This window comes from Chelmon rostratus, chromosome 8, assembly GCF_017976325.1.
Source record: "Chelmon rostratus isolate fCheRos1 chromosome 8, fCheRos1.pri, whole genome shotgun sequence".
Lineage (NCBI taxonomy): Eukaryota > Metazoa > Chordata > Actinopteri > Chaetodontiformes > Chaetodontidae > Chelmon > Chelmon rostratus.
The window spans coordinates 12209172-12493813 of NC_055665.1; the positions used below are offsets into that span (position 1 = coordinate 12209172).

General features: G+C 42.2%; 17 protein-coding genes across 38 annotated transcripts; 8 read left to right on the plus strand and 9 right to left on the minus strand.

Moving 5' to 3' along the window:
- Nucleotides 1-3687: 3687 nt before the first annotated feature.
- Nucleotides 3688-10953, plus strand: LOC121610297 (neurofilament medium polypeptide-like). The gene is made up of 3 exons (XM_041942330.1): nt 3688-3882; nt 9588-10156; nt 10924-10953. Coding segments are annotated over exons 1-3 (600 nt in total). The 5' UTR covers nt 3688-3881.
- LOC121610272 (titin-like) lies at nt 10631-31047 on the plus strand. 15 transcript variants are annotated; one of them, XM_041942295.1, is made up of 32 exons: nt 10631-10849; nt 11426-11719; nt 11827-11931; nt 12052-12170; nt 12352-12570; nt 12730-12817; nt 13210-13362; nt 13808-13905; nt 14331-14503; nt 14581-14691; nt 15437-15694; nt 15861-15992; nt 16139-17005; nt 17811-18035; nt 18151-18360; nt 18504-18740; nt 18829-19071; nt 19170-19364; nt 19503-19760; nt 19926-20096; nt 20207-20413; nt 20534-20725; nt 21350-21555; nt 21814-21882; nt 22013-22057; nt 22716-22778; nt 24148-24327; nt 27657-28046; nt 28571-28693; nt 28904-29020; nt 29102-29182; nt 29304-31047. In XM_041942295.1, exons 2-32 carry the CDS (start codon nt 11666-11668, stop codon nt 29331-29333), a joined length of 5619 nt encoding a protein of 1872 aa, XP_041798229.1. In that variant the 5' UTR covers nt 10631-10849; nt 11426-11665; the 3' UTR covers nt 29334-31047. The 15 variants fall into 15 exon arrangements, 13 of the variants coding, with proteins under 13 accessions (XP_041798229.1, XP_041798230.1, XP_041798225.1 ...); XM_041942296.1 differs by having other exon boundaries at nt 11429-11719; XM_041942291.1 differs by lacking the exon at nt 10631-10849 and having other exon boundaries at nt 11533-11719; nt 19527-19760.
- Nucleotides 31048-31099: 52 nt separating this feature from the next.
- LOC121610274 (casein kinase II subunit beta) lies at nt 31100-34434 on the minus strand. Of its 2 annotated transcripts, none has more exons than XM_041942304.1 (7): nt 34334-34434; nt 33858-33933; nt 32953-33055; nt 32750-32865; nt 32591-32666; nt 32272-32461; nt 31100-32008 (listed from the first exon to the last, which is right to left on the minus strand). In XM_041942304.1, exons 2-7 carry the CDS (start codon nt 33927-33929, stop codon nt 31918-31920), a joined length of 648 nt encoding a protein of 215 aa, XP_041798238.1. In that variant the 5' UTR covers nt 33930-33933; nt 34334-34434; the 3' UTR covers nt 31100-31917. The 2 variants fall into 2 exon arrangements, with proteins under 2 accessions (XP_041798238.1, XP_041798239.1); XM_041942305.1 differs by having other exon boundaries at nt 33858-33996; nt 34334-34401.
- A 148-nt stretch (nt 34435-34582) lies between these two features.
- On the minus strand, nt 34583-36269 carry LOC121610275 (allograft inflammatory factor 1-like). The gene is made up of 6 exons (XM_041942307.1): nt 36171-36269; nt 36013-36074; nt 35796-35862; nt 35670-35711; nt 35365-35530; nt 34583-35056 (listed from the first exon to the last, which is right to left on the minus strand). Exons 1-6 carry the CDS (start codon nt 36187-36189, stop codon nt 34969-34971), a joined length of 444 nt encoding a protein of 147 aa, XP_041798241.1. The 5' UTR covers nt 36190-36269; the 3' UTR covers nt 34583-34968.
- A 794-nt stretch (nt 36270-37063) lies between these two features.
- On the plus strand, nt 37064-39523 carry LOC121610834. Of its 3 annotated transcripts, none has more exons than XM_041943130.1 (8): nt 37064-37184; nt 37344-37658; nt 37729-38004; nt 38096-38128; nt 38223-38402; nt 38497-38553; nt 38884-38946; nt 39033-39523. In XM_041943130.1, exons 1-8 carry the CDS (start codon nt 37118-37120, stop codon nt 39041-39043), a joined length of 1002 nt encoding a protein of 333 aa, XP_041799064.1. In that variant the 5' UTR covers nt 37064-37117; the 3' UTR covers nt 39044-39523. The 3 variants fall into 3 exon arrangements, with proteins under 3 accessions (XP_041799064.1, XP_041799065.1, XP_041799066.1); XM_041943131.1 differs by having other exon boundaries at nt 39064-39523; XM_041943132.1 differs by having other exon boundaries at nt 37121-37225.
- On the minus strand, nt 39450-41927 carry LOC121610833. The gene is made up of 8 exons (XM_041943129.1): nt 41827-41927; nt 41190-41474; nt 40817-41101; nt 40448-40732; nt 40084-40344; nt 39874-39978; nt 39732-39757; nt 39450-39607 (listed from the first exon to the last, which is right to left on the minus strand). Exons 1-8 carry the CDS (start codon nt 41897-41899, stop codon nt 39488-39490), a joined length of 1440 nt encoding a protein of 479 aa, XP_041799063.1. The 5' UTR covers nt 41900-41927; the 3' UTR covers nt 39450-39487.
- Nucleotides 41928-42681: 754 nt separating this feature from the next.
- On the minus strand, nt 42682-46387 carry LOC121610300 (steroid 21-hydroxylase). Its single transcript, XM_041942333.1, has 12 exons — nt 46255-46387; nt 45878-46066; nt 45669-45758; nt 45426-45580; nt 45155-45250; nt 44809-44919; nt 44623-44709; nt 44253-44336; nt 43941-44054; nt 43685-43851; nt 43013-43116; nt 42682-42926 (listed from the first exon to the last, which is right to left on the minus strand). The coding sequence occupies exons 1-12, from the start codon at nt 46385-46387 to the stop codon at nt 42682-42684; spliced, it is 1575 nt and encodes a 524-aa protein (XP_041798267.1).
- A 387-nt stretch (nt 46388-46774) lies between these two features.
- On the minus strand, nt 46775-53868 carry tnxba (tenascin XBa). Its single transcript, XM_041942867.1, has 15 exons — nt 53753-53868; nt 51263-52464; nt 51037-51168; nt 49695-50939; nt 49484-49606; nt 49216-49359; nt 48986-49105; nt 48743-48898; nt 48525-48637; nt 48315-48447; nt 48078-48229; nt 47891-47987; nt 47617-47778; nt 47344-47507; nt 46775-47248 (listed from the first exon to the last, which is right to left on the minus strand). The coding sequence occupies exons 2-15, from the start codon at nt 52332-52334 to the stop codon at nt 47150-47152; spliced, it is 3912 nt and encodes a 1303-aa protein (XP_041798801.1). The 5' UTR covers nt 52335-52464; nt 53753-53868; the 3' UTR covers nt 46775-47149.
- Nucleotides 53869-57624: 3756 nt separating this feature from the next.
- Nucleotides 57625-72055, minus strand: c4b (complement 4B (Chido blood group)). The gene is made up of 41 exons (XM_041941731.1): nt 71936-72055; nt 71415-71604; nt 71142-71316; nt 70953-71023; nt 70781-70869; nt 70604-70686; nt 70417-70504; nt 69624-69738; nt 69386-69527; nt 68998-69110; nt 68748-68906; nt 68476-68643; nt 68200-68391; nt 67792-67935; nt 67560-67683; nt 67173-67244; nt 66856-67068; nt 66632-66746; nt 66294-66364; nt 66068-66207; nt 65754-65969; nt 65289-65340; nt 65080-65169; nt 64789-64995; nt 63626-63701; nt 63303-63495; nt 63084-63179; nt 62359-62521; nt 61203-61396; nt 60963-61121; nt 60807-60866; nt 60638-60728; nt 60381-60552; nt 60211-60301; nt 59138-59212; nt 58958-59060; nt 58766-58855; nt 58553-58657; nt 58345-58428; nt 58087-58219; nt 57625-58002 (listed from the first exon to the last, which is right to left on the minus strand). The coding sequence occupies exons 1-41, from the start codon at nt 71998-72000 to the stop codon at nt 57861-57863; spliced, it is 5121 nt and encodes a 1706-aa protein (XP_041797665.1). The 5' UTR covers nt 72001-72055; the 3' UTR covers nt 57625-57860.
- A 2900-nt stretch (nt 72056-74955) lies between these two features.
- Nucleotides 74956-78821, minus strand: LOC121610475 (putative C-type lectin domain family 20 member A). The gene is made up of 5 exons (XM_041942607.1): nt 78672-78821; nt 78075-78431; nt 77639-77977; nt 77208-77459; nt 74956-77116 (listed from the first exon to the last, which is right to left on the minus strand). The coding sequence occupies exons 1-5, from the start codon at nt 78709-78711 to the stop codon at nt 76755-76757; spliced, it is 1350 nt and encodes a 449-aa protein (XP_041798541.1). The 5' UTR covers nt 78712-78821; the 3' UTR covers nt 74956-76754.
- A 1790-nt stretch (nt 78822-80611) lies between these two features.
- rxrbb (retinoid x receptor, beta b) lies at nt 80612-89553 on the plus strand. 4 transcript variants are annotated; one of them, XM_041941643.1, is made up of 12 exons: nt 80612-80747; nt 82032-82225; nt 82528-82681; nt 82934-83113; nt 83524-83577; nt 85647-85807; nt 86031-86160; nt 87021-87147; nt 87275-87316; nt 87422-87513; nt 87626-87731; nt 87865-89553. In XM_041941643.1, exons 2-12 carry the CDS (start codon nt 82085-82087, stop codon nt 88010-88012), a joined length of 1335 nt encoding a protein of 444 aa, XP_041797577.1. In that variant the 5' UTR covers nt 80612-80747; nt 82032-82084; the 3' UTR covers nt 88013-89553. The 4 variants fall into 4 exon arrangements, with proteins under 4 accessions (XP_041797577.1, XP_041797575.1, XP_041797579.1 ...); XM_041941641.1 differs by having other exon boundaries at nt 80617-80756; XM_041941642.1 differs by lacking the exon at nt 80612-80747 and adding an exon at nt 80816-80993.
- Nucleotides 89554-92098: 2545 nt separating this feature from the next.
- fhod3b (formin homology 2 domain containing 3b) lies at nt 92099-172183 on the minus strand. Its single transcript, XM_041942226.1, has 25 exons — nt 171943-172183; nt 164854-164960; nt 158362-158426; nt 122885-122952; nt 121785-121890; nt 109909-110003; nt 108825-108936; nt 108219-108313; nt 107388-107531; nt 106948-107195; nt 103272-103382; nt 102952-103086; nt 102633-102683; nt 101741-101931; nt 100961-101488; nt 99951-100873; nt 98965-99123; nt 98032-98214; nt 96932-97051; nt 95908-96069; nt 95587-95777; nt 95173-95365; nt 93400-93586; nt 92406-92567; nt 92099-92246 (listed from the first exon to the last, which is right to left on the minus strand). The coding sequence occupies exons 1-25, from the start codon at nt 172105-172107 to the stop codon at nt 92164-92166; spliced, it is 4584 nt and encodes a 1527-aa protein (XP_041798160.1). The 5' UTR covers nt 172108-172183; the 3' UTR covers nt 92099-92163.
- A 3233-nt stretch (nt 172184-175416) lies between these two features.
- On the plus strand, nt 175417-180009 carry slc6a19b (solute carrier family 6 member 19b). Its single transcript, XM_041942335.1, has 12 exons — nt 175417-175615; nt 176509-176649; nt 176731-176868; nt 176971-177152; nt 177241-177351; nt 177898-178010; nt 178107-178235; nt 178345-178501; nt 178593-178797; nt 178877-179036; nt 179540-179702; nt 179806-180009. Exons 1-12 carry the CDS (start codon nt 175417-175419, stop codon nt 180007-180009), a joined length of 1902 nt encoding a protein of 633 aa, XP_041798269.1.
- Nucleotides 180010-181632: 1623 nt separating this feature from the next.
- On the plus strand, nt 181633-187621 carry LOC121610212 (sodium-dependent neutral amino acid transporter B(0)AT1-like). Its single transcript, XM_041942223.1, has 12 exons — nt 181633-181804; nt 183042-183182; nt 183345-183482; nt 183589-183770; nt 184692-184802; nt 184897-185009; nt 185107-185235; nt 185556-185712; nt 185825-186029; nt 186457-186616; nt 187172-187334; nt 187442-187621. Exons 1-12 carry the CDS (start codon nt 181633-181635, stop codon nt 187619-187621), a joined length of 1851 nt encoding a protein of 616 aa, XP_041798157.1.
- A 1879-nt stretch (nt 187622-189500) lies between these two features.
- Nucleotides 189501-193468, plus strand: si:ch211-254p10.2 (solute carrier family 40 member 1). Its single transcript, XM_041943066.1, has 8 exons — nt 189501-189603; nt 189701-189768; nt 189932-190091; nt 190400-190515; nt 190726-190852; nt 191036-191290; nt 191982-192662; nt 193209-193468. Exons 1-8 carry the CDS (start codon nt 189501-189503, stop codon nt 193466-193468), a joined length of 1770 nt encoding a protein of 589 aa, XP_041799000.1.
- Nucleotides 193469-201195: 7727 nt separating this feature from the next.
- On the plus strand, nt 201196-221363 carry LOC121610364 (rap guanine nucleotide exchange factor 5-like). 2 transcript variants are annotated; one of them, XM_041942413.1, is made up of 18 exons: nt 201196-201617; nt 206196-206335; nt 207032-207132; nt 210977-211055; nt 211320-211464; nt 211555-211652; nt 214238-214268; nt 214485-214563; nt 215651-215800; nt 216338-216435; nt 216730-216852; nt 217248-217426; nt 217653-217743; nt 217841-217891; nt 218193-218280; nt 218432-218496; nt 218615-218669; nt 218993-221363. In XM_041942413.1, the coding sequence occupies exons 1-18, from the start codon at nt 201438-201440 to the stop codon at nt 219109-219111; spliced, it is 1872 nt and encodes a 623-aa protein (XP_041798347.1). In that variant the 5' UTR covers nt 201196-201437; the 3' UTR covers nt 219112-221363. The 2 variants fall into 2 exon arrangements, with proteins under 2 accessions (XP_041798347.1, XP_041798348.1); XM_041942414.1 differs by having other exon boundaries at nt 206196-206297; nt 207000-207132.
- A 2779-nt stretch (nt 221364-224142) lies between these two features.
- LOC121610303 (dynein heavy chain 11, axonemal) lies at nt 224143-262242 on the minus strand. The gene is made up of 82 exons (XM_041942337.1): nt 262075-262242; nt 261669-261812; nt 261337-261530; nt 261052-261241; nt 260728-260827; nt 260377-260588; nt 260008-260229; nt 259746-259913; nt 259491-259607; nt 259244-259381; nt 259024-259139; nt 258660-258855; nt 258053-258157; nt 257544-257939; nt 256729-257061; nt 256204-256458; nt 255944-256113; nt 255627-255849; nt 255382-255498; nt 255189-255275; nt 254937-255095; nt 254628-254711; nt 254342-254500; nt 254116-254238; nt 253326-253448; nt 252527-252751; nt 252352-252443; nt 252151-252277; nt 251891-252043; nt 251576-251809; nt 250217-250348; nt 249704-249864; nt 249424-249580; nt 249183-249328; nt 248989-249105; nt 248771-248909; nt 248559-248651; nt 248284-248478; nt 248123-248200; nt 247905-248037; nt 247648-247775; nt 247199-247347; nt 246798-246948; nt 246567-246698; nt 245595-245768; nt 244792-244996; nt 244332-244497; nt 244102-244204; nt 243216-243455; nt 242972-243133; nt 242640-242833; nt 242109-242271; nt 241577-241700; nt 241238-241380; nt 239953-240114; nt 237788-238021; nt 237480-237626; nt 237255-237368; nt 237026-237169; nt 235939-236121; nt 235708-235809; nt 235468-235602; nt 234026-234199; nt 233653-233888; nt 233381-233503; nt 230809-231013; nt 230505-230669; nt 230147-230287; nt 229700-229870; nt 229151-229273; nt 228853-229046; nt 228630-228778; nt 228422-228549; nt 227821-228048; nt 227540-227731; nt 226385-226504; nt 225551-225793; nt 225271-225453; nt 225072-225187; nt 224773-224885; nt 224546-224686; nt 224143-224390 (listed from the first exon to the last, which is right to left on the minus strand). The coding sequence occupies exons 1-82, from the start codon at nt 262240-262242 to the stop codon at nt 224143-224145; spliced, it is 13329 nt and encodes a 4442-aa protein (XP_041798271.1).
- Nucleotides 262243-284642: the final 22400 nt, after the last annotated feature.

Genomic DNA, 284642 nt, shown 5'->3' on the forward strand with positions numbered 1-284642 from the left:
TTAATGATCAGAGACAAGAACACAGAGAGATAATCATATATGAATGATGTAAATTCTGTATGTCTGTTTAGTGTGATGAGGGCAGAAACGACTTAAACGGCTGATTTCTGCTGTTTTCACCTCTCAGAGGATGCTGCTACTGTATTCTATACTCCAACCACCAGTCCGGTTCTAATTCGGGCCCACCAGTTGTGTGATAAATGAGTAGTTGTTTATGTGCTGCAGCCCAGTCATTTATTATGCAAATAGGTTCACCCAGGTGCTGTATTTCCTCCACTGCTTGTGCTGACCTCTTGCTGATCTGACCTCTTGTTTTTCCCCTGTCTCTGACCTGCTCTCACTGTCTGGGATTGTCCGTGTAATCTGCGATGACCTTCTGCGTGGACGTGACGTGAGTATCATTTACCACTTGAATGTATTATATTATATTTTGTGAGTGTTGCACTTGTGTTTTGCAAGCAGTACAAACTGATACCTGATCGAATATGCACATACAAATGGGTCCCTCCTTAACTTAGCAGTTTGATTTCGATATTGATGTAGAGTATAATTAAACAGCCTTGCTCTCAGCTGCAGAGAAGCATTTCGTTAATATTCATGCAACAATTCTATTAAGTCATAGCTCATCAGTCTTTATACAGACTATTAAACATTCATTCTTGATTACTCCTATTTGACATGTCATTCTCAGTGGGATCTGGGTGCAGACTCCCTCTGTATCTTCTGCATGCATGTATCAGCTGGCTGGTTAGACTGCTTCTCAACCACAATCCCTCCTTCGTTTGTGTGGAAAAAGTGACGAAAAAGACTGTTGTACTTTATTTTATGATCAGGTCGTGAAAAAAACGACGGCATCCTTCTGAATCGTTCGGCATCCAATAGACCTGAAAGCGAAATGCTGTGAAGGATTCCTGTGAAGGATGCTGTGAGAGCTTTAGCAGCAGGAATTATGGCTTCACGCTGGCCTGCTGGAGTCCACGTCAGACTGGTTTTGGGAGGGGTAGTGTGACCGTGTCACCCTGAGGCATCTGGACGCAAACATGTCTTTATCTCTTGTGCACACATGCTCCCAGCATGCCTCTCAGCTCTGTGTTAAGGTAGATTAGTGTTGGTGGGGATTCCCTCTCAAATAATTCACCTTGAACGAGTGATTTTATCTTTCACCATGGCTTGTTTTATTAAAAGGCTCAAAGTGCATATATTTAAGCAGAGATTGAGAAATATTGGGAAATATCAATAGAAAGGAGACATATAAGAATTGTAATTACAGTGCAATGTTTAATATGTGTAGAAATGCTTAGGGAAATAAACATGTGGCCAGTTTTTCCAGCAGACCTGTAACGCTGGTCAGTTCTGTCAGCTGACATGCATGTGTCTGTCCACCAGGTGGCAGTGTAAACTAAGAAAACTTGGCCATTTACAGTAGCATCAGATGCTCAAACACAATGTAGCGTCTACTTAGGTGGCCTAGAATGTCGACCACAATCTGTTCAAAGTACTCTTAGCTCCAGGGCTTGGTACAGTGTCTTTTTACGTGATCTCAGAAGACATCCAGCACATGCATATTAATGTAAGCATTTCATTTCCAATCTCACTCATCGCTTTGCATTGTTGCTACATGCAAATGTTTGTGACAGTTTCACAAGCTGCACATTTTTATTTTATTTTTTTTTTTTTTGGAAAGTTGTCCTGTTGTATTCTCTGTATTAGATCATAGTGCAGGATGCACTTAATGCCCTGACTTTCCCTTCAAAGAAACATCTTGCTGTATAATTTAAATTCTTTATTGGGAGTATGAAGGTGAGAATTCCAACTTGGCCTAAGACAAGAGGGACGGGCAACATGTCTGCCGGCAGAAAGGGGCAGAAACATGGAACATTCCTGCCTCATAAATTCTTCATAACTTAATGGTGCGCTATGAATATTGATGCGCTGTTACCATCTATCCCGTTAGTGCTCTCGAGAGCTCAGCTCCCGAGCGCAAAATAAAAGCCCTGCAAGCCATGCCTCCATTGCATGCACGCAATATTCATATTTCAAGCATTTTCAGAGCTGCACAAGTTGTTTTACATAAGATTTGGGAGGGAAGGCGGCACGGTGTGTGTGGTGTGCACCCAGATGCAGTATTGAAAGTCAGAGAGAGATGGATTGGATGGAAGTGGTATGGGACATTATGTAATCACCGAGTGATGGAGCCAGAGAGGGATAAAGATGTTCCAAACAAACATAACCCCCATGCACTCAGCTGGAGTAATGCACTGCGCCTTTGTGTGCGCGTGTTCGCCCGTGCATATGAACAACAAGAGCAGCGGGGAGGGGTAACAAAGTGTGTGTCAGTGTTTTGGGTGTGTCTGCTGGGCGAGTGGCTCGTCTCAGAGTCTGCGGTTCCAGTCTGTCACGGTCTCAGGGGACCGTGGGCCTATGAGTGCAGCTCTTCTTCTCCTCCCCTGTCACTTCTGTCTCTCCTCCCTCTCCTGGGTCCAGCTCAACACCTGCTCCTCGCAGTAGGCACAGGGCAGGGGTTCCTAAGCAACTGAAGGCAACGCAAGGACTTTGTGGTCTTTGTCTCTCTGCCTCGCTCTTCCTCTATTACCTCCCAGCTTGCTCATTCCAAACAGGAGTGAACTGTAGCGCAGGCCCGACGCAGCCTGCACTTTCTGTCCCTGGCTGTTTCTCCTGTTAATGCGTTAGGTTAAAGTAAACGTTGAACGCCACCAGTGTGTGTGCTGTTGCGTTGCCTGTGCGTCATCAATGTGTTATGTGGTCAAAGTCTAAAGAAGAAAGCACCATTATCGACGGTTGCTGTGCTAGAGAGAAATTTCCTCTCTCTGCTGTGTGGTGTTGCTTCTTGATACGTCCTCTGGACTCGATGACAAAGATTTTACAGAACCGCCTTTGCACCGGTAAGAATTTTTATTCAGCGCATAGCAAATGAATGGACCAGAAATGGCATGTGACACAGCTGAGCATGCCACATGAACAAAGGTGATGGTCCCTTTTCCCCATGTGGCTGTGAGAATAATGAACCCCCTTTGCTCCCCCACATTTCTGCCTATGAGCCGTATGGCCCTAATGGGGTCAGGCAGATGGGTGGGGACCGTGCCGGGGTCCGTGAAGATAGTTTGATCGCACGTGTGCGTGCTGGTTTGTTTTTGATTTGAATATTTCTGCCACTTGGCCTAAGTTTGCAGTCGCGGACACCTTCAGCGTGTGCAGACGAACGTGCCACGTCGCTGCCCGAGAGGACTGGGCCAGACTCTGAGGTTTCTGCCGGGGCCTCTGAGCTTCCCTCCACTTTCTGGACATTGTACTGTGTTAATGATTGCACTCCGGCTCGCCTTACCGCGCGCCTGCTGGGGATCGTTGGTTTAATGCATGATACCAACATATTAATGCGACGTGAATTAAAACCTTTCATAACCGCGCACGTGCTTATACTTGCAGAAATCTGGCGTTCGTCTGCACATTTGAACGCTCGCGCATCACTCGCGTGTTGAAATCTGGCGTTCATCTGCAGATTTGAACGCTCGCGCACCAGCCCAGCGCTCTCCGGGGCTGGATTTCTGCAGCACATAAACACACGCTCTCGCACCTGAACGCACCGTCGTATTTCGAGGCGTGCACCGGCTCTCATCAGCACCATACACCAAAGTTGCGTCCCTCCTCTCCAACCTTGCATGCGGTCGCTGCTCGGCGCTCAGTCGGTCAACTCAAGCCCAAGCCTCAGCTAGACTCCACCCCTTTACGAGCATCGGACACCTTCAGCAGCACAACAAAGCATGTGTCGCTCCGCAGCATTGTTTCTCCTCTGAACGTGCGGAATATTGGATTTTGTCGCCTTGTTTTTGCGCAGTTTCCTCTCCCATTGATGCTAATCCTAGAGTAGGTAAGACAAATATAAGATTCATGTTCCGCGGGCGGCGGGGGTGACTTACTGTTTATTTGTTTTGTGGTACATTCGGCGCCATTTTCATACACAGATTGTTTAAATACCCTGGCACGCCGGCCCGATCCTGCTTCTATGTGTTTTGCGGCTTTAGTTGAGGGGGAAGAAAAAAGAAGTTGAAATTAAAGTCGCATTGGGTTGTGATACCACGCAACATTTGTAAATGTTGCTGAATTTACACGAAAGTTGCACAGCCAATTAAAATAGCCCAGCAACGTGCCCGTGAATTAAAAGCTGCTCGATGCGAGCGGAGGCTGCGACGCCTTGTTGTTGTGGAAGTGAAAGAAAATGCAAGTTATCAGTCAGCTAAAAGAAGGCACACACTTTGAACATTTCAGGAAACTTCGACTTTACAAAATCTTCTGTTTGTTTGCGCGTGAAAGCCTGCACGCATTCGACTATATTAGGAAGTAATGCAAAGGTTAATGAAATCTGAAAAATGATGATCAGTGCTGACTTTATGGAAAATAAAGAATGCATTTCTGCTGAACCTTAATGCTTTCTCTCTAGCAGTGCTCGTCCTCACATGAACATGCGGTATAGGGGCCTGATGCTGTTAAGTTTCATGCAAACATCCATGTTTTGTCACTTAAATCATTAAGATGTTGAGCAGTTACTGTTCCAGATGATGCCTCTTTATGTCAGGGTGTTCTCGCGTGCTGCAGCTATTTCCAAGCATGTGTCTGCTCAGATGTTGTTTTTCCTTGCTGTTTCAGAGATTGCACTGCTTTCTGGACTGCAGTTTCTGCTTGACTTGCTTTTATCCCCAGTAGGAGCGTATGGGTTAAAAATAAACCTCTTGGCGTGTGTGCGTTTCTATCTGTTCCTTGTGCGTGCACGCCTGTACTACCAATAACGCCCTTAACAGAAACCCATCCGATAAAGCTCATCTCCATTGATGATACTGCTGGATATATATAGCCAGATAATCTTTTATGAAGCGCTGCAGATGTGACGTAGGGAGGATGAGGGAGGGGGGGGCATTAATACAGATGTACACACAAACGCTTGCAGGAGCAGCTGGAGTAAACACAGAGGTTAAAAAATGACAGAGCTATAAGAGCCGGGTGCTCCTGTGCTGCTGAATCAGCAGCGTTGTGCTGAAGTGATGCTGAAGGATGTTTTTGGCTCTGCTGTGTGAGAGTGAGGTCACCGAGGTCCCAGAAGAGCTTGCTGGTGTTAATCCTCTTTTGGGAGTTATGATGCATTCGTGCAGTTAGACTACTACTCTGTTGTGCGAGCATTGCTAAATAAGGAACAAGACTCCACATGGCCGCCGCACACTAACTTACTGCTCCTGCTTTGTGAACACAGATCTGTGATTTTGTGCGTCCAGCACAAGAGAAGAGCACTTCTTTCGCGATGTGCGCTAATGTACACAGATACTGTTCTGTCAATGGGCTGTGGCTGGGGAGATGTTGGAAATGGATTCAGAATTGCTTTCAGGGAAACCACAGTAAATCAATCAAGCTACTTCATTCTTTTCCCATGTCGGTTCATGTTACAGCGTCGGGCTCACGCACCATCTGTGTGTATTGATTAGTTTAGAACTGGGTTTGGGATAGGTTTACACAGAGGATTAGACTAAAATAACCCTTTGTAGCCCGACACCTTTTTGTTGAGTGTCACTTTGTCCTCGAATATGGTGCTTCATTCAAAGTTTTAACACATCTTTCATGCAACTCTGCACTCGTCTCCATCTAATCCTGAAAGCATGAATAATTATTTTAAACCAAGTGCATGTGCACACTATAAAGATTTAAGATAGTCAGCGCCTGCCCATTATGTGCGCGCTCGCGGTGTCACAGGGCAGGCTTGTGTGCATTAACCGAACATACGAGCAGTTTAGCCGGGCACGTGTTAGCGTGTATGTTGGCATGTGGCTCTGTGTTTACTTAGAGGGGTTAATAGGAGCCACCATGTGGTCAGAGGACTGATATCTTGGCTTTCAGTTCATTTCTGTTGATTTCCCGCCAGGTAGGCGGGGCTCCACATAAAACCATGAATCAGCACGGCCCGTGGCTGCTTCTGCCAGCTTTTCTCTCTCTCCCACACACACACACAGATGCACACACAACCAGAGAGGCAGACGGAGAGGGAGACTCAGGGTGGATGGAGACAGTGAGATAGATACTGTAGGCAGGTAGATAGATGGAGATAATCTCACTTGGTCACTTGGGGGCTGATTAACTCTAAACTCCTTCTAATTCCTTAAGCCTACTCTCAGTACCTAGGAAACATGCTTTCTTTTTGTCCTAGTATTCCTGCAGGGCAACGCTTACCTGTCAGTCAGTGGCCAGTGTTGGTCAGGAATTCACTCAAAACAAATGAAACCTCTCCCTGCCATCACGCCGCACACTGTACGTAATGGTGCATGCGTTTGCGGCTGTGCACACATGTATGCACATGTGCACATGCGTGTTGTGTGCAGTTCGCCGTGAACAGAAATAGATATGAGCTTGTCTGTAAAGGCTAACTAATGAGTCCCTGCATCCTGAGCACATGCAGCTATTTATATACCATGCCTCCTCCTCTTTCTCTGCAGGCTCTTCCCCATCCAGCCCTCTCATCTGATTTCATCACACACGCTGTGTATACACACACACAAACAGGCACAGCAGCAGCATCACTGGCAAATAATGTGAGGGATTTGGACAAATTTGTGGAAAATATCTTTTTAAAACCGGAGATTTGGATTCATGGGGAATTCCAGCGACTTTTGGTGCTAGTCGCGGTTATGTCATCGGGTTAGCATCGATTCAAACTTTCACGTTTCATAGATTGGAGCTCACACAGTTTGTTACTCGGATTCGAGCATGTAAGATAATGAATTTTCTCAAAATGCAACTCATTTGAGCTCCTAGAGTCAAGCAAAATGTGACCTTTTGAGTGAAATTCACTGAGTCATATCAAATTCCATATGATCTTCCTGTGGGAACATTACATTCAATTAAAAGTCACAGAAAGTCTAAATCAAATCCTGCCCTGGTCGTTTGCAGCTGATCTCCCTCTCTGCGAGCCCACTCTTGCTGGAGGGTGGCCTGCTTCATCTATAATTTAGCTCATTAGAGACACTAATTATGTAGGATTGAGGGCAGGTTTTTTTTTTAAACAGCGCAGCAATATTTCATCTGATTACCTCCACACCATAAAAAGAAACGTGCCTCGTGTTATGAGAGATTGATGCTGCGTTGAGAGATCCCGCAGCGTGGCCGCCGCCGTCTCAATCAGTCACGATGCAGGTTAGACCTGCTCAGCTGGCCGATAGCAGAGATGTTAGATCGGCGGCACAAAATGGAGGAGGCAGCAGACACAAGCTCAGCTGGTCCATTAGAAGCATGTCTGTTTCCTGACAATCACAATTGAGATGACGGAGCATTAAAAGACCCAGAGGAGCTCATGAGCACTGATGCATACCAGTGTGTGTGTGTGTGTGTGTGTGTGTGTGTGTGGTGACCTAGGGAATAGGCCTATGGGGGGTCTTGTGGGGGGAAGGGTAGGCAGGATTAGTTATAGTGTGCAGCACAGTTATTGGTCACTGGACACAAACAATGGGAGGGCTAAATAGGATTTGGTCTGTGTGTGTACCCCCTCCTCCTCTCCTGCTGTCCTGCAGTGCCATTGGGGAAGTGTATGGTATAGAGGGCCAGGCTGCACCCTTTGGGCCGGCTGTGTACATCTGGAAGATTGGCCTGTCTGCTCGTCTAGCTTTTCCCCTCCCCCACGCCATGCAAGGCAGGGTGGGACTTGAACTACATATGGAAGAGGAAAACACAGCCATATTAGTCACCAATTAGAGAAGGCCTACTCCAGACTCGATGCGCATCAGTCCCATCGCGATGTGAGCCACCGCAGCTGATAAATCTCACTCAGGAGAGGCGTAGCATGGTTGCATAATACCTGCGGTGTATTTCAGCGTGCTGTGTGATTCAACCGGCTGGTTAGACGTTTCTAAATATACCAGATCTGTCCTGTCTGCTGCCACACCAGTGAATCAAAGGCACGAGCATTTACCTCCACGGCTGTGTCTCCATACTGTGACTGAATCACGTCAGTCATGGATTTTTGATAAAAATTAAATATGTTTTTCTAAATCATTGTGATCAAAAATGCTAATTCTTTTTACATATTGGCCCACATATGCGCTGACACTGATGTATCTGTGTGAGATGATATCTGCTGATATGTTGGTTTATACTAGTTAGATATTTTAGATATATAACTAAGAAATTGAAGTAGAAACTGTTTGTACGCATAAACTCACCGAACACAGAAATGCCTGGTTTTGGCTAATTCAGCTATTTAAATATATCATAAATTAATATTATTGATCACATCAATGCACAAGTCATAAAAAAATCTTATATTGCCACAAAGCAGTTTTGCTCACAGTGGACTAATCCACTAAAAAAATATTAACAAATGATTTACAATTTTCTGTCATCTCATGGTGTTCATGAGGTCACCCAGTGCTGGTGCCTTAGATGACCCGTGCAGGATGGGCTGACATGAAGAGCTGAGCATGCTTGGCGAGGATGATCCAGGCGGGGCTAATATGCCGCTCCGGAGCAGAATGCCTCCTTTGTGTCAGTGAGATTTAATGAGTCTGTGATCAGCCGTGTTGTGAGCTCGCCCTCAGAACTCCATGTAGACACTGACACACTCTTCAACAAGGAAGGCTATTGTGCGATGAAGTGCTGTTTGTGTTCGTGTGTCTGAGTGTAGTCTGTGGTTGGCGGTTGGCTTCATGTTTTATGGAATACGTCTCATTTATGCCGGTCAGACTCGGCGAATGACAGCGGAAATGCAAATGACTTATTTTAAAAACTGCTCATGGTAAATTTCTCTTGATAGCTAAAATGGTCAAATATTAAGTGCGAATAATGAAGCATGCATACAGATGACCCTATTTGCATGATAAAACCTATTTTCTATTACATCATCACCATGTATTGAGTAAAAAATAATTTAAAAAGCATCCTTATTGTGTTCATATAATCTGAGATTTTGGATTTTATTTTTTATTTTTCTGTCATTTGTAGAGCTGCAACTAATGATTGTTTTCAGTTTCGATTAATCTGCTGATTATTGATGATGAATTTATGAATTATTTAATCTATGAAATCAGTCAGGAAATTGTATTTTGAAAAAAGAAAACTCATCATGCATCACAATTTCTCAGAGCTTAAGGTCCTCAGATTGCTTGTTTTTCGTTGACCAACAGTCAAAAACCTCAAAGAGTCACTAAAACAGTGATAAAAAAAAAAACAGGAAAAAAATGCAAATGTAAGAATCTCGAATAAGTAAATTGTTGCTTGAAACTCGTTAAATAAAGCAAGATTGTTGCTGATTAATTTTCTGTGGAAAGATTAATTATCTAATCGCTCCAGGTCTAGTTGTTTATCATCATGAACATCAGCATTAATGATTTACTGATAAACAATAGTGCACATTACTGCCTCAGGTTAGTACTGGCCGTGTATTACATTTGCTTACCATTGTTTCCTACACTCAGGCTAATAGTCCACTGCTCCTAATCTTGTTTGTTGTGTTCCAAGTATAGCCGTGCTGTGTACTGTCATACTCTGTACAGCACCGTGACCTTTCTCCATCTCTGACTCCCTCCTGTCCTCCTTCCCAGTGGCTACCATGACAACAGAGGCAAGTGCAGTGAGCGAGGCGGACACAGAGGGCAAGCAGAAGGCCAGCGGCGCCGAGCCCGAACCCGAACCGGAAAACAAGCAGAAGCCAGAGGGGGCCACGTCTGAGCCAGAGGGGGAGCAGTCGAGCAACAAAGCCCAGGAGCAGGCTTCTGAGCCTGGGCCTGCTGACGTAGCTGCCTCCCCTGAGGAGGAGCAGCTGAAGCCTCGCACCCGGACCTCTGCTGGCAAAGGCCTGTCTCGCCTCTTCTCCTCTTTCCTGAAACGCCGCTCGCAGTGCTCTGAGGGAGAGGGCTTTGAGGCAGAGAAGGCCAGGGAGGAAAAGGCAGACAAAGAGGAGAAGGCTGACAAGGAGGAAGAGGAGAAGGTGGAAGAGGTGAAAAGTGTAGAGACAGAGGCTAAAGTCGAGGAGGTAAAAGAAGTGAAAAAGAAAGAAGAAAAAGTAGAACCAAAAGAGGAGAAAAAGGAGGAAGAAAAAGTTGAGAAGAAAGGCAGTAAAAAGAAAAAGAAAGACGCCAAGAAGAAAGTAGAGAAAAAGGATGAGGAGAAAGTGAAACAGGACGAGGAGAAAAAGGAAGAGGAAGACTTGAAAAAGAAAGAGGAGCAAAAGGAGGAGGAGAAAGCACAGCAGAGTGCAGAAAAGAAGGAGGAAAAATTGAAGACAAAAGAAGAAGAAAAGAAGGAGACTACTGACGTTAAAGACAAGGGGACAGAAGCCGGAAAGAAAGAGAGTAAAGAGGAGGAAAACATCGACAAGAGGGTTGCAAAGAAAAAAGAGAAGGAGGAAAGAGTAAAGAAGAAGGAAGAAGAAAAAGCAAAGAGGAAAGCAGAGGAAGAAGAAAGGGTAAAGAAGAGAGAGGAAGAGAAAGCAAAGAAGAAAGAGGAGGAAAAGTCAAGAGAGGCCGAAAAAGCAAAGAAGAAAGAAGAGGAAAAGATCAAGAAGAAGGAGGAGGAGGAGAAAGCAAAAGAGAAGACAAAAAAGAAAGAAGAGGAAGAGGCGAAGAATAAAGAGAAAGAAAGGGAGGAGGAAAAGACAGAGGAAAAGCAAAAGAAGGAAGAGGAAAAAGGGAAGAAAAAAGAGAAGGGGAAGAACAAGGGAAAGAAGGAGGAGAAGAAGGAGGTGAAAGGAGCAACTGAGGAGCAGGTGAAAGCACCGATTGCTGCTCCAGAGCCGGAGCTGAAAACTGAGCCGGAGACCGAACAGGCTCCAGATCAGCACTCAGTAAGCAGCGCAGAGACGCAGGTGAGGAGACGTTCACACTATCACTGATGCCAAGAGTCCTGATAGCACTCTCACACCCGTCTGTTCAATGTCAGGCTATAGCCAGTTTGCTTAGCTTAGCATAAAGGCAGGGAGGTCTTTACAGCTCCCTTATTAGCATGTTATACCTCCTATGTGTGATCTGTACATAAAACAATAAATGGAAATGGAAATTGTGTGAACACTGGACAGAACCAGGCTGGCTGTTTGCACATCCTTTCAGTTTTTATGCTAAGCTAAGCTAACAGGCTGCTCGCCGTAGCTCCCCGCTCCACCCCCAAATCCATGCTGCAGACCTGACTGTAGTAGAAGAGCACACGTTTTTTTTCTTTCTGATGAATGTTTTATGACGTGGACAGCTTGCTCGGCGAAAGTAGCCGTGCTGCTTGGAGCTGAAAGCTTGATCTGAAGCGAAAATGATCCGCGCTTGTCTGACTAGAACAGCTGCATACTTGCTGTTTAGTCGTACTAGTTACAGCGCTGTCATACTTCTAAAAGAAAAGAAAAAAGAAGTGCATTGTGTCTTCATATTATGCAAATGTCTTGTGTTGACTCTAGCAGCCAGTTCAAGAGGAGCAGAAGGAAGAAGCTGCGGCAAAGACGGAGCCTGAAGTGGTGGAAGAAGTGAAGGAGGAGGACGCGGAGAAAAAAGAGGAAGAGGCATCCGCAGCAGAACAGCAGAAAGAAGGAAAAGGAGGGGAGAAAGCAAAGGAGGAGGCGAAGAAGGAGAAGCCTGTAAAAGAAAAGAAGGCAGAGAAGAAGGCAGAGGAGGCCAAAGGCTCCAAACGACAGAAAACCATGCAATGCAAAGTCACCTTACTGGACGACACTCAGTTTGAGTGTGAGCTTGATGTAAGAGGCTATCCCAGTTAGTAGAGTATGTAGTGGCTATCAGTGCTATTAAAGATTAGCATGGTCATGAAGACTGGTGTCTGTGTGTGTCCCTCTTTCTCATGCAGAAACATGCTAAAGGACAAGAACTTCTAACAAAGGTGTGTGATCACGTCAACCTGCTGGAGAAGGATTACTTTGGCCTCGCTAACTGGGAAACTCCAAACAACAAGGTGGGCTGGTTCTTCTGCTCCTGTGCTTTTAGCTTCTCTGCAGGAGCATTAGCAGATATTTTACATGACGGGAAACTGGTCATGAGCAGCCGGTGCTTTGTTTTCCCTCGTTTTCCGCAGACATGGCTGGAAGCCACCAAAGAGATCCGGAAACAGGTGTCAGGCGCCGTGTACGAGTTTACATTCAGCGTGAAGTTCTACCCCCCTGATCCAGCACAGCTGACTGAAGACCTCACCAGGTGAACGGCTCAAGTGATTTTCAGGATTTGAGAAATCTGCTGATTCGCAGAGGTGTAACATGTTCTTAGTGAGCTGGTAGTATTTTTTTTTAAACTTTGGACGGAGCCATGCCTCAGACAACGCATATTTTTCTTGCATCTCCGTAAGTGAGTTTATTTTTCCCTTTCGCATCGTCTTCAGGTACTTCCTGTGTCTCCAGCTGAGGAAGGACATTATGCGCGGTGTTCTCCCCTGTACCTTTGTCACTCTGTCCCTGCTGGGCTCCTACGCTGCCCAGTCTGAGCTCGGAGAGTATGACCCGGAGCTCCACGGAACGGACTACGTAAAGGATCTGAGCCTGGCTCCCGGGCAGACCAAAGAGCTGGAGGAAAAAGTGATGGAGCTGCACCGCACATACAGGTAATCAAAGGGGGGTGGGCACTGATAGGAGCAGCGTAGTGATGGCGATCTTTAGTTAACACGCGATTTCCATGAAGTGTATTTAAGTCTGACTAAGTGCATATTCCAGCAGACACAAACTATGCATTTGAAGATACCCTCTCATCTGTGCTTTTCCAGGTCAATGAGTCCAGCCCAAGCAGACATGTTGTTTCTGGAAAATGCCAAGAAACTCTCCATGTATGGAGTTGACCTGCACCATGCCAAGGTAGGGTTTTCTTTGAATTGTGTTACCTGTTTGGATTAGTGTTGTGTGACTTAATAGACGGTGCAGCCTTTTCATGGGAATTCTAAAATGCCAAAGACAACAGCTCAAGTGTGTACTGACTTCATTTCATTTAAAAAAATGTGTGTTGTTGTTTAGCAACAGCGTGCTTGTGTTGCATCCAGAATGTAATTACAAAATTGATGTCAGCCCTCCTTTCTGAAAAAAAAGGACAGATTAATAACATTTCAAACTCCATGACCTCAAAAACCATGTCCTCATAGTGTGAGAAAGTCTGCCTCCTGGTGGCTGTTTATTGTAAGTGCAGGGCTTGGGTGATGCTGTGCGGTGGCACAATATCATAACTGTCTATCATTCTGTTTTTGTGCGTGCAGGATCTGGATGGCGTGGACATCACGCTGGGAGTTTGCTCCAGCGGCCTGATGGTCTACAAGGACAAGCTGAGGATCAACCGTTTCCCTTGGCCCAAAGTGCTCAAGATCTCCTACAAACGCAGCAGCTTCTTTATCAAAATCAGACCATCAGAGGTAAATCTGAGATTGCATTTACAATTCTGTTTTGCAAAAATTTGAATTAGGACCATTTTTTGGACATACTTTATGTTCTTTATGTTGAATTTGCTACAAAAGTTATTGTTATTGTGGGATTATTATAATTCCATAGTTGTATTTCAGGTATTTTTACCTGGTTACACATAGACTTTAGCAACTGGTTTAATCAGTTAAAGTTAACTCAAACAAAATTACTATATTTTGGGTTTTGAGAGCATTTTTTAATATTTCCTAAATAAGGTTTTGATATTTAAATATTCAAATTTGTCTTTTAAAATTGACAGGATGTACAAAATTTTCATTCAGCCCAGCTGTCGGACTTGTAGGGAAATGTCATGTTTCATGCAGCACAGCAGAACAATGTCATCAACGTAAGGGTTTTATATTACACTTTGACTTTGTAATGTTTTTTCACCTGCAGCAAGAGCAGTACGAAAGCACAATCGGCTTCAAACTGCCCAACTACAAAGCCTCGAAGAAGCTGTGGAAAGTTTGTGTCGAACACCATACCTTCTTCAGGTAAGACCAGCTCATTCTTGCCTTATTGTGAACGACACTTCCCTGCCTGGCAACAGAGGTCGTTCTCAGGTTCAGGATCAGGATCTCCTAGATAATTGGCTAACTGGTCTCTGCAGCTTAAGCCCTATATTGGCTCCCTGGCAGTTTGACCACAGAGGAAAATCCACACACCCATCGTTCTGCCCTTAGAATTAAACCTCGAAGGTTTCGTCTACGTAATAAGATAAAGGGCAGAGTTGTTGCTAACCTTGCTGCGTAACAATGACATGTTTTAGGGGATGCAAAGTCCTTGTAATGTAATGTAATATAATATCCTGTATGTTGTATGTAAATCCTGGTATGTGGGTCTGTCACTGTGATTAATTAAATGGTGTCATGTTTATTAAATGGTGGGTGGATGAAAATTAAATGTCTTTGTCCCTCAGGGTACCAACAGTGGAGCCCCCCTCATCTCGCCGCTTCCTCGTCTTGGGCTCCAAGTTCCGGTACAGCGGGCGCACTCAGGCCCAGACCCGCCAGGCCAGCTCCATGATTGACCGCCCAGCCCCCCGCTTCACACGCTCTGCAAGCAAGAGGCTGTCCCGCAACCTGGACGGTGGTATGTACAACCTTTGCAGCCTCGCGATGAAAGCTCAGGTTCGATAAGCCGCTCTCTGACTTGTTTCGCTCTTGCAGCTGGGGATGAAACTCTCCAGTTCCTGCAGCGACTCTCAGCATCAGCCCGTTCCGAGGTTGATGATTGGTCGCTGATGCTGACATCGGACAAACCCTCTCCTGAATCCCCAGGTACCGGGGACCGTGTGGAGCTGCACCAGCGCTTTTTGGCATATTTGCAGCATTTGTTTTATTCTCGCTCACAAACGGCCTTGTCGCCTCATTTAACATGCTCATCCATTGTGGCTCATACGCTTTCACGCCAGTAAGCCTGTGAAAAGATTGCCTCTCTGCTGCGGCACAGATGGTAAACTTCTCTGAACGCTGACCTACTCCGACATGTGGGTAATGTCACCCACCTGGTACTTTCCCTGGCATGATCCCAGGGTGTCAACTGTGAAAGAAAAAAGAAGGCGTTTCCTCACACGGTTAAGTACACAGCATTAGTCTTGAGGCTGTTGTTCCTCACTTGTTTTCAGAAGTTGCTGCTTGATGTGTGTTGCACAACAGCTTTCATTTGCTTGCAGCTTGCAGCCTTTGTGTTCCGCATCTTAACTGACCGACTCGCTCATCACTGCTCCAGTGGCTGTCACCAAAAAAAAAAAAAAACAGGACAAAGCAAGAACTTCAGACGTTGGAAAAAGTAATCGCCAGTTTTGCTCTTTTTTTATCTGTTCTTGTTCTGAAGGATGAGCGGCGTCTTTCATTCAGCTGCGTACTAACCTCAGCTTGCAGGACTCACAACAGTCTGGTACAAAATGCTCGGCATCTGCTTTGTTCACAAACACGCTCCAAGCGCTGCGAGGCGTTCAAAGTGGCCGTCATCCGTCTAACGGAACCATTACATAACTGCCATCACCTCGTCATCTCTTCGCAGCCAGAGGGGAGTCTGAGCAGACTTCCGCTCAGTCCTGGGAGGAGGGGCGGTCCGCTCACACGGCCGCAGTCACCTGGCAGGACACCAACACTGGGCAGACTGGCTCTCAAACCGTCACCCAGACAGCCAGTCTGTCGTGGCGGGAGCTGGCGTCTGATGAGCAGCAGCAGAGGAGAAAGGAAGATGAGTGGTCTACCCTGCTCCATCGTTATCCTCCATTTCCTTTTGTCCCACTGTTTGATTTTGCGAAACAGCCAGGTACCTGCCCTTTAAACCCCTGCCAGTCTCCACTTTGGCTTGGATGTTAAAGAACTTCTATAGAAACCAAGCATGTGTTGGTTTTTAAGCATTTTTACGTTGAGATTTGTGTTTGTTTGCTCATGTGGTATGAAAATGCTCATTATTGTTTCTCTGATGTTGTCAGCTAAGCTCAGCTTGACAAAAATGAGCTCTATGGACAGGCTGTTGCAGCCAGCAGTGGCACAGCAAGACGACTGGTACCTTTACTTTGACCGAATCTTCAGCCTGTCCTTGCTTGAGCGTACCGACACACCATGTGAGTGTTCTTTGTGTGACTTAAAGAAATATGACTTGGGATGTGAATGCTGCTCATTACAAAAAACCTTTAAAAGCCTGAAATATGATTCAAACTTGAGTTCCTTTCATGGTCTGTAGTTTCACTTTCCCCTTTACCCCTCCCAGACTCTCCCATAGCTCAGCTCCAGCTCCAGGAGGAGGATGAGCAGGGCATGTATGTGGCAGAGCAGGAAACGACCACCGTGGAGGTCATTGAGAGGCTGCAGGAAACCGTGACCTTGGTAGACACACTGAGAGAGGCAGATGTTTTAGAAAGGAGGCTGAGAGAAGTGAAGGATTTAGAGGAGAGGCTCCAAGACATGGATGAGATGGCAGCCAGACTTCAGGAAGTAATAGAAGAGGAACTGGGCAAGGAAGAGGTGGATAAGTTGAGGGAGGAAGTGGGAGATTTGGAGCAGGAAGAACTATTTCAAGCTGGATTTATAACAGAAACAGTGGTGAAGGAATCGGTGAGGAGAGTACAGACAAAAGAGGATGAAGTGGATGAACTGGAAGAGCAGATAAAGCAGGTGTTTTTAAAAGGCTTGTTGCCGGAGGAGGAAGAGGCCGAGGTGAAGCGGCGGAGTGAAAAAGAGGTGACAGAAGAGAGTCTGGTAGATGATAGCTTGAGAGAGACGCTACAGCAGACAGAAAGGGAGTGGAAAAACGAGGTGGAGGAAAGGTCTGGCTCTTCAGATGTCACCGTTGCCACGTCTGTAGTAGCATACGAGAAGGCGGAGCGTAGGATTGAGAAGACGGAGACTGTCGTAGAAGAGAGAGAGCAGAGGCAGGGAGAAATGGAAGATGTGCAGGTACAGGCTGAGTCAGAGGAGAGGCTGCAAAAAGAGGTGAGATGGCGTAAGGTAGAAGTGCTAGAGGAGAGACAAGTCACAGAGAGGCTTCAGCCTCAGGATGCGCCTCAGGTGGCAGATCAGGACGTCTGGTTCATACTTTTTGACTGGCCGCCGTACAAAGCTGTTTTCAGACCACCAGGTACGATATGTCACCATGCAAACAACATAAGACCTCAACTCATCTCTCGTATTGCAAGATCACAACAGTTTCCTTCTCCAACACTTTACGTTTGTGTACTGTTTACATTAACAATTGACCCTTCGCTAAGCCCCGCCCTACTTAGTTACTGTTGCTACATCTGTCAAGCTTTTCTCCTTTTCCCGCAAATCCTATGGAAAGGAAGTTCAGCTTTAGTTGCTGCATCGTGAACTTTCCCAAAAAAAGAGCAGGACTGAGCTGCTATCATGACTCTAAATTCTGATATATTGCATCTTGGCTCATAGATTGACATATCCACAAACAGTAATCGGTCCTGAACAGTTATTTTGCTAATTTATCCTGTAATTTGTAATTTTGGCGGATTTTTCCATCATCAGAATGAAAATTGACAATCGAATAGCACAATGCAGATTCAATAAAAGTAGAGATACTGTGTAAAACATAAACCAAACAAAATTTGCTCATCTTTTTTTATACATGTAACAAATGAAAACAGCACAAAAACATTATATTTAACGTTTTACCTTCTTAACTTCATTGATTTTTGTAAGTACCTAGTTTTTTGTTCTTTTCCTGAAAATGTACTTGCTTTAATGAGGTGTGTTAGATGCTTGACTGTGGATTTCCAGTCTTAGTAATATCTATACCTATATCTCTATATCTACACGCCCCCCCCAACACACACTCACACTCCCTGTCCTGCTTCCTTTACTATAATTTTTTATTTCTTTGCACTGCATGTTCGCTCCGACATTCAAAGAATCTGTATCTTTGCTGTCATCAGTAGTTACCACTGTGGAACGTGCTCAGGTGGACGAAGGCGAGTATTTCACCTCGACCACTGGGATTGAGGAGAAAACTGAGATTATAGCAGAAGAGAGAACAGTAAGAAAAGAGGAGGTTTGGCGTGTACCGGAGATCCCAACGCCACAGACCGTCACAGAAAGAGAAGATGACTGGTTTGTGCTGCTGGATGTCACTCCCAGAGAAACACCTTACGTACCACCAGGTACTGCCAGAACCCCCTGTGCTGCTTTTCTCTCGCGCTCCGTTCCGTGCTTTCTTGCTAAATATAGCAGGCGTGTGTTGCTGCTTGTGCTCAAGACTCTCTCCTGACTTTTCAGTTGCACTCAAGGGAAAAGAACTGATTGATGCAGAAAGTTTTGCCTCGGCCGATGACGAGACTAGAGGAGCAGCAGCTGAAGAGGGGAAGGTAATAGAAGAGGCACCGAGACGTCTGCAAGAAATCCCACAACAGCCAGTGCCAGAAAGAGACGATGACTGGTTTGTGTTGCTGGATGCTCTTCCCAAAGAAACATCATACGTGCCACCAGGTATTGCTAAAATCCCCTGCACCGCTTCACAGCTTTATCAGAGCGAGCAGTTATCCAGAGCTTTGCAGAGCTCTTATCCTTAAATCCCCGGTACCGTCCACAGTGTCTGAGGACCTCTCTTTTTTTTATCACTTTTGTCTCAGTTGGTGTTGCACAGCTTGTGGTTGAAGTGTCTCCAGAGGAGCGAGTCTCTCAGGTCGAAATGACGACCGTGGAGCGGAGAGAAAAAAGAATGGAGTTTGTGGTGGAAGACACAGAAATGAAACAAGAGCTGAGGGAAAAGCATGTAGTAGCTGTGCCACAGGCTGTGAGAGAGATAGACGACGACTGGTTTGTGCTCTTGGACGCTCCCACTAGAGAACCATCATTTGTGCCGCCAGGTATTGTCGCCTCCGGTCCTCACAAGCTTATTTAGTCCTTTTTTGGCGCAAGTGTCTTACAATGCTCGCTCACTCTGTTTGTCGTCAGTTGACGTGGCCGAATATGTTCCGGTTTATCCTGAAGAGAGCATTTCTACTGTGGCGGAAACAATAACAGTAGAGTCCAGGGTGGAGGTTGTAGTTGATGAGACTGCGGTGCAAAAGGAGGACAGGATGCCTCCCAAGCAAGTTATTCCAGAGCAGAAAATCTCCCAGCCAGTTAGAGAAAGAGATGATGAGTGGTTTCTTCTGCTGGATGTTGTTCCCAGAGAAACTGCCTACGTCCCACCAGGTACCCACGTCCTCTTTTCACACGTATTATCACACTAAAGAAGACTGAGTGTCTTCACTTGTGGCTGAAGCTTGAGTACGAGTTGTGTTTGTTGTCAGTTTCTCCGGCTGCACCGGGCCAAATTTATCCAAGTGTACGACCTCAAATCGAAGTGGTAAGCACAGAGCGGGAGTTGCAGCGGGCTGATCTCGATCGGATTCGACTGCAGCCTTCCCAGCCGCTGCCAGAGAGAGAAGACGACTGGTTTGTGCTGTTTGATGCTATTCGCGAAAAGCCAGTCATACTACCAGCAGGTATGTATAACATAATGTATGTCTGCACCCTGTCAGAATTCACTCTGAAACATTAATGTTAAGACATTTGCTTGTTAAATTTCTGTTTTTAACTTTAACACCAAACCTTTGTTTGGTGGATTTACTCGTGGCGCTCAGCGTCTTTGACTCTGTTTGTGCCAGTTACTCCTGCTGTGATTACTCCGGATATGAGGAAGGCGCTTGAGGTTGAGGTGAAAACCGCGGAGGCTAGAACATGGAAGAAGACGATAATTGGTGTGGACAGCAGGCAAGATCAGACACGTCTGACTGAGATTAGACCGAGCCAAGCTGCACCTCCGGCAGAGAGGGAAGGAGGAGATGATTGGTTCACCCTGTTCGACGTCAGCCGTGAAAAGCCTGTTGTCGTACCACCAGGTACCTTTAATTGCTAAAGGGTCTAAAGTTCATCTGAATGGTGGCGAATTAGCTGGAGTCTCCTGCTGTCTTTTCAATTTGCGGCAAACCTTAAATAACTCTAGCAAAAATAAACCATGGAATGAATTTGCATCAGATTTATTTACCCTTATGTTTCTGTGTTAGTTGCTGTGGTCGAGCGTACTGTGCGTGTGGCAGCAGCCGCTGAACCAAAGCCAAAATTCATCATGCAAGACGTGCAGCCAGCTGTGAAGCTGGTGGAGATGAAACCACCACATCCAAGACAGGTGGATGATGACTGGTTTGTGCTGCTAGATGTTGCAGCGAGAGCGCCAGGTATTCTGCTGTGTCATGTTTGGCCTTTAATGTACGACGGAATCAGACAAAATAAGTGTCAAGTGGACTTGAGTTGTGACTGAGGAGGCTTTCTGTGTATCCTGCATTAGTGGCTGTGGACGAACGCATCCGTACGCGCCCTGAAGTGAGACCAGCTCAAGAGTTTGCAGCCATAGAGCAGAGAGCACAGCAGAGAATTACTATAGTGGAGGAGCCGTGGCGGCAGGAGACGGTGGTTCAGCAAAAATCCCGTCCAGCAGTGAGAAAGGTGCAAGATGATTGGTTTATTCTTCTGGATGTGGCCGCTAAGAAATCAGGTATAATGAGGATGCACCCTTCCTAATATGTGCACCCACTGTGCTGTTTCACCGTGAATGCATGTGCTTATATTTTGTGCTTTATTTCCGCAATAATATGTGGTTGTGTATCTGCATCAGTCACCATCCCTGAACGCATCCAGTTCCCAGCAGAGGTGAGAGCTCCAGCCGCCGCGGCCAAAACAAGGATCGCCGTGTCTGAGATGAGACCACAGTTCGGGAAACGGATCCTGGAGGAAAGACGTCCGCTCACGCACACACATGTTAATGATGATTGGTTTGTCCTACTAGATGTTGCCCCTAAAGAGTCAGGTATTTCTTCTTTTTTTTTTTTTTTTTTTTTTTTACTCATTTGGGGTTTTACCCAACAGCTCACACGTGGTCGCGCTTTCTCCGCTCCATGAAACGCTTGCAGTCTGTTCACCGCACACAGCCGACTTCTCTTCACGATGTGGCCAGCGCAGCATCACCATCATTCCGCGAGCCCTGGCCACGCTACGTTTCGCAGATTGAAGAAATAACGCTTTCTTAACCGCAGCATTTCACCGGCTCAGCCGCGTGGAGCGCTACAGCTCCTCCCTGCCAAACGTCATATGCCTTTGCATCTATCATCAGATCGCAGCGAGCGCTAATCCATGCTTGTGCTCTCATTCCACTTTGTGGATATTTGCTTCTTGCCCACCTCAGGGTCTTGTCCTTTAAAAAGAGACTGAACAGCACATATAAGGTACAGTATACCCTTGCAGAGTGCGCGCTTATCTGATCCTATTGAGGCTTGAGACTGGAAGTGAGATGTGACCATTTGCACAGATGCACTATTTTGCGTTGCTGTATTTATGTGTTTCAACATGCATACGATCTTATCCCGCCATAAGACGTCGCACTGAAACATCCTTCCTTTAATTCACCTTTCCGTTTTGTCTGTTTTTTGTCCAGTGGTGAGCACACAGAGGGGCGCCCGTCCTGTCAGTGCTCCGGTCTTCTCCCAGGCCGCTCTGGCAGAGGCAGGGATCCCCATGGCCCCTTTCGACCAACCCCAGACCTCCACTCCAATCAAGGCCGGCCTCAAAGAGGAAAGAAGGCTGGAGGTCACGGTAGAGGCTGTGGAACCCTCAAAAATCGAGGCTGTGGCTGAAGTCAAGGTATATGCATTTCTCTGTTCGCTAATGTTTGTGATGTCATTTCAGCAGGAAATAGGTAGCATCATATAACACAGAGGATAGTTGGTGCCAGTGTAAGAACGACAAATGATTTCTAATGTGTCATCATAGTGATTGCCTGGGTGTTTTGATTGTAGTTAATCATAACTCTAAAATAAAAGGAACTCTTTTTAGTTAAAGTAGTGAGCAGAGATTGTTCTCTGTGTCTGAGTGTGAACTGTGTCTCTCTTGCTGCTGTAGCCAGCAGCGTGGAGGGACCAGAGAGAAGCACACTCGTCACTGATATCCACCATCAATGGGGACATTCAGGTTAGTGTTAGACACTGGCCCCTTCCATGTCGAGCCCAAGAAGGCTTGTTTCCGCTCTGGCTGAGACGTGAGTGTCAAAGCCGGCAAGCAGAGGATGCTAACACGTGTCCCTCTCTCCTCCCCGGGGTAGCACGAGTCTGAGGCGATGAGCACGGAGGTGGTGCGAATGCGAAAGGTCAGACCCCTCGCCACGTTTCCGTAACCATTTCTCCACGTCCATTCTGCTGATAGCGAGCTTTCTCATCCAGATGACTAATTTCACCCTCTTCTCATGTTGTGCTTCCATACGGCTAGGCCTTAAATGAAATCCACAGGTTCGATGCACATACAGCATCTTTTAAGAGGTAGCGAAGCGTGAGAATAGATGCGATATGTAAGCAGTGGGTTTTCCACTCATTCTAAACATTTATAAGGCATTCATTTCTTCTCATTGCTTGCTGTTGTTGTTGTCGTCGTTGTAAACCCTGGAATGCACATATGCATGGTCATAGATGAAATGCACTTGACTAAAAAGTGGCATGATAACAGGTGTTTTATCACATTTCTGTCATTTCACCATTCTTCATGTTTGTTTTTTCCTGTTAGAAAAATAGAAAACTTCAGCTGGTTCTCTTAAACCTCATGTTCTGTGCTTTGTTAGTACATTGCAGTTTGGCCCCCGAGGCCCCAAAGCCATTTTGCATGCAGTCTCCTCACAGCTGTCTTCGTCTGTTGTATTAACACTGTAGTGAGTTTGATAGCATGCATGTCCGAGGTGTGGCAGTGTCATGCCAGCACACAGGAAAACTGAAACAAACCCACACTCTTTTTTTTGTTCTTTTCATTTTTCACAGAAAAGAGCTAAGAAAATTGAGGGTGACTCAATTTATATCAGACATAGCCTTTTAATGTTGGAGGTTTGTATCCCTTCTGGAGATGTCGGTCTGTATTTTCTTGCTCTTTGGCAACAACGGCTGCTGTTTTAATTTCACGCTTGCATGTGGCACGATTCACACTCTTTGCATCAGCACAAATGATTGGCTGTAGATTTACGATAAGTGCGTGTTTGTGTGTGTGTGCGTGTGTGTGTGGGACAATGTAACTCTAATCCGGTTGTTTCAGGAGAGTCCTGTTAAATTTACCACAAATAAGTACTGGGTTATGGTCAGGATACACTCGCATTGATATGCACAAACTTTAAGGATGCTGCACTGCAGAGCATCCTTAAACTGTCCCTCATGATCAGCCCCGTGATGCTGCTGATGAGCTAACGTCATATATACGTATTTGTCCAGATCATCAGTATTCTCCTGCTCCTGCTTTAGCTCTTTCTACCGCCATGTCATTTTCTAACTTGCCAGTAATGCATTGCACTTTCTCAGCAGTTTTGCAAATGCAGAAATGAAAACTGCAAATAATTCTACATCTTTGTTGCTGTATATGAAAGGAATTACGTTTTGGAGAAACACTTAACATTAAGTTGCTCTTTAGCACCTCAATAAGTCAACATTCCTGTTCATTGGCTATATCAACGCCTGCAGTGTGTTTTGGTGTCGATAAAGATCAACTTGGTGCTAAATGTTGCCAAATGAATGCCGCTGCTGTTGCTTTTGTTCATTTGTGTCTAAATGAGCAGGTTTCCGTTGATACTGAGGCTTCATTTTTGACTCAACTTGTCACCGTGTCTGCTGTCATCACCTGTCCTGCTCTTTGATTTGCAGCCTGTGTTCACGACGTCTTTCACTGCAAGCCTAATGCTACGAAATAGATCCTCGATGCTGCGCTGCCTAGTTTATGTCTCCTACCCATCCGAACTCCACATAATGATCGAGTTTGATAAATCACAGCACCGACTCCTCTGAATCTCCTCTTAATCTGAATCTGTCCTTTATAAACCAAACTCTGGTCTCATGAATCTGCTTTTGGAGAGGAGTCGCTGATAATCTATCAAGAATCCACATAGTGTGATCATCTAGATTAATGGCCCCCTCTAATTTATGGTCCTTTAGAATGACCAATTAACCCTGCTTCTGCTTGTGTATTTAATCTGCAGTAGAGCAATGCAAATTAAAACAACAGAAAGAAACATAATCTGACAGTTTTTTCCCTGTTTGTTATTCTCTCCCAACTACGAACAAATCCATCATCTTTCCTTTCCCTCCCCATCCAACTTCCACCATCCTCACTCCTTATTTTTCCTCCCCTGATTGTTTTCTTGATCCACTTGCCCCCCCCACCTGCCTCTGCACCGCCTGCTCCCTGCTTTCTCGACTCTCCCCCGTATAGGAATTCGATAAGCCTCAGGAGGACTTGCTCAGGCATCATGCCAGCATCAGCGAGCTGAAGAGGAACTTCATGGAGTCCGTCCCGGAGCAGAGGCCCAGCGAGTGGGACAAGCGCCTGTCCACGCACTCTCCGTTCCGCACGCTGGGCATCAACGGCCAGCCTCTGCCCAGTGCAGACGGGGTGAGTCTCCCACAGAAACCTCTCGCCACCACATCCTTTTTGGTTGATTTAAAGTCTGTCGGTTCAGGAATTGGAGCAAACTGAGCTAATTTTCTATGATTTTTAAATCCTATTAGCGAATCAGCTGTGACGGCTCAACAATTCCTGAACTGACTCGGTCAAAGATGTATTTACACTTGTGCCGTCACGTGTTTTCCATGGCTCGGAGATGGTCGTACTTGCTTGACTGCAGGTGCGAGCAGTGTGCATGGATTTGTAATGGAACAGAAGAACCTGAAAATCTTGCTAGCGTCTTGTCGTTTTTTTGGCGTAACTTTGAACACTGAATTGCTGCATTCGATCAGATGCTTAACAAGATGAGTACATTGAAATGAAAGAATATGATAGTAGAGGGGTTCAGGCTCTTCCCTGCTTCTCGTACAGATTTAATGTAATGGATTGTGTGTGCATGGTCAGACCTATTCAAGGCTATGGCATGTGCTATGCAACACATGCATGCGTATGAAGAATGCAGTTGGACTTGTTGAATAGGGTCTGTACTTTTGGGCTTTCTCTGAAAATGCCGAGGTGGGGCGAGGCATCTTTGGGACAAGTCGTCCACTCTCTGAGTTCTCACTTTGGTGCGTCTCTGCATCGGATGCCTCTGAACCCTGACATGTTCGTGTTGCATGGCGGACAGACCTGACGTTGAAAGTTTACTGCATGACCCAGAGATGACCCTGTCATGGATTTTTTGCACGTTGTGACACTGAGCAGAACTGACCTTTTCCCCCCTCTGTCCTTTTACCTCTTCAGTGATGAGCTTTCTTTCTTCTCCTAATGCGTTCTGCTTTGTGCACTTTCTTTTTGCACTGCTTTTACCCTTTTTTTTTTTTTTTTTGGTTACTTGTTTTCATGCAGAGACCTCATTCACAGTTGCATCAGCAGCCCCGCTCTCACTATAACATGATTTCAGTATAAAACAAATCTAATTGTATCAGATTAATAAGATGCATTAGAGTTGTAATGAAATGAAAGCACAGCAAAACTGACAGCTCGGAGCCGATAGTGAGGAGATGAATCAGAACCCATTTACAAAATGTTTGATGCAACAGCATGACACTGGTCAGATGTTTTCTGCCTCGTGGTGTGCACACACACACTGTTTACGTTCAATTTCACAAGCCAGCTTGTCATTCTGCTCAGCCTTCAGTTGTGTATTGACAGCAGACTAAAGCCTCTACTGGAGGAAAGTAAAGCTAAATGTTGGTTTGCACGTTTGACACGTAGCAGCAGAATTGCTGCTGCTAGCGCCAGTGGATGTAAATAAGCTGCAGCTGTGGGCTCCATCCCATTCACGGCTCAAACACAGCGCTTCATTTTAAATATGACCCTACAAGTGTGGATGACTTTCTGCCTTTTAAAAAAAAATAAATAAATAAAAATCAGTTGTTGAACATGGAAAAATATAAAAAGGCATATTAAGATGCATGTGCTACTAACGTTTCCATGCTCTGGACAACAAAAATTATGGTAACGCTTTTATATAAAGGGACATATATGGTCATTAACGTGCTGCTTATTAGCATGCAAATCAGAAGCATGTTGGTTATTTATTAGTCATTAAAAAGCACTTATTAATGCATAATCTGCATGACCATGTTCTACAACTACTTGGCCATTAGCTGAGGGTTTTCCTCAATAACCTCCTAATTACTGCTTGTTGATAGTCAGTAAGGAGATTCTAAGAATGAGGCATTAATAAGTGCTTTGTACTGACAAGTGAGCATTATGCTACTGACATGCATGCTAATAAGCAGCAAGTTAATGGTGAACACGTGTCCCTTAATATCAAGTGTGAGCAAAACCTGTTCAAATGAAGGCTTTCATGCTGTTGCATATAAATTCTATATTTCCAGTAATCAGTTATTGCGCAACTTTTTACAAGTTCAGTTCATTTTCGGTCATTGCAAACATTTCAAAATTCCTCCCTCTCATCTCTCTTCCCCTCCTCCTCCTCCTCCTCCCCCCCCCCCCCTCAGTTTGTCATCCGCCTCCCACGCGGCCCCCTGCTAGACTTCTACTCCAAACGCAGCTGAGGGGCCGTCTGGACCCTGCGGAAACCCCACACAGGTGTGAGTGTGACCCCGTGGAGACCGCACCTAGCCCGTCTTCTGTAGCCATCAACCTCTAGCCTCCTCTTCTCTTTCCTTCGCCTTCTCTTCAGCATCACTGTAGCATTCTTCATCCCTCATCCTCTGCTCCACTTGAGAAGCTGCCCCTTTTTTTCCGGCCTCTGTGGAACAAGACTTCCGTTCCTTCTGTTTCCCACTGCGGCACAGGTGACCTGGTTTCTCCAGCCAGAAACTGACCTGTTCTCCAAAGACTGATCAGGACTGGAAATGACAATCAACCCTCTTTTGCATTTTCTTTGATGTCTTTTGGACTTTAAATCAACTATTACCAAACATCTGACTTTTATCTGGAGGTTTTTGACCCTGTCACTTTGAATCTGATTTTATACACGTTTTAGGTACATTTATATTACCGTTTGTCTTTGGATGAGCTGATCACTGTGATGTGATTTTTGAATATAGAAACTCTTTCCCTGAACCCACATGAAGTAAGCACTAGAAAACGGCAGTCTTGTTACTGGGAAATCTACCAATATTCTTTGTCACAATATGAGTATTTCCTGTGATGGGAGACCTTGAGGCAGCTTAAATGTAATTCTTACTAACCTCTCTGTCCTTCACCAGTATTTTCCACGACAGCGTGTAGCATCTGCAAGAGATTCCTTGTTGCATGACTTTTTGACAATCAGATTTGACCAAAGAATAAAAGCCATTCCATCTACAGTTCATATGATTGTTTGTTCCTTTCAAGGGCCCAAATTTTCATCATTTCAGTTTCAGATCAGTCATCGTTTTTTAGTGTGAGTGGCATGTCATCCGTACTGAAAGAAAATTCACACATGCACAAAAAAGAATCCACTTCATTCTGACACATACTGGATATTCATGGCTAAAATGAATAACATGAACAATACCTGGATGCAGTATCCATCTTATTTGGTAACCTGCTCCTGCAGCATGTGTCGGTTAGGAAAAGGTGCACTCAGTAATGTTTTGTTAAGCTTTGATGTTAAAACAGTCTTAATGTTGTCATTTAAAGGCAATAATTAGCCAAAGAAATGTAGTCATCCTTCTGCAGAGCTCTTCTGCCTCATAAAATGGATACTGTACTATACTTAGCATGCATGCTTTATAATCTATGTCACTATGACGTACTGTATACACCATAAATACCCTACCCATGATCATGCAGTGACTATGTTGTGTCTTTTTTAGAGTGTGTGCATTAGTCCCCTTTGCAATGGTTCAGAGACAAAGACTGCGCACGAGGAAACCAGCAGCCATTTGGGCTTTTCAGGCTCGCCGAGTCCCGCTGCGAGCCACGGCAGCGAGCCTGCTAGTGTCGAAGCCCACGGCGCCCCAGCTGAGGAAGAGTCGTGCGATCAGGAAGAGGTTGTAGTCTTTGAGACCTCCCTGGTGCCCATCGTAGAGGTGGAGATGGCGCAGCTGCCTCCCTCCCTCGACCCTTGCTCTAGAGCTTTAGATGAGACCCTGGCGGAAGAGGGATCGTGCCCCGAAGTGTTGCAGCGCTCTGGGAGGATAGCTGTGTCTTCCCCGGCTTCCTATTTCAGGAGCGACGGGCCACAGGTCATACGCTGCTTCCAGGTAGCCTCCTGACCCTCTTAGGGTGATGCTGATTCTGTCTCTGCTTGGCCTCTGTTTTGAGTTCAAGGCTGCCACACTTGCTCGCTCCTTTGCAGCACCATTGCGAATCAAAACGTGAATGTGCAAAGGCAGTGTATCAAGTGCTGCGGTGCAGCAGTGGTGTTACACGGCGGTGTGCTAGGTTTTCAACTATGGTGATGGGTCGCTGTAGCACTAGCGCATTCTTCTCTGCCACAAAACATTGACTTTCCTTTCATTATCTTTCAAACCCACTTGTTATGTTTTCCGTTTCCCTGTTGCTTTTGTGGCAGTTGGTGGTGGGAAGGGCAGCAATGAGGCGATTCTGTTCTGTCCAAAACTCCTAAGTGAAACTAATTTGGTGAGAAGGAAGGGCTGTTGCAGGGGAAACCAGGCCACACAGGCAATGGCTTACAAGGAATGCATGGTGTGAAACTAATCGGTTGCTGTGAGGTGCAAAGTGTCTGGTTAAACAGCCGCTCACGGGGCTATGCTCCCATCCACAGCCCCCTCTGGTGCAGACCCAGACAGTCACCATCACAGCTGTCTCCAACTCCTTACCCAGTGTCATCTCCACCACAGAGGTCCCTGTCATCCCGACCAAGACCTTCATCTATGAGTCTTCAAAGGTAGGGGCTCCAGCACCTGCTCAGCCCAGATCTGTCTCAGCTATAAGCAGTTTGCATGGAGGGAGATGTCAGCACTGTAGAGCAAGCAGGTCTGGGAGGATCAGGCCAGGGGCTCCAGAATGAGCGTGAGGCGGCGCTGCTCCTTCACGTTATCTAAAAAATGATTCTTCGCTCACCTTTTTTGGGGTCTTTTTTTTTTTTTTTCCTCAGGTGACTGATGATGGGGCAGACAATAAAGACAGCACAGCTGTGTCCAGCTCCAAGACCGTAACCTCAGAGACCACCAGCGGCACCACGGTCACCACCACAACCACTCACATCTCAAAGGTCAGCAGCTGAAGCTCGCTCTTTGTTCACTTCATTTCGGTTTTCTCGTCTGTCGGTTACATTTTTTCTTCCATCTGCCAGGTGGTGAAAAGTGGATCTTCTGAGACTCGCGTTGAGAAGAGAATCGTCATAACTGCAGACTCTGACATTGACCAAGATAAGGTACAAACCCTCTGCTAGAAACCCTCTGCCCGTGACACAAAACAGACACGGACGGAACATACATTACATACGTTAATTCATATTAAGACTAACACAAGTGCGCATAATGTCTCTCTTGCAGGAGAAAGATGGCGGAGCATCAGCATTGTAACTGAATCACCACCTGCATTTATTCCTTTGACTCTCCACCTGTCAACACACAGTGACCAGCTCTTATCTGCGCACACATATCTAATAAGAAATATCTCCGAAATCTGCACCCAAAAAGGCTAAATGAGTAGATGGATCTTAGTAGATCCTCTTTGTTTTCTTTCTTTTTCTTTTTTTTTTTCAGTTGAGCTGTTCATTGTAGGTAGAGGGAGGGCTGCACGGTGCTCCAGTTTGATCGAACGCTTTTCATCCAGGTGTTTAAAAAGCTTAGTGAATACACTTTTATTGGTTGAGGAACAGCACGTTCAGTTGAGTGATCTCCGTTATGTTTGCTTTTAAATGCTTTTATTTTCCTAGTGGTTTTTACATTGTTGATTTTATACAAATGCACTGTTTCCATCCTAGTGTAGACACCATCATCAGCATTTATTCCTTTTGGTGCTGCTAGGGGAACGTTAAGACTACATTCATGGGAAGTTTTTTTTTTTTTATTGTTCTTGTTTACTTGTCTATTTAATTCAGGAGACTCTTTTTTTTTCTCTTAATGAAACGATATATACCTCGCATCAACATGTGAACAAAGGTATCCTGTGCTCAAATTTGGATAGTTGTTCTGGCTTTGTTCACTGCTCAGGTACAAAAACAAAAAAAACATCAAATCTTTTCTTCCCTAACCAGCCAAGAACCAGTAGCCTACACATTATTGTAAAGTTTGAATTTAAAAAAATTGATCTATTTTGAAATATTTCTCTATTTTATAGAATTAATGCTTTTATAGTATTTGTACAAATTTGAGGTTTTTAAGTTATTCATATCCATCTGCTCATTAAATTGTAGGTTGCCATTGTGCTGTTTACTGAAGTTCGAGGTCTCTGGTGAAGACCTGCTTACCTGTCTTGCCTGACACCCTGAATCATTCTTACTCGTTTCCTCTTGTAGTCCACCAAGTTTATCAAACCTTCACAATGTACACATGACAGTGGAGTGCTTCCCTCAGCCCTGTTTTTGTTCAGTAGCGTAGAAGTCACAATTGCTTTGAATATATTTGGTTGATAAGAAAAGTTTTACAAGCTTTGGTCTGTTTATCTCAGGTTTTGATATTCTTTGTAAGACTACAGACCTCCATGATTGTATGAGGAATGTCCATATATGTATATCCATCCCTATTTTAAATGTACATTTATGTTCAGCCAAGTGAGGTCAAGAAATACAAAGTTTGTCTGTCACAGTAACCACACGTGTATGAGGTGAAGGCAGCTGTCCCAGTATATGTGGCTTTTCTCTCATAGGAGCACAAGTTGTCTTTTTTACATGTTCTACTATACAGTAATTTATTTGTAAAGTAGGAGCCGTCTCGTGTGATTTGATGTACTGTGATGTTTCAGGCTTCCACTAGAGATGTCACAATGTTAAATATTGCATTCCTTATCGACCAAGTTTGTAAAGCCTTTTTACCACATAGTCTAAGTAGAGTGCTCTGTACTTTTTCCATAGAATATACAAGTCCCTTTTAGGTAGCATGTTTGTCAGCAAACTTTTTTTTAACCCAAAAAGAAGCCATCGGTATTGTAGCTACATGGAAAACAACAAAAACCTCTCCTGGAAGAAAATGTAGAATTTCACATGAAGAACATAGTTTTTAGACAATGGAAAATATTGTTGCTTTGTGACTTATCCCTGTCTTTTTATGAAAAAATAAAACATGCATTATTATGCATTTTGTTGGTCTGTCTGTGTGTTAGGCGTACAACTTAAAGTATCGTGAGATCTTGGAAAGATATAAATATTTAATGTAATTCACTTGTTCCACAGTAGATGTTGCTGCTGCTTGTTCAATCAACACCAAACTCTTGAGAATGTCACATGTCTAGATTGTAATACTGTAAACATGATGAAACTACAAATTTAGGATTATCAGGAAAATATTGTTACAGTTGCCTTAACAATCAAGTACATACACAGCCACTGAATGTGAAGGAAAGTAAACAGTGTAATAATAAAACTGAAAACAACCATAGGTCCATTTTTAAGTTCTTGATCTCTAATTTGGTATTCATTGTTTCTTGGAAATAGCACCTGACCACAGTGACACATATTGCTGTTATCAGATAAAATCATATGCACGTTCCATAATCTGTAAAGTTAATATGATTTGATGAAATTTAATTCCAACTTATGAATTGACTATCACAGATAAGGCAAACCAGACAGGGGCTGCTGGCAACATTTCCTGTTACATTCAATCACCTGCAATCGCCACAAAGCACACTGCAGCCTTCATTAACACAGTTAAAGCCACTTTTCTGTTTCAGACAAGTGTGAAAATATGGACTGACATCAATGAAACACTGTATCATGAGATTGACCCTTTGGGAATAATTACATGTTTGATAAAGAAAAACTAACCTGCTCAACTGTAGCAGTGTTTCACTAAAAGAGGAAATGAATCTGAATCTGAAAGTGTCTATGAACACAGAGGTGAGTTTGGGGAACTGTACAGGCATTCACTGGGATCATATAATCCATTGCTTAAAACGAGTAGTAAACCAAGTCTCTGAGTCCACTGTGTTCATCAAAGCAGAGCTTTAGCGAATTGTCTTGACCGGGCTCTTGAAACTTGATGCAGCTTGAAGTTGGAGTTGATAAGCCATTGGGTGAATTTTGAAACCATATAGCCTGAAAACAAAAAAGAATTAGTCACTTCCTGGACAGAAAAAAAAAAATCCTTTTCTAATCCTCTGAGGTCAGGGGCTGAGTGTCGTATGAAATTATTTGATATCAGTCTCAATATGATACCTGAGTTCAATAAAAAGTCCTACTGAGTAAGACAAAGTTTTCCTTTTGGTTGCCAATCACTTCAAACATACTAATAAAGGCATGTTAATACTAGTTTAAGTGAATGCTAACAATAAATAACAATAGCCTCAGATGAAACACACCTTGGCACAAACTGGTTGGCTGGTCGCTTCGGGCGATACTCTGGGTGCACCATGAACAGCATGTGGGGGAACCCTGTCCCAAAATAGGCTCCATCTGTGTGGTGGTGTCTGGAGGATTTGGGGGTGTAAACATCCATGCACTTTGGGCAATAAAGCTTCACCATTGCTTCACCAGGGATGTCTGACAAACCTAGATTAGACAAGAGGTCGGTGATGGTCGAGTGTGTCTTCACAGCCACTGACAGAGGTCAGAGGTGCAGTGTGGGTTTTGTATGAGGGAGAATTTGTTTAGTGGAAATGAAAGAAAAGCCAGACTTACCAATAGGAAGCATTGGCTGATTCTCACAATAGACTCTGGGGCAATAGCCAAAATCCCCTTGTTGATACTTTTCCAACTACAAAGAACAAATTTAGAAATCACTGTTGATTCTTGTCAAAGAGCGCGTAAGAATTTGAAGTTATTGAGTAACACTCTCACCATCTGTGCAATGCCTCTGTTTGTGAGGATGTAACGTGCATGTATGAGCCCATAAAGCATCTCTGCCGCCTGTTCTATCAGGTCACTCTGATTGGGGTTGTCTTCAAGCTCCTCATCTGCCAAATTAAAGTAATTTATGTAGATACGTTGACTCTGCTTTATTAAATTTCATGTAAGAAACGCTACTTGCCCGATATTCTCACCTGGCTCCAGGTCAAGAATCATGTCCAAAGCTTGGCGATAGTGAGGCACTTGCTCATTCAAACCTGTCAGGTTAAACTTGTCCTGGATGTAGTCCTCATCAACCTGTAACACACGATTGACTGGCTATTAATGGCGTTAATTACGGTTAAAGGACATTGCTACAGCACACCGATGTGGAAGCGTTACATAAGAGCTTAACAGGATTACTCAGATGCTGCCAATGAAGACAGCAACGAGTTAAAATTAGAATTGGATCGTATGAGTGCTAACCCATTAGACAAAACCAGCGTTCGGCACACTGATTCCTACATCTACCACCAAGTTCCTTCCTGGTATTTTTTATTTTAAGTGTTTTTCCTTTTACATGTTGAGTGAGAAGGCTTCATGTGCTTCAATGGAACAGATTAGTGCCCAGCAGCACAGGGAAGTGGCTCTCGAAGGCAGCTCTTAACTGTACATCTTAATACGACAGCACCAAATGACACAGATTATTACTAACTAACAAAAAAAATGACTTGTGTGAAACTTGGTTGCCATCTCCAGGTTTGTTCAGAGCAATAGAACTAGTGGGAAAGCAAAATCAAGACAAAAAAAACACTGAAAAGTCCATTAATGCATTAAAAAAAACCTGGCTGCCCAAAATGAATAAATAACTTGAACAAGTTAGTGCAGGTTAGTTAACATTACAACGTATAAATAATAAAATATAATGCAAGCAACAAAAACAACAATGCATGGTGTGTGCCCATTTAAAAGAAAAAATAGACTGCAGTCTGACTGTTTTTCCTCGGTGTACCTGTTCATTTTTTGATAACTTTTTATAAAATGAGTTGCAATTTGGTGATAAATCGAAACCGTCGATCCAGTCTAAAATCCCAGTTTGGGAATAACCCCGGTCACTGACCTCACAGAAGAACTCATTCCCTCTCAGTCCACAGAACCAGGATATCCAGGACACCTCCTCTGAGCTGCTCATCCTCCTGTCAGACCAAAACAGAGTCGCGGTGGACCGGATTCATTCCATATCCTTACCGGTTGGCTAACTGCTAAAACCGGCAGTTCAAATCAATTCTGGAGATGCAAACTTTACAAACGTAGATTCAACATTTTATTACAGAAAAAAATGAGCGTTTAAATCTGGGTCTTTTAAAAAATGGGGGATTTTATTGAATATAACATTAAATTCGCCTTGACTTCGCGTCTCTTACCTGCTACCAATGCTAGCTCTTGACTAGACGCTAGCTTGCTTGCTAGCGCTCGTTAGCATTGCCGCGTACAATACCGATAGTGAGCAAATTAATCATTGTAACTGCAATTTGTGTTCAGAGCTCCTGTCTCCTGCATGCATAGAAGTGTTTGCAGAAAGTCACTTTCACTCACCCTTCTTTTTATCAGTTAGCACATCAACTTGAACGCTTAGCTCGTGTTTTACAGTCTGCAGTTTATCCTCGCTCCCGAGATGATGACAAACAGGTCTTCCGGCCACCCACAGTTTTTCAAAATAAAGTTCCTCATGACTCATGTTCTGGCAGGCAGTGATAATTAATTTGTGTTTTTAGTAATTTTAGTAAGAACAAGAACAAAATTGATTTTCTTACAGTTCACTTTTATTAACTTTCTACAGAACTTGTTTCGTTGTGCGTGTGTGTGTCTTTTTTATATAGCCAATTTTGTGAAATGTTTTTGTTAAATGTAATGTAAAAACTCCTTATATAAAAAACTTTTTCTAGCAATAGTAAAAGCATTGATGACCATTCTTATGTAGATTGCACATCAATAGGCTATGTTTTGTATTTAGCTAAGCAGCTACAGCCATGAAGTATAGCCTGGACTCTCTTATAAAGCATTCATTTGCCTACAATGTAGTCTTAGGGTCTTACTACATAGAAATGGCACATTTCACTATATATTTGATGTATTGTCCTGTTTACATCAATTTTAAAGCATGTATGTGATGTCTAAATCTGGAAAAATGTCATGATGATAGTCATGGCCTGCTGAGATGGAGAGTTCATTCAGGGCAGGTCTGAAAAGGTTTTGCGACGAGGTGGTGCCACATCTTTGGGCTCCTGCTCCTTTCCCATGCCTTCAAACATCAAGATCCTGAATGAAGAAAATCACATGTCAGATGCTATAAACAACATTACTGTGAATGTAAGAGAGTATAAAGAGAAGCTTCTTTGCATTAAACAATCACCAGACATTTTAGGCCCTTTTACACTACGCCAATATTTGAATCTTTTGTTTTTAATCAGCTAGAATTAGGTTTAAGGCCTTCAGCATTACTACCAGCTTCAAACAAATGTATGTGTCCAACGCATATTCATTCTGTAATAATCTAAGAGCTTAATCCTCCTGTGAGACAACTTTGGGTACCAGCCCATTCTCTGAATTATCCATTGTTTACTCACAGTTTTAGAATTGCATTTCTTTTTCCCAGCATCATATTCAGGAAGTCGTGGTAGCTGATAGTGTCTTTCAGTGTTCCTCCAACCACCTCTGACATCATCTTTTTCAGCTCTAAGTGAGTCTTGGCCAATCCAAGTTTTTCCAGCATCCGTTTCAGTCCCATTATATCTTTAAAAAAATTGTAGTTCGAAGGAAGCAAATAAGTAAACAGTGGTTGTATCTATAATCTGTGAGAACAGTTTGATTGTGGGTCACTGCCGAAAACAGCAGTTGCTAACTGTAGCTAAAAATATTTAAGCATTTTTACCTATTTCTCCATTGTCGTTAAGATCAAACTCCATGTACTTGTCTGCAATGCAAGCAAATATAATCTCATTCCAAAATGTGTGGGTATAATGTGAATGATAGAATAATTCACGAAACCAATACTCACTTTTAAACATTTCAAGCTTTAAGCTAAGGTCTTCCTCTTCTGCATACTGGGGATCTGAGAGAAAGGCCTGGGGAAGTGATAGTGATAACACCCAGAGATCAGTCATATTTTTATTAGTAATTGTTTTTGTGTCCAGCCGCTGTGTCTTGAAAAACTATTGCAAAAGCCACTTATCTCTGTTAAAATATGATGACTTTGCCTATAGACATCAGCTCACCTCATTGATGGAGTTCAGCTTTTCTTCCTGCTGAGACTTGAGAAGACCGTATGCTTTGCCTCCTGCAATAGACAAACAACCAACACACAGCAGTCTCACAGATCGTCCAGTCAAAAAACACAGGCTTTTACTAACACAGCAGGAAAAAGAATGCTAACCTTGAACACAGCCGTCCATTTCTGTGCACACTGCAGAGAGCCTGTGAAACCAACAATGAGAGTGTGAAACGCTATGATGGCTCTATAAATCGGGTGACAAGAGGAAGTGGAGTGAGAGAGCTTCAGTTAGTGTTGGTGAGATACTCTGTGGTCTTTCAGGCTGCAGTGCACAGAGGTCAACTGGGGGATGCACCTGCAACAGTCCACAGTCTGAATTTCACCAGCTACAGTGAGGGAAAAGCACTGTCCTATTGCTCAATATGGGACGTTTACATACCTGCTGGGTAACGGCCAGGATGGGCTCATTTAAATGTGTAAGCTCTGATACGGTCGATTGAGAGGGTGACACTTCCTCACCGGTTTAAAAATAAGCTGACATTTTATTTAAGGAAGGAAGTGAGATGCAGCAAGGAGAGCTGTGACTTTGGAAAAAAGAAGGCAATGCACATTACTCTGAAGAAACAAGCTGGTTATGAGGCATGTCTGACAAAACAAACATGGTTATTTTTGGAAACTTATTATTCAGCAAACTGTAACTGAGAGCGAAAGGCCCAAACTCATGCAGTCCTACACACTCACACCCGCAAGCTGTCCTGCACAGCCGCAGTCAGGTCTGCCAGCCACAGTGCAGAGCGGCAGGGCGGTAAAAACCTGGCTCAAGGGCTTTTTAGCAGTGCTTTCTTCGCTCACATTAAAGCGTGAGCTGGAGAAATAACCTGACCTTGTGCTCTCAGGGCCATTGGTCAATGCGTTGTAATGCTTTGTTCTTGCCACATGGTGGCACATGGGCCACATCATGAGATTAAAAGACCTAATGTTTGACTGTCCTGCAGGTAGTTTCATGATGAGACCTCTGCGTGACTTAAAGAACTGAGAATAGGTGGAGACAAGAATTAAGTCCAGAAGAGAACAACCTCTTGTGCCTGCACTTGGTTGCATTACACAAAATGGAGCGTCTCTATCCCCAGGGTCTGCTGTTGTTAGTTCTGTTTATGGTTATATCAGACTGCAGTGGTGAGTAGATCACTGAATGATTTCTTCACCTGATTCAGCCGGTGAATACCATGAATGTATTTCCTTTTTGCTAATCAGTCGACAGTGAATGCTTTAATGTACACATGCAATATGAACACTGGGTCTTGTTCTTAAACTTCATCTATTTTCATTCTAAAGACATCTCACCAGTGATTGCTTCTCAAGGAGATGATATAGCTCTTCCTTGTTTTAACTCGACTGGGATGAAGAGCTGCTACAGAGTCAAATGGATTAAGCATGAAACAGATGTCAGCCAGATGAAGGTCATCCTTGCCAGGCCTAAAACACCCAAGATCCAGGATGCCGAGCGTGTAAAATGGGAGGCTGATGGAAGTGGACGGATGTCACTTTTTCTGACAAAAGTGCAGAAATCTGATGAGGGACTGTATAGCTGTGAAATCTGGCAAGGCTGGGATGCTATTTTTGTCATAAACATACCTTTGAAAGTAAAAGGTAGGATTTACTTCATTTGTTTTACTCTCACTCTTTTGCGAATAAGTCATGTGTCACGTAAATCTTTCAGAATGCAAAGCTCTCCAAGTGGTGAAGGCAGCGCCCGGCACATCTGTTAACCTGAGCTGCCCAGTGGACATGACATCAGGACAACAAGGGCCCCAAGACCTGTCCTGGGTAATGCTGAAAGGAGGCAATGCTGTACCTGTCAACTCTAAAAGGGCTGAAATTAACGGGACATCACTGGCCATCCACTCTGTGAACAACAGTGACAGTGGTTGGTACAGATGTAAATACAAGCTTGGACAAACTCAGCGCTGCTTTGACATTTATCTACTGGTCCAGGGTAAGATTTTAACCTGTTTGGTATTATCTCTGACAATAAATGACAAGATTCATGCTGTAACTTCTGAACCTTTTCTATTTCCTGCATGAAGTGGAAAAGGAGGCTGTGGCCACAACATCTCCAGGTTTTTATTATTTTTCATCCCGTTTCAGTTGCATCGGTAATATCCAGAGAAATGTGCTACTGTGATGCTTACGTTTTCCTCCTGTCGCCCTCAGTGCTGACAGCCAGCGGGAGTATTTCGAAACCCAGGAAGAACGGGAGCAGCTGGGCAGTTATTGCAGTTGCAGCCCCAGTCGTTATTGCTGTTGCCATGATTGCTGCATCAATAGGACTATTAATTTACCGCAGATGTAGCACCCAAAGAGCTGCGCAGCAGACCTGGAGGCCCCCAGCAGGTTTGACAAGTCCAGAAGCTACTTTTTAAATTTTGATAGCGATGCAGCATAATGAAGCATCATCACAGCTTCATGTTCTCTGGCTGTTTATCAGGCAGTCCTGTGGAGCACACTGACGGTTATGAGACCGTGAATCTTACACCTTCAGAGGGTGAGCGCTGTGCTGTGCTGTCTTTAGTCGAGTCTCTTCTGCTTTCTTTCTGCTACTTTTGATATTTTATTATTATGTAAATACGTTTTTACTGCTTGCTATTTTGATATTTTATTCTGTATAGTTTGTTCTTTATAGTCTTATTTCACAATTTTTCACTTATTTCACTGTGTGTAATGCTGCTGCTGCACTGAAATTTCCCAGCTTGGGATAAATAAAGTCTATCTATCTGTCTGTCTGTCTGTCTGTCTGTCTGTCTGTCTATCTATCTATCTATCTATCTATCTATCTTTATCACTCAGCTGACAACTTTCTGCCTTTATCTCGCAGATCTCCCACACCAACGAGCCAACAGTCTATACCAGCAATTCCAGCAAGAAGACCTGTGTACTTGTAAGTAGTTTTACTATTATGAAATCGTGCTTGAATCCTCGTCATATTAAAATAGTCGGATAACCATTTTCTCTCCTTCATTGCAGTCCATTATTAGTCTTTTTAACTCTGCTCCAGGAAAAAAGATTTCCTTTGCTGACTCATCTGGATTGCCTGCTCACATTTCTTCATGATGTAAAAGCACGTGTCATCGATTAAAAGCGTTTCTTGCGGCTTATATTGAGCTTCATGGAAAATTTGTACACAAGTGCAAACTGGAAAATGCTGCCCACCGTTGACTCTACATCACTGCCTTGTTTCTGTTGATATTTGTGATCATCTGTGTCATTTTAAATGAAATGTGAACAGTGAAATCTTGTACGCAATTTGACCTTTTTGATGATGACTGATCATGACAAAGGAGTCTTGAACATTGTTCTGCTTTTCTGTGTGTGACAAGAAAAAATTCACAGGTTTGGGAAAACATATATTTTGTGTATTGATGGTTGAAATTACCTGTCAAGATTAAAATATTGAGGAAAAGAAACACTTTTATTTAGTTCTAGTTCACAGCCTGTAATAAATCATAGAAACTGTCGGTGGTGGCAGCCTCTCTTTTGGATCCTCTTTGCTGGTGTAGTTCCTCATCATCTGCATCCTGAATGGCATCGTAAACATGAGTCTGTGAAGAGGAATCCTGCAGTTGTTACATTTGATTTTTCAGCTTGACAGCAAAACTAAAAGTAAAGCTTTCAGCAGGTATTTTTGGCACAACTGTTGTTTGTCTTTTCAGCATTTATTCTTACCATTCCAATAGTCGACTGCTCATTTCCTGTAAACAGAAAGGTTAAAAAAACATCAGTCATTCTGGGTATTTTTGTCAAAGCTCGACAACATTCTCACACTGCATCTGCACTGTAGGTATAGTTCCTTAACTAGACTCAGTACCTGCATCCTTTTTCTGCTTTCTCTTTGTGTATATGTAGAGTCCTCCAGCAGCAAGACATAGCAGGAGCCCCAGAGGAAGGGCTAACCACGCACGTGTTTGCAGAGCTGTAGGCATCAAATCATTATCATTTTCAGAAACAGGGCTGCCTTTTATAATATGTGTGGGTTGTATTTAGGACAAAGGGCAACAATAGCACGATGCATACTTACAGTCAACGGTGGGCCACCTCTTTGACGCCATCACATCACCCTCCCTATGCACTAAGCAGGTTAATTCATCTGACGTCACAGGTGAAACTGGGAGAAACAGCCTTTTTATAAGAGTGTTATTGTCACTTATTAAACTGCTCTGCCAGCTGTTTCGGCTACTTCCAGACCAGGTTAAATTGAAGTCTTTTTCACATTCTTGACTGCAGGTGAGCACGCACGTTAAGGTGAGATTATATCTTCCTGGCCCACACTCTGAAGTGACTGCAAAGACAATCACAAGAGGAAATGTTTTGCAGTGACAAAAAAAAAGTAAATGTAGCAGAAGGGCTTCTTTGTTTCGGCACACTGGGGTTTTAACACTCACCATCGAGGGTATGCAGCCTGATTTTGTGCAACACCTTTTGCTGACCGGTGGACTCTGAACACTGGTAGTCCCCGGCGTGCAGAGCACTCACTTTGCCGATGACCAGTGATGAGTCTGTGTTCACATGAAATGCCTTTGTTTGGCTTCTATGGGGTGACATATGATCTGTCAGTGTCCTTCCACCCACGGCCCACTCCACGCTGCCACTCGCACCGAGAGAGGAAGTGTTGCCACAAGTGAGTGACACTGACTCACCCACTGCAGCAAACACTTCCTCTACACCATCTGGGGGAAAGGGACCACTGGTTACACTTTGTACATCTTCACCCACATCTGTCATTTGGAAAAAAATCCAGCTAAGCTGATTACCTTTTACTGTTGTTGTATAGCTGATGGTGGCTTTAATCGTGTCATTCTGAAACAGCATGCATTTCCATTTCCTGTGATGGTCTGTCACTTTTTTTCTGATGATCAACTTAGAGAAGCATGCAGAGGGATTTTCAACGCCAAATCTATTTCCACCCAAAGGCGTGTTATCATCAGAACTCCACTTGATTTGTATCCCTCTGCTGTTACAAGGGCCATGTCCCATAAATGTATTGAGGTAACACTGAAGCTCTATTGTACCATTCGCAGGAGTCGAGCTCTCAGTAACTGGTGAAAAAAAAAATCATGTGATTGCTGTGATATTGTCATGAGCTCATTCAAGAACCGCTCTGCGTTACCAGGACAACTCACTCACGTTTAAGAATCTGAAGCAAAACACTCGAGTTGAGTGGTCCGCTGCCGCAAGAGTAAAGTCGTGCATCATTGAGCTCCAGGTGATGGATCCGCAGAGAGCAGTCCTGCAGAAAGCCGAGTCTCGGGACGTTTTTAGCCGTCACCTTCCCGGCCTTCACCACCTCAGTTACTGATCCAAACTCTCCAGCCTCGCTCCAGTTAACAGAGGAGCAGGATTCAATAGAGGGTATGCCGCAGGGCAAAGTAACACCATCTCCTTGTAAGGCAAACATCATCATCAAATGATCTGTTGGAGAAGACGAAGAAGCATTTAATTTCACCAGGTAGTTCTGTCAAAAGCACCAGCACAGTGTTCACTGATGGACCTGAAAACTTCCATCATGACCTGAACATGTTTATAACCTGATCTGATAATCCTGCATTATTTTCACATTTTTGCTCAAGTTTATCTGAACTAAATATTCAGTTGAATTCATTTTACTGGTAAAAATCGATGGTGAAAAATCTTTTACAGTACCTCGTGTAGTACCTCAGCATTTTGTAAATAAGGTCAGAAAGCTTCAGAGTTAATAAATCCTATCCCAGAAGATATGGAAAACAGATTAACAAGAGAACATGTTCTATGTTTCCATAATTACCAGATGAGTGAAGTCCAGCTGCTGCGTGTGTCAGAGAAAGAAGGCAGAGTCTTAACAACCAACAGGAAGCCATGCTTCTCTCAGAAGATGTCTTCTTGCAGATTTTAATGCTTATTGCTAAATCATTGCATAGCAGAAGCTTTTCAGAACACATTTTCAGGAAATGAGATTGAGGCAGCTCATCTTTAGACCAGCCCATCAGATGAACTCATGCTCTAATAATAACACCTTATAGTAAAGCCTGCTGCCACTGGTATCTCTCACCAGGCCTATTAATGATGTAAATGCAAACACGTTTTTACAAGCTGTGCCTCCAGCAGTCCACTGGAGATTTTACAGGAGTGAAGTTATTTCACTTTTCACAGCATGTTCAGTGTTTGTCCTCTGGGTGGTGCTGCCAGACTCTACCGCAGATACTCTTCTTGTAAAATTACTGGTATTTGACATTTTGACAGTAAGCTGCACAACCCCCAGGCAGTGCACAACCCCAACCCCAACAACCCCCCAGCCACACTTGTGATGTTGAGGCTTTTCATATAAATAACCTTCAATTGAGCACAAGCACTAAAACTGCAGTTTGCTTTGCCTTTATGTAAGATGTGAAAGAAACCACTGTATGTGAATCTGGCCTAAATGTTTTTTAGTGAGGCTCAGATGATTTATTGACATAAACTCATTAATGGTTTATTCTAATCAGGATATCCAATACTAGAGGCAAATGGGCAGAAGTATTGATGAGAAACATACATGTAAAAGTTCTGTAATTATTTTACATGTAAAAGTTATAAAAAGTATTTTATTAGCACACAAATGGCCAACAGTTAAGTAAGCAGTACACCCTCTGTCGTTCAGGGATTAGTCAGCTCTTGGGCGTGCTATGACTGAGTAGGACTTGACCTTGAGCACAACACTAGCAACTCCTCTCAGGTCGGGCAGAGAGGCCTCGCTCTCAGGAGGGACGAACTGGAAATCTCTCAGCAAGTAGGCAGTGAACAGAAAGAGCTCCATTTTGGCGACAGACTCCCCCAGACAGAGCCGGGCCCCACCTCCGAAAGGGATCAGGGCACGGGTGGAGCCTCCTCCTCCCTCCAGAAAGCGCTCTGGAAGAGAGAGAGAGCGACTTTATTTGAGGTGTGCCGAGCCAAGTGAAAGGAATGCGCTCCAGCTCACAGTCAGGGAGCAGTACCTGGTTTGAAACTGTACGGGTCAGGCCAGACTGCAGGATCGTGGTGAGCTCCGAACAGATTAGGAATGATGACTGTGTTCTTGGGGATGAAGTGACCTGCAATACTAAACATGTGTGGGGATTTACCACAGGTAAAAACAGTGTTAGCAGGTAACACATGGTGAAAAAGCAGAGCACAAAATCAGTACATCAACTCAGCTGGTCTCTGTGTGCACCAGCTCACTGACAGACTTGATCCCAGATCAGATAAAAAATTCTGCACATTTTCTACATGGAAACAACAAAATTGGTGCTTTTCAGTTTATTCTTTGTGTAATTATGTAGCCAGTTTGCAGGGATTTGTTTTGGATAGGCTCATTATAGGGAGAAGTAGTTAAGCCTGGGTCCTGTGCAAACTGTTTACTCTTTTCTTTTCAATGCAATTCCTCCTTTATAGCCATGTTCATTGTAGGTATTTGCATCACAAATCACAAATGTGTAATATTTGACATTTTATCATGCTTCCTGCCTTGACTTTGGAACAAGGGCTAAAAATTATTCCTGAAATACCGGAGAATCGTGACTCTTTGCCGCCTATGTAAACTGGTCTTTGTTGTACCAACCTCTACCAGCTGTCTGATCTCACAGAAAAATTATCTCAGTAGGAAATCTCCTCCTTTTACATTCTCTGACCTGCTGTCTCTGATGGCTCTGTGTGGCACCGCCAGCGGGGCCACAGGCCTGAGCCTGAGCACCTCATGGATGAGAGAGCACAGGACAGGAAGTCTGTGTCTGTCACTGTACTTGGGGTATCGTCCCTCCAGCACTGTGCACAGCTCCTCATACACTTTGGCCTGAACCTAAGGATTAAAGTAAGAGAGGAAAGAGACACTGAGATGGGATTCAGGACGTGTAAATATGGTGTTTTATGGAAAATGGTGCGCCCTGCCTCTGGTCTGTGCAAGAGGAAGGCCACGGTCCAGTTCAGCCAGGCTGCAGTGGTCTCTGTTCCCCCGATGAGAAGGTCCACAGTGGCCATGTGAACATGAACATCTGTGAGGAGCTGGAGACACGATGACATGATTTATTGGTAGGAATATTATTATTATTATTATTATTATATTCAAATTTCAGGGCGTCCAGATGATTCATTAAAGAAAAACCCTTGCTGACATGGTGGATAATACAGAGACACCCCCAAACACAACCCGTAATCTGCTCCCACAATTCAGACTGATCCTCCTCAGTGTTCACTGCTTACCACTCCATGTTCTGTGTTGTGATGTTTGTCAAGGCCGTGGAGGAGGGATCCTGCGATGGCGTCCTCATTTTTGCTGTCTTGTGACTGCACAGATAGCAAAGCAGCAGCTGATAAAGATGAACACAGGCTTTATAGATAACATGTCTCATTTTATGAGCGTGACCGCCTGATTTAACTTGTGGGATTCTGAGATTTGACAGAAATGACTGCACACAGGTCTTATCTAATCACCAAGCCACACCAAGCCTCTTTTTTTGCCTCTTTTTTTTAACCAGTAATCCGAGCACTTTAGTATAATTAGAGCTCTCTATTGTATGCTTTGTGACACATTTTTCAACACTTAATTCTTTTCAGCCCTTTTTTTACTAACCTTGTAATTGTTGAGATGTTTTTGTATGATTGCATCTCTCCTGGCCACCTCTTTCAGGAGGCGGGAAAACACAGGGTTGGGTAATTTCTTTGGGAGAACAAATGACATAATGTGTGAGAGCGCATGAAGAAGATGTTTGCCAGACTTTCCTGTGATCTACAGTCGAGACAATGAATATTTACTGACTCTGAGCAGTGGGAAGGAGTCCAGAGCAGAAATCCAAGAGGAACCCCAAAGAGCAACAATCTCATTCAGGCAGCTGTGCAGCTGCTGCAGCTCCAAAGAGCTCTTATCATACTAGAAAACACAGAGATAGTATTTTCATACATCCTACCAATAAAATGCACTGTCTGATAACACACTAGCACATTTTAAATGGACTTACTATGTAATGCAAGTTTCTTAAACATAGACAGGCAACCAAGCGCTGGTCAGCCACAACCGCAACTGTTCACTGATGAAAAACAGATTTTGCAATCCATCCCTGATACTAAGAGGTACAAAACTGAGCTGTGGGAGGACAGATACTCACTTGTTTTCCAAAAGCCAAAGTGGTGATGACATTACTGGCTGCCACTGTGAAATCCTCTGAGAGATCTACAGCACTGCCTTGATAGTCCAGCAAAACCTGAAAACAGACAAACAATGCTTTTCATGTGACCGCTTTGGAAATATCTTAAGTTTTGGTCTGCTGCCTGGATCGCGATTATATTACAGGCTAATAATTTTTTAGATCATTTTTTTTTTTTTTGTCATCCTGTTGTCCACTAGTGTACAGTTTGTTCCTCTGGTGTTTTCCGTACCTTTCGCAGATGCAGCGCCTGCCTCTCAATTACATCATGCAACGACTGCTGGCAGCAACGCTGCAGAGCGCTGTGGACTACACGACGATGTGCCCTCCACTCCTCATTGTAGTCCCCCAGAGAGATGGTGCGCCCTCCCCCAGACACAATATCACCTGACACAAGTCCGGAGAGGTCATAAGAACGTAGAGCTGTACAATAGTCAGGCATACTCTCATTGCAAAAGACGTTTGAGTTGTTTACCTGTGTATGAAACCGGTCTGCCAGCAAAGTCTGACCATTTTTTCACCAGTGCTTCTCTTATGACGTCACAGCTATTAAGAATCACCATGGCTGCAAAAACACAACAGGGCTGTTGGTGTTGTGCCCATCAGAACCCAACTGTCGACAAAAAAGTTCTTTAAAGAAGCTGATCTGCTTGATTGCATGCAATAGAATAAAACTGTGCTTACTTGTGTTTCCACATTTGAGGCGATATACGTTTCCATACCGCTGTGCCAGATTGGTCAGGTGAATTGGCAGGTGATCATGTGTCAGCTCCATCATATTGCCTATGAGGAAGAGGCCAGGAGGACCTGGGAGTGAAGGAGAAGAGGAGCAGGGGAGGAACTGATACAGATACTGCAGCAGGCCAGCCTCAACTGAATGAAAGAGAAAGGTAAAACAGAGGATTACTAATCATCAAAATCCATTAAATCAAGTTCAATGTGTTAGTTGTCCATGTGTTGAACAAATGGATTAATTAATTATATTTTCATGACATTAAAAAACTTGATTGTGCAACCAGCGTGATCAAATACACACATAAAGACAACAGATAGATAATTACCTGCCCACTTGCTTCCCTTGTTGTCTTTCTCTACACATTTGTCTCTCTGACCAGAAGTGCCAATCAGTGCCATGAACAGCATAACAACCAGGAACACAGCTCCCACACTGATCAGTGATATTTCTATTGCCATTGTGTGGCTTCTTGCTGGTGTCCCACTTCAGAAAGCCAGTCAGCACACTGCTTGCCACATTTATAGTCTTTTTCTCATCAGTCTCTGAGCCCATCAGTTTGATATAATGTTGGTGTTTTCACTAAAATCAAGGCCATCTAGATAGCTTTTTAGGTCAACACATCTGAAAGTAAGATGAATGCAACACATGTAACGAGAGACAGCCCGATAAACACGGCCTGGACTGGGTGAAGGGCGTGACAACACATCACAGCTGACGTGACAATCATACTGGCATTAGTTTATCTTGTAGAGCAGGGAATGAAGAAGCTGCTCTCTGTTAAGAGATTTGTGTGTTTTAACTTACAAAGCAAAACAAAACGACACTTCAGACCCACATGAGCCACATTTATTCCAATGGAGTGAGACAGTGCATTTTTAATTACAGTAGTAGTGGGGTGGCATACCGTGGTGGTGCACAAGACGAGTCAAAACAAAACTGTGTTGAAATGGACGGGTCGGGCAGAACAGCAGAACAGTATACAAAAAGTTGCAATAAAGATTTCTCCACTCTTTTGGTTTATTTCCAGAGAGAAGAAAAAAACATCAGAAAAAATCTTGCACGCTGTTGTTACAGCTATCAACACCACTGTACATGCAATTTGAGTTGGAAAGTGACATGCAGCAACTGTGAGATCCACTTTTCTTCTGGATTCTGGAGCTGTGGTTCTCTGTCAGATGCAAGGTTTTCAGACTGGAGAACCCATGAAGACTGATGTATATTTAGCCATGAGTTGCAGGAGAGAACCTGGACGGCCTGAACTTCATCTCAGTGAAGGGAATGGAGGCATCTTTACCCTTCCAGTCTATCCAGACTATTCCCTGTGTGAGAATAGAGACAAGTGATGATATTTGGTTTGTGTATAATAGAGGATGTCTAAAATTCATAAGTCTATTTCAAAGTAGTTGAATTCTACCTGATTATTACTGTTGATGCCAAAAAGACCATTGAGGTTGGTCTTGTAGCAGTTCTTGTACCACCAGCCTCCCATGTAAGCCCTGGCACAGTGGATCCCCAGAGGATCAGGGTCCTTGTCGCGGGCTGAGAATGGACGCCCATTATGGTACCTCATAGAGTCACCTGACAGAGAAATCCAGTGACATTCCGATATGAATTGTCAGGCATTTACTGTGTAACACAATATATGCTGCACATGTTCAGGAAAATTCAACCTTTATACAGTTTTCACCTGCAGTTCCAGTGTAGCCAGACACTGTAAGAGTAAAGTGCCTCTCCACTGAATCAATGGAGAAGTTAGCATAGTGAGCGTAAGCGGTGTCATTTCCAGATCGCATATCCACTCTCAGACTTACAGGGCCGACACTGGTCAGGTTGTGAAGAAGCTCATTTCCTAATAGTGGCAGAAACGTAGAGCGGACAGTTTAGGTCAGTTTATTTAAAACAAATATTCTAATGTAGATGTGGTGATAATAAAAAAAAAAAAAAGCTTGCTGCAACTGTACCGAGCCAGAACTCTTCGCTGAGGTTTCCAAAGCCAGCACTGTATTCACTCCAGGTTCTGTAGAAATCCGTCTTTCCATTCATCCTCCTCTGGAACACCTAAAAACCACACCTCAGATTGTCTAAATCCATTCTGCCACTTTTTTCACGCAAGGTTTGATTCAGATAACAGCAGTGTTTTTGTCTCACCGTCCAGCCACCTCCGTCCGTCTCCATGTCACAATAGACTCTGACCGCTCGTCCCTCTTTACCTTGCGGGTAGATATCCACCTCACCTGACTCCAGAGCTCCGTTGAGCAGCTCCTGAGAGCACTCAGTAGGGAAAGGGAAACGCAGTTTGCCTGAGGGATGAAAAAAAAGAGCAACTCAAATCACAAAAAAGTCTTGATGGGGCAGAGAAATTAGCAGAGGCATGAAATACACTACCTGTGATGAATTCAGTCGTGACAACAGACGTGTAGTGTCCATCTCTCTCGCCTTGTACCAGAACAATATAGCGTGACATCGACAACAGCCCTGTCAGCTTATACTCCGTGATGGATCCGTCCAGGATCACCTCCTAATGTAGAAGGCACACAAAGTTACTCTCTTATGTCTTTGCACTGTATGTGCCAATGATGAGGGAATATTATTCACCTTTGTCTCCTCTCCTGCCACCTGGTAGATCAGTCTGTAGCTGTTATAAACAACACTGGACATCTTCCATGCCACCACGGCATAGCGAGCACCCACTTCACTGGCTTTGACCACTGAGGGATGCAAAAATGCACAAGCATTTAGTTTACACATAAACTCTGTAGACTAAAGCAAATTTAAAAAACCTGATCTCCCTTTATTTATTTCCATCTACTCACCAGTAGCGGTAGTAAATGTAGTTGAGATGGCCATACTCTGGAGGCTGTCCTTCTGGCTCAGGACTTTGACTGTGTACAGGGTGCCTCTCTGCAGGCCTCTCAGCTGGTGCTCCACCGAGTTTCCAGACAGCATCACTGTCACTGTCACATTAGGAGCTGCAGCAGGAAGGACAATTAATACCACTTAGCTTACTCATTAGCACTTTGTCATCAGTGATTAGTGGGTAATGTTGCCACACTCACTCTTGGAGGACTCATAGCTGATGATGAAGCGGTCTACTTTGCCCAGACTGGGTGTCCATTGCAGCACAGCTCTGGTATCTGTCACATTGACAACTTGCAGATGTGTCGGAGGGGCAGGCACTGCAGGAAAGAGACAATGCTTTGTGTTTATTGATGTTTTCACATGCTAGGGAAAAAAAAAAAAAAAAAAAAGTAGCTGCACTTTCCGGTAAGCTTATCTGACTGTGTACCTGTGGTGATAACGGCTGTGAGGGCGTCACTCTGGGCTCTGCCTTGTGTGGTAGTTACAGTGATAATGTAGGAGGATCCAGCGGACAGACTGGACAGAACCACTTGAGATTGCTGAGAGTCCACAGTCACAAAGCGGATCTCCCCTGGCAGGATGACACATCACAAATACCACGGTTAAACAACTGGCACCTCTCAATAAAAGACCCACACTGTCTGATTACTGTGTTTTTGACCAGAGATGCTGTATACGGGTAGTCTTTGACAGACCTGTGATAATGTTGGTGTATGTGACCCTGAAGCCTGCAAATGTGGTCTTTGGTTTTGACCAGGAAACAGTGAGAGAAGACTCTGTCACATTGCTGAAAACCATCTCGGTGGCTGGCTCAGGACCTGGTGAGAGAAAATATTCTTATTCACAATTTGTCGTAGTAGTAGTGGAGGAATTATATATAAATAAAAAATGTGCAGCTTAAATCACCTGTAACTGCAGTTACTCTGTGAATCTTTGATCGTCTCTCAGATGCAGCACCATATATGTACAGGACATAGCCTGTGCTTGCCCGAAGGTTGCTGAACTCCACAGAGCGTACGTTGCCAGGGACCACCATAGAGATCCGCTTGGTTTCAGCTCTGCCTCTAGATCCAACAGCTTTACCAGAAGCTGCAGTTGCGTTGGTGCTCTCACTGTGTACCTGAACTTCAGTTGTGTTCTTAGCAGTGGAGGCCTTGTCTCCTTCGAGATCCTCCTCTTCAAACTCCTCATGGTAGTCTTCGTCACCCTCTGATCGTGGCTCTCTTCTGATCACGGTGAAGGTCTTGAACATCCCTTGTGGGGCTGACCATGTGACAGTGAAGCTGTAGGAAGAGATGTTCATGACCTTGACCGAACCTAGTCCAGATCCTCCCATCCTCCTTGAGCTCCCAGAGCCGTGGACTGTTGTCTTGTTGTGCAGAACTCGAGTGTCTCCTGAAGTTGACGCAATGGTTGCATTCACAACATACTGACTCTTCTGTGTAACTTTCTCTTTTCCAGTCTTGCCAGCTTCAGTGTGTCTGCTGTCAACAGATTGCACAGTTACAGTCTCTGCTTTGACCTTCTTGGTGCGTTTATGTCCAGATGATTGAGTAACATTCTTCTCAGCCAGTGTGGACTGCTCCAGGATCTCCTTCCCCGCTCTGGTTTTGTTGGTTGCCATGACCTTGGTCAGAATGGTCACAATTTTAGCCGTGCCATTAGATTTCTTCAGGTTACTCTGAGTTACATTGGTTTGAGGTTCATCTTTCAGTTGGTCAGATTTAGGATATGTTTTACTGGCAGTTCCTTCCTTAATTAGCTTGAGGTCAGTTTTTTGGAGGACCTTTTTAGAGGTCAAGACTGTTGTTTTGCCTTTGCGGGCCTCTTCTTTCTTTCTTCCCTCATGCTTCAACAGAACTTGAGCAACAGTTGGGCGACTGGCCTTTGTGGCACTTGAAGAGTCTTTAATAGTTATTTTCTTGACAGAAGATTCTTGTTTTGATTGTGTTTTAACAAGACCTGCTTTAGCATTTGTAGCCACTTTGGGTTTGGTGTCTGTCTCTTTGGCTTCAGACACCTTCTTCTGCTCCTTCTTCTGGAGGAGGGTGTGCTCTGCCTTGGTGGTTTTCTCCTGCATGTTCTCCTTGTCTTTGTTCACCTGCAGGGTAACTGTTTCCACTGTTACCTTGGCCTTTCCTTTGGCAGCTTCTGAAATTGCAAGATTAGAGGTTACAGTCAGTGTGAATAAGATGATACTCAAAATAAAAAAATAACATCTCTCACTTTAATGTCTCTAATGACTTACTTTTGTTGCACTCGGCTCCCTGTGCACACTTACTGCAGTCTGGACCCATGAATCCCTGCTGGCAGATGCATTTCCCCTTCTGACATTCCCCATTGCCACTACAGTCATTTTGACAATTTGCAGAACATGGACCTGGGCAGCAACAAAAATGAACAAAATTACTGAATCCACATTTCTAATGTGTTCCGTCAAATATGATAATCTGGTGAATATGACAGAATCATACATTGCTCTTTGAAGGAGGACATTTCTCTTTCCAGTCGGGCCACACGCATTTTCAGCGCCGCCATCTCAGACTCACATCCCCCAGTGCAACCACCGGGCAACAAGCTGATCTTATGCGTCATCACCAGAGGAGCGCCAGGCTTCAGCTTCAGCTCCTGCTCCTTGGTGCTGCTGGAGTCGCAGCCTTCACTGATGACCACTTTGATTGGTTGTGTTGGGGCAGGCTTTTCTTTGGTGGTGGGAGCTTTGACCACAGCGGTCTGATTGGCAGAGGATGTGACCTTCTCTTTGTCGGCTGCAGAGCCACCAGATGCAGCCGCCTTCGCTGGTGTTGACAGAACAGCTTGAACTACTGCGGGGGCAGGCTTGTCTTTGGAGTTCTTCACATCAGTGACGAAGGGAGATTTAGCTACAACAGTCTGATTGACGGAGACTGTGGGCTTGTTTTTGGTGGTTTTAGCACCACTGGCAGGAGCAGACTTTGGGGATGTTGACTGAACATTTTGAACTACAGTGGGGGCAGGCTTGTCCTTGGCAGTCTTCCCATCACTGGTTGAAGGAGATTTCACTGTAACGGTCTGATTGGCTGCAGGCTGCAGCTTGTCTTTGGTGGTTTTAGCACCACTGGCTGAAGCAGACTTTGTGGATGCTGATTGTACATTCGGTGCTCCAGTGGGGGCAGGCTTGTCTTTGGTAGGCTTCACTTCACTGGCTGCAGGGGATTTAGCTAAAACAGTTTGATTGACTGAGGCTGTGTGCTTGTCTTTGTTGGTGACGGTGCCAGTGACTGGAGTAGCCTTTACTGCTGGCGGAGTGGTTTGAATCACTGCTGCGCTGGGCTTGCTTTTCGTGGCTGCTGGAGTGGGTAAGACTGTCTGATTGACTGTGTTTGGCTTTAGGGTTGGGCGAGCGGTCTGTTTGGCGAGAGCAACAGTGGTTTTTGGTTTTGACAGGGTGAAAACGGCATTGGGTTTGCTCGCTTCGCTTCCTGTCGAGTTTCTCCTCTCATTGGTCGTGGTTTGAAGGGAGGGAAATGGGGTGAGAAGGAGGAGAAGTCCTAAAGTAAACAGCATTTTGAGCCAGGAGCAGTAGCCAGAGATGCTATTGCCTTTGGTGGATCTGTATGTATGTTACTGTAAAATTATGAACTCCTTCCTCTATATTTCTGTGACCACTTGTAAAGGGGATTAAGCCGGGTCTCTCCTGGAGAAGAAAAAAAAAATGAAAGAGCTGAGTTATGACTGACTTTAATTCATGTAATTTTATGTCAAATCATCTAAGAACTTTTTTCTCATCCCGAGAAAGGCTTTGCTGGGCATACATGCTCTTTTTCAGCCAGTTCCCATTCACAATTTGATGCTCACTTGCAAAACCTTCTACTGCCTTTGAAGAAGCTTCAACTGGAGCAAATTCAGGTTTCTTGTCTGACCTGACACTTTGTCCTTTAACTTCTCAGTCATAGCATTTAGGCTACAGGATCTCCAAAAGTTATATGCTGTGATTTGATATTTAAGAAGACTTAGTGATCAAAATCATGTGGATTGGAAGAACATATCAAAACATTTCTGAACTTTCTTAGTCAAGTTTTCTGTATACCAGTGCAAGGCAAAGCATCATCAACAAAATATAATATTACTGAGCTGCTTAAATTCTACAAAAAGTTCATGAAAAATTACATTATATAGCTTTTTTAAAAAACTGTGCATACGGCCACACTTTTAAAAGTGAAGTGCAGCACTGTTCCAATCAGCCATAATAGTTCATTGAATGTCTTGCCAAACCCAGTCGAATCTAAACTAGTTGGTTTTGAACAGGAAGGAAGAAGGTGACTTGAGCGGGAAGTCTAGAGGGTCTGCTGGAGAGACCAGAGGTAACAGAGCGTCACTGTATAGAACTGTGCGGGACACTGTACGTCTTTCACTATACAGAAGGTTACATAATCCGCTGCAGCCACAACTCATAAAACCACTAAGAGAAATATGTCCAGCCTTGGCCTTAAATCTGTAGAAAATCAAATAAATCTTGCAGCAAGTAAACACATTAAGATGCTTTGCTACACAGCAAGCCAGTTTTTAGATGTTGCACTGGAGAGCATGGATTAACGGAATAATTGGCTGCAGAATCAACTGAATTAATCTTCTAAAATATGAATTGTCATACTACCAGTAATTTTCATAGAATGGAAAACAATTAAAGATAAGACAGATTAAGGTGAGTTACAGTATTTCTAACCATGCTACACAATGTGTGCACACTCAAAATTGCATATCATGCTCACCATTCAGTGCCAATAGTGCAGTGGAACTGTTTAAGGTCTTTATTCCAATGAAAACATATAAATTAAATATGTCTACTTCTCACAAATGTCCTTATTCAGCTCCCTGAGAGGCATTATGACGTGACAGAATATCAGCAGACATCTAAGCGGAGTATATTCATTAAAATGACTGCATTTACTATTTTGATATCACAGGAAGAAAAGCGAACTTACCAGAATAATGATTTAGTTCTTGGCTTTATCGCTTGCTTTGTGTCGCTTGCTCCATCTGAAAAGCTCACATGGACTTGCTGGATATGATCTGGGAGGAAAAAGGTGAGAGAAAGGACCACCACTAGAAAGGAGGAGAGTGATAAAGTCGGCTCCTACTTAAGGACCCCCCCTCCTTCTCCACGCCTAGTGGTCCCACTCTCTCAACCACCATGGAAAATATTTGTATTGGACTTTCAAAAGGAGTGCCATTTTTTTTTTTTACACAGATTTGAGGATGAAATATAATCTACAGATATTACTACTCTCTTATTTGTCTTCTTCTTATCATTTTTATTATTTGAATGTTTTATCATGTTTCTATACATTTTCCTGGTAGGTTAAACTCAACTGATCCAGCATGAAATTTAGTAAGCCAGTGATTTTAAATCTAACATTTAGTGTGATTAGACTTTAAATGAGTATACTAAAACTGCAATTTTTGCTCTGGAACTCTATACAGTACATGCTGGGACATTTTATGTGTTCTTCCACATACAGTAGCACATAAATAGCCTGCATGTTTCAGCTTTGCATGGCTGTTGGCTGCTTTTTCAGTGTCTGCTGTATGTAACTTGACTTATACCAGACTTTGCTAACACCTAGACACAGCTTTGATTGAATAAAGCCCTGGTCTGAGAATCATGATTCAGCTGGAATACATAGCATAACACTGCAGGTATTCAGTGCTGACTCTGGGGGACAGGAACCTCTCGCTATATGAATTGGCTGTTTGTTGGAAGTAATGAGATGTAACTACGTGGGAGTTATGTAAGTGACCAAATATCCACCAGATTTAAGGAATGCTCTGTGAAAGCTCTGAATCTCTGACCAAATGGCCACCCACCATCCCACCTTTTGTAAACCACATGAAGACAAGTATGTCAAGGGTCTAGAGCAAACAGGGCTTAAGTGACATATCCCTAATTTTACAGGACAGCAAAAACAAAAGTTTGTATCATTGGAGCTTTTTATACATATAAAGATAATGTAAGATTCACTGACATCAATTAAGAGTCAGCAATTTTATGAAAAGTTTTTTTGTATTAGTTGTTCCAGTGAACTACCACAGGCTGTGATTTAAGTATATTCTTCCATTACAATGCATATTTAATCCTTACTTATGTTCAGCTCTAAAGAATCCTTGAGGCAAACCAAGCAAGAGATGAGGAGAAATAGTTTAATTGTGTTATCCAATAAAAAAAGGCTTTTCTGGTCACTGACAAAAGCAGTCATGACCATGCCTGTAAGTGCCTGCTGAGATAGATGCATTGCAGATGCTACACAGTATGGAATGGTCAGTCACCTTGCATGAGTTACATTGGACAGCATTGTCTAATTCATGCATGATAAAATACTTTTATAAAGTAAAAAAGAAAAGCAAAGTGATAAATACTTTAACCATCAAGTTGTTCTGTCACTAAAGCAGTGAGCATGCAAAACCATTTTGCATAACAGCTGTGAAACTCAACCAATGCTGAAGAAACAGTGCTCTCTTGTTCTGTTACTGCTCCTCATACTCAGTCTATATGCGTTGCTGTGTGTGTATGTAAGAACCCACACAGTAAAAACATACATTAGATATTTTAGTTGCAAATGTGCTGAGCTAATGTTGAGCTACGCTTTTCATGGCAAGTACACCACGTTCTGATACTGAAACACAACATTACTGCAGCATCATAATGACAATAAACTGGTGAGTATAAGTTTTTGCAGATTGCTGCACACTGAACCAGTCGGTGCCACGAGACTGCACAGCAAAGGAGGTGGTTGCTCTAAGAGTGAATGACAGTTGAGGAGCGGTTGGTGTATGAACGTTCTCTCTCACATAATGTTTGATTTACTCCTGGATTTATGCCAAAGCTGGGTCCGTGGTGGATTAATCACCCTGCGGGTGGAACTAGAGGAGAGAGGTGACAAAGACAGACATACTGGAAGCACAAAATGATGCACATCACACATGCACAAAAATCTACTCACAAATTTGCTCCACTAGCTATTTTGTATATATATACACACAGAGAGAGAGAGGGAGAGATCCTGTTTTCATGAAAAGGACAGTATCTATTTGTAACCAAATGGATGAAACAAATCTTAAATTCAGGAGAACAAATTGTTGTATCTTAGTTAAAATGGCACTTAATTAACACCAAACAAGTATTACTAATCATATCAATAGTTCTGTGTTTCTCAAGCGTTCCAGTAAGCCATGACGGCGCGACAGCAAGCCAGCATGCATCATGGGACTCTGAAACTGAAGCGGCTAAATGGAACTCAGCCATCATTAATTTCATTGTTACACCTGTTATTTTCCAACTGCGACACGTCAAACTGTCTCGTGTGAAAAAAGGCCTGTTCTCAAAAGGCCAAGTCACCTCGATATTGAGGTGAAACAGAGAGTAATTGTCAGTGTCATGTGGACTCCTGAGTGGGTGGTCCCACTCCATCAGTGCCTCCATCTGCTGGCAGCTTCCAGGAGCAGCTCCGCCTTTACCCTTCTCCTTTCTGCACCATAGACCACCCTCAAACCGCTGACCCTGTGTTGGCCTTTTGCAAAAATGGCTGCAGACACACCCGTCAGCAACTAAGGCTGCTGCACACCTGAGAAAATACACCTGGTCGTACGAGCGCATTTCACAATTCCCCAGCCAGTGTCACAGTTGATGCTCAAGCATATTTGGTGTGTTAGAGGGGGTGAGTATACACTCATGGGATATGAGTATTTACAGTAAATTTCTACAGTAAAAAAGAAATCTATCATTCGCTCACCACTTTCGGTCTTTGTTGAGAGAATAGTCGCATTCTTGTTGCACAGCCTGAACAAGAACTTATCTGCCACTACGACTGTCCACTCCTGTTGATTGTGATTCTGCACTGCATGACAAGCCATTGATTACCTTGAGAGGGCTACAGTAAAAAGGCCACTTTTTCAAATGTGCTGTTGCTGTTGGCTACTGATGCTGCACCGTAGTAATCCCAAGATGAATATGTGTGATGCTGAAGTCTGCGTATTTATTTACCCTTTATTGATTCAAATTTAATGAAATGTCTAATGGCAAAGGGTGAAACAGTGCAGGCATTGATCTGGCTGTGATTGAAGTGATGGTCAGTACTCCCATGTTGCTTACATTGGACCTGGCCTCAGAGATTAGAATAATATAAGCACATAAGCCCTTGCTTGTTCTTCGCCTCTCCACCCATGCCCCCTCTTACTCCTGCTGCACTGCTCCCTCCCACTGCCAGACATTTTCCCCTGTTTCCTCTCTCTGCATCACCTACAACTCAACACTTTTTTGAATTATATTATAGCACTAAGTTTTTCTGCGGGTTGTTTCCAAGTGGAGCACATTTGGGAATAGGGCTATTAGCCCTCTAAAGCTAATAAAGAGCTATTATTCTCATGAGGTGATGACTGATCCAAATCCTGTCACTGTGTAACTTCGCCGGGGGCAATTGAGCCTGTCTTATGTGCAGACTCTTATGCCACTTTATGTGTATGTACTGTGCTAACTCAAAACCGCTCCCCCTTTCCCCTCTCCCTCACCTTGCAGATGTTAAGTAAAGAGGGGGGTAACTTTGAGGGGGGTTACATTGAGTACAGAGACCTCTCTCAGATCCTTTACAGCCAGTAAAACAAATAAAAATACATAAAAAACACATATATTCAGCAGGAAAGCTAAATCAAACCAGTACACCAAACTGAATCACACTATTTGGAGAGACCAAATGTTTGTTTGTGGATGCACTTTTTTCTGTTGCTGTGTTCCATTTGATATAATTATCTCATGTATGCATCCAGTCATTGCTCCAACCACTTCTACAATACAAATACAACATTATGGGGTAATTGTTTATTTAAACACTGGTTGCTGAATTGGACATAAAGACATAATGGTTACATTGTAGGTAGTAAAATTTTAAATGATGCTGTGGTGGAGTCCGGCAAGCAATAATGTTCCTTTTACTATGCTTTAATCATTTTGATTATGAACAATAAAGAAAGAGCTCTTAATGCCATGTGATGACATGCATGTGCATCTCATGTGAAAGTGAAATGAAACAGATTTCTGCTTCACTGTCTGCAGCCATCAATCTTGTACTCATCTGCAAATGCAATAAACTCTTTGCAGGCGAGTCTATGTGCAGATTTTTTACATTCTTCAGGCGAAGGCTCTCTTTCAACCCAGGTGTTTGATTCCAACAGATACTGCATCCTGCAAAAAGAGGGAGCGAGTGAACAGAATGAGAATCAATCAGTGTAAAATCACACCTCCATTAATATGACTGATGATACTCACATTCCATGTGAGTCGGTTGTGGAGCCATCTTTGCCCATGATGAGATACTGTTTTCCCAAGTCTAACTGTCCTTTGCACTGACGCCTTTTAGCAAACACTCGAACAGAACTCTCACGCACAAGGATATCTCCATCTGGTTGACAGGAAGACTGCAATTACATTCTTGAAAAATCTTCCAAGCATAAACCTAATAGCATGCAGCTATTTAAAGGTCAGTGTTACAGCACCTGCTAAGGCTTGTGGTCACAGTTTACTTACGTGATCTGAGGACCTCCTTCACATTCATTTTGTACAGCTCAAAGTTGCTCTTCATAGAAACATTGAAGACTTCAACAACATACGCTGAAATAAACAAGAGCCATTTATAAACAACCATTTCTCTGACGCGTTCTATTGCATAATTTTGGTACAGTGTCACTAAATGAAATCATGGATTCTTTATGTCAAGTTTTTATTAGATACTGACCGTAATCTACTACAGGGAAGAAGCAAGCATGTTGTAAACGATCACTCTTTGTGACTCTTCGACCTCTTTGCAATTGGAATGTATTTCGTATTTTATGGCAGGGTCCTGAAGAAAAGGTGAATATTAGGCGATTACAATTTAATTTACACAAACCTGAAGGGTAAACATGCTCTCAGGTGTTTGTTAGTGTAGGTCTAAAGAGTAATGGCCTACTTTCTGCACACTGGCACACATCCTCTGAACATAGTTTGGAGACCACCTTACTTCTTTGGGGGGCGGAGTAGAACACGGTGCACTTTTTACCTGCAAGGAAAGCACAAATAGTTCATGATTTCCTGGTAAACTCAACATAGCATGAAACCCCTGTCCTGGCAAAAAGCAGAACAATTCAAATAAAAAGCTTACTTGGTTCATAATAATCATAGAAGACAGCTGGAGCAGGCTGTAGAAGGCCGATCGGTACCCTCTGGATCGCATCAAATTTAATGCATTCCTCTGATTCAAAGAGCTAAAGTAAAATAGGAATTTTTTTAAAATACTGGACATGTACCATTCTTTGTGTATGTAAACAGATTTCAGCCTTACCTCATTGAAGTAGATCACCACTCTTCCATGGGACACCTCATAATGGGTAATGTATTGTTCAGGTCCTGCTTTTAGCTGCAAGGAGACAAGAATTTAATTTTTTGATACTATAGCAGAAGACAGCTCTGAAGACAACTCCTCTTATTATTTACTGCTTTGTCAAAAAGGTTTTGATTTAATGGAAAAGAGCTGCAGAGTGGGAGGAGCTGCTGGTTCTAGACATTTTTTTGTCCATTCTGTATTTTCGTTTCATTTTTCCTCAACGTCTTAACACAGAAACGTGATTCTCCAGGATAATGTTATGACCCTTTACGTTTCTACCACAGTTTGAATTAAACTTTCAATTTATTCCTGAGAATTCATCTTTTTTAGGATGGCTCTAAGTACTTCCATACAGCTTCTGCCACCATCGCTACAGAGAACAAGCCAAATAAAACAATCGTGTATTCAATATGCTTCAACTGCGTGGTTGAGAAAAAATAAATAAATTTAAACAGTTTTCTCAACAAAGGAAATTTTTGATATTTTGGTGCACTTTTTTGGGAGTTAGATGAATTGTGACTGAAGACTGATTCTACTCTTGTAATTGTAGGCTAAACATGAAGGCTAACTTATCTTAGAATAAACAGTGGGAACAGGGGGAAATAGCTAGCCTGGCTCTCTTCAAAGTTTGCACCACTAAAGATTAATAATTAACACGTATCTTGTATGTTTAATCCCAAAAAAGTGTAAAAACAACAGATTGCAGTTGTTATGTGCCAGACTATTTGTTGGTTAGGACCAGTAACCTCCTGAAATCTCAGCTCAGGTAACAAATCATAGTTAATTTTTCTCCTTAAGTTTTGATGTACAAAGGTTTGTATTTTCAACTCTATCCAAGAACCAGGATATTTTCTGACATAGTTGCTAATCTTTCGCACTGATTCACAGAGAGTTTTATGTCAATCCAAGCTCTAACTGTCAATCACCTCACCTTGTTTATCGAGAATATGAACGGGAGGCGCCCAAAATAGCTCCTCCTTCTTTGTGCCGAGGACGACAGTGATGAAGAGGAGGTAGAGAGAGCTGCTCACCTTGTCCAGATCCTCAGTTACAGCTTCAAATCCACTCAGAAGTGTGATGTCAGCAATGGCCATTCCTGAGAGATTTCTGTTCAGGCTATGACTACACACAGGAAAACAATGAAGAACATTTTTTTTGCGCAAAGTCGTGAACAAATGTGACGTGAATCTCTTTAACTAACCTGACACAGACTCTGTAGGTGACACCCTCGCCTACATCTAACTTGTTCTCAAGATCTCTCCTGTTTCGTGTGCGAGCATCAAACCACTCGATCGCTGATCGTGGCACTCGTGTCTCCGTCTCCTCGTTGTTGCTGTAGTCATCATAGTATTCGTAAGTTTCTATGATCTTGGCTAGGGAGACAAAAGTTCAAGTAAGTGTGTTGCTTTCATCAGCAACCCATGTGTTTATGATTTCTTATAAGTGATCAAATCTCACCAGTGTACTTCACTTTTCCCTCCACTGTGACGCTGATAGACACTTGGTCACAGTCGTCCTTGGGGTCGAGGAGATGGTACGCCTTCACAATCTGCCAAACAGATTGGTGTTACCATGAATGACGGCTCTCTTTCAGCATGCTGCATGTACACACATTAATCAATCTTACCTTCAGCTTGACATTGCCTGTTCCGGTAAGTTCCGCAAGAATGTTGTTTCCTGAAAATATCTTGGACAAAAGACACAAGCAAAAATAAGTCATCTCAGAATGACGTCAATATTCGCGTACTTATTTAAGTGTTGTGCTAACATTGCTCTGTGATACCTTAAGGTCTGTCTCCACCTTGTCCTTCTTTTTTTCCAGTGCAAGCTTCAAAATCTCTGTCTTTCCTGAAACTCTGAACTCTGCTATTAGATTTGCATCGGGACTGGTGTCCCTCTTAAGCTCATACTCAGCGAGGGCTTCTAATGCCATCATGGTGTCCTGGGCATGGAAAAAAAAAGACATTAATAACATGTGGGATTCTTTGGGTTCAAATAATTCTCAATCTAGCATCCCAGTCACCTGTGACGATTTGAAGCCTCCAAAATAGTTTTCTTGGGTGGTTAACCAGCAGGCTATTTTGTCTGCCGAACTAGTATGCCCAAGTTCCACTGCAGTTAGGAGAGCATAAGCTGTAGCATCTACTGTGATGGTATTCGACATCTTTTGATTCTGCGGGCTGGGATCAGTTGTCCACAGATGACAGCCATTCTCCCCTTATAATCAAGAAGTAGACAATCAGTATCAATTCAAACAATTCCTAACAATAGCAAAACTGTGAGAGTGAACTTTAAATTTTGACCAAAACAAGTATGTTTGCTCTTAGGGTTGGGCGATATGTGAATGTATGAGACAATATAAACTGATCGACTGACAAACGTTCTGCCACGTACTGTAAACACCATGATATCACTTTAGTATTTCTGGATGTATTAGGGAATGTCATGAGACTGTCAGCAGGTAGAGCATGTGAGAGAGGTAGGCCTGATCGCCTCAAGACACACCTGCTCCTCATCTGCTAATCGGCCGGCTTCTTTAAGCCACCTCCAATTGGACTCCTGTGCCAGACTATCTTCTTTGCTCTCGTCTCGCCAGTCTCGCTCTAAACGGTCGCCTGCCTCCCTCTGCGTGTTAAGCATTCCCATGCTTAACTGTGTTGTTTCTCTAGTGAGTTTTCTCCCAGACACTTTGAGTTTATTCCCAAGTAGAGTATCTCCGTTATGGTGATTTTGTGTTTGTTGTTGTGTTTGCTACTGTCCCCTCTGCTGTGATTTTTGGTTTTATTTTACTTTGAGTGAGTTTTTCCCTGCAAAGGTGATTTTCAGTTTCAACCAATTAACGGTTTTTCATACGACTCTGCAACTGAGTTCACACGTAACAAGGGAATGTTGTAAATCAATTAGAAGCACTGCTTTCTGGAAATATTGGATTTCTTTATGGTTTTTGCATCACTGAAATGAAACGCTTTTGGTTTGTCAGACAGTTAATTCACTGGATTTGCTAAAGACTGATATTACTGCCTAATACTTTTATAGTTATTTTATCACTAATTTATTTCTCAATTGATTATACGTAACTGACTATGCTGACTGTTTCATGATGCATGTTTATGGGTAACGCAATATGAAATGACATTTTATCCATATCGCCCAAACCTGTTCACTTTGATTAGACATGCCTTCAGTAGCCAGTGCTTGAAGTTTTGTCCAGGTGGATGAATGATCTGTTCCCTTTGGCAGGCAAGCTGAGAGGCAGTAGGCTGTAATGGCTACAGCGTAGGGATGTTGAAGGTCCTTCAGGCTTGACTGGAGATATGTTGTTGATCTTGAAATACTGGCTTCCTGGTGCAAAGTAGCATGAAGGCAGTCAATTTTTTTTTACAGCTAACCTTCTTCACAGACTATGCATTTAAGTAAAGTGCATTAAAATAAGTTAAATACAAAACTACAACAGCAACAGGGCTAAGAGTCAATAGCCACACTAGCAGCTTTGTGAGGCTGTGCTTAGGTGCAGCAGTGATTTTGAGCTAAATGGTAATGTCAATATGCTAACATGCTCACAATGCCAACATGCAGATGTATAGTGTATCACTGTCACTGTCTTATTCTAGCTTGTTAGCCTGCTACCATTTGCTAATTAGCTCAAAACACAAAGCTGAGGCTGATGAGAATGTCGTTAGTTTGGCAGGTATATGGTGATAAACCAAAGTATTGGATAAATTGAAATTTTTCACTTGCTGATGGCACTCGAGGAAAGAAGAGGGGACCACCAAAGTCACCAAAGCCATCGAGATTCATATTTCATTCTAGACCAAATGGGTGGACTGAACAATACTGCCATCACAAAAGCAGCACTGCTAGCGTGGCTAAAAGCCTGGCACAGTAAGGTTTTGCATCATCTCACCGCGTTATTTCTCCCTTCGGTGTCCAGAAATGGAAGGGACCGTTTCAGTGCAAGAGTTATGAAAGCCGTCATTGATGCTCTTCTGTCTGCGTCTTCCTACATTAACACACAGAGAAAATGCTTAATTCAAATCACTGCTACTGCGTTTGCTGCCACATCTAATACTGTTCAAATATGCCTAGTATATACATGTTCTAACTTGTACACAGTAGAGGTTACCATAATTTGTCTGTGCAGCACTGGATTTGGGTCACCGAATGAACCATCAGTTTTCTCTACTGAAAGCAAGTATCGAACTGAGTTTCTGATCTCTTCGAGCGGCACAAGCCTGGCCCTCCTGCCCTGCTGTCCGAAAGCCACGGTCTGACGCTCGGCCACCATCGATAGCACTTTCACTACAAGAGCAGTCATCCTGAGAACAAGAGAAAGAAAAACATGGGAGAAGAGAGAACAGAAAAAAGTTGATTTACAATAGACTGGAAATGAGGATTGAGATATTAGAAGTACAGTACAGTACCTTACAGCATCAAATAAATACTCACCAATTACTATATGGAACAGACCGCCATGGTCCATAAGCGCCATTGGGGTGCTCCTTTCCTAAAATACGAATATAACCTGGCAAAGAAAGTGTTTTGTTAAAAATATTGTTAGTGACCTCACACAATACTAATGTGAAACAAGACCATGAAACAGAAGCTTAGGAGTCACTTTTAGTTCCGAGGTTAAACTTTCCTCATTTAAAACAGCTTCACTGCTGATTTTTACTGACATGAAGCTCATTGTAATGAATTTGACAGCTACTCTACACGTTTCCTTGTTACTGCACCATCTTATTTTTCTCTTAATAAAAAACAACAATATTCATTGGTAGTGCACTTCTCTAAACCAATGTTACAAAGTGCTTCACAAAAAGCAACAGCCACAAGCTGATCATTAAAACTGTTCCTGATAGAGTAGTAAGCAAACAAAACAAAAAAAGGCAATAAAACAAATAAAACCACCAAAAATCTGTCCTAAAACATACGGCGTACCAGTGCTAGGAGGCTTAAACAGACATAATGTGGTCCCTTCTCTTGGACCTTGTTAAAAGCCTGGCAGCAGAGTTCTGTATAATCTGGAGCCAATTAACAGATTTTTGGTTGAGGCAGATGAGGAGGTTGTTGCAATGGAGGCATGAGGAGATGAAGGCGTGTGAAGTCTGTGTCTTTCAAAGATAAAAGAGATCATATTTTGAGACGACAAAAACAAGACTCCACAAGTTTTGTTATGTGCTGCTCAATGCTGACATTACCATAGCAAGATTCCCTGCAGCAGGCTTGATGTGTTCAGACAGAGAACCGGCAGATGGCAGGATTTGTTTTGCTACATATGTACTGGGAGCCAATTTTTGCAACATCCAGTTTTTGACATCACATATGTGGTCATAGTGAACTTTATCCTCCATATGTCAGATACTTCTATACACTGTAGGTCCATAACTTCTCTAAGGTCATCAGAACAAGGGCTCCAGGTTGTGTAAGTCAGTAGCTGCATGAAAAAACACCTTGACGTGAACCGAAATGCAACAGAAAGAGGTAAGAAAACTCTTAATGAGGTGAGATGATAATGAGATTTTATAATTTGGCTAACATGTTTTTCTCCTTCAGTCTGTCTTAGTCACAGAAAAGGGGGTTCATTTATTCAATGTTTGATGTGTTTCTACCTTTCTCAAGGTTATCAAGAGCACCATCCCTGGAACCAGGAGGCAGGTCGAACCACTGCTCACTCAGGTCGAGGTAGCGGATGGCAGAAGCTGTAGGGGCCAGTTTTGTCATTGTCTGTTCTAAACATCCAGTAGGTAATACGATCAGGTTTGCAACCTTTGCAGGAGAAAGGAGGTTCTTTGCATGTGAACTGCCAAATCCATCCCCTGTCAGACGAGAAGAGTGAAAGGGTGAGACAATGTTATTTACAAAGCTCTGTGATTTATCTGTATGTGTCTAACAGTACGTACCTTCTGCTGAAATGAAAATACTAGAGCTGGAGTCTGGGATTGTGTCAGATGGTAAAGATCCATCAATAATAAAATTCTTAGTGCTCTTCCCTGTCAAGGTAGAGAGAAGTGCGTGATTACAAGCAAATGCAAAACGTAAAATATACTGAAGAATAAAAATAGCAACAACTGTAGAGCAAATACCAGTGAGAAATACTGAACCAACTCACCATCTAATTTAAAGACTTTGGTTTCTTCTACTCTCTTTTCTAGTCCTTCTGTCTAAAATGTGAGAAAATAGAGCCAAATTACTGTGTCCCTCACCTTACACATGGACATATGCAAATACAGAAGCATAATGATTTTAAGTTAATATTAGTTAAGTCCTCATAATCACAGGCATACAATTCTTAAGATAAGTAGTATAAGCATAAATAGTTAACACCAGAAAGTACTGAGCAAAAAAGAAAACAGCTGATAGTGTTATCAGTGTTTTTGTATAAGATTAAAATCTGAATAATGTGTTAGGAAGTTATGAGAGAAATACTGATTGGTCGAATCTGGAGATTCAACAAAGGCAAGTAATTGTTAAAGAATTTAGATCAAACATGTCTCCCAATGTGTCATATATTTATTTTGTCTGATATGCCTCTATCATGCGATTGTTCTGCAGAGATAATGTCTTTGTCACTCACCAGCACTTTCAAAGTCTTCTCAACTGCATCTATTCCCACCTCACTCTCCATATCGTAGAGACGTATTTTGATGGGTATAGAGCCGATTACCATGGGGACAGCAGAGAAGGAGACGACCTTGGAAGACTGTGGCTCCACAGTGATGTTAACAAAAGCTGTAGTGGTGGCTGAGCCGGGGGAACAAAGTCCCTCAGTTTGCTCCATATGAACTGCCACCTATAAAAATGCAGACGACAGCATTTAGAATGGAATTCCAGACTGTACAGTAGGTGGTTACTCTTTTAAGCGCCACTTCAAGTCAACATTATATCTACCTGTAGTGGGTCAAACCCATAGTTGTAGATAACAGGCGAAATGGATATTTGCTCATATTTCCTCACTGAGTAAGGCAGTCTCAGAGACACGAATATATTCTTGAATGCTCTGACCTCAGACGGCTTAACGACACAGAAACCTGAAACACGGAGTGAGCAAGTCGTTGTTAATGAGAAGCTGTTCCAATATCAGAGATGCATTTCTGAGGCGAGAGACTGTTATTACCAGTGGCTGGAGACAGAGTGACAAGCTGGACCTCCCATGTGGTGATGGAATCAGGTAGAAACAAAAAATGCCTACGAATTTTCAGTTAAGATTAAATTAATAAACTGACAGTAAAAATGCATCTGACAAACGCTTTGTCTGCTTATATTTTACACTTTAGACCAGATTCACTCACACTGAACAGTAGAGAAAGCAGAAATTCTCACATAATGTTGGAAGCAACAAACAGTACCGAACACAAATGACATAACTAAAACTATGTGGTTGCAAAGGTTTTAAAGGTTGTGACTCATCTGATACATAGAATTTGTGCTAGAAGTTCACTGTCCACCTCTTACCTTCCTTTGTCATTTACATCAAATTCTATGAAGGAAAAGCTTGGGGGGAAAAATCGTCGAATGTACTGAGCAGCCGTGTCCATGAAGAACTGCTCAATGTCATCTATGCTTGCAGCTGAAAATGAGGAAATGAAGTGTTTGTAATTGAAAATTGTTTGCCACAGTTATCTAATGCAAAGCAAATGTGCAATGTGTTTAATTTTCACGTGACAATTTCGCCTCACTCCTGCCAAGCTCTTTCTGGGCGTCCTCTTCTATCTTTTTTTGTCGCAGACGCTCTCCTTCGAGGCAGCAGCTCAAAAAGGTTTCTGCACAAAGAGGAGCTGTCGCCACCCGAGACACTCTCTGCGCTCTTTCCTTGCATGTAAGTCTCATAGGGATGAGAGAAAACCCGTGAGCGCAACATTCTTGCAACTTTTCATCAGAAAAGTTTGACTCTGAAAGTGAACGGAAAGTGAAAGATAAATTTTCAAAGCACGATGAAGCAGAAGTGTCTTCCATTATGTCAGGCTGGAGTAGTAACGCCAGAATGTCATCTTACTTAGGGCCATCATTTCCTGTTGAAGGTCCACAGAGCGTCTCTGTCGTGCAGGTTGTGAATGACAGCCAAGATCTGGAAAAGTTGTATAACAGCAAAAAGCTCAGCATGGGTGAAGTATGTGGATAGTTGCTTGAGTCTGGATAGTTGCTGGAATTATGAAAACAGCCTTTTGCTAAAAAGATAATTTCTGCATTAGTGGCTGTCGCCTCATTCTAATCTCTGCCTCCTTGTTTTGACCAATATCAACATTGTCTTTACATGTAATCTATTCTCATCCATCCTATAACATCTTCATCCACACAGGTAAAATCACTGGATGAATAATCTGTCTGTCCTATTTAACATTTCAAAGGGCCTAAATAAAGAAAAATCCTGGTTTTGTCATACTCCTTTTATAATCTGACTGCGACCGAGACACAAAAGACAGTCCAGCATCTGTTAGCACAGATGCAGGGTCAGATCCTCCGCTGTATGAGCAGCCCAGGTCATATGACTGCATGGTGGAAAACACCTGGAAAGTAGGAACAAGAGCATGGATTTACTGTATTATAATATATGTGTTGAATTAAATGGTCAGTGTGCTGTAAGTACATGTGGAGGGAGTGTGTGAAAGCGCTACCTGTTTGGCGGTGAGTTTATTATCAGCGTGGAGACCGTAGAAGGCCTTATCCACAGCCAGCAAAGCCACTCTGGCTTTCTGACCATGTAAATCAACTTGCAGCTCAGACTGTCTTCCAGGTAGAAACGGTCCTTTTTGCTCTACCTAAAATAAAGTTAAAGTATTACAGAGATTTTTAAGACCAAGTTCAATTCAATCAACATTAAAACATAACATCTAAATGCAGTATATACCACTAAACGCCGTTGTTCAGGATGCCTCCCTGCCCATTATAACAAATGCAAAACAATACAAGAAGTGTCCTGCTTATACAGAATTAACTTCAAAACACACACAGTCATCAAAAGTAATGTTGGATTACTGTTTCCGTCTGCTCAGGCTGCCCCCTTATCTGCTCTGTTTACTCACCTTGACGTTTATCTCACATTCATCCCTGACATCTACCCACACCGAGTCAGCAATGATGTTACCATTCCGGTCGTAGCAGTAGCCAATCAGACGGAAGGATGGCACCATGTCGGCCGTTATCTGCAGGTTATCTCTTACCAAAGTGCCCATTGTGAGAGAACCTTTTTTTACGAGGACCCCTCGGCTTAAGACCTAAAACAAAGTCAAGTTAGAAGTGCTAGATATATAAAGCTCTTGCTTCTCTTTGTCAAAACAAACCATGTTGTGTTCACTCACCATGTAGTATATAAACCCACGCTCCTGGGCTTTGATGGTGTTGTAATTTACAGTTAGTAAGTCACCCACAGAGTATATCTTGTTAGTAAAACTCAGGTAAAGGTAGCTGTTACTCTGGGATGAAGTAGGTTGAAGTACTTTCCTCTGCTGAGATCCTTCTGCCGACACCTAATGAGGTCAGAGTGTTAAAAGTTATGATGAATTAAACGAAAATCCAGTGGTTTATCAATCTGATAACACCTTTAACTTGTTAATTGTTTAGGGACACTAACTTCAACAGTAATCTGAGCTGGAGTGGGGATATTAAACACAGGAAACACTGCCCCCTCCTGGTCAGTGGTGCCTTTCCAAGATTTCTCACTAGATGCTGGTACATTAATCTGTACTAGCACACCAGCTGCAGGGGAGCCATCTGGGAGACGTGCAACCACCTAAAATAACAACAACAACAAAAAGATTGACATATCAAATCATCACACTCATGTACATGGTTGTGTACCCACGTGTTAGTTTCATGCATACCGCCACATCTAGTGGATATCCAGGAAGGAAATGTGAGCGTGTTCGAGAGAGATCCAAGGTGTATTTGTGAGAGATGAGAGGAAGGTAAACTTCTGCCTCTTGTAATTCACCACCTGGAACAAAGAAATGCAGATATCAGATGCTATGAAAAATCAATAATATTCCCAGTATCTTCCTCTTCTTATTCTCTATCTTCATATACCTTCTAAAATACATGAAGGCACAGCTCAAGGGGTTTATCCTTAAATTCTTAGATCAATTGTAATAGTAAGTAAGTAATATAACTATTATTAAAAAATATTCTCTCTTTACATAATAATAATAGTAATAGTTTTTGGCTCTTTTGGGAGGTTGCTGACTTAAACACTGTTATATAGTGTTTCATTACTTTCTATGTTGGTGACAAATACTCTCAAGTAGAGTCGTGATCCCTTTTGCTGTAACTCTGAGAGGGTTTGAATCTTCTGGTCTTGGAGGCGCAACTTTAAGTCTTCCATTTGGAGAGAAGCTTCTGCAGTTCCATCCTGGACCTGCAAGAAATGGCAAAACTTGTGAGCTCATGATGCTATATGGTACCAGATTAACTGAACTCAGATCGTGAAATGAGCTGCGTTATAAATCCTCACCGAACCAGTCAACTCTAGTCCCTTAATGAAGACAGGCTTCGTATTTCTACTGCCTTTTTCTACCACTCCAAATTGGCAGTGGTAAGCCCCCTTTACTTTCTCACCATATGAATACCTGGAGAAAAACATCGGAAAATTGTGATGTTGAAGTTCAGAAAAAAAGATGCAATGTAAATTAATATAATGTAATGCTGAAGCTTTAGACAATGTGTGGGCTAGCAGGCTTTCCTTCAAGTCCCAACTGCATTGATCAGCATTGTTTTTCTAAATACTGAATCAAATCACTTAGGATAATTTGAAAGTCTTCATGAGACATAACCCAAATTCGCAGCACAATGGAGCTTTTCAGCCAATAGCTTAGTTTGAATTGAAGGACAAGCTACTTGTTGAGCATCTTAGGTAGCATTAGCTATGCTAAATAGGCAATTTTTTCAGTACTTGGTGAATTATCGGTAACTGTTACACCAATGCAAAAAGGCCTGTGAATAATGGGCGTACATCCATTAACTATCCAATAACATAATTTTGGATATGGAAGCAACCTAACACTAACTGTTTGGTAAGCTAACACTAATAGATAGTTACGTAAAACACTGCTAACCATTGGGTAAGCTAATGCTATCTTTTAGCTGTAGTTGGCAGCAATGTTAGCAACTTCATAAGGCAACGATTTATTGGTTTTTCAACTAGTTTTTGAGTTCTCCCTGCATGTAGTGGCAACAATTGATTATTGCAGCATTAACAGGAATACATGGAAGCAAAGTGCGTTTGACAGAAAATCGTTCACACTTACATGGCTGAGATGGTGAAGTGAAACTGTTCAGCATTCAACAAAATATAGTTCTCCCTCATTGCGACGTTCACCTCAAAAGTGGGTAAAACTAGGGTGTGTGACAATAAGGATATATTTTTAGACGGAAGAAATGCCACAAAATGTAAAAAAAAAAATAAAGTGAAATATTTCTATCAACTTAGCTTACCGAATTTTTGCACTTTAAACTCTCTGGAAGCAGCGTTAGCTTCATCGTCTTCATAGTGCGCTGTAATCTTCCATGTGCCCATTCTTTGTAAGCAAAACATACGTGTTATTAGGCCGTGTCACATTCGCTTGTGCTCTTATGTTCGATGCAGTTTATTGTAAATCTGTTTTGACATACTTAGCGATATCAGGTATGGGAAATACACCTTTGAATATTCCTCCACTTGCAGTCTTAAGGGACCTCATTACTCTGTTTCCAGCAGCATTCTATTATAAAATGATAAAAGCATAAGTCATGAAAATGATTGTGCACAGTCCTCTTTATTATACAAGAAAGTGTATCTACTCACAACTACAGATATCTGGAACACCTCCTCATGAGGCCTGAATGTGTGGTCAAGAGTGAATATTCTGTACTTCACTAGAAGAGAGAAAATCAGTGTAAAATGGCTTTAAAAACAATCACTGGTAATCTTTATAGTGTGGAGAATTATTTAACGTAATTTTACATTTCTTCTCTTCATTGACTTTCCTTTTACCTGTCTGTCCTGGGCTGTACATTGGCTGATCGGTCTGAATGAAGATATTGCCTCTGCGATTTGATACTAGGACCCTTGTTTGCTTCCTGTCACCGAAGGAGCGGCTCTCTGCCACCAGATTTAGGTAGATACGTTCTTGACGTTGAGGTAATCGTGACATCATTTCCCTGTCAATCTGTAAAGATGCAAATTAGAAAGTCTGGATTAACGACATCTCAGCCCTGTCTGCAGTAAATGTTTTGCTTTATGCACGAGTTCGGAAGTTTCTCATACCATGAGCTCAACTGTTTTGGTCTCCCTCTCCCCAGCACACACAACAGTTTTCTTGGCCGACACAACAATATTGCCGATCTCACGCTCCAAGTAGAGAGTAACAGGATAATTAAGATGAGACTTTCCCATCTGGACAAACACTTTCTCATTAACACCCACATGGAACACTCCGGGGGCTGAGATGAAGAATCTGCACACAAAGGTGAAAACATTGCACTTTGCGCCTTTTGTCCTTCATTACTATTTTTTGCATTCATCAATTTCTATTCCTGAATGTAAACACCTGCATTGCTTCAAATGTTGTCTTATTGCTTACGTTATGACAAAATGGCATAATAATATCTAACATATAATAACAATATATAATAACATCATACATCATACATTAAATAACATACGCATGTTATTTAGCGTATGATGAGACCTGAAAAGACAGAAACCACATTTTAGCCCTCTTAGTACACAAAAAGGAGCAAAAAGCATTACATAATGTAGATTCATGCAGTTGTGTCTGTATTTACCCGTCATCTGGTGAACACTCTGATTCCAAGATCAGGAACAGGATGAAAAAGATGTGGCACTTCATTGTGCAGCTCCTATTTGTTTGCCTGCTCTGACACAGGCTTTTGATTAACTGAGGTTTTTAGAAGTTATCCACCCCCGTATTTCTCAATCGTTGGATCTCTCAGTGCCCTCCCTCTGTTTTTTTTTCTTCTAAGGTAACTGAGGCAGAAGTATCATTCTTGAAAGTGATGCATACATAAAAAGAAAATCATCATACTGTCACATATGGTATGTATGCTGATGTGTACAGATGTGTGTGTACTTGTTGGTTCAGTAGTGTGTCCATTTCTTCATAGATGAAAGTATGAGATTTAAGCAGGCTTATGAAACATGAGGTTAACAATACAGATCATATTATGGTGGACTGACAGATGCATTTCAGGCTGCAGTTGGTTTTGTAAAGTTTATTTTATATCACAGCTTGGCTTGCAGCATGGAAAGTATTTGCTCCTGTTTCACAATGTGTTCCCGTTCTCTCATTGGCTGATGCAAGTCAGGCAGATTTCCCACAGATCATGTGATTTACAAGAAATCAAGTGTAAGCTCTTTGGGATGGAGTGAGTGTTGACTCTGCAACACAAGGTTCAGGCATGATTTGCACAGTAGTATATCTCAAGTGTATCTGCAAACTCCCTAATTACAGCAACTTCATTCAGTTTAGCGAATCATTTACTAAAGATTCTTATTTAACACATAATAAATGTCCTGTGCAGTTTACTTTGCGATCCTTACCATGTGTATATTCATCAGTGAACAGATTATATGCGGATGGAATTTTAAAAGATGCCAAGCTGTGTCATGATCTGGCAAAATGGAACAGTTATGAAATTTATGACAAAAGCACAGAAAGCATATAACAAAGATATACAGAGACAAGGTCGGAGACTTTATTTCTGACTGCATGAACATGTTGGTGTAAGACAAACAGAGTTACAAAACAGCTCATCTTTCTTCCAAGTAAAGCAGGATATATTATGCTTATATATTATTTTTTCTTTTTTTGAAGTCCACATTTAAAATAAAACAAATCTAACTTACCAAAGTGAATGCATCAGATGTTTTTATGCCTTTATTGATATTTCACTTTATATATGTGTGTGTGTGTGTGTGTGTGTGTGTGTGTGTGTGTGTGTGTGTGTGTGTGTGTGTGTGTGTGTGTGAAGGGTTTTGGAAGAATTCATGCACCAAAATGGTTATCCAAGCTAAGTGCTCCATGCTGAGGTAGAAATTTTGTCTCAATTTTCCACCTTGCTGGAACCTTCTCTGGATCTAGCAGATCAAATATGGTTTGTAAGGAAATAGTGTTTCTATTCTGACATTTGTCAATATGCAGTCAACAGTGCATATCTTTTTTAACTTATTTCTGGGTATTAATAAAAATGTTCTCAATTGTGTTTTTAAATTATACTGACATTTCAGATTAAATAATAAATAGCTGTAACATCAACATGAAGATAGCTTCAGATAGCTTCAATGACCTGGAAAATATTTGCTCCTGTAAAGTTGCAGTCAAGATAACATTCTGTATAGACATAAATTATGAAAATATACTTACAGTTAAACACATAAAAATAGGTATGTCATGGCCCTGTGCAATCCAAAGACACATTTAGCACATGGAAGACACTTCTCTGTCAGCCTCCATTTCACTTCACCAACCACATGCCATGTGGCCCTGTGCTATATCATCTCCTCATCCATTAATAATCTGATTCTCCCGACAGAGCGAGAGATACTAATTGCACTTGTGAGAGTGTTTCTGTCCTACAAACAAAAAATCAGAAGTACATAGAAAAGTGAAAAAGGTTAGTCCACTGCTGCAGCCTTAGAGGAGGTAGGTAGCCTGCAAGAGAGAACTTGGGGAAAGTCAGAGTCCAGGGTTAAGAAACGTATTCATCTTCAACAGAATCCAGTATGGGCCTTGCTAAGTATTTTTTTAAACAATTAAAATGCAGTCCAATCAAGCATGTTTCCTTGAGTCCCATGTTGGTCTCTGTCTTATCCTAGTTAGAAGTAAGAGGGAGTAAATGAGAGTCGGGGGCATGATGTCCATCCACAACTCCTGGATATGGAGAAGTAACACAAGAATTGCGTTTGGACAATCAACACCAGACTCCCTGTCAAACTTGGAATGAACCACCCTGAGAGTAAATCCTGCAATGGATGGATGGTTTGATAAAACATCAGAGGAGATCGATTAAACAAGTGCAAAAAAATCTAAAATGTACAGAAAGTTTCAAAGCTTTTGTTCAAGCAGTTGCTGTTTGTCAGGAGACTGAAAAATTAATGAACCGTCAAGAGAAATCAGGCTAAACTTTCCGAAAAATAATCCAAGAGTAGCTGCTTCTTAAAAAGTTAAAAGGAGTCTGTGTAATCTAAAGGTTTCTACCACTAAATGCTTTCTTTAAAAAAAGAAATACATTTTGCTCATCCAACAATTCCCTTTATTTAAACTTACATATTGGTGAATTAACTTGTCCAACAAGTGAAAAGTAAACTATTTTAATACTTACACTGTGCATCATCAATAATGCAGTGATAATAATCCCACAGAAACAGCTATTAATCATGTGTCCCTGTGCATATGATATATTAAACTCGTTCTAACTTTTTCCAAATATTGGTCACTCTCCTCTGCATCCGTCCTCATCCGCTGCTTGTTCAGTTTGCCTGTCCATGTCCCCCTCTCTATCTCTTCCCCTCTATCCATCTCATTTCATGCAGGAGTGGGGTTACCTAAGAGACTCGGCCTCAATGGAGAAAATCTCTTTTTCTACAATTAACTGTGAAAGTGACAGAAGGAAGAAAGAAGGGAGGGATCTACGGAGGGGAGCCGGACTAAGAGAAGAAAAGGGGAGAGAGGAAGGACACAAGTGCGCATGACAGGTTGAGAGACATAAAGTTAAAAACTAATATTTGCCCCCATTTTGAAAGTTTCACCTTCAGAATATCAGAAGAAATACCCGGAAGAGTGATGACGTTTTGAAATAAATTTTATTCAAGTCTTCAGAGCATTTCAGAGCATTTGGCTGTTGCATTTGACTTTTTGATTTAGTAAATATAAAATGTATATACTGCGTTTAGCAATGCTAATAATTCATATAATAAGCAAAGTAATGTAAAGTAATGGCTATACTTCATGTCCAATATTGGGAAGATTTACAAACTCTTCATGAATATATACATTTCAGTTTTGCAGCCCCTCATACTTGAATTGGGATGAAGCCAAATTAGGCCGCATTACACCGATCCCAGTGAACGTGAATTATATCTATCACCATAATTGCTAAAAATGCAGAGGGAGTGACTGCTAGGTTTCCATGGCGAGATGTACACAAAAGGGTGTGGCGTGGGAATGTCCTCGGGGGTCAGGAGTGAGGGTGAAAGGGTCAGAGGTCAGAGCCAGCTGGACAGCACACAAGAGGAGATGAGGGTGAGAAAAGGAGGTGAGGGGGTAGTCCAGAGACCGACTGACTGGACCCAATAGGACATTAACATTGAACTGATGGGAGGCTCGCTGACCAACGTCTATTCAAGGAGAAGCTAAGCTATGACACACTCATGTGTAATGGTCCGTGATAATTGACAAGTGACAAGACCCTCATTGTGGATGCATAAACAGTTATCAGAATGAAGTGGTGGATTACAAGCTATGCGTACTGATATTTAGTAGTTATATGGGTTTTTTTTTAACTCAGTAATGCAAGCATGCTTGTATACAGATGAAACTATTGTAAGAACTGTCCTTAAAACTGGATAATGTCACTTTTTTTTTCCAAAAAGAGGCCCACTGGAAGACGTTGGGACATAGATTTTAATAATCAGTTTTTGGTTTATGGATTCACTTCAGTATGTACCCAATGGCACAATTTGTTTTCTAGTAGTTTTAACTGACAGCAATTATAATAACTTGCTGCGTTAAGCACATTTTATTTTCTGTGTTTTTTATTTTGTGCATTTTTCACACAATTTCTCCTTTTTTTAACTCAAAGAACATAAACTTTAACATGCACTAACTGACAAGTAAAGCCCATTCAAACATATTAGTTGAGAGTTATACATTTCAAAAAGGAAGTTTTTTTGTGTGTGTGTAAAGTGAAAAAACGTCAAAAAAAATACACAGAAAATACATAACGTTTTTCCAAAGACTGGTTCAATGGCACAAGCTGTGTGATAACAGTGAAAACCGTCTACGCACAGTTTCACTTATGCCATAAAGTTTAGGATCGATGATGAAAATGTTGAATCGTTTCCAGTTCCCATGTTTATAGATGCTCCGTGTACCTCAAGGGTGCAGACAGGAAGGTGAGCGTCTGTGAGCTCTGTCTTCCACGTTGCCGCTAGTGAAGGTCAGGTCAGCGAGGGCGGCCGGCAGTCTGGATCGGGAGGATACTCTGGTGGTCTACAAAACACAATCTTTGGGCCCGATCCAGGGGGTCAATATGCAAATAGTAACCCCTGAGTGAAAGGCATAGAGCAGATCAATGTTCTCACATTACTCTTGCTGCCCATGACTGTGAATGTGCACGCCTACACACCACATGACGTTTTCATATTTAATGAAATTCAATCTCGACAATAGAGATGGCAGCTGTATTCCAACAAAGGTAGAGGCATGATGTCATAAGTGAGCGTTAAAATAACCATCTTAGAGTCCACTAGCTCGATGTTACAACTGTCAGAAACATTGAATCAGTAACTGCAAAAATATCATTATGAAACAGCAAGGCTTGTCAAACCAGCACACATCTATCTTTGCATTGCAGTGTCAGTCACTCATCCACCACATGCATAACAGAGGAAATTCAGTTTTTCTGTCTCAGGCAAGCCTACCCACTGCTGCCTCCCAGTGGCCTGAATGGCACCTGTAACACCACAGTCATATTTCCCTTCAGTTCCTTCTCCTGGTGCCCAGTTTAAGTAACAGTCAGCTGTCGAACTGGTCCAGAACCAAAAATTAAAGTTGCAAGTGTAGCGTAGACCTAGCCAAACATGGGGGGACGTAGCATTCTTTGCCTTCTCAGCCACCTTCTGCTGACTGTCTTCGCTGACAATGTGGACAAGGTCAATATGGTGCTTCCTGCAGTAACTCATAGCCTCAATCCATGTCATATTTTCCTGGATTAGTATCAAATTCCCTTTAGGAAGACAACAGAGAGAAAAACAGAGACATTAAAATCATAATGCAAATCTAAACACCACAAAGGCCTGTGATCATTCTAAACACACCTGGAGGCAAACTTGGAGTGTTTTCAGTGGGCTTGAGAGTTAAGGGCCACGTTGTGCTCTGGGCTGAGGTCCCCGTCAGTGTCGTTGATGCAGACACACCGTCTGTGGTCACTTGTACAGTAGTTGTGGGAGTCAGCTGCGCTGCAGTCGACATTTCTGTGGTTGAGGTGACCGAGACGAGACCTGGGGTTTTTGTTGTCGTCAGTTTGCTGGCAGTGTTTGGAGGAGTTGGCAGACTTGTCGGCTGTTGATCTGTTGGAGGGTTATTGATTAATTGATGGGTGGTTGCTGGAATTGATTTTCTCGCTGTAGGAGCAAGTAATGAATGAATACACTGTGTGTGTTGTGTAAGGCTAAAAAAACATAAATCTAACAAATTCTACAAAATCTCTTTGCTCACAGAAAAAACATACAGTGATACCGCAACTTACCCCCGTGACAAACAAAAGGGCGTCTGTCGCTGCATCTCCTATCATTCCACCTCCCTTGATCTATGAATATGGCAGAAACACAGTACTGATCCTCAAAGTAGTTCGGCTGATTGGGTTTCCAATGACGGAATGAGGAGTTGCTCCCATCAGACCACTTCCAGGGATCTTTGAAGAGGCCAATCCACACATTTTGTGACACAGACACATTACGCACCGCCTCATTCTCTTCTGCTGCGTGAATGCTGACGAGATCAGACGATAAGCCTCTGCAGTGATTCTGAGCGTCCCTCCATGATTTTGTCTCAGCAACAAAAATGTGACCACTGGTGTCACTGTAGCCTGCAAGTCCAAAGGTTTCATATATGAAAAGAACATACTACAACATGATTTGTGCCATCTGAAACAACTTTGACTGCAATATTGCCCTTTTACTTACCATGACAAACAAAACTTCTTTTAGTTGCACAGCCACTTTCAAACCACTTGCCATGTTGATCCATGGCTGCACACGCATCTTGGTTGTTATTTTGTGGTTCTCCTGCCTTCCAGTTTAAAAAATCCAGTTTTTGACCAGGCTGCGACCAGTGCCACGTCCACACATCTCCGATCTCCAGGCCTATCCAGGCTCTGGTATTGGTACTTGAAAGTAAATTGATCATATTCATGTCTGTTGAGTTGTGAACTGTGGCTAAATCAGTGTACATCTCCCTGCAATAGCTTTTTGCTTCTTGGTAGGTTTTTGGAAGTTTAATAAGGTGAAATTCTGAAGATCCCAGTGGAAAGGAGGAAAACCCTGTGAAATGACAGGTAATATGTTACAGCAGTCTGAATACCAACAATAACAACAAAAGCATTCTTATATCTGTCAATCATTTTCAACGTTTTCATGCCACTATTTGCTGTCTGTCTTTACAGTTCAAAAGCTCAGCATCTTCACACGTAGCCAACCACATGTACATACTTATATCACACATTTATAATATGATATGAGGGAAAACAATTAACAGCAGTGAAAAGCATGTAAGATTCAAACCTGAGATAAACAGCAGATACAAAGTTTGAGTCATTTTCATCGTGATGAATCAGCTTCCAGCAAAACAAAAAGAAAACAAAAGTCTATTTAAGTCAATATGAGCAGTTGCTGGTCCTAACGTGAGGCGATAGCAGCTGCGAGCAGCACAGTGTTTGCAGTAAGAATGCCACTCTGCTAGTTGAGGGACGACACTTCGGGAGCAGCTACTGTGACAAAGCAGTTTTTCAGGTTTATGTCTCTCTTGCACATACTGTGCGGTTTATGGCTTTCTGTTTGTCGAGATTAAATGAAAGCAGCTACACCTGCCATGAAATACAGTGACTAACAGCAGACGGCTTTGTGAATCTGCTGACGTATGAGTGAGCTGTGATGTGCAAGTTGAGTCAAAAAGTTACAGTTAATTACACCATGCACGCCCGACTGGATGAAAATCACCGATCAGGCCAGGTGTTATTAAGGTCACCCCACTTAACCTAGAGAAATAAATCCAGTCCGAATTAGGCTTTTGGCATCGTGTCCATCAGTGACGTGGTTGGTAAAGAATGAAGGTGAGCATGTTGATGTGCCAAATGAAAAGTAAACCACTTTCCCATGTCTACTGTCTCCTGTCCTACATTGAGAACAAATGCTAACAAGGGATTAGGGTAAACCTAACACATATTTTATAATCTAAAATATCTTAGATGGCGGAGAGTGCTAAATATTAATAGTTTCTGGCTCCTCCTGAGTATCCATGATGACAACGCTGAGAACCCCCACACATCCATTGATCTGTAGGGGAAAAAGTGAATTACTGATTACAAAAATAATTCGTTGAATTATTAAATAAATTTACTACAGTATTGAACTGTATTCTGGTATTAGGCTCTGTTGGATCCTACAGACTATAAAATGTTGTCTTGTGGGTGCTGCATCTACCTTATGGCAGCTTTTATAACAAGGCTGTCAAGTTTCCCAAAGTAAACAGAAAATGTTTGTGTTGTTTCCACAGACCTTGAGTTTTTGTTCTTGTTTTTACTCAGAGGCTGGTTTTAACCTTGGTGACAAAATGGACTTTATTTTTTTAACAATTTAACAATGTGAAATGAAAAACAAAGTAAATACTGCTCACTTGAAATTGCAGGTTACTTCTGGATCTAAAGCTTTAAAAAGTGTTGCAGTTAATTTGTAACTCTGCCAATAATGTGCAGCTCGTTCTCCCTTGTTCTCCTGGAGAACAAGGGCGTTTTAAGATGACCTTGAATGATTTGCAAAAACAGAACACTGTGTTGAATATTTTAGATAGTGGATAATGATACTGCGCAACATCACTGGAGCCTAAAGATGTTGTGCAATACTCGGCTATATATCCATCCTGTCAAGAGCAAAAGCATTCCAGCACTTCTTGTAGGTGTGGCCATGTAAGAGTTTGCTCAGTTGAGGTTCCTTGTGCCATACCTGGGCTTAACGACATGTCAATTCTGTTTGAATTTACCCGAATTTTCCATCTTGTACTTGAATTTTAGTTTTCCACCACAATATCATAAGCAAGATAATGTTTTTTTAACTCCCATTTGTCCAGGTAGGAATATTGTGTCACAGTAGGCTACATGCAGATTTGCTGTGTATCATTTTCCATTACTTCCATTAAATGCACCAATGTCCTATTATCACAATGGTTTGTGCATTGAAAATATGGTTTGTGTAGACTTTTTATTCTTGGAAGGTCATTTACTCAATTTCAGAGCAATATGTTGTGGGGAGGTTATAATAAACCAGTAAGTGAAATTTTTCATAATTTCCATGACTTTGTTCAAATCATGTGGAAATTTATGAAACAATGAACCATAATCAGTCTTGTTAAATTAGAGATCATGCTGAAGATATGGGCCTACTGCGGGAGTGTCATATGACAGCAATGTTATGGGTGGTCCCATGAGACATTTTGGCTCAAGGGATACTGGCACTGAGCCACCATGGCCTGTAAACAACAACACCGTCAAGTTGAAGTAAACTGGATCTGAGTGTCGGCCTTTTGTCTGGCGCTTGTCTGATTACAACAAGTTTAGCGAAGCGGTTTTCAACAATGCCTCTAAGGTGTGTCTGGTAAGTATTTCCAACCTTCAAACGACCATGAGCTATTTTGTCAACAACTGCTTCTTGAGTCTATCAGCCTGAACCGTGCGTAAGGGTAATGCTAACCGTATTAGCTAAGGTAGCCGTAATGCAGCTAAGAGGCTAATCTTAGCTAGTTGGAAAACATTGCTCGAGCCGTGCGGATTTATTGAAGTGGTCCGATGAACGTCGAGTTATCAAGCTACACATGTCTTAATGAGTAACCGGGTATGTTCATATTGCAGTTTTACGAAACGAACCACATTGAATTATTAGCCAGACATATGGCAAGCAAAGCTAATGTTAGCTGTAACCAGGGTCTTTCGAGCGTTTATGGGTTTGCAGCTAGGTAACAAGCTAACGGTAAAAACAAACGTAGGCATTATTAATGTATTACGGTCGGTAATACAATGTACTAGCATTGAATTTTATTGATGAAAATAGAAATGGACACTCGCACTCCTATTTGTGGTTAGCGTTTTACATTTAGTCGCTGTTCTCCGCGTTAATCGTTAGCAACATTTAGCAAACGTGTAACGTTATTGCGGAGCCAACGGGGCCAGCTAACGTTAATAAACACTGCCTACGGTTTGCGAATGTTAATATACTTAAAGATTTGCTCGGGTTGAAGGAAGATTATCACAAAAAAAACATGGTTTTTTAATGTATTTTTTCCTCTAGTTGACCAATTAGGGCGATTCATGTAAACCAATCTGGACCTTGAGCTTCTATTAACGTTAGCTAATATACGGTGTTGTTCCAGTCCTACTGGTCCATTAAATCACTCTTTTTGTGTGTGACAATTAATACGTTACGTGTCAGGTTTATTCTTAGGTTTTAATTCTATAGTTAGCCTGGCTAGCGTTAGCTGTTGGAAAATTTGCAACGTCAATGTGTCCTCCAACTAGGGCTACAGTATTTTCTCGTTAATCGATTGTTCTATTAAATGTCAAAATTCCATCACAAGTCCGAGTTGGTCAAATCAAATCAAAAGCCTGATTTTGTACGACTAACATGCCTAAAGCCAAAGATATTCCAGTTTTAGTTGTGGTTGTAACCAGAGATTGATCGGCAGCTTTGCTTGAAAATTAACTCTAATGATTCATATAGCATAGTTCACAATTACAGTTCTATTGATCACCTATCAAGTACTTGTAGTCAGCTCTACTTGCAGCCACAGCTGGTTACTGCAGAGACAGACTTCTGTTCAAGCAAGTTCAATCAAAAAACAGTGGAGCTAATAATATCCTTTTGTGCCACCCACAGATTGATATCCTTCAGACGGGACATCATCCTTTCCACTGGGTAGCTTACTAGCCATGTCCTCACAGCAGCCCAATAGTTCAGCCTCTAATAGCCCCACCAACATCTTGGGTTCTCCTTTCTCAGTTATCAGTCCCTCACTTAACTCGCCAGTGGTCTCTCCATCCCTGGGATTTGGACCCATCAGCAACAGTCAGGTAAGGCACAGCCATTAGAGTCTGTAAACTGATGTCATGGTACACATTTTTGTATTTAAGAGATTTGAGGTTTGTTTACATGGGGAAGAGAGGAGGAAGCACATTTGGGTAATGCTAATTGCAGGAAGGTTTTGTATGAACACTGGACACCGATGCCAAATCATTGTTATATTGTTAAATATCGAACAAGATGACTTATTAGTCTAGCAAACAGGAAGCAGTATTGTCATTTAATATTGTGCATAGACATTACAGTGTTTTAATTATTCTTTTTTATTATTCTGTTTTCATTGTGTATCCAGATCTCTTCCTCAGCACCCATATCAAGCATGCACTCGATCAGCAGCTCAGAAGATATTAAGCCTCCGTTTGGCCTGAGGCCCATGCCATCTCACAGCCCTGGACTAATGTTGTCTCAGAAACGCTTGTGTGTCATCTGTGGAGACCGTTCTTCTGGTGAGTGCGCTAAGAGCAGGATTAGCAGAAGTGAAGCATCGGATGGAGACTGTTTTATTTCATGGCAGTGTTAGTATGGATAATCCCTGACTGTCTGTCAGATATTTGTGCCTGTGTTCCCTCAACATTTTACCAAAATGGATCTCAGTCCCTTTTGCAAATGGAAATCCAAAATGTGTGTCAGACTATTGCATTCACTTTGATGTTGTGTTTGATCAGCCTCTGACTTTTTTCAACTTGCGTAATTTACAGGCAAGCACTATGGAGTGTACAGCTGTGAGGGTTGCAAGGGATTCTTCAAACGAACTGTGCGCAAAGACCTGAGCTATACCTGCAGGGATAACAAAGAGTGCCTGGTTGACAAACGCCAGCGCAATCGCTGCCAGTACTGCCGCTACCAGAAGTGCCTGGCCATGGGCATGAAGAGGGAAGGTATGCAAGCAACAGGGTTGTATTAGAGGTTTAAGTTCATTTTGAGAGCTCATTTGGCTAATGGAGGTTTAGGAACATGTTTTGTTGTGAGTTATCTTACATACAACTATACAGAGGTGTCATACATTGGACCTGTCTGCAACATAGAGTTAAATCTATTTTTAAAATGGTTTAAACATTGGCAGTCAATTAGATTTCTTAAAATAAGTAATTATGCCAAAGTAAGCCCAATTAAATTGATTAAATTATATTGGATTAGCACAGTACTTCTGGTGCAGGTGAGGGCGGATGCTAGATTAGGTAAAGTAAAGGGTAGAGACTGGTGCATTGGGGCTGGTTTATATAACTGAACCCTCTCCATCTCTTCTCTTCATTTTCTCCTATTCTGCCCTTTCTCCATCTTTCAATAGTGATCAAACATGTAAAGTGGATAAAAGAAGATGGAAAAGATGAGGGATGGATGAGTATGACATTGAAATCTTAAAGATACTGTATTTTCATGTTACTTGGAGAATTAGCCTGTTCTGTGAGACGTGCTGAATTTTTGACTGGGGGAAATCGTACCCAGAAATAATGGAGAGTGAGATTCGCTGTATATTGCCTTGTGATGATAGACGGCTTTATAAAATAAGCAGTTAGAAAGCTCCAAGTTGTTTGCAAAGTGTGTGTAACTGTATTTAAGATCTGATGGAGTGGATTGGTGTTAGAGCAGCATGGAATATAGTTGATCACATTATAGTTAAGACATTCATAGTCCACAAGGTCAGTTTTAAAGGTGGGGTCAGCCATCTAATCTATTACACTTTTTGTCAAATTAAGCAAATATCGCCTCACGGTCCACCAGGTCCTATGTGTACACTGAAAGAAAACAAACTGCAATTTCCCAGCTTGGGATAAATAAAGTATATCTATCTATCTATCTATCTATCTAAACAAAAAATCTGATGTTTGTACACAGGCCCGGCTCTGTAAGTGGGTGCACATGCCAACATGTAATTGCATTTAAAAGAAGGAGAGATGGCCGACAGACAGCCAAAGAGGAGAACATCTGAAGAGCAAAAATAGAAAAAGAAGGGTTATGATGAGGCAAGGGCAAGAGCTGTGTAACATTGCTGAGGCTTTCCCACAGTGGAGAGCCCTCAGAGACTGAAAGGTATCAAGACGGCTGCAGAGGTTGCTGTGTCTCTGCTTTCTAGGTGGGTTACATTAGTGGTGCTGTGTTTGTGATTTGTGTGTCAGGTAATGATAAATTACTTGCCCATAACTGTTCTGCTTGCTTTCTCGTTTGCCAAGACATGTTATGTTGTTGCGATGTTCGCTATGGTAGCAGGAGAGTTGTAAGTATCGTTGTCTGGAGTTGGTGTGTTGGTTCTGGGAAACGTCTCATCCTCTCTGCGTGTTAGCTGCGCATCCATGAACGCCCCCATTAGGGGTGTGTTTGTGTGGGTGCTGAGTACAAATAACCGTAATCTTCTTCCAGAATGGCTCATCCCACCTTTAAGTACCTCTAATGCATACGGTATCTGGTACATGTACTATGAAAGGTCTTGACTCTTTCCTGGTGCCTGATCTGTCAGTGAGATGGGTAGATTATATGTCACAGTGTCAGTATTTTCAAAGACACTTCTGTTGGGTTTTCTTCCCAAATTTGATCGAGGGATATTTTAATGTGTGGTGATATTTTTTTTTGATTCTGCTTCTGTTCTTCCACCTCACTGAGATCACAGTCTCCTTTTGGATTGCTATAAACAACATAGACTCACTTTTTTCAACTGCTGTTAAGTTTTAACAACCTTCACATGCTAGTCCTCAGTTGTCCTTTGTGCTGGTTAGGACAGCACCTCTCTGTAGTCACGCTGCCATATTGGTAGGGGTGGGAAAAAGACTGCATTATGGTTCTGTCTTTAACAATTTAGTCTTCGAGTGTGAGACATTAAACTAATGCATGTGAGCTAATTCAAGCCGGGCATGTTAACAACAAGCTCATGCATGTAACTTCAACCTGCCAGTTACTGTACTTCTGTTGATGATGGAAGTGAATTCATCTGACTTGTGTCACGATGGATATAAATTATGCTTCTGTGAATGTACTACTACAGCAGAAAAGGTGTGAAAGTCAAAAACCAATATGTACAAAGATGCATTGAGAAACAATCACTAATCATAATCAGGTCTTAGCAGCCTGAATCAAAATCACATTTTGAGGAACGTGCTGTAGAGACTGCCAGCCCTACATTTCAGTCATAATTCACAGCAATCCACCAAATGCAATACTTCGGAAATGTATTTTGCTGTTAATGATACAATTACATTTTTGTCAAGACCGTGTAGAATTTGAACAGGACTTTCTCAATGCAGCAAAAACCCTGTGAGGAGGCGGAGCATTTTGCATAAAAATCACTCTTTAACCCATAAATTCATCAGTTTACATTTTTCTTATCTCCAGAGTCTTTTCATTCCTCAATGTTTGCCATCATCTCATTCCTTATCCCCCCCCCCCCACCACTGTCTCCTTATGTTTTGTCTGATGCAGCGGTCCAGGAGGAACGCCAGAGAAACCGAGAGCGTGAAGGCGACTTAGAGTTCAGTGTCGGAGTGAACGAGGAGATGCCCGTGGAGAAGATTTTAGAGGCAGAGACTGCTGTGGAGCAGAAGACTGAGCTTCACTCTGATGGTGGATCTGCAGGCAACTCTGTAAGTGGTTACAACATATCAACAGAAAAGAGAATCAGTAGATTTTTATAAATAACTTTGCATCATCTGTTTCTCACAGTAGTGCAACGGGTTTCACCCTCATGTTTTTAGAATAACCTAATTGAAACTTTGAAGTACAGGCTTACTGTGATTGCTGAAAGCATTTGGTTTGGACAGTTAAGTAACAGCTAAGTAAACTTGATGATTGTTTTGTTTGTTTCAGCCCCATGATGCAGTCACCAACATCTGTCAGACTGCAGACAAGCAGCTGTTTGCCTTGGTGGAGTGGGCAAAGAGAATCCCTCATTTCTCTGAACTGCCGCTTGACGACCAGGTCATCCTTCTGCGTGCAGGTACGATCGAGCACCTTCAAAATCAACACATACAGCACAGGGCCCAGACGAACATCATGTCTTTGCAAGTTTATCAGAGGCAGATTATGCATGTTGCAGCGTTCTGCAAGAGTAGCAAGGCCAAGATCACCTCCCTGTCTTCATGTCTGCAGTGGAAAGCTGTCTTATATGATGACACTGCTTTCTAACATAGTGCTGTGAAGGACTAATTGACTTTCTGTGTACATTTGAATCAACTAAAAGTTAAAACACAAGGATGTTTAGTTTAGTTAGTTTATTCTAGTGAAAACAGATTTGCCAGTCGAGCCAAAAAAAAAAAGTTAAGTGATAACATATGTGAAAACTCCAAATCACGGTCGGTATTGTAGATGGCCTGCATGGTCCTGTTTGTGCATGGATAGATTAAAATAGATAGAAAAAAAAAAATCAGATAAAATATAAAACCAGAATATATTGTGAATGAATTCACAATAAAATATATTTGAAGATGCCAATCAGGAAGCCTTCAACCAGGTTTTCAGTTTGAAACACAACAACGCATGCAGCTGTAGTGGGAGGGGTACGGAAGGTTGTGGGCCACTGAGATAACAGGGCAGCAGATAATCTACAACCAGTTTGGTAGACATGTGGGCAGTCACCTGATGTGATGACATTATTTTGCAGTCACTGTTATGAGGTCCTTGTTCTCATGTGCTTGGCGATGTTCCAAAGGTTTTTAACCTCAGGAGGGAATTTTGAACACAATCCAGAGCTCTTCTTTAAAACGGTTATTCACTGTGATTGTGATTCCACCTCCAGAACTACTGATATTTCCACTGATGTCATTACTTACCAGTGTGTACTTGTATTCCGTTTGTCAGGGTGGAACGAGCTCCTCATTGCCTCGTTCTCCCATCGCTCCATTGCTTTGAAGGACGGCGTTCTCCTGGCCTCTGAGCTGCAGCGTGACAGTGCACAAAGCGCAGGAGTGGGAGCCATTTTTGACAGGTGCATTTATGGAGACAAAACAAATTGCCAGCGTACTCAAATATATATTGCAACAACTTGTAATGCTGTTGTCTAATGTTTTCCAGATGTGCAGTGTCTGCATAATAACTTTTTTTATTTAACACAGGGAGAGTGTGCAGAGTGCGGAGGTTGGCGCTATATTTGACCGGTAATTTTACTTTTACTGTTGTAGTATTAACAAGTGTCTTTCAGTTAATAAAGCTAGTGTAATTTTCTTATTGTGTATTTCATATTAAAATCTATCATCATTTAGGGTCCTTACCGAGCTTGTCAATAAAATGAGAGATATGCAAATGGACAAAACAGAGCTGGGCTGCCTCCGAGCCATCGTCCTCTTCAACCCAGGTGCCTGTGCAATGCTATTATCTAAATAAAAAATGTTTTTTGGGAGTAGGATGTATCATTAAGTGTCTTGGACCTAATGAAAATATGTGCTATGTTGGGGTTTTTTTTGCAGATGCTAAAGGGCTCTCCAACACCAGTGAGGTGGAGCTCCTCAGAGAAAAGGTCTATGCATCATTGGAAGCCTACTGCAAACAGAGATACCCGGAGCAGCAGGGAAGGTAAAGGTCCTCAGCTACGATGAGCTCGGCATAGCCTTGTTTTTCACTTTACATTGTTGGATGTCAAAGTTGAAAGCCACTGGTGCATCGTTTATCTTGCCAAGCTAAATGCTATCTTCTTTGTTCTGCACAGGTTTGCTAAGCTCCTTCTTCGACTGCCAGCACTGCGATCCATTGGCTTGAAGTGCTTGGAGCATCTCTTCTTCTTCAAGTTGATCGGTGACACGCCTATTGACACTTTCCTCATGGAAATGCTTGAAGCTCCCCATCAGTTGTCTTAGATAGGAAACGTGTACTGTGGTTAGGTTTAGATAGCTGAAGTCTGGGAAGCTGGAGTGGGACTGGAGTGGCACTTTAAGTTCTTTGAAGATTTGTCAATTTGTCTCACTGCTGTCTGCGTTACACTATTTTAGTGCAGCACAGATTTGCTTTTTAGACCAAACCCAAGGCTTGGCATGACCTACAAGCTGGTGCTATGTGTTCAGATGACTTCATGAGTAACTATAGTTTAAAAAAAGAAAAAAGGTATTTTTAAAAAATGTAAACATTTACATATTTCCCTCACAGGAGCTATAATTTGGGTATACATTTTTATATAAGCTTTTTAGACACCTCAAACATTCAGCTTCAGTTGTTCCTCCAACTGAACTTACCCCTTAAAACCTGTTTTTTTAAAAGGAAGGCTACCTGAATCATCAGTAAGCATTAAGGACAAAGTCTTCTTCTTACAATTTCTAATTCTAGCTAGATCTAAAAGTATATTGTACCAAACAGTCACTGGGATCTGTGTCCAACAACAGCTCTGAGTTTACCTGAGTCCATTGCAGAAGATTATATCTTAACTGTCACCCTGATAGAAGATTGAAGACAAGTCAGTAGCTGAAACCGTCAGGCCTGGCTCGTCTGTGTTGATTGAGGATCAGCTTTATGTGTCTGGTAATATACAGTTAGTGCTGTTTACTCCTTCGCCATTTTATAAATCTAATCACTTTGTGGTTAACGATTAAACTGCACTGCACACTTGCTATGTACTATTTCTAAAAGATACTTTCAATAAACGCCTGGCCTGTAAATAGCCAGGCGTTTGTCTTTTGGTGCTATTTTCAGATAATTTGACATTATTGGTGCAGATGCACACCAAACCACACACCTAAGAAAATATGCAAAACTGAAAATCCCTTTGTTAATCTTTGTTAAAAATGTAGCAATATAAAATGTAAACTGCATAAGAGCTTTCTGCCTGTCAGTCATTCAGGGGTTTTACAAAGTAAATCGTGTCTGGTGGAAAGGGAATACTCCATTGTGTTAATTTATCTATACAATTCAGAGGTACTGTGCAAAAGTAATTGTTCAGGGAAAATGTACATTGATAAATTTGAATTAAGATCAGGAGATACAAATTATATAATTCTTAATGTGCCCTTGTTTTTAGTTTTCAGCTATAATAAAGCAGAACATGTCTTGGGTTGCACTGGATTTGCTGAGACTGTTTGAGCTGATTTTTATTTTTTGTGCTTTTTTTTTTTTTTTTTCAATGCTCCGTTGTATTTTCCTACCTTTCCCCCCTTTTTGTAGGTAGCTGTCTTGTTCATCGTAATGTCTCTGCAATTTATTAAAAGCAAACCATAATCACATGTAGATCCATAACACCTGTGGACATATAGGAATTTTAAACAAGACCAAACGAGGTCTGTATGATGGCCATGTGTAAACACCAGATGAGCTGTATTGGCAAGCTTGTCATCGACCTCTATATGCTCTTGAACATAAAGTGACTTGAAGCATAGGTTGTGTGGACTGAAAATAAAGAGGCTTAAGTTTTTTTTGTTTGCTTGCTTTTTCTTCCCCAAAAGTGTTAGACATAACTCTAATTTTACCTGTAATGGAAAAACAACACAACTGAAAGATGATTTAAAAAAAAAAAAATGTCAAAAGTGATCTTTAACGAACTTTTTTTATTGTAGTTGTTACATAGTTTTTGCTGTGGGCATAGACGCAATTGAAGCCTTGGTTGTTTTAGCACTTGTGTCCAAGTTCCACAGTGATGTTATGGCACAGGCAGCAATGTGTGTGGTGGGCTAATGTTAAATTAAAAGAAGAAAACGTTGAAGTGCAATGAAATCAAAGGCTTCTGAGGGATTCCACAGGACTAGCTGGTGAATTTCACCACTGCACGTTTCACCACATTTCTTCACTTTGAAAGTCTGCGAAGTAAAAAGGTTTAATAACACTCACATAAACCCTGCAGCTCTGAGAACCAGCGTGAACCTCCCTTTGTTTCAAGCAGAAGTGACACATTTTGAAACCATGCATGGCTTGGTTTGCTTAAATTATATTTAGAATAATACTGCTTTCAGTCTATGATACACTATTCTACACATGGAGCAAACAACAACAAAAAGAAAACGAAGACATTGTCATGACATGTACATAATTTTACAGCATTCCCCCATATTACTTAAAACATCTTTCTCATTTTCGACACAAATCAGTACAATCTGGGAAACACAATGAGCCCTGCCCCCCATAACTACTAAGTTGCATGCTACACATTGAGCCTAAGGTGCTGAATTGGTTTCAGTAAATTCTAAACAAAACAAAAAACATGTACTGCTGGTGTGGTTTTATGTAGCTTTATCACGATGTCGCGCTAGATTCTTGTTTCTCTCGATGGCTATGTTTCCATCACAGTGAAGATTTGCAACGGGACAGATGAACCTTCCCAGGATGTAAACTAATTTAGCCAAGGCCATATTTAATAGCAGAATGAGCTCATGAGTAGTCCAAAAACAGACCTACATAATCAAAGTTTAACAGTGGGCTCCTTCTTGTTCACTTCAATACAGATTTACATGTTTTCATACAGATAAATAATGCAGATTTTATGTGCGTCCATATTACTAATTATCATGTTACCCCTGATGTCCACAGTCATTCAGAGTGAAGGAATACTCTGTCCTGTGATTAACAAAGCAAAGATCTCCAGTGATGCCGGCTGAGCTACACATTAATTTTGGCCTAGTCTATTTTTAACTAACTTTAATTTTACCTAGATCTCGACAATGCATGTCCGTATTTTACAATAAGGCAACAGGGTCCAGCTAACGTGCGTAGCCAATCCCGAAGTTGTCAGAAATACTTTAAAGCCATAACAAACTATTTGATCCAAGACGTAGCATGGAAAAAACAGAGATTTTTGCCAGGACAAGTTTAAAAACACTGGTTAAAAATAAATCACAGCTCATGAAACATTGCAATAACCCTACCCACCCACCCACCCACTCAGACTGCACATCTTTAGTAAGCTTTCCTTGATTTTATGTCCCTGAAAACGTCTTAATAAATAACTGTCTCTGAAAGGCACTCTGACATGTGCAGCTCATAGTTTCTAGGAAATTAAAACATATCTCCGTGAAGGTTGCTCACCTGTAACACTGCACCTGCCTTCCTCAGACCGTTTCCAACCGTGAGAACAGGACGCGAAATGCAACTTGTCTACATTTCTTTAAGCCAAAAAACGTTTGCATGATGAGCTTTAGTCTGAAACCAGTGGTACCACCACTCCTACCCCGAGTGGCTGAGCTGTTCTTTACAAAAATGTTTCTCGGATAAATTCCCTCTTATCCAGTCAACTAACAGACATTTGACAAAGCTCGAGATGCACATCTGCCTTGAATGTTTGAACAGACATTAAAAATGTGCTACTATTGATTTGCTGGTTAAACTGTTGAGTATATTTTCAGATTCAGATGTCAGAGTGGTTCATCAGTGTCAAGGATTTCACATTCCATTGATACCCAACTTTTACATCCAGTGCAATTGTTCCTTATTTGAGCACCTTCTTGAGCAAAATGAGAAGAAACACGAAACTACCACAGTAGTATATAACAGAATAACCTTCTGCACAAAGCCATCTATTCAATAGATGAAATTTCTTTCAATTCAACTTGTCACGAAAGCTTCAGGGCTGACGCTAAACCCACACAGCGGAGAGTTTAGTGCCTGTACCACACTTCTAGCCCTTTTGATTCAGTCAAGGCCACGGAGGCTGAAGCATACGCACTGCCAACTCCTCTCAAAACACACTTTTGCACGGGTGTTTGTTTGAATGTCACATTTGAAGGATGATTGTGATTAAGCCTTGTGAGCGCAGATCGTCGACGTTTATCCAGCAACAGCAAAGCTTCGTGTTTTGAACGCGGCACTCGGCTCCTGCTCTCCCAGCCTTTTATCCACTCTCCTCAGGAAGCACTTGTGTCAAGCCGATGCAAACCAAACGCAGAAAGATGAGGTCAACTCATCAAAGCGGGGGGGGGGGGGGGGGGGGGGGGGGGGGGGGTTTAGTGCCAAGCCAGAATGGAGGGGGGGTGCCAGGTTGGCTGTGGGTGTTGGAGGGGCAGTGAAAGGGCTTCCGAACATCTTTATGCCCAGCTCACACCTGCATCTCTGAACCACTGGATAAGCCAAGAGCGTTAGCCTCCTCTGTTGTCAGACCGTTCTTCAGTGTCCTTCTCACTGTGCAGACAGGAAGAGAAAGAAATAGGGAAGTGGAGAGAGAATGACAAACTGATAAGAGCTTCTGGCAAGTGCATATTTACAATGTTTGCAGCCCATAGCATTGCACTGTGCACGGCAAGAAAACTGGCCACTTGCCCCATAGTTGACACGACTCACGTGATTTTCGGTTGGCTCGGGATCGTCTCCTCTCCCGAGGCTGCGTCCGCTGGCTGGGCCCCTGAGTGGCTGACCTAACAATCCTCTCCATGATCTCATCAGCCGTATCATCTGTACAGTTCACTGGGTCGTCATTGGCAGAGTACCATGGGGGAACGCGCCCTAAGACAAGGTCAGAAAGGATAAGAAAACAACAGGGATATTGCAGGGCAGGTTTAAGACTGAATTTCCACACCTGCATCCCTTTTAGTGCACTAAAACAGCATGTGAGATTTTCTTAGTACGTCCAAAACCATTGTATGAAACCAATAGTATGCAAAGTGCATACTATTTACAGGGAAAGGTTACAGTATGCAGACACTGGACAATATGCCGACATAAAGAGAGACATCATGGTTGCTGTCAGGTATTGCAGATGCCAGTAAAGGTGAGGTTGGCAAGGGCTACCACAGTTATGCAGGCAAGTGACGTCATAATTACACACTGAGCAGTGCTACTTCTATGCACGCTGTGGGTACGCAGTGCTTAGCGTGCGATTTTGGATGCAGCATGGGAGTGTGTAGCCATGCTAGCGGCTCTGTGAGGCTGTTCTTTGGCCCAGCTAACGTCAGCATGCTAACATACTCGCAATTTGTTAAAAACAAACTACAGCTGACAGATTTAGTCATAAAGGGAAGTGTTGGACAAACTGAAATGTTGACCCGATGATGGCACCAGGGGAAAAGTCTCACAGCAGTCCACCCAATAGCTGTCAAGACATTTCTCCCAAAAACGTATATGTGAATTTTTTGTGCCACTGGGGGAAGAATTTTACAGCAATCTGTCATACCATGCTGCTAGTGTGGCTAAAAATAGCAGTTGTAGTGGAAAATTATCTTAAAGGTTTCATGCAGAATTCATATCCGGAGCAGATATGACCACAGAGGAATGCAAATCTCAGTGTTGTGGATGGATGAAGCTAAGCGGGGGCTGTAACAGTGTGAATGAGACTGACCTCTGGTGCTGCTGGCTCTGGTGCGTGTGCGGAGGCCGGGCACCGTGGACGCTCCACTCTCTCCGCCCTGCAGGCTACTCTTTAGTACGGCCTTCATGTTCTCATGTTCAGCTGCATCTTCTGCATACTGGATACCCTGAGGCTGGCTCTCCTGTGCTTCTGATGGGGCACCGCCAAATTTACCGCTCTGCAGGAGGGGGAGGACACAGGATTACAACATCTGGCATTTTATTAGCAGGGGATGGTGAAACTCAGCTCCATGCTCTGCCACTTTTAGTGTTAGGGAAGAACCACAAGGGAAATCTTTAAATATCAAACTTGTCATACAGGTTAATCTTCACTTCAGTGACACAGCACTTTTCAGCCTAAAATAAGAGCAATTAGTCATTTCAAAGAGTGGAAAGTTCCACATACGCGTTGAAAGTGCTGTTTATTCTCTGACACGAGCAAACAAAAATCCCCACGACTGTCTCTTGCAACACTGCAGACATGCCAGGTTCGAGAGGTCAGGTGTGAGTCCCTCTGAGGTCCATTCATTTCAACCAGGAAGTAGCCGAGGCGTCTCCCCCGAGTGAGATTCACTCAACACTCCGGCCAACATCATGCGGACGCCTCTTTTTCTCTCCTCATCATCACCTTCAAGCTTCCTCTTTCATGTGAGGTCACACACACAGGACCTGTCAGTCTCACTGATGGCTTGTCCTTTGTTAATCCTCATAAACACACCAGTTTCAACAGTTAGTCGCAATGGAAAGTTTGCATGCACTTGTTTGCACACAAAGTTACCTCACTATCATCGTCATCCTCACTCTACAAAGATAAAGGAAAAATGTCAACAGGTGTGTTGCAAATCCAGTAAACTGCTGGTATCAAGTTAAACTTTTCATCTACACAGACAGTCTTTAGGTTTTCAGCCTGATAAACACAAGACAGAGTTGTCTAATTGATAATCATACAGAGGCATGTAATCCTTGATCTGTGTTGTAAACATTAAGGGAGAAGTTCAACATTTTGTGGAGTTTGATGAGAAGATTGACACCACTTTCATGTCTGTACGGTAAATATGAAGCTAGCAGCTTGTTAGCTTAGCTTAGTATAAAGCCTGGGAACAGGGGGAAAGAACTAGCCTGGCTCTCTCTGCCACCTCTAAAGCTCACTAGTTAGGGTTAGGGTATTAGACAAAATGTTAAACTATTTCTTTAAACATGATAACTGCATCATAAAACATATTGCGTACTTAAGAGCTTTGGAGCAGCGGAGCATATTTGACGGAACATCTTTGTAAGAGTGTGGTTAAGGTGTGGGCCTCGTTATCTCTCCTTCAGGGACATGCAAAGGTTTGAATTTTCACACAGTGATTGAATTAGGGTCCCTTTGAAGAGAGAGGGGCCCCTGCCAAGGCTCGCCGTGGAGTCCACTCTGAGCAGCCAACTCCTCGGGGTGTAAGGGATTTTAATCATGCAGGGAGGTGTTTGCTCTGGCCTTTCTAAGCCTGCTGCAGCTACAGAATGAGATACACTAAAAACAACTCACTGATTGTTGTTACAGTAACCTATACATGTGAATGCCGAGGAACTGTGCTGATGTCATTACAAATGTATGCCGTCTCTGTCAGAAATGGCCACGTTTGATGTTTTAAAGATATAACCAGTGTCGAGGGATTGCTCATATTGATTCATAGAACTGAGAGAGCGCAAGCTAAACAAAGGTGGGGGCGATCAGGAAATGGAGAAAAGTGTGCGCGACTCGTTGCTCGTGGTGAAGAGCACTTACATCTGTTATCATTTTTCCCCTGGTCTTGTTCCTCTCCCGGTGGTTGGCCCTCTTCTGTTTCTGTTGTAGCACGCGCTCTCTTGTTGTGCGATACTCCAGGGCAAATTCGCTCAGGATTTTGCTAAAGCGGTGAATGCTGACCTCACGGACTGCATATATCGGATGGCCCAGGAACAGCAGAAAGGCATGAAACCTGCAGATGTGTAGGCAAACATCACATCGCTGATCAGAGATCCTTTGGCGGAAACAAAGTTTAAACATGCACAAATAAAAGTAACCAGGAATGAACACTAATAATGGTTGGGAATGCCCTCGAAACAGCTGTAAATACTAGTGACGATTATGACATTTTCAAAATGCTTCAAATGTTTCATCTAATCAGCATGGAGTCATCTGATCTACACCTGGACGCACCTGTTGATTATTCTTCGATGTACAATCTTCAAAATAATGATTCTCTCTGCACAGTCTTTGAGGAAGTCTGACATTTTTTGCTTCAATGCTGGTTTCATCTCGTGTTTGGCAATGACCTTGAGGTGATCCCATGATGCCTTGCACCTTCGCTCCATCTGGGCCAGATTGTCTTGAAGCTGGTCAAAGTCCACCTGACGACAGCAGCACAGACAGAACTCACCACAGATGGTCGGAGACACTCTTGCATACGATAGTTGCATTTACCGCTACTAGCAACAAAGTGTTAATGTGGAGAAATTAATGGGTTTTTAAAAAGTAAACCTTGGTCAAGCGGGTGATGGCTCCAATCTCAGAGTAGAGGTCAGTGCTGTCTGGAAACTTCTCCACCACGATGGAGCAGGTGTGGTGCAGCAGGGACTGCTTGTGAACCGTGTCCTTCACCTCCGGGACTTTCTCCAAGTAACTCAGCTCAAAGCCTTTAGCCTACAGATGAATGCATACATAACAACACAGTCTGAATGTGGGATGGAAACAACTGTCTGGAATCAGAAATCAAAAGCCTCTCTTTGAGGACCAAATTGCAGTGAATTTCCTTTTGGCACAGGCGGAAAAAGGGGCTCAATGGAGTGCGCGGAGTAGATATGTAGATTCATTAGGCCGGTGATTATCAGAAACCACAATCTACTTCAGACCCAACCGCTCTACTCACCACAGTAGAGCTACAAAAAAAAAAACAACAACAAAACAGCCAGAACATATCATGAAAGACATAATCCCACCAGGATCTCCCTTGTTCTCCTGCCAGTTTTAAATGACTTACTGCAAAAAATAAATGCAGCCATTATTTACGGGAACTACTTTTTTTTTTTTTTTTTTTAATGTTGATGACTTATGTTTCCCTTTTGCATTTTTGGCTCTCAAATCCCGGAGGGTCACTCGCACATAGACGTACACACAGATGCATGCACACAAAGGCACACGCAAGGCCACAGACAGCGGGACACAGATGCGAGTTCAAGTGGCCAGACGAACGCAAGCTGTTGGAAAACACACAACCACACAACCTCCATCTCTTTTTCCTCTCAGACAGACTGAGCCGGGTTCAGCAGAGGCCTTGACGAGCGTTTTTACTGCAGAAGGACAGTGTCTGGTGCGTACAGTCCGGCAGCACATTCTTCTACACACAGACCGTTCACTGTTATCCTTGCCAAATAAATATGTGTGCGGGGGAGTTGGGGGAGAAGGAGGTGCGTGGGAGGAAATAGAGGAAGTGGGTAAAAGACAGAGGGAGAGAAAGTGAAAAAACAGGAACCTTTAAGCCATAGATGTCTTGAGAGTGACTCACATTAGTGCTGTTGAGGAAGTTGCCTATGGCGAGCAACGTGGTCAAGATGTAGCGGAGCGTCTTGTTTTTCTCTAACTGGTCCATCCCTTCCTTGAGGTCCTGCAGAGGCTCTGCCACTTCCTGAAAGAGCATGAAAATGCAATCATGAAGCACATTAGCTATTCTTTCCAATTCACCTCTCTGCCAGTTCATTCTGCTCTTCTTCTCCCTTGATCATGATGTGCAGTAAATTGCTGAAGTTATCAAACATCTAAAGTTGCATAAAGCCTTTTGTGGCTCCAGAGGGAGCTGTGTGAAGTCTGGTAAAAGTCCTCGAGTGGTAGCGGCGTCAGGGGGGGCTGAACACTGAACACGACTTTGAAAATAACAAAATCTTTGCATGCGGATTAAAAAACTGTGGCTATAGAGCTCTGTAGCCCGCTCCTCATATCTGCTTGAGGCTAGCGACTTGAGGCTACATTAGCTGCTGCTGCTAGCATAACACACCCAAATTTCCAGCTAAACTGGCATTGTTGGTAAAGTTATCACCAGGTTTTGACAAGGAAAAAGAATGAGCAGAATAAAACATCTTCACGTCTGCTGAATCCATTAAATACTATTTTAGGCTCTTTTAAATAGTTCAAGTTTTGGAAAAAAAAAACGTTTACTCAGTTTCTTGCCAAGTGTCCATGAAGCTACAGCCAGCAGCCGGTTAGCTTAGCTCAGAAGACAGCTAGCATGGCTATGTGTACAGTCACTGCAGCTGGCCAAGAAATAGTCCCACACATAACCCCATGTGAAACAACAAACTGTCGTTTCAGCGTGGTTTAGAGGTGTTGGTAAGCAGATTTTGTGACCAGGCTAGCTATTTCTCTCTGTTTCCAGTCTTTATGCTAAGCTAAGTGGCTGCTGGCTGTAGCTTCATATTCACTGTACCGACAGGAGAGTGGTTGTTCTTTTCATCTAACTCTCATCGACAGGGCGAATAAGCGTCTTTTCCCAAAAATCAAACTATTCATTTAACTCCCAAAACAAAGCATTTGCAGAGTTGGGGGAAAAAATGGCCTGTAAAGATCTGGCTGTGTGTGATTAAAGTGGACGGAGCAGGAAGTGTGTCTGACCTTCTCAATAAGCTCGTAGTCCATCTTGAACGCCCACAGCTGCAGGCGAGCAGACAGCTCTGTGATGGAGGAGAGGGTGAGAAGGAACTGCTCGGCGCTGCCCAGGGGAACATCAGGGTTCACCAGCTGAGCCTCCTGGATCCTCTGCTTCTCCTCCTCTGTGGGGATCATTGTCAGGATTTTCTAGGAGAGGGAGGAGGAGGAAACGAGAGGAGGGGAAGGGAAAGGAAGAGGCTTATTGGATCATCCATCAAGTCAACCTATAAAAACTTTTTCAGTGCCTGAGTTCAATTTTTTACATAATATGTCAGGCTGTAAATCATAGGTAGGGAGAGGAAACAAATCAATTCTGACACTTCTAGCTCTGCTTATCTGAAATGTTTCCAAGCTTGTGTGACATCTGAACTTTCAACCTCGCTTTTGTTGTCTGGCTGAAAATATCTCTGGAGACACAAGGTGGAGAGGAACACTCCTCTCTGGTGAGAACGAACCCAAGGAGAAGTTCGGAGAACTGCAGGTTATACAATACCAAAGGGATGCAGCATTAATCATTATCTGTGATGTGAAGTCCTTCAAAAGTCTGTGGTATGGTTTTTAAAACCAGCTGAAAATATGCATGTGGTGCTAACCTTTAATCATCGCTGTGATTAATTATGTGAGAACAGCCAAAAAGCGAGCCATGCAGCAAGAAAATCACATGATATGTCAACTTGGGTCATCCCATTAACATGAGTTAAATCTCTCTTATTTGGGGAAATCCATCAGTGTATTTTGGTGTGCTGAGTAAACATCGTTCAAGAAAACCATGTTTATTTTGGAGCCAGTGAGCTTGAATGGGTTTTATTTGAAGGACTAGACAGTAGTTATACTATGAAGTACCAATAAAGATACAATATGTGTCTTAAAGGAGAAAATCTTTTGAAAAATGGTTACCTCAATGCCTTCCTTGTTCAGTGCGTACTCATCGAAGTTGAGAATGGCGGTCTTGATGGTGCGGGGAGGAGGTAAGACAGTCAAACCGATGTTTATTGCGTTGCTGCGCTTTGAATCCAGGACTATGATTTCTTGTCGTTTGCCATCAACAGCCGCTTTCTATGAGAGATTTTAAGGGATTGAGGGTTGAGTGTTGCTTATAAGGTCATGTATCTTGAGTAGTGGAAGCAGTTCTTAATGGTTAGAAGATGCATTAGACAAAATACGCGTAGAAACACATCCAACACATCAGTCTTTATCACTTAATGGAGAGCACCTTGCATCCTTCTCTCCATAATAAAGTTGCTATGAATTTCGCCTGTGGTTGACATCTTATGGGTATAATCAGCAGCCTGAATGATCGGTGGATCAAACTGATAATGAAGTTAATGATGGATGATAATTTCCTGTTCTTAGATCCTGGCTGTTAGCAGACCAAAAGGTATAAAGTGTGATATCTGTTATTGTCTGTGAACATGACACAGGGTGTTGTTGGCAGAGAGGCTGTGACAGTAAGACATATGGGACGCTCATGGGATTTTTTAAATATCATGTACAAATGGAAATGATGGCTTAAGTGTGGAGCTACTTACAAATTAAAAGGGATTTTCCTCTGGTCAACATGAATTTGCTCAGAAAATGTTGCGACTACATGCAACACTGAGATATTATCAGTGAGGGTGGTGCAACAGGAGGGCTCATTAAAACACAACTGTATCCTCTTGGGAGCATGAATGAAACTAAAAGTGAAGTAATGGACACAGTTTAGTATTGGGTCAAATTTGTCACTAAACCCAAATAATGATCCATTCTAATATGGTGCCGGATAGCAGGAAATCCTGAGCTATGGCAGAGAAGCCGTGCTGAATCAGGACCGCAAAATAAACCCAAAAGTGTTCAGTAATCCTGCATGATTCTACTGTAACAGCAGTACAACACTAAGTTACCTTCGTGACAGGCAGCTCCTTGGATTTGGACTCGAACAGCTGCTCCATCTTGGATGTGTCCAGTTTAATCGGCTCCAGCTTGGACCAGAGGGACTCCTTACAGAATTTATGGCTCTTACACTGCCAGTCCATGGGACGCACCTCGTTCCAGAAGAGACGGATGGTCTTCTTCTTCTTTTGGAAGAGAGGCATCTCCCCTCGACTCAGCTGAGGGGAGGGCGGAGGGATAGGAGCCATGAATGGCGGGGGCGGTGGCATCATTTTGCCAAGCATGGGAGGAGGAGGGGGGCACCCAAACAGGGGCGGCGGTGGTGGCAGGACAGCGCTGCATGGTGGAGGCGGAGGTGGTGGTATCAGGTCACCTGACCCCATCACACTGTCCATATCTAAAATGTCCTCGTCGTCCTCGTCCCTCAGGTCCGTGAAGTCCATCTCTTTGATACGCAGCTCCCTGGGGGTGGCCATCAGCTGATCCCAGATATAGTCCGACTCTTTCTTAGGGGGTAACGTCGAAGAAGCAGCAGACGATGATTTGTCCGTCTGCTGCTGCTGCTCCTTCGAGGCCTCCACTTCAGGAGGCGATGTGAGGCCTTTGACCAAATCTCCAAATTTCTCCGCCACAGCTCGGACACTGCCCTGGTTGTCCAGATGTCCCACCTCCAGTTTTTTCACATTTTCTTCTCTGGCCTGTCTGTGAGCTTCCAGTGTGGAGATCCTGCTGGCCAAGCTGGCCACAGAGGAGTCACTGACCTCCGTCTCCTTCTCACACTTACATGTTTCCTTCTCCGTTTCTGCTACATTCCCTTCATCATTGCTGGTTGTCTTCTGAGCATAGAGCATGTCCAGCATGAAGCGCTTGCTGTTGAGTATTTTGTTGCACTGGTCATTCACATCCGCGTCTTTAATGCACTGCGTCCATTGGCCTGTTGAAACGTAAACAATGTTGACATTGAGAGAAATACATGTGGTTGCTTATTAAAGTAAGTGAATAAAATCAGCATCAATCATACCTGCTTCAATGTCATTGGTGACTTTCTCCTCCCGCTCCTCCCTCTCCAGAGTGCTGCTCGTGGAGGAGATGCTGGATGCAGAGCAGTTGTCCTTTTCATTCACTTCCTCGTTCTGTCTCTCCTTCTCGCTCAGCAGTACGTTGTCTTCTACATCCCTTTCCATCGGTTGCTCCTCCTCTAACTCGACATTAGCCTCCGCATCAGTCTCTCCCACCTCTGCCACATCTGCTACCTCCACTTCTTCTACCTGCTCTTCAACCGGTACCTCATCCATGCACTGCTTCTGTTCCTCAAGCTTCTCGTGCTCTCGCCTCTCTTCTTCCTCCATGGCCGATTGCTCATTGGCCGCCGGCTCTGCCGCCATGTTCTGGTTGGACTGAATCTCAGCAACATCCTCTGCCTCCGCGGGTGACTCTGTCTCAGTCTTGTTGTCTGGCTCGGATGGAGGTGTTGGGGAACGTTCTGTTAACCCTGGTGCTGGACTTTTGGTCCTGGACTGTGGGTCAAGGTTTGGCTCTGAGATATGTTCTGTTCATGGACGAGAAACCAAATCAAAGCGGCAATTTGATTGTGCTTTTTAATATTATCTGTTGCAACCCCGTTATACATTTTTTGTTTATAATTAAAACGGCTTTAAATCACAATTCACAAAGCAATCCCACTGTGTGACAGGTGTGCTGACAGCCAGTATTGTCACTGCCAGCTCTGCAAGCAAACATTACACACCATCACATCACTTGGTTACTAGTGATGAATAAACGGTTGGCGAATGCAGTTTACCTGACGTCTGGTGTGCAGTGGCGGCGGCGTCTTCCTGTGAGATAATGGATGAAGGTGTGGTACAGCGGGACGCTGAGCGGCTGGCGGGGTTGGAACTCAGACACAAAGTGATCTCTGTTCGTCCTCTCGTCGGCACCCTGGGACGCTCTCGCTCAAACTCCTCAGCAGCTAGCCGCTCCACAGCTTTGTACCTGCAATGACAAAATGCAGCTTAAAGACATCTGACATTAATATCTTCCTCTTTCTACAACAAATCCTCAAAATTACAAGCTCCTTCATACAACAGCAGTCAAAAATTCAGTCAGGTTTTAGTGAATAATACCCATGATGCCAATATTTCTGCTGTGATCAAATATGACATGTTTGTCATATTCCTGGATAATTATGGAAAAACAGAGCTGTAATTACTCAGAGATGCAAATGATGAAAAGTGACATCCAAAGTGCTGTTTAACATTTTTGTGACTCCTGAGTTCACACTCACTATAAAATCCAATGAGATGCGTGTTCTAGGGCACCGGGGTGACAAAGGTGAGGGCATTAAAAATGAGCTATAAATCACATCACGCACACACTCGCACACAGACGCGGTCGGAAGAAGATAACCATGCCGAAACACAATTCCACACTTGTCCGGTTAACTTTGGGACGTCTTAATGGTGAGCATGCCTAAAGGGGCTCTGACACCTATAATTCAGCCTGAGGCTGGGCGCAACTGACTTCACATCTGCTATCTAAATAGTGGGGGTTTGTGAATGCTTTGAGATCCTATTTTAAAATATTTTAAAATAGGATCTCAAAGCATTCACAAACCCCCTCAGTTCTTTCATACATCTTCACCACTGCAGCATTATTGTGGATCCATGTGAACACACATAATAAGGTAAACTCACCGCTCCTCTCTGGCTTGTCGCGCTTCCTCCCTCTTGTCTACATAATCTCGACTAAGATAGACAGAAACAGAGCGAGAGTGAGGCAATTCAGGACAGGTATTCATAGTAAAGTAAATAAATAGTGCAAAGAAAGCCAACAGTGCATTATAAAAAGCTAAGACACCTGTGCAGAGCATAAACTTTTGCAGACTCCTTCTGCTATAATTCAGAATATCTGATGATATACATATCTTCATTGGCTGTTCAGCTGCCTATGGTACAAAGTACAGAAACAATGTATTCTCTCAGCGTTTTGTCCGATTGGTGAAGTGAGACTAACCTGAAGCGATTCCTCTCTTCTCGTTCGATTCTCTGCAGACGCTCCTCTCTTTCCAGGCGTCTCCTCTCTCTCTCTGCAGCCAGAGACTCCTGATGCTGCCTGTACGATGAAGTCAGCAAGCCCCCTAAAGCAGGTCTACCCGCCGAAGGGAAGGAACAAATTTGATAACAAAATCTAAACTGAGCGATTGGTTTGTGTTTTGATTTAGGTATTGGCACGTGTTGTTCGAATCGGGGCTTCACAGATGGTTTGAGTTACATTCAATCAACTGTGTCCACAAAATGTTCTGCGTAAGCAGTGGAAAAAGTTGAGATGCTGACCTGTCAACCGGTTTGGAGTCTGGCGTGGAGGTTGCTGAACTAGTGAAGCGATGGATGGGGGATGTGGGAGCCTGGTGCCTGCCAGGGTATGGAGTGCCATTGGCACTGATTCTGTTAAAAGAAGGGGGAAAATAAATGCTTTGTTCTCTCCTGAGGCATTTTTTCCACTGAAAGACAGAGAAGATGGCTGAACATCACTTCAGAAATCTGTGATGTGATGCTGGACAGTTATACTGAGATATGAGTAAAAGAACAGTGAGCTTAAGCACGTCTTATTAGGCACCTGATCATGTCCTGCCATCAAACTCTAAAGGCACCCTGCAGGTGCATTGTCTGTACTTGGGGGCACTCTTTCATAAACGGATCATTTCACCAGGACTACTCAGACAGCAAATCGTGCACATTTTGTCCAAAAACAGTTGCACAGCACGTCATGTGTAAATAAAAATAGTTAACAAAGACAAAGCAGTGTTCAGCTATTACTGCTGTTCCACTGCTCCACTAAAACTTTTCCTGAAATTCTGTTCATGTAAATCACAAAACCGCGGCACCATCGTACATCTTGTCCCCACACACACTTGACCCGTTGACTCCTGGCCTTACCTTTCAGCCCAGCAGGGCTTTCTAGGTGAGTAAGACGTAGGAGAGTTGTTTATGTCTGTCAGACTGAAGATGGAAGTGAAGAAGGAAACAGAATAACAGTAAGGTCAGTCACTCCAAAGGTGAAATGATTAAAAGTTAGTCACACAAACATGATAGTGAGACAGCAGTCGGACGAAGGAGGGCTGCAAGACCACACAACAGAGCCGACAGGGGTGAGACAACGTCTGTCTGTTTTACCGATTCAGGGTGCTCTAGAAGGCTATAAATCTGCTTTAAATTCTCATAAATAAACCAGTTTTAGAGGCTTTCTCTTTTTATTGTCCACTGCATTGAGCAGAGGAAATTATCTATGCTAACATGGCATCAGGAATACACGCTGAGCAGCTGCTTTGCCATCTCAGATTTGTTTCTATTACTGCAGATAGTCGCAGGAACATAGACGACTAAGAGACAGTGACTCACGCTAATATTTTGAATTCCTTGATGCTTTGAATTAATTTATCGACTTGTGTTGGATTAACTGTAGCGCGGAGCCACAATGAAAGACAGATGAGTCGTAAATGCTCTGCAAAATAACATTTTCCAGCGACTGAGAAAAGGAAGTCATTACCATTTTCCCTTTTCTGGTACAGTACGTCTTTGGAGATGACAGATGCAACATAAATCACATATGATGGGAAATAAAGGCATTTCTGCCGGCCGTGATCAAGAAAACATTTTTCAAGAATGAAGGAGATAGAGAGGAATAAAATTACGGCACGTCCAACACGAATAACCTCACGGGACGAAGAAAAGATACAAAGAATATTCTAGATTCTAGAACGACTGCATCTGCTTTTGCTCTTGCTCTTGCAGGTGTCTTCGCTGAGTGAACAGTGAGCTTCAGTGAGACGCAGACACCAGTGATGGGGAGGACAGTGTGTTTCCACATTGTGAGGCGCAATAGCCTGGATGTAACACAGATAGATGAACTGCGGTGCCTTTCTCTGTCCCGGCCCTTTTCGCTCTAATCGGACCCAACAGACACCCGCTCTGGTTCAAATCGTGGGACGGAGGGAGACGGCAGGGGAGAGGGAAGGGGGTGAGGTTGGGGTGGACCGACACTCAGAGCGTGCAAAGCCTGGCATTCTACTCAGTCAGGTGGCTGGGGAGGAACACACCAAGGACTATGCATCCTCTTTTTAGGTGCAACGGACACAGGAGATGATGTCCTGGTCTTGACGCTGAGATATTTTCTCTGCCCTTCAGGGTCACTGGCTTTAGGGAGGATGTTGGCCATACACTTAAAGTTCAGACACATGTTAGGAGTGTCTGCTACAGCTGGAGCCACACTAGGATGACAAAATACAAAAGAGTCGAAAGGGAGTAAGGAAAATAATCATACTTTCAAGTGGAAGAAAAAGTCGGGAGATGCTGCAAGGGTAAATGGGGAAACTGCTTGGGGAACCACAGCTGGCCCAAAATACCTGTGAGCGCCCTGTCTAGAGGACTCAGTGACTGGATGACTTTCATCATCTGCCTCTTCCTCGTCCTCCTCATCCACCTCCTCCCCCTCTCCTTCCTCCTCCTCTTCCTCCTCCTCCTCCTCCTCCTCTTCTTCCTCTTCCTCTTCCTCTTCTCTGTGGCGAGAGGAGGGGTCGAGGGTTGGAAGGAGGATAGGGAGGATGTAGGCAGGCAGAAATTGGACAGAGACAACATGAAAACACATGGCAGAAGAAGCCGGAGAGACAACACACAGAAATGACAAACACCAACAACAGGCTCGTCAAGACAGCGTTAAAGGAAAGATTAGTGTGGAGGAGAGACGGCCGCTTGAAGAGGTATGAGAGGGTAATCGTTTTTGTCACAAAATGTTAGAAACGGATACGTACAGGCAACAGGTACAACTACATTCAAATGCAATTTCTGTGGTAACATAACACATAATAAATATAAAACATCTCCCAGTGATTTTAATTGAGGAGAAAAAAACATTCATTTCAATAACAAGCGTTAGAGCTGCTGGGAGAAGCCTTGTCTGTTTGAGCTGGTCTGGACTACATCGTCACACATGAGTCTGTGGCTAGTTGGCTATTTGGATCCCTCCAGGTTGTCTGGATTTCATTAGCAATATGGAAAACGGTGAACTTCAAAGGCGGCTTGGATTTCCTGCGGTGAACTGCAAGAAGCTAGTCCGGTATCGTATGACCTGCTGGACTGAATTTAAGTACACCTATAGACCTGAGTGCCACCAGGAATATCGGTGCATACGCCACTTAAAAAAAAAAAAATGAAGGATCTGGGGCTGAGTTATGTTGGAACCAGGAAGGACAATAATCAGTGGTGACCTAATAGACCAAGGGCAAGGCGTCAGATAATTGGTTTATAATTGAACTCTAGTTTTTGTCTTCTGGCATATGACCTACAGTATAATAAAAAAATGGAATAAGTTTTTCTGGTGGTTTTATAATGCCCAGTCCAAGCTACTGTGCAATTAAACAAGATTGCAATTTGCTTCTTCTTCTGAATCACCAGTTGTGGTTTCCTTGAGTTTGTGTAGTCACAAAGCTTTGCCGCATATAAAACAGAAGTGAAATTTAATGGACTCTCACTGAAGGAAGCATGAGACAGAGAGCAGATAGCTAATGTCACGTGTTTACAGAGGCTTCCTGTTTCCATCAGTGGCAGGAGAATGTGTCTGACAGTGGGAAAATTAATTTAAATGTCACTTTCCAGCAGCAGTCTCCTCTTTGCCTTTCTTTAAATTACTGTATAATTAAATTCTCTGCTTTGGCTCGGGACACAATTGACGGGTCTCTCCAAGACTGAAATACAATACACACTTACAGTCAAGCTGTTTCCTGTGAAACAGAGTAATACTCCATGGACCCAGGAATAATTTGTGATTCCTTTTTAGTTGCAGCTATCTCTCAGGGTTTGAAATATACGAGATCAAAACAAACCCTCCTGGCTGAACCTTTTAAAACCAGGATCAGACCAAGTTCAAGCTAAAATGGGAGCGAGGATAAAGTTTCTTGCCTTCTCTTGAATATCTTCCACTTTTCCGTTTCTCTCCAACCCCCCACCGCCTCACCTTTCGCTGATGTCTTCAATGCGCTGGCCACCGAAAGGCAGGAAGCTGCTTGCATGAGTGTGAGGGCTGCTGGGTGATGCTGGGGCAGAGGCGTGGCCCCTGCTGTTCTGGAGCGAATGTCTCCGGCTGCGTCTTCTCTCCAGGCCACGCCTCTCGTTGGTGCCGCCAACACTGGCCCGTCGGCGGTCCTTGCGCCCGCTGGGGGGCAACTGGGTTTCATCGTCTCCATCCTCATGGCGGAGAGTCATCTGGATCAAAGGCATCACAGAGGAACTGAGTAAATAAACTGCACGACTATTGTTCATACACAGCAACCTTGGTACACACTTCACTTCTGGGACGTGAGAGACCATGTGACCTACAACCTACTACGAGACACACACGTCTGTTAACATGACTCGGTTTTTCTGTGATAATGTGGGCCACGTAGGCTTCCAGACCTCGTAGATGTTGAACTGCTCTACGAGGTCGAGGTCAGTGCCTTTCCTGCTCAGGTGTCTCTGGGCCATGGCTTCGATGCCCTGCTCCTCCAGACAGTCCACCATGTCGTAGTACGAGTCCTGATCTGGGAGGCCTGCCAGAGTCTGAAACACAAACACGATAAGATGCAATATTTTATATTAACTGTCGAGGAACAAAAACACATTGGTATAATAAAGAGAGACGGAAAGGGAGTAAAATTACTGAGGCCGTTTTGTTTCAACTTTGTATTGAAATGTAATCTGTAACCAGATACGCTACCTAAATAAATCAATCAGCACTATTCAAGACATTTATATTGTCTGTATTTTGACTCCGGTGTAATTAGAGACCCCTGTGCACTATAAAAAACAGGGCAGGTTCATTACAGTATAAAATTATACAGCACAATCCACATGAATTTTATTCAAGGTAACTTTTAGGCCTCCTTCGTTGCTACTGTTTTAAACTACAGCGACTCCTTCACTGAATAAGGTGGAGCAAAAGGTGTGAATGGGTCAGAGTGAACTGAAGTCCTTTGGAAAGTGTTTTCATCTGGGTGACACTGCAATGAAACTCACCAATACAATCAACATACAGAGTTTGCACCTGATTCAATCGAGCTGGCAAAGCGTCCCGGCAGAGCTGATCACAGCTTTGAAAACAATGCTGAGAACGTTTACACGTCACGTCAACAGACCTTTCTCCTCGTCCAGATAAGAAACCCAGATGTGGATTGCGTTTCAATACAATGTGTAAGAGGGGTTTGAAAGCTAGAGACTGAGAAAGAAGGGTGGTATTCATTCACTGACCTTATTGATGAGTGTCATTGCATACACCAGCAGCTCTGTATCCACTCCATCCTTCTCATCGAGGATCTCCATGATGTTTGACCACAGCTTTGTGCCTGCAGCAGCAAATGGCGTGCAAGACATTGCATATCATGACAAAAGCACACAGCAAGACAGAGCTAACTGTATTTTAGTCTCCTTATGCAACAGCAGAAGTGACGGGATAAGATGGGGCTGAGGCAGAGGGATATCCGACCCCTGCGCGCCGTCGCTCAACCCCCTGTTGTACGTCACAGTACAGTGTGGAGCCTTTTAGAGCCACAGGTAACTGAATCCCACTGCAGACGGGAGTTACAGTCTTTCTCAATAAGCCTTGTTCCATGCGTGGGCAGGGAGCTGCTCAGGACAACTGACCTGACTACTGTGTAACAGGAGACTGTGATCTATGGTCAGCTGAGCAGCACTGCAGCCAGAACGGATGGCTTGATTAGCGGCACTGAAGGAAAAATCTACTCAAAACATGAATTCTGATATTGGCTTAAAATAGCACCATATACTGTTCACTATATTCTGAGTTTGTGCTAACTGCGATAACTAAACTCCTGGCTGGTTAGCCTGGGCTCTTACCTCTTTTGGCATCCACCACGTTCACAGCCTTTATGAGCAGGGCGGCGTTAGACTCGGTGTACTCCACAAACACCAACAGCAGCTTCAGGGCCGTCTTCACCACCAAGCGGAACTACACAAGGAGACAAATAAAGTTAACACAATGTGAAATCACAATGTGGCACCAGCCCATAAATCCAAGCACATAACACACAATCCATTGAATTTCAATTGTAAACTATGTTTTCGTTGAAACCCGCAGATCAACATGACACAGAGTAATGCATGTGCCAGCCCTCTAACTTCCAACTACAAATGGCATCATGTTGTCTCATAAAAGCTTTTCCTGTCTGAACCATCTTGAGAGGTTTGATAAGAACCTAGTACGAAGTTGAGGGAAATGGAAACATACAGTTCTGTACAGAACAGTACAGAAATAGCAAAAGAGTAAAAACGGCTACAGTGACAATAAAATAAAAACTGGGTTATGACAAAAAGTGAAAAGGGTCTTAAAATGCTGAAGCAGCCCACTAATTGCCGAAATTTACACTCCAAAACACTGCAAAAATATGAAAAGGAGAGAGAAAACCATTAAAGAGGGGAGTAACAGGCCTAAAACAAAGCAAAGCTGTCAAAGGTAATTTGCTTCAGAGTGAAAATCAACATAATGTCAGTGACGATAAAACCATCAGAGTTAATTTAACGCTTCTGAACAGCTGCCACATCAGAGCTATGACTGGACAAGCTACACCCAGATGATCACAGTCAAACTGACAATTGGTGAAGGAAATCTGCCATGTAAAATGACTGGGAAGACAGAGTTTTGATAAAAAAAAAACAGGTCGGATGCCAAATATTACACGGGAAGGCAGAAAAGTGATTAGCGAGAACAGAAAACAGTGGGGTAAGAGAGGATCATCTGCTGCAAATATACTGCGCATTTCGCAATCTGGCCACTAGAGGGCCGAGGTGGCCACAGTGACAAGGCTTTTCAGAGCATGACATTATTTCAGCCGTTGTCAGAGCACAGATGGGGCCGCTGAGTTGATTTTACAGTGTATCTACTGCGCTTGTTGTGGTGAAGACGAATGTTCATACTCTTTACCTTGGATCCGACCAGGGTGTAAAGCCACTGGACTGTTTCATTGTGAGATATGAGGCCGTTCATCCCATCCACATACAGCATTATCTGACCGAGAGCTGAGGAGAGACACAGAGAGAGAGAGAGAGAGAGAGATGGGGTCTGGTTAATCATCTTTTCTTGTTTTCACTAAAAACTGAAGCTCACATTTGCCTTGCTCAGCATTGAAAAGAACTAGAACAAATTCTGCTTGCTTCTCAGAGTTTGGAAGAAGACTGATCACGACTCTCAGTGGAACCCTTTATATGCAAAGCAGGCGAAACTTTAAGTACAAAGTCTTACCTGGTTGGCTTTAGAGTCCCAGAGGCACGCTAAATGTGCACCTTGTGCTTTGTTTTTAGCTAATTGTGAAGTGTTTGTGTAAATAATCATGCAACATGAACAGAAATTTGCAAAATAACTTTATCAGGACAGTAGGTAAAACTCTGATTGCACCCTGATGTACTGACTTCAGCTCACCCTGTGAGAAGTCTGAAAAGTCTGAAAACAGGACCTTCTCATATGCTATATGACCTAAAACATAGGGGTTGTCACAAATGCATGTATAAACAAGCACTCACACTGATACACACTGATGTGTATTGTGATTGAAAAGGGTTAATGACATTCCTCTGCCCACCATGATTAAATCTACATACAAACTGGAGCTGCTGTGGAGGTAAACCCTTGAAAAATCACAACAGTCAGGTAAAGAGAAAAAAAAAAGTCTGGAGGGAAAATATTTCAGTAGTGTGCCTCAGTGGATGCTGACATGACTTCCATCTGTAACAGGATACATAAATAAGAGCATAATAAGAGCCAAGGGATCTCAATGGGGGGCAGTAAAAGTGTAGGGCTTCTGTTAAAGAAGGAGATGGGGGAAGGGAGACAAACACCGCTGGACACCAGTGGAACAGACAAAAGCTCCTTTTAAATATGTAGTCTTTTTTCTTTTTTTTACCAGCATCTCAGCGGCCATCCACACACAGCGAGTTAATGCATTCATGAGCTGACACGGGAAAAAACGCTGAAGCATAAATATGTGGACGCATCGAAAGCGGAACATTTTTGGAAGGCCTGTTGGACTATTTCTTGGCAGCAGCTGTGGCTGTGGGGGGTAATGCCGATGAGGATTTTCGGAAAAAGCCGGTCAGGCCAGTCACGTCTTTTTCAAACATGACAAAAGGTGAGCGTGTGCTGATCAAATTCAGAGATGTACGACTGGCTGGAGAAAACTGACACACCAGGTGTTTTGAACTGTTCAAAATTCAGGAAGGAATAACAAAAACAGGCAGAGTTCAATCTTTGACCAGAAACTAGATAAAATACTTAAACAGACTTTTTGAGAGCTCCTTAAAACAGTTTCTGCTGACATGTTTTGAAGAGAGGCTGCAGCTTCTGTCATATATTTTTCCTCCCCTCTTCTCTAGAGGGGCATGAATGTGCTGTAGATAAGCCAAAATTCCCAGGTGCAGCCGCTGCGTGTGCATGGTGCATGAGAGTGTGCGGGCGGACGCACGAGTGTGTGCGTGTGACTGTGCGTGTGTGTGTGTGTGTGTGTGTGTGTGTATTTTTGCGTGTGTGCGTGGTGACAGGCCCACTGCTGCTACAGTTCATCTTTTATCAATCAGGGCTAATTACTCACAACATGTCAGGCCGGAGCATTCCGAAGAGTCCCCTCCTGCCTGGAGCTCAGAGCCGAGTGTCAGAGCAGTCAGCAGCGCCACGGACAACATGGCGGATCAAAGCAGACCACATCAGAGTGTGTTTGTGAAAACATGATTAACCCCCTCAGTCAATGAAGGCCAGAGTGTCACCCTCTCGTGTAACACTCCCACTTCGTATGGGACCACTGCTGAAAGATGAGTGACAGCAGTGATCACATGACATACAGCTGGCCTACTGAGTCCAGGATGGATTCCTATGGTATAGATCTAACTAGCATGTAAAAAGTGGCTAAAATAACTATTCGTGGCAATTCTTTATACATGGACACGAACAGCTGTGACTTTTGCTGGATGAGTAATGAGCTGCATGCTCTTCTTGTCAAACTGGTAGCCGACGTCTGACCCGCAGTCTCATCACTGCACAGGCTTTTATCTCCCGTGTGCACCTGTGTACAGTATCTAGTGAGGTTTTGAGGAATGTCCACTGAAAGCACGGGTGAGAAGAGATAGGCGGCCTTAATGGGGTTTTTGAAAGTGTCATTACACAACGCGAAGCTTCAGCCGCTGACGGATGAGACGTTACCGAATGTTCTCCAAGGTTGACCGCGCAACAACACGGCTTTTAGATCATTCTGACATGTTATCATGAGAGATTATTTAAAGACATCATCAGTAGGTTAGGGGTGGCTTTTTCACTTATGCATGTAGCCAAGTAAAATACAATCAGAATGAATGTCTATATCGTATGTGAATTTAATGCAGCGAGCAGTAAAGATACAGAAATGATATGATGTTCAAACATTTATGAACCACGCCACAAACCGCACCATCATTACCCTTTTTGTCTCAGATTCATTAAAACTGCTGCTTCATGGAATTATTCACTGCCAGCTGCCATTTATGTACAATTCAACTCTGAGTACCAGAAACCACATGGACTGCAGCTACCCTGTGAACAGTTAGGTAAAACGATACTGTAACTGCTTAAAAAAAAAAAAAAAAAAATTACCTTTCATTATGGGAAACTACAACCTTCAGAGTCTGGTCAGAAACTGTTTAAAGGAAACATCTAATTACCCTCAAAGCAATCACCTTTGTGAACTTAAAATGGAACTGATTTCCACACACTTGTGATTAAATTAGTCATGAAACTGCTCCAGAAAATGAGAAGCAACCTGCGTAGTTGCAGCCCGGGCTTTAAAAGGGTGATCAAATCATTACAGTATGGCGTCCTTTCACAGCCTTGTACCTTTGTGGCTAGCTGAGTCTGTGGGTCCACAACCTGGGATCTGTTTTTAAACTCTACAACAGTCAGTCATCGATAACTTTGCAAGAGGGTTAATAAAAAGAGCATGTGAGTGCGGAGTCTGTACAAGACACCCTCTACTTCAAGCACTGATCCGGGGCCAAAAATGTGGGCCTCCATTTGAGTAATCACGAGCAGCTCTACAATACCTAACACAAAGTACAACAATAACATCGCTGAGTCTCTTTGCATGTATGTCACGTAATGAGACGCTGGCAGACAATGAGCTTCCTTCAAAACACAGTGATTAGAATATAAATGTGAGCCCTTATGGGAAGGGATAGTCAAGGAGGAAAGATTTGGCCGAAAAGAAACTTGGAAGTGTTCAATGAGAAGCCTGGCGTCTGCGTAGCACTCTCACACTCCAGTTTCTTTCAACACTTAACATACGTTTGCCGTCGGAGCGAATGTGACGTTTGAATGGTGCCGGGCTGCAGAGAGGAACCGCAGACCCACCGTGCGGATGAGACAGACCCCGTTCCCGTGTCTGAACCAGAACTCTGAGGGACGTAAAAACTTCAGCGGCTGAGGTCGGCTGGAAGTGTTTCTTCGGGGGCCTCTCCCTCTCATAAACCACAGCAATTATCTTCCACAGCCCCAGGAATGTGCAGGAAGGGCTGCTCCCTGACCGCTGCTGAGGTGAGAAGCACTCTGAGGTCTGGGTGGCAGCACCAACATGAGCCAGCTGACTCATGCACGGACATTAAAGTAAATAATGAACTAACTAACTCTGAAGATGTAAGAAATCAACAGCTGCACTTCCCAGCTCCCCTTCCACTCACCACTCTGCCCCCTTCGGTTTCATTTACGATTTGGAATTTATCAAAACTGGGTCAGCCAAACTGTCTGTCAGTGTGCAACATTTATTTTACCAGGACTTTAGGAAAGGGGCCAATTCTCTGTCCCATACAGTCCGACTTAGGCCCTCTTATCTTTTTATGCTCTGCATTAGGCTGGAGCTGCACTCAGGTCTGAAGTGTGCCTCCCTGTACCCACGTGAGCCGGACGTGCTTTACTGCGAAGTCTGGAAAATACTTTTTATGTAGATTCTTATTCTAGCATCAAGCTTCCACTTAGAGGCAACTGAACACAGCACTGGTATATGAAGTTGTTGATGGTTAACATGTTAGCTTATTGACAGATCAATAAGTTGTTTCTGACTATTTCACAAACTTAAGTCTGATATTTAATCTCCTCTTAGCTCTCCTCCGCCGACTCCCGTGTGTCACTGTTTGGTGCTGGGCAGGTAATGTACTGCGAATTTAGGGGAGCTTTTTCACTGCGAGAGTGAACCAAATTGGTAAAGCAGAAGTTATTAAAACCAAAACAACGAGCTAAAAGACTGAAGCTCTGCAGAGATGAGGGGGAGTGCAGAGTCGGAATTATAAAACACTGTCTGTTCTGATGAAAAAACAGTGCAGCACACTGACACTTGTCATTATCATTTTAGGGTTTATTACAGAGGCTGATTACACAGCTCTTACAGTATTTGAACTGGATAAGACATGTTCACGGGTTACGTTCCATTTGTTATTCAGCTAATCGCCCAGACCATTAGAGCCAGACAAACTGCCTCTGCCAGACCAATTCCAGTCACCGTGCCGACTGCCAGACTTACATCGAGCCCCATACTGTAAAACAACAGGGGGACGCTTCCATTTTCAGTCCTGAATACATATCTGCCAGTTTTTGACATAATTTACTGTGGGTCTAGACCCAAACAAATCCCCCAGAGACAAACAAACAAACCCAATGGAGCAACAGCATGAAGTAAGGCAGAGGAGCCTCTCCAGTGTTTGGCTGAGCGAGCTCTACAGGCACTGCGGACCTGATGAACCACTGCGGCGAGCCGAGAGGACTAGAAGATAAAAAGGCCAAACATGTGCTGTTTTCTCCACCTCTGTCCTCACAAAGTATACAGCTGCTCGATTAGAGGTACAACTGTACTAGAGAAATGTGAGAAAATCCTTTTAGGACAATGAAGAACTGGGTAGAGCCCAACAGATGAGCTCTCCCCATCCCATCCAAGCGGGGAAGACTTCGGAGAAAAGCTACTGCATGACATCCACCCACTTGTAAAGCGAACCGAAAGAGGAGCTGCGGTAAATTCTTACAGAGAGTAGTGGTGTGATTTGCTCTGGTCCTGGCCAGCCATATGCTGAATTCAGTCCCAAAATACAGTCAGCTCGCAGGAATCAGCCGTAAAAACCCACTCGAACGCTGAGGATTTCGGTCCATCTGCCTGCGTGCTACATTACTGCAAGAGATTTATTTTTTTTCCAAATGATAGTTTATGCATCTTAGACAGCAAGGTCAGAGATGATAAAATAAGAGCTGGAGAAATGAACCAAATTAAACAGTCTTATAATATAATTGGCTTGTATACTGAATTCAGTTACAGTAAAACAGGCTGCAGCGCCGGGTTGTAATCCCACTGCCAGTGGGTTTGCTAAGGCTGAAAATCTCAACAGATGAAGGGGGAAGAAAAAGGGGGAGGCAGAATATAGGTCAAGCAGGTGGGGTTGAATTAGGTTCAGATGGAAGCTCATGTGAGGGGGATCTGTGGGGGTCTGCAGGGCCTGACACAGGGGGAAGACAGGGTGGAACGTATCCGGTAGGAACTGGGCTCTAAGTTTAACCAAAAACATGACAGCGGGTGATGTTTTTCTATTCAGTTAAAGGTCATCTGGTCAGCTATTTTTTTAAATTTTAAACTTTTAATTGTTAACCATTTGGTAAAGGATGTTTTAGGTGAATCCACACTATTTTTCATTTTAAAACAGTGTTAAAAAAAAAAAACAACCTTCTTCCAGATGAATGTTTTTAACATACACCTGAACATGCACCTCCTATGCATGTAGGCAGTAGCAGCATTATAAAATGCAGAATTGAACTGCACAACATCTGCTAGCACAGACAACAAGGCCAGCAACACCTGTAATTTGTTATCCATGTTGAATTAACTGCTGTAGACAAGGCTCATAGATATATAAAGGCTGATGCTGTTTAATTTCTCCTGAAAAAAGGTTACTTGAAAGAGGCGTAACAAGTGGGGGATGGACACATTGTGACTGATAAGATCCAATCACCAAGCAAATGTGTTTGTCTGCGTCACCGTTTCCAAAAGTTTTAGGGGTCCTTAAACACCAGCGACAGGTGGTGTTCTGTCTTCAAGACACGTCCACAGAGTAGATACAGTATACTATGTTTTGGTGTAGCACTCTGGTAATTTAACTCAATAGAGGGAGGCCATGCTGGAGGCAATGACAAAATGCGCCAGTGGAGCAAAGTTGAGAGGTTGTAGGCTAGAACCATATGTAGCTCTCATTTCCTACATTTCCTGTTACTTCCTAGATCTCAGACAAGTAAAGACACTAAATTATGCAGCCTATGACAAAATTATTGGCTCTCGAAAGAGGACAAAACCATTTTCAGGGCTGCTGTCGAATGACCTTCAGATCATGACCTGCATATTAAAACAGGTGTTAATAAATGAACCTTTAAAAGCAGGAGCAGTATCATTGATGTGCGAAAAGCTTTACACAGAGGGGCAGCAGGGTCACCGGCTGTGCTCTGAGAGTTGCAGGAGATCGGGTGGAGAACATGCACGTGTTCCCATGGGGTTTCATTACGAATCAGGAGTTCAAGTTTCTTTTGGTACGACAAGGGCATTCCTGGAGACCTCCTTCTCACTCCAACACGGCGCTTGTCCACATGTGCGTGTCGGCAGCTCCTATGTTTTCCCTGCTCAAATTCCCTCTATCCTTGGAGACTTAACGGGGCATTTGTTCACCTTCTCCTACGCATCACTCTTGCATGATTATACCAACAAGGAAGTGATCACACCCATAACAACCAGCATATGCATCGATACAGTTACACAAAGCCTCTCGAAGGAGCCCAGACAGAATGGAAATGTTTATCCAGACCACGGGCCATAGTAAAGGTCTCCCCCCTCCAGAACAGACGACCTATAACACAGCCAGACAACACAATACACACTATTTCCAACAAGAGCGTCCAACACCACTGTTAACCCGACTGTGCCTGGGTTTTCACTTCATGCTCAGTAAAATGGTCCAAACAGCGGAGAAGGAATTCAGTTATGCTCTGTTAAACATTTAAAGGACTTGGGTCAGGGTCTTACACAAAAACAATGATCCTTGCTCTGAATTAAGAGAAACAAAATGTGCAATGTTATGAAAAACTTTATTATCAAGCAATGCTTATATGGTTAGAAACACAGACACTTTGTAAATGATTTACACCCTGCTTGGCTGTGTGAAGTAAAGGTCTAAAGGTTTACAGGTTTTCCCTCCAACCACTGATTAAACTCCTTAGACTACAAAAAGGAAAGAATAAGTGAAATTAGCAGCTGCTGTGTTTGTTTACAATGAAAAGCCTCTCTTGGCACACAAACTGCTGCACAGATGTGTCACTTGGCCTCGCTGATCAGCCACATGAATGTATAAAACGTGATGCCACAACACTGAGAAACACTACAGAGACCAACAACAATTGCAACAAAAGGGTCTTGTGTTTCAGGTGCACTTGTAGCCTTGTGAAAAAAACAGACCGCTGCCCACTAAAGTTACTGCCGTGTGTGACACTAAAGGCTGGCCTGAGCGCTGCGTTCGGAACAGCCTTCCAGGTCCCAGACAGTTTAAGAGGCAATGAAACACTTGAGCACATCTCCCTTTCCCATCGAGGCCCTTTGCGCAGCTCCCTCTGGAAACCAGGAAGTCAAGGTGCTTTAACTTATGGCATTATAACTGCCGTGTCATTAAAAGCAGAAGATCTCAAAAAGGTAGCAGGAGAGCGAGAGATAGAAAGAGAGAGGAAGAAAGGAGGAGATAAAAGCACAAAATGAAATATGGGCATGACTTATTTGATACAGTAATACTTTTGGATAGTTCGCAGAACAACTCCCATTTCTGCGGTAGCTATAAATTCACAGATATAAGTTATAGCATGTTAGCCTATGTATATACAATATAATACAGCATGTGATGAGATATGGCCTTCTGGGTACGACGGTAATTTATGCAATGTTTAGGAATGTGTTTTCCTTTCTTAAAAGGTGTAAAAAAGACAAATTCCTACAGCTCAAGAACTTAAGCTTCACTTCCAAATCGATTCTGCCGAGACTTAGACATGGCAAGTGTTTGGTAAACAACAGCGTGCAGACAGAAATGGCAAAGGCCTTTAAGGAGTGCAAACAGAGAAAGTGTTGCTAAAAACATTGCTTATGGCAAGGAATGTCTACTGTGCACATTTCAAAGCGGAGAATAATTGCTTCAACTTGACTGTAATTGGTTCGTCTTTAATCTGCCCTCGATCTGCCGCTCCCATTTTACGGTTACCAATTAAACACAGTTGTTGCTTTTGTTGGTGCTCTTTCTGTAAATACTACAAGTGGAACGATGATCCAGGAAAAAGCTTGTTTTTGTTCTTCCACCTCCTCTCCCAGTTTCGCTCATGATAATAAGTACCGTAGGGATCTTTTTCTCACCGCAGCGAAGAAGTTTAAGCTTCGGTAGAAACTTTTTTGACCTTTTGCACGAGCTGCTTTCATTTTAGGGCTGCTGAAGCGCTTATTGTGCTGTCAACAGCAATGTGTTGCTGTGACAACCAATTATGGGTTGTTTTGCATGTTAAAGAACGGAACAGAAAGCCTTGTAATACTGCATGGGAAAAAGCATACAGGAGATGGACAAAAGAACAGACACACCTTGCTATAGTCTGCAGTGGGTGCACCTGTGCGAGCATTTTTAAACGTGAGCTCGAGCAGAAACACCGTTGCTGATCGCACATCTACATGAACAGCTGATGAAAAAGGGGAATGATTTCTTTGCGTTCTCGCTTGCTGTGGATGAGAGCAGCAACTCATCTGATTCAGCCCAGCTGTCAATCTTCATCCGTGGAGTGACCAATGTGCATCAGAGTGAATCAGAGTGTAGCAAACAGAACTTTAATGAATGCTATCCTTGCTACTCTGGGGCATGGACTTGAGTTGTAGTATTAAGCTTTGCTTGTTCCAGATTTTGTATTTAAGTAAAACTTAAGTTTGTTCCCATAAGAAAAGGTTCATCATTATATCAAGAAAGAAGGGAAAACATGCTTTTTTTCGTGATTTTGTCCCAGTTTTTAATTTTGGCCCCCTTTGAAAACCCTGGTTTAGAGGCAATGGAATTGAATCCATTCAGTAGTTGCTGAGTTGTCCAGAAATTTGAGTCCAAGCAAATGTAGCAGAATGACTGACTGACACACCAGCACTGACATCCCGAGATCTGCTAGTGTGGATAAAAAGACAATTTTCTTTGTGATTTAACATTTTGACTCAAAGAAAAGTTTGCATCTGTTTCTCGCGCCTGAGTTGTAGACTAGAGGGCCAAAGACTTCGAGAGCAGCTTGATGTCTAGAATAATAAAAACTCAGCTTTTCACGTCATCAAAGATTTAGGATTTCAAGAACTGTCTTGGAAAGATTAGCATCGATGTTCTGTGTTGAGTGAGACACAACATCTGTGTTCATTTAATGTCTGAAACAAATAACATGCAGATGCTTTTTTTCAAATGAATATCCCTAATGAGGCCTTCACAACCTTTTTGGCTCCTGTGTGTTTGCAGCACTGCACCAGGGCTGAGTGTAAGGTTTACAGGAGTACCAGATGGTATAGGCACGTCTGAAAGAGTGACCTCACACCTTTTCCCTCTGCTGGGGTGATAAAGGCATACATGCGTTCCCCTGGGCCAAAAAACGCAAGCCTCCAAGGAGCTGAGTCCAGGTCTGGAAGCCCTCCGAGCCAGGTGTGAGGGGCCCAAAGAGGGGGCCTGACCCCAGCCAGGCAGAGCCAGAAAATCCCCACGTCACTGCGGGAGCACTAACTGGCTGCAGACACCTCCAGGGCTTTGGGACGATGGAATGAAAAAGTGAGGAAAAAGAAAAAAGTGAGATGGTGTAGATTGCCGACAGAGCTGCAGGAACTACCATTTACAACGACGGCAATGTTCCAGAGGCCGGGAACCTGTTCTTCTGAAATGCATGCAGACTGGTGTGCACGTGTGCCTTTTTCATCTACAAAAGACCATAAGATTGATTTTTATTCATGAAAGAGAGCAAGATTGTTTTGTCGGGAGGTTTTTAATGCACACCAGACAGATAGGTTCAAGGCTGCATTCCTATTTCTTCTTTTTTTTTCCTTTTGCTGGCCTCAACTTGAAAGACATTACAGCAAAAAGCCACATTAGAAGTGATCGGTGTTTGATACCAAAGCAATTACTGTTGTTGGTTCTCCCCCTCTCTCTCTCTCTCTCTCTCTCTCCCTCTCGCTCTCTCTCTCTCTCTCTGCACGTGTTAAAATTTCAGGAATCTAATTTACTCCCCTCCTGGGAATCCTTATGACATAGCTCCTCTTGGAAGTCATCAACCAGATCTGTATACATCTCTGACCTGTGCATCTGCGTAGCAGCACATGCTCGACTTGTGTTCTCCAACACATGGCTCAGGAGGGAGGGTGATGTGCTGCACTGCTACACATTTCCTCAGCTGGTCAGGAGAAATTAGGTCAGGAGTTGAAACAGGTTAAATGGGCTTCTGGGAGAGTGGTAGTTTGGTTTAGTTTCTCATGGTGATGCAGGCATACATGAGGGGAAACTGTCTGAGTCCACAGAAATGAAGCGATAAATTAGCAGATGAAAGAATAAAGAGAGCCCCACAGAAACACTCTGACGCAGATGTTTTATCAGGATTCGCTGGGAGGTAAAGGGAAAAAAAGGACAGCACAATAAGGAGGAGTGAAACGATATGAGAAGTGGCCTCATCATTCACAGCGCAATGACACTAACAACTCTTGCATATGGTCACCACTGAAGTTTCCAAAAGCCTGTCGTTTCCATCCCCTGCCTTGTTCTGGCCATTTACCTCGTGTGATTTATCCTTCTGAGTCAGAGACCGGGCCGAGTTCACATGAAGAATCAAGCATTAGAGAGCCTACAGAGGTAGTCCTGGCAGGGGTGGGGGTCAACATCAGAACTTTGTCACATACATCTGCCCTTTACAAGAGGCCAACAATGAGTAGGTTGGCAAATCAGAGAGCAAGCAATGAGCAACACGCAGCATCAAACTGAGGGGGTAACATCTGATTGAAATGTGCACCCAAATTATAAGGCTCAAATACACCGTGAGTCCTTTTAGCAAAGCTTAATGAAGAAATAACGACAGGGGTGTCTGGACTATGTAAAAGTTGGATCCAAGCTTACGTCTACATTTATATTATATACTGTACATTAAAAGTAATAAAGCCCTGACGTACTGGCTTGGGTTAATTAACAGAAGTGAATCAAATTTTCATGAACACGTGAGGAAAACTAAAAAAAAAAAAAGAGAGGAGGGGAAATTAGTTTTATGATCTGCAATATCCTGCCAGAACTTTTACTGGCCACTTAAGCATGTGTGACCTGCCCCCTCGCAGCAGGCTGTTAAATAGCAGTGACCTTGTAGCCAGTGTTATGAACCCCTGTAGTATCCTTGAACACGCAGCCCCTGCCCACCCCTGACTCGACCACATATGATCTTTGACCTTAGCAACATGGGGCAGATAAATTAACCAGCCGCGCAACTCGGCTTCCACATTATCTGCGGCACGCATTTGAGTTTGTTTATGCGCCGCAAGTGTGTGAGTGTGAGAAGGTCGTCGAGCAGAATCATCAATTTACATGGTGTGCGTAAACACATGTGGTCCCGGATAGGTCTACGGAAAGAAAAGTGTTGCAGGATTGATGAATAACATCCTCGATTAGCCCGTGTTGTAAATTGAGGTGTGAGAAAGCGGAGAGGAGGAAATGTATGCTGGGTGATGAATTGTTGCTGTTCTGCAGCGGACGTACCCCTGAGGATGTAATTCTGGTAGTTCTGGTCGGCTTCAGCTCCCACTTTTATCAAACAAGTGAGTCCTTCTGCCACCACAAACTCGTGCACCAGGTCCTTGTCATCCTGGAAAGAGGTCAAAGGGAAAGAGCCATCACAGACAGAGCCAAACACTATTTTCCTATAATAGTTTTTTTTATAGAATTAATATCAGTTTGATGGATAATGATCTGGAACCTGTTGTTTAATAGCTCACACAACTCCCTCCAATTTCTTAAAAGAGTTTTTATGTCAGGAAATAAACCGACCCCTGAAAATTGGCAGGAACTGTTGTGATGATTTATGCTGACCTTAATGTTCACAAATTACGTTTTATAATTTGAACTAAGTAATGACTTAGTAATGCTTAATGCGATGGAAATTTGATACAACAACCTTTTCTTTTGCTTTAACTTCGCTGAACAACAGCGTCATAAACAATTAGCTGTGGAGAAACAGCTACTAAGAGAGCATGAGCACATCACTCAGTTCAGCTGAATGTTCACATTCAGTTATAGCTACTGTAGGTGCAATGAGCGATACAATCCGCTTCCTGCGTGTTCAGATGGGTTCCTGTTGCTTTGGCCTCCCCACTCCATCCCACATTTTGTCCTGGATGACAAAACCACCTGCATCTCTCACATCTGTCGATGGCTCTGTAATTTAAGACTCATACACGCACACTGCACTGCTGCAGTGTAGAAAAGTCATACCGAAACCAGGCCAAATGGACATTTATTACACAACAAGAATCATAAATAGTCTCTACAACCAAAGCCACTCATAGTGTAAAAGTGAGCTATTCTAATCTATTCTGGGCCTGCATCAACGTCTGTTGCTCTCTTTTCCATCTGTCTGTCAGTTCACCCTCCCCCTCTATGGCCGACTGCCCACCAGGCCAACCCAGCCCAGCCCCAGTGTGTGAAGTACGACCAGACCTGAACACTCTGCAGCTGCCACGAAGGCAGACTCTCGGCAGCACAGCTCTGTCTCCAGAAAACAATGCTGCGTCCAAGTGTGAGTGTGCATGTTGGCTGATTCTGAAAGGTCCACAAAAAGCTAAAAAAGGAGAAATAATTACCTGAAAAATCTGTTTGAGGGAAAAGAGGGCTCTCCTTAGCTCCCTTCCAGTTGAGTTGTAGAGTTTTTCTGTGTGGAGAGAGAAAAGAAGAATGGAAAATATCAGCTGACAATCACAAATGTGGTATCCTTCCATGATGTCCTGCAAAAAGGGATTCTAACAAACAGACAGGAGATTCAGAATCATTGTGATTTCCCTTGAAAAGTGTTATCACATCATCATTTCCATGATGAACGACACATTTCTCCTTCAAAATCACTTCCTCGTGCCTACATCATGCACATATCATCATCAGCAATTATGCCAAGTGGCTGAATGTGAAAAGTATTCTGCGAGAGGAATAGTGAGAGCAAAAGCAACAGCAGGAGCAATTCAGAGCACATCTGTGGAGAGTTAGTGAACAGTGGATGTTTCCTGCTGACAAAGCCATATCTGTAGCTTACCATAATATAAAGTCGAGGCAGAAACTTGAGCCAATAGCCACCACAATGGCTAGGAAACAATACGCCCATTAATCAGTTATGGGAACACCACAGAGTACTGAAGGAGAGATGTGACAGATGTAAGATGCTTGAGATGGAGGCGAACATTTCCTGCAACTACTCTGGCTGTCCTTCACCCTGCATGCAGTCTGCCAGGGAGTGGCAGCATTGAGCATAATCCTTGTAGCTCACTCATCACTGCTGAGCGAACTCTCTCTGACTCAGCAAAAGCTGCCCCCGTTACTGCTGAGGATACAGTAACACACAGCACAGCACAGTCCAGTGCAGTGCAGGTCTTTGAAAGATACTTTCTCATATGTCTCAGTCAGCAAAGACCTGACGGGAGACTGGCATGTAAACAGGCATGAGCACAGTGAGGTAGTGTGTTTCTCCCTCTCTGTCGCTCACACACACACACACACACATGCACACACACCCTACATGCAGTAAAGCAGTTTGCAATGTGCCTTTAGACTGTTTGTTGCACCACTGCAGCATGTTTCAGTTCAAACCTGAATACCCAAACATAAAGCACAAACAAAAGCACCTGAGTAGGGCTGCAACTACCGATCCTTTTAATTATTAATGATCAATCTGCAGACTATTTCAACGATTAATCGATTAAGGGTCCACATCACTCGTCCCCTGGCTCAGTGACATCTTCAAATTGCTTCTTTTGTTTAACCAACAGTCCAAAACCCAAAAACTCTTCATAAAAAAAAAGGAAATAAAATAAATAAAAATGAAAAAGAATAGCAGCAGATCCTCAGATTTAAGAGGCTGGAACCAGCACTTGTTTGGCATTTTTGCTTGAAAAATAATTAATCAACTAATTGTTGCAGCTCTACAACCGAGGGAAGCAAATAAGCAGATGCAACATGTGTAGATGGCGCCTTCCCATATACATAAACATACACACGCACACACAAATGAGTTGTGCCTATGAGCTCCTCGTCTTCACAAACAGCCACCAGTAATTCTATTGAAAAGTGTGAGAAGCACACAGCGATGAGTGCATACGCTTGGGATTCAGAGCAACAGGCCTCTGTTCATTGTCGTCTCCTTTGCAGATGAACTGAGAGGGAGAAACAGGGTGTGTGTTGCCAGGTCTGTGGGCACACACAGGCTGCTTGTAGACGTCGGACCAGACAGAGCGAGCACTCGTGGTCTGATGTCTCCGGGCGACTTTCCAGTGATACGTAACATTTTCACAACACACATCAAACTTCACACACGGTGGCAGCTAGCAGAGAGAGGACAAAAGAGGTTTGGGGAGAAAATGTCAACACACTATGTCTTCAATCTACTGTTAAAATGTTAATATAAGTCAAACTTCTGTTCCATTCCTGGGTTAAATCTTGCTGCCATGTCATTGCAGGGTAAGGTTGTCCGCACTAGTGTAACTCAGACTTCATATCATTGGTGTAATCCACTCTAGTAGAGACACTGGAGATGCCTCTGTGACGCAGACAGTCTGGGACTGCGCCATATGTGGATAAAAGGTTCCCATTTGTTGAGGCTGCACACTGAAATCACACACCTCACAATCCACTTGCAGCAGAGCTCCTTATCATCAGAAGATGTCTCGTGTCTAATTTATGACTCTAATGGTATTTGGTATGAGCAGGGCGGGGCTTTGGATGTTTTGCACATTCAGTGCCGTACATGGCTCAGATGCGTGATGAGTAGATGAGTGTTAGTCTTTTACGGAAGAGTCCCAGTCCGTCACTGGCAACATCATCCACAAGGAATAAATCTCTACTGGTCCAGCGAGGGGAAGCTGTGCAATGTTGGTGATTTGTGCCTCTATAAATAACAGGAAGGAACTGTGACCTGGGCCATTTCGGTCTGGGGCCCCCAGCTGTGGAACTCCCATCCAGAGAGCCGCAGGGTTGCCAAGTTGGCATCATCTTTCAAATCTGATGCATTTTTGTAGTGATATCTTTCTTTTATTTTATTTACTCCCTTTTTAGTCTATTTTTATCATTGTCATCATTGTGGTAAAGCACTTTGTAACTCAGTTGATGGAAGTGAAACATATATGATTAATAACAACAATTCGCTCACAATAATATTTAAAATAAATGGCCTTGAATTCTTTTTTAATATTTGATAGATATTTAGTCTGAGCTTCATGCAGCTGGAATGAACTGAAGACCATTACAATGATTCTGCTAAGGAAAAAGTCAGGGCTCAGGTATGTGTTTAAAGCTTTTTAACGACTACACCCTCCTCCAGGTCAAGGTAGGGCCACATCCACTGCCCTACACCTCAGGAAGACGACTCAGAGGTTAGATTAGTGATCTCTAAACAGACAAGCTCTCTGATCACTGGAGCAGAAAGACAGAGGGAGATGCTCTGGGTTACTCATCACACCTTCACCATACAAAGCAAACTTGATTTGTGGTCCTACTTAAACTCAGGTCTTGAATCCATGTGCTCCTTTTCTTCCCAGAGGCTTCCCTGCACTTCCTCGCGGACATTGAATGTTAATTAGCCGACAGATAAATCACACCCAGCACTGCTGAGCAACCGGTGATGATTCTGCCCGGATCACAGCACAGCACTACGACAGTGATGCATCAGCACCTGGGCTGCCACTGGGTTTGAATAAATCCCAGGAGCATGTTTCGTCTATGTGTGTGAGTGTGTCCACCAGCAACAGCATGAGAAATTCTTCTTTGTGCTCCTCTACTTCCCCTGCAGTTTGGACCACAATAAAAAGTCAGAAAGTTATTCCTGCCCGACACTAAGTGAAGCCCATCTGCAGGAACAGACTGTTCCTTCCCTGTCCCTGTCTGCAGGCCGCATACACCGATGCACCTCCAAGAGGCCCATTTCTAATGAGAAATAGCTCAGCGGGGATTAGTTCCATACCATTTGGCACAGATATGCACCCTAAAGTATGGGCCTTCTGCATTTCCATATTTAGGAAAAGAACCCTGGCACTCATTTACTCAGAGGAAATGTTTGTGAACCCCAACTCTCACAGTCACATTCACCTGAAACCCTGAAACCACCTGAAACTTCAAACTCAATCGCTCTCTACATTTGTCATGAATTCGCTGTTGGGCCAAGGCAAACCTTGGACTACAAGAGCAAAGGGAGGCATGATGGATAACACACAGTTTGGGCACTGCAAGACTTTCTGGGCACTTTAGATGCATCTTTCAATTCTGACTGGAGTTAAGCCAAAATACAGCTGCAGTTAGAACACAAACAAACTGTAGCAGCCAAGCAGCTCTCCATGACCTGACCGTGAGATTAATATTACCTATATGGCTAAAGAGCCATTTAACCATGTTGGGAATTCCTCTTCATACCACAAAACAAGACACCCTTGAAATTAAAACAATGCAGGAGTGCAGCTGAGGACAGGCAGCTCATTTTTTTCCTGTCATCTTTACTTTCCCCTTAGGCTTTTACTGACAAGAAGCTGACACTGGAATGACTCAACCGAGTGAAAGTGGGTTTTTTTTTTTTTTTTGTCTTTGATGCCTCATATTGATGTACGAAAGGGAGCAGCTGTTTTCTCCTCTTAAATTGCAATCCACAGTCACGTTTTCTCAGCTGGAACGGCTACAGGGATGTGTTGGTCTCGTAATTATAACAATCATAAAAGTGGCAGCAGAATTTCTGTAATCATCAGGAATGTGCTCAACTACTCGGAGTGGGAGGGTGAAGGAAAAGCTGCTGTGGGGCCTGAAACATTCAGATGGGCCCGGATTTCATGGACGGCTGTGCTACTGCTGAGGGGGCAACTTTTAGAAGCAAATCTGTCCTGCGTTGCTCTTGACACCTTCTGATGTCTCTGCCACAGAGCCAGCGCATTCCAGTAATGCTGTTTCAAGTGAGTCATGGGTCGCTTTTTATTTATCTCTGCATGCCAGTCTCAGCCCGAGACCAGCTCCTGCCTCCTCACTGCTGGACAGCTCACAGATTATCCACATTTGTTTGCCAATAAAGCCATTGAACTATTTCATTTTCCGTCTGCAAACGCATATGACATGCTCAGTTACTCGTCCGTTCGCATGCCTGTACAGTATATCCAGAAAAGTGCCTTAAAATGAAAAGGACGACAACCACCGCTCATGCTTTGCGCAGCAGGCGGAACACAGAAACCACATCCAAGGCACAGCCAGGAAACCCACAAAGACCCCACTGGGCGGTACAACCTCACACACACCGCTGTAAATTCAACTGTGTTTGCTTTTAGGAGCGGAGCTGTCAGGCAAGAGGCTCAAGAGGACGATCCCCAGCACTGTATTGATGACTGTAAATGAGACTGTGGTAACAATGCACAATCACATCCACAGTCTCCACGCGAGACGCAGAGATGCTAACGCTGAGAGGCATACAGCATGCTATGAGACCGCAGAACATGTGCTACCAGGCTGGGAGGAAAGGATTCAGCAAAGGCAAAACTTAACAGTAATGACACACTCGACTTCAGCCTGTCATCACCCTTTCAGCCGACCCTGTATCTGCTGTGTTGCTGTTGCAATTAGCAAAGTAAAGCCAGTAAAAAAGATAAAAACACTGAGTTTGAGAGATTTTTTTGAGAGAGGTGGGGGAGAGAAAAGCTAACATGTAGTAAAATAACCCAACATAACATCCTTCTCTCTCACCGTGTGACTTTTGCAAGCTCGGGCGAAGCACAGCTCAGAGTAGAATGGGTAGTGATGATAATTAACTCTCCTTGCTGGAGAAAACTTCGGAGCCTACAGGTGGATTCTGGGTTGGATGTGGGACTTATAAAAAAAAAAAGCCATACTTTCAAGCAGCTGAAGCATTGGCAGGGGACAAGAGAGGGGAAAGCATTGTCAGCTTAAATAGACTACTTCACAGCAGGTGTGTTGCATGCACAATGCAGAGCTTGTCATTTGTCAGCGTAGCAGCGCAACCCGAGTTGTCTGCCTAAACTGGCTCACAGGCATTGCTTCATGTATATCATGGAGGTGCTGTGATCAGCGATCAGCCTTCAGGCAGACACACATTTTATTTGGAGAAGACTGAAAAGCATCCGTTCACATGGATGAATCCTGGTAAAGGAAATAAACTATGAAGCTACATTGATCAAAAGGCAAGAAATGTGCTGTGTTTTTGTGCAGCCGTGCTGGTATAAAGGTCAGTTTGCGATGGCCAAAAGCTGGACTGTAAGGGTTGACTTCAGTCCCGAGCCAGCGCCCTGCCCATGTCTGCATTTAGCCCCGTCTCAGAGAGCCCGGAGCCTGTTCCACCGGTCAGCAAAGGCCACAGACTCTGTGAGAGGTGACGGCGGTTAGACTGGGCCCAGACAAACTGTAGCCATCTGGGAGACCACGGTCTTGTGTGAGCCAGCATCGCCACATCACTGCCTGCCATGTGTAAGGATGAAGGGACCCATCTTTCATTTTTGTCCCCCTGGTATTTTCATGAGAAACCCTTGAGTTTACAGTATGTGTAATGGCCCTCTGCAGTCACGAAACACAGCAGCATAACAACATCAACGCTGCTTCCTACTCATTTTTTCCTTTTCTCCATTCGCACTCTGTAAGGGAAACCTCCTGGTCCAAACTTTATGGAGAGAAAACAAAAGTAATTAAGGTGGAAGACCTCCCAACATGTGCATTGGCTTGTAACATGCTACTTTGTGGACTGGGCTTTCTTCTGCTCTTTTCATCCCTTTCTCCTTGAACAAAAACAGAAGGTGAACGATGGGTCAATAAAAGCAGACTTTAGCACTCAGGTGGAAATCATTAAGCGGGAATGCAGGTAAGAATGAGATCACTGTCAGCGCGTTTGAGTTTTGAGTGCAACCGAAAAGTGGATCAAGACAATTAAATGGACGACGTGTGCGTGTCTGTGCATGAACGTGCACTGCGCACATGCAAGGATACGGACACACTCACACAGGCAGTTTATAAAGCGCACAGAGGAATAAAGACATTAATTAATTTGTTCCTGTTGCCTGGAGTTTATTCAAATGCTTTGGAAGTTGTGATGGAAGACATATGGAGATGATGGTTTAGATTAGGGGAAACTGAGTCGGGCCACACAGACTAAAGAAGGCTCTGTCATTGGGAGCAGGCCTCACAGGGAGGCCTGGATGGACCCACGGGGCGAGAGAGTCTCTGAGCAGGCACACAGCTAAGGCATGAGACCAGATCAGAATGATCAAAATAACTAATAAATCTGGCCTTAATTTAGTGATGAGAAAAAGAGTTAACATACAGGACAAGGCCATAAAAAGTCAAACGTGTGCTGCCCTTGTGTGTGTTTTGCTACCACTGATATAGCTAACTGCTATATGAGGGGCTTTCACAAAAGATCTTGCAACATTCACAGTAAAATATGCCTGGACACATGCTCCTTCAGCGTTACGAGCATGCAAATAAACCACGCTAATTCATTTTGATTTGATTTCCTTCACGGATGTTGTACCTGGACTTCCTCTGCACATCATGCGGGAGAGCACGGTGTTTAAAATCTCACAGGAGCGGCGAGGAGATCAGGTTTCCGGGCTGCGACACTCTATCCTGGCAGAGACATTTGATACGGAGGCATACCACAGCTTAGTTCCAATAAACACAAAACCCGGCCCACGGAGCTCAACGGCACTCATTGTCCATCGATGGAAATGGGGGAAATTGGATTGTTGTGTTTATTGATGTGTTTACGTAAGTCTTTCTGCGAAAGTTTACGTTTTTGTCAGTCACAGTAATTCTTCTGGAAGGCAGCAGTGGCATTCGTCTTTTAGCTTGGAGCAAACTTTAGCCTAGCACACCTCTTCATCATTGGGCAGAGCATTTTCTGCAGAGCACTTAAAGGGCATGGCGCAGGCTAATTATTTTCTGGTCCCTTCAATAAACTGTACGTTAACCAGCCATCAAGATACGATCTGACGCTGTCAGAGAGAAACAGCAGAGGAAAGTGAGGGTGGAATCTGCAGAATTCCAGACAAGGAGAGAGACATGACAGCAAGGCCAATGTGAGGACAGACAAATCTTTCATTAGTGCCTGCCTGTCTAATGAGTCATTCCTTAGCTACCAGGTGGGGTGACCCTCACTACACCCCTCAGTAAATACCCCCCTTCTCTTCCCCCTGCTTTTTTTGTAGCCCACTGCCCTCTTTCACCTCCTCAGCGGGGTTTCCCCACGCTCGCCACCGCTGACACAAATAGGTAGTGGAGCGGAGAGCGGAGTAAAGGCATGCACTCATTCAGCCGGCCAGACAAAAGCCTGACACAGATATAAACTGGGGGATCAACAATTGAAGTGGGTCTGCTTCGGGGTGGTGCTGTATAACAGTTAAAGCAAGGCGGCGTGAAGTTATGGTGACTGCCGTCAGGGGCGAGCTGGTCATTAGCCGGTTTTCTGTGACTCTGTTGGTGAATGCTCCTCTAATAATCTCCGTATATAAAGCTGGAAGGAGGCTGGGTCAAGGCCTTTCCCCATGTGTTGCTTGGCAGCTGCTTCAGCCAAACAGCTTTTCTTGCTGCAGTAAAAACCGGCGCATGTGCATGTGGATGCAGGACCAGATGCTTAAAGAGGAAGATTTAAAATCTCAGTCCATACAGCATATTCCCCCTGCTATCACGTGTGTGCACATATGCTGTAGTGCTTTTTTATTTTTTTTTTAAATTTGGGGATTTTTATCTTTTTACCCATAACAGACAGTTCCACAAAGCCAAGAGCTTTTCTCAATTTAGACTTTATGATCCTTAAAATGAAAAACGTTTCATTTCATGTACTTGCAATTAAATGTGAATGTTAAAAGTTGTTTTTTTCTTCCTAAAGTACAGATGGAAAATCTTCTCAACAATGACCTCAGTGACTCTCTCCCCAAACCTACTTCATTCCCCTCTTCCTCTCTCTCACTCCTCTTGGCTGTCTCTCGGCCTCTGCCTCACTCTGCTCCCTCTTATTCTTAACAACCTGACACGTGGGGAAATGCACCAGTGCAAACTCCGTCCAATAAACACAGTTGTGCTGAGACCACATCTATTTCAGACTGTGCTCTAGGAATAGGAGGCTGACCGATGTGGAAGCACACACATGTGTGACAGCACACCGTCTCATTCCCATTCTGGCCACACAGTGCTCTTAATGGAAAAGAAATGGGAAAAAAGTACTCCCATCTCACTCACTTTCTGTCAAAACACCTGGTTTGTGCATAAGTGGGACCCATTGCGGTCTCCCTCAAATTCCTTTTTTTTTATGCCAGGGAAAAATGTGTTTCCTCCTGTCTTCTCGGCGAGGAAGAGGAGGACATTTGGCATCTGTCTGTCAGTGCTCAGCTAAGGACACAATCTGGTTAACCTGACATCCAGCCTAATAAGAGTAGCCCCCTGTCATCGGTGTTTCTTATAACCCTTAATGACCTGAGGTAATTACTTCCACCAGTCACAGACAGATGGACACTTAAAAACACATTTGACAAGCAAGAATAAATAATCTGATCTTTAGAATTTACAAGGCGTCACTGTCCAGTGGCAGCCATGTATCCCAAAACTTCCCCTACCCCTGAGGTTAAATACACCTCCTAAACCCATCGGACATTCTCACAAAGCTGATCACAGGGTGGTTCATCTTAGGCCCGTGAAAGAGTGACCTTTTGGAGACATGTGGTTTTCAGAGAGTAGCCACAAAAAGCAATGCATAAATGCCAGACAGGAGATAAAATGTATTGCACTGGTCATATGACCCAAATCTTACAAAGGGAATCGTATGTATTTGCTACATGTGAAAGCATATGGAAGCCTACTTAACTGGCTGCTGAACAATATAAAGCCTGGACTGAAACCCTGTAAGAGCAGGGCTCCACATTTGCATGAGGGAAAAGTCTGTGCAAGTATGGACAATCCTTCATACCCATGAAGACAGAACTAACAAAAAGAGCAAGCTCTCTTTCCCTCGCACACATATCTCCAAACACTACTCATTTCTTGGCCGAGGGAAGTTTATGCCATTATCTTTGATCCAGATCCAATCAGGCTGGCACAGATGTTACCTACAGTACAATCACCAAGCAAGCCAGCGCATGAGTTTGTTTTTAATAGCGTGTGTCATCTTCAAAGTCGTCACAGTGAAATGATTTCTAAGGAATCCATGGAGGATGAACAAGGCAAATGAGCTTTGTCAAAGCCATGTCCGGCTTTAAGAGATATGGGTGGACTTAAAATGATTCTCTGCAGTGATCTGTGATCAGAAACATCGTTTGCCATGACTATCCAGGTCGAGCATGAGTGCTCTGTCATGTCAAATTGTTGCACCTTGGCACTAGCTTTGCTATGCCAAGCTGGGTGTGAAGTGTGATCTGACTGCTGACAGGTGGCAGAGCTCGGGGGAAGGGTCAAGTCAGCACTATTATTGACAACCAAAGAGGCTGGATAAAATAGATGTATATGAATAGCATACTGTAATTAGAGAGATTTGATATTCCTGTTTATGGTAGGCTTAGATCTGACATTGTAAATGTTAAACACGCAATTACAGTCCAATCCAAATTGTTTAAAAGACATTTCGCTGCACGAAAACAGAATATTCCTTCCGACTCAGAGGAGACGGTTTCATCCAGAATTAATTATCTCTGTTGTTGAGGAGGTGTTTTGTTTGCATAGAGACTGCTTTATTCCGAGGTGTCATTGAAATGAATATAATCCATGCTTGGCACAGACAGTCAAAGGACTGAAAGACCTGTTTTGTCCTCTGGGGCCAACCTGTTTGCCCAACTGGAACAAATTTACAATCAACATGACTGACTGCTTTCTCTCCAAAATCCTACTTAACAATGCCAAATGACTGATGTGTTCGCTGTTTTATTCCTGATGGATCGTATCAGAAATTTCCCACTCATGTTAGCGCTGGCTGATAAGGATTTAATATTTGCTTGGCAAGCCAATTGAGTACAGTAAACTACAGCCTTTCAGCATAATACAGTTTTTTTTTCTTGTGGGCCCAGACTGAACTCTTTTCTAACTGGCTGACTTGTGCAAACTGATGGTGGACATAAGACAAGCAGTGTTGCTCAACACATACTTCAATTCCTTGCATTAAACAGTGATTTCTTCAGCAGTTTACAATTTATTTTTAGGGCTGGAAGTTTCATTCATAATGTTGATATTCAAATTTGCAATCAGCGTTTTTGGTTTTTGCATGTCTATTCATTCTGTTAAAATCTGATATTTCTGCACAGTTGCAAATAAAGGTTAGGCTTCCCTGATATTATTAGTTTTATTCTATTTGTAGAATTGGATTCCAGTGGTGGCCGTGCAGGATTGTTTCCATCTTGTGTGATTCAATTTCCTATAAATCCAGAACGTTGCAAAGCCCAAAAGTCTGAATTCATTGACGGCCTACATGTATTGACACTGACAATAGTGACAACTTATATTCATTAAAGAGAGCTGATTCATTAAAATTTAATGTGACCAATCACTGTATTCACACTGAGGATTTTATTAGAGGGTTTTGAAAACCAGAATCTCAATGGAAAAAAAAAAGCCATTCGATAGAGTCCTTCATGTTTTGATACCTTAATACGAAGCACTAATCGCACTTTAAGTTGCCAAATCAAAGAGAACAAAAGGTCGGTTTCTATTTATTGTAGTGCGAAGAAAAATCGAGCAAAAGCTCAAATATTCAAGTCGTCCTCCCTTATCGGGGGGGTCAGCTGTCATTTTTCTCCAGGGCCACTGGGCCTCACATCGCCCCTGACATATTTGGACAGGTCTAAATAAATACAGTAAAGCAGCACGCTGGTATCACTGTACCACACCGGGCCAGTCTCGGAGACGAAAGGTAAGTGCAGCACAAATCCATCAAACTCCGACTCGCACACGCAGCAGACGTTAATCCAAGTCATGGTGAAAGGAGATACAGAGTGACTCCACAAATTTGAGATAAAATACGATAATACCCGTTTGATAGATAGGAGTGCCCTGTGTGATCTCATGTTACCCAGGGAAAATCAACAAGAGATGGGGCAGTATATTGCAGCAGGCTCCTTGTCTACATTTTTCAGCAACACGCCGGGTCTCTTCCTCATCATTCATCGGTCACGTGAGAGGGTGTCGACTGTTCAGCTGTGTGGAGGAGACCGAGGGCCTTTCTACCATACATAATCCTGAATGAGCTAATTCAACTGTGGCCCGTTTTGCTGGGTTCAGCTTGCCATTACATATCTTTGATAACACAGAATACTTAGTATGTAGTTTCTATAACTAGCAGAATCTCTTTTCTCTTGGTCATAAAAGGAAAAACAGAGCGAAACCGTCTGCTGTTGAAGATCATAGCTACATTAAAAACAAGAGACGGGGTTCATCTGTTAGTTTCTCTGTTTGACAACCTAACCAATGTCTTTCCAGAATGACTACTTTGAAAAATATGCACGCATGGAAAATCAAACAAGCCCCATATCTTCAATACAAAACAAAGGGGAAAATTACTGCCTCAATGAAAAGCGAGATGGGAGAAGGTCTGCTTTACTCGCAACTGCTGCCCACTTTGAAGAGAGACATACCTGGCGTTCAGCAAACATGCCCTAGCAATATAAATCACACGAAGGGATTTTTGAAAACCACCATTAGGAGCCAGTCATGCATCCCTATAGCATGACAGTGTCGAGGCGGGGAGGGATTGGCTGGCACACCTAAAGTACCCTCAATGTCTGATAGGATAAAAGGCCGCTCTGGCTCGCGGCACTACAGAGGATCAGCCGTCTTCTGGCAAGAAAGAATGTTCAGTGTTCTCTTACCTTATTTAGCCAAAGTCAGCCATCATATCACAGAGCGTGCAATGGAGAAAAAAAAGGGGGAGAGATATAGAGCCAAGATTATGATCCAAAGCTATAAAAAAAACCCAATGTCAACAAAACATACCTTAAAGTAATGAAAAGATATTTGGGGTATGAGGATGACAGGAGCTGTGTCCAGTGCAATGCTCACATTTTTTAGGGAGGATAAGAGAGTCTCCATAACATTTGTGTTGTCTGAGAATGATGGAGTGGATATATGACACCTCTTCACACTCCAAAGAGTGGGAGAGTTATTCAAAGACTAACTCTAGATTAACATGACAAGACATTCATTCGATTGACCACATTAGCCTAGTGGTCAAATTGATAATGGTCCAGCTAAAACAGCTTCGACACACTCCCCCACACACTGTTTGTTATCTTATTACTGTATTTTGTCCATTGGCACCAAGTTTCTTAGTTTCTCTGCAGCTCTTCTGTGTGTGTGTGTGAGAGCGAGAGTCTCCAAGGACGACAGAGGTAAGAAATTCCTGACCATCTTCACAAAGAATTAACATATGGGACTTGGACCAGCATGTTACAGTAAAAAAGATTAAATAGAAATCAATAAATAATCAAAAACTTAAATAAAACCTCAAGAGAAATGTAAATTAAATGTAATCTATCTTTTAAAACATAAGCAACTTATCTTGGTTAAAGTGCATACTGATCTACTTCAAGTGGATGTCTTTACCATCCCAACCCCTAGAGGTCTCTGTCTGGTATTTTATTCCAAGCTTTGCTGTGTTTGCATGAGAAGTAGAGTTAACAGGTTTAACTATCCCAACAAGACGGGGGGTCGCTGTAATAAAGCTGCAGAAAAAAAAGAGAGAGAGAGAGAGAAGGACCTTGATCTCTGCGCAGCAGGGGGTGAGATTTACGCATGGCTGCATCTGTATCTATAGAGACACAAGTGTGGAAAAAAAAACCTACAAAAAAAAAACTCTTGCATTACTGTGGTCAGTGTGATGACATTGTGGTGTTAAAAAAAAAAAATTAGAGCCCAAATTATTTCTGGCTAATATTGGCTAATGAGATTCAGCATATCAGTATCAGCATAAACACTTTGGTAGATGTGCAAATAAAACACAAATGCAGCAGATGCATGTCTTATACACACTTAATTTTCTTAATCTAAGTTATAATAATATAATATAATAATAATATATATAATAATAATACAATATCTTATGTCTTTTTAAGTTATGGTCATTTGCAGTAACGCTTACTTTTAGAAACTCACTGCTACATTTACTTTGGCAGTAAAGTTTATGGTCTACTCTTGGATAACCAAATGGAACAGATGGATTTTGCTGGCAGTTAAGTTTAAGATACTATGTGAGATACTGTGAAACCCTCCCATCTCCCCAAACTGGCTGCACCGTGTTGTGCATATAGTGATGATTATTCCCAGAACAACAGCTGTTTAACAAAAAAAAACAAAAAAAAAAACAGCTTGGCTCAGACAACCAACAAAAGCTACCTGGTTTCTTACACGGTGCATGACCACACATACCTTTGCTGTATGGTTTACATGAGGCGGGGGGTGTACTGCAGGGTGTAGTCCTGATGCCTTTCAAAACACACCATTTCATAGTTGTTTTTTTTTCTTCCTTTGCCCCACTTGGCTTGTTGTACAGAGACTACGATGGACTGTAAATCTTACAACTCACCTTATTTGTCTTTCATCTTGATTGACCATGGCCTAGCCATAAAATCAGCCAGATTTAAGAGCCAAATCTTGAGAATAATATTTATGACTTCACACGACCCACATACATGCCTGTTCATTTACCCTTCACCTACTAAAGAAGGCCAAGAAAAGAAATGCAATAATGGTGAGTTTGGGGGAGGGGAGGGGGGCTCAGAAATCTGAGTATGCGTGAGGCAAGATTTCAACAGGCAACAGCCCTGCATGATCACACCATAACAATTTCAGACACCTTAGTCCAACACTCTGGTACCAGCTTCAGGCCGTTTGATGTTTTCACATTAAGCAATTCCATTCCTCTGGTACTCACCCCCTCTTTCGTACCCCTCCTACTTCCACCCTGTCTTGACCCTGTGCCAGTTTCACCAAAACCTTCTCGAGCACACCTGGTAGTGGTTAGGCTCAATCACAGTATAAAGCTTCTGAGCGCTGCTGCAGGAGACTAGAAGAACTTGACAAAAAAAAGTGCTCTCATTAACACATCTACCCTTTATACTGTGTTTCATACTGGAGCTAGGTGTGTGTAAGCGAGCACCACTTGACATTGGATGCTTTTTCAAAACATATCTGTTTTATGCAGCTATTTTGTATGTTTATGTGCAGCTGGAATACACTGCAGTAAAGTTTATTAAGCCTAGATGCGCCCGAGCCTGAAAGTGTCCCGTACCGTAGGAATGCACATCTATTCTTTTTCATTTTACAGGACTTCTGTTAGAAATAATAGTCCTGAAAATAGGTCTGACCCACATTCAGAGGGTAGTGTTTTGTGACGACGATGAACAGGAGTTGGTCATTATAGAGAGAGGGAAATGTTGCCACACCTGCTGAGGAGTGTTTGAGAGTTTAAATACTTTACAATAGGTGGAGTCAGGATGGGGTTGTGTGCATGTGTGCGTGCAGTTTTGGGGTCACAGTTTTATATTTACCAGCCGCTGCATCAAAGGCTTAATGGACGGTGTAATTTCGCTGATTCACATCAAATTTCATTGTTCAGGAGATTTAAAATGAGTTTTATTGTAGATTTCTGAAACCTTGTGAGACTAGTTTCAGCAGGTACTACGGATACTGGAATGAAAACAACTCTGTGATCCCAGCGTTTAATCTGTACAAATGTGTTCATGTTCGCTAAAACTCCTCGCTCTTCTAAAGGCTGGCTGTCTCTGCCTGGACTGTGCTTGGCTCTGATCTGGTGCAGATAAATGTGGAACTTTGGAAATGCTGGAGCAAGCCAGCTGGATTCCATAAAGGCCTCAAAGCGGCCTTTGCACTCTCTGTAAAAAGCCATGGGATTTAACCAGCGGACAACGTAACCGTAACCTCTATATACTCTAAATATTACATGATTAGAAAGAGGGGAGGTTAGATAAGCAGAGCAGAATATACCACACAATTACAGACTTACAAACACAAGCTGTGTTTGGACTGAGAACAATGGCGGCTTGTAAATGAACGCTATGATTTTGCATACTATTGAAGTATGGAGGGGAAGAAAGAACACATTTTGCTCAATGAGTAAAACAAATATTGAAACATTCCTAATGGCATCCAGAGGGGGAAACAGACGTGTTTGTTTACAATGTCAGAGTAATGGCTGGGCTATTTCTTTCTCCTTCAAGTGGACTGTTGTTGATATGTTTGATCACAGGGTGGAGAGGATTTTTTTTTCCATTAGTGTGATGACTGTACCATAATACACCACATTACTACCAGCTTGCACAAGCAGGAGGACTCTTTAACTTTAAAAATGAAAGCTACAAAGATATTTAGAACTTTTTTTTGCAGTATTAGTGGGTCATTGAAACATAGACAGTATAAGAAAATAGGTCATGACACGAAGGGTCAATATACCTCCATCAGAAGTGCATAGTGGATGGTCAGATAGCTCCAGAACATTTCAGAGAGATCACCAAGGAAAATGCAGTTCATCATGAGGGGACCATGAACGTCTGTACAAAATTTTATGGGAATCATTTGAATAGTTGTCCAGATATTTCGATCTGGGTCACAGAGTTCAGTCACCATGCCTAGAGCCATGCTGCTAGCATGACTAAAGCTGAATATTTTGTACACCGACATGTCACAGAGAAATAAACTGCATAATAAACAGCCACTGATTAACCACTGTTTATCATCTCAAGCAATCATAAAAGTCAATATTTTTAACCACAAAGCACCATTTCTACTGTACCACAGATAAATCTGAAATATGTTATGAAATTTAGTCCAATGACATAAACGTCAGGCATCATCTTTGCATTCTGGCTTGTTCTTTGCATATATAGGCTAAAACACTGTCAAATATAAACAAAAATCGGATTTGCGAATGAACAAAGGTCAAAATGATCTTTACACTTTGAACTCTGACCTGAACGTGTTGCCAATATATTAACAATTAACAACAGCAATAATAGGAAGCATCTGGTACCGATTCAAATAAGCGCCGCAGATAGATAAGGAAAAGCTGGTGATGTTTTCCCACTGGAGGAGCAGGTCGGTGCCACTGGCTGTTCCGCTTCAAAAAGTGACCTTTGACTCCCAGATATCAACAGCTACTCGAGCCGGGCTGCCTCATCAAGAGCTAATTGTCTCCTTTAAGAAAATACACTATGAGGATCCACAGGGGGAAGCCCCCCCCCCCAGCCATCCCCCTGCAACAGTAAGTCATTTGTTGCCAATCATGTCAGCACGTTCTTGGCCCCCCACATCTTATTCTTAACACTTTAAAGGATTGATTGAAATGGCTTTGATTGAGAGAGCCAGGACATCTCACCAAACGCTTAATCCAGAGACTGTCTGACTGCAGTTCTGCAGCTCTACTTACTGGCGCAACGTGTTTGGCTGCAGCCTCAGTGCAACGTCACGTCAACCTCTGATTTAGAAACAATTCAGGTGTTAAGAATAGCTGTATTTACAAAGGTCACCGGCTTAAAATCTGATCTGAAAGTGGAGAGGGGTCAGGAGCATTCCTCGCACGGCTCGGCTTGAATTTGAGAGACTCATTCCGGATGGCGGGCCTGCTTGTGTCCCCTCTTTCCCTGCACTGTATTAAATCTTTATTTCCAACATACTGGGCACTGAGAACCCTATCATATCTCCATGGTTAACCCTTGACCTAGATAATTTGTTGTTTTACCCTTTCATCCTAATGTTAAGACAGCTACTTGAAGCCACAGAATGTCTCTATATCTTCGACTTTCCCTGAAACAAGCGTTTACATAAATATAAAGAAAGCTGTCTCCCCTGCTGTCCATGTCAAAAAGTGTATAATTGCAGCAGAGTGAACACTTTGTGTTTGCATTGCGGGAGAGCAAGTCTGTACTTAGCATGTTGTTTTTAGCTAGTCTTAATGTCTTCCATGTCTGGGCCCATTTGTCTCTGGGCTGACTGGGCCACATCAGTGGGGAGCGAGGAGGAGAAAAGTGAAGTCTGCATGTGTGTGATGTGTATGACAGCTGCAGGCCTGGTTCACAGGGCCGCTGTGGCGCACTCTGTCACACCAGCCAACAAACCCTCAACTGTAATTAGCAGATCCACGGTGAGATTTTTTTTATTTTAACTCGTTTGTGTTTGCTCCTCAGTCTTGTCTATGCGTTTAGCTACATGAATATGAATGCAATCATATGCAAACAGTTGCAGGAAAAAATGATTTTGCAGTCGTGCATGCTGCTGTGTGGTATTACTTGGTTGCAAAGCAAAACAAAAATAGTATGACAAGTTATCTGCGTAGAGAAAGACAAGGGAATGAGGTGCAGTTAGGGTGGTGGTGACCGAGTAGGCTGCAGGCGCTCACCAGTTTGATTTGATCCATGCCAGTCTGTTTGACAGTGAGGTCAGACTCAGTCCTCCACTGTTTATCCAAACTGTCAAGCACAGAGCTGGTACAGGTGAACGTCTGATCCCTGGACCTTAAACTCTTCACTTGTCTGTTTCCTTCTTCTCTGTTTACTCATACTGGGGGGTAAATCTGCAAGCCTTTCACTGAATACAATCTTGATGCTCTATTACAATAGTTTACTTATACTGTAGGTTTGTGCTATTTACACACTATTTGTTTTAGAACATTATCAATCGATTTCTTTTTAGAACCGCTCGTCTTGTTCGAGGTTGAAGTGCACTGGGCGAGAAGCAGTGAGACCCCCTGGACAGGTGGGTTGGTCCATCACTGTCACAGACAAATGAATGCACATGATTATTTTCTGCTTACCTCAAGTGGCCAACTCTCTCATATAGACAAGCCTTTTGCTAAATTGTGCATGTTGAAACAGTCTGTCTATAACGTGGATGGAAATCACCATCTTGGGTTGTTTAGGTGAACATTTTTAAATTATAACCATTGGAATCTTTTCAACCCTCCATTCAACATGATGCAAAGGCGGCCAAACCGCCGAGCTGCCGCTCCACCGCTGCAAAACTTCAAAAACAATGAATAGAAAGATATCCTGCCACCACTATATGAACTAAAATCGGAGAGACTAAAGGAGCCCAGTCGATTTGTCCGCCCCGTCGCATTGATGTGAATGCCCAGTACGGCAATGACAGGGATAAATATGAATATAATTGTTAAAGAATAAAGATATATATTTGTTTGACAAGATTATACTGTTTATAAAAAATATCCAACAGAGATCAAGAGAAAATGACAGTCTCATGTATTCTTCAGTGCATGGAAACATACCAAATATGTCCACCACAGCAATTTATGACCACAACAGTATAACAAACAAACAATAAAATGAGTTAAAAAAAAAAATACAAACATCATATTCATTACATCTTACTGACATGTTTAAAACCCCAAACACCAGCAATAAACTCCCAGGGAGCGAAGCATGTGAATTCTCTTTGTGTGAATACAACTGTTGAAGCTGTGCTGGCTGCCAAAACCGGCCTTCGCACCACACGGTTCTGTGCCGCAGAGCTGCCGACGTGTTTGCTCGCTCGCAGGTATTTGTTTGCTGTCTCCTGACAACAGACAATCGGTAACTTATATTGCCCCAGTTCAAGTGATTCTAAGCGCATAAGGGGTTTTTATATTTGAAATGTGGTTTTAGGTAGCCATGCTGGGTGTGGAGCCTGAGTTTGCGTCCCATCATCTCCCCTTTGGGCACTATTAATTTTTCCAAACAGCTGTACTAGTTCATATGACTAACGCAAGATAAAGGTCTCTTACAATCCTGTGAGCCATGGGACATTATCATCTGATTCTGTTGACCCATATTTTTGCATTGTTGCACTGTTTGGTCCCTGAAGTGAAATGCAGGGGTGGAGGATTTACTTTCCGTCTGTTCATTTGTTCACATCCACATCTGTCCGTCACAAAAACCTCAAACACCCCTGACTAGATTTGATTTTCCCATCACTGCAGTGCTAAAAATGCAGGTTGAATTAAGATGACAGAGTATTTTTTGGCCCAGAGGTGGACTACATCATTCCTAGGGGACAACATCTTCGCATGTACCCTGTGTTTTGGTCGTTGCCAAGGTGATGACCTGATGATTGTGCAAAATTGCAGTCGGAACATTGAAAGGATGCTACCTCTGATTAAAAAGAGAGCTACAAAGCAGGATGGTCCAAACTTTGCAGTTTCCCAACAAAAAACCTTGCAAAGATGATATTTACAGCTGTACTGCCATTTGGAAATCACTTACTGTAGGCCTATATCCAAGGATAACACGCAATGACATATACTCTGGCATCCCACAAAACCGAAAAAAAAAAGTAATATGGTGTGATAAGTCGTTTTCACCCTTTCCCTACATGAAGTGGATCTGCAGCCATCGCTTGCCAGCCATTAGGTCTGATGTTAGCTCTGCATCGTAGCATAACCGCCAAGAAATATGAAGTGTTCTTTACAGGACCAGGTGCACCTTTTGATGCATTGTTCCCTCAGCATGTTAAGAGATGGCAAAGCCCCCATACGCACAGCTACACAGATTCAAAAGTGGTTTCACGAACACTGGGGCGAATTCCAACACCTTCACGGTCAAATCTCCTCATGCACATGGCTCAGTACTTGTATTACAGCATTCCTTGGGGAATTGAAGATGTTAGAAAGGCTGAAATTGGCTCCTTCTTAGGTTATTGATATTAGTAGGGGGGGTTTTTTGTAGTGTCAAAGTAGAAAACAAAACATTCCAATGCTGAGAGAAACACATGTTTTCCTCCACTTTCTTATTGAATAGCCTATAAAACTCTTTGGAAAAGGCTCAAGCAATCAAAGATGTGCCCACAACTTGCACACAGCTGCTATATGTTTAACTTTATGCAAAAGTAAAGATGCTCCACTTTTTCTGAGCTTTGCTGAGAATGGCCGAAATTCCTCAAACATCCTGTAAAGCCATCAACCCGACTTCCACTCATGTCACAGTTTAACAGGTGGTGGAGTACTGTAGCAAAGCACATTCAGGCACAGAGAAAACCCTACCTGACTCAAGTCATGAATAGCTGTGCAAGCAACTTTTTGGGACATCTTGGCAAATGTAAGACTCGAGGACAGATGCTACGTCATATAATACTGAAAATGACAGTAAAGCAGTAATATGAGGTCTTACACTGGGGCATTTGTACAGATTTTAAAAACCTCATACAGGGGTTGTGCAGCTCTGCAGACTATTACTGGTTGAATTACTCACCACACACAGAGTTTCCCACTTAAGTAATCAGCTGGAGAGAGCTGATACAGCTGAGGCCTGCTCTCTGTGCTGTATGTGAGAGGAAAGTGAGACCTGTCCGCACCCAGAATACATGTGGGCGAGATCAAAAAATAAATTAGCACCGTTGCAAACGCTCTTAATGAGTCAGCAGCTGAGAAGTCAAAATGGGGAGAGGGCACGCTAAAGATAAACATAAGCACATGTAAAACCATAAGATAAAAATACTGCATTCGACATATGTGGCACACGGCATGTGGTGACGTCTATAAACAACGATATCCCCTGCTGATGCTCGGCTCTTCTCTAAAAGGCAAACAACACATTGACAAAGCTCCTCTGTTAATATTCAGGTCACTCTTTCGTTACCACTCTTTATCCAACCGAGAACATTCACAGCATCATGAGCACAGCTGATGTTATATTTTAGCCACACAAGCAGATCAAGTGACACAGAGTGCTTGGTCTGGTGATGATAAGAATAATAGTCACATTTAATTGCTTACGTCTGGGATTTCAAATTATTCCTCCAGGAAAAGAGGAACCCTCACTGGCACTAAAACACAGTTTGCTTTGTTGCACTATTATCATATCACAGTTATTAATCTTACATTGCCACAAATAGACACATTTCCGTATCGCTATGCTTCCTGCAAACAGCTATGTTCAAAAAAATAAGATGTGTCTTTCTTTCACTCATTTCCGAAACAAATGCTCTAGCTCGATTAAGCTCTTTAAAACAGGAGGCGGCAGTGCTCATGGGAAATGCAGCCTTCATTCTGGGAAACGCTACCACTAATGTCCACAGGGGGCGCCAAAATCAATCAATCAATGAATTACTCAAATCAAACAAACAGTATCACACAAGATGTTCGCTAAACCTTTGGTGAATTTGTACCTTGGCACACGATGAATCAGAAACTTGTCAGTTCAAAAATATTTGTTCCAATTCCCATTTGTGAATAGAGAGCATATATTTGGTGTCTGAGTGTATATCACTTGATATCTTGATGCCAGAGAAAGAAAGCTGGATTTCTATATGGATCCATGCCTATGACATGAAAGGTTATGTAATGTCTTACAATTAAGGTAAGGCAATATATGATAATACCGATGAATAATACCATCAAGTTAAGACCACAATAAAATATTCAGGTATGTAGTGCCTGGGGTAGAAACTGATACCAGATACATGAGAGTTAAACATGGAATACAGCGTTACACAGTGTACTATGCTTTACATAATTAACTGTGTACTTTAATGCGGTTCCAAATAGGATGCACAGCCAGCTATGTTTGAAAAGTATGAAATTGTATAATAATAATGAAATAAACTCTTGCATCAAAAGAAAACAGTAGATCTGATGAGAAACTGTCCCTGCCTGAAAGCCTTATGAATGTTCCATTATACCACAGCCTCCTGCTTGCCAAGTCAGGAAATGGCCATGCTGTTTTGATGAGACAAACATCCATAGAAATTCAGCATTTCTGCAGGGTGCTAATTTGTCATGCCCCGCCACAACATGCACAATGTATAGGAGGCCATCCAATCTCCTGCTGGCTTTTGGAGGTCATTATGAAGGGAAAAATCACAGCAATATAGACAGGAAGAATGAGATGGATTCCTGCATTAAGTGGCTGAGGCCCTCCTCACTACAGCACTTGGGTTACACTACAGCCTTACTACACATATGGAGCTCTTTGTCCCACATTCCCTCGGCTTTCTCATGACAAAAAATCCCAAACTGTGTCAGCTAAAAGCAATGTCCAATCACATCGTACCATGTGGCTCTCAGTGTCACAGAGGGCTTGTCATTTCCCCTCATCAAAAACATGACTGTGGTCTTTGTTGTGGCAAAAGATGTTCAATAAACTGCAATGCTGATCAGTTTTCCATCAGGCTCAGTTAAATAACCAGGAAGGCAGGAAATGCTTCGTCTCTGCTGCGACAGTATAGACAGTCCTTTGATACTCATCAGCTGTTGTGCTATTTGCTTCTGCTTTCTTCAACTCATCTTGGGAGCAGCACAATGTCTCCATCTTTCCTTAGCAATAGTGAGCCTGGGACGTCTAGCTGACACTGGACTCCGTGCTCCTGAGTTTCTGTGGACTCGACACTTTCCAAAGATAACACGGGCCAAAGATTTCCACTCACGGGCAGGCTGAGGCCCTGCTGAGGCAGCCTGCCTGATGGGTAACAGACCAAAAAGAGCTGGCTCAAGACGTCTAGTGGGATCCATAGCACTGCACTGTGTGATATGCCTTCAAGGTCTATAGTTAGTTACTACCGATGTGATAAACAGGGACCGAACGTATTTCGATTTGAATGCACTAAGAGGATAAAGAAGCAGATGCAGGATGCTCAACCCCCATGATAACATGACACCAGAGGTGGAGAATAATGATGTCATCAAATACGAAAAAGGCAGAAAAGTGCATTTATAAGTGCGTTGTCCTCATTACTATAACTCTTCACTAATAGCTCCTGTTCCCCAACAGTTGCCTGTTTAATGTAGACGTACATGTCTGTGATATATTGTCCCTTTTCTATTATTCAGAGGTAAACTGAGATTTCCAGGAAAGGCTTGTCCCTCTGAGAGAGCCTGGAAAGCCCGGCCTGGCGGTGTGCAGAGTCATACACCACATGACGTCTTAGCAGGGGAACATTCCTCTGTGTCTTTTTCTCTCCCTCTAAAACCATCTTTCTCGATTAAGAAATGGGGGGGCACGAAAAGTGGTTTAGCGCAAAAATATGGGGCAGCAGATTAATGCAAAATTAAGCCATAAAAAACCTGACATATGTGAAATGTCCCAGACTGGGAATGAAATATCATTTCTCCCGATTCAGGAACTTTCCACAGGAAGAAATACATGAGACTGAATTCCACTTAACCTCCTTCTGCTGTGTGCCAGTGAAGAAAAATAAGAAATGGCTGAAAGCTTTACCATTGCCAAACATTACCATTACCTAACAGGATCCCTCTGGGGGGAGCAGGCATCTACAGTATGTCCAAAAGGTAATGTCTTGGAAGGAACTCGTGCCAAACAGCCCCTTTAAAATATTTTATTTCCAACTATGCCCTCCTAAACACTGCAGAGGACTGATGATGTTATGGCTTCAGCACTGAATGTAGCTTACAGGAGCTGGGATTGTGTCTCTTCTCCATAAATCATTTAATGGTGACAGGAGGTGGTCCTCTAGTCACTCAGCCCGCCCCCGCCAGTCGACCTCAGGGGTGACAGCTTCCCTCGAGCGTCAACCCAAACAAAAAGGGGTGCAGCCAGCTCCCATAGCCGAAGCTATAGAGGTCACACGGGCATGTGCCAAACCAGCCCTTTCATCCTATAGCATTTACAGGATCAGCATCCCAGAACACAGGCATCAAAGAGAGAGAGACGGAGAGAGAGAGGGTGTGTGTGTGTGTGTGTGTGTGTGTGTGAGAGAGAGAGAGAGAGAGAGAGAGACAGACATGACCTCTATGGCCCTTCATATGTGCGCAACTCATGTGTAGGAGGGTGTGGGATAATCCTGGTGAGCTGTGTAGTGGGGGTCTCCAGGTGGCCCAGAGGGTTAGACAGGGTTAACCCCAGTTGACCCTGGCTCTCTGCTGTCAGAAGTAGGAGATCCACCCGTAGCTTGTCAAGGAAACCAGAACAATGTGGCACGTCCCTCATGTGAGACGGTGCCTGAAAAGAGTTGAAATGGGATTAGCTCCCTTTCATGTTTTCCTTGTGCAAACGTGCATCAGGAAAACATAAAATCACAGACTTTATTACGAAACCATGTGGCCGGGCATCAAAACACTCTTCACTTTTTGTATCTTGTCAAAACTGTGTTTAAATTCCCCCCCATCTGTTCATGCTGTCTAAGTATTAAATGTCATAATGGCAAAACAAAGTCAAACCCAAACATTTTTTTCATTTCAACTAAAGTCTTGTCATTATATGGTAAGTTTGCAGAAGATACCAGTTGCATTTGTTCCCATAAAGTGAAATGATAGCGCCTGTCTTGGGACAGGCCTCGGCAGAAGGGTTGGCAGGTTGAGCTTGAACACTCTAAATGCTGAGACACAAAGGTCTCAGATGGCAGCACATGGCAGGGCGGGGGTCTCGTTCATAAGCAGCCTAGGAGTGCCTGCAGCCTGCAACGGCCGACTCTTGGGGAGTTACAGGTCACAGTCTAATTTTACTGATCAGTATGAAAAGTTCTTCAAACTGTTTTGTGTCCAGGTGAGGACAAGTTTTGACATCTGAGTTATGTGGATGTTGTCTGAAGACGCTCCATGGAATTGAAAAACTGTGACATTTGTTCCGGGGAGGATGACTACACAGGAGATTATGCACAGACTAGCAGAAGGTATCTTGCAAATGTGTGCAGAACCACTGTTACTGTACTGTGACTCATTCTTTACTGTGATATATTGTATATTCTCCATCAATGGGCACTAAACATTCAGCAAACGCAACCACAAAGCACAAGTCTTGTCCTGACACAAGAATTACTTGGACCCGACACAACCTGCATGTATTCAGGGTCCTGCTGTACACTCACTTGTGGCCTACTTTACTGTACTCCACGTATAGTCTGGCCGTATGAAAGTTTGTCTTCTTAACTTAATGTCAGGCCTCTCCAATACGGCCGCTGGGGGAAATTGCGGAATTGGAAGTAAAAATCTGCCGAGCACAATGAACATTTTCATTAGTCACTCATACGGCTGGAGTCTAGTTGGTCTGATCAAGATTTGATGAATGTGTTTGCGTATGCAGTCTGGCCTCTCTCCTGTGACCCGGACTCGTGGGGACAAAGCGTGGCAGACGGCAGTTGTAGACTTCGGAAAGCAGGTGTGCGCGCAGACTTGCATGTGTAGACTTCTGGCAATGTTGGAAAACTGTGTTAATAAATTCTGGGCCAGACAAAGCACATCACCCACTGCATGCTAACAGTGATGAAGATGTTTTAACACGTTCACATGCCTAATGATCTATTGGTTTTTATGTGTTGTGACTAACTAATAAGTGACAGTGAGGATATATAACCAAGGATAATATCTTGTTGTGTAGAACCATTAGAAATGTGTAAATCCTAATCTATTCAACCCTGAACCTAGCTGTCTGCCGTTTCTAGACGAGAAATCACAGGTGAATAGAAGACACTGCACTCTTCTTCTTCCACGACTCTTTCCAACACAGCTGCTGCCGTTGTCTGCCATAGCAGGCTGTACTCGGCTGAGTGGAAAGTCAGGAGGTATTCCAGGGCGAGTGTGTTGTTCGTGATGACACGTAAGATCGCATTTTCCGCATGAAGGGTCATGCCACTGCATTGGCAAGTGCAACTAAGTACTTCTAAACTGTCATGTGCCATTTCCTATTCATGTTCCTCATACATGTACAGGGAGTGACAAAAATAACTTGTAAGATGTGATGCTCCTTTTGTAAAACCACTGTGTACTTTTTGTTGACACTTTACAAGGAAGCTGTTGACTAAGGCTTTACTTTGTGGCGGGGGATGCGTTGGAATGCATTATATTTAAAGGTAGGTCGGTTTACATCCTGACCCACACTTCTAGAAAAAAAAAAAGAAAAAAAAAAGACGGATAACATGCTGTAATGCAAAAGGGGACAGGAGGATGCAATCCAGTTTACTGAACAGATGTTTGATATTGTTTCTACTAGGGTCAGGCGATTGGATGAATATATTGGCTACTGGTAACTGACTAAGTCCATTGCTGGTTGTATTTTTGAGCCATTTTGTTTTGCTAGTTTATTAGTAAGAGCTGCTGCTCGGCGTGCTAACCCAGTTGTACAACAAAAGCCAGCAACAGTGAAGGGAAAAGACGAGATGGTTTTGGTGAGTTACTTCTTTTGTTGAATAAAGTGTGTTTTACAAATGAGTTTACGAGGCAATTAAGCTGGTTTCAGGTTGGATAAAGAGATAAACTTGAATTTGGAAGGTGTGTAGTTGGATTTTTCCTGTTTAATATGGACAATAGGTGTAAAAATGTCCTTTCTTGGACATCTGTGCAAATATATCAGCAATCACCCGTTGTTGGGCTGAAATTTTAACATATTACCCTATCCTGGTTTCCACCCCCTGTATTTAGTATCCGTGTGTGTGTGTGTGTGTGTGTGTGTGTGTTTGTGTGTGTGTGTGTGTGTGAACAGCAAATTCTGAATGAAACCCTATACAGCCTCGCTTTTTGTGTTGAACGTCGCTAATACAAAAGGCATTCATCACAGAACAAGCAGAGAGAACAGCCACTGATGTCATTGAATTTTGAGGTCCAGACGCTGGGAGAGATTCAAACATTTTTCACATTTCTAAACACAGAGATTAAAGGCTTATATGCAGGCTTTTATCTTATAAACAAGAGCCCTAAGCAAAACATTTTAGCGCTTTGTGTGCTCAATGATCCTTAAGTGACCACTGAGAAAACCACCACACAACACATATGAATAGATCTGAATGGATCACAACAACGTCTGACATATTCACTGAAAGATGAGACTTAACTTTACACAGCTTTAACCACAACAATGATGTAAACACGGCTCGCTTTCCTCACATCTTCAGGAAACATCACTTATGGTTTATACCAATAGAGATTTTCACTCCTCTTTATAACCCAGACTAAGCAAAAGCAGACAATGTTTCTTTTACTCTCGCCACGGAGGGAGATTGAGTAAGCTATTTGTTCAAATGTAATTAGTGCTGAATTTATTACTTTTCCCCATAAAATCTGACAATTCATTCAATTTAAGAGCATTCTCCACTTCCTCAGTTCCATTGGTGCTACATTAATGATGAAAGCTCCTTGAGTCACGTGTTCATATGCTTTGCATGGGCATGCTGCACTTGTAGGACACTTCGCTACCATTTGTAACATGCACTTCAGGAGGACACAGCGAATCCTCTTGCACCCAGACAGAGACATCCCAACTGCCCAACGTGCCTGAAGCGATTAAGTGGGCTCCTGGCCGACACTCACACAAGGCGCTGGGGCCTCTTCTGTTTTTGTTCTCCATCTACTGTATGGCTCTTTCTCCTCTGCTTTGAAGAACGCAACAATGGTCGGCCAATCTTCTCCTCCTCAGGCCACTCTGAGTGGTCCCCTCCAGAGCCACGGGCGGGCTGTGAGAGGAGATTCTGCTAGTGCTTGAGCTCTTTAGTTCAACTGGGCTCTCCACTCACCCGACAACGTCTGGAATGGAGGTGAGAGGATGGAGCAATTCTGGCCTCTGTCGTGGCCTTAATCAAAAGCCAAGTGAGAACAACACAGTTACTTTTGTCATTTTGATGAGTTTGATGAAAACGTGGTTTGATTGCTTTCATCAGCATCAAATTATGTTGTGAATATCATCACATCCCTCCCTCGCCTCAGTGTTCAGTGTAAAGTGAACAGAAAATGACGTGAGGTTGAACAGTGAAAGGGATATTATCTTTCATTAAAGGCCATACAATAAAAATATTACTTATCCCACTCCTGCCCTGGACTTGAGCTTACATCAGCCCTAAAAATAACAACTATAGTTGTTCCTTGGCCTTGAACATACTTGAAGCTGATGAAGACAAACAGATACTCTAGATGGCCTAGCTAATATTTACAGTGGATCACAATATGGTGAGCAACATCCATAATGATTCCACAGCTGTGTATCATGCCTCCCCCTCTGGGTGGTTACACTGTTGTGAACCAGAACACGAGTGGACGGCTCTGAAATCATGAACACATCACCACAAAACGCCACACACTTTCAGCCAAATGGCTCACAATGAGCGTGCCTGAAGTTTCTGTTGGCCCCCAACCCGTCCCCACAGCAAAATGTGGCACGTGGGAAGCCACAGGTGTTGCAGCGCTACAGCACAGAGGTGTGGAGAGATGAAAAAAAAAAGAGAGAGACTGTAAATCTGTTTTACGCCATGGAATGAAAAAGCTACTGTTTACCTGACAGAACAGAAAGTCTGCAAGGTTCCTCTGACTATATCATCATCGGTGCACAGCGCGTGAGAAGCTGGCAAGTCAGGGGGAGGGCGATGCAAAGGCAGAAAGAGGTGGAGGACAAATTCTCCCCAATTTGTCATTTTATAAAAAAAAAAAGAAAGAGGCAGAGCAAGAGGAGCATGGCAAAGATTTTTAGCAGTGAAGGAGGAGGGGTTCAGATGGCCTGTGTCAGCTGTGCCAGTCCCTCCACACAGGCCAATTCTTCTTTCAAGTATGACATTCTGAGTACAAGAGTTCAGTGCAAAAAACACTGTCACATCCCTCTAAACATAGGCCTAAACAGATCTTGTCAATATTTGTTTTTCCATCTGATGTCACATTAAAGACTAAATCAATCTCTGCACACGAATGTGACAAAAATCCAATAAATCCCCCTTCAAAGTAAAACAGCAATGCCAAATGAGTCAAAGCTGGCCAGCTGTGGCAACACTACTTGATCCAAGGTGAGACAAGAAATAACAACGCTGTTTCATGGAACTCTGGATGAGTGACAGTTACTGTAACGACAAACGGAGAAAATATGAACTGTTTTGGTTCTGGGAGGCATTTCTCATATTCTCTTGTTAAATGCAGAGAGGGAAAGAGACGTTTCCTTACAAAGACATTGACATCAAAGCTGAAGGAGAGAAAAGGAGCCAGCATGACATGTGAGGGAGGATGTGAGGTGGAATTCCACGGCACACTAGGATTTGGCTGAAGGCCAGCGGGGTACTGAGTTATAGGTCAGCGTTTTTTTCTAGTCAGTATTGGCATCAGATTCTTTCTGCCCATATACTATACCCACAATCCCAAACTCAAATCTGACAAAGATCAAGAATTAAGGTCTGTGTGAAACTCTGCAACTGTGAGTGGGACAAAACAAGCTATTTGAAGACATGACCTTTGCGTTTTGGAAAATGTGATGCCCATTTTTCACCTTTTACTGACATTTGAAAGACCAAACAATTAAGCCATGCATCAATAAAACAATCATCAGGTCAACTCATAATGAAAGTAATTGTCAGTTGCAGCCCAAAACCAGTTCAATTAAACAAAACAGCATTTAAACAACGTCATGTATGAGTTTTCCCACTCTGTTCAGGATACGGAGAGAGGGCAGACACTGGCTGTGCAGAGGCACCTCAAACCTCAGCTCTAAAACATCATAGACCCTTGTGTAAATATACAATAAACAATTCTCTGCAGACATCAAATAAATGTTGGTTCGAGCAAAAACAAACTTAGATTCCTTCCAAATGTTCCTTCCCGCGAGCAGTCAGCTGTTTAAAGTCTGCGGCTAGTGAGGTTACACACCTGTCCACTTCAACCAGGACTGCTCCAGTCTCACAGCAGCGGTAAACCCCAGAGTGGTCTGCTTCATATGGCACCCACTCTTAGCGGTCCGACTCATATGTCGTGATGTGCCTCTTTGAAAAACTACATTTTGTTATGAGCTGACTGTAAGTTGTGCCAATGTTGAACCAAACATCTGATTTTTTTGACAGGAGTTTGGCTGGTTGTCAGAAGTGAGGGGAGGAGAATAGGAGGGGCACAGTATCATCATTTCCTGCACTGAAACTCAATAACGAGGCCGTAACATCCCCGGTTATCCGCATGAACACAGCCGTGTCACCTGGTCCGGCTGCACTCTCACCCGTCTCCCTCCATCCCGTAAACAGAGCAAGGAAAAAATACTCCCTTCTTGGATGAAAACGCAGACAGCTCTCTTCTTTTTGGACGGGTGAGGAGCAGCGCTGAGGGGCCTTACAACTGGAACCAGATGGCTTCTTAATGCGTGCATGCCTCTGCACGAGTGTGTGCACGTGAACGTGAGCATCCAAATTAATGTTATAGTAGTGTGTAACATTGTACAGTATGGGAAGCAAATCTAACAAAGAGGCAACAATTAGCCCTAATCCCACCCAAAACTGGGAAATGTTGTGTTTTAGTAGTGAGGGACAAAATGAGGGGAAACATTGTCCTGCACTGTGGCCTATAAATGAAGCATTAACCTAAGCTACGTTGTTATCTCTCTGCATGGGGCTGTTGGGCTGATGGCCAAACAAAGACTATCTAAAAACTGAGCAGGAGAAGGTGTGAGATGAACGATCCCATCAAACCCTTCTGATGGGGTTTTGCGATCAGCTGTGATTTGAAAAGAAAAACCCACCCCGCTCGCCTCTCCTCCTCAGATGTTTGCTGCCTCAGATTTCTCCCCGTTTGGCACCGCATTGTTTAGGTTGGCCATCTGGGGTGACTGTAAGTCCGTGATCCCGTTCTGGAGTCTGTTTGTGGGAAGTCGAGGAGATGAGAGACCGAGCCATTTGATCTTCCTGTGTCTCTCATGGGTGCCACGTGATACGCATGCGTTTAATTATCCATCGCTTGCTTGGCACCCGCCAGTCACAGGAACATGACTAGATATTTGAGTTGGCTGCTTTAATGTGAATCTGAAGTGTGGTGCTGTACTGAGGATCCTCGGGATGCGATCTAATCCAAAAGATGAGCTTTAATACAGATATTATTAACCAGATAAGAATGCGAAATAAATATATTAATATATGTTAAACATCATCCCTGAATTCATCTGACCTGACACAGAGAACTGGATGTGAGTCATAACCTTGGGTATTATTGACTCTCTTGGCTCTTGACAAAATGATAGCAGACATTTCAAGGTGATCTTTTTTTTTAAATAGGCAGGTTAACTACTGGAATTGTTTTTTATGTGTGCACAAGACTGCAGATGGCTCAGTGGAGATCTGGCAGAGCGTATGGAAAAGACAGGCAGTGTGGTTGGAGCACCACCATAACCCACAGGTGATCTTATCGTCTTAAGTCAATGTGCCGACATCCCACACACACAAACATACACACACACATTAATTACACATTTAATTTCGATAAACAAACACTGAAAAGCCCATACTTAAGAGCGTGTATTTCCCTACATCTGTGCTGTTAGCTGCCAGGAAGTCATCTTCCAACATTTGCAGAGGGATAATCGTAGAGAATTTACTGCTCATCGTCCTCCATCTTAACAACCGCACAGTTTTCAGCTGTCAACCTGATGATCAAAACTACCAATTTGACAAAATTATAGCGTGAAAAAACACAAGTCAACAGCGGTCACAATGAATCATGCACTGAGTCCGAGATTATAAGCGGTTGTAAAACACAAGGCAGATAATCCACTAAGAATGTGTCACCTCCGATTACGGCTGTCACTGCTCAGCTGGGATCAATGTGTCGACAGATGAACCTGCACTTAAAGGGGAACACCAGCACATTTCAGCCTTCAAATGTAGGATTTTCATATTTGCGAATAATAACTACTGGCTATAAACAAAAAAGTTTGTACCACCCACTGATCTGTGATGTGTGAGCTGGCTCCATATAAAAACATTAGCAAGAGTATGACTGTGACAGAGTTCAAGATGATTTTCTGGGGATCAAGGAGAATTTTCTGGATTGCACTTGATAGATTTACCACATCAGATGTTAGCCCAGCATTGCATAAATAAATCACTAATTGTCAGAGGACCAGCTTCTGACTGTACATCTGTATGAGCTCAAGAGAAGCTTGTTTGGAGTCTTTGCTTTGCAAGAGCTGCTGACGATTACAAAACATATGTGACATTTGTTAATTCTTAACTTGGTATTTAAACATTCTGCAGCCCACACTAAAGTCTCTCTCCCTGTCTTCACATTCTCCACACCATCACATCCCGGCAACTGGGGCAAATCTCAGAAACAAAATGACACATAAGGACAGGACCTGCTGGACTAGACAACACTAAAACAAGCAAAAGACTGCTTTAATCAGACCCTCGCTACCACATCTAATCCACCGACAACAGTAACAGCCCAACAATTCAAACAGGCTGTGGCCAAATGCTGACACGCAGAAAGCGACGACATTGAGTTTTTGCAAAATCCCAGGCTGCTGCGCTGGTCAAACAAATTTAAACAAAGATCAAATCATCACCATTAATGGCTACCTAATGATTAAAACATGCATCCATTTTCTTTTCTCTCCACAGAAGGATTAATGTGCACATCAACTTGTATAACAAGCACACATGCTTTGATGTAGTGGCACACATCTATTCCATCTATTGTAATCACATCTATCATCTGAGAGCACTGGATCCAGCCGCTGAGCAACAGGAAGGCTCATGCTGGAAGCCAGAGTGTGCCTCCTGAACGACTTCAATGCTAATGTGAGTCATTAGGGCTTCATTTGCAGTTATGGTTTGTGGTTATAAAACAGGTCGAGCTAACGAGGCTACGCCCAGAGATAAACCCCTGTGTGGTGCCTGATAGGCACTTTCCGTAGACAAAGAGCCTGGACTGCTCCGCTGCGTGATTACAACAAATCACTGTGCCAGAGGTGGACCAGTAAAAAGCAGTTTAATAAACCATCAGCTCTCTGGGCGAGCACTCGCTTCCTCCACTGACGCCGATGCATAGATTTCCGCCTGGCCCCTGCAGAACCATATGTATGTCAGAGCTTGTGACTATGATTAGGGAAGCCTGGAATACGTCTCACGGTGGTTCATGACAAATGGACACACAAAACCTGAAAGCCAGCCCTGTGATGTGTAAATTTGGAGAAACACTAAAAAAACAGATAACATAAACAAACGTATGTACGACTTAATTAAAACTTGTAATACATGAGCTGGGTTTACCCCAAAACAGTGCTGAATGACATAGATTACATACATGGTTGCGACCAACTCATCACTGGTGCTAATGGAGGGGGCCTCTGGGATAAACAAATGATCTTGACTACGTGAGCTAAGTGAGGATACCTTCAAAAAGACTTCATGTGACACTAAAGCAATGACATCCGAACAATGTTTGATAAGTACCTAGCTAACACGAGAGTGGTGCTATTAGTTCAAGCTTGTTGGACTTACACAAAAGGAGCATTTCTAAAGGATTTCCAGAGATTCAGAAAATCGCCGTGTTAAAGCCACTCTGATGCCTCTGTACATATTGTGCTGGCTATTCTCCAAAGGCAATTTACTGTAACAGAGCACAGCTTTTTTTCAATGCATCCCTCATTATAGAAAGACAAAAGAGCATGCAAACCAAAAAAAAAAATAATCACTGACAATAAGGGGGCTCCTCTCTGGGGACATTTTGGTCTTTGTGAACTGACAGCAGGGAAATGCTCAATCCCTTAATACAGAGCAAGTGCACAGTCTAAAAAATACCATACCATTTGTCTCTGGAAGACTTACGAATTATCTCCTATGCGGAGCAGGAAAATCACCCAGTAATTCTGCACCCGTGGGGCTACGAGGTAAGCCCTCTAGTCAGATAAAATTAGGCTCAAATGTCTGGACAAGTTACAGTAACAGTGACCACCGCGCCTAGAGGAAATAAATCAGCTAGCCACGCGGGCAGATGCTGAGGGAGACTAGGGAAGGGCAACAGGTGGCTGTCAACTTAGAGAGAAAGAGGGTCATCATCCACTTAGAGAAGAGCAGCAAGTCTGTCTGCCACTCCCCAGGCTCCACTAAGCTAAGCCATGCAGCAGCAGGAGGAGGGAATAAGGTAAAGCCAGTTCAGCGTAGTGTGTGGACAAGGCTCAGCCAAATATTCACAAGCACAGCCATGTTCAGCATGTGACCTGTCTTCTATCCAGTGTCATAAATCAGGCAGCATCTCCCAGCAATATCATTAACAACTGGAATTTAGCAATGGTTGAAAAGCCTGCTTATACAATATATGGTAGGTTTACTGTATCAGTTACATAATTACAGTGTCAAGAGTACGAAACACAAATCCTCCTTGTGATGAACATGTGCAAACTAGACCTCATCAAGAAGAAGCCGAAGCTGTCTTTCTCATTTCTCTTGTGTCTCACCAATCGTTTAATGAGCTGTCATGACAGAACACCAAATCAGTGTCTTTGCATTACGCGTCGTGCATCAGCAGGTAGAATAAATAACCAGAGACGACTATTAGAGATAGTTCTCAGATCATAGTGGCTTCACTCAAATGAAAAATGTCTGGGCCCTTGGTTTACTTCAACTGCATTAGAGGAGGAAAAACGACCAAATTCTGACAATTTACAGCCTAATAGCTCTTCCAGACATTGGGTTATTTTTACACGTGAAGCTTGCAGAAGAGGCACCGTGTGTGAGTATGTGTGCTTCTCCACGTTCTGCAACTGACAACCATAGCGCTCTTTGCTAACAGACCCTACAAGTCACTGCCAAATTACTTTACAAGGGCTCGTGTGTTCATTTCTTACATGCATTAAACACGGTAGCAAAACAATTAACACCTATTTATCAGCTACATCTTGCCAGAAAGATGCGGAAAAAGTTTAGACTCTGACAGGAATCTAAGCCAAAATCTACACTGTAGTTAGTGAAAGTTCAGTTTAATCAAAAGCCAAACTCAGATAAGAACGCTGTGTGAGTGTATATGTGTGTGTAAGTGTGTGTGTGTGTGTGTCTACGCATGCCACGTGCATGCGTGTTTGCATATGTTTTCACTCAGCTCTTTGTGCTAGTTCCCTCACATTACTCAAAGACACCAGGAGGCCCAATAAAACAAAGTGACAGAACACAGTAACTCCAAAAACATAAAATGTTCTCAGTCTCTGCTCCGTGCCAGCGCTCTGTTTTTCACAGCGCTGTTGAAATGCTATTAATTCTCGCTCAAATTAAGATTCTAGGCCGTTTCCCAAAACTGCCACCGTGCAAGTTCAACAAGGACCTCAATAAAATAATCCACTGGTAATGGATGCGATTAAAGCTCATACCTCACTGGTGATACAGACTGAGGAAGACAATTCAACATAAAGTGAGAGGTGACAAATGTACAGTTTAGATTACAGTACAGTTTATTACCCACCAATGCAGGCATGGACTCTGACGGAGAGCTGTGTTCGAAGAATAATGCTGTGTTTCTTGCCTCTCCTGTGAAGAAAGAAAGACAAATGGAGAAAAAGAGAAACGTTACTTGGACATTATGCCATGCATGCTTACTTAAATGTGTGTGTTTTGGTCACACACGCACACACGCACACACATACACACACACACACGCTGTATCAAGATAAAGAAACAGAATGTCTGGATGAATCTAGGGCAGCCATCACTTTGCCAGGGGCAGGCAGGCAAGTGCTGACAAGAAAATATAGCTGAGGAGCTACTGTGCAAAGCTGCAAAATGATCTTCGAGCTAAATTCTTTTTCAGCAAATGATACCAGTCAGTCTTAGCCAGACCCTTCAATATCTGCAGTTTGAACACAGCAGGGAACAGGTCACGCAACAGCGCAGGGGAAAGGCCCCCAAAGGTAAAAATGAGGGATGGGAGCAGCTCAGAGGTCAACTCCACCCCCTGTGTTAATGGAGATATGCAAAGGCCCTCTGACCATCCTGTCAACTGCTTACAATGTCTGAATGACGATCCAAAACAAAGGCGACAACAATGCCACCCAGTTCTATTCAATCGTGAAAGTGAATGTGAGAGCTGTGTAGTTTGTAGTTACACACAAGATAATTTGGCTACTTAGAAGCCAACTCTCTTATATGTGCACAAAGCTTGGTGTAAAATGTGCCTTTTTAAAAGAATATGGCTGGCATTAATTTTTCGTCTTCTGGTGTCAACAAATCCCATTAAAAGACCCAAACCTACAATGCATAGGGTCTATCTCTCAATATTTTAAACATTTCTGCCTGTTTTTGCATCCTAAATGTACACAAACCTATAGCAACATAAGAAAAAATAATGACTCACGTTTAAATTCCTGATTCCAAAAAAGTTGGGACGCTACAGAATGCAATAATCTGAAAAGGAACTGTCTTTACCGTTTTTGCAAAGTGTTCCTGAGCACATGTAGTAGCATCCTTTATACAATCATGTGTTCACAAAGTGGTGAACCTCGCTCCATCCTCGCTTGTGAACGACTGAGCCTTTCCAGGATGCTCCTTTCATACCCAATCATGATACTATCACCTGTTACCAATTAACCTGTTTACCTGTGGAATGATCCAAACAGGTGTTTTTGGAGCGTTCCACATCTTTCCCAGTCTTTTGTTGCTCCAGATCACTTTCTGTTTTATTTATGATTTACACAGCATCCCAACTTTTTCGGAGTTGGGGTTGTAGTTGTTGTGTTGTCCCAAATAACTTGACAGACAAAGCATCTCATGCTTTGAATTTTGGTGGTTGGGGCCACTCTCTTTGGATCACAGATTGTGCCTTTAACGTCCGGGCTAGATAAGAAGCACACAAACAAACCCAGCAGACACAACTGTAGACAAGAGCACAGCAGGTAGAGTTGCTCAACAACCCCCCTCCTAATTCGGCTCTCTGACAAATGGGCTTTTATGCCGCCTGCACAAAGGCTGTGTGATTGTTCAGAGTGGCGCAGTGCCAGCAACAGACTGTCGCTGTTAGTGACAGTCAGGCAGCTGTGGGTCTGACAGAGAGAGAAAGAGTCCATCAGCACAGAGGGCAGATCACACTGCCGCCTCACCATCCAACCAACAAGCAGCATCACTGTGTAACTGCTCCACACATGCAGCCAGACAGACATACTGACATCTTTCCTGCCCCTACCAGTCATTTGGGCACTGCGCTGACATGCACACAAGCAGATTACATGGCAGGGGAAGTCTGCATATGCTCACTGTTTATTAAATATAATATCCAGCAGCAAGCAGAGGCGACACAGGAGCAACATCTGTCAACATGGACTTGAACTGGTAAGATGAGACGGCAAACAGGAACTTAATCCTCTACGATGCTGCTGAGGCAAATGGGTAACCAGAGCCGCGTTGTCATGAACGTCTGCTTTCTCTCTGCTCGGCTGCAACAGTATCCCTGTGCTTAACCAAGACCTGAGGCTACCGTGGCCAACGTGCTCATTATCAAATTAAACAAATGTGCATGGAATATAAGTGAGGTTTTCAGACCCCCCTTCGACAATTAAACATGAAAATTGGACACTCCCACAGACACCGCTGCAGGCCTATGAAGGGAGGGGCTCACAGCTATGGAGACAATGTGAAGTATAAGGAATGTAAGCCATATAACAAATTGGCTACATGTTGGGATATAATACCTAGTGAATTCCCTGGTCCTCTTTTGGTCTGGTGTTCTTCTGTGCCAGGATGTTCTGGTTTCTTCCCCTGGTGGTATTGTATAATCAACTTAGCCAAGCTCCTATTAAATCTGATTCATCATGTGCAACATCGTGCTTCTGAAATACCTTTGCTGCTACCATTTGAATAACCATGACTATTTCAAATAATCTCATGAAACGAATAAACTTGACCATTACCCAAGACAATTACTTCTTACTTAGGTTTTACTTCCTGACCATTACTCAAGGCAACTGCTCATAATTAGATGGTTTTATAGAAGATTAAATGGAAACATATGGCCATTTTATTCATTCTGTACGTGAAAAGAAGCAGTACACTACGAATCTTTAAGTCTGATATTCATCATCATCACTTTGCCTCTCAAATGTTACAGAATGCAGCTGTGGAAACGTAACAGCTATACCTGCCAATTAGATACCCTGCCTTATTTTCTTCTCTATTCGTCTCCATTATCCCGTCATTGCTCTGTTGTACAGCGCCCTCATAAAGCTCGGTCTTAATCCTAATACCCAGAGCTGCAGCAACTGGACAAGTGGATGCCTGCCAGCTCCACGCTCTCTGGCTTTATCTTCGGGAGCATTACTGGCACTGTTTACAAAACAGCACAAAATGTGTACCCACAGAAAGTGAGCACACACACTTGGAATACAGTAAAGGTAGTGCTTCTCCTCGAAGACCAATTAATGCCAGACAAGAAGGCCCCATGGAGGTCTGCTGACTCAGCACTTCTCGTGAACTCCTCTGCTTGACAGACTCCTGCATCGGTGGCTACAGAGAGACCTGCAGTGCCTGAGGGGTAAGGAGGATGGGGAATCAGCCTAGCAGACTATGTACAGGAATCATTTCCCTCAGAGGAACTGCCTCACTAATCGCTGACCAGGTCTCACACACGCACGCACACACAAACACACAGAGAACAATCACCAAGCTGTGCCGTTCTGTTAATAATACCCATAAACTGCTCTGCAAACACAGAAAGGACAACTGGTGTTTTATTTCCCTCCGTGAAGTTTAAGCCGCACCGTGTTTGACAATGGTTCCTCTGGTTCTTTTCAAATGTGCATTTTCTCCTCAAATGAAAATCTTGTGTGCTTGCAAGCGTCTACGAAACAATGTCCAAGAGGGTCAGAAAAAAATGAAAATAATGAAAGCGGAGCTGTCCTAAGAGAGATGAAAGGATCTGATGAGAAACTCTGAGGCCTAGAGAGCAAGAACAGTTGGATTTTGAGATGCCTGACTTCTAACTGGTTGTCAAACACGTCAAAAACACCCAATAAAACCAGACAAGGCATATTCAGCACAACAATTGCTAGCTTTCAGATGTGTTTCACATACACCAGGGCAGTGAAATGCTGTGCTTCTTCTGTGCTGTTCTCAGCTACACATCTGACATGCTGAATCCATCTGGAGTCAATAACACCACTTCACGTTATCTTCTAAAGACAAGCCAGGGAATACATCCTTGAGGACTTACAACTTCACTAATCATCTGCCAATCAGTGTCACATATTTGAGTGAAAAACATCAAGCCCAACACATAACTCCACTCAAGACAACGTTGTTTCCAACATTGGACCCAAGTTCCCCCGAAACGCCGCGACAGGCTCGCTCTCTTCAATCCATGTAATCCCCAAAAATACTCAAGGGCTATAAATGTCTTTAAGCACATGTCAGGACATCTGATCCTAACTACGTCCACCATACTCCATCTCGACCCCAGGGCTACAAATGCAGGAAATTGTGCGTACGGGGTCAATCAATCTATCATAGCTACAAACCTTAATGACACACTGACTACCTAAAACTGAGCAGATATGTTTCAGCACATGTCTGGGCTGTATGGTCACTTCATAACTTGAAGTGAGACTGTATTAGAGATGGGACAGGGGATTTATGAGTCACAATCTCCTATAGCTGAGCTTCAAACATGGTGTGGAAGTGATTATGGCCCTTAAGCTCCCATGACATGGATATCTCCTGGCTCTGCAGCGCTCTGTCAGAGGATCATACTTTAATCTGTTTGTAAAGACACTAGGTATGACACAGGCGTCTCAGGAATGTAACCTGTCATTAATATCAATTACAGATGGATCCAATGGCCAATGATAAGTAGGTTCAGGAACTTAGGAAGTGCATGAACATAGTCCTATTTTCTCTCCAAAGGTAGGTGGGCTGGGCTTAAAGCAAAAATAATAAAAGCACAGTTTGTTTTTTAGCTGGTGTTAGTGCGGTGGTGTTACTTTGACATCAATTTGTAAATTTAAAAAAAAAAACACACCTTGGGAAATATTCAAGTTTTGTCTTGGAGTTGGAGACTGCTGTTGACAGATACTATGCAGTGAAAGGAGGGTGAAAACAAAAACAACATGGAACAAGTAAAGGTGAAATGCCTCATCAGACCTTTTATTAGCTCAATTTTCATCAAATCAACGACGCCGAGCGGTGGGGGATGTAATCACGGGCACATCAGCATCATAAAAAGCCAGGGAGCAGAGCTGCCCTACTTTTACAAAATAACTGGCTAACCACCTTCACCCCCAGCCTCCTCAGACAACACTGTGTGGGTTTAATGACACACATCTATACCAGCCTGTGCCAGCTGGCACCGCGCGGGCCCTGGCAGGCTCGGCCTTTGACGAGAGAAGAAGTGGACCACTTTAACCTCACAGCTCTCAATAGCCTCCCATAAGCTCCTAACAATTTCAGATGGAACTGGGAAAGGACAGCCATCTCAACGTCCAATAGAAACACCAAGCCAGAGAGCAGCTTATGAATTCCAAGTTAGACAAATAAATCCATACATGTTTGTGGTCCAGCCGACCAGGAACTCTCATGCCAACCTTTGGTTTGTGATCATCTAAAGTGGGCGGCATATGAGCGATATATCAACATACTCCACAGTACATGAGAAAACATATGGAGTCAATAAAGTAACTGGCCAAAGAGCGTGGATGAAACAGAAATGAAACTAACACAATTTTAAACCTCTTCTTCATCCAGGTCTGAAGTTATGTCAAGACAGAACCTCACTGAACTGCATATTACAGGAAAACAATGCAGCTAAATTAGAAGCTGACGGCTGTTCGGTGGTGGGTGTACAACTGTTGTTTGGCCACGTCTAATGAGAGCACTGAGGTAACATTCAATAGAGATGAGGGTGATCACCCCTGAGACGTGTCTACACCTCATAAGTGGTTTAGATGACATCACAGCTGCCACTCCAGCCAGGTATTTTCAGGGACATGAATGGATGAATGCCATGGAAACTCTGACACAGTTAGTCTACTAAAAATGGCGCTAATACCACCACAGAACTGATAAAATAAATCAACTGCACTCGCTGACTTTCTTACTATATAACAAATATAATTCAGCAACAGGTTCCACTAATTTATCAGCTATCAAAATGACATATCCTGAGCTGAAGAGAGGAATTTTTCCTCTAGAATACCAAAGTGCTGAAAGACGTCTGAAACCGAGAGTCCCTCAGGTGGGGTAAAGCCTGTCTGCTCAGCTCTTCGACAGACCCAACCACCTCCTGAGAGCAGCTTTTGAGCAGGAGAGCTCAATCAGATGAGGCCCGGAAAAGGGATTATTTCCCTAATTCATCCTGGAACAAAATGGGTATCATTATGATTCAAATCACTCTAATAGAATCAAATTAGGCATGCAGGATATTAATACGTATCCCCATGACCAAGGATTTAAATACAGTATCTTTTCCCTCTTATCTCGCCTAAATGTTTGCGTGGACCTTTCTTGAAAAACAGTAATCACATTGTACCGATTATGTCTGATTGGTAAAGCAGAGAAATTTATGTGTTTTTTAAAAGCCAGATTGTTGGATTGTCAAAAAGTCAGTGACTCTTGAATAACACTTTTTATTTCTGGTTCACAACAGCTAATTTGACCGCAATAACGTCAATAATCTATTCCTGTGCAATCAAAGCCTGGCAAGTAATGTACATTATCAACGTGCTAGGAAGTGCCAGTCCCTCTTGTGTTTTCAATCTGAGCTGCTCTGGCACAAGTCCCAGCTGCACCTTTTGAAGTGCAAAGAATATATGACCACCTTTTTATAGAGGTGCCGTAATGTATTTCAGTTTTCAACTTTAGTGCAGTAATGCAGAATGTTCTTCACGTCAGCACATGGTGCAAGTGCCAGCTTTCAAAGTTTGGTGATAGTGAAGGAAAAGCTAATGAAGAGAGACAGAGGTGATCGTTATCTTACCCTCCTTCCTCCTGAAATCCCTCCAGTTCATCTCTCTGCTCTGCCAGGGTGGACTCCAAGTCCAGGTAGCTTCCATTATGGGACAGCTGAAGGGCACAGTCATCGGGCTGGATGGGAAGAGGACACAGTCAAACACTGATTCATCACCAAACCTCTGAAGATCGTGTCATTTACACTCTACACATGTTAAGGATGCTAAACATTAAGTTAGCAGATGTTAACGTCCAGTCACTGTCCTGCTGTGCCAAATACAGCTCCAATCTGATCTGATCAGAACCCACACATCAGCTGAACGAGGTGAAACCAGGGGGGTGTGGGACTAAGACATCCTGTTAGAAAACTAGCCATAGCCAGCCTTTCCAAAGCAGTGTGGGAGACTCTCTATCAGGAGTTTAATTTTCTAAAAATGGCTCTCAAGTTCTTGAGAAGCTGGCTTGTGGCTTCTGTGGAACAGAAGAATGACTGTGGTGAATATCTGTGTTTCAGTAAAAACATAAGTTCATAGACACACTGGGGCTACAACTAATAATTATCCTTATTAATGATTAATCTGACTATTATCATTATCATTGATCCCCTAATCATCAATCACAATCACAATTTCCCTGAGGGCAAAGCGATGTCTTCTAATTGTGTACATATTGATCAGGATATGATGACTGTTTAAATCACAACTTGCAACAACAATACTGGTGTGTGAGGGGAAAAAAATAGATTTCATTTTTAGTTGAGGTCATACAGAAAACAATATTCTTTTTATGGGTCAGCGTGCAAACGTATGGGGTATGACTAGTCTGCAGCGGCGCGTTGAAAGTTATTTTATCAGCTCCTGTCAGCGCTCTGCAATGACAAGCAGGGCAAGGTTGGAGTGAAGTCATGCAGATTTGGAGCGGTTTGGCAGTCTGGTGCCTCTTATCACACTGCTCTCCTTCTCTGATAAACCGTCATCACACAGGATGATTTTGCAGAGGGGGTTTGATTTGAATGGCTGTCGTCAGCTGACTGTGGTCAAGGAGATGAGGAACGAGAGTGTCTGTTCACTTGTCCGGGTGACCTCCAAATTGGAGATATTAACCTATTTATACTCAGAGCCTGTCAGCTCCACGGGACAGCGGCTCCAACGGTGGAGCGGACGGCAGGAAAACAAATACCATTACAGGAGGGCAAACACAAGGATTATGTGGAGAGAGTGACACAGCGCTGCTCCACCGACAGCCCACAGATATATATCTGTATCTCTTCTCAGTCAATATCGAGAGCTTTGTGGAGTAGAAAATGCTGTGATACACTTGCATAAATTACTATTTACACATCCTAAATAAGCAGCCCGCCAGATTCTCTTCTGTCTTAAAAGAAGAGAAATGCATGTAAACACATTATGTAACATGTAAAAACATATGTTTTTTTAATCAGACCGGTTATTGCAAGGTCTAATGCAGCTCAATTTCCTCCCACATATGATAGTAACTTAATTGAACATGAAGGAAAAAGGCTGGGAAAGACATTATGGTTCTGATGGCTTTGATCCGTTGGGCCACTCTGTTTGCATTACTGCACTACAGCACTCGAGGACTGTGTCATATTTGAGAACTGAAACAAAACATGTGGTCGGTTAGGATAACTCTCGCTCTTTCTCCAACCCTCTGTCTCTCTCTGACTCGGAGCTGTCTTGTTTGCTTTCCATGCATGGCAAAACAAGAGATTATTGATAATGTTACAGCTGTAGAGATTATAGGGATGAACATCTTCATTTTGAGAGGATACAAGAGATGAGGCAAAGCAAAAGGAGGCCAATGCAGTCAACATACAGCTGAAACTTTAATCGCTCAGGAAATCCTGTTGTTTCTCACACAAGACTTGGTTCAATTGTTGTTGATGTGCTTACACTAAGGCGGACTGAGAGATGGAACGAGAGCAGTGGAGACAGGTAAACAGAGAAGAAGACAAACAAATAAAGTCTATGCTGTACACAAGCAGAGGAGGGAAGAAACTGCTTCTCCAGATTGCAGGACAGATTCTGGATGGACAGGAAATCCAGGAATAAAGGTCGATGCTAGGCCGGCTATTTTTATGCCTATGGACTGACATGCCTTTAAAAATAATGGGTGCGACAGTAATATGAAATGTAGCATTCAGGAGAAGACACACTAAATCGTATACGCCCACCAGTGGCTGGACCCTGTGTGATCTGTGATGTGACACTGAACCAAACCAAGGGAAACTTGTGATTTTACTGAATGTGATCCAGCAGGGGCCTCGCTAACGTCTAAATCACAAAATATGACCATCGCAAGTCCTGAACGTTAGCGGGTTCATTTGTTCATCATTTAATATATTGTCCACTTGCTCGTTGTTGGCCTGTTTTCATTTGGCCATATCCGTGGTGTTAATCAGTACTAGCTGTGTTATCCTGCGCCGGCCAGTGATCTCTTAATCATCCGGAACCATTTACATTCAAAGAAGTCTTGAGTTTCCTCGCCGCCATTCTTTAGTTCTGTTTATTCCAAATAGTGCTGTTCCTGCTTACATGGAGAAAATATAAATATACCAGGGGATAATTTGCAAACATAAAAGCCATCACGAACTGGGTACCAATGCTGTCACTTTAAAAAAAGAAAATCTGATTTATTATTACAGTTCAGTGCATTATTCTAGTTTTTTTCCCTCTTTTTACGTTTGTAGTTCTTTAAATTATACTTGCTCGTGGATTTGGATAAAAGGGCAAAATAAAAATGTTTGTTCTCTTTCAGCTTTACGCTCTGTATCACAACCTGAAATAGACAAAACATTGGGCTGAATTTGCAGCAGTAACCAGTAATTAGCTAACTGTGGGACCGAGAAATGCATTTCCTCACACAAGGCTTTGACTCGCAGACCGAGAGTGAAAAAGCAGAAAAGATGAAGTGAATGACTCGAGTCTGGCATTAATCAGTCCCCATCTCCTCATCCATGAATCCACACATTCACAACCAGTGTCACTTCAGGTTCTCATTATACAATCCACCTGGATTACTGGTTGCAGGTCTTTCTGTGCGTAACCATGCCAGGCTGATGCACATAAATGGCCCTTAATCCAGGAACTCTGCCACCAGATTATCAGTAGCAGAGGCTTCTTTAGCTGTCCCCCGCCCAGGACTTGAACCCACGGTGGCCCTGCAATGGCCAAGTCCAGAGAAGCAACCACAAGTGCTCTGCTCACACACTGAGGTCTGGCCTCTCCCTTCAACCACCATACTGTGGTCCACTGACCAGGGAGGCAGTTAAGACAGAAAGGACTAAAAATAAACACCATGCAATTTCCAATTAAAAACTGCTATCTCACTCCAGATTTCTTTATATTCCACAGGGGAAAGGCATCTGGAATGAAATAGCATATATTGGGTGCAAGTTGCACATTTGAACCTCCATAGCCTTATGATAACAGCACAATCTTTTAGATGTTTGGTTTTTTTGTTGTTGTTTTTTTGCAAACGCTAAGCCTGTGTTAGCCAACCTTACACATTTTTGTCTGTAAACTCCACCATACTCTAAATCAAAGTGAGCCACTTTAAAAGCCAAAAGTTTGTTTGATAAAGGTGAGGATGGTATTTGTGGTTTCTCTCCAAAGGCAAGTGATTTAAAACACATTAAAACACACTTGATGCATGAAAGAGAAACCACAACAGTAATCTCACATTTCTGTCAAGCATGCAGAGGATGGGTCTGTCCACAGATGCCGCATTCTTCTGAAAGGAGCCCTCTGCTGATTCGACCTTTCAAAATGCACAGGCCGGCAAAACCTCAACTCTGCATAACAATGTGTAAAAGAATTCAAAGGAGCTTTGACAGGCATGAAGGAGGAACCTGTATTTTACAGCATTTAACATAACTTCTCATTATGGGACTCTGTAATTTCTTAGGGGGGGGAAAAAAAGGCAGGAAAACAACCGGCCCAAAAATTGGAATTGGTAAAGTGAGAGTCCATTCTCCAAGACTTGGCCACATTCTCCCTCCCTTGAATTCTGCTTTGCTATCTGATGCCAGGCCTCAAGGCCACCAGGCCACAAACTACAAAACACTGACAGAGAAGAAAGCATGGGAAGGACTATTGATCTGTTGATTTGTGTTGACATCACCAGCAGATTGGGAATAACCCCAGCAGTTTCTGAACAGCACGGACACTTTGTCATCTGACAGGGAGGATGCATTCAGCATAAAAATCAAATGGCTGACTCAGGCATTGACCAGTAATACTTTCCATCCACAGAAGTGACAAAAAAAAGCCTGTTTATAAATAAGATACTCCAAATATGCATGGTATGGATGAATATTGCTGTCTTAAAAGAGAGCACAAATGCTCTATCACAAAGTGTTCAGCCCTCAGGATGTTCAGTACTGCTACAATAACACCATACATTACACACTGCATTACGATACATGGCGGCATGACATTTTCCAACTTCAAAGTGTGTCCTCTATCCTGACGAAGCTGCTGTTGCTACACAACAAGTACTTCTTTTTTTAAATCCTTGTTGCTATAAAACATAAACCCTGCACATAATGGCTTTTGATGTTTAAACCTCACAAAACAGTGACTTCTGAGGTCTGACTCTGCGCAACAGCAAGGCCAAGGTGCCATCCCATGTACAACCCGATCCAACACACACATTTACAACAACAACCGCACACACACGTGCAGTGTTGAGACTGCAGACTGAAACTGACAGGAACAGCCCAGAGACAGCATATGCTAGCTGTTTTGATTCCCTCGGCACCATATGTGTTTGCAGCATTCTATTTATACCAGGTTGACCTGCACCATAGAGGCAGAGCTCAAAGACAACAGGTTTGTTGTCAAAGGTATTTGCAGGGTCGCACCAAAGTCACTTCTTCAAATTTTTGCTGGTGTGAATCACTGAATTCCCAGTCTTGTCATCCACCTGTTATTTTTTATGAAAAGCACAAGGGCTGCTCCTTCAAGTTACTGCTCACCACCAATGTGAGCAAATCTCACAAACCAGGCACTGCAGAGCCTACCACCGCTACTCCCTTCTCTGTCTAGTTTGCGGTCCAGCCGGCCTGCTGCTAAACTGAGACCGGTTGACTGTGCAGGGTACATCGGCTCTTTTGTTTGTGTTTTTAATTCTGCTCGCTTCCCTCTCCTCTCTCAAACAGGGGGGAAAGCGTTCCCATCCCATCCCGCTGGTCAGACCGAGTGGGCTGCAGAATGAGAGCCAGGCTTGTGGTGATCCGCAGCATCCTGAGGCCTCCGTGACTTATCTTAGCAGCTCCGCTCAAAGAAGATGGAGCACAACTGATCTGACAGAATGAAGAAAGACCCTAATTAACTTTCTATTTACGCGACTTCCCAACCAGACTGAGATGAATGCTGAATAAAAGACTTGACTTCAGATGCAGAGGCCCCTGTGCTTTGTTTAAATGTAAAGGTCAGCAGATGAGGCCTTTTGAAAATGTGTTTGGATGAACTAAGTCTGATCAGAATACACGCAAGAGATATAAAAGAAAAAATATATATATAAATGATATACAAGAAAAAAGTAGATGATGGGCTTCAGGTTTACAATATTTGTCGGTGCATTCTTCGGAAAACTAAAACAGAACAATTACGCCATACCAAACTGGACCATTTAGTTATTTTGAGCTGCTGTGCAGTTGTGGATTTTGGGAAGGGCAACTTTTGCAACCAAAACAATGTGTACCGTTTCAGCTCCGCAAACAGTCAGGAGTGACCGAAGACCAACGTGACGCTGCTGACCAAACACAACAACACAGAGGTGCAGCAAAAAAAAAGTTATAATGGATAAAGAGAGTTATGTTTGGATACACGTGGATTCAGAGGTGGGATTGAGGTCAGTTGGAAATTCAGATCCCCAGATCTAGGACGATCCGGGGGGTGGTCCGTCCCTCAACAACCGACCAACTGGGCATTTGACCTCACCAACTCTAATTGGGGCTGTATAGTGACAACAGCACAAGCGGTTTCCTACACAGACTTCAGGCCAGCCCATTCATAATACCACAAATGAAAAGCAGGCTCAGTTTCCATGAAAGACTTGAATTTTTTTTCCAGCTCCTTCAAGATGAGCCCAACTGAAAGTTGAGGGAAGGTTAAACTGTTAAGCAAAGACAATCAATATCAATACACTCAGTATACCACCATTGTATTTCCTTTATTTTGTTTTGTTGCTCTTAAAAATCTGTACAAAGCTTTTCCAAATTTGGAAATCTCTCCCCAAGTCTAGTTAATGAATGTTAAAAAAAAGCTGGTTAAACTGAAGGAAACTGCAACAGTGGTTGAAGTAAATATTAACAGATGACTGCCTCCCCTCACCCAAATAATGGGCGTCTACTCCACTCCAATACCACCTGAAGGCACCAAATATTCCACAGTGTCACATCATAAACCCATCTGACTGACACTGTACATGCAATTACCGTTTGAATGCATGTTCATGCTCCATCAGCATCACAGATCAGCAAACCGCATCAAGTCACTGGCACAATCAATGGTCCATTAGGTTTGTTTGGTAGTAACCCCATCAAAACATGTCTGAGCAGGAGCTCACAGGACTTTTCCACACTCGTTTTTTCGCTCTTTGTCCGTCATGTTTTGGAAATTAATTTATTTACTCTGTTTCCTCTCTGTTTGGAGGGTATCACCTAAATGTCTCTCCCCCCTAAGTGGCAACATTCAGCATCATATGGCATCATATGTTTACATGGAAGAAGGAAGCTTGGAGCATACTGCAGCTTGTTACTACATTTTGGGCAGAAATTCCAGCTCTCGTCATATTTTAAAGTCTAGTGCTGACTGCTGGTATCACAGATCAATGTGACTGTCTGTATCACAGCTCTTTCCATTCTTAGTGGGCACTTGTTGACATTCTTTGTCCACTCAGTGGTGGTGTTGTGAACTAATGTAAATGGTCACCCTTTGTTAAATCTCTTTAAAGTATTTTTCAAGCTGCACATTAAAAAAAAAAACATGTGGGAAATTTACTATTTTGTAGCTGTTATCTTTACACTGGAGCTCATTTAAAGAAACGTCAACAAAAACATGATCAGGAGCTTAAAAAGTGTCCTACATACCTTCTGTGGAGCTTTTAGCTGCCTGTGGACTCCAGCAATCTGATTGATCAGAGGAATATCTTCTCTGAAAGTGTACAGAGGTGGTCTGGTAGGCTCGGGGAAATTGGTGCTGTTAAATGGATCAGTATCATCTAAGAACTGTACCCTGCATACAAACGTAGCCATGATGTATCCATGCAAGGCGATTTGGGATGATGAAAAGAGTGGATGCGACGCCACAGCCTCTGACAGACAGGCAGCCCCCCGGGCGGCGAACTACCGGCAGGTCCTCTGCAGTAGCAAAATCCTGCACCCTCTGTTATCCTTGGACCTTCTCCATTCCCTCCACGCAGTGCAGATGACTCAGGACAGTGCACCCACCAGTCCAGGAGTAAAGATCCAGGGTGCCTCGTTGAGAGATACAGCTGGTCAGAGCGGGGCGGCGTTATTCAAGGGCATTGCGGGCGTTTGAGGTGCTGAGGCAGACTGCGGACGGGACTGCTACACTTGGCGCCTGGTCTGTGAGAGCGATGCGAAGCTGCTCCCTCCTCAAGCACTAACTCTGCCAGGGGGACGCAGCGGCCAGACCTCAGCCGGCCGACACAGCTCATATTACACGCGCAATGGCGGCCTCCTGCGGCGAACATGAGAAGTGCACAAAATCCTGCACCGGTGCCGGTAGTGACTCAGCCATTCACCGAGCGATGACTGCGGCCAAGCCGGCCGTCATTCGCAAATCCGTGGTCAGACCAGCTGCCCCTAAATTTGAAGCGCACGCGTATTCGCACTTTTACGGCGAAGGCATTGAAACGGTCCACAGCGACTTTATTCTGCCAGATTTCTCTCTTTGCAAAAACCAGAGCGTTGCAGTCTGAAAGTCTTATCTGTAGGGAAGCTGTGACATCTTAACTACGGAGCATCACGCACACATCACAGTTTAACATATTGCATCGAACTTGGTGAAATCAGCGTGAGGATAGACATGTCCGGTTTTCAAAATAAGACATTTAAGCAAAGCACATAGCAACTACATACATGTAACTAAGATTTATTAGATGAAAATAGAACATGTGAACGGCGTCTCTTGTATATAAAAATGCAATTTCTCGCTGAACTCAAATCTAACAGCCATTTTCATAAATGGGAGAACAATGTGTTTTTCTTGAGCCTCAGAAGTTGAGAAATTTCACCTGGTCAAGGCGAAAATATTGGACTTTTACTTTGGAATACCTCCAAATTGATACAATAAAAACGATTGAAATATTCTATTTTCATCCAAATGATCTAATTTGTGTACAGTTATTCACTATGTGCTTTGCGTTAATATCTTATTTTGAAAACCAAATACTGTCACATGTCTATCCCCCCGCTAACTTCACCAAGTCCGCTGCAACTTGTTAAACTGTGATGTACGCGTGATGCTCCGGTACAGTTAAGATTTCATAGCTTCTCTCCGGATAAAACTTTCAGTTCGCAACGCTCTGGTTTTTGGAAAGAGAGAAACCTGGCAAAATAAAGTCGCCGTTACAATGCATTTGCCGTAAAAGTGAGAATATGCGTGCACTCCAAATTTAGAGGCGGCTGGTTTGACCAAGGATTTGCGAATGACGGCTCCCTTCACCGCAGTCCGTCCAGCAGGGGTCGTTACTCCGCTGGAAGCCACCAGAAGTCGGCCCTGCTCGCCCCGTCTCCAAGATACAACCTCCACTTATTGAAAATACCCCAAACCAAAATTAGCTTTCATTTTCATACAAACTTTAATTTTTCCACACCCTATATAATCGAGACACTGCTAACTCAGTTAAAGAGAGGCAGCAGAGGGTCATAATAACATCATCATGGTAGAAGTAGATTTATAGCAGTAGTTATTTATGATGGAAGATCAGGTTAGAAAAGTTCCTGAATCACTTCTGCTTGTAGGTTTCATGCTTTGTTTGTTAGCTGCAACTTTAAGGAAACCTTGCTGTATTGTCACACCACCCAACTGATAATAACAACAATAACAGTAATGAGAATATTAATTCATAGTTATTGTTAAACGGGTTGCTCAGCATCGAAACCGTTTACGTCTAAACCAACCTGGATTTTTTGTAGTATGTCCTCAGTAAAACGATAAACAGCCACCCCATCATAGCATAGATGTTAGATGTCGCTATCTTCAGAGGGCACGTAAAGAGGTTGACGAGCAGATGCTGAAAATGCAAAAGGAAATGTTATCAAAAACATAAAAATCTTAGGGTTTGTGTTAATGCATTGGTCAAAAACTGCAGCCTAACTCCTTCTGTGAAGCATCCAGACAGATATTGAATGATCAGCAACAGAACATAGTTTGAATATGATTTCTTACATATATTAACATTTAATTTAGATACATTCTCCATGACAAATCAACACCATTTCAGATGGAGGCCATGAGATGAGCTATGTGAGTCAAGAATTTCTTTTGCCAAACTACTTTTTCCAAGGCCAAGAATAAACCTTCAGCATGTCTTCATTACATCTATTTTTCTTAACCTTTTAAATCTGCCTGTGAATGACTTGCATATGAATAAACTGTTGAAAATTGTTCTACAAAACACTGTAAGGGTTTGTTAGTGTTTGTATGTTAACCTGTAAATTTACTGACATGTTTTATCCTTGCAGTCAATTTGACCAGAAAATTATTGTAACTCAAATTGTCACCCAAGTAATTTGTAAGGTACTTTATGTCTCTTTGCTGACTAAATATCCCTTTAAATAAAACACAGAACGCCAACAGAAATGGCTTAGAGGGCTTAAGGTTCAAGACTATAAAACTGCATGTTAGCGACCTCAGTATCAGCCGAAACAACCTAAACAAACACAGTATATGTAAAATGTTCATATTGCTCATGTGTTTTAACAGCCTGAGGTCAATGTGACTCCAACGAACACTGGTGCATACAAACACGTGCACACTGAAAACATATCATCATGTTCATTTTATGTTTACCCAGTTGCCCTGGGCACACAATACCAAAATTTGCATGGCTGGATTATGGATGGTATTGTCTTAAATGTTTCAGTGCTATTTTAAAATTATACCAAATTATACTTTTATGATCACTAACGTACAGAGGCTTGTATCCCAGCCCTAGCCTCCACACTGGAACACTTCCCCTAAGTGAGAACACATGTTTTTGCCATTTGGGCGAACTGTCTCATTAAAGCATTACCATACAATAAATCCTATAAAAATGTCTGTTTTTCTCCAATAAACCTCTGAAGAACGTCTGTGCATTGACCCTTCCCCATCAGATAAGACACTAGTTAACTATTCTGTGTGCTTGCTCAGCTTAGCTTCAAATTCTGCACACCTCTACAGTGTGGCTGATGTTCTCCGACACCAACGCCTAGTCAATCTATTACAGAGGTCTGTAACATAATATAGGATCTCACGGTGTGAGCCACAATTTACATTCCAGTACTGTACAGAGCACTACTGTACCACTACAATACTGCAGTGTTTGACAGATCATGAAGTTAAAACTCCCGAATCCAGGCCTGGAGGACAGAATATTGTCCCATCAGCAGCTGGACCAGCTGGAGAAGGAAGAGGCTGGAGACAGACCAAAATGGGACAACAAGGCCCAGTACATGCTGACCTGTGTGGGGTTTTGTGTGGGACTTGGAAATGTCTGGAGGTTCCCCTATCTGTGTCAGAGTCATGGAGGAGGCAAGTGATGCTTTCATGGTTTACTGTGCTTATTCCATATTTGACTATTTTTAATAACTGAGCAAAAGAAAAATAATCCATATCGCATGCCAGCCAATCAAGACCCAGCGGGACATTACATGAACATTACTCACGTACAATCTATACTAACATTTCATACAGGCATCATTTCGTTTGGTTACAAAATCATCAGCTCTCAGCAGTATTTGTCTGCTGATCGTGCCATCAGGAATGCATTGGAAAAAGGCGTATGACAACCAATGTAAAAGGGATAGCCATTTTACTGCTGGTCAGCCACGAAATCTTAATTTTTCAGGAAATTTTTATACTGTGTTTATATGTGTGAACGAACTGTTTGCTGTGATTTTATGTTTGCAAACTAGCTTGCCTCAATTCTCCCCCAAGGGACAAATTAAGCACTTCGAATCTAACACCATTCTCCAAGCCAAGTAGTTAGTGACCAATTTCAAAAGACCGCTGATCCAGTGATGACTATATGTATATCCTGATAAGAGCTGTGAAACAGATCAGCATAAATCAGTGTGAACTCAAAAATGTGCCTTGTAACTGATGGGTTCAGATAAGAAATTGTATACATGCCAGCAGGGAAACCCTTGTAAAGTGCTTACTGCAAAGGCTTAAATGGATTGTACATTGCATTATAAACCGAAGTGCATTCACTGTCTGACTTTATCTCTGCGTGTGCTCACGTGCATCCAAAGTGACTCACATGAAGATGTTGGAATTTATTTGTGGTTTCTGTTGGATATACTTTTATCTAGTTTTCAAAAAAAATAAATAAAACAAATTAAATTACAGAATATTTCATTCAATGAAATAGAAATTTGACAGATTTATTCTCAACATTTACAGTTCCGCTGTTTTTTCTCCAGGTGCATTTATGATACCGTTTCTGATCCTGCTGGTTCTTGAAGGAATCCCACTCCTGCATCTTGAGTTCGCCATTGGTCAACGTTTAAGAAGAGGCAGCTTGGGAGTGTGGGCTACAATTCATCCGTATTTGACAGGCGTTGGTAAGAAACGTTCTGCATTAAGTTTGTTAAAACTAGTGAAAAGTGCCCTAAAAGAAACCCTTTTGAAACATTCACTGGCAGGTATTGCATCCATGTGTGTATCTCTGACAATCAGCCTCTACTACAACACCATCATTGCCTGGATTCTGTGGTACTTCTTCAACTCGTTTCAAGAGCCTCTGCCTTGGAGTCAATGTCCCATGAATGCCAATTTAACAGGTAGTGCTACAGCTGGTACTATGTTACTACAGAATGGAAAATGAAGTTAGAGAAAGTCTTGATTTTGTCTTAGTGACACACGCTGTTGTTAAATTCTGTCAGGCTTTGTCTCAGAGTGCGAGAGGAGCTCCCCTGTGGATTATTTCTGGTACAGGGAGACCCTGAACACAACTCCAACGATTGAAGAGGATGGCGGTCTGCAGTGGTGGATACTGTTATGTCATGTTTGTGCATGGTCTATGCTCTATATCTGCATCATTCGCGGTATTGAGACAACTGGGAAGGTAGTATACAGCACATTACTTACTACAGTTATGGAGAAGATTTTAATTAGGCTAAACAGTAATTGTGCAAATACTTTATTTTCTTAAGGCTGTGTATGTGACTTCAACCCTACCCTATGTGGTGCTGACCATATTTCTGATTAGAGGATTGACCCTGAAGGGTTCTTTGAATGGACTGAAGTTTCTTTTCACGCCAGATGTAAGTTGCATTTCTTAAATTCAATTTAGGAATCATACTTATGGTGGAACACAAATCAGAATTCACTCAATACCCAATTACTAAAATATGTTTTAATGTTATTATATTATGTTGTTAAGACAAAGACAAACTTTTTTTTTGCAATGATCCCTCAAATGTGGTCATGAAAGGCTTAAAAGATATGTAATTGAGGAAGGATGGTATTTTACAGTTTAACAATAAACTTTATGGTCCAAAATGACATCAGTGCACTGAAACACTAAAATTTACAGGGAATTTAATAATTTTACATGAACCCAAGCATCTTTTTCTGCATTTGGCATGTTGTGAATAAATTAAATAAAATTGCACATATCGCACAACATATATACCAATATCAATATGTTTGTGATATATCAGTGGATATAAAGAGAGAGAGACAGGGCTCTACCCCCGTCTAAGACATCTTTTAGATCCAAGTCTTAATTCCTCACTAGAGGCGACACATAGCCCATGTAGAGCAATAAACAGTTGATGCATAATTGACTACTTTGCTGATTCTTCCAGTTAACAGAGCTGGCAAAGCCATCAACATGGCTTGACGCGGGTGCTCAAGTGTTCTATTCATTCTCTCTGGCTTTTGGTGGACTTATTTCCTTCTCCAGCTACAACTCAGTGCAGTAAGTTTGGTTACTCTGATTCAACACGAGCCATTTAAAGAAACAGGCAAATGCACTGCATTGTCAGTAAAAGTAAAATTGTGTTTGTTCCTTTAGTAACAACTGCGAACAGGATGCAGTGATCATCTCCGTCATCAATGGCGTCACCTCTGTCTATGCTGCGACTGTCATTTACACCATTATTGGCTTCAGAGCAACAGAGAGATTTGACAGCTGCCTTTCTGGGTACATTGTCTTTTATGTGAAATTATATTTTAGAAGCTCATGCAGCTTTCTTCATCATCAGTACATCAACTGTGAAAATCTTTTTAACTTAACAAATTTTGTGTTTTAGAAACATCCTAGCGTTACTAAATGCGTTTGAGCTTGCTGAGGGCAGCATCACTGACAGCAACTACAATCAGGTTGTTCAGCAGCTTAATGAAACATACCCTGATGTTATTCAAGAGCTGGATCTAAAGACTTGCAACTTAAATACTTTTCTCAGTGAGGTAAGACTTCATCAAGATAGTGCAAGATTTTAAATTTTTACTTTCATACTATCCTACAATTTTGCTGTATCACTGTGCTGTTCGGGCCTAGGGAGTCGAAGGAACTGGTTTAGCCTTCATTGTGTTCACCGAGGCTATCACCAAGATGCCCGTCTCACCAGTGTGGGCTGTCCTTTTCTTCATAATGCTCTTCTGTCTGGGCCTGTCTTCTATGTTTGGGAACATTGAGGGAGTTCTAGTACCACTGCAAGACCTCAAAGTTATCCCTAAGACGTGGCCAAAAGAGGCTGTCACTGGTAACTCCCACATCTATTCTCTAATTTCACATTAACAAGGATTTCTAGCATATTTGATCAAGTCTTTGCTCTCTTTCAGGCCTTACGTGTACGCTCTGCTGTCTGGTGGGTCTGATATTTCTCCAGGGCTCTGGGAACTATTGGCTTTCACTCTTTGACACCTATGGAGGATCCATCCCTCTGCTAGTTGTTGCATTCTGTGAGATGGTCTCAGTGGTGTACATATATGGGATAGACAGGTGACAATAAAACACAGATTCAGTTTTCTTTGTGTTAATGTCTTTAAAAATAATTTGTTGATGCCATTCTTAATTTCTAATGCCTGGTGTTGTTTTTAATGCTTTGTTGTGAAGTCGCTAACAAACTGACAAAATAAGCTGCGACCTATAACGCACTGGTCATATATCATAGCATGTGAAACTTGAATGGTTTTCATAATTCTGTAGTGTTACTTGGATTTTTAGATTTTTCCTTAATTAATGCCCTTCATCATGCCTTCACCATTTGAAACCACAGTGGTATTAAAGCATGAGAAATGGTGATAGAAGGCAAGAACACCCCTAAACCTGGAGATTTTATATAATCACTTGGACATTGGCATTGATTTTTTTAATTAAGTGATCAGAGGAACAAAATTATATCACGGTAAAGCATCCCACACTATTATTTATTCATTAGGGGAAGCTTGTTCTGTTGTTTTGTCTACGCACTGTTGACAAAGCAGTATGTGTGTCACTCCTAGGTTCAATGACGATATTGAGTTCATGATCGGACACAAACCGAACTTCTTCTGGCAGGCGTCATGGAGAGTCATCAGCCCGCTTATTATGCTTTTCATCTTGGTCTTTTATTTAATCACTAAAGTAACTGAAAGGATCTTTTACAAAGCCTGGGATCCTGCAACGGTAAATATGAATTTATTTTGAGATGATCTCCCTTAAATTATGGATAAACATACTGTCATGTACCTTAAAACTCCAAATATAGCATGCCTGTCTGTTTTTGCAGGAGAAATTCCCGACACTGGTGGAGAAGCCATATCCAGTCTGGATCTATGTGATCATCTTTGCATTGGCAGGGATACCCAGTATTGCTGTACCTTTAGTTGCTCTCTGGAAATGTTTAAAGACAAAGAAGAGGCACAAGTCACATCTCTGTAATATATCTGACCAAACTCAAATGAACAACGAGACCATAAAATCCCCACTCTAATATTCTGGTATTCCCAAATTTCTCTTTTTATTTTTCAAGAACATTTAAATGAATAGATGATGAATCATGTGACAATACGAAAAGCTGCCAAAATTTACAAGGCGCTGTTATATAACAATGAAAGGACTTTGAGAACACCCTCCATGCGAATCCCTAGAGAATGGCTGCTAGCATGGTTAAAAACACCATAAGTTATGGCCTCAAACAATATTATGTAACATTAACAGTTCTCTGACAGTTTCACAAAATTTTGAAAACTATTATTTTCAAAATAGTATTCATATTTTCTTGAGAATGCAAACCAAACCAAAAGCCCTCACCTCAACTTTTTTGCATTGAGGATGAGGAAGAAGGTGAGGTTTTGTGGCAGACTTCCCATCCTCTCTTCAGCCAGTTTGAGCCTTTTGAGCTTTGAGGCGTTATAGACTTCCTCTGGCAACTAAAATGTATTAAAGAAGTCCTTCATCCCATCAGTGCCATCAATATTCTTAACTCTGCAATGTGACTGGACGATTTAAGCCACAGATACTAACATTAACTGTTTTTAATGAGTAATGTGAGCCTGTCTGTTTGCTTTACTAATTGCTTGTCTGTTTATGTTGTCGTTTCTTGTGTTCTGAAATGTTCGGGCCCTTGCTATGTACTCTGTATCATTATTCTTGAAGCTCTATTGGATCTGTATCTGGTCTTAAATCTGACACAAAATTCCACGCTTTCCGATAATTTTGGGAGACTTTGCTGGCAGTGTATATTTCCAAACAAGTCTGCATTTTGTGCCTAATTACTGCAAAGAAATTGACAGAAGTCAAATCTAGTGAAAGCAGGATGTTAGTATAAGCTCGACGTACATTTCTGTCCCAGGGCCACATCGTGGGTCGATCCTTCAGAGGGAAGCTGACTTGAGCCATGCATCGAATGTATCTGTCCAGCTGGGGTCACTATTGTGACATGTTAACAGTGTGTTTGAGAAGTGAATGAAATATTGGTTACATCAAAACTGCATATTCTTACTTTCAAGCATTTGACTCTAATTTGTAAAGTGAATTTTGTGCCTTATGGCTCTATTCTGTGTTTTCTGATTTCCAGTTAAGAATAACAGACTGATAGTATTCAGTATGAATATAATACAGAAGAGAAATTCAGTACAAGGCACTTTGAATAGTGTTTTTGGTGACTGAGCCTGATAAGAAACTCCATACACACTACATGTTCTTTTTTCCATAAGCGTGGTAATTACTGCTGAATGAAATAACCCAGACCGTGTGCAAGTAACACTAATGTAAACTGGATCACATAACAAATTAAAAAGGCATGTGTGTACTATCACAGTTTTACTCCCTGGGCTCCTTATTTAGACTGCGTTGCTTTACAATCAACTGTTATCGCCTTGGTTTTAATCATATCATGCCGCTTTACACAAGGGCTTTTTATTAAACAAACAGACCACATTGTTCTCACAAGCTTTAAGAGTCGGCAAGAAAATATGAGGCTGATAAAGCAAATGCTGCCCCTTCGTCTCCTGATACAAGCAGGTAGCAAGTCACCAGGGTCTCCACTTCATTTCAGACAAGAAAGTCAGACGAGAAAGATTTCTGTTTGCCTCATAAGGTATACAGACAAGTGATGGATGGAGAAGCTGAAAGCGCTGAGCAGGCGCAGATTCAAGAACCTAAAGAGATCATCGAAAGACCAAAATGGGACAATAAAGTTCAATATTTGCTAACCTGCATAGGTTTTGCTGTGGGACTTGGTAATGTGTGGAGATTTCCATATTTGTGTCAAGTCTATGGAGGAGGTAAGAGCCTTTCATTTACAGTGTGCTTTGTGGTGTTACCGCCAAAAGTAAAGTTGGACAGCCTGGCAAAAATCTGGCTTTTCATTCAGCTTTCCACAACAAGAAATATTTTACAATCAATTGCCCAAAGCTGTATGTACAAAATCAGACACTGTATGAAAACTGCTCTATATTACACTCGCTAAAAAAAATGAACTGTCTCTTTTTTTCTAATTTTCATTCCTGAAAGTTAGGAAAATAGCAAGAAACACTTATGAATTATAATTGGCAACAATCAGATGCAAAAACATACAAACTCCCAGACACCAGTTCTACTACAATGTGACACACATGTTCACACACACGATCGTCAATACGTTATTCCGAATTTTCTCTTTAGCTTTTATTCACCTTTAGCCATGACTCTCTTACCATGACTGGCATGACTGAGACACGGTTGCAGATATCATTTTGCTATGTTGTTTAATGCTGTAATTATCTTATTTTTCAAGAACACAACTGACATTTCCAACTTTCATTAAACGACTCACTAATTACCTTGATTAAAACTTACACACAGTGACTAACTAGAGCTAAAGCAAAAGAGCAAACCTATGTTATTTACATATAGGGGCTAAACTGTTGTCAAAGTTGAACACACTTCTACATATACCTTTAAAACCTTGTGACTGCCAACATGTCTTAATGAGTGAATTCTCCTCCTTTTTTTGCCTTTTACTTTGTAATCTACAAAAATGACTAATTTCAATCTGTACATTTATTATTCCGTTGAAGGTGAACCAGAGGGATTTCAATACGTTACTTTGATTTCACCAGTAATTTAGAGAGCAACGAAACCTCCGTGATTATTGTACAATGTCATTGGTTACATTTTCCTCCTAGTTGTAATTGATCTATTTAAGATAATTCCTACATGGATCGTTCACTACTATGCAATGGATACTTTATTAATTTGTGAAAAAAATGGGACAAATTGTTTTCACTGCTTCATACGATGGCGTGCAAAATATACAATAGATTAGTCCAATTACTGGGGTTAACATCTATTGCTTGGTCTGAGTGTGATAAAGCTCTGATTGTGATAATAAAATGTACAGTAAACGGAAAGTGAATGACCTTCGACCATAAAGGCAATGCCAAAGCTTTTTCAAAGTGAAGTCAATTGCTTACTGAAAAAAGGCATGTTTACAGTTTGATTGTCAGTTATTAAACTAATATTATCGCTTACAAATTCAAGGGGCGTTCCTGATTCCTTATTTGATCGCCTTGGTATTGGAGGGGCTTCCTCTGCTGTACATGGAACTGGCCATCGGACAACGGCTCCGCATGGGAAGTGTTGGCGTGTGGCGTTCGATCTCCCCATATATGGGAGGTTTAGGTGAGAGGGTTTGGTACAAATGAACTGATTTTGGAATTCACACAGGAAAGCAAGATGCCAAAAAAAGGGGGAATGTGCTGCACAATGTTAAGTTGTGTAAAACCTCCATCCATAACATACACACATTTCTTGGTGTGTGTATAATATAATGTGTATACACAGGTGTGGCTTCCATGATCGTGTCCTTCTTAGTTTGTCTGTTCTACAACATGATCTTGGCCTGGATCCTCTGGTACTTCTTCAACTCCTTTCAAAATCCACTTCCCTGGAGGGACTGCCCAGTAAACGTAAATCGTACTGGTAAGTTTTTACATCTTAATAATATCAAATCAACAACAAATGCTAGAGAGTAAAAGACAGAGAGTGCCATTAATTAGTCATGATATGAATAATCTCTTTGATGCAGGCTATGTAAGTGAGTGTGAAAAGAGCTCACCGGTGAACTATTTTTGGTATCGTGAAACACTGAACATAACGGCAAACATCGAGACCAGCGGTTCTGTTCAGTGGTGGCTCGTGCTCTGTCTTGCATCTGCTTGGTGCCTTGTGTACATCTGCTTCATACGTGGAATTGAGACTATTGGAAAGGTAACTTACCTGTTTGATGTGATGCCGCAAATGATTTTTATTATTATATCTATCTGTTGTATCCCACAGCCCATATACAAGCAATTAATGGCAAAATATTGGCACCTTTACAGTAACACTGAGCTAAAAGACACTTGAATACGAAATGGATCTGAATTTTGCACTGTGCCAGCAGAAATACAGACACCTTATCAGCCTTGGTTACGTAAGGCAGGAAGGAAGAAGTGCATCCCACTGCAGAACTTGCTCAAATTAAATTCTGGCTTGAAAGGCAGAAAAGGCAGACTGAAGTACAGCAAAAGCACCAATAATGTTATTGAACATGTTTTTTCACAGGTACGAGTAAAATATAATTAAAACAGAATGTGATAATCTAATCCTTTGTGACATTCAATTGAAAACAGTACAAAGACAATATATCGACTGTTTTGCCTCATTAACTTTTTGTAAATATCAGCTTATTCTGGATTTGATGCAGCAACACCTTTCAACGAAAGACTGGGAAAGTTGTGGAACGCTCCAAAAACACCTGTTTGGTGTTTACATGATAAATCTGTATGCGAAGATTTACCATATAAGGAGTTGTTTGTAGCGTTGATGGTAAAAGTATGCTGTGCTGGGTGAAAGTGCACGATATACAGGAAACACAGAAAGGCCCATTATGATTAACTGCCTAAGTATATCAGTATATTGGGTGAAATACTAATTTTCCATCACACGTTTCACATGGCGTTGCAGCTCTTTTGAAATCAGGGCTGTATTTTGCATCGTGGTAGAGGTTGCATTTAAGGCAATAAAGGTGATGGATGGAAGATTGTTAAAGTGACAGTAATGGGAGCGCATGCAAGGGGTCACAAAAATGTCTTATTCTGTTTGATGTGAATATGAAATATTTTATGAACATCCAAACTTTTTCAACAGGCCATTTATGTCACAGCCACCTTCCCGTACCTTGTTCTGACCATCTTCCTGTTCAGAGCCTTGACTCTGTCTGGGGCCGTTGATGGCTTAAGATATCTTTTCATGCCAAATGTAAGTTTGTCAATCAACTCTTACTGAAATAATTTCAAGACAAGATTTAATGAGTAAAATCTGATCTGACGAACAATCAATATGTTCCTCACAGTGGGAAACCCTGAAAAACCCTAATGTCTGGTTGGATGCTGCTACTCAGATCTTTTTCTCTTTGTCTTTGGCCTTTGGGGGAATGATTGCTTTTTCCAGTTACAATGCTCAAAAGTAAGAGCAATATGAACACACTTCCATTAAAAAATATATATAAATTTGTCCAAAATTTGAAAAAGTTCAATAAAACGTATTTGCTTTATCTTTTCAGGAATAATTGCGAGAGAGATGCTTTAATTGTTGGATGCGTGAACAGTTTCACATCAATATATGCATCAATTCCTATTTTTGCCATTATTGGATTTAAAGCAAATGAAAACTACAATGACTGCAGAAATTGGTATGTACCATTGAGGTAATTATGGCATCACCATACAGTGTATCCAGCTTTATAATTAATTAATTAGTATCATTGCTGGATGTCCAGCTGACAGTTTTGTAATTACAGGTTGTCAGACCCTAAAAAATGGGACTGCTGTGACTATACCATATAGCCAAAAATTTTAAAAACACTGTAAATGACTTAAATGATTGGTCAATTAACCAGTACAAAAACCCATAAATTTTTCTGTTTTTTTTTCAATTAATTACAAAATCATCATCGTTATTAGCAGTGATGCTTGCAGTGTTAACCTACTTGTTAATTCTTGATGATTTCAGGAACATACTAACACTGACAAATGCATTTAGCATTGGGGATGAAAACATAACTCTTCAAAACTACAATGACTGGTTAAATCATCTCAACAAGACTGATCCCTCAGAGGTCGAAAGCCTCGATCTGAAGACGTGTGATCTACAGACCTTCCTGGATCAGGTAATATCATCTGTTACAGTTACTACAAAATTAGTTTTAGTTTGAACAGTTGTCTCAGTGAGGTTTTGTGAAGTGGTTGTGTATGAGATCATGTATCATATCCTACCTGCAGAGTGCCTCTGGAACTGGTCTGGCCTTCATTGTGTTTACCGAGGCGGTGATACATATGCCCGGCTCTCAGGTGTGGGCGGTGCTCTTCTTTGTCATGCTCTTCAGCCTGGGCCTGTCCTCCATGTTTGGAAATCTAGAGGGAGTCCTTACTCCTCTGCTGGACCTGCACATTATTCCACCCTGGATTCCAAAGGAAATGTTCACAGGTAAAATGAAACATCTGATAACTTCATACTGTTTGGTGTGTGCAGTCGTGATATTTGGGGCTCTAATTTGTCTTCTGATGTATAAAAAATATAAAAAAAGACAGAATCTGTTTCTTTATATACATAGGAATAGTACATAGGAATACACTTTATAGGAATTCTGTCATTTCCAGTTTTCTGTGTACATTTTATTTCCACATGAAAATAAATAAATGTACATGTTTGAAAAACATGGGCTATGTCAGAATATATGTTCATGCCTAAAGCACACTTCTCTTTCAGATACACCTGGGTTTTCAAATTACTTTTGATCAGATTGACCGTCTGCAGGTTTCCATATTTGTGAATACAGCATATTAAAATAATCACAACATGAAACAAAATTTAAAATGTGATATTTCCTATATTTTCCTTTTTTGCTTAAAAGGGTTAATGTGCCTGACCGCCTTTGGTGTGTCCCTCATCTTTACTTTGGGCTCTGGAAACTACTGGCTGGAGATTTTCAACAACTACGTGGGATCCGTGCCTCTGCTCATCATAGCCTTCTTTGAAATCATCAGTGTGGTATACATCTATGGAGTGAACAGGTGACGCTGTAATTCATGTCAGCATTTGCTTTCAATATCACAACATACAGACTGGTGCCAAAGAAGTTGGGATGCTGTGTACAACGGAAATGAAAACAAAATGCAATCACTTGCAGACAAACTGTGTTTTCCTCCAACAATTTTATGAAGTGTTCCACAGGCCGTAAAGTAATATCCTTTATACAAGCATGCGCAACCCAATTGTGACACAGTCGCCTGTTTACCTGTGGAATGTTCCAAACAGGTGTTTTTGCACATTCCACAACTTTCCCAGTCTTTTGTTCCTCCTGTCCCAACTTGTTTGACACGTGCTGCTGGCATCAAATTCAGAATAAGAAAATACTGCATCTACAAAAACAGATTAAACTGATGAGTTGAAACATTAAATATATTGTCTGTGTACTGTTTTCAATTAATTTCAAGTATGTGTCAAAAAGGATTTGCAAATTACTACACTCTTTTTATTGATGTTTTACACAGCGTCCAAACATTTTTGGAATCATGGTTGTATTATTATTATTAATTGTTTGATAAAGTGTTTTCGTGTGCTCGCAGGTTTAATGATGACATTGAATGGATGTCAGGTCGGAGACCGAACCTTTACTGGCAAGTCACTTGGCGCTTCATCAGCCCTTTCATGCTACTGGTGGTTTTTGTGGCATACGTCGTAGTTGAGGCAGAAAAACGACCAACATATGATGTCTGGAACCCAGATTACGTAAGAAAGATTTTACAGTTGCTCTACATCATCGCTGTGTAGAATTTGTTAACTCTGGCATACAATGAAAAAAAGATATTGACTTTGCACCATACTATCCCTTACAGGCGCTCTTCCCCCTTGCTGATGTTCAGTCCTATCCTGATTGGGTTTATGCTATCTGCATTCTTATATCGCTCCTTCCTGTCGTCTCCATTCCTCTTGTGGCTCTCTACAAATTCACGGGCTTCCTGAAGAAGTACATCACGAACAGGCACGACCAAAACCCATATGCAAGTGAACTGTGAATGACAATGCGTAGCCATCTTATGTCATCTGTGGTCTGCACTACCAGTGGTACATGTGAGATAATGTCGTTTAATAACTTCTTATTGAGCATTTTCACTGGAAAACAAAAAGCTTTCACTGATTATCTTCATATTGTTCTCTGTCCATTGTATATTATGGTATTGCAAGCTTCTAAATACATTACAGTTTAAATGATATTATCACTCGTATAGCATACTGGCAGTAGCAGCTGTAATTTCAGTATATTTGCTAAATTAAAACACTTCAGCTTTGTCTTAATTTGCACAAGTGTATCTATATTGGTGAAGGAAATGCAAACACTGACAGCCAGATCAAATCAATGCAAGACAATATCCTTGAGAAAGATATTAACAATATCAAAGGCTACAACTGAATATCAGGTTTGTGTTAATATTTGATTAAAGGAAGACAACAGTTAATTTCCTGTGTTGGTGTTTTGAATGGGGAAAAACGGAGGGTGATGGATAACTTTTCTGAATGGTTTGTGATAAGCAGAACTCCCTGGTAGAAGTGATATTCTACCTCAATGGGATCTTTCTGGTTAAATAAAGGATAAATTTAAAAAAAGTGCATTATTAATTCTTGAAAAAAGAATATCACAATGACTTTCAGAACAATGATGTAAAAGCAATGCCACATGAAGTGATATTTGTAGCAATGTTGTGTTGGTATGTTCTGTTAACATCATCATTGTCATCATTTGTTCATATTGTGCAGTCTGTAATGAACAGTTTTTGTTATGTGATATAAGAAAGCAATCTGCCTTGCATCTTCTGCTATCTGTAAGTGTGAAGACTCATGAAGTGTTGCATGGTGGTTTTTTTTTTTTGCATGTCAACAGTGCATGTGGGTGTATGCAAGTAGTAGGACTGTGCTTGTGTGTGCGAAGGTGCATGCATGTGCTCACTGACTATGCGCATGTGCGTGCATGTGTGTATTTTGAGTCATACGAGTTACACGGTAGTCCTTTTTTGTGGTGTGGGTGGACAGTGATATTGTCCTCCCAGTGTCACGTGCTTTGGAATATGCTGGCTGCCTTTGTTGCCCCTCTGCCTGTTCTGCTTTTCTGGCACTTTCATACAATGGTGCACTTGAACACTGTGATGTTAGTAAGCCTTTCAAACTACTACAGCTTGAATTCCAGCTCTCAGGAAAGACTAGCATCCCAATGTAGGATACATGGCACAAGATACATCATCGAGGAACAACAGCGAGGATTGAGTGTAACATCAGAACGAAGGTGACTGTCCCTGCATTCAAGAATGTGCGCTTTAATTCTTGTCATTTTTTGACTACATTTACAGAGCTATGCTAGATGTCATGCTAATGCTATTTTCAGGATTACCATATATAAAGAACTGATGAAATCTTTTTGCTTGACATTTTTTCCTGCATCACAATCTGACAGCCATTATTTAAACCTCTTGTATTTTTTTAAAAAAAGGTGTGATGATGTGAAGGAAATTAGACGTGGAGTGTTAATAATAATACAGCATTGCATACACGCTGAAGAGCTTACAGTGGTCTGCTGAGTCCAAGAGGAAATGGTGTTCCAGGTTTTGTTGCATAATGTTGCTGGCTAGGAAAACTGAACTGTATATTTAATTAGTTACCACATATTGCCATGTGTTGATTCTTGGTGCCATCTATAAAAACTGCTTCCTTGTATGTTAATAAGTTGATAACCAGTAATCCTACATGTGGTCCAAACATTCTTGTAGTCATCAACAGCAAGGTAACCTTAGTGTCTTTCCAAACATCTAAGTGATGCTATGACCGTCAGTGATGAAACACTGTACCATCAACAATGGGACAAGGGTGCGACAAGTTCAACAGTTTTTTGACCTACACTAGGCAATGTCCCAGCGAGCAGATGCCTCCCAGTGTGGTGGGGTTGTGGTCGAATTTGAGTCCGATGACATCAGGGATGCAAGAGCTAAAAAAGCTAGGAGCATACCAGGTGAACTCAACTTTAAATACAACTGGAATTTGTGTTCCATGTTTGCAGCTTATGTAATATGTGCTAATTCTTTAATTTTCGCACATTTCCTCGTAAGGTTCAGCTCTTATCTACCTCAAGGGTCCCAAGTTTCTCATCTATGTGAGTGGAGCATTGTCAATGTGGGTAAGAATCATTTCCTTAAGAAACAGATTCCTCGAGAGATAGATTTGACATCGAAACTTAAATAACTGCAAGGTAGTCTACTTATTGTATACTGTGTGACAGCATACAGACAGCACCTTGAGAAACAACACATAATGACGGCCTGTTACGTTGTTTTAAACAGGGTGACCGCATGTGGCATTTCGCAATCTCTGTGTTCCTGATTGAGCTGTATGGCCGTAACCTGCTGTTGACTGCTGTGTTTGGATTGGTAGTGGCTGGGTCAGTGCTCCTTCTAGGGGCTTTGATTGGAGACTGGGTTGACCGCAATCCCAGGAATAAAGGTACGCACAACACAACCCATTTGACATTTTTAGCATACAGTATACCATAGAACAGTGAATCAGTGGATCTCAATCTTGGGCCAAGATGTCTGCTAGCTTCCTGTCCCACCAGGTGGTAAATTGCATTCCCCTGATACCTCAATTGTAAATCACTCTGTGATTTGATAGCTAGCAGGACCAGTGGGACTCAAGGCACAAGCTTCACAGCCACTGACTCATATCTGTAAAGGCTAGCATTTCGTTTATTACAGAATATATCATGTCTGTTCTGAGAGACTAAAACTGTTTTGCTTTTTCTCCTGTTTTAGTTGCACACGCATCTCTTTTCATTCAGAACATCTCAGTGACAGTATGTAGCATTGTGCTCATGTTGGTGTTCTTATATAAACAAAGGATTGAACAGATCTGGGATGGATGGCTCACTGTGAGTAGACGCTACATATTTGATTCATAATTACATTTCATAACTTGATACCATGTTGATATGCAAACAGAATACTCACCATGATTATTGCACAGAGGAGTTATTGCTGCTGTTGTTCCCTCTGTCCTGTGTCCCTGTTGTCTCTGCTTCTGAGCTTGTGGCTACTCTGTGCTGTCATAGTAACATGTTGCATCGCAAAACTTACACAAGGTGGTTTGTTATACGGTGGTGATCATCCTGGCAGATGTGGCAAACCTTGCAAGCACAGCACTGACCATTGCCATTCAGAGGGACTGGATAGTGGTTATCACAGGCTACAACCGCGGTCATCTAGCTGGTGAGGGGGAATCATTCTGTTATTGTACATATTGGCTTGTATTCCAAGTTTGTCACAGGCTTGCATCACTGGTTGTCCATGATAGATACTTGAATTACACTGACTTATTGGTCTATTCCTGCTCTTGCTGAAAGTCCTCTAGTGGAAGCACGTTAACCTCTGTGTCTTTGATCCTAACAAAAGGAATGAATGCAACCATGAGGCGGATAGATCAGGTGACTAACATCCTGGCCCCACTAGCAGTGGGACAGGTCATGACCCTGGCCTCAAATGTAGTTGGCTGTGGTTTCATCCTGGGCTGGAACCTTGTGTCTCTCATCGTGGAGTTCTTCTTCTTGTCACGGGTGTACCGCATCGTTCCTGCTCTTTCAATCAAACCACCGGTGGAGGAGGAGGATCAGGTGTATCTGCAGAGGATGGCGAGGAGAAGGTCGCAAGGTACGGACTGATGAGCGCATTTTATTTTCTAAACATTTCGGACTTTTCCTGTATAGATACATTTTACCATTAGGATGATTTGAGATTTACCAAAAGTGTGTCTGAAAGCTGGTGGGCACCATGAAGTCCTACACTTGACAAGTGACCTTGTAGATATAAATAAATAAAAAGTTATAATAATAAGTTATAATAATAAGTCCAATTTGAACTTCGAAACTCAATTCAAACAGTGCATCAGCGCATTACAAGTACTGATGTAGTGGCATTTATGCTAAAGGATTTCCATATGGCCCAAGGGATTGACATAAACCATTTTAAATAGCATTTAATGCTTTTGAAAGACCACAGCCAACCTGATTGTGATACGAATCATTTGTTGCATTATAAAATGCTGTAAATAGCCTGGAGCTGTCTTCTACAGTGGGCTTAATGTGTGCTGTAAATTCATTAATTCTATACTATACAATAGCGGACAGTCACATTAAAAGGACTAAACATAATCAATGAGGCAGACATTATTTGTGTGTACAGCATCCATATGCCACAGTCTGTAGCCCATTCATATTGGTGCAGGTGGTATTATGTCCGACAGATGATGTGGATTCTAATATGACAAGGAGCAGAAGGGGTGCAGAGCATCCTTTAAAATTCATGACCAGAAGTGATTGATGGCATTCCTTTTTCTCATCAGATGAAGGTAATGTTGCACAACCTCAACCTCTGACAGAAAGTAACTGCAACACAAGCCTGCACCTCAAAGAAATCACCAACCTGCCGCTGTGTTTCCGGAGGTTTCGCTGGCTGGTAAGCACCTGTAAGGACGGCTGGAGGGCCTACTATCGCCAGCCTGTCTTCCTGGCCGGAATGGGTCTGGCTTTCCTCTACACCACTGTCCTGGGCTTTGACTGCATCACCACCGGCTATGCCTATACTCAGGGCATAAGCGGCTCTCTCCTTAGTCTGCTGATGGGTGTATCAGCTATCACAGGGCTGATGGGCACGGTGATGTTCACCAGACTCAGGAAGACCTACGGCCTGGTTAACACAGGCATCATCTCAAGCTGCCTCCACCTGGGCTGCTTGCTGCTGTGTGTGTGCTCTGTGTTTGCCCCTGGCAGCCCGATGGATCTTAGCTTGCTGATGCCCTACATTACCTCCAACTCATCTGCTGAGCTTGGAGGGATGGCGAGCCAAAGGCAAAAACACACTTACCCTCTGAGGGGAGGCAGCAATCAGCCACTGCTACCCGACCGCTCCTCCATCCACTGGACCAACAACACTGTGCTTTTTGACAATGTACCCTCTGGCACAGCGCCAGAATCCTACATCTCCATTATCTTGCTTTTCTTGGGTGTCATCACAGCACGCATTGGTGAGTAGACAAACATACAAAGCTGACTGGTTTCAATGGACACCAAACTTAAATGTGTCCATATATCTGTCAACTGTGGAGCCTGACTCATACACTGCCCTGTAACATTTTACCAGCCTACATTAGATTATTGTGAATATATTGCTATCTAAGTTGGGCAATAAATAATAAAAAATTGTAGTACGAAAATGTCAAAGACACATTGCAGGCAAAACGGTAAAATGTCCCACTCTGTATATATATTGATGACATCTACAGTATTTATCTTTGGATTCTGGCATTTTTAACTTTTAATTGACAGTTGACAGTAGAGTTGCAATGTCTGTATATGGTATGCTGCATAACGAATCGGCCACAATTGCCCTACAATTACAGGGTTTAATAATCATCTTTAGGTATCCTTACAAAAATGCTGATGTTGTCATCAGCCTAAAAAGTATAAGTTGGGCTCTAATTAACTATTCCTGTAAATTCATTTATTGTGTGCACAGCTGAATAAATGACCAGGTGTTCAACTTTTAAACCCCTTGGACATCTGTGTTTTAGGTCTCTGGTCCTTTGACCTGACAGTGACCCAGCTCCTGCAGGAGAACATCTGTGAGTCAGAGAGGGGTGTGGTAAACGGGGTGCAAAGCTCTATGAATTACCTGATGGATCTGCTTCACTTCATCATGGTGATCTCCGCTCCACAGCCACAGCACTTTGGCATCCTAGTTATCATTTCTGTATTATTCATCACCACTGGGCACACTATGTACTTCCTGTATGCACACAAAACCAAGAGAAAACGCCGCCTCGACACATAAAGAGCAGACATGGCCCACGCATCCAGGCATGAGATGCTTACCAGCACTGACTCCACTCTGCACCTGTGAAATGAATGTCTCCCTCCTGTTCTTTTAGCAATCTTATTGCAACACTCCACTTCCGACTTAGCCATTCATTTCAGCACAACATAGCAAGTGCCTGTCCCTCCTAGGTTGCTTCCTTCCTGCAGGGCCATGTGCCATAGCAGCAAACAAGAACTCAGGTGAAATAGAGTGGGAGACACGCTCTCCCTTCGTGTACATAAGTTGAGGTGGCTACAATAAATGGAGCAATGTTACCTCCAGGGGAAATGTCCTAATCTTATGTACAACTGGACAAAAAGGCAATGGCTAAGGCACCAGCACATGCCTTTGCCCTTTGCAAACCCTGTAGGATTACTGCGAGACCTTCATCAAACAAGCCTGTTAACTTACATAGCTTTTTGGATGGGAGGGTGGATGGATGGAGAGATTTTTCTAACCTTCACTCAGTAAAGAACTGGTGTTGTGAGGAAAACTTAACAGTGATACATGAAAAATACAAACAAGACAAGACAGTACTTTTACAAGTGGCATCGATGTTACTGATCCGTCCACTTGGAAATATTCCAGGATGTCCAAAAAGGAACATAAAGGGAACTTGGTGTAAGATTGTTTGATTTAAAAAAAAAAAAAATAGAAAGGCAGCCCCCCTTTTTATGGACAGAAGTGAAAGGACGAAGCACATCCTTCCCCTGGTTTGTTTCTCTGTGGATGAATCAAACATTTGCCTTTCTTTTATGCATGTAAACCCAGTTTATGATAACAACATCAAAAAACACATTATGCCATGTACTTTAGTCAAACTTTATACAAACTATTTTATTCTAATTGCTTGTGTACTTAGATAAATAAAAATAGTTTCCAAACTTTCTTTCCTTCCAATATAAAGAGTGATATTAATAGATTTATAGAATCCCAAGAGGAAAGCAAGTCTTCATTTTGTGACATGTTTGAAATCAGTGATAGCTATATGTTGATAGCAAATGTCGATCGCTGCTACCGGCAGTGTTGTATTACACTTTGATCCATTCTTTTGTAGTTCTGATGAACTAAACATTACCTTACCTCAACTAAGAACAAGAACACTGTTGGGAATATGACTTGGGAATTACTCTCAGCTACTGTATGTTTTCATATCTCCTTCATGTACAGTTGAAATAACATCAAAGTTCAACCTTTTGTCATACAAACAGCAACACTCAATATATTTGTTTAATTTCCCTGTGAAATTTCCGTACTGCATGTTGTCCTTATTTTTCAGACTGACAACTATGATAATAAAGATGACTGAAATTGATCTTTGGCTTCAAGTCTACTGATATGAATATGCTACACATGTTCCACTAGATGAATTTTATCAGAGTAGACTACAAAACCTCAGCCATGACATTGTAAATCCATTTGGCCCTATCCACAGCCTGATATCTAAGTCCACAATTCAACCTTCACAAGTTAATGTTAGTGCTGGAATCATTCCAATAAAGCGGACAGCCATGTGGTTTAATACTGTCTGTCCCTTATGGAGCCTGCATATACAGTTGTACATTTACAGAATCCTTAATCTAGGGGTTATTGGGGACTTTGCTGACAACTTCAATTAATAACCCTGAACTTGCAGTCCAACTACTAGAAAGCTTTTACAACCTGAGATATGGTACCACATGTGGAGTTTAGTCATTATCCATCAAAATCAAGCTGAAGCACCCACAAATCTACCATGGCTGTTGGAAGAAATACCCATAGTGTAAAGAAGAGACTCCAAGAAGAACTGCAAGGAGAAGATATAAAACATCTACACAGTGTTGAGGACATAAACAAATCATAGGCAGAGAACATGCAGCACCCATGTGCAAATGTAATGGATTTTTGTGGCCAGTAGGGGTCAATGTCACATTAAACGGTCATGCCTATGCCAGTGTAGGAATATTTGGGGCTGATGTGCATTACTACCATAGAAACGTGACACAGTACACACACGATCTTTACACTATATCTTAATCCTCAGACTTTCTATAAATTGTCAGCCCCATCTAAGAGTGATTAAGATACTGATGACTGTCATCCAGAGGAAGACATATGGGGACATAAATGGAAACACATGAGTAAAAAGCATCCAGAATTGAAGGAAATCCATTCTGATATTCTCATCTGCAGTGTCACTATGGTGTAAATTCATTTTAATCCTAGTGCCGAACATCAATAAATAACACAAGTATGTCCAGGAAGCCAGGAAGCGATAGGTGCCTGCAACATTGCCACGAAAAGTCAAAGGGAGTTCCAATATGGTGGTTTACCACAAGGATTGTATAGTGTCAGCAGCGCTATGCATCCATACTGACCACCAGTGTCTTCCACCATTATAAATACTGAGCCCATTGCAGCCTTAACTTGAGACCCCAAATTATAAGGTTATAATGCTTCCATCACAATCACTGGCAGTGTGTTGTTACCACGGTAATGAACAGAGGCCTTGAGCAGGCTTGTAAGGGCAACTAGCCAGGAAGAGCTGTTGTTGGAGTGGGAGGCTGTTTTACTGGAAGCAGTACATACAGTACCACGGTGGACTTGATAAATATTGAGCTTGAAAATTAATATATAACCTACAGGTTTACAGTCAATTCTTTTTTGCCCTGTGCTGCTTTATGGGAGTCTAGGTTTTCTGTAGTGGAGACCATAATAACTACATTAAGCTGCGAAAAAAGATGCAGAATGCTACTAACATCTTCTAAGAACTTTTTCTGCTTTTTTTATGAATTACAGATGTCACGAAAAAAATTCAAGCAAACCAAGGAAAAACAAATAAATGTAGATATTATAACAGAGCCACATATACTCTCTCTGGTGTCAGAATCTGTGTTGATCCAACAAATACAACACAAAATAAAGCTGTGGCATAAGTGTGAAATTCACTGAGGTAGATGCCAGCTGTGCCAAGGTCAGGTTTAGTGATGGAGAGACAAAACAGCTAACAGTCCATGCTACTGCACTGTATAATACATAAATAACTCAGGACACAGTAATAATATTTTTTCTCCATGTCTTGATGATGTTTTATATAATACTCAGCTTAGTTGGTTAGTTAAAGCTACTGTAAATCTGCAGACAGCCAACCCTGCTAGCTTTGACCGAGACCCAGGTGATGCCTATCACGTATTACCTTTAACTACATTTCAGAGTAAAAATCCACCCATCTAGCAAAATAGTGGGGTTCCATGAATTGAATATCATCACATGAAGGAAATCCAAAAAAAACGACATGGATGAGACTTTAATGTGTCCAGTCTTTGCCTCACAATCAAAAACTTATCCTGTGCTCAGTGGCTCCACCCTATGGTAGAAGCAGGAACATACAATAGAAATACTAGTCTTAAATTCAAGGACTAACAGCAACAAAAATGTAAGTAAGCTACCAGTCAAACGACTTTTTACCACATTAATTGGTCATGTTTGTGTTTGTAGCCGCAGTGTGCGCTCTATGGCTCTAAGTATCTTTTTCAGTGTCTTGAGTTTCTGTTTTGCATATTTTACTGCTGTCTTTTGCTACGTAGTTTTGCTAACATTACTCAAAGCTAGCTAAGACATCTGAGACTTAAGCGCTGTTCAACGTTGCTAGCTAACGCGAATTACATTCGAGTCACAGAGCAAATAATTTCCTCAAAAGCCAGACTTTCCTCCCCAAAAAGTTGTTTGACAAGACTTACCATTGCGCTGAACAAGTTAACCGGTTCCTCCATGAAGAAATAATCTGTGGGTGGAACAGTACAGACGATTTTTACCGTCAAATTGAACTCAGCTGTTTAGTCAAACATATATGGTAACGTTAGCCGGAAGTGACAGATGTTTGGGTTTTAATGGTAGTTGGCACAGCGTGGGTAACTACTTCAACCTTATGGAAATGACAGATTCACCCATGCATCAGCAATTTGCTATTAGTTTCTTATCTGTACTGCATTTTTCTTCCTATTACTTGCCATATTATTTAATTATTTTCATATTTTTTGTATTGCAAAAGGGTGTGTAAAATTAGAAGCACCTCTAAGTATAAAGCAATACAATTCAACAGCATGAACAAACTACAGCCTGCAAAGTTAAATCTATAACAGCTTTTTTTTTTTTTTTCTTTTATAGTGGTGCGCCTTTTGGAGCAGCGGAAACAAATTCAGATTCAGGTAAAGATTTGTAGGGTCATCATCACTATGAATAAACCCTTTCACACTGTTATGATGTTTTCACATTATCATTTCATACATGACCTTTATGAAATAGGATTTGCAGAGCTGTATAGGGCTGCGACTAACGATTATTCTTTATTGATTACTGTGCAAATTGTTTTCACAATTAATGTATTGATCGTTTAGTCTGCAAAATGTCAAATTATTGTGAAAAATGCTTATCACAGATTCCCAGAGCCCAAAGTGACTTCTTCAGATTGCTTCTTTTGTCCAACCAAAAGTGCAAAACCCAAAGACTCCTCATTTACTATCATAAATGACACAGAAAAGCAGCAAGTCCTTACAGCTAAGAGGCTGGAACCAAACAATGTTTGACATCTTTGCTTGAAAAATGACTGGAACTATTAATCCACTATCAAAATAGATGGCATTTAATTTTCTTTCGATCAACTAATTCGTTAATCGACAAATCATTGCAGCTCTAGTTTCAGTACTGCACTGATTTTAGGCAGGTGCATCACACTGCCAATGAGTGTGTGCCACTTCCTGCTTTTAACTGAATCATAATATATATAAACTAGGTGGAATAATTTTAATTCCAGCTGGATAAAAAAAAGGTCTGTGAGGAATCTACACAGAAATGGCAGAAAACAGCTGTGTTTTCAATGCACCACTTTTTGTCACTGTGTTTTGGTTTATAGCCTTCAGAAAAACAGACATGTTACACCTAAACAGAGGTTTAAGAGACAATATGCTTTTGCTATTGTCTTGTAATGTTCCTTGAGCTGATGACATGGTCCTTACAAATTAGCCTTGTTTTTCTTGTGTATAATTTAGATTTGTGCTTGGAAAGTAAAGTAAGATATTCATACAGAAACTATACTTTGCATCATTCATACACAGTGTGGTGATGCCATTGTTTCTATCTTTATTATCTTTTTACATTTTTATGCAATTTACATTATGAGATTGTGCAGCTGTTGTGAATGTCTATATTTGGCTGCATGTTATTTCAGAAAGGGGGTACTGTAACAAGCTCAGAAGAGTTTCATCACTTCTTCACTCTTTGTGCACCGCCACAGGCCTACAGTAACAGTGTACCTCCCATGGTTGTCATGGTAGTCCCTGGTTAAAGACAGCAGTATTAGAGCCAGCTTGCTAACAAGTCTGACTTAAGGCACTCTCACTTTGCAATTCATTTACTTGAGAAACTGGGTCAGTGGTAGCACATTGTGTGAGTTGTCCTCCTGGCTTTGTCTCACAAAGGAATGTTCACTAGGAGGGAGAAGGCAGGAAGACAAGGTTGTTTTTAGATATTTAAGGCCAATAACGTCCTTTACTTCCTTCCCTTGGTGCAATGGTATAGAATAACATACTGCTAAAAGACACTAACATATAACACAGTGGCCACTAGGTTTACTATCTAAAAATGTTCTGTCAATCAGTTATTGCTTATTCTATGAAGTCCTTGAAATGCAAAATGCAAATGATGAGGAATGCTTTATCAGAGCATTCTCAGTCCTCAGCTATAATGAACAATTGAAAGAATCGAGGAATGTAATTATTTAACTCAAGTTATGCAGAAATAGGCTGACATCCACGTTCAAAGACATATGCCGCATATGAGGACAGTGGCTTTGCAAGAACTTTGAAAGAACAGTGGAGCATTGTGGAACAATGGGTCTCAACCTCACATGAAAGAGAAACACTACCTAGAGATGTGGACCTTTTCTCAGTCTACAGTTTGCTGTATCAGCAGTTTGGAACAGCAGCACAATTGAATGGCTTTGCAAGGACCCAGTCAAGCGTCACACTGCTGACAGAGGGGGAAAAAGATATAACGCTAATAGATTAAGTGTTCATAGGAAGAATTAATGTCCTTGCTCTACCTTGGTCAATACTTGTAGGATCACGCTGGTTCCGCTGAAACTATACTAAGCAAATGACAAGGTTAATTTAATTAGCAAGCATCTGACAAGACTGTGAGCTTTAATGGAATGAGACACATAGATGCAACAATATGGGGACAGCTCCACACAACTTTGCTCTACACCAGTGATAAAAAACCTCATGGCATAGTTTTAAGGCTTTACTGCCTGCATAGACTAGACTAAAAAAGACTAGTATTAGGGCCACAACTGAGATGATTTTTAATAGTTATATAGATAAATATTATTCTTTCAATTAATTGAAACCAAGAGGTAAGCAACTATCGATTAATCCTTATCAAGCAGAAACAATAATGTTAAGTAAGTTTTACTGCTTTTCTTTGTCTTGTGTTCCTGTGGTCATGTCTTGTGGTTGCCTCTCGCCCTACCGGTGCATCTCACCCTCTCTCTCACTCTCTCTCTTTCTCTCTCAATCCATTACGGGTAGAGCACAGAGAGCCAGGGCGATCTCCTCGGCAGCAGGCCACCTCAAACGCACCTGCTTGACATCATCTAACCAGCCTGGCTACTTAAGACACCTCCAGATCCACTTCTGTGCTGGATGATTCCTCTAGCTACTTTATGTGTACTTGCTGTCCAGTTGATCCTTTGCCTGCTGTGACTCTAGAGATATTCGCGTTTCCTAGATTGTTCTGAGTTTGTTTGTTACCGCCAGTCAGAGAAATTCCTCCTGGTCCTCCTGTGTGTTTTTCTTTTGCCTTGGCTATTTTATCTGTCAAGTGAATTAGTTTTACTTTTTCCCGTTGTGGTGATTTTTGGTTTATTTTTCTAAGATCGAGTGTTTTTTCCCTGCAAGGTGTTATTTTGTTATCCCAGTTGTTAATAAATATCCTAGTCCGTTTCACTCTGCTTTTGGGTCCGGACTCTCCTTTATACCAACCTTAACTAATTGTTGGATTTTGTCCTGTCGTTTGGAAAAAATGAGCTGTGCATTGTCATCATCTTGAGCTTTGGGACGCTGTGATGGACAGTGTCACAATTTTCTGACAATTTAAAAACTAAATGACTAATCGATTAATTTAGAAATTAATTCAGTTCATTGCAGATTGATTGTTTTGTCCAGGACCAACAGTCCAAAAGTCAGAGACCTTTAAGTACCAAAATTGTTGTTGGTTAACTTTCACAAAATTCTCCACATAGCACATTTAGATTTACACCTGCTTTAACTGGTCCCTCTTGTCTCTCCATCTTATTATTGTGTGAGGAACGGTTCTGTGACATTTGCATGCTTTCTCTCTAGGACCTGCTTATAGGTGACATTTTTTACTGTATTGTATTATGAGAGAAAACAGAATAGCCTGAATGACGTTAAACAAGGGTTTGACCTTCCAGTGTAAAGTACCCTGCCCAGCCCCGACTCTAGACGCTCGCCTGCTTTCGGGAGATTTTGAAATTTCCTTTTTGGGGCTGTCTGGCTCACCAGATGTTTCCTGAACCTGCTGTGTTTCTAACTCACTCCCCTCCCCAGTGGTAAAAGGCAAGGGAAGGACAGAGAGAGGGAATCTGTCATTCACTCTGAGTAAAGCCAAGCACACAGAGATACCTGGAGTCCAACTGATGAAGTCTTGTCTGCGCGTGCCTCTCGGCTACGGAGTGGACCAAGGCACAGGGTGACTGGGATTTACTTCTGCTGCAGTGACATTAGACTCTGTAACTCATCTGAACAGCATACACAGAAACACGCACTATACAAACACTCACATTTGAGCTGCTCACCTCCTCTCACTTTTTTAAGAGTAGTGTGAGCTCACAGGCAGGAGTCCTGCTGTTTTGCCTGGTGGACAGCCAGCAGTTAGTGAGCCTGCGATGTCTTGGGACTGCGGCCTGAGGTACATGTTCTCCGTGTCCCCTGCGCTGCAGCAGGGGAGCATGTGCATCCTGCATGACAAGGAGGACCTGTCCAGACTGGAGATGGTCCAGAGATTGGCCAAGGACGGCTGCCGCTTCCTGCAGAACCACAGCAAGGGCCCAGAGAGGACAAGCGAGGTGAGACACAACCAACAACACTGCTGCAGTCACTGCTGCATTTTAATAGCACAGCATTTTACAACTCTCTTTTGTTTTTATACAACAATATTCATAAATAGATGAATATAGAACTACAGCCTTATTGTGAAATGTGACTCTGATGCATTCCCTGAACAGCTCTCTGTGGCCTTGTCACAGTGAAAACATCAGTCAAACTGCTTATCAGATAGTCCTCTCTATGTCATTATGAACCGTACTCAATTAGCATACATTATTCTTGAATATTCAGACTCTGTGCTATATACACTGTGTTGTATGCTGCTGTGTTGTGAGCATTGTGCCTAAGCATCATTTTGCGTGCGCCCTGCAGTGATCCATCCATCAAACTGATGTTAATTTGTTGTCTGTTTTTATTGGCCTCCACACATTCGAAAACATCTCTCGCTTTCTCTGAAGATTAATGTTGCCATTTAGATTCTGCCGAGACTACAAAAAGCTTTCTTCAGTCAAAAAATACCATAAACTGCTTCAAAAGACACGTAAGAATTAGACTGAAGAGATTAGAAGATTTCAGAACAATATACTGTAGAGGGAATCTTTTTCATATGCATAAATGTGTATGTTATAAATACACTGTATGGAATTCAGCATCAGCTGGGGTCTATTTACAATCTCAGGGTCATTACAGAAACTTAACATACATTTATAATATGGTTAGTCTCTATCAGTGTGGCAGCACCCTCAGGCACCGTCCCTACTGTCTGTCATTATTGAAAACTTGATTGCAAGTACTGTATGTTCACCAGCTTGCACACTCTTTTTAAAAACATGACATCACCTGCCAGTTGGCTGCGTAGGAGACATCTGATTGGCTGACCTCAAGGCGGGCTCCCTTCCTGCCAGCTGTATCTGTGCACTGAACTGAACAACAATGGCAGGAAAAGTTGACGCAAGTGGCCAGACCACCATGCCAAGGCATTGTACGGTTTTAGGGTGGATTCCAGTGCATCAGGTCTCTGACCTTTACTTTAACACAAGGCTAGATCTCCTTATCAGTGTGGTTATTCGATGTGGTGACCTTTTCGTCTGCACTGAGCCACATATGATCAAATGATAGTGCTGCATATTACAACAGTCTGTGTTCCCTTTGTTGTTTTAGTAACATGCAAAGTGCATACTCATATTGTGACTGTGCCAATGGCATGTGTCTGTGTGTCATTTATGTAATCCCAGCGGTAATGGCCAGATATGATGACCTTGTATATAATACCCAACATTATCTGGAAATATTAAGATTATGTGAGATTATCTACCAGTGTTTCTAGATTATAGAGCGGTTTAAAATAATCCAATGATGCTACAATGCACATACTGTGTGACTCATACGAATATCTAAGCCCAGACATCAAAGAGCTTAGAAATCAGTTTCATCCCAGCTGGTGGAAACAGGGATGCTTAATATACAGTCGGCTTCATGTCTGTGAAAATGTGTGAGAGATTCTGGCACAGGGAGATCATGAATGTTATGCAATCTCCTTAAATTTGAAGCCAAGCATGTTTCTGGGTCTTTTCCTTTGGTAGTTTTGAGAGAACTATTCATAATTTATTTAGCTGTGGGGGAAAAAAAAGTCAGGTTTAAATGTAGCAGATTAGAGTTTTGACTTTGGAAATCACTTTTTCTTTTGTCTTTTCCCTTCACAGCTGTTTTCAATTATTCAGCGCGCATCAGAGACTTGTGCATGATCATCTGTTGCAATTGGTCTGTAAGCCTGATCAGAACGCAGAGCTGCTCGTCTCAGCCAATACATGAATTATATGAAAGCTTATGTGCAAATATTGTTTATTATAACATGCATATATTATCAGACATTAACAGGATTTTGAGCTAATTACTGTTGGAGATAATGAAGTGCATCTGCATCAAAGGGTCTTTGAAAGCAGCAGTGATGTGTATGAGTCTTTCACCTCATTCTTCCCCTCCTTTTCCGTCTGTATGATGCACACTATTCTTTGAGGGCAATTTAGTGCAAATCTGCACCCTGTCAGGACTTGACACCTTCCAGGTCCCTTTAAGTGTTCCATACCGTGCGTGCCAGACCTGCTGCAGCAGCACAGAGCCATGCAGACAGCAAGTGTCCCTCCAGCCAGCGGAATGCATCTGGAACCCAGAAAGACACAGTAAACCCTTTGACTTTGCGCAGAGGCCTGATAAGTACTGTTTATGCATCTGCTGACGTTGTCCATGTTGGGAGGACTTCAGTGCTAGCTGTTAGTCGAGGTCACCTCCAGGCTAGGGTAGGAACTGTGCGGCCCCGGCACTCAGTGTCATTACACGTATCCACACTCAGAGGTCTGGTTGTGTTTTTGCGTTTGGACACTGGTAACCACAAAACCCAGTGCGCACCGAGCAGTTGGCCTGCAGCAGCTCTGGCAGGATCAATAATTCATTGTGAGGAAAGGTTTGTTTTGCTGGCTGACCCGTTCGCAATACACTGAGAGACACTGAAATTAAAGCCAAGAATTCAACTTGCTTTGCTGTCACGCCTAGTGAGACAGAAACAGCAGCCTCCGATGAAGCTGAGAGCACACAGTCAACGTCACGTCTTGACAAAGATAGAACCACAAATGTCTCCTTCCCAAGAACCAGGAAGCTAATCAACACGGTCTTCCCTTTCTGGGAATTTCCTAGTCCTTGTTTTTTTTTTCCCTCACGCACCCTGACCTTATGTCATACTCTGGGTCCTGTGACTGGATAGTACAGTCTGTTATTACACGGGATACACCCTTAAGTACATGAAAGCATTTTTTATACATGTGTATATGTGTTTATATTAAGATAAAGAAGGAATAAATTCACAAGTTGTCACTTAGAGTCATAAATCACCGCACTGAAGGAACTTTACTAAACACTGCCATTCATGGTTCTTTCTGAGGGTCTGAAAACATCTTTGCTGTTTATAGATGGGACTGGCAGACTGTGTAATGTGATGATTAAAATATGTCCCACACAGTGATGGACACGGCTGTGTGTATTAGATACTGCATGTTTGTGTCTACATGCTGTGTTAATGCATCCATCTGTGTACGTGCTGTGTATGTACAGCATGCCTGTTTATGTATTTATGTCCACAGATCATAGATAAGTGTTAATGTGCCAGGAAGTAATGCTTAACTGAAAGGCTCTGGATGCTTCTCTGCAAAAGGCAATTAGGGCAGAAAACTGCAACCGCTTCCAGCCTGTCTGCCTGGCTAATTGCATGCACAGAGGTTTGTGTTGCATTGACTGATGGCTGAGGAGAGGGGTGGGAGGGCTGGCGACGAGGGGCTAGCTGATGCACGATGCGTGCACTATACAGTGAACTCCTCATTAAGACCAATATCTCTGATCCAGACCCTCCACTGTCAAACAGCTACCAGTCATCTTTACAATTCAGAGATGCGGCAATAAGCCAATTTGTTTCAAATGTAGGATTTAAAAAATTCAGTTTAGGTGCTTTTTATTGAAAAAAAAAAATCACTGAATGTACAGCTGAATGACCAGTGATATACAGCAACATATGCATCAAACTATTGTATGCATTAAGCTTTAAATTTCAGCTTCCTGCGACAGTCAAAGTGACTGTGTGCTACTCATTCCTGATTATTTGCTTGATATTGTCTTCTTGATGCGCTGGAACAAAAATCACCAAAGATGCCTTCATGATTTAGTTGTTTTTTAGTCGATAAACCACTTTTGGTAATCAATTAATCATTAAGATTGGAATGCATTTTGGTCTGTAAGTAATTACAGAAAGAATAATTTAAACCGTTAATCAAGTAAAAAGGTAAACGTTGCTGGTTGCTACTTTCCTTCATTTGATATATTTAGGTTATTGAGTGTTGGTTGGATGAAACAAGCAATTTTAAGATGTCAGATGGGCTCTAGGGCATTGTTGGGGGGCACTATTTTGTAGACTAAACAATTGATTAATAAAACAAGCGATTAAAAGACAGTGGAATTAATTGTTAGTTGCAGACCTACATCTGACTTCGCTAAAGGTCTAATCCTAGAGGGGGATGCATTAAGAGATTTTTTGGTGAAGGTTTTTGGACAGGGATGGACAACTGCCTTTAACTGCGGCTTTGATTGATAACGTGTGACTATGACTAAGAGAGAAAAGAGACCGCGTGAAAGACAACATGAGGATGAATTGATCATTCATAGCACCTCACGGTGGTCACAGGACAAGGACCGACCATGTTAGCTGAAGTCCGGACTAAGCCCGGAACCACTAAACTATTGTTGGTGTGCACAGTTTAACCATATGGCAGCTTGAAAATAGATTGTCTCTTGACGCTGCCCCATCGTTTAATAGGCTCTGCATAGGAATCGGTAATTAAAATGAGTGTGAGTCTTTTATGTTAATCCCTGAATGGGCTCCACTGATAAGGACTGAATAATGATATATGGAAATTCTCTTTCATTTACAGTGCCGGCTTTGACAGAGTATTATGATGGAAATCAGTGGTGATTTGTGTGAGTGGGAGAAAATTCAGGGGAATCTCCTTGGTGATAACACCCTCCCTACCTCCCTCCCTCCTTCTGTCTCTCTCCAGCCCCAGAGTGACGAGGCAGTCCGTGTGTGTCTGAGGGAGAGGGGCCACGATGTGCTGGTTCTCCAGAGAGTGTCGTCAGAGCCGCCAGCCCCCTCTGCATCAGCGAGGGGAGGAGGGAGAGAGGAGGCGAGGAACAGGAGGTAAGCCTCTACGCTCCCCTCCTTCCTAGATTCCCTCCCTCCCATCCTCTCTCACTATCTGTTTCTCTCCCTCAGCGCTCTCCCTCTCATCATTCTCCCTCTCTGTCTCTCCGGATCACACTCTCACTCAGGCATCCTTACATCACAGCTCCCTGCACATAAATGACTACATTAAATACATATAAGTGAGCAGCATGGGACTGTGAGGCACAGCTCTGCTGGCTGCCTTCCCATTCAAGTCAGGAGCTTTTTCAGCCGTGGACATACTGGGATACCTCAGTGTGCTTGAGGGATAGGCAGCGGTGGACCACGGGCTGTAGCGGCTGCAGGTGGATGGATGGATGGGTAAAGGGGGCATGCAGCAGTAACCACGGCAACGTTGCCGGCGTGAGGGCACAGGGACTCTGCAAGGATGGGATCTCGGCCACAGCCCCCGAACCTGCGGCAGGAGGAGAGCAGGCTGCTGCACGCTGCCCTGGTGGAGCAGGAGGAGGACGAGGACGACGAGGAGGGCTCCGAGGAGAGCAGCAGTGACAGCACCAGCCGGGCAGAGCCGGTGACGATGCCCACCTTTGACGTCCCCTACTTTCGCTACATAGACGATGAGGGGACGGAGGGAGAGGAGGAATGGAGCAGCAGCCGCTCTCTATCCTCTATCGAGGAGGACTCGTCCACTGACTCTGTTGTGTCTGACAGGTACATGGTGGTATCAGGGACTCCGGAGAAGATCCTGGAGCACTTGCTGAACGACCTGACAGTGGATGATGACCAGGGGACAACACAGGGCAAAGAGTCAGGTCAGCATGCATACTTTAATGTCCTAAAACACCTTTCTCATCCCCTTTCTTCTTACTGTGTCTTGTCAGTGTGTGAATAAGCATTTCTTTGTATTTTAGAGGGTGAAAATTAAAAAAATAGGAGAATAATTAGTTGGTGGATGGTACCAAGACAACTTTATGACTATAGTATTGTTAAGATGGTGTTCTTACGTAGGTCCACTGATATTTCGGTGTTTGTGAGCAATAGATAGAAAGAAAAAGAGAGGAAACCTCCCCTTACTTTCCGTTTTACTCTCTCCCCTCCCCACCCCTCTCTCTCTCTCGCAGAGGAGCTGGGACAGCAGCCCCCTCTGGGCATTATTACTGGGCTAATCATGTGCTATCATTCCCAGAATGGCTCAGAGTTTTAGCCTGCTCATTTAAAAGCCTTTTACAGAGATAAATGTGGCTCATATCTTTTGAGCGATGCCTTAACGGACTGCACGACACGCAGTCCAGCCTCGCAGCGACGACAAATCAACACATTTCCTCTCATCCCAGCAGGTACATGATAATGTGACACTGTTGCCAAGGCAGAGGAGACTCTGTTGATTGAGCTGGAAAGGTGGTTTGATGAGACATGATGATTGAGAGCAGCAGCACAGTCAGAGAAGCAGAGGAAGAGTGCTAGAGAGATGAGAGAAACACTGTATATGGAGAGAAAAGGGTAAACAAGGAGAGAAGAAAAGGACGTGGAGATGGAGGTGGTCACAGACGATCTCCCAGGCAGGCTAACTGTATACCATAGATCATTACTCATTCTGATGAGGAAGTGAATTAAATTGATCTAAATGTCCTCTCAGGAGATGTGCCTGTAGTTGCAAGATGGTGCATTTTTACTGCTATCATTTAGTATTTAAAATTGATGTGAAGTTAAACACAAAACTAAATTAGCAGGAAGGTGGGTCCTCCATTCCTTCAGTTGAGTGTACTCACAATAAACCCAACTGTACTTCGCCTTTTAGGTCATATCCTATGGCCTGTGTTGTTGATGAATCATTCACCATTAGCTCACCTTTCAAGGAGTGTATTGAAGGGAAGCCTCCAAAGGGAGCCGTGGACCAGAGTTTGATGCTGAGTGATATCCCAGGGTCAAAGAGCCAGAGACCTGCAGAGGAGAAGGAATGAACTGAGTCCTGGAGAGCAATTGATCTGCACTCAGTCATGTTTAGTGGTGTGACTCCTGCTGGCCTCGGTTCTCTCTGTGTGAATACTGAAGCTGTATACGCTCTAGTTCTACTGTCAACTGTGCCCCTGGAAGTTCAGATCCTGTGAAGCCTGGTCGTGTGATACCCTTGATTTCATCAAAAAGAGATTTATTTGAACATCCACCAAGCTGCCGTGCTCGCTCTTTCTCTCAAGGATGGCTCAGACAGCCCGCGCAGCAACATGACTGATTATTGATGTTGTGTTTATGACTTACATGCAGCACAGCACATTAGAAAGCCAGTTTCATCTCATCATGTAGCACTTGCTTCCATCCATACTGCATACACAACATTAAGAATGCAGAGGAGCTTTCTGCAGGAGAAGGCACTTTTCTGAAAGCACCACCGGCATGTTTGAGGAAGAGCAAACATGAACCGCTGCAGTAGTCTATACTGTGTCTGATGTGCTACAGTCGCATTTCCTTCTGTGGGCTAGCGTTGTGGGTAGCATTCTTTGTTGCCTTCCTCCCTGTACCCAGTCTGTGTGCAGCTATTGATTCCAGCTCTGCACAGATTCACACCACACACTGCCAGCTCTGACAAACATGGAATGGAACATTTGTGTTCCTAATGGGAGGATGTTCCAGCCCTTTAACTGATGCACCATGTGGGGAGATGTTGATGCTCATAGGGAAAAAAATTCTACATTTCTCAATACAGACAGGTTACTGAGCCAATGAGTGACACATCAAAATCCTTATTTCAAAGGCTACATCAATCAATTTTTATGAGTACTTATTGGAAATGGCAGGTTGATTGGCAGGTTGATTGATTTCACAAACTTTGACAAGCTAGATCAATGAATCAATTCTGCATTTCCTCTGAAAAGGAAACTGAATATGTTTTGGTTGTAGTATAAGCAGCAGTGGTGAAAATCTACATCCTACATTCACCTCTCTGATCCAGGCCAACAGCTGATGATGACTGAAAATCTGAAATAAAAATGTAATGATGTATAGGAGTCGCAAATGAGCAAAACAGACAGTTAAACTTTATCTGTACAGCACAAAATTCTGCAAAACTGGCTGGATTAAATCTACTCTGCAGGACATTCCCTGGTTATTTTTTTTGCTGCTTTACCAAGAAAACTTGAGAGTATGACTTTAGGTTCTAAGATTAAATATTTATTCTGTTTTCCAACTTTGAAAACTTGCACTGTGTACAGCCTGGGGAGTGGTATGTAAGCTGTTACTCATGAGAAAGTGTTTCAGTTAAGACAGCTTGGAGAAAATACAGAGCAGTGAGAGTGAGCAGTGCATGGTGAGAGTGAGTGTGTGTGTTGAGGGGAGGGGACGAGGTAAAGTACAGTATGTGGGTGGGTGATCTTTTGAATGTTGTTTTTCTGGCTTTGTGTTAAAGTGTGTTTTTTTATTCTTTATGGGAGTTACGTGTGTAAGTGTGTAACCTCTCATAAGCAGTGAGTGATGCGTCCACAGCTGCTCTGCACGGATTAACATAATGATGTCAGGGAGTCCTGTGGACCAGAACGCACACAAAGCCCTGGGAAGCCAGTGTGAAATTAAAGGGGAGAATTTACAATTCTGGGTGTGAGGCACACTTACAGAGGGGTTGAGTGGAGGTTGGCCCTAATAGGATTTGTAAAGCTTTTCGCTGGTGGCTGGGCATCATGTCTGGGAGTCACCGTCTATTTCTCTGTGTGCCTTAGAATTTTATTTATTTGGCTTAAGTCAATTTCTGAAATGCACTTTTGCTGTTTGTTATACTGTCCAACATATAATTGCTTACTTAGATTGTGGGAGAAAGGAGCTTTGTATGTGGTATTAAAAAGAAGTGATGACGTGGTGAAGTTTAGTCTTTGTTTATCATGGTAAAAAAAAACAAAAGTGTCGTGATGATGTAGACTGTAAGTGCATTTCATGTCATGGGGACTATTTGATCAGCTTTGACTCAATCCATTTACAGAAACACTTAGCCACGTGTAACCTTGGGAAGCAATGATACGAGGATACGGTGGCAGAAAATGCTGCTTGTAAACACATTAGGATGATGGCTTAGCAAAATCAGATTGCTTTTCTTTTCGCAAGATAATCACAATGAAAACATAGACTTCATCAGAGGGCAGCGAGTCAGCTGACACATTAAATATTATTGGCTTATCTTGACTGATACAGCCTGCAGCGGTGAATGTGTGAGATTGAAGATAAAGTCGGTGAAAGCTTGTTTTAACTTGTAGGAGCAAAATGCAACTGGAGAAGCCTCAGTGGTTTCAGCACGAGTGATCACCTGAGACTGACCATGAAGGATAATGTGCCACTGAACGGCCTCGCACGTTATGCTCGCCTCTGAAATGTCTTCACTTCGTGCATGGGAGCTGATGTGTGAGCTCTCCTTGTGGTTTTATAAAGACGGAAGAGGAAAAACTGAAGCCAAGTCTCCGAGCTGCCACCTCAATTAAAAGCACAGGCCTACTGCATGTGCAGCTCAGCAAACATCGATCACACAGCTGTCAGTGTCACTGGTGTACCTGCAGGTCAGCATCCTGTAACATAGTGAAGACCTAATGAGGATTTAAATGTTAATGTTGATGTAAAAGTTATCACACTGCAGAAAGTACAGTTCTTTGTCCGTTGTCAAACATGTGTTTCTCGTTGCAGATACACTTCTGGATGACTTTCTGCTGACCTATCCAGTGTTCATGTCCACCAGCGACTTATGTCAAGCTCTGCTGGGGCAATATCCTTGAACACAGGAACATTATTTCAAAGATTCACACATAATAACCCTCCTTTGCGAATGTTACAGACAGACGTGGACGTTTTAGACATAAACACAGCTGCTTTATTAGCTCAAAGCTGCTCCGCTTCCAAGGAAACGGGAAGTCTCTTCTCTATCCTTAAATCAACATCGCGCACACACTCGCTTGATTTTTCTACTGCATTTGATGTCAGCAAATAGATCTCGCTCTCCATCTGTGCTGAAGCCTTAACCGAATCCCACCTATTGCACCAAGCGATACCGAGGGAAGGAGGACAGGAAGGAGGCTCTGGAGAGGAAACGAAAAGTGCTGCACCTGGTGTCACAGTGGATGGCTCTCTGCAAAGACTTCCTGAGGGAGGACGAGCACGTCAAAATGTTCATGAAGGTAGGAAACATAATCTTCCGTGAAAAGGGCGGAAACTGGGGTGTGAGCTGAACTAATATGGGAGAAATGAAAATTGACATTTCCTTCCAGACGCTGTATCGTTACGTGTTGGATGATCTTTATGAGCACCCAGTCCTGGAGAAGGATGTGAGGGATCTGCAGAAACTGTACCAGCTGCATCGCAGACAGTGAGTGGTCGTATGATGTCATTAGACACAGGATAGTTCAGTACATAGATGCTAAACCATAAAATGGAAAAACTGATGGATCAGTTGATATCAAGTCTGGGTGTGTACAGTGAGCAGGCCTGTGGCTGTTTGAGGTCTGGAAAGAAGAAGAGACACGAGCTAGAGTCTGAGGACAGAAAGAGCTCCTTCTCTGCCTGCCTCTCATCAATGAATCCATTCAGAGCTTGAAGAGTAATTGCAGTGTTCTGGGGTGTTATGCGCTGAAATATGAAGGTCATGGAGTTTTTTATCTTGAATCTCTAAAATTGAGGAAATACAGGATTTTTGAGAATTAATGACAAGCTGGCAGGATTTTTTCTCACTTGCCATGAGAACAGAGAGCTTGTTTACTGGACACGTTTTCAAGCCTGCTCACTATTAATGGCATCAAACTCATATATATTCTATTATAGTATAATTGCACATCCATATGTATAAACACAGTGACGCACATCATCTGACTTGGTGGTCATTAGTCCATAATCTGCATATGCATACGCAAACAGTAGGAATGCACTGATCAAAGCACTAGACTAGCACTGGCTGTCATACTGACCATTTTTAGCAGAATGTATATGTGTAACCATAACATGACAGATCCATGTTTCTGCTGACAGTTTATTCTGGGTCTGATGGGCCATCAACTCACTTCTAGTGCCACAGCAATCCCTAGCCTCATGCTACCGTTTGTAAAAGTGATTCTAATGAGCTCCACACAGCATGGTGTAAAGATTTTTAGTTTGGGGAAAAGAAACCACTGGTATCGGATGGGTGTTGAGCATTAGCTGATACACTGAGCTGAGGTTAAGTGAGTTGGATCGATGCATCCCAAACATACTGTATGCACAGTATGAATACATATCCAGACATAACAGAAAGTAACTAAATACAGTAATACTGATAATTATCACCTCTGCGGATACTGTGCCAAGTCTATAAATCCATTTTGCAGAAGAATTATATTGATATTGCCAAATAAGTTTCTATTACACTGAGGGGAGACCACAGTGTGCAACGCCTTCATAAAATGTATGGAGATTATTGATGCTACTATGTACTGCTGTGCACAGGTAGCACCACAGGTACTTTTACTGCACTAGGTAGCCAAGACTAACAAAATAATGAATAAATGCTAAAAAAAAGATAATAGTAATAACCCAAAAGCTGCTCTTCTCTCAGTACAAAAATTAGTAAGAAAATGAACAACCTACACAGTCCAGATAATAAGCAAATGTTGGTCCTGCATTTATGTATACAACTATATAGATGTACTATATATAGAATATGCATACATGCACACACATATGCGCACACAAGCACATGCATGCATGCATACATGCACATGTACACACTGTTATGTTGTACCAATATAATTGATCTACGTTGAGAATGTATATCAGATTTGAAATCAGACTGAATCTTGAATATAGGCCTGTTTTCTCGCTAATGTTAAACTGTTGCTTAGTTACAGTTTCTTGGTTCACTAAAAGTGAGCATGGCATTGCTCTTTGTCGTTACAGTGTAAACTACCCCCAAGTCACCAGACACATTGCCACACCCATGTCCCCCTTCCCCTCCCTCAACCGCAGCCTCCAATCAGATCCTCTCCCTGGGGATGCTTCAACATGCCGCCCATAGGAAACAAGCACAGATAATTCAGCCTGACTCTGCTGCCATGATCTGGGTCTGCTTTATTCCCGTTTAGAGAGGGAGCTCAACAACTCCCACTCTTTTAAAGCAGTGGACTTTGCGTGGGTGTTTCTAACTGACATACTCTACTATTTATGAGCTTTTCACAATCAGGCTCACCCTGGGGGAGGACAAGGCGTACTGCTTTAAGGCAATCTGCTACCGAGTGGAAAGCTGGAAGGTGGCATTTTTTGGTGTAAAGAACACTCATGTAGTCCTTTGCCCCAATAAACTTCTATCTGTGCAAAAAGAACGCTCAAATACCGCTTGTTCTCTTGCACTCTCTCATCATGTGGCGTTGTGATTTACCGAGCTCATTGACATCCACAGTGGTTCTGCTTTTTTCAGGGGTAAGAGAGTGAATTAGATCACAAGCTCTGTTTTGATGTGACAGTGAGAATCAGGTTTTTCATTAGCACAGGACCGCCGCTGGCCAGCGGGAGGAGATCCCTCAGGGCAGGCTTTGTGCCAACAAGCCTATTGTGATGCAGAGCCCAGTAAAAGCTGAGGGATGATAATGGACACGGGGCTATCCATCATGCTAGCCAGGCCTAACTGATGAGAATGGGGTGATTAAAGGAAGGGATCACATTGGAAGGTCTAAAAATCTACAAAGCACTCTGATCTCGCCTTGACACTGATCTTAAATAATGGACTGGACACAGCAGAGGAGTGTACGTGTATATGTATATTCACTTAACCTTGATTATAGACTGCGTTGATGTGAAGCTGTTTTTGTACTTGATACAGCTGCAGCTTAAGACAAATCACCAGCTCAGGTCCTTTTAGGGGAAATTAGTTATTTGCGCATGTGAAGGCACATGATGGGAGTGATTTGTTTCTTCTTCTTTTTCCAGCACGGTGGATGAATATTCCCCTCAAAGAAAGGTGAGCGATCTTATGTCTGCTCTCTTTACGACACCTCAGACAGAGAGAATTGTATTAAACGGAGCTGGCTGCTCACTGCAGCGTGCTAGTTTGGGCGTCGGAGCCATTGTCCTCACATTTCCTGCTAAAGACAATGTTCTGTAGTTCTACCGAAATGCTCGGTGTTCTCAGGCAATATGAATGTGTGTGAAAATCCACGCGTTTCCCTTCTTTCAGAGCAAAGCACTTTTCCACCAATTGAGCCTGAAAGAGAACGGGCTCCAGTCCAGAGGCACACAGAGGGAGACCAAGGAAGGTAAGACGTAAAACACGGCGTTCTTCACACATTCCTCCCATCATACGTTGTTTCCAAAGCTGCTGAGGGAGACATTTAGTCTGAAGAGTAAAACAATGGGAATCTTTCCAGGGAATGAATGAAAAGGGTTGGAAATGCAAATTTCGGGGTTATGACTTAAGAATTCCTTTTGTCTCATGGGGATCAGTTTTTGCTTCTTTTAAAGGGCAGGTTCACACTTACCGCTCGTGACATCTGGTTCTCCAGATGGTCTGGATGTTCGTCTGACAAGGTTTGGAGGTGGACTAGGTTTCTGCTTCTGGATAACGCACAGACCTACAGTCCTCACTTTGAATAGCTTTCATTGAACTTCTTTCAAAGAAATTGGCTCCTTTTACCTCCATCAGGAGGAATCTGTTGAGTATGCTTGGCCTTTCCCAGTCATGCTACGCTACACAGTGCTCGACAGTTGATCACTGAATGCTACACTGGAGCAGTTAAGGGTCAGTTGCTTTGCTCAAGGTCACCTTATCAATAAGGGCCAGCCCCGTTATATCCTTTCCCTCCTGTTGTTCTCAGAGATGGCAGCCGGGTGACTTAATTAATTGCTTTCTTTCTGGCTGAACGTGTGCTAAATGGTCGGATAACCTGCCGCAGTCTGCCTCAGGAAAGAAAACCTGCATTAAGTCTGCCCTCTGTCGCACGCAGTGGTTGATTATCCCTCCCCTAGAATACGCCCAGCCCAAAACATTTTACACCAGCTCTCACAGCAAAGTGGGCAACTGCCCCAAGACCCTCAGGAGCCCCAAAAGCCCCAGGGAAATTTTAGTAATTTGGTTATTTCTAAATTATCTATGGAATTTGCTTCAATAAAATACAATATCTCTAAGATTATTAGCTTGTCTTGTGCCCTGTGTCATGATCTTATTTGAAGAGCTTTATTATTTAGAAAGCCTGATGCCCTTTAGTATTACTCCAGCATCTGACTACTGGTTTGTCTGTGGTTACATAATGAAGTGATCATGCGTTGTCTGGCCAGAGCAGCACTTCCGGCACTGTGCTGTTCTATATTGTATCTTACTGAGACAACATTTTCTCTGTGTTACAGTACTGTGTCATGTGTATCTTTCAATGGACTCGTACCTGAGTATGAGGGCCCATGTTGGGGTAGCGGCCCAGGAGCTGCTGCAGGCCGTGGCAGAAAGGATGGATGTCCCACAGGGGGAACTGGTACTAGTGGCTGTCACTTACCCTGGAGGTAAATACAGTACATATTAGCCAGAACTACAGCTAAAACTTGACACTCAAAACAGTGGCAGTCTGAACAGAAAGACAGAAGTTGCCTCTGCATTCGGTTGCACTTTTGATTCGATAAAAGCACATATTTTCCTGGTGTTGTGAGAACGTCATGAACAAAAACATACTGATTTCCTGTGCAACACTACCATTAAACACCAGTGTGCGATTCAGTGCGTAACAGATCAGAATAGGTGAATCTGAAACGTCTTAAATTATAAGATAGCACAACATCATACAGCTTTTTATTTTCTCACAACATTAAATACTTGAATTTTTTTGTAGCTGTAAATTGAGTTCACATACGAACGTGTGCGATTGTGATCAGCAGAACTGACCCAAAAATCTGCCGGCATTTACAGTCCAGCGATATGAAGTCAGTATTTGTTATCAGCAACTGACGTGAGTCTTATCTCTTGCTACCGATAGCTGCTTACACGCTGCCTGACAGATTTTTAATGGTGTTCTGCTGTTTGTGACATGTTTTCTCCCCCTGCAGGCAGGCTCCTCCTGCAGCCTCAGGACAGAGTCTTCTCCGATTCTTTACGGCCGGTGGGGAGGCTGCATGTCTGCAGGAAGGACCTAGGAGAGGTCCTGGTAAGAATATCACTGCGTGGTGTCACTTCAAATTAAACATACTGTACATGTGCTGTCAAAACCGTGTCCTCTGTTAGTTCGTACGTACGCATTCTCGCATCAGCTCAGAAGCAATGAATAAGACATTCTATAATTCAGTGTATACAAATGCAAATGCAGCACAGTTCAATTATGTTAGAAGCTTCAAAACTCAATCGTCAGGACAATTTATCAAAGCCTACTAACATGAAATAACTTGATAGCCCTGATCTTGTCATTGTTTGATGTTGTTTTTCTTTGGTTGTCCCTCTTCAGAACCCGTTCACAGACAACTCCGAGCTGCAGCAGAGGACGGCTCGCACGCTCAGTTTAAACACATGGGACGTGGCTGTTGCTCTCACCAACTTTGACTGGACAATCTTTGACTCAATACACGAGGTTTGCCCCACAACTGGAATACTTGTGCATGATTTGTTGCCTCTAAAATTTCAGCTCTAAACCGGGGTGCCCTAACTGAAACTTAATGGTGGGCCAAGGGCCAAAGGCCAAGACTTATTGTACTGTTAAGATGCAAAATGGTCCTTGGATCAGTTTCTTTAATTGACTGACTTCCTGCCATGCTCAGATTATGAAAATGAATAATGAGGGATCCATAATATTTAAAGAGCATCTTGGCTTCTTAAACATTATAATGTTTTAAATTAATTTTCCTTTTTTTTGCTAGAAACATCTGGCAAGATATACAGAACCTTATGGTGTGCCGCAGGCCCCACATTTAAGAGACATCAGCCGTGCCCTGTGCAGCTCACGAGTATACCTTCTTCTTTTTACAGCAAGAGCTCGTCTATTTCACCTTCAGCCGCCACAGTAGCAGCGGTCACACCGCGGCGTTAGAGCTGCTGCTGCAGCGCTGCAATGAAGTCCAGCTGTGGGTGATGACTGAGGTGCTGCTGTGCCCAACGCTCTGCAAAAGGGTCCAACTCATCAAGAAGTTCATCAAGATCGCTGCCCAGTTAGTAGCTTTACTCACAACTCTCTGCATTTTGATGAGACGCGTATTGAGTCATATGCACACTGTTGGCCAACACTACAGCATTGCAGCCCCGAATGTTGGGCTGAGGTGTTTAGATTTGCGTGGGGACGGTGCCCCCTCCAGTGGCAAATCAATAAACTGCATCTACTTTTGCACTGTTGAGCTGTGGCCCTGGAGGTAACGTGATTGTTTGCTCTGTTTCTAGCTGCAAAGCTCAGAGGAACCTCAACTGCTTCTTTGCCATTATAATGGGCCTGAACACTGCAGCTGTCAGCCGCCTCAGTCAGACTTGGGAGGTAAGGATGTCCGATTTTTCATACAGACATCTGCTCCACCTTTATAGCTGAGGCACATCGCGTCTAAAAAAAAGTAAACCTGTTATTATCTCTGCAGAAAATTCCTGGGAAATTTAAAAAGCTGTTCTCAGAGCTGGAGACAATTACAGTAAGTGTGATTCATGGCACTGCAGGTGTGTAATACACTGTATGTATCTGCTTTGAGATGAAAAAACATTGACTCATCGACTCTGATGGGGAAACAAACCTGTGCTTCAGTGTGTCCGAGGTGAGGCAAACATATGTTTTTAATTTCCAAACATCGGGTGAAACATCAGGTGCTTTAGATGATCATTAGTCTCTGATGCTGCCGTGATTCAGCTCTAACAAAGCATGCATGCACAGGCACACACAGCCCCCCCCCCCCCCTTCGAGGATTAGACTCATTCGTTTTGAAAATGTCTTCACAGGATCCGTCGCTGAACCACAAGGCCTACAGGGACTCCTTCAAGAAGATGAAGGCGCCAAAGATCCCCTTTCTTCCTCTGCTACTGAAAGGTGCACTCATTATTCTGTCACTTCGCTCCCCCACAACTAGTCTAGGAGGAGAGCTCTGTGAAAAATGTCTGTCTGGCAGGTTTGACATGTAGAAACAAACAGACATCAAATACCTGCTGGCGACTGCTAACAGAATGTTTATCTGTCTCAGACATCACGTTCATTCATGAAGGCAACAAGACGTTTCACGACAACCTGGTTAATTTCGAGAAGCTGGTGAGTTCATGAGCCCTGTCTAGAAAAAATGTAGTGGAGCTGAATTAGAAATGCAGATGGTAAATGGCTACAGCTAAATGTCATGTATAATGAAGCCTGTGTCCATCTTTATTTCCAGCACATGATAGCAGACACAGTGCGGCTCATCCGGCAGTGTCAGAAAGATCACATGGGTCAGTATTTAGATCAGTCATTCCTCATTTTCTGGTGTGAGATTGATGAAGTTTTATGAATTACTTCTACTACTACTCATCAGTGATGTAATGGCATTTTAAAAAAGCAAATAAAGTATCTGCCTTTGGAATGCAAACAACCAAATCTGTGGATTAAATCAGTTAATTTTGAAAAACACTATCCGTGTATAGTTTAAATCAGGTTAACACTATTTACTATGATGTCTACATTTCACTTTTTGACATAAAAATAACTTTTGGCTTTGAGTTGTCCTGGGTGCTGCTGTCTGAGCTTGGAGGTAAAAGATTTTCTTCCCCACCAGGAAACGGCATCACCCAGAAGAGCAGCTCAGAAGTGCGAGCGTACATTGATTACCTTCATATCATCGACAATCAGCAGACTCTGTTTGAGCTGTCACACAGACTGGAGCCCCGGGCTTAGAGGACGGCTCTTAGTGCGCTTCCCAGTGTGTCAGCCAGACCGTCGGATTGCCAAGGAACAACCTATCGCTGTCTCAGCTATCTCTCAGGACTCAGAGGACGCTGCACGATCCTGGCCGACCACAGGAGGGAGCCACTCGATCAGGAAAACTCTCACTAGAGATGGAATAAGCAGCGGAGGACACACCTTAGGTTAAATGCATAAATATTTGCATAGATCCCCAACAGTCATTGATCCAGAACACCTGAATCCAGGCCCAGTCGACATCATCCAACAGCTGAGCTGCAGTGCCAGCAGATCCACTCCAACGTTTGCTGCCTGCTGGCAAGAGAAACCAACAGCAACAGGTCTGAGCTGAAGATGCTGATAAGTATGATTAGGTCTGCGCGTCCAGACCTGCTGCTGCTGCTGGTGCTATTACATTCCTACAGATGGCAGGGGCTGGCAGGTTTAGAGTTCTGACAATGACCCAACAGCTCCCCTCTGTGGAGAATCAGCAGAATGAGTTTGTTTGCAGGTGAAGTGCTTCCCATCTAACAAATGTGCCAACAAATAATTGTTGAGCATGGAAGTTCATTCTCAACCTTGAAAGCAGCATGTTTGTCAACAAAGGGTCCAGTTACCTGCCTTTCCGGAGCTTTTAGCCTTCTAAATCACGTCACATCAAGCGATTGAGATCAAAAGCTTCAGAATAAGTCATACGTCTTTTTTGTATCTACAGACGCTGTTCCTAGCTCTGTCAGCAGAGGGTTGTTTCATCAGATTTAACCAAAGAGCATTTCAGTCCGATACTGCACACACACTGCTGCTTTCTCAGAGTTCGCCTCAATCCAGATGTTCTCTTCGCCAGATCAGACAGGCTGCCACTAGCAAATCCATACAGTGTGTGACACAAACTGACGTCTTGCTAAACTGATTCAAGAAGATAGCAATGATTGTTAAATATTTGACATTTTCATACAGTATTCTCGTTATTGTTTACATTGCAGAATTCTCTTAACATACAGTTTTATTTTAATCTAAAGGTGCAGTGTATCAGGCTTCACACAATTCAGATGGTTTTAGAGCAGGAAATAAGAATACACAGTATACTGTATTTCTTTAGTGTGTGTGTGTGTGTGTGTGTGTGTGTGTGAAAAGATGTGTGTCCCGTGTGAGTTATAATGACGCATGTTAGTGCCAAAAACCATAAAAATGGCCATTCAAATGAATGCTAATTGCTCATCTTTTTTTTTTCCAAAGCATCGATGTGAGGATCTCCATCTAGCTGAGCTGTGGACAATCAGTTAAATGAAGCAGCAGACCCACACTGACACACCTCTGTGTCCGGTCTTTAAAGTTCAGGTTAAAAAACACAATACGGTGTGTTTGTCCTCGTGTTAGAGAGGAACAGCCATCCAGATGGTTTGATTTGCTGGGAGGTCGGAGATATTGGCTTAATCTTTATGGTACTCAGAAATTAGCATTTGAAAAACGTGTTTCCAAAAACAATTACGTGGTGACTCATTACAACCCATGATAACACTTTACGTGGACAGCGTCACTGAGGGCTGCTTTCTGGCTAAATCAAATGCTACTCAGCTCCATCACTGAGCTACAGCTGATCTCTTGTATCCTCAGTAAATGTATGGATAGATATTGTAGAAAAAGGTAACTGTCCCTGTAAATAAAGAGCAATAGCAACATCAAGTACTGCAGCACCTTCTGGACAAAAACAAGTAGAGAAAAAGGAAGAAAACTAGAAGCCATTTGCTTATGTAGTGTGTAGTAACACTACTGTATACAGATGTATAGTGTGTAGTCATGGAAGATGCAGTATTTATTGTCTAAATTGGTCAACTGAAAATTCTCACTTTTGCCCTACGGTTAGGCTGCTTTAGGTAGGCGTTGTGAAGTGCTGTAGATGGATTTTTACATTATATTCTTGAGGTTTTATTTGTATATTTTGGATTTTAAAGCACACAGCGAACATAGAGAGAACATGCTTTAGTACTATCTTGTTTTAAATTTCATCTGTACCATCAACAATGTACAGTGGATTCTGTTTATACTGTATATATGTATGTGTTGAGATTCTGGAGAAGGATATTTATTTATTTCAGAATTATTTATTTTTTTCCATAGATACTCAGTTTGATTTCATTTTTTGTTTTGTTTTTTTGTACGCACTGTTTTGGCTGGTCTGCATGATATGGCAAACCATGGATTGACCACCAGTGTGAACTGTGCATGCAATAAAATATTTTTCGTCATCATGACTTGATTATTGTACAAGATATATACATGTATAAGGTGGTGAGAATGAAAATTCTATTACCAGTCATGCAAATGGTACTTTCAGACCCTTACGCCAGCAGTTCTCTGGTTAACTCGGGTTATTGCAAATATAAAAGTTCCAGCAGTACAGATTATAGTAGTTTAGGACTGATTATAATGTCCAGTGCTAATGCATTTACGATAGTGAGAAACCTCTACCAACAAAAACAATGCAAAAGACACAGCATTGAACATGCAAGATGAACTATCTCAGATCACTTGTATTTATAAAGTGTTATAAAGTGTTATTGGTAATTGTATATATACATATTGTGTTGTCACTAACTTCTCTAACTTGCTGTGGTTTAAATTTAGTTATAGGATCACTCAGACATGACTCATAGTGAGGTCGAATGATAAAAAGGGTATTTAGGGAACCACAAACAAGATTGATTCAGCAATACAAAGAAAGCTGAAAGGCATCCTTTAAAAGGTTAGTGATAAAATGCTTGATATATGTACAAATACAGCCACTTCCAGGCAGAAAGAGTAGAAAGGCATCGACTTGCAACTCGTCAGCACTGTGTGTGTTTCAAGCTTTGCACCAAGTATGTTACATTTGCTCACTTTTCCTCATTCATAGGCTCCAATCCTTTAGGTATATTTCTAATCACCTATCAACATTAAATGGGTTTGTCTACGATTTAATTAAATATCAGACTGTTTTGGTCTCACGTGAAGCTTCTCTGCCTCTGTGTGGCTACAAAAGGGTACTGTACAGTTCAAGTCTTATAAACTGGAGGGTAAGTTAAATGCCCTTTGGCCCCAGACCCTCAAGGGGCCCAGAGGCTCCAGGTCACTGTATGGCAATTAGTTTGTAGTTATTTAGTTGCTTTTGATCATGTTTTGCATTAATTGGTAATATTCCAGGAGACTAGGCTATGTTCCTTTATATTAAAATATAACAGCTATACAGTCAAAGCACAGTGTTTCACTTGACAAGAACCTGCACCTTCACATAATCTTATTAGCAAATGCTAAAAATGTGGGATTGTTCCATTTTTGATTGTTACAAAACCATGGGTACACAATGTTTTTTTTTCGGGTACTGTGTGGTGGAGGTGTGACCCAGATGCCCTTGCTGATTTTAACCAGGTGTCCTGCTTGGCTTTTTAACATGACTATCTGTGGCACGACCCCTGCTGCGCCGGGCCTCGTACCCTGCCATTTCCTCCCAAACACTGCCGGCACTGTATCATTTCCCTGTCACCAAATGACTGGCTGGCTGCTGTGGCATGCTAATGGGAGGAAGAGAGGGCAGATGAAGAGAAACTACAGGAAGACTGGTTCTTCATTTCCCCCGTGCAACACAATGCACAGAATCAATCCTCCATCCTCCACTTGTTTGGCTGCAGGGAGAAATTAAGAGCAACACAGCAGTTATTAGTGTTGGAGGAGAAAATCTCATTTGTGAAGATAAGAGTGCTGATTTCTATCCAAAAAAAAAAAAAAAAAAAATCAGTGTGATTCAGTGGCTGTAATTTGTAGATAATAATGTCACTTGTTTGTCTTAGTAGATAATATTGCACAATTGTACAGTCATGTCCTGTTTGTCCTGAACATATTAATGTCATAAAGTTCCTACTCTGACAGTCAAATATGCTGGTTTTGAATAAAAAACGCAGCCTATTATTTTTTTAAGGTATCCCCTATTAATGGCTGCACAAAATTCCCACCAGAGCAAATTTTCTTGGTGTAATACCAGCATATTTTTTCTCACTGTAATACTGTACTGTATGATCTAAACCTTGACCCTATTTTAATGTAGCTCTGACTTAAAAAAAATCAAACAAATGAATCACACTACTCCTTCAATGTATCTGCATAATCACACTTTAATCTGAACGGCTTCTCATTTTCAATTAACCTCAATTAAATCAGTTTGAAAAGATAACATTTTAGATAAGATGACTGTGTTCCGTTAAAATCATTCATAGTTAAAGGTTTGATTTGGTTCGTATCGAGTTAATCAGATGCTAACAGAGAGTGCAGACAGATAAAGGATGGGTAATCTAATGTGTTGCTTTCTCATAGAAAGCTATCAGTGTCTTTGAATAGGTTTCTCCAACAAGGCCCGGGTGAATGAATTACACTAGTCTGTTAGTATTCTGCCTCAGCCGTACAAAAGGTCAATGTCAAATGCACCTCATTTAAAAGTCAATAGCAACCATGCACATCATCTCCTGGGAATTCTGTCCGGGAACCCTCCAGACGGCATTGTGTATCATTCAGTTAGGAGAGGGCAGCCAGAGAGCTTTTTTAATCTTGACCTTCCGATAAAATATGCTCCCTATCCAGAATTACATGGTCTAAAATGGAGACATAAGCTCCCAACAAATCATGCCCAGACTGAACCATCTCAAGGGAGACGTTCAACAGTGTCGGACACAGACACAACAGGTTCAGCACGGGCTAAACAAGCATCTCTACCTCTTAATTCCCATTATCTGAAAATCTAAACCACGCACACATTCACACACTATAATGTCAGTGTCGCCATGTACCAACCAAATTGGATATAATAATAGTAAGGCAAGATTAAGTGTTTAATTGTTTTTTTTTTTTGTATTAGTAATTGTAAGAAAGCATGAACACAAGCAAAATGATCACAATAAATGATTCAATACTGTCACAATGGAAGAATAAACCTCCTTTAAAACATCTCTATTTAACACTGTTTGCAGAATATTGTCAGCAGATACTATAAAGTGTGTCTCACACAGACAGCAGCAGTGCTACTCCAGCTACAATCCACTTGGCGGGGGGCTGTTTGGTTCGGAGGTGGAAGGTCGACACATATGTGGGCCCACGCTGTTTGGTGCGGTACACCGGACATTCATAAGTGCTCTTCAGCTCCTGCTCCTCTGCAGGCACGGCTCTAACATACAGCACCGGCATAGCTGAAGTCAGATCCCTCAAAACCGCCTCGGAGATGATTCCAGACTGAGTGTCCCAGCGGGCCCCTGAGAGGACACAGGATGTGCTGTACTGTGAGGTTCACTGCCGATACTTACAGAGACGCTCATTTTACCAAAACATATGCTGTCAAAATTCTATATCACTTAATCAAGTACAGCAGGATCAGTATTAGAGGGATGTTAGATTGACTAATTCTGACCTTCCATGAAGAGTCCATAGATATAAGCCCCCTCACGTGGCGGATGTCCAAAGTCGTCTTTCGTCTTCTTTGTTACATCCACAGTCAAAGCCATCTTGTCCAGGGGCCACTGATTCTTGCGAGCAATGCTCTGCAGCACGGCTGGAAAATAAAAGTCTGCATTTTAATATTTCTGGTGCACGTGTCATATACTGTAAATCATGTTGGTATTCAGATTGTGATCTCACCAGTGAGGAAAGACTGTGGGTTGAACAGCCCCGAGAGCCAAACAACTGCTGGAAGAACCAAGTCTTGAGTCCAACTGTCCAGCTCTCGACAGCTACACGTCAGATCACTAAACCTAGCAAAACAAACAAACAGAAAAACGACATGGTATATTGTTGCTTGAAGCCTTGACAGTGTGTCTGCAATGGTCACCCTAATACAGGCTTCATGTTTGAAGATATTTTTTCAAAATGTATCAACAGAATTTGCAATGAATAATTCAGTGTTAAAAAACGCTGTGTTGTTAGGAAGGAGTAGTTACCACTGTGCCAGTGTTTTAGTGGAGGGATAAGCCAGTCTGGCCCAGGAGTCTGGAACAGAGTCAGTGAACAGGGCTGACTGCAGACTCTCCATATTGGAGGAGATGGTGAGTTCTCCCTGTCGACAAAGAAATCCTCATTAATGCCGCATGATCTTAGCAATGATAATTGTTTTTCTTATTGCGTCACAGAAGACTGTACCTTCAGGCCAAGATCCAGCTCATGAAGGGACTTCCTTATTTCTGCTAGCAGAAGATTCATGCGCTCACACTCCTGGAAACAGACTAAAATGTAGGGGTCTCGCTTTGTTGTCTTTGAGATGATCTCTGCCATGTTATACTCCTCAGGTAGCTTGTCAAGGATATCTTCAATGACAGACTTGACCTGGCAAATATAATACATATGGTTAGATTATTGAATTAGGTAGGTTATTGTATTATCAGCAGCTTCTTCTCCATAACACTTTTTTCTGCCTCCACACCTTCTCCTCTGTGCTCTGAGCTGCCCCCTCTCCTCTGCAGGAGTCCTGGGGCTGCAGTTCCAGCAGAGTCCTTAACAGGTTGTCTGAGGTGACAGTGAGGCACTCAAGCTCAGCATTTGGATGTAGCCCATACAGAGTGGGGTTCTCGGATGGGAGATGTCTGTCGATATAACTGTGGTAACCAACGTAATCCATGAACGCGGGAGCCAGGAACCCAGGACACAGAAAGAGCTCCCCTTCAAACTATGAATTTAAAATTTGAGAATCCAAAGATGAAAACACATACAGTACAGCTATTTACTATACAGCAAAAACGATGATAACGAGCATTCAACCTAAACCGCCCTCATAAATCAGGGGCTGGTAGCTTGTTGGTGAACTAGCAGAGGGCCAATCAGCAGCATCTATCAACTAAACACACCCTAAAGGGAAAAGTACCAAATAATCACCTAATAATAATTGTAGTGGAGTGTCACGCAGCAGCTCAAAGCCAAATTTGTCACAATGTACAGAGCAGTAACATGACCAAAGTGAGGGTGGAAAAATCAGAAATGGCAAAGTTTATTGCAGTTTAGGTTTGCATCCCAAGAGGGCACCCTTTACCTTAACAATTACACCACGACATTCAATACAGCTCTGTAGTGCCTTGACTCTTTGGCACAGTAAAATTTAATGTACCCAGACTTCGTGTGAATATCCAACTTAAGAAGTAGGGATTCCTGAAATATTGAAAATTATGCAATTAAACAAGTTTAAATGTACTGGTGTGGTAACACAAAAAAGAAAAAAAGAAGAATAGATTCTTCTTACATGGCAACATGAACACTGACTTACCATTTTTGGGTGCATGAACTCTTGCAGATAGGTCTTAGACAGTCTTCTATCCCAGTCGTCTGTGATGTGCCCTCCATACATGATCTCGCCAAAAAGATAACACAAGTCCTCCCAGGGCACCTGCATAGACTATAACAAACTTAGTCTGAAGGTAAATATGTCAATTCAAACATAACAAAAAATATTTGAATAATAAGCATCTTAAACTAGAAAGAAAAAAGACAAAGGTTGTTAAAATTATATCCAGGACATAATATTCCAGGATTGTCTCACATATTGCCTTCTGCACATATTAAGTGCTTATTTTTCTGCATTATGCCATTCCTCCTTTGGAACTTCAAGCCGTATCTACACGATCTCTTCCCAAATGAGCTCTTTTAATAATGATAAAAGTAGGGAAAGGTAACAAAATTATGCTTCTTTACACACACTGATCTAATGTATGACAGAAGAGCCGTTTCCTCAGGGGGAGATTATGATCCGTGAGGGTGAAGGAGGAAGAAAAGAACCTGTGATTCATAACAAATTACAAAAGCTGGAGGTTCACAATCATTTGTACCTGTATTGTTTTGCAAATTGCTTCCTTCATCAGCTCTAATTGCAGTGATCACTTATGTAGCGTTGTGAACTGTCACATTGGCTGCATGTAATTACATTTAGGATTACGCTTCATTGCCCTCCTAATGAATTCTCTGTATACGCACATACAGGTTACTGTTTGGTTAACATAATGAAGGACATTCGTTTTTGGAGGGCAGAATACCTGGGAGGCATAATTGGTTGTGACCAGAGTAATAGGAGTTCTAAGAGAAATGCATTAGGAGTTGTGAGGGGTGCAGCACCCCAAGAATGGATTTTTTTGTCTTCATGAAATAAAGCTAAATTATAGGTTGCGTGTTCATAGTTATAATAGAAGAAATGTGAAAAAGAGACAAGAATGAACGTTCTTCACAAATAACAGTGAAACAAAAGGTTCCAATGAGTAACTGGATACACTGTACTGTAATTCAACATCCCCAACAATAATTTCACTGCAAACACCAATATCATTATACATTTACTCATCTTAAGAGAGAAGTAAAAACAATTTTTACCTCCATCAACAAAAATATAAATAATATATATTTAAAAATTTTTAAATAGTGTTAAAAATACTTTGGTGTTGGCCTCTAAGTAGTTGTACAAGACAGTGGCTGAGATGGTGAGGTCTCCAGTGCTGAAGGGGTAGTTGTGGTTCCACCCCTGGGGACCAAATTTACGGCGCTCCATAACACAGGCATGAAAGAAGCAGAGTGAGAAGAACATGGAGTTGAACTCCTGTTCTCTGGAACACATATCCAGAGTGTCCTGAAAAGACAGAGAGAGAGTAATAAAAAAAAATGACAGTAAATTCTAATTAATGCATTTTTAAAAAGTATTTTAAGTTCTCAACACACTTGGCTGAAGTTGTTGAGGGCTGCATGCAGACTGGCATTCATGCCAGTGGGGGGCTCATTGGTGATTTTGATGGCATTCTCCAATATGCATCTGGGGATAACATGCTGCTCGGGGCTTGGTGCTGGTTCCCCTGTGATGAACACCCTGTAGTTTGGGTGACTGCCCACCGCTGCTGTCTCTAGAAGAGCGTCTAGAGAGGGCAGCCAGCGAGCCACGAGGTGTACATTCTGAACACATAACATTTCAAAAAGATGACCAAAAGGTTAGGGCAGATTATTGATTACTGTTGATGAAATAAGCTACTTTTTAATGTATAATATGTTTTTGTTCATTTGTGAAAGATGCATTCTAAAAAAGTGCCTTGCTACGTTCTGAATTATTAAGAAAACCCTCAGTGACTCACTTGGCTGCAGGCTTCTTCTCTGTAAAGGAGGCATTTGTGCAGCTGATCTAGCCAATTATAGCTTTTATTGAACCAAATTGAGTTTATTTCTCTTGCGCAAGGGGTGAGATGATATCATTAGGTGCATTACAGGCTGGTTAGAGGAGCAGCCTGAAGACACTGCAGCAGCCTAGTCACTGAACAGAAATGCTTCCTACCTGCAGAATGACCCAGTGCCCAAGTTCAGATGCATTCTTCAGAACCCTCTCAGCTACTTCCTCCTGCCCCTGTCCCAGGGATACGTTATGCAAAGTGCCCCGGTCAATGGAAAATCCCAGCTTCAGTCCTGCACAGGGAGAATATTTATAATGTTTTTCCTTACCAAGTGATGCGGGCTGTGCAGACAACAAACACTATGCGTAGTACCTAGCTTCTCTACATCTTTGACTGGATCCACTCCAGGTGAGAGGATGAAGAACATAGGTGTTGATGGGCCACTATCCTCATACAACCTGTCAAATTCCAGCCTGGCAGCCTCTACATATTTTGTTCCCATGCTTTCCTCCACGAAGTTCCTGCCACGATACATTGTCAAAGCTTAGTGATATACAGCACTTACAAATATGAATATGCATTGTCATTTACTTACCTTAGTGTATAGGTCATCCTATCAGGGCGAAGTGCTCTAAGTATAATGAGCTTCTGGAGCGAACTTTTATTTTTCCAGTCCTGGGGAAGTCTTTCCTTTTCAGGACAACTGGATTCAATGATCTTCCTCCAGCGCTTTGGAGAGCTCTCCACATCTCTGTCAAGTCCACTGAAGTCCTCCATTGTAGAAACTGTCTATATCCAAATAACAGATACTGTAAGACTTCTCTAAGAGTGGAAAATGTGATGCAGTGAAGACCTACTTGGTATATCACACAGGTTAACAGCGTAGACGGTACCTTAATCGCTCCCCAGGCATGTGCTGAGAGGAAGGACACAGGACTAATTCTACTAGCTTCCACAGGGAAACGTAGTAGGAAGTCAAACTCCTGAGCATCAATCAGGCCCTGCTTGAGCAGAATCTGAGGGGAAGAACCAAGAGCAGTTTGTAATGATCCATGTTGTATTGATCTCTTTTCAATCATTTCCACAATAATTTAAAACTGCAAGAAGCCTCTGGCAAAGACATTGGGCAAACTCATACAGGCTGAATCAGTGACTCTGAATGTGAAATGGCCACATGAAGGACAGGCTTCAGAGCAGCACAATTTCTATGATGAAAACAGTTGGCGCAATGACAGATAATTGCATTATGCCATCAGAACCAACCCCCTTGTCAGAACCAACTGTCTGAACAGCAGCCACAGGAGAAGGTGTGAGAGATAATCAATAGCAGCGTATGGTCCTGCTGACTGCTTTTAATTGAAGTTAATGTGGGGGCAGAAAAGTACTTTGATTGATGAGGATGACAGGAGGCCCCACCTTTGAGGCGGCCCTGAGTCCCTCACCTGGAAGGCAGTGTGTGACAAGAAGGTTAACTTGTCTCTCTCAAACAGGCCCTGGCTGGTGTACAGGAATACAGAATAGGTGATGGCCTCAGTGAGGGTGTGCACTCGGGTCCTCACATCCTCGTCCCATTCTGCATGCACCATTGCTTTGTTAAACACCGAGTTAAAGGTCTGGAATACAACCAAAAGGTGGACAGAGCTCTGATAAGGAATACAGACATATAGACAGGACCACAGTATTAACACAAGTTTGGTATAGGGGCAAAACAGCTAAGATGATTTGTACTGGCAGGGTAGTGCCTAAATATTTGTAATTATAAAAAAAACAAAGCTTACAAACTGATTTAACAAATCCAATAGAATGCTAGTCAAAGTGGACTCTGAGCATTGTTTGAAACAGAGAACGATGTGTGTCCCCTGAGAACACTTAAGGGGTAAAGGTTTCACCTTGAGAGAAAACTGGTACATGAGGTTAATCTTGCTGAGGTCATTGATGATGAAGAAGAGGAGTGACGCTCTCTCAGCTGCTGGGCGGTATAGTTCTCGAGCCTCGTTGATCTTTGTCTCATTCTCTCTGGCCTCCACCACCTGTGTGTTCCAATTGCACGAAATGAGCTATTAGGCTCTCAGTCATGCTCCAAAACCCTCTCATTACACATATTCCTAACTGCAAATCATTTGCAGCTAATGCAATAAAATGAGGCACTTGCTGTGTGACATTCAAAGACACTTGAGTGACAAAAAAACACAAGCACTTGTCTACAGTGGGACAACTGAGAGGACTGTGTTGGTGTAATAACCTCACCTTGCACTGAATGTGAGCAGCTGTGGTCTTGGTGTTTTCAAGTTGCTCCACCAGAGAAATATCACCCAGAAAATTACCCTGGGCTGTAGATAGCCGATTCAAGAGGTCATCCTCCAACCTCTTGAGCTCAATCTTGAAGTGGTTTTGCTGTGTAGTCAGCTCCATCTTGGGAAACGTGCACAAAACAATTCAGGCTTTTCTATTTGGCATTATGGACTGATGTCTTGCATGTAAAATCACTAATGAAAATTGTGTATTTTAGATTTAACAGTCTACATCTTCCATAAAAAGCATAAATATTCACCTTTAGGGCCTCCAGGTCAGGTCTTTCCTGGGACACTACCTGTCCCAGCAACTGCTCCTCCAGGCCCACAGGAGTCACGGTGAAGTTGATGAGGGTGGTCTGGGCCTGGAGCTCAGGAGGGAAATGGGGATTGGCCAACTTGGTGTGGATAATGAGTTTAAAGTTACTGTTGTATTCACACTCCTTACCCCCAATTTGAATGTACCTGGATGACAGGAGAGTGCAACTTTAAAAAATTAGCTGAAAGGAAATAACTTAAGCATTTTGTTGTTATATTCATCAAGGACTGGTCAGTGATAATAAATCTCATCTCAGAAGTCCTAAAAGTACTACAACTGAAATCTTAACATCTACTAAACTTGCATGTTGAAAGATCCATCTCCATGACAACTGAGCAAACTAGTTGATTAAAAGCTTCAGAAAAAGCTTGTCGGTGGAATTTGCGTTTGGACTAGTTTGTCAACTACAATTTCCAATGACAAGAGTGAACTTAAAATTACCACTTTGCCGAAAACATAATTGTGACTATTTTTTTCTGCTTGGCAAGAACAAAGAATCTAATTGGGAGAAAAAGCAGCAAGTTACACCTGCTGTACCTGGTTTTGTCTTCTTCCAAGTTACATTAACATGAACTTTCAAAGTGAGAAAGCAGCACATTAATGATGATTATATGATGACTCAGTGATTTAGAATATCAACAGTGCTTTCCTTTAATTGGCAGTGCAGATGATTTCAAAATATTTAGACAATGACAAAATGATCTTAACGATAATAATAATGATGCTTTTAAAAGCTATTTCTGTCCCAATGCATCTGAGACCCCGAAGCTCTCAGGTTCAAACACTGCAACTTCAACTGCTGAAAGAACTTCACTCTGGCTCTAAATGTCACTTACACTGTAGACAAATAATCTTGAAATAATATGAAAGATTATCACCACAGCAGCCAATATTTATCTGTTCCTGCATTTCAATTAAATTAGCACTGGCTTGACGAACCTGGTGGCTTTTCATTTTTCTCTAATTACCCCTTGGATGTCAGGCAAGGCCCCAATTTTACAGCACAGGTTCCTCATGGCCTGGGTCTGGTTCAACTCTATATCTTCACAAGCCAGAATTAATGTACTATTGATAGAACCATTACTCCACCAAATTAAAGTCCTTGCTGATGGATTGGCTTGTAGTCTTCCGTCAGCCATGAAAGGAATAATTAGTATTCATTACTTCACACTCTACAACATTCCAATTATTAATGAACTTCAGCTGTGGATCCCTACCAGATCCATCATGGCTGCCCCAGCAGGTTGTATTAATCATCGACAGAAACAAGTGTGTGGGTCATCTACAAGGGATAAACTTATAATCAGATTTAGTATGATGAATTGTTACGTCTGGACAGACAGGACTTCAGAAGAAGTTCAATGAACATGCGCCAAGATATTCAATATTCATGGTCATACATAGATTGGAACGAGAAAGATGTAAACATTTTTGAGAGGGAAGTCAAAGCAGAATGTCAATATGTGGTATTTTCTATTTATTCTGCTGTTGGTTGTCCCGTTTATGAAATCTGCTGGATTTTGCCTGCTGAAGGTAACTGGTAACTGAACAAAGGAAATTATACTGCAACTTTTTTGGTGGCACTATTATATGAGTAAAGTGGATTGGAGTGGGCAGCAGAAGTCATACTTGAAAGTCATACAGATTCACTAATACATGGTGTTTCAAACCAATGCCAGTTTGGATGCCATGTTATGTAACTTAACAACAGATAAGGAAAGATTTTAAATCAAGTAGGATTAGTGGTAAAGCCTTGTTCATGATTATGTGACACAAAATACCCATATGTGATCTCACGACTTGACAATAATCATTACATTATGATTTAAGATGATCCAGATGCAGCAAGCCATATCAGCGAGAGGAAAGACGGTTCAGTTATGTTATTTCCAAATAAATAAATGCAAGCAAATGCTGGAAAATGACCCATCAGCATTATGAAATCAGTGAAGCGGAACTGAATTTGCCATAATGATGGAGGGCCACAGAATTTAGTGCGTTACATGCCATCTTTTTGTCGGTGACAGGAATCTTTATACATAACCATGACTGCCCTCAATTCAGCTTTTTACACTGAGGCTCAGCTGTTCAATATTCATCACATCTAAAGAATATGAACACACAAATATACATCTATCACCCATCTTGAGGGGCCAATCAATATGTTGGCCTCAGGGATTCAGAACACGCGCAGCAAATTCATTTATAATCCAAAGAGTGGGTAATAATAATGCATTCAGTCATGTCTTACTGGTGTTTCAATGCTCAGTGAGATTCAACCATCTGGCAAACCTGCTCCTATTGTCTAACACCACAGACGCACTGGGACGACTTGGGAGCAACAGGGATACAAAAACCATACACTGATTTAAAATGTTTTTGGTGTGCAACAGCCCAATGCTAAACAGCTTCTAAAAAACAAAGAGTTAACTATTGGTGAGCCGGTTTGATGCTTCATATGCATATTTTTTAAAACAACCATGTCAATTTAATGTTGCAGTTTCACTACCAACCTTCCTCTTTTGATAGTGTTTCTGCCCAATAGAGGCTCCAGGACTGGGTCTAACTTTTCTGGCAGATTTTCTATCAGAACTGTTTCGCCACAGGCAACGGCTTGCTCAATCACATCTAGATACCTGCTGGGGAAAAAAGGGAACTGAGTGAAAAAAAAAAAAAAACATAAAAAATGTATTTTGACATGCCCATTTCATGATATATTAGCAGTTCCAGTAATATTCAAATAGGACACGGTGATAGTAAACAAATGAAAGATAGCCCGTCTCACCCTCCCTGTCCCAGCTGCACCACCCTCAGCTCTGAACCCAGCCAGTTTCGGATCCACTTGATGCCCTGCTGCTGTGGGTCAATGATGAGTGGCCAACGCTCACTGGTGGTCAGGATGGCAGCGTTCTCAGTGGACATCCTATCATTTGGCAGGCCCTGGTTATGCCAGGCAGCCACAGTGGCATCATCTGTAAGCATGAGGATTGGATCCAGGCCGTCTGTCAGGGGTACAGAGACCTGGAACAGAAACAGAGGGATGATGTCACTCTAGCTGGAGCGCTGTTAGCTCCAGTTCACAGATTCTGCTGTCAATGTTTGTTGTTTACTCTCTAAACAACTGATGTGTAAACAACCATAACAATTGGTGACCTCACCTTCTGAGACTGAAGGAAAGGGATCCATGCGTTATTTAGGAGGTCCACACGATACTGCCTGGTAAAGTAACCCATGTAGGAGACGAATGCTGAAGTGATGAGGACATCACCACACAGGGTTTTCTTTTGCTTCTGATACTGAACAATTGCCTGGGACCAGCGTTCCTTCTCTGACTGAAATTCACAAAGTCCAGACTTCAATATCATTTTAAAAATACACAGGAGACACACAAAAAAATCAAGCCCATCAGTGGACAGTTTTGCTTTACACTGCAGGGAAATGTATAAGCTGGGCACCTTCCCACTCCATTTATTCTACAAACTAAGAAGATGTAAGCAATAAAGCATACAAGTGCAATTCCCTTAAAATGGCTTTGGAAGTTTGGCTGTAGATTCACTCAGCATCAATTTAGCATTAATTTAAACCTTCAATACCATGACTGTGACAGCAGTACAACAATAAATCATGCATGGCATTTTCTTACAAGGGGCTGTGGATCTAGAATATGTCACATAATAAATTCTCAGACAGTTAAAAATCACTATAATTTTACTCTAATGTATTATGGATTGCTTGTAATATCACTCAGTCTGGGGAGAGACATTGTTAATTTCCAACAGCTGTTGAGGCTTTGAGGTAAGTTAATGATTAAATATAGACGGCCTGATTTATTAGTCTGAACACTATTGCTTCCAGGTCAATGCCATAAAGACAAAACATTTATCTTGATATGCTTAAAAGCCAAGCTGTTCCATGCAAACCACATTTATTTTCTGGAACAAGAAAGTCGAACTTATAAAATGGCCACTGAAATGGGCATCTTTTATTTCATATTAGCATCTATAAGGATAATAGACACTGTAGCCTGAAAAAGGAATGCACAGAAATGCAGAAGATATGCAACATGAAACATTTATATATTCCATATATTCCAGAACTTCCACTTAATACTTTTTCAAATTGTTAAAAAAAATCTTGAGTGAATAATTATTGTGTCATTATTGCACAAAAATGCGCACACACACATACACATGCTGTGTATACAGTATATACAGTAAATACACACGCAACCTGTCTACTGCACTGACTGAGAGCAGTGGTAGTGTAGTGTTCTTGTCATCTCTCTTCCTTTCCCCATTTGGAAGCCATTCAGCCAGGCAGTTGCCCAGTTCAGCCATGCGTTTTCTGTGGTCCAGCCCTCTCTACCTGTCTCACAAGTCTCCAGTATGCTGCTGGGCCAGGCTGTAAAATCTCCCTCTGCCTGATCTACTCACACAACTGTCAGGCTATCTTGCCAGGACATAACAACTTCTAGTCCAGATTACTGATGCAATTCGATTACCAGAGCCTCTCCATGCACGCCTCCGGTAAATTGACAGTTTACTTTATGCCAGGTCAACCCCAATGACACCACCAAACTCCTCTATCTCTCCTTGTTTACCTCTAAGCCCTTGACTAGTCGGTTGGCCAATTCTATGGTCTGGTCGGTACGCGTCACCTCCTCCTGACAACTGATTTTCTCAGCTGTAGCCCTTTCAAACTGAGCTGTTAGGCTCTGGAGGGTGGTATCAAGATCCTAAAGAAACAAATCAAAGGAAGCCATGGAAATTAGAAACCATTAAAAAAATCTTGCTTTTAGACTTAGCGACTTAATTAAGTATAACAATAATGTTGTACTCACCACCAATTTCTTTTGAACTGCTAACAGTTTGGCTGTTGCTGTTTCCAGTTCTGTATTAGCTTGTGACAATGCATGCCTCTTTGGAATGACTTCACAATAAATCTGTGAAAAAAAGGTGTATGTTACGAAAAAAAAAGGCTACAAACTCAAGAACACATTTTCTTGCAGAAAATAGAAGAAAATGTATTGACATTTATTAAAACTACAACCCATCTAAAGGCATTGCCTGACCTCATAGTATCTGACAATATTAATGGTCCAGGCACAGAGACCAGCTGCAGCTGTAGATTTGGTCCGAACTAGATCAGGGTGGAACTCTGGGTTTCTCAGATACTCTTGTTTAACCACAGCCAAACAGGTCTCAGGGATGTGTTCCTTGTCATACGATATCAGGGCCTGCAGGAAATCGTCCACCTGACAAACATAAACACAAAACCAGTGAATACATTCATACTTTCATTGGCATTGTGGACTCATAGCAGTCAACAATAAGGTGCTGTCACAAAGACTTCCCTAATTAATAAAAACTTAAAATTAGACACATACAGAACATGTGACAAATCAAAACAGCTTAATGCAACTCTATACTATTTTTGCAAATAAGATTAGACAAGGATTCATTAAATTCCACACAACTTAAATCTCTGTTGTTATGTGAAATGTATTAGTGACACTGGTATGGACCAATACATAAAGTGCAAGGTTTGGCACTCAAAGATCTCTCATAGATTCTATATAGTCATAATGAGAAAGCATAGTGACCTTACGCTAACTACATGAATCCATTTAGATATTCACATAAAATATAAAATGTATCATCCTGAATGGGAAAGCTTTTTTGAGTATTCAAAAAACTCTTTATCTTTAAAACCATTCTAATTGTTCCATACTGAACCTTTCCTGTTTTCACCTGTTGGCCACCAATAGCCACACACTGCTAAGGACCACAGTTAAAATTAGCTTTTTAGCTTTTTAATAAATCTGATCAACCAATCCCTACACTGAAAAACCTACCACATATAAAATGCTAAAAAATATGCTGTTTGGACCGAAAGAACTGATCCCCATTTCAAACAAAATTCTACTGGCAATATAAGAAACAAATACATGCCTTTATGGCCACCCTTGCATTAATATCAGCTAGAGGTTGAGAGTCAGATTGATACACTTGCTCTCCTACCAACTGAGCATATTCATAGAGCCATCCAGCTGTAATGTGAGCATTGGAGAGATGTTGGGCAGGGCCAGGGTCAAGGCCTACACACAAATTAGATTGGCATTAATCAGGCAGATGTGATTGACATGATGACAGCTTAACCTTGCCCATGAAGGCCCGCGCCGCCTTCCAGCTCCGATCCTTAGGCACTCGACCGCGGGGAGCTAGCAGAACCATCACAGCTGCTGCTACATTGATCACTGCAGCTGGAGGGTTTGGAAAAGCCTTCAGTTCAGTAAGATTCACCTGAAAAAAATTAAAAATATTGCATGGACTTTTTAGAATGACTGAAATTTGATAGAATTTTGTCCAGGTTGATAAAATGAAGCACCTTGTTGAGGGTGTGCAGTGCTGCTGTGGCAGCTGTCAGCGATGGCTCTGCCTTGGCTAGGTCATTTTCACAGTCTTTCTGTTTGATTGAGACTTCTGCCTGGATGACGGCAACCTGTACACAGCAACCACAATGAACTAAATCACAAAAAGTGTGTGTAGTAAATGGTGTGATACGGTGTGCTACATTTTCATGTGGCACGAAAACCAGTGTGTGATGTCTCACCTTTTGTGCCTCGACATCTGCAGCCTCTCTCTTGCTGCTGACCCTTTCAGTCTGCAGTCCAATCTTTGTAATTAGAGCCTCAATATTCTGTTTTTTAAAGGTCAGCTCAGCCTCTTGGGATGCCAATTTAGCTTTTAGATCCTCAACCTGAAACAGAGAAAAAAAGTATTGCACATACAGTGATGCAATCAATGTGTAATATCCTGAATATTAGGGAAAAACCCAGTGCTGTTTAAATGACACAGTAATAATATTCCTAATTTTCAACCTCAGCCTGGTACCCTACAGTATATAATACAGAGGCTTACCTGAGTAGCAGTAGTTTGGAGTTTTTGAAGGCCACTGTCAAGCCGGTTCATCTTGTGCTGGAGCTCAGCCTGACTCTTCTCCAGAAGGTTCCTGTACAGGGTGATTTGCTGGAGAAAGCTCTTGGGGGTGGTGTAATTGTACCTCTTCTCATTGCGCTGGTATTTTTCACTTGCTTGGTTGACACTGGTGTGAACGTAGGCCATGAAAAGACTGATGGATTCCTGGACGGCAGGCTGTAAAAATAAGCAGACAAGGGGGGTGAGGGGAGAACAGGGTGAGCTGGATTGAGTAGAGTTTAACATCCCCAACCTGATGGGGACTGAAATATTATCTTCATAAATTTTGAATTCATCTGCAAGTTTTGATATCTTACTTGGCTGGCCCTGACTTACTCAATCTGAAATTTAGGTGCAGCTAGCAGGAATGATTAGGCTTTGAAATCTCTATGAAAATAATGCGTTTAGACCACTGACATGCAGCTTGTAAAACATGCACACTGTTTACATTATCTCTGATGTCCTCCAACTTTCTAAACACTGTCTACAGATGCTGTTGTACTACAGTCCAACGATTCATCATATGGTGCTCAATGACACAGAGCTTCTATTAATCACACAGTTAGTGATCAATTAAAGCAAAAACAAATGAGCAGAGAATATAAGGATCAAACCTAGCCATAACTCACAAAAAGCCATTGTTCATGATCATGGAGCCAGTAGGGAAAAAATCATTATTAATTAAGATCTGACATAATGCCTTTTGACAAAGCATGTTATGTTCAGTTGAGATGCGAAAGAAGTTCTCATTGATTGGCCTTGTGTAACAACTATTAGAGGGTTGTGCATTTATAACTTTAAATAAATGATGATTTCATTTCTCGTTTCCCTGCCTCCTCAAAAAGATATACAATCATTAATGACTTTAAATATCCAGTGCCTGACCAGATACAGTGTATGTCCCCTATATCTGCCTTTATAATATTTTGCTATAAATGCACTTTAACCTCTGCATCCACAAAAATACATATTCCACACATCCTCCTCTGAGTACCTTTCTTTTACTATAAATTCAGAGCTAGTAGGGCTGAACAACCAACTATTTTCATTAACAATTAATCTATTGATAATTTTCTCAATTAATCAATGTGCCTATACAACGTCAGAAAATTGTGTAAAACGTCCATTATAAGTAGAGGGTAGCGTCATCATATATTTTGTATTGTCCAATCAGCATTTAAAACCTAAAGATATTCTGTTTACTCTCATGTGTGACAAAGTAAAGAATTGAATGTGCTCACATCTGAGAGGCTGGAACCAGCAACTGTTTGCCGTTTTTCATAAAATGAGTATTCCATTATTAAAATAGTTGTGAATTAATTTTTTAGCAATGGATTAATCGACTAATCATTGCAGCTCTAACTACTGCCCCTGTACCCGAATACTGGTTTGCTGTCAAACCATTACTCAACTCCACCTCCAATCTCCAATAATATTAGTGCTGAAGTTGCCTTTACTAATTTTACTTAGGTACTAATGCACTAATAATACCACAGCTTCCTGAGTATTACAGCAAATATTAGGACACATTTTGTGCTGCACATGAGCAACTACACATGGACAGATGTACACACACAAACAGTGGAAAGTAATTGTCTGGCACACGTTCACATATGTGATGACACTTCCTGGTTGTGACAGCTGTGCCTCCTTAGAGGGTCGTTATGTGCTTAATCACTCTTCTCTCATTAACATAAATGATTCTGGGTTGTGATCCTTCCACTGCTATGATGGAAAACAATGATATGCCTGCACTCACTATGAGTCCCCAGGCATGTGTTCAGCAATTTGTCAGTACCTCAGCAGAGAACTAATGATGAGGGATCTATGGAGACGCTAATCCAGCTGCACTGTAGTAATTAGAAGGTGTTCATTAAAGTCTAACTCAGTCCGGAATAAGGAGTGGTACATAAACCTAGGGAAGATACTGTACTGTGTGTCACACCCATAGATGCATCTCTGACAGCCAATACTATTGTTTGCAATATATTATACAGTTTACATGTGCTGTGGAAAGCAGGGACCCGCAAAATAATCAATTCATTCAGAATTTGACTATCAGGATGAGAGAGATGGTGAGATAAAGTATTTGGGTTCAAAGGCCTGACCTCAATGCCTTCGATATCTTGGAGGAACTTGTAGCTAACTGACTGCAGAGCTTCTGAGGTCCAAGGATGGAACCAGTCAATGATAGCACACTGGACCAGAGCAGGGAATCGACGGGCCCTTACACGAAGGGCAGTGCCCACAGGAGACAAACACAACACCACCTACAAAGAAGGAAGCAGGGAGACAAAGAGTCACCCAAGCACACATACTATACACAAACAGGTCTGTAAAAATCCCTACATTACTTGAGCATGACAGGATTAGCAGCCAGGTACACATAGGACTATCAACACAGCTCATAGATATCACAGATGCATCAAAAAGGGAAACCATAACTGGCAGTCTTCTGTGCCCCCACTTTCATCAACTTGGCATGTGGACACTGGACAGGCAGCCACATTCCCAGTTGGTTGGAGCAGACGGTGACGCTACCAGAGGGCCTGGCGCAAACACTAGCTGGATGGCATGCATGTATACTGAGACAAGAATTTCCTTCCTTTTAACCCCCCAGTTTGTCTGGCTCTGTTAATTCAGCTTGTCAAACATGTTTAATAACATTACACAGCAGCTGTGCTTTTAATATTGCAGCTCAAACATGCTAGAGCATGTGTAAGATTTTCCAATTAATTGCTTGTTGTAAATGTCAGCTGTGAAGGAACATTCAAGTGCTGTCAAAAATCATCCAGTACAACACTGATCTGATTTGTGTTCACAATTTGTGTCAGTCATTTTATGTGACCTCCACTTCAACTGCTAACAGAATCTGAAATATTCTTATTTGTAGGCAAATAAAAATGCAAGCCGCCAACAGCCTAGATGAAACTGCCAAAATGCCATAAGTAGTAACAACAGAGATGTTGCTCCAAAAAATACATATATAATCTTCATATTTCATTTCATTTTTTTCACGGGTAGAAAGGGGTTTATGCGGGCTACTGTTGTATAATTAACTGTTTTTTAGAAAAAGCCAACCTTGGTCTCAGAAAGCCCACTCTGGCCAGACTCGTAATGATAATAGTCAAACTGAACAGAACCGTGGCTTTTAGTCTCTAAAACTGAGGCCTTCTGATCCTAAAAGTGACTAAATCTTAAGAAGAAACAATGAGGTGTTGAAAGAAAGCAGCTCCAATAGACATCACCACAGATAATTGAACACATGATCAAGACAAAATCTGCTTAATGAAAGAGCAATTACATATCAGTAACTTTTATTCTCCAGACTGATCAGGTTAGATGCACTGGTGAATAATAATGTGTTTAGCAGTAAAAACTGAAAGACAAGACCGTAAGATGTAGTCGAACTCGGTCAGTAAAGAATCTCCAGCAGTTGTCCCTGCTGTCCAGCAGGCCGAGGGCTCGGACATCAGTTCTCACAGCTGACACGATACCTTCAATCTCCTCCTCACTGAAGAGCTCAGGAACTTCTCCTGGAGGAAAAGGCACAGTCATGGTCATAGACTAACAAGCTCTGGCAATCAATATTCACTTCAAAGACTGAATAATATTGATAACTGATAATGTGCATTGATGAGGACCACAGCTATGATGCCAACATGCATGTTCTCTCAGATGGTAAAGAAAGATAAAACAAAACAGTGTTATTATCATGGAGTCTGGTCTGACCTGATGCCAGTAAGTCATTAATAATGACCAGAAACTGCTCATCAGGTATCTGTGCATCAGTCAGGAGCAGAGCCACAGGCTGGTTCTTCACTCCAGTCTTCATGAACAAGCCTGCTAGATCCATCTAAGCAAAACCACACAGGAATGGACAACTGCTGTATAATGGGCACACTGATACGGAGTCCATTAAATAATTGCAAACTGCACAAGTCTCATGATAACACAGAGGCTTTTAAATAATCAAATTGACAAACTTGCTTCATCAATGAGATGAAACATTTCCCAGTGCCTTTAAATAGTATCTGACAAGTATTTCATGCATTGGTGGGGAGCAATACTGAATTATATCGATATCCTGCATGCAGCCAGAAATTGACCAATCTTTTTAAAGAAACCTTGACTTGTGAATTTGAAAATAGTGAAAAATTATAACTAGAAGCAGGTCAGTTAAAGGTTATACATTTTCACAAGAGTATATTTTATGAGGCTATATTCTATTTGGCTGTAACATATTCACAACATTAGAATTTACCTTGAGGTCCTGGATGCCATAACCCTTACTCAGGGTGATTTGGAAGACTTCCACAGAGGATATGTAGGCAGCCAGACGGGTCAGGCTCTGCTTCCCACTGCCCCCGACCCCAACCAGTAAGCCATGACCCCCTGGAGACTCCAGGATACGACTGATGCGACAGCTGGTAACGACACAATCTTTGTTATTCCATGAAACATCTCAATCCAACCAAATATTATAAATCTATACAGACAGTCTTAAAAGTTCTTAATATGTAGTCTCCCCATCAGCGGAATGGAGGTTTTTAACATATTTAAAAAATGCACTTAATCATATTAAGTTTCTGCATTGAACTGCCATCTTTTTATTTCATAAAATTGCCTAGGTCCTTTCTTACTACTTCAATGTTATGTTTAAAGGCCCTTTCCTTAGTTGTTCTTAAATGCGCATTTAGGTAATTTTGTGTGCAAAACATACACAAACACAAAAGTTAATGAAGTTTACTATGATCATAACAATTATTACAATGCAGGAACCAGATATACTTACACATGTTGCATGGCATCTTCAAACAACACCAGATTCATGGCTGCATTGAGCTCATTGTAGCTCTCCAGGGCATCTGTGAGGATGGACCTGAGCATAGCCCAGTCTGTGACAGGAGTATAGGAGGCTTCATCACCCATTTGGGCAAAATGGCAATAGAGGAGGGGCTGCTTTGTCACCTTTTTCTCCTCCAGACCCTGGAAGAGAACAAGCATAATGAAAATTTAAATTTTTCGGTCAGTGCTGTTATCTGGTGGAAGGTGAGTGACTGTATAGAGTATAACAGTATAAACAATTTCTCCTGTTTATACTGTTTATCAGAATCTGTATTGCACCTCAAAGCATTCATGCACAGTCTCCATCTGGAGCTTCCGGAAGAGCTGCAGATCCATGACATCTACCAGTCTGTCTGAGTACACTCTGCAGGACTCATGCAGCCACAACTGTGCCAGGTCAGTGCTCTCTTTCATACTGTCAGGACCAGCAAAAAGGATGCCCTGAACAACACAGAAAATCATATGAATATTTCACTTTTCATTCAAAAGTCCAATTGCACAAATTGCTTGCTATCAGCACTACCTGAAAGACGTTAGACAAGTCTCGTAGATTAAATGTGTAATGAAATTTGATGGCCGTGGGCAGAAAACTGTGAACCATCCTGTGATGAAGAGTTATGGCAGCTTGGACCACAGCTGCAGCGCTCCTCTGAACCAGCGGACTGAAGAGCTGCTGCTTCAGGTGGCCACAAAGGATCTGACTGAAGATGGACATCTGAGCCTCATGTGAAGGAAAGTTCACTGCAAACACTGAGAAATGTCTCTGTAGAGAGCAAAGGCACAACAAAATTTCAGACAATACATAGCAGTGTACAATTAGGGATGACTTTAATCTAACCCCCAGAACTTCAAATACATCCTTGACAGGCATTTTGAATTAAAGCTAATTTATCTGGAAATATGTATCTAAACTACATGTTACAGGGTTGTTTTTGGTAATAGATGCTACATCATGAATATACGGTATTCTCACCATGCTGCCACTTTTGTGTTGACATCTGTTAGATGTTTTATTTATGTTCCACACCATACAGGAGATTTAAGATCGTCTTCCTTGTGGAATTGTAAGTGCTGGAAATTCTATGTCTCAATGCTAATCCTTTTCTCTGCAAACAGGTATGTGAAATGACGTTTCTGCAGATGAAGATTCACTATAAGAACAAACTGACTCATGAATCTTGACAGCATTTTGGATGGATAAATGGTGCCTCTGTCAAAGGAAGTTTTAAAATAATAATCTGTGTATTAATTCACACATACTTTAAACTATACTTTACTTAAAACCTTGGAAGGTTATAAGACTGGTAACAAAGGTGATGAAATTTGCATTGTAAACTTAATTATGCTGTTACAGTATGCTTCTTTTATTCCAATTTCAGATTAAGGGTGATTTAACTTGGAAAGCATACCTGCAGTCTTGGGTTGATATTGAAGCTCCCAGCAGTTGGATTCATACAGGCAACATACTGGGTATTGTGTATTTCTTTTAGGGTCAGTTTCTGTCTGTCATACCTACAGAAAGCACAAAAGCAATGAAGGCCTGGTTTAATAAGCGAAACACACCCTAGTTTGACAGAATGTTTCATGCTGTAACATGAGACACACAACTGATAAAGTCATACTAAGAGGGTCCTCTCACCAGTGCCCATAATCCAGATGCTGACGTATAAGTGTGTGAGGTTGCACTGTTCCATAACTGTCGACAGCTGGCATGTTCAAATCATCTATAAAGTAGACCATCCTTCTGTTGCTTACAGGTGAGTAGCTTCTGCCTGCTCTTTTTTCTAATGGGCGCTCCAGAATTGCTGAAGAGAAAGCAACATGTGATTTGTCATAGATCAAGAACAACAAAAAAAACCAACCGACCTACAGTTACCTAACACAAACAGTACAAGGCAAACAAAACCTAATATTAACCAAATCAACTTTGGAAATGTGAGGATGTTGTATGGCTAAGATAATGACTGCAAAAAAAACATGAGGTTGTGAGGTTTTCTACCACTTCCCCATTTCTGAGTCTGAACATTACCAGCAGATGGTGCTGTAGTTTACTTGATGTGCTAGTCTGTACTACGAAACAATCAAAAAACACCACTCACCCTGCAGCATGAGAGAGGTAGTGTAGTAGTTGAAGGGTACTTTTGTAGTCATGTAACTCTCTGGCAGACAGTCTAACTTGTTTCTGACAAGTGCAGTCTTTCCCACTCCAGTGTTCCCCACAAGCATCACTGGCTGTCTCCTCTCCAGCAACAAGTCCATGAAGTACCGAAGACACACAGTCTCTGCTGTGTGTACCAGAACAGCCTGCAATCATAGAACCAGCAGGAAGACAGAGAACAGAAACATACATAGTTATTATGGCTTTCTTGAGTGTGATTTATTGACAGACATGTGTTCAGTGAATTGTATGTGATTTATAATTTCTTGTATTTCCCCAGTACACCACAACTATTCTGTCATAATAGCGTCATTTGCTCAGAACAAAACCCTACTAATTACGGCTCAGCAAGACCCTTTGGAGCATTCACAGCTGTACGCAGGAGCATAAAGAAAGACAATAGAGCGTGGGTGATAGCCCAAGCCTTGTTGCTCATGACTTGACCCCCACACAGTCTGGTATGGGGTGTAGAAGATGGTAATCAGACACAGTGGAAAGCCTATCATCCATTCTAGCACCACTGCCATAACCTCACAATGTGACTCTACCCTCTCTTGTTATGTTCACTGAGGCAGACACACATTTTTAATATGGCTGTATTGTTCATTTTGGTTATTTTTCTTTAAGAACATTACTTCATGTGCTTATGTACGTATGTGATTATTTGTCAAATCACAAAAGTCTGTGTTTCTGGAGTTACATGAAGGGTCTCACTTTTATTTATAGCAGCTTATATGTTCTTACCTGTAATAGTGTACAAGTTTCCATTTCAAACGAAGGCACAATGTCAGCCCAGGGCAAGAACCGTCTGGTTTGAGGGTCAAGGTAGTAGTCAAACACAGTCCCCTGTGCTGGTAGCTTCACTGTCTTCATTTCTTTAGTCCACCACTGACTAAACTCTACCCGGTAATCACACAGCTGGGAATATCACGGAAGATATAATGTCATGCATTAATTAATGTAATTTCAACAGACAACCCCATCATTAGTTCAAATGATTGACAGTTAGGACCATCTTATTCTTGGTCATTTTACACTCTTGACAAGTCTCTCAACAAAAGGGCCTCAATAAAGTCCTCAGCCTATATTTATACCTTTATGACAGAAGAAAGACAAAGCCAGGAGTGAGAGGAGTGATAACTAAGTGGACTATTACCAGGAGTATTGACAAAGTTATCCAATAACTATCCAACAGTCCTTGATGTTGCACTAATGCCCAGTTACTTTGTTCTATGGAAAATGCATGATCTCTTTCGAGGGACACCTACTGAGTTTTGAGCATACAAAAAATTTTTGCCTGAGCTTAATTACTTTGTTAGGAGATAAACATACTGCAGAGTATGTCATGTCAAAACTCAAGCAGCCAATGTGTCGTTATAGTAGCTTTATATATATATATATATATATATATATAGAGAGAGAGAGAGAGAGAGAGAGAGAGAGACTATATCACCACTTATTATTATACATTGTACATATAATATACATTTTATATTTTATACTTAGTGCAATTTGCACACTTATATGCATACACATGCTCAAAAGGGCATACTTTTTTAATTTTTACCTTTAATATCTGTTAATACTGTTAATATATGATATTAAGCTCTTAATATCAGTATTTGTGTTTGATATTTGTTTCTGCACTATTCTTTGTACCATGTTATTCGTTCTTATACTGCTGCCCCCCTCCCCAGATCAAAATCTAAGTAATACCTGATCTTGATACAGGGCTCCACCAAAAGCCCAGATGCAGGCAAAGGTGAAGTACGTCTCATAGAGCTCACGTGGAGAGTCAGCTGGAATATTTTCCGGTGTTAGAAGGCAGTCGAGCAAAGTGCAGAGAGTCTGAATGAGAAGAAAATGATTATTTTATTGTGATTTGCTGACTGTGTTGGCATATGAAAGAAGAAATAATTCCACTGTGCGTGTTTCTGTGTTATGTACCTGCACCAGTGAGTTTTCTGGGATAGGACTGATGGTCTTGAAGGTGTTTCTCATCTGTTCTAGACAACGAGGCACATATTTTTCAAACAGTATGGTGAGATGAGCCCTTTCCGTCTGCCGTTCTCGTTGGTCAATCCAGCTGGCAACGAACCTGAGAAACAATACAAGGAATCATTTTCTATCGCTGTGCTGATCTGATGAGAATCTGGAACAGTGTCTTTGGAGTGCAATGCAAACACAAATTAACAATGGAACAATGTCATGGAGGCACCCTACAGAGTTTAACACATCACAGTCACTTTGGTGTAACCAGCAAAACAAATGTACAGAAGACAATAAACATTGCATTGAAAACCTCATAACCATTATGATAGTATGCGAATACAAACTGTGTGACTCACGGGTTCCAGCCCAGGTCCTGGTGGTTAACATAGAGAATTCCTGCTCGGGACACAGTAGCAGGAGTGGCTGTCCTTAGGTGACTGATTTCAAATACCAGTCTCATGGAGGAAGTGAGAGGCACACGTTCATTACTGGCTAGAGTCAGGACCTGAAAGATGTTATGAAGCATTACTGTTTCCAAATATCATAACATTTGAATGGTCTATATGATGGACAGGATGAAGGGAAAACACCTTAATATCTCATCAGGTCTGACAGACTTGGTTCAGAATATTTCAAAGGCACAAGATCACTGTGACATGATTCATCGCTCTGGAAGAAGACCCCCAAATACTCACACTCTAGGAAGTGATTGCTGCAGGAGGGGGAAAGAAACATCTTTTCTGTCTATACCACCTCGGTTGCTATGTGTTGCACAATAGCGTATGAGTAAACGGGAGGGAGGTACCTTGTTGTCATCCATCACTGTGTTGAGTGATTCAATCCACATCGGATCAATGTCTCCATCCAACACAATCCACTTAGGTCCTGTGTGGGAGATGTTTGCTTGCTCTCGCATCAGTGATGAAAACAAACCTTGCACAGAGATTGAAGAAAATAAACAACTGAGATTACAAGGCATAAGCACTGTTTGCACCAACTCTGAATTAGCACTAGTTCATGAGTTCTAAATGTTGTTAATCTGATTCAAAACCAGCTGTTTACCATCTTTCCACTCTCGAGTTGCAGGATGGATAAAGCCAAACAATTCATCTCTGTCCACTGCCTTTGGATTGAGGTCATTCCATACAGACTTCCTCTTCAAGTTTACATAGGTTTTATGGAGAACTCTCAATATCTGTTGAAAAGACAAATACCTGCCATTGGATATACCTTACAAAAAATAATTTACTTTCACAATTTTTAAGGTAATTAATACCAACCTGGCTTTTCCCAGTCCCTGCATTTCCAAGAACAAAGACAGAATGACGTACTGCCACGAGTTCCTCTAACTGTACCACCTATTAAAACAAATGTTTAGAAAATGATTCTTTCATTCGTTTTTTTTAGGGATTGACCAGGTATACACCTCATCATGTCAAACCTTAAGGATGAATGTCTCCTCAGGCTGGAGTCGAAGCTCTACTGTGGTCTTTCGAACAGCCTTTTCAAATTCACAGTCTCTCTCTCTCTCCACATCCAGGCCTGGGAAGAGGTCTCCCAGCAGTCCCAAGAAGATAGTCACATCCTCTGTCACAATTTTAGGCACGTTGAAGTCCCTCAGCGCACGCATTAGCACCTGGGAAGCAAAGTGCATTTATAGATTAGACAATGCATCTTCCTCTTGTGGCTATGAGATAACATTCACATATAAGTCACCTGATCTTCTGGTCTACTCTTGTCTCTTCTTCTCAGTGCCCCTGCCACAACCAGAACAGACTTGACAGCACGCAAACCCCAATCATAGTGGTCCTAATAGACAAACGAGAGACAGTAAGGATGTGTATTCCTGTGTTTACATTGAAAAGTTTTCCTTTGCTTTAATCCAACATTTTGTATTGTAACAGTGGGTTAAAGTGTTTCTCTCCTACCTGCTTGGACAGCAGTTCTTTGCAGAGAGTGTACAGAGTGATAAACTTCCTGGCTAAAAGCTTAGCACCACGGAAGCCCTCTGCGACCAACATTATCTCACAAATAAGCTCAGTGTCAGGCACCACCATGGCACAGGGTCTACAGCAAGACACAAACAATGCAGAATGAACTTCATACAGAGTAAAGACACACCATAAACAAAGTTACTGTATTCCACCTGAAAAGAGCCTTGAGGTTCCCAGGTAGCTCTGTCCTGCCTGCATAGCCAGGATTCATAGTGATGAAAATCCCCACAGAGGGTTTTAAGACAATGTCTTGATCCAGGAACAGGAATCTGTAAAGTGCACAGAGAGTTAACTGATTTTTCATTCACAGCATAGAGGTTTCATGTATTCAGTTTCAACTGCTTACTTTTTCTTTTTAGAGCGAAGAGCATCCTGTATAGTTTTGACCTGCACTGCTACAACTGACAGAACATCCACAGCGATACGGTTGAACTCATCGAAGCAGCCCCATGCTCCCGTCTGGGCCAGACCTTTGTAGATATTTCCAATTGACTGCACACAGACAAGAATTGCATTTGCATGTTTACCTAAACATCCAATCAAGACATAAACTGACCAAAGGGAATAATTATGTAATATATTCACACCTTGTAGTCCATCTGTTCAGAACAGTTGAAGATGTACACCATGACGCCCATGGCTCTGCCAAGATCCTTAGTGGTCTCAGTCTTCCCTGTTCCAGCAGGGCCTGCTGGGGCTCCACTCATGGTCAGGTGGAGTGACTGAGTTAAAGTGATGTAGCACCTAAACATGCCCATGGCAATAGCACAAGAAGAAACACAAATGAGCTGTTGAGCAATACTGAATGCTGCAAATGCATTTAAACATTACATGCACAGACTGAAAACAGATAAGCAGCACAGTTACCGGTCTGTGAGGGGAGTGATGACTAGACGTGGCGTATTTCCTAGATACTCATATGAGTAAAGGAACTGAGCATCACAGATGTTAACGAAGCAGTGATGCTGCTGCTCATACCAGCAGTGTCTGAGCTGGGAAAGCCACTGGAAGGCCTGTGAGGTGGTGACCTGTGAACACAAGTGGTTGCTTTCAAACTATATCAAAGAGGTGACATGTCACAAATGATATGGTGCAAGTGAGCGGCAGGTGGTATGATATTCCGAATGATTAAAAATATTGTCTTGATTTAGTCTGAGCCTATATTGTCTAAACTTTAGTGGCATGGAAGTAGGAACTATATTGTTTTTTTGTCATGTTATTTTAACTGCTAACTCAAATCTTCAAAGAAGGCTAAATGGAGTATTGGAATGTTAGCATATGGGTTGTGATTTAAAGTAAATTATATTCTAACCTCAAAAAAGGTTTGCTCGATCACACTAAAAGGACATGCTGATTATTGGGTGATTCAACTGTTATTACCTTTTGGGCAATGAGGCTGGCAACAATGTCTCTAGCATGGACATCAATAGTGCATACAGTCATGATCTTCTGCCTGTCGCCTGAGCTCAGGTCTCCCAGCAGCATGGTAATCAACAAGTTTAGTTGACATATCTGGAGAAGGAGTTATATATGAGAATGAATCTGATAACAATCTGATATAACATTACGTGGTTCCAATTCCCTGCATCACTTGTATTGTTAAGTACTCAAAGTCATTAAACCTTCAATCCATGCAGGACAACATACACAGCTGGTATATAAATGCAGAGCATGTGGACAATTTGAAAAAGTAGTCTTGTCTCTTTGTTTTGACTAAAATATTACTGGATGTCTTGCATTTGTCACTGGTCCGTAGGACAGCAGGTCCAATCAGTGCAGTACAGTGAACGGAGAGAGAGAAATATTTCAAATTGCAACCAAGGACATGCTAACCTTAAAATAGTGCTGATGAAACTGACAAAATAGATAATACAGCTACAAGTATAGCTGACCCAGCTCAGGTCACTAACTCTGATGTGATTATGAAGGTGCTATGGAAAACATGTGCATCTTCTCAATAATGACCATTTCAATCACAGATTACACACAAATCAGTATCAGTAATGCAATAAAATCTTTCCAATTAAGAAAGATGTATATATAATGTAAGTGTAAATAACATAAAATTAAGGCTGTAACCTTTTCCTAAAGCAAAATTTTATTGCAATAACGCACCTTCACATGACATTTTAATTGGAATTGTAAATGATAACAGTAATCCAAAGAGTAATGATTTATTTGAAGCTAGGTTAAGATAAAAGTTGGGACACTGTGTAAAACATGAATAAAAGTGTCATAATTAATTAATTAAGTTTTTTGACATATACTCACTGAAAATAGATTTAACGCTTCATTTTTGTAAATATCTGCTTACTCTAAATTTGATGGCAGAAACATGGTTCAAACAAGTTGGGACTGGAGCAACAAAAGACTGGAAAGTTGTGGAATGTTCCAAAAACACCTGTTTGGAACATTCCACAGGTAAACAGGTTCATTGGTAACAGGTGATAGTATCATGATTGGGTCATTCACAGGCAAGGATGGAGTGAGGTTCACACACAGGATTTACCTCCATGTGCCTGGGAACACCTCATAAAACTGTTAAAAAACAGTTTGCAAATTTTTTCATTCTGATTTATTTATGACTTATGTGTACCAACATCTTGAAGTTAAGCCTCAGGAACCAAGCAAGCAAAGATGAGGTCTCTGAAAACACTTTGCCTATTGCCAAAGGTGCCCATGAAGAAAATATTTGCAAATATGTCAATGTCTGATTGAAATCTATTAGTGTAAGTGTACCTGTTTTTTGTTGTAGTCCTTTAGTGCAGACTCAAATCCTTCCTCAAGTCTTCTAAACACAAGCTCCATATCATTGCTCCACCAGATCTGAGAGCCAGTGAGAGCCACTTGGGCAGGGAAGTCTAGAATCCACTGCTCTCTGGGCCTGTCCTCGTACACAGACACAGCTTCAGACAGGTGACCCCTGATGCATGCTTTCATAGACTCCTCCAGACAAGTAAGCCATGCCTCCACCTAACAAAGCATTCTTATCATTACTTATTTTACCAAATGTGATCGATAATGCAGATTCTTCGGTCCTGAATGTAATCTTACCGGCCCGCAACAGCGACATTCAGTCTGGAATGGGACATATTCCCTCTCTTTGCTGTACATGCCCACTGCAAGTTTAGAATTATCCAACCTTTCATTTTTGTCAAACTCAAGGTCCGACATGTTGTCAAATAATTTTGAGAGGTGCACAGTGACCTGCAAAAGACACAGAGTCATTCAATTTCTTATGGCAGATACAGTCATTTAATAGTGGCACTGGATAAATAGCGAACACAAAAGTGAAAATTTCTACATAAATGTACCTCTCTGGGACGACTTCCTTTGGAGAGGATGTCCAACAAGTCTGCAGATGAAATAAAGTAGAAACGCGGAAAGGCAAGTCTCTTTGTCTCCAGGTATTCGGCAAGAGCTTTTTCACACAATGCCAGTCTGTTAAAATAGAGTGTGGTACTAGTGAGAAGAGTACATCAAACTGTGAACAGTGTAATGAAATAAACATGAACCTTTTTTGTAGATCCTCTAACTTCTCAAACAGATGAGGTTTGTTGGTGGCCTCAATGACATTTTTAGTCTTAGCACTGTCCAGCATTAAGTCCTGAAAGAACAAAAAATTCCATGTTTACAATGATGACAACAATGGAATTTGTCTAACTACATGACTGGCATATTAGTGCAAACCTGAAATTCTGCATCTATTGCTTGGAATCTGTGTGCATCTAAAGGCAGCTGTTGACAGATATCATCACAGCCTTTGAAGATGCTTTCCAGGTAGGCCCATGTCCTTTGGACCTCCATCCAGACCATCAGCACAGAGTCAGCCACAGTCAGCTGTTTCTGTAGTTCTACAACCTGGAACAGGAAGTGATCTACATGCTTGCTCTGGAAGATGCCCTGGAGCTGAACCTTGAGGATGAGGACATGAAGACATGAGTATAGCCTATCAAAAGGATTTGGTCCAATGTGAAACTGAAATACTCCAAACCACCACCAAATCTGTTGCAACAGAAAATCATATCTTGATAACCAAATAACACATGTTAGTTTAATTTCAATGCAGATTCAACCTCATCAGCATGCCACGTCATAAAAGAGTGGGGGAGGGAAACAGTCTGTTTGCAAAAAGATGGAGGCACTAAAGAGGCAAGACTTCTAATTGCTGGCTATAACCCCCCCAATGCATCTGGTGTACATGCACAAAGACTGCCACGGTGCAACAATGCCCAGTCTCCTAAAGCAGCTATAAATCTAAGGACTCAATAGGGACCTCTCTACTCTCAGTTGTGCTGTTAGACACCAGACAGGGCGGCCCCTCTCTGCACTCTCATCTCTATTCAGCACTTAACTATCAGTGCTTCTCACAGACAACTGATCTTGAGAACTTGTTCTTGTGCTTTACGGGAATTATGCATTTTCCATCACAATAAGGTCACACATGAAGTCTTAGCAATAATATCAGTAAGTGTAGTTAGATATTTACCTGATGATCCTCAAGAGTTTCAAAAAGTTCCTCGTCACTTTTAAGTAGTGGCATAGAAGTTTGGTAATGCTCTTCATATGAAAGCTCCATTAATGCCCATGTTTGACTTATTTGTGTCACAACCTGAAATAATAGGTAAGGGACAACATAATGGTAGCATGTCTGAATACAGTGTTACTGCATTTACAATTATGCTTGGTTTAGGAGTAACTCAAACGCAGCAACTATAGTTGTGACCAGTGAAAACCATGCATCTGACTAAGAAATTTCTTGCGCTAAGGCTGAATAAAGCACTTAAAACTCACTGGATTTCTGAGAAATATACCATTACAAAGCTAAACTCAGACCTGTGTTTAACTTACTCATGAAAAGCTGTTCTCTTGGAGATACATGGTTTTCACAGGACAACAACTTAATGAGGCATGTTGATAAGGCTCGCTCCTTCTTTGATGTCATTACTTTTCCATATGCATCCTGAGGTAAACTTCTAGACCTCAATTTTCAAGTGTTTATCTGGACCCATCTTTTGGTTATTTGGCACATTATTCATCTGCATTCAAAACATGCAGCAATGTAGAAAAATGTTTAAAATAAGTTTGCAAGGAAGTTACATATTGTGAATAACTCTTCCTGTATCTACACTTTACCACATCTTTTAAAGTACATGTTAGCTTGTAGTAACACTTTACCAGAAATTCTGTGTGGTACAGTATGTTACATTACATAATTGGCCATTATGCCTAAAAGACTGTGGGTGTATTTGAACACAATCTATTAAAAATTGAAGAACCTTCTCTATGGCCATTTCTTTGACCGCCTTATCCACTATGTTGCGAACTTCGTCTTCCAGCAAATAGAGCCGCAGAGCCAAGAGGTCTCCCAAGGTGGTACTGTCAGTCACGGTGAAGTCCATCTGTTTTAAAAGAATTATTGTCACGATGCAAAGTCTCAGATTTCTATCATGAAAAAAAAGGCATCGCTCCATAGTAAGACCTCTGCTGTGTGTATTTATGCACCTGCGTTGTTCTAATTAGCTGCACCCAGTGGCGCTCTCGTATTGCCAGGTTCTGTAACTGACTCACGGCCCGCAGTGACGTCAACAGGTTCTTTACATAAAGGTCTAACCCAGAATACACATCCCACACGCGAGCCTCTTTGTCAAGCTTCCGTATGTCCTACACAAACAGAAGGTAGGTAAACATAATTAGTTATTGGGGCATCTGTTACAAACAGCAATGGTGCATGACAGCAAGACAGCAGGAGAGATGCGCTGGTGTGATGTAGCACTGTTGGTGACCTCACCTTGGCAAACCTCCTCAATTCTGCATCCATCTGGTCCACGTTTATTTGCCTCCATTTGGTCATTGTCCAGTTTTCAACACTGCTCTGTATAGATAAAGACGAATGCGGAGGGGTCAATGGGCTGAGGGTGCTTAATGGGGACATTTAGAGGCTACAGGGTTTTCAAAGAATCGATGACAGCCTCAAAGAGGACAGTGCTGCTCAAGTTATTGAGTTATTGATGCATTTTAGTGACGAGGCCTTCAGCTGTATTTCCATTTCCTCCAGAAAAGTGACGTGTGAATATACAAAATACATTAAGCAACTTACCTGCACAAATACAACAATGTCCCAAAGTTCTTTGAGGACTGCGATCTCTCGTCTGCAGAGCTTGATATCTCTGTAGTCAGGAATAGTAACATCAAACAGATTTGTGGACTCCTGTAGTTCTGCCACCTCTTTCTCCATGTCTCGGATTGCTTTTTCAGACTAGAAAATAACACATGGCAATTGTTATCCAAAATGTACAGTATGACACAATGCTATTTTAATCCTATAATCAAATAATGGTTAAATTCCTACTTTCTCCAGACTGATGTAAGGATGCACTGCATTGTAACTGAAGGGTGTTGTTGCTCTGAACATCTCCCAAAATTTGCTTTGTTTTACCTGAAAACAAGAGGTACCACTTAAATGGCCATCATATCTTCAATCAATAGCTTCAACAATGCGCACTCAAAATTTCTCTGAAAACAAGAGCTAAAAGTGACCTCACCTCAAATGCCATGCATCGTCTTCGTAAAACCATCACTTCTGCATTCTGCATGGGTGCCACCTCATGCCTCACTTTTAAGGCCAGTTTTTTGGCCTCACTCCATTTCTCAGGAAGTTCCTATCGAGAAATTCATATTGACTTCTCAAAGGTTGAATGTGAATAAATTCACATTTGTTATCACATTATTTTAGTTAGTACTTGAAAGTGGCAAGAAAATAGGAGCATTAACTCATTCCTTCCCTTACCTCCAGCTGAGAATAGACCTGGTCTGGTATGGTCACTCTATATTGTTCCAGGAGGATTACTGTGTCTCTAAGAGGCTCAAACATCTTGTCTGTGGCTGCTTGTCTGTCTCTGACAGCCAGCAGGTGACTCATCACTTCCACCAAGTCAAAGTGGTCCCCTTTAGCCACAGGCTGGCCAAGCCCTTCAATAGTAGCTCGGACAAACTTCTGCAGCTCATCAAGACTGAGTGGGAAAGAATGTACAGTGAGAACAGCTGATGTTACAGTTAGGTCTGCATTCAATATTCATTCAATAGCCATGCAGAAATGATCTTTACCTGTTAGTGACATATGTCAGCAGGTGTTCTTTGAAAAGCCAGCTCCACTTCTTTAAAGTGTTAAGGAGGCTCAACTTAAAGAATTTGATATCCACCCGAAACCATCCATTGAACACTCTAAAGTCTTCAAGCTTGGATATTTCAGCATACAGATCCTCATAATAATCTATCTGTAAAATTAAGACCACAACCGAGATCACGATTAAGACGCTTGCCATGTATTGGAAATATGTGATTCACGACTTAGAAAATCCTTTTACTTGTTCTCTGAAGTTGTCAATTGTAGGCAGGCTCTCAGGGAGTTCATCTGCTCCATAAGTCTCCATTTCCTCAGCTGCGAGTACACGTCCATACAGGAGAAACTGGCTGAGAAACTCAGCCCTGTCATCTTGCCAGAGATGGGTGTAGCAGTCAAACTTTCTCTGGTAATTAATCGCTTTCTTGAGGACATTCTCCACTCGCTCCATTATTTCCTGTCTCGTGTCCAACAAATCTAGCATGTCATCCATCACATCCTGTAAGAGTTATATTATAAGTATGACATGAAGAGAATCCACTATTTGTAGAGGAATACACAATAATGACTTTAGAAATATTAGCACACTAGGTGAGTACACTTTTTTGGTTTGGGATGAAACGCAATGCTTCTTTATAACTGACTTATTTAAACGACACTGCAACACTGGGGCCCTTGTGCCACATATGTAAAAACATCCCGATCTACTGAGGAACTGCAGTGTTTCGTAAAAACATCAGTTTTAACATCCAGATCTACAGCAGAGTACCTGGTAGCTCTCCATGCCAAGGTGAGCAGCCAATCTGTTGATATTTGCAGAAGTCTTGAATATGTCTCCGACCAGTCCCTCTATCAGCTCATAGAGGCTGTCACCTGCATCTTGCTCCAATGACGGGAGGAAGACCATTCCTGAGCTACTCAGCATCAACTGAGCCTCAAACAGAGGTGTCTGATTTGGCCATGATTCCATGTTGTCTGCAAAGAACTGAAGAGAGTGGCTGATGTAGCTGAAGAGCCCCTCCACCACCATCTCATCCACATACTCCAGGTAGGACTGCCACACCTCTGATGCAGGGTCAGCATGGAACAGCACCATATTCTCCTGAATAAATTGTAGGATATTGGAGAGATGGTGAGCACAAAAACTATAAAAGTTTTACTTCTACCTGTATCACTTCTGATTTCTCTGGATAGTGCATTCTCAGGACAGAGCTTTTGTTTTTCTTTTTTTTTTTTAACATTGCTTATGTATGGTTTTTTATTACTTTTAAATTCAAGCATGCTACATGGTACGAGACAGATAAAGGTTAAATTTTGATTTATCATATCTGTATTATCTTAGCATAAGGATACTGAATCCAAAGCCAAACACAAGTGCAATTTCTGAAATTGATTTTGATGTAAATAAACAGGGTTTTGAATTGCCTGAATAGAACTTTGTTGTCCTTTTAATGTGCTATAATCTGATGAAAATGAATATCTCTACAATATAGCTAAAAGGTGTTGGAACCATGCCAGCAATTTAAGTATTCATGAATGACAATGAATAATAGTGAATTGTATCAAACATCCAACCCCACACACCTGTACCAGCTTGTGGATAGAGTCTCCATCCTTCTTCATGGAGCTGTACTTTTTGTTGACACGGTCTTCCCTGTCTTCCAGCTGTATGAGTGTGCCCTTCTTGTTGTCCTTTCTGCAAAACATGGGCTGCTTGCTCCATCCCTTCATCACTGACTGGATTGTATTACAGTTTTCCTTGGCTCTACTGACTCGACATACAAGGTCCTGGACCAGGTCTCTGGTGGTGCTGATGAAGCTCCAGCAGCCCAAATCCTGCCATGTCAGGTCAGACTCTGCTCTCATCAACTGCAGGTCTATGGAGTCTAACTCAGTGGTGATGAGAGGAAGTTCCACCTCTAGCATGGTCTGCTTTAGGCTGTTGTACCACTCTACTAATAGTTGCAGAGTGCTCACATACTGTAAAGTACAATGAGAAATTATATATTTCAAGGTGCAGACTGCATAAAGGATAAGAAAAAAGCTAATTGTTTAACTCACTTAGGTGAGCTAAAGTAACATTTGTTTCTTACCTTTGTTAACATGAAACGCTTCTCAAAAACAGTCATGGCAGCTGCAGGGACCTTGATCTGATTGAGAGTCTGAATATACTTCACATCTTTCAAGACTTCAGTCAGCTGAGGAGTGAAAGGAAACAGTCATCAACTCATATACACAGTCACAGTGAGGTGGTGGTAAAATGTTTTGTCTCAAGTAACAGAAACCCTTAGAGCATATAATAACTAAAAATAAATAACTATTCCCTCTGCCAGGATGATTGTTTGTATTATCAGTAGTATATTAAAAAGAAATATGAACAGATTTTTTAATGAAAGGAGATACTGTTTGAACCAAGAAAAAACAAACAACGATTACATGATGACCTGCATCTGGGTTTTGAACCATTATCATAGTATTGTTTTTTTGGCCAAACCTAGTTAACTAAGAAATAAAAAACAACAACATATGTGTGACGGAACATGAGGACATGTTAGCAGTGTGAGGAAACCAACTTAACTAAATTTTTAAGAGACAGAAATAACTGCATCAGTCTAACAGCAAGTTGGATAATTATTTAATCTTGGAGGATGTTTGTACAGTGAGTGCATACTAGTTTACAGGAACTATTACATCAATCACCTTTGGATTGAAGTTGACTGAGATCAGACCAGATGAGGTATTTCTGGAAAGAAGGGGCTGGTTCAGGTTGATCAGGCAGGCCTGTTCCAAACCATTACACCAACCAGAGTAAATGTCATCTTCATACTGGTCCAGGAGACTCATCATCTCAATGTACATGTAGTACTCCTTCGCCATCTCAACACCTCCTAAAGGCCTGGAAATTGAATTCAAAATTGTGAGACAACTTTAATTTATAAGCCTGGCACAATAGTCATCTATTGTCTGTTCTATGTACATCCATCCCTCCATCCATTCATCGGGTTAGCTATTGTTTCTAACTAATACATTCATTCACTGTAAGTAATCAGGTGTTTTTACTGACATGTCAAACAGTAATCTGATTTTTTCCCATGGTGTTTGGATGCGCTCTTTTAGCATTTTTGCCCACTTCAAAATTCCAGATGTGTGAGTCATATTCTTACTCAGCCCACTCTCCATCTGTAAAGTAATAAAGAATAGAAAAAAATTGTTGCATGGACAACACATATTCTGCCCTAAATACATTCTCATTCTCATTCAATATTCCATTTTGCTTCCAGTACCTGATTGAGCTGGGATTTAAACAGACATTTACATTTCTCCAGCTCTTCCCTGAAATGCTGCTGCAGTAGAAGGAAGTTGGGACTGAATATCTGTCTAATTTGTCTTCTTTCCAGGAAGGGACCAACAATAGTTAGCAGCTACAGGACAAAAAACAAAGATATTGGTAAGAACTTGATAGCTCTGTCACTCAATATTCACTTTAACAGTACTTTCATCAACATCATCCTACTATCCAGTCTTGCTTACTTTAACTGCTGATTCCAGTCCTGAGCAATCTCGAAAGGCCAAGCATAGAAGGCTGGCAAGGCGGCATTCAAAGTCCACAACCCTTACTTTGAAATCCTTACACTCGTATTCGAAATCCTTATGACAAAGTTAACAAGCCACAATGATAACAATAACGATGGACACAAGTGTAAAATTGTGCATTATGAATCTATGCAGTAGCTGTTCACAGAAATGTTGATGAACAATAGAAATGTGAATAAAAAATAATTTCACCTGAGAATTTAAGTCAAGTGGGTTGTTTTCACTGTGCTTGAATGCTCTGCAGTGATTACTGTACTCTCTGTACATCTGAGCAGCATGCTCACTGTAGAGTTTGCCTTTAAGCCCACCAAATTCCAGTTTTTCCATTCTCTGAAAGTCCAGCATTATTTCAAACAAGTCCTGCAAGGAAAACATATTGTAACAGAAATCAAAATCACGTAAAAATACAACCTCTTTGGGCCATCTGAATGCAAGAACAAAAATCGGATCTCACCTCCAGCTGTAACATGCGATTCAGGAACTGGTTGAAACGTGCAAAAATCATGGCAGATGGGAAATCCCAGGGTGCATGTTTCACATGGTTGGCCAACCTCTCCCTCTGGATCTGGTAACTGTCTCTGAAACATCTAAAGACTTTCATCACCCTGGTCACCATTTGTAGACTTTCCTCTGGGTCCTCTCTGAGTAACAGATCTGCAGAGAGGTATGTGGAAGCCTAAAGAATGAAAGATTTTATATCTGAATTTGTTCACAGAGACATCCAATAACTATTAAGTCAGAGTAATTGCTGATTGACCAACATCAGCAAAGGACTACTACCATAATTCCACTGTGTTGAATTGTTTCAAATGAAGATTTTTACCTGTTCAATGAGCAGATTACAAAGTTCCTGCAGTAACACCACAATGCGTGCTGGTCTTTGATAAGATTTGCAGTTGGTCCAGATAAGAAAGAGAGTGTGAAACAGTGCAGGAATGAATGTTTCAAAGTGAGGAAATCCTTTCTTTTCCAGTTCTAACATTTGTGGATGTAGTGGCTGTAGATGGAGGTCTATATCCTGGGCTTCTTGAAGCGCTTTGGATTAAAAAAAAAGAATCAGTTTTACACTAAAACAATATAATCAGAGATAATAAATTTTGGTAATCACATTATGTTGTGCATCAGACATTTGACAAAGTGCATACTACAGTATGTTTTCTCTGGCTAATCTTACCATCAAATACATTTCCAGTTAGAGTCATGACCGTTGGATGATAGCTGCTATCCATCATCTCTAACATTTTTGCCATCTTCTGAACAATGGGACTCTGAAGCTACAAGGGGAAATACCAAACACTTAAACAGAGATTGGAATGTCAGGAGATGAAAATAAAAGCAGTAATCATTTCACTGAAAGTTAGGAAGATCACTGAGTAATTTGTGTTGGAGCTGTTTTCATACCTTTTTGTTTGAGAACCCCAGGAAGACCAGTGAGCACTTTGTGGAAGAGCTGATTAAAAATACAGAATAAAGAATAAAGGAGTAAAGGAGAGCATACCTGATGATAAATGTTCTGTATATTGCTCTTCCTGGAAGCCCAAAACTTTAGCTCTGCATCAGGCCCTGGATTACAGCCTGTCATAAGTAGGTCTGATGAATCCTGCTTTAAAGTTTTCTGGATCAGACTGGTCCAGTTGATGACCTGGGTCTCTATGGCATGGGCCAGTGCCCGGTCATAGTTATTATACCTGAGTGTGAAAAAATGTTGAGGGTGTTTGTTAATACTTAGAGAATAAATACAGATCCCCGTTTCTGGGAAAACCAAATGTGAGTGTTTTCTTACATTTTGATGGCGCTGTATGAATTTTCTATCCAGTCTGTTGCAGTTGGGAGAGGGAGGACAGTTTTTCCAAAAACTTGTGCCTGGACAACTGATGTCTTACTGCACATGCTCTCAACATGTCGTATAATATCTTCAGACATCAGATTTGGCCACATGTGATGGTTTTTGTTGTTTGACAGCAGTGGGACACATACCTGGTGACATGACACAGACTAAATTCACCCAGAATTCAAAAAAGCAAGCTAGAAATCTGCATAACAAAAATATATTACAACACACACAACAAACTGCTTTTTGTGAGATAAATGTATGAGGGAGGGTGCAACTATCACCTGTTCCACTGTGCTTGACAGCTGCAGAAGTGGTGATGGAGACAGGAGGCCAAAAAGCACAAGTTCCCTGTAGTTCTCAGCATTGATTGGGGCAACCGTCTTCTTAAGAATATAGATTTGGCTGTTTTGAGCAACAGGTGGGACCTGCCATTGGAAATAATATCACAAGATTTCACTACACATATGACACTTCCAAGCAATTAAAATCTGTAATGCTAAATCCATCAATTTCTTCATTTTGTATGCAACCTAAGGTGAGCTAGCTCACTAGTCAAGTGTACACAGGCTAAGCTAGCTGGTTATCCAGGAGTGTTACGTTTCTTCATTAATGTTACTGTAGACTCTGCTACAACCATACCTCATTAGAAGCAACCAGACAGCCTTTTTTTGATGAACAGAAAAATACAGCACACTCCTTGTCAAAGAAGTCTTTGAGAAGAGTTTGAAACTCTTCGTTGACAGCACTTTTCTCCCATGTTTGGCGGTGCAGTCGCAGCAGCCCGCAGACTTTCTCCTCGACAAACTTCACTCGGACGTCCTCCAGAAAAGAAGGCACACTTTCGTCGTCGGACATGCTTGCTCTACGGCCGTGACATGCTTTGGCACTAACCTCGACAAAACTGAAAAAAATACACGCTAATTTGTGACAGCTCCAGAAACTTCCCCTAAACTAGCTCTTAATTTCGTGTTAGAGTAGTTTCAAGTTACTGCCTGTCAGCGAAGGAGACTGGCACGAGCTGTACTGTCCTGGGGGCGGGTCAGCGTTCCGTTGCTTGGCAACAGCCACTCTCCTCAATCACTGCCAGCTATGCATATTTGGCCAGCTGCTAATTGTGGAGTGAAAACACTTTCCTCTAGGAACCTTTTTCCCAATGAAAGTCATGAAAAGTAAGTAGAACTTGTTTATTTTAGCTGCCCCTTACTGTATATACACTGTACCATTTTACATTGTTTTAGATGTGGGTCATATATCTATTTCAGTGTTCCTCTCATTGACATGTGTAGTCATTTCACAGGGCAAAATACCAGTGAAGGAGGCTATCGTCTGTATGGATATACAGTAATTCAAACATTCCTGGTTTAAACAGGTGCAAATCTGTGGCCCCTTTTATGACAGATGAGCCCCCTTTGTGACAGGACTGAACATGAAGGAGCCCATGTATTGGAGCTCCACAGACTGCAGTAAAATGTGTGTTATATATGTGTGCGTGACTATTTGGACTGTTGTCTTAGCAGCAGAGCACAGTACCCAGCAACTGCAATTTACAAGGCACTTTACTGCACCTCATTTCAGAGCAGCCTGTGGGTCTGACTGCCTTAAATGAATCACAAAATCATTCTTTGGAGTAGCTGCTTACACTCGTATTTGAGCTTTAAATAGCTGTGTAGTACCCTGATCTATTAGTGAACGCTTTAAGTGAAGTATTTTCTATAGTATATACAGTAAGCTGGATTTGGCATTGTAAGAGTTTATAGAATTTCCGGACATGCACTCCCTCCACTTTTGGCTTTTTCCTCCTTTTCTTTCACTTTACAAAACTGATCCTCAGGGGAAAAGAGAGGCGAGTGAGACAAAGTCCTCAGGTTTGCATGTGGCGCTACCGTTTTGGATCTCATCACCAACAATGACAAGACCACCTACGGGGAAGAGATTGCCTGCCTGTTGCTATGGTGCTAATAACAAGTTGGAGGCGATGCATTCAAGCAGTCAAGATGAAGATGGCTCCTGATGTAATCCACATGCTCATTTTACTCTGGAAATCAGCACAGATGTTAACATGGTTGAGAACATTGAGCCAGTCACTTTGCGAAAGACCAGAAAACCTTTACAGCCTCAAATTGGATGAGATCATTCAAACTATCATTACAACATGGAAAGAGGGTCAAAGGTCAACATCAGCATGCAAGTGTCTCTCTAGTCCTTCATGATAGTTTGGCCTCAAACAGGGAAAGAAAGAAAGAAAGAAAGAAAGAAAGAAAGAAAGAAAGAAAGAAAGAAAGAAAGAAAGAAAGAAAGAAAGAAAGAAAGAAAGAAAAAAATATTTTTTTCTAGTATCACTTCCTGGCAGTTGCCTCTGATCCAGGAGCTGTAACATCACAAAAGTGTGCAAGATAGACTGCATCAATCGTGCCCTCCCAAGCAACCAAAAACTATTTCTTGGGAACCAATGTTAAAAACCTGGCACTATACCTGCCACCTCAACCATTTTCCTGCCAAGGCTTGCCACACTGCTGAGTTAGCCTTCCTTATGTCTCCTTCCACTGCTTGTCTGCCACAACAAAGAGTGTGCTGCAATCTGACTGGAAACATTGGAAATAACTTATGACTTGTAGTCATCGTCACTGACATCAACATTAGTGCTGTAATGCATACATGCATGCATCTGTTTGCTTGGCTTAAACTGTTTCTTCATAACAGCACAGTTTAGATAGTTTAGAATAAATTGAAATGATATTTATGTAATGGTCTGTACTCTTGTTGTTTCACTTTGTCTTTTGGCCCTCAAGCTTGCAATAGGTACATTTGTAATACAAAGCAGCTCATCAATGACTGGCAGTGTCAACACAGTTTTGTTGATGAGGCTGTATTGATTCCCAAACTGAATTACAAAACAGCACTCCATCATGACAGCCCAGTGAATCCAACAAGCGGCAGCTGAGCTAACAAATGTGCTTTTTCTGAGTCTAATGTCAGTTACTTGTTTAATGGTGTACAGTCTCTAATTCTGTACCATGCTGTTTTTGTATACTGAAACCACAAAGGTGCACTTTATGTAAATATCAGTGCATTAATTACAGGTTGGGTGTTCCCATCCAATCAAATTTGATGTTTCTAATTATAAGAGAGATAATGTTTTTTGTTAAATTATTGCTAGTTGTGTCTACCTTTATCAGCAGGCAAACAGTTAGGTTTCACTCTGCAATGGCATGATTACTGCATCTAAGAACAACACAGCATGAGCATTCAAACTGATTCTACTCATTTGTTTTGGGAGTCAATGTGGAAGTCGGTTGATATATACATATAGTATTCAATTAATCCCAGTGGGAAACTGACATTTGGTGGGGACAGCCCAATGCACCTTCTACAAGGAAGAACATCCTCTATGGTGACAACAGTAAGGAATTTGAAATTCACACTTCAAATTAGGTGGGTGTAGCTCATTTTCACTATTTTCTACCCTACTGCTGTTTGTGATTTTTATTTTACATATTTCAAAATAAGATATCACATCAAATAGTTGTACTATTAAAAAGCACAGCAGTGAAACAGTATCAGATAAGTATACCAGTTGAGATATGTCATGCATGTGATAAAGAAGAGGAATCCAGTCAGTCCACCCATTTACAAACACATTAACACACATTAAACTTACAAATGATCACTGCCATAACATTGTTCATCAAGCTATTTTTTTCCAGAGTAGTATCACTATGAGCAATGAGAAGAGCAAGACTCTTTTACAGCCAAATGTAGTTGTTTTTGACACAGTGGACGGTTATATTGAGGGCACAGATGTGATTAAATCCTGTTTCAGCACACATAAAGCTAAGCAAAGCTAAAATGAAGTTATAAATTATATATATAATATACACCAGCAGCCACCCATGCATATAACAGTCTGACCCCAGGATGTCAGAGGTCCACACCGCAAGGTCGCCCTCTACAGGTTGGGTTTAGGGCTTGTCTCAACGCGGATAATTATTATCTCTAAGAGGAACATCTATAGATAGTGAAGTCAGTTTTATTTATATAGGACAGAATTTCGGGTGCGCCTCAGAGTGTCCTCCTGTCCTCAGACCCTCAGATGGTCTCTTAGCTGATACGAAAGGCAAAATGATAACTTCCTTCTCTGATTTTTTTTTCTTACTGTTTCTTTCTTGCTAGATGCTGATAAAAGAAAGTATTTGGTGAAGTTCCGCGAAGACGCTATTTTAATCAGACTTTGGGCTTGAAAAGTTGGTCTCTCGGTGTGCGTCAGAGGCGTCCTGCAGAGGGCACTGGCTTTTCTCTTTTGACTGATCTTCATGGAGGTCCAGGAGACGTCGAGACCCAGCAGGGAAGGAGGACAGTTGGAGACAAAATGTCAAGTTAATTTTAGTTTATTTTAGATAGATAGATAGATAGATAGATAGATAGATAGATAGATAGATAGATAGATATATATTCACCCAAGACACCCTTCTTCTCTTGTTTATTATTATTATTGTTATTATTACTATAGGCCTAATAGAGAACAAATGGCAAGCAGCTGGTTGACAAAAGTCCAGAAATAAATGTGCACGCCACATTTAAAATCACAGACACGTCAGGACAGGACCACGCTGCGTGCGTCTGTCGTGTGGTGACCTCCCGTTCATAAAATAATTGATCACATTGACTAAATAATAATATCTCGTCAGTCATTCCGTCATAAGTCATCGCTCCACCTGTCTCCGGAAACGCAGACGCGATCATGTAGTTTCGACGCGTTGGCGGCAAATAATAGCTTACATGCGGGGAAATTTTGCCCCATAGTGAATTAACGCCCCTGTAATGAAATGTTAAAAAAAACAGGACTGCTGTGCGCTTAACCTGACAGTGGGATCTCTGTTGGCAGATCACTCAAAATCCGACCAAATAGTGTCAAAGCTCTTGGGGTGTTATGTAAGCCCCAGAGTGAACAAATTTGTTAGCCCACACCCTAGGGCATCTGGTGATGGATATGTTGTCCTGGGGGAGTGGGGAAGCCGCGGTACAACAGCCGGCCGCTTATCTTGAAAGGCTTGTTTTAAGTGCTCCTCTGCTTGGAAACAAAAGCTTTAAGGGCACCCCATTACCTTACAATTGTTGTACAATCCCCATTGTTTAGTTAGTTCACACGCATACATATTAGAGCATATGCCATGCATTAGGCTTAGGTTTAAGCCTACTGGTTTAAGTGGCTTATATGGATGAAAGAAAGTGAGAATATAAATTCCTTAATAGCAGACAAATCCAGACCAGGCCTTGGTGTGTGTAAGCTCTGGAAATGCCATTTGTAGTTTTGATCTAGTTCTGCTAAAGTGCATGAATTTAAATGTGAACCTTTAAATGGCACATCTTTTTTTATGGGTGCTCCTGTCTGTATGTGCATGTGTGTGTCTGCAAGGCTGGGTGGGGTGTGGTGTGGAGGAAGCTGAACTAGGCCGGTTAGGTAGGACTCCCCTGAGGACGGCCAGGCCACTTGTGTCTAAGGGGCTGGTTTATCCCACTTAATCAGCATCCTGAGAGACTGGCACTGCCCCCATGGCCATAATGCCTGAGGTCACTCTGGGCTGCTCAAAATGAAGTGAAGCCCCACCAGACAATGCTGCTGTCAATCAGCCTTAACCTGAGCTGGGCCTTTTATTCCTCATATAGTGTACTTGTGTAATCATTCACTCCATAAATGCAAATGATCTCATCAATGTTTTGACTAACACAGGGCAAGGATACATAGAGAGCGATTTTGCATATCAACTACTCGGATTTCTCACAGTACAGTTTCCCTTCCTGGAAACTGCATAATGGACTATACAGAAGGGCAAATCATGGATGTCCCCTGTGCAATGTTAAGCTCACATACACCTGCTGAGATGAGAATATTGCCCTTTCCTATATGACATGCAAAAACATCCACCTTCTCTAAAATCACATGAAGTATTAAGTATTTTTGCTTGTCCCTATAGGGAAAATAACTCTTAAAGGGCTGGTCGTAATAAAAAAAAATCTTAAAATACATTTAATGAAAATATATTTGTCTAAAAAAAAACGAGATAATGAAGACACAGGAAAAGGCTTCCTGCAATTTGCAGTAGCTCTTCCGCTTCATTTAGACCATAATTTGTACTCGTTTGGACGGCGCATACATTCAGTGGTTTGGGGTTTGTAGCAGTAATGTCCCAGGGGCTTCCGTCAGTCCGGCACCATTATAAATGACAGAGCTGAGTGAGCCTCCTTGGCTATTTCTCAACATGCAGACTTCCTTGGGGCCTTGTGTAGCATTTCCAGAGCGTGTGCCCTTTTGATTTCCTAATCCCAGCACGAGCTGTGGAATGCTGGCTCCCTATGAGATATTCCACTCACAGGCCGTGATTTATGTTCTTGTGGTGCAAGGCTCAATGGTGAGAGGATCACAGGTGTTGTGGAGCGTCAGTAAAAACTTTTAATATGCACACCTCGTGGTCTCTGGCAGGGCCCGGCACAAGGATTACTGCCACTCGGTGGGGGGATGGGTCAATAAATGTTTAAAATTCATCTGAGGCCTTACAGTCTGATAGCTATTATAGAAGCATCCATGTATGTTTTTCCAGCAGAGGTACAGTATCACACTGGATCATTAAACTATCAGCAGCGTTGTCTGGCTTATTTCAATATTGTCAGTTTGAATTAAACTGGATTTAAATTTTAAAATGTTTGTCCCGTTTTATAAAATTCATTACTCTATAGTGATGATAACATAAAATACAGAAAAATAAATAACCTATCGAGCCCATACATCCTGCCCATAATAAACAAAAACAGCAAAGGCATTTGCACCAGTTATACTGGCCAATTACTGCGTTGTTGTCTGTGTAGTTAATTCCCACTTTAAAGTGAGGAGGTCGACCTTTGGCCATGTCACAGTAAAAGTCTCAGCGTAAAATCGAGAGTGCAAACATCTGAAGCTCAAGTGTTTGTCCTCTCTGTAGCCGCCACATGATGAGGCATCTCCTTGATATTTGAATTAAAGCCTCATCCTTTTATCATGCAAAGCGAATAGAAATCAAGGGTTTAAGATACTTTTGCACAAGTGTCAGACTAATGATTGCGTGAATAAGCGTATGAAAGTTGGCAGTAGTCCGGATATGCTACATTTCATTCATGTGCGTCTTTGGGGATTTCTTGGCGCGTGTTGTGAAAATAAGTTTACAGTCAGTGCCAATCTCCAAGAGGCTAAGACAGGTATCATTTGACTATAACTATAATCAAGCATTTTTCTGAATAAGGTTATAATGCTGACAAGAGAAACAGATGTAGTTCACTATTAAATGCGATGACACTAATTATGCTGTATCTTCCCATCAAAAAATTTTCCATTCAGAGATTTATTTCTGTTCTTCCTGCCAGTGAGCCAGCGTTTGTCATGACATGTCACAGACAACTTCATGTGCACTAACAACCTTCCAGCTTGATTTAATAATAGTGATCTGTGTTAATCACCCACCCTCCCTTTTCCGCTTTTCATACTTTGCCAGAGGGATTGCTGTAAACTGCACCAACTTACCTGACTGCAGCTATCTCATCTTCTAATGGCTGCATTAGACCCACCCCCAGCACCACCACCACCACCCTTTCTTTGACTTGTTATCTAGGCGCAGAGGTCAGGAAGGCCTTTCAGTCGTGTAGTGGAAGTGGGGTGACCTTTTCAACTCTCTTTACTGTGAATCTCTGAAGCTGTTGTGGTTTGGGTCGTCTCTCACTTATGTTAGTCTTCATACAGTCTGTTGGATAATGCTACGATTAGAAATGAAGGGACTGAGTATGCACCATCTATATTCCAACTGATGATTGAAATGTTTGAATTTAAATGTCGCCTTAGTTAGGCTATTTATACAGATATCAATGTTAATGTAATAAATTAATATTTACATAGCACTTATCTGTACAATCTAAGGCTAAATTTTCAATTAAAAAAAATTTTAAAGTCCAAATTATGTTAAAATCAGGGTTGCTCTTAATATCCTAAATATTAAAATGGAAGTGTAAAACCTGTTCATGAATGTAAACATTTTGTAAATAAGTGGGATAGTTACTCATAATATTAGATCAATTAATTTGCCATCAATAGACAGATCAATGTGAAGGTCTGTGTAGTTAGTCTTTTTTTTAGCCTACTAGAATACAACAGTAAATAAATGACTGCCACTTGTTTCCCCGTTATTTCAAGCTTGTCAAATTGCCTCCAAATGCTTCAGACTGTTACAGCCTCTGAATTTCTGTAGATGTCTTACTGACTTTACACTAAAAAATCTACCTCCCCAAGGTTACATAGCAGATTCATTTAGTCCTTACTATGCAACCCCCCTTCTCCCTCTCCCTCCTTTCCATCCTCCTCCTCCTGCTCCTCTTTCTTTCCCATGTCCATTAGACCTTGCAGACTAATCGAGCAGCACCAATTGCTCCCGTGGTGAGATCATTAAGTAAATTATTTTAAGATCAAACGGTCAGCAGCTACAATGAAGTCCTGTGTAATGGTAAAAGCCTCAGAAGCTGCCACCCACCCCTCTCTCAAATTAAAGCCCAGTGGGGAGAGCTCTGCACCTCTCAGGTGGATGCCCCCACCATTAGGCCTTTTAGCTGCAGGCTAAGGTAGGACCCACTAATTGGTCCTTTGAACAAAACTAACCCACTGACAGGATCTGACTTGTATGCAGCTTAAGAGTGCAAAATTGTTCCTGGCCAAGGACAGCAGTTAGCCTGTAGAGAGAAAAGTCAGCATGGACCTAGCCTGGAAAGGTGGCAACATACAGGTGATCATATTTTGCAGGGATTTATCAAAGGGGGAAATTTCTTTTTGCAGTTCATTTAAGAAGAAGATTCCAACAATAGATGATGGTAATTAAATTGCATGTACTGACTTGACTGATATTATATAAGGTACTGTGGAAAAAAAAAACATTGTAAATGTCTCAGTTTCTTTAGTTAAACGTGCAATGAGCTTGCTTTAGTTCATTTATGAGGGACAAAAAAGCAAAACTAAAACTCTGATCAGGGGATTAGAAAATAAATTGAGCAGATCAGGACCATCAGAAACGTGTGTGTAAGTAAGTGCATGTAGGTTTGCGTGTATAATACACTAACTCAGTGTAAGAGCCATTAGACAGCGATTACTCACAAAGTGCTGTCCCTGGATGGATAGGTTGACAGCTTCCCTTTTAATAGGTCAAAGTTTCACTCGGCTCGACATAATGAAGAGCATGTACTCTATGCTCACAGAGGGATAGATTCATATACATTAGATAGAGATTCATACACCGATGTTGGCCTTCACAAGTGACATTGTTTCCTTAGATTATTTCACATATGCGACTAAGACTCTACAGTCTTAAGGACACAATGCACAACAACACATTAAAAGCAAACCACTGCCAACGACGCTGTGTTCTTCCAGCCGTTTATTCCCCTCAGCTGAGGAAGTGATGAACTTACAGTAGCTTATGGTGTGGAGACAGGAACCAATGCAGCAAAGTGACTGTGAGAGTGATTTATCCTCCTTTGGCATGAAGCGTCGGTGTCATCAATCACATGGTTTTAATTAGTGATGGCTCCCCTTTGTGGCTGAGAAATGTGCATGTAATTCAATTTGGGACTCACTGCTGCCTCAAGAACCCCGCGCAAAGATTTGTCAATCCACTGTAAATCCATGCACGCTTGGAACAGTTGATATTGATGAAGCTGACCTCACTGATCTGCAAAGAGTAGATTGCATCTCAAAAAATATGATACAGATAAAGAGATACCCATTGAACTGCACCTGTTGAAAGTATTGCAGTGCATGCAATGCATTACTTGATACATGTGAAAAAATGTAAAAGAATTTTTTTGATGAGTCATTTATTTTTACATTGTTCATCTCTATAAGAAATTAAACTGAAAACTACAGACACCTTGTTTTGATATAATCCAAATAAATCAAAATATATTTGATTCTACAAAACCAAAATAAGTCTTTGACCTGCAATAACCAAAGTGTGCAAACCTTTGTTAACCCAATTCTTTAAGGCTAGATGAGGCAAAGTGGAACGCAACACAAAAAAAATCTTAGTTTTGAATTTCCCTGAATAAAAAAACAACAACAACAACAACAAAAAACACATGTCACATGCACATTTCATTTCAAGATATCAATTGTGCCGAAATAAACTGAGACAAGTAAGTCCTTTTTATGAGAAACAATATTCGTTAGCTGCACAATGTGAGTGCTGTTACAATTACTTTGTTTCCCTTAGAGCAATTCATTGAAATGGCAATAGAGAGATGCAAGACAAAAACAGCTCCTTTTAGTTCCTGACACACAGAAGCCTCTTATCCCTCATTTAAATGTTGGTTTCTTCTGATTTCCTCTTCAATGGGAAACTCAACTGATAGCGGCAGCAAAGGCCCGAGCCTTAAATAAAAACAATGACAGCTCTGACAGTTAAGGTGGCAATTGAAATGCTAAAATATCAACAGCAGTAATTTAGTTCTCTTAAGACACTTGAAAGTCTCTTATCTGACACATGGTAATGTAAGCCACTGTAGTGATGTTTATTTCACAGCACTCCTTCACTTTATTGTCAAACGAAAGACTGGTTTCGCATCTGAAATCTCATTTCTCATTGTGAGTCTGACCCCTGACCTCATCACAGTCAAAAAGACAATATTTTTCTTTGGCGAAAAGACATTAAAGGCTGAATTAAACAAAAAAACAAAAAAACAAAAAAAAAATGCCACAGCTTTGGTTTGAGAAGAAGCAGATTAGTTGACTGATTTTAAGTTGTTTTTCCAATAAGTTAAAAATCTTATTGAGCAATTGGGGTATATGAGCAAGAGAAAGTACGAAAGTATAAGAAAGAAAGAAATGTCATACATCAGTGATTGGCAGAGGAGTAGTTTTTTCATTTCTCACTCTTATCCTTATTGATAAAAATAATGTATTCAATGTTATATTGTAGATATTTAGACAGTGGGAGAAATGCATTTTTAGGAAATGCTATGTGTTTGGGAACACAACACAATAATTCCAAACATTTTAACTATACAGCATCATGTGCTTACACTAATTTTCCTTTTAGTGTCAGTGTTTTCACTGGTTCTGCAAGTCTGCTGATCTATTAAATAAGACTGAATTCCCTGCCTGCACTTGGCAAATCTGAATATTAACCTTTACCAGTGTTTCAAATTTAAACAATGATCACACAAAACGTTGTTGATTCAACAGTCTGATTGTGCTGCGCAACAAAATGTCAGCTCTCAGGTGGCTGTTTTTGTTCTTGGGAGATGTCAGCTCCCTTACAACATCCTCCCCAATCAATTTCTTTGATGCGGGTGCTCTGTTTAACTTTTAGAGGTGCTGATTATATTCTGCCTTTTTCGCTCTCTGTATCCCCCCTAACAGCACCAAATCAGAATCCCAATTCCACATGAACATGCTGCTCACAATCAAGCTGTCATTTGGTCTATGAAAATTTGGCCGCGCCATTAGCTGATGTGCCGAGAGGAGAAATTCCAGACCTCTGTGGCTGTTTTGAAGGAAATGTTGGTTTCATCCCCTGCTGATTGACTCACTGACTGGTCTAATCAGCCACACCATGCCAAAATCACACTGTCCTGAGGCCCATATACACTGGTGGCTGATTAGGTGGGAAGGGAATCAAAAAATGCATAAATATTTAGCATGCTGGGATGCTCTATAAACACAGAGGAGGCTGTTTTGATGCACACATGTACAGTCATATGTAGCCTGCAGGGTCTATAGTGACTGAGCATCCATAAAGTGGTGTTTTGAAATGATAAATTGGTCTTTTTAGGTTCCAACTGCTTCCCCTCTGTCACCAACAGTTGGTAGTGAAACATAAACACCATGCTATCATTTCAACAAAGAGGATTTTGGTGCCAGCGGCAGTGACTGCTGCTGTTGTTCGAAAGCTTGTTGTCAAAAAGAGCTACAGCCAAACACATCACAAGTATTGGCTTGTGTTTCCGTGTGCTGAACAGGTTTGACAAAGAAAACACCGCTGACGCCAGGCTCACTCTGTGCTGTCTGGGGCCACAACAGGTTAAAAAACAGGTTAAAACAACACAGTGCCACAGCTCCAGGCTATTCTCATGCTACATGCATATTTTAACCTATCATCAATTGTGCAATCAGCAAACTGTGATCTTTAAAGTTCATCAATGCTTGTATAAGTCATCAGGAATATGCAGAAGGGTCTGGTGCACTGAATCATATACGTATCTGCTGACATTCGGAAAGCTAAGTCAGGGGCAATGTCCAGGGGCTATGAGAGACAGGTACTTCCTATATCCTGTGGTTGATGGCGAGGGGCCTCACCTGGGCTGTAATCTGGGAGGACTGATCACAAAGAACCAGAGTGAAGTGAATTCCGCCTGTCCTACTTCAAACGCAGCAGGACAGTAAATCAGACAGGTAGACGACACTAGGCGGCTCACTCATCCCTCGCGCTCACTGCCTCTGTCCCTGAGGGCGCAGGAAGCAAGTATGCCAGCAATGTCACCTGACAACACCGTGGAGCCATTTCAACACAAAACCATTTTACAGGGCTGCTGTGAGGAGGAGTGTTGTCAAGTTATGTGCATGCACAGAAAGAAATTCTCCAAAACACAATTTGCACACATTAGACCATAGAAACATGGGACTTGTCCTTATTGTACGCAGACAGACAAAATACTGTAAATTACTTAAATACAATTTGACTACTTCATTTACTATTTACTGTAAATTGTACATTAGAATTCAGATTGTAAAGATGCCAGCAGCGGTAAGTTTAGGTGAGAGATTTAGTAAGTGCTGTTCTTTGCAGACATGTTATGCTGTTAAGGTTTATTCATACATTTGCCACCAAAATCACTAAACAACCTGAAAAAACTGATTTAATCATTCTGGTCTAACTTGGCCATCTTTAAACATGTTTTCCTATAATAGATCGCCATTAACATTCATTTCAGCAAATGTCAGCAAAGTCCATGTAGCATCAGTTTTCAGAGGATGTCACAGTGCGTGACTATTTATTGGCCTTTGCAAAACGTCCACTTCAGTAAATACATTGTATAATATATAAAACAGACAAAAAGCTGACTGTGTTCTGTGTGTAAGCTTTAAATTATGTCGCCACATGTTTAAAAAAAATAAAATCCCCTTTAGGGATTTGCATAAAAATCACTTAATTGAATGAATATCTATCAATACAGTTGTATTTTTGTGCAGAATAAATGCAATGAATCCATTTAAAATCCTTCATTTCCGATTACGCAAAAGGCATTTTACACTGTTTTACACTAGCAAAAACAAAGTTACATGGTGGTGCTGCACAACAACTTTACAGCTTTTCATTGCTGCTTAATTATATTTAAAAATTACTGGAGGAGTTGCAGTGCAAGTATATCAGTCAGATGTGGAACTATTGAGAAATTCCATCTGAGGATAGGGTGTCAGGGAAAAATGAATCAGAAACACCAAGGTCAGTGTGATATTTCAAGGCTTCTACTTTACATGGCCGCATAGCAAATGTAGGCCTTCAATCAAGAAGTGGATTGACTACTACACCAACACACAGCACTGAGAGTAATGACACAGGAATAAATCCATCAAAAAAAAAAAGAAAAAAAAGAAAAAAAGGGAATTACAAAAACTTTCAGGGTCAACACAACACTGTCTCTGGATAGACAATAAAATTCTCTGTTCAAACTAATTTTAAGGACCCAAATTCAAACAGCTCCCATTTAAAACACCCAAAGAGTTCCGGCTACATTGTGGTACATATGCACCTTTGTTTCTCAAATTAATGCGGTTAAAACAAAACAAGACCAAGTGCTGGTGCTTTTCCCAGCGGTGCCTCACCCTAAATACTTTTTCCTCGGATTGAGAAATTCAGCCTTTCTTGCATGTGCCTGAGGACAAGGATGCATATCTGACTAATAATGCCATATATTACTACCTTGTCATTACTGCGAAATGTTAACTGCTACACAAACTCTGTCTTTTTGCTCCTTTCTTTATGTAGCCTGTTTAAATTTACACTGAGGGGCTCTTACAAATTACATGTATTAAGACCCCTGATGCTTCATATCTTTGCTGCCAAAGTGGAATAAATCCAGGATATTAATAAGATAGGGGTTGATCCATCTCCTAGGAACCATTTATCTAAAGTTTGTGCTATCTAAATATGAGCTAGAAACCCAATGCACCAGTGCTTTAACAATCAATACATTATCTTATGTGCAAAGTCTAAATGTTCAGAGGTTTTTTTTTTTTTTCCCGGAGTGTGTGGAACAAATTAAAAGCCTGGCCAGTCAGTAAAAGACCAATTCATAAAGGTGAAAAAGTGAGGCTGCGGCTGTGATGGGGAGGACCAGTGAAAAATCTCTGCTGACCCTCTCATCCCTCTGCTCATCTATCTCTCACTACTGTCCACTGATAGATTTCCCCTCGCTGATTTATGGGAGAAAAAAAATGTCACAGTGGAATGGGCTTTTGATAAAATTGTTGAAGAGATTCTGGGCAATAAATCCTGATCTTTACATCCAGGTTGCTAGCTACTTTCACATTCTTGTGCCATCAATAAGAGCAGCCAAACATGACATCTAATCAATAACTTTACAATATTCTGGGCAGTTTGGGAAAACAGTAACATTTATATTTAACAGAAAAGAGCAAGTCACTCTTCCGTACTCAACAAACTATGGATAAGAGGAGTTTGACTGTAACTTAGGCTGAAAATAAGTCACACTGTGTTTTTCAGTGTCTGCTGGAGAGAAATTACCGTCCTTCACAGTATCTTTTCAAAAAAGATAATTTCTGACTAAACCTGTCTTTCACCCAGAAATGAACAAACACGCTATCTATGCTATTTCTCTGCCACTCTGCCTTCTCCTGTCCAACCATTTAGTGATCATCAGACAAAGTGACTTTCTATTGTAATGCTAGACGAGCTTATGTTTCCTGTGAAGCAAAACAGGCCAATGTAATAGTGCTAACAAGTTAGAGGATCTCTAGTCCAACATCAGTCACGCTGAAGTGTTTCTGACAGGAACTCTTCAGTCAGCCGAGTGGCGCCAGGAAGGATGAGTGATTCAGCAAACCTGCCTGGTGTTGTCTCTCTCGTCTCTCAATCTTTACGATGTAGCTAAGAGGAAAACAATGAGCCTGTTGCTCAGTACAGGTGTTTCTCAGAGGAGATGACTTGTAAAAACAGGTAGGTTTCCACTGAGACGAGAATTGACTCACATAAAAGGCTTCTGCTGCTGCAATAACTCACAAAGGAGCTCTGGCCCTCTGCCCAGAGACGCTGAAATCATGGCAGTGTTTAATTTGCACAACTGTCCTCGCAGGAGGCAATATGAAAAAGTTCCTGTGCGACTGACGGCATCTGACAGTGTTTGCGGTAATGTAATCCATTGTGACCGGGAGATAAACATCAGCTGCACTGTAACCTCAGACTGACAGAGAGACAAACAGCAGGCCACTTAAAAGAACATATTTTAAGGGACCTTTACACTCTCAATAAAGGGCAAGAAAAAAATGGAACATGAACTAAAGTAGCTCTAAAGACTAGGTTGTCACAAGAGATGAGAGAGGAGGAAGCAAAAGACAAACAGAAAGCAGGGCAGCTATCTGGCCGACTTTGTCTTTCAGATTAAAGCCCGAGCAACAACCAGCGACAAAGACATTTCTGACAGGAAGAGGAAATGAAATGTTTACAGTACGGGGGGCTGATACGTGAGGCCACATGAGACATTCGAGAGCACTTGTTCGGACTGTCACTTTTTGCTACAGATGAGGAGCGGCCATTATTAAAACAGGTGCCATTACAGGGCAGTGAAAAATGGCAAACCCCCCTACAATTTCAATTCAATAAGGGCCTCAGATCAGCAATTTGTTTTGTCTTTACGATGAAAGTGAAATACTTTCCCACAGCACGCCAATGATTATTTTCCCACTATGAAAAGATTGAAATGACATTTGCTTTGCTATAGAAATATTTCATGTATACACTGATTTAGCCGGAGCCACATACGATGCTATATTGCTTCTATCATGAAAAGACTCCAAACCTGAGAGGCTGAGGACATTTGAATTATTTACATCAGTTGTCACAGACTGCCGTGATTTCTGTGCTCCCAGAGGCCCATTATCCTGTTCTTGTGTGCAGGGGGAGATGAGACATTTTCTCAGTGATCGGCTGCCTTTCTGATTCCTGCAGGGAGAAAAACACCATGTTAATTTAATGTGTCCCGGCCCAATGCGATACACCAGCACGGAAAAAGATGCTTGTTCTCATCTTTGTAATCACAGCGGCAGGAGCAGAGGGCACATGTCCCCCGTGTCTCATTTCAGGGCTAATCTTTCATTTCATAGCCCATCTCTCCATATCAAACAACACAAATGGCTCTATTTGCATGACAGGATTTGTAACACGGCGAATCAGGTGTCAGACTCGATTAAACATTACACCGGCGCACTATCATAATCAGCCGTCTAATGAGTGTGGCCGCTGGTGTGAGAGGCTTGGATGGATCAGGGAGAAGGGCTTCTCCACGCTGCCCAGCGGGGGGTGAGTGACTGAGGGATTAAATCGGAGTTGCGGTCCCTCCGGCCCCAACAGAGGGGCTCCTCTGGGTGGCAAGGCTCGAGCCCTGTGATGCTGACGAGACAAGGCGACGCAGGCCACACACACGCACACATACGCGCACACACACACGCACCACGAGGACCGGAGGGGAGAGCTGCTGAAACAGCCAAGAGGCAGCATCTGAGGACTGCTTACTCCCGTGTATCCTCAGCTTTGAATACTAATGTGTGGGGCCATTACAGAGGATAGAAGCGGCAGAGTGACCCCAGCCCTAGATCGCATCGGGCTATCACCGAAATGAGGCAACAGGATCATTAAGATGCAACGAGACTCTGGACCAGACATCATTTGTGTGAGACGGAGCTTTGACAATGCTTTCTGAAGGTGTTTTTTTTTTTTTCTTACCAGTATACATTTACATACAAATTGTCAGGCTCATTACCCTGGACAGTTTTTGGATCATTACTTAATTAAAAAAGAAAAAAAACCTTTCAGGAGTGAAACATTTTGAATCAGCATTAGTGATAGGATTTAAAAATAAAACTGTCTTTTTTGTAGCATGCATTGACAGTCTCAGAAGGAACATGATGATTGGTTGCGCTTTTTTTCATGTAAACATCAAATCACATGATGACTTGATGTAACGCAGCCTTTACAGAGACCCCCACTCCACCCACCACCAACTCCCCACTGTCATCTTTACCCCCCCTCCTTGTGTACAGTTTGCCCCTCCCATTGTCCAGCCCTTATTGTTATCTGCTGAATATACACTGATGCTAATTCTACTGTTGGCTGTGTCGATGTGCAGCTTTTGGTTCCTGGTCCACAGAGACTTCCCTATTGCCACCATCCTACCACCCTCAGCATCAAGGTCCCCCTCCCCCTTACTCCTTCCCCCACCCTCTGCCCTGCTCCCCATTTGAGGTGACCCGGGTGCTGTTCTGAGGGTTCCTCACACCCCAGAAGCTGTCAGTGGCCCCCTTCCTTCCCATGAGCGGAACACACAATAGAGAAAGGGCTCCGGCTGAGAGGTTCAGTAGCCATTAACCCCTACCAGCTGTTCCTGCCGAGGGTATTCTGTGCCACAATACGTGCCCCCGAGGGGGCCCTCACGTCCACTAATCTAGCCATTGTTGGCCAGGAATGCTGACAGAAGAAAAGAAATTTTTCTTGTGTCCATGCAAGCGTGTGTATCCATGTGTGAGAGCCGAGAAACGTAGGGCTAATTTCTATAGTTGCCTGTGAAGAAGGGAGACCATGAAGAATACCCTATTTAGCTGCTTGACAAAATTCTTTTGCTTAAAAATGGAAAAACAATGGCAATTGTTTTCAAGTAGACTCCTTCACACTGTCCAAGTCTCTGAATTTAACTAGAAAATTATCTATTAATGTCTGATGTGCAAAAAGTTAAAATAACTTTATGAGACTTGAATTATTTGGTATCTGTGATTCATTTTTAACGCACGGCCAGAAAAATATTCCGAAGCCACAATCAGTTCCAAAGCCATTTCTAAATGGATTAAATTTGGGGGAAATTATTCCATTTTGGTACTTTGCTCTCCGAATATATTAACAATTAGTCCATTTCAATTAACATGGAAATTAAAACAGCATTTTCCAGTCAATTTAACCATGATGCAGCCATTAGGGGCTTCTGGTGTGCTGAGCATGTTTGTTACTCCGGTCTCCAGTCTATAAATGAAACAAAAAGAGAGAGAGATTCCTGCTGCATATCAGGAAAATTGATATTCCAGTAGTTGCACATGTTAGTTATTTCATCCTTTAAATAAAATATACAAATTAACTGTCCACACAAAACATCACAGCAAAAAACTGCTGAAAAACTGGGTCTGTCCTTGCAAACAAAATCTTCACAATTATTGTACCTACTCCACAGCACCGAAATCTGGGTTGAATTAAATAATAATGAAATATTGAAATTTTGCAATCAATTTTCCTTCATGTAGAGGACTAAAGTTGGAGGTCTCCACAAGCAAGCCGTGATATCTGTTTTTCTCTTCCCACTGAGTAAAGTCAATAGATGTGATATCAACAGTGTTGACAGCAACGGGAAGCGGTGCTCCATAGCCGTCAACAGGCTGTGGGATGCAACATTTGCATGCAGGAAGTAAACACAACAGCACCTAAAGACAGGGGGAGGGCAGCTCTAATGTAAACTGTTAGGTGAGTTTTGAAGGGGAAAGGTATTTTTCTGTATGTGCTCGGTCCCACAGCCTGTGCCGTGTTGTGACAGGCGGGGGATCTGCATCAGTCAATTATATGTCCCAACAGACTTTTGTGCTAATGAGCTGGTCCAGCCATCGGCAGACTTCCCCTGTCGTCCAGAAAAGATCACTTTCATTGCTTGCAGAACTAATTCAGGGCACAAAAGTGGGAGCTTCACCATTGCAGCCTCTTTTACTGCTCCTTTTGTGGAAGCTTTAGAAGTGCGCTGAAGAGAGGGCCTAGCGCTCAGGCCTCTTCATCTCCAGTCCATTGCCTGTCATTAACATACATATCCATATGAAAAGTGGGGTAAGGCCGGAACAGCTGTCCAGTTAAGAGGCAGTGATTCCCTCTCCCAAATGCTGACAGAAGCCTTTAGCCTTCCTTGGCCAATAATAAACCAAACCATTTAAACAGTCTTTCAGGGAGTGAGAAAGAGATTGGGCCATAATGCTACATTCACAGGCATTGGTGGCGCTCATTGGCTTGCAACAGTCTCTAGTAGGATGACAAAAGTTAAGGGACGAACCTGGGACAGAATCACTAAAGTGAGATAACGTGAATATCATAAGATGACCACAGCACTTGATTGTCCTCTTGCTGGGAAAAGCTGCACATCCAGACACACATTAACGTAAAAATTCTGCCTTGAAAGATCAGACCAGCACAACGAGCAATTTTTGTGCATTTTTTTCAGTGGTTAAATCGGATGAGAAACAGCAAACTGCTGCTTCTGCACAAGCACAGCATTTTCAGCAGGGTTATCTATATTAGCCCTCAGTGTGACTTCTAAGTGTCGTCACTGGTTGGACATTGTAATAAAAACGCTATATTTGTTTACTCTGAGAGCTCCGTGCTGAGGGCTTTTCACCCTGAGCAAAATGATTTGGTCTAAGGGGACTTGAGGAGTGTATGGGGTTGGAACTGAGCAATCCTCTTGTTTAAACTTGGGTGGTGTGCATGAAGACAGAGGTTAAGTGACTTGCCCCAGGTCACATGGGAAGTCGTTTACTTAAGGAGGATTTTCTCATCTCAACCGTCAGCTAAAAGGGTTTCTATAGCATTCCTTTACAAATATCACTTTCTGAATTCTTACTGTGGTTCACCTTCAAAAAAGATTTCTTTTAACGGGATCCTGTTTATGAATGTTATTTGTCTTTCTCTTACATCTAAAAGGGACTGTTTGAGGATCGTAGAAAATAGGAAACATTACTTTATAGTGTTTTACAGCATTTGATCTTTTGGATAATTATGGGGGTGATTTCTACTTCCACTTGCATCACTTTGGGATAACTTTTGGGATTCGATTTCCCTAAAACATGAATAAAAGCTGGTCTGGGACTGTTGAAATCAAACAAAACAACAAGAGAAGGTGATGACTAAACACTCAGCGCATGCGCTCTGTTTAAATGCTGCTTACAGAGCGTATTTAATGGCTCAAAATATATTACATTTTTATTTTTTGCTGGTGAAAATTACCATTAGTCAGTTATGATGATGGAGAAAATTGTACGGTGTGTAGTTGCACTTTTTCATGTGCTGGTGGGAAAGTTTTCAAACTGTACCTTCTGTATTCATGCTGTTCTTATATACCTTTCTCCCCATTTGCTTAACAGAACTGATCACATTTACATATTCCATGCAAGTCAAAATTTATCCAAAAGGAAAGCAATTGACAACAAAACAATAATGAAGAGCAAATTATGACGGGCTATTTTCTAAAGCAGATTTTAAATAAAAACCTTATTTGTGTGGATTCTTGGATATCAACAGTGGTGATGTTTTATCATTATTATTATTATTACATAGCAGCATTTGTGGAAACCATATATTAAATGACATAGATAGATAGATAGATAGATAGATAGATAGATAGATAGATAGATAGATACTTTATTAATCTCCAAAGAGAAATTTACAATGATGACACGATTTTAATAGAGTCAAAATATCTAATAATAATTGCAAATATTATTTTCTCTGCCTATGACGTTATCCTAAACCTCAATTCAGAGATCTTTTTGAATTTTTTCTCCTTCCACTGAGTGGTTTTCTATGCTTGAGATGCCTTGCTCTCTAGAGAAGGAGGTAAAGGGAGAAGCCAGAATCCGGATCTAATGAATAAGAAAAGCCTTTGGTTAAAAGGGGACTGGTTTGTCTCTTCATGGGTCGCTTTTTATTCAGCTTTAGAAAGACGAGGAGTCCTGATTGATAAATCCCCTCCCTTGCCCCCCTGGCGCCTGTGACCCCAGAGTCATCAAGTACAATGCACAGCACCTTAAGTTTCTAAATCTATGATTGAAAAATAGAAGGAGCGAATTTGTGTCCATTGAGGGAGCTTTGACATGCTTTTACAGCGATGATTATTCTGAGGCTGTATGCCCAGCGGGCTACCAGCAGCTAGCTGCATGCAGGATTTATTTTCCATCTGATCCTCCTACCCCCACCTCCTGTGCATCAGCGGCATCCAAAAACTACTGTAATGGCACTTGTTGCAAGCGCCTTAATCCAGCGGAAGTGTTTTTTCATAGATGACCAGCCAACACCTCAGGCCCTTACCTATCCCACTCCCCCCCTGCTCAATCCTTTATTTATCACGGTTCTGCTGTTTGTTGTCTGTGCAAAGTTCCACAATTCATTAAAAAAGGAAAAGGGGGTGGGGAGCAGAAGAGAGGGATGGAGTATGGAGAGGCAAAGCTGGGGCTGTTGTGAGGAGCAGGGGGTAAAGGGGAGGGATTAGGATGACTTCTTGAACACATTTTCTCCCTTTTGCTGCAATTAAACAAAGTAGGCCTGTGATTAGTGCAGCGCAGGGAGCAGAGAAAAAGACACCCTTGAATCCCAATGGAGGGACCTGACTGAGCATTATTGCCTGACAATGCCTGAGTTTATTGCTGAAACCTGCTTACCCTCCTGCATGGCAAACCATGGGAACTCCAGTCAGGTGGAAACTTTTTCTCCTTTTCTTTTCCCGCTCCTTGTTTTTCTCCCCCCTCTGCCCACAGAAGCCCTCCAGGAGCTCACAGTGTGGTTGAAGCCACACAACTCCCCCCTGGTAACTGAGATGTTTAGGATAAGCTCTGCCTGGTTTTTGTGCATGAGCTCACACTTGTCTGCTGTTGTTCGAACACAGTTAATGATGAGCTTCCTCTGTTTTTTCCACACCCCTTCCTTCTCTCCTGTCCTCCTCCTCCTCCACCTCCTCTCTCTGCTCCTTTTCTCCTTTCTTATTTGAAGCTAAGCGGCTGTTTAAGTGGAGTGCCTCCTCCCTCTGGCTCTTGGGAATGCTCTCAAGGGGCCCTTGCCTGGCACTGTGTGCATGACACATAATGAAAACAATTTTACGCTGCAGAGGGAAGTATGAGGCAATTACGGATGTGACAGCCACCTGCAGACTCACCCCCCTACAGTCTCCAACTGCACTCTCCCAACCGCTGCACCATTGCCACAACCACCGCACAGTGTCACCACACTGGTAACCCACTCCCCTGCCGCCGCCACCACCACCCATCCCTCACAAACACACACTCCACCAGCACACAGCTTCATGAATATGTGATGGCTTGATGATGTTGTGAATGGCTGGGGCAGGTGAGGAGGGGGTGAGAAAGACCGGGGCTGTAATAAGTTGCCCAGCTGGAGGTGGTGTTGTGGCCCTGTCTCCCTGTGGCAGTCCATAGAGGCATCTCTCCACAAGCACTGACCCTGGGATCGGCCTCCTGAGGGGAGCCAAGAGATGACGTGACAGGGGCGTGCAATGCGCCCCCCCAAATCTCTTGTTGGCCAATTTTACACATGAAGCCTGGCCCAAAAGCCCAAGTGGCAGGCCTAACAGAGCCCTGATTTAATTTGATAACCTGCTTAGTGAATGTGAATTAAATGAGTATTTCACATACAAATTATCTCCTTTCAACCCTCTGGTTTAAAGAATTACTCTTTTGGTTTGCAAAACACAGATGTCTCTGAACCTCTTGGGTATTTCTGATTTGCTTTGTTTTACACACCCAGATAAATCTGGCCGAGTTAGTCTTGCTCCTCTCAAGTGTAGTCAAGAGATATTTGAAACTCGGCGCAAACGCTACACGTCGTCTGACCGCGAGGTCACGCCTTTAAAAATCCCCAAGGTCTGTAAACCAAAAAAGTTGCCCCACACATATGATGTGTGACTGCTTAAGTCTTCAATCTGTCAGGTCTCTGTCCCCCAGCGCTTGTTCTAAAGCCCCCAGCTATACACAAAGACCCTCTGACCTGAAGATTATTCAGAGTGAGGCCAAAGGGTGTATTTTATGCCTGCCAGTCCCCAAGAGCTGCCTCCTGATAGCTTGATGTGTCCTTAATGGCCCTGTTGAACAGCAGAGACAGCGGCGTGATGAGTGGATCCTCAGCAACAACTGACACATTAGAGACCAGCTG

Bases quoted from the DNA above. Each gene is read 5' to 3' on its own strand.
- si:ch211-254p10.2 (XM_041943066.1), top strand. From the start codon at position 189,501: ATGTCCCAGCGAGCAGATGCCTCCCAGTGTGGTGGGGTTGTGGTCGAA. The intron at 190,853-191,035 runs GTGAGGGGGAAT...TCCTAACAAAAG, and splicing joins CAACCGCGGTCATCTAGCTG to GAATGAATGCAACCATGAGG. The intron at 191,291-191,981 runs GTACGGACTGAT...TTTTCTCATCAG, and splicing joins GGCGAGGAGAAGGTCGCAAG to ATGAAGGTAATGTTGCACAA.
- tnxba (XM_041942867.1), bottom strand. From the start codon at position 52,334: ATGCTGTTTACTTTAGGACTTCTCCTCCTTCTCACCCCATTTCCCTCC. The intron at 47,508-47,616 runs GTGAAAACTGTA...TTTCTCTGTCAG, and splicing joins TGGCTACACTGGAACTGCAG to GTGACTCTATGAGGTACCAT. The intron at 47,249-47,343 runs GTAGAATTCAAC...ATTCTCACACAG, and splicing joins GCATCAACAGTAATAATCAG to GGAATAGTCTGGATAGACTG.
- LOC121610833 (XM_041943129.1), bottom strand. From the start codon at position 41,899: ATGGCTTCCTGTTGGTTGTTAAGACTCTGCCTTCTTTCTCTGACACAC. The intron at 40,733-40,816 runs GTAATCAGCTTA...CCTTTCCCCCAG, and splicing joins CTATACAACAACAGTAAAAG to ATGGTGTAGAGGAAGTGTTT. The intron at 39,979-40,083 runs GTAAGTATGCAT...TGATGCCTACAG, and splicing joins GAGGTGGCCCACCGTTGACT to CTCTGCAAACACGTGCGTGG.
- LOC121610274 (XM_041942304.1), bottom strand. From the start codon at position 33,929: ATGAGCAGCTCAGAGGAGGTGTCCTGGATATCCTGGTTCTGTGGACTG. The intron at 33,056-33,857 runs GTCAGTGACCGG...CGTGTGTTACAG, and splicing joins GGAATGAGTTCTTCTGTGAG to GTTGATGAGGACTACATCCA. The intron at 32,667-32,749 runs GTGAGAGTGTTA...TGTTCTTTGTAG, and splicing joins ACAGAGGCATTGCACAGATG to TTGGAAAAGTATCAACAAGG.
- LOC121610300 (XM_041942333.1), bottom strand. From the start codon at position 46,387: ATGGCAATAGAAATATCACTGATCAGTGTGGGAGCTGTGTTCCTGGTT. The intron at 44,337-44,622 runs GTTAGTAAAAAA...CTATCTGTGCAG, and splicing joins AACATCTCAACAATTACAAG to TCACAAGACAGCAAAAATGA. The intron at 43,852-43,940 runs GCAGGGCGCACC...TTTAATCCTTAG, and splicing joins TCCTCTTGCACAGACCAGAG to GTTCAGGCCAAAGTGTATGA.
- c4b (XM_041941731.1), bottom strand. From the start codon at position 72,000: ATGAAGTGCCACATCTTTTTCATCCTGTTCCTGATCTTGGAATCAGAG. The intron at 63,180-63,302 runs GTAACCTCTACT...GTGTTAATGTAG, and splicing joins TGCTGCACAGACAAATTATG to GAAGACGCAGACAGAAGAGC. The intron at 58,856-58,957 runs GTAAGCTTTTTA...CTTTCCTTGCAG, and splicing joins CTATGATTATTATGAACCAA to GTAAAAAGTGCACCGTGTTC.
- LOC121610297 (XM_041942330.1), top strand. The intron at 10,157-10,923 runs GTGAAACAGGAC...GTTCAATGTCAG, and splicing joins AGAAAAAGGATGAGGAGAAA to GCTATAGCCAGTTTGCTTAG.
- LOC121610272 (XM_041942295.1), top strand. From the start codon at position 11,666: ATGCAATGCAAAGTCACCTTACTGGACGACACTCAGTTTGAGTGTGAG. The intron at 18,036-18,150 runs GTACTGCCAGAA...CTGACTTTTCAG, and splicing joins AACACCTTACGTACCACCAG to TTGCACTCAAGGGAAAAGAA. The intron at 20,097-20,206 runs GTATTCTGCTGT...ATCCTGCATTAG, and splicing joins TGTTGCAGCGAGAGCGCCAG to TGGCTGTGGACGAACGCATC.
- LOC121610303 (XM_041942337.1), bottom strand. From the start codon at position 262,242: ATGTCCGACGACGAAAGTGTGCCTTCTTTTCTGGAGGACGTCCGAGTG. The intron at 255,276-255,381 runs GTGAGGTCACTT...TCTTGTTTTCAG, and splicing joins GACGATGCATGGCATTTGAG to GTAAAACAAAGCAAATTTTG. The intron at 244,997-245,594 runs GTAAGAACATAT...CTATGATTGCAG, and splicing joins AAACTTGTACACTATTACAG to GCTGTTCTGGTACACACAGC.
- fhod3b (XM_041942226.1), bottom strand. From the start codon at position 172,107: ATGGCTACGTTTGTATGCAGGGTACAGTTCTTAGATGATACTGATCCA. The intron at 100,874-100,960 runs GTATGATTGATG...ACGTTTCAACAG, and splicing joins CACCAATGACATTGAAGCAG to GCCAATGGACGCAGTGCATT. The intron at 96,070-96,931 runs GTGAGTCACTCT...ATTCATCTGTAG, and splicing joins ACTTCCTCAACAGCACTAAT to GCTAAAGGCTTTGAGCTGAG.
- LOC121610212 (XM_041942223.1), top strand. From the start codon at position 181,633: ATGGATGGAGAAGCTGAAAGCGCTGAGCAGGCGCAGATTCAAGAACCT. The intron at 186,030-186,456 runs GTAAAATGAAAC...TTTGCTTAAAAG, and splicing joins TCCAAAGGAAATGTTCACAG to GGTTAATGTGCCTGACCGCC. The intron at 186,617-187,171 runs GTGACGCTGTAA...GTGTGCTCGCAG, and splicing joins TACATCTATGGAGTGAACAG to GTTTAATGATGACATTGAAT.
- rxrbb (XM_041941643.1), top strand. From the start codon at position 82,085: ATGTCCTCACAGCAGCCCAATAGTTCAGCCTCTAATAGCCCCACCAAC. The intron at 85,808-86,030 runs GTAAGTGGTTAC...TGTTTGTTTCAG, and splicing joins GTGGATCTGCAGGCAACTCT to CCCCATGATGCAGTCACCAA. The intron at 87,732-87,864 runs GTAAAGGTCCTC...TGTTCTGCACAG, and splicing joins TACCCGGAGCAGCAGGGAAG to GTTTGCTAAGCTCCTTCTTC.
- slc6a19b (XM_041942335.1), top strand. From the start codon at position 175,417: ATGAAGTTAAAACTCCCGAATCCAGGCCTGGAGGACAGAATATTGTCC. The intron at 176,650-176,730 runs GTAAGAAACGTT...ATTCACTGGCAG, and splicing joins TCCGTATTTGACAGGCGTTG to GTATTGCATCCATGTGTGTA. The intron at 178,502-178,592 runs GTAAGACTTCAT...GTTCGGGCCTAG, and splicing joins TAAATACTTTTCTCAGTGAG to GGAGTCGAAGGAACTGGTTT.
- LOC121610834 (XM_041943130.1), top strand. From the start codon at position 37,118: ATGGAGCGTCTCTATCCCCAGGGTCTGCTGTTGTTAGTTCTGTTTATG. The intron at 37,185-37,343 runs GTGAGTAGATCA...TTCATTCTAAAG, and splicing joins GGTTATATCAGACTGCAGTG to ACATCTCACCAGTGATTGCT. The intron at 37,659-37,728 runs GTAGGATTTACT...TAAATCTTTCAG, and splicing joins CATACCTTTGAAAGTAAAAG to AATGCAAAGCTCTCCAAGTG.
- LOC121610275 (XM_041942307.1), bottom strand. The intron at 35,863-36,012 runs GTGAGCTGATGT...TCACTTCCCCAG, and splicing joins AGCTGAACTCCATCAATGAG to GCCTTTCTCTCAGATCCCCA. The intron at 35,531-35,669 runs GTAAAAATGCTT...ATTTTTTTAAAG, and splicing joins TAACGACAATGGAGAAATAG to ATATAATGGGACTGAAACGG.
- LOC121610475 (XM_041942607.1), bottom strand. From the start codon at position 78,711: ATGAAAATGACTCAAACTTTGTATCTGCTGTTTATCTCAG. The intron at 77,978-78,074 runs GTAAGTAAAAGG...TTGGACTTGCAG, and splicing joins AAGAAGTTTTGTTTGTCATG to GCTACAGTGACACCAGTGGT. The intron at 77,460-77,638 runs GTAAGTTGCGGT...ACCCTCCAACAG, and splicing joins CCCTTTTGTTTGTCACGGGG to ATCAACAGCCGACAAGTCTG.
- LOC121610364 (XM_041942413.1), top strand. From the start codon at position 201,438: ATGTCTTGGGACTGCGGCCTGAGGTACATGTTCTCCGTGTCCCCTGCG. The intron at 211,653-214,237 runs GTGAGTGGTCGT...TTCTTTTTCCAG, and splicing joins TACCAGCTGCATCGCAGACA to CACGGTGGATGAATATTCCC. The intron at 216,436-216,729 runs GTAAGAATATCA...GTCCCTCTTCAG, and splicing joins AGGACCTAGGAGAGGTCCTG to AACCCGTTCACAGACAACTC.